The sequence below is a fragment of the Pantherophis guttatus genome, chromosome 2 (assembly GCF_059756535.1).
Source record: "Pantherophis guttatus breed Tessera chromosome 2, ASM5975653v1, whole genome shotgun sequence".
Lineage (NCBI taxonomy): Eukaryota > Metazoa > Chordata > Lepidosauria > Squamata > Colubridae > Pantherophis > Pantherophis guttatus.
The window spans coordinates 58,425,257-58,690,281 of record NC_142064.1 but is presented as its reverse complement, the minus strand read 5'-3'; the positions used below and the strand labels follow the sequence as shown (position 1 = coordinate 58,690,281).

The 265,025-nt window shown below is 37.7% G+C and overlaps 2 protein-coding genes and 1 long non-coding RNA gene across 7 annotated transcripts; 1 reads left to right on the top strand and 2 right to left on the bottom strand.

Annotated features, from left to right (window-relative positions):
* Window positions 1-14,615: 14,615 nt before the first annotated feature.
* On the bottom strand, window positions 14,616-38,872 carry NFIL3 (nuclear factor, interleukin 3 regulated). 5 transcript variants are annotated; one of them, XM_034410018.3, is made up of 2 exons: window positions 38,064-38,872; window positions 14,616-16,502 (listed from the first exon to the last, which is right to left on the bottom strand). In XM_034410018.3, the coding sequence occupies exon 2, from the start codon at window positions 16,309-16,311 to the stop codon at window positions 14,923-14,925; it is 1,389 nt and encodes a 462-aa protein (XP_034265909.1). In that variant the 5' UTR covers window positions 16,312-16,502; window positions 38,064-38,872; the 3' UTR covers window positions 14,616-14,922. The 5 variants fall into 5 exon arrangements, with proteins under 5 accessions (XP_034265909.1, XP_034265913.1, XP_034265914.1 ...); XM_034410022.3 differs by lacking the exon at window positions 38,064-38,872 and adding an exon at window positions 37,506-37,786; XM_034410023.3 differs by lacking the exon at window positions 38,064-38,872 and adding an exon at window positions 36,525-36,885.
* LOC148115119 (uncharacterized) lies at window positions 37,870-131,564 on the top strand. Its single transcript, XR_015732205.1, has 4 exons — window positions 37,870-38,001; window positions 80,833-80,927; window positions 81,891-81,930; window positions 131,497-131,564. It is a non-coding gene; the product is annotated as an uncharacterized LOC148115119 (long non-coding RNA).
* Window positions 131,565-139,280: 7,716 nt separating this feature from the next.
* Window positions 139,281-260,698, bottom strand: ROR2 (ROR family WNT receptor 2). The gene is made up of 9 exons (XM_034410017.3): window positions 260,052-260,698; window positions 183,523-183,600; window positions 177,956-178,243; window positions 175,973-176,003; window positions 154,698-154,825; window positions 147,269-147,583; window positions 145,583-145,828; window positions 142,470-142,672; window positions 139,281-142,117 (listed from the first exon to the last, which is right to left on the bottom strand). Exons 1-9 carry the CDS (start codon window positions 260,119-260,121, stop codon window positions 140,675-140,677), a joined length of 2,802 nt encoding a protein of 933 aa, XP_034265908.2. The 5' UTR covers window positions 260,122-260,698; the 3' UTR covers window positions 139,281-140,674.
* Between the last annotated feature and the right edge of the window lie 4,327 nt (window positions 260,699-265,025).

Here is a 265,025-nt window from a genome sequence, read left to right as displayed (position 1 = left end):
GATCAATCGTCATCATCACCGTTTTTATTTCTTTTAATTTCAATATAGAATTAAATAAAGCGTTGCTTATTCTTTAAAAAGTAATTAAAACTTTAAAATGCTTTAAATTAATATTAAAATCATTTAATGGTGACAACACGAATGGTATCGTGAATGTTTTTTTTATCGTGGAATATATGCTTTGTATGCTTCTTTATATTTCGGCAACATAATATACTGCAACATATAAACAACATAATGGAGCAATTCAGCAGTCTTTATATCCATGCAAAATTTCCATCACACAAGCCTATTGACTTTGTTGTATGTTTTGATTAAATCATGGACAAAAACTTTTATTTCCTGTAGGCATATATTTCTCAATAGTTGGCTAAAAAGGGAAACTGGTCTGTGTACCCTAGCTCAGCATGAAGTTTCCCCTCATTTTCCAAATTTTACAGTGGTTTTTCAGTCAAAATTCTGTCAAGGAGCTTCTCAGAGTGCTTAAGTTAAATTGTCCTGTCGTTTTTGCATTTATTCTTGCTACCACCTTATAGCATTCTTCTAATCTGCATTTCTGCAGTCTTTTGCAGAAGACTGCAGTTAAAACGTTGTACATTTATTGCATAAAGAAATAATACACATATCCCCAGTTAAATGTGAGGAAACAGACCCAAAGATTGTGAGGACATCAAGGGCTGAAAAGCCAAGCAAGGGGATGTCTCAGTATGTAGCCTCTCAGGGCCTCTCCCATCCCTAAGGCACCATCTGCTCAATGTCTAGCACTTTCATTTAACAACTGCATCAGAAAGTTGTTGCTGAGGCTGTCTTGCTTAATGGCTGTCACTACTTGCAACTGTAATGGTCAGGGTCCATTATGGTCATAAGTCAAGGACTACCTATAATGCAACAGATAGATATTAAGTGACACTAGAGACATGCCATATATGATCCTATGTGGAAAGAGCTGCAGCAGTTGACAGTTGCTTACTTAAGTATACGCCATTTCTTTATAATTTAGATTTATAAAGTCTCCCATTTGAATATGACTTGGCACCATACAGATTAAAAACAGATAAATACCTAAAACAAACAAAAAATGTGTAAATGTAAACACAACTATTTTACCAAAATAGATACTGCACCCCAGGTAGGCATGGCCCATCCTATTTAATCACTTGCTTTATATAGCCCACTCTGCTGGCACATAACTCAAGGCAATGTGCATGATCAATAAACAGTACATGCCAGAGAAATAATCACTTCCAACTCAATGCTGGATTAAAATACATTTTTAATGTCTTTCAAAAGGCGGGCAGGGTAAACCACATTTCAGGAGAAATGCAGTTCAATGCATTTCTGTTCTGCTGTTTAGCTTTGGCTAAACCCTGATAAAACTAAGGGGCTTTGGATATGTGGAATTTAAGATCTAGACTTTAACATCTGGTTTTGAATTGGGTTGCACTGCTCCACACAGACCTGGTGCACAATTCAGGGCTTTTTCTGAACTTGCGGTTCCTGATCAAAGAGATGGCAATTGTGTCTATGGGAGTCTTTATGCAACTTCATGTGCACCAGTTGCACCCTTTCCTAGATTGAGAGTCCCTGTGTTCAAGTCATTCAAGCCCTGGTCATCTCATGTTTGGAATACAAGTAGTCCTCAATTTAACGAACATGACCCCAAAATTTCTGTTGCTAAGACAGTTGTTAAGTGAACTTTGCAACCTTTCTTACCACAGTTGTTAAATGAATCACTGCAATTGTTAGTAACACTGTTGTTAAGTGAATCTGGCTTCCCCATTGATTGTGCTTGTCAACAGATTGCAAAAGGTGATCACATGATCCTGGGATATCATAAATATGAGTCAATTGCCAAGCATCTGAATTTTGATCACATGACCGTGAGGATGCTACAACGGATATAAGTGTGGAAAATGGTCATTAGTCACTGTCTTCAGTGCTTTTTATAACCTCAAACTGTCACTAAATGAACTGTTATAAGTCGAGGACTCCCCCTGGCAATGTGCTCTACATGGGGCCACATATTTATGGGGCGATGGTTTTTGCAGTGATTGTAAAGCAAATGCTTCAGTCATAAAGCGAAGTCATTGTTTGATAAGGGCCATTTTTGCTGAAAACTAGAAGTAAATACAGTTTTTGGCAAAAAATTATAATGTGGCCATGGGACACAGCAAATAGCAGTAAATGTGGCTGGTTGAGAAACCTCTGATATGCTGTCATATGACTGGGAGGACATGGCCTTTCAGAACTTTGGAACCAGGTAATAGGTGTGGTTGGGTGGCTCCATTGTAACTTCGAACAACCAGTCATAAATCGAGGAGTACTAGTAGTAGCAGTAGGAGTGAGGGGACTCCCAAGTGGAAAGCTTTATAGAGATTTATGTTCTATAGATTTATGCTATTATGATTTATGGATATTCTGCAGATATTTGCTTTTTTTTTTCTTTAATCAAAATTTTATTACATTAAAAAGGAAGAAAATATTTATTTATATTATTTTATATTAAATATAAAAAAATCTAAAAGCCACCGTCCTGGTGTAATCTGATATTTAAATCCAAAGCTAAACTCTGCAAATGCCTATGAGAAGATAAATGCTTTAGTCTGGCACCAAATCACCGAGGCATGGTTAACAACAGAGGTCATGCTTCATGTGGGCCCCACTGTGAGATTGAATTCCCTTGAAGCTGTTTGCCCAGATTTATTTATTAGAGGTGTCACTTGACTGTACTGACCCTCTGGTAATCTAAGATATATGTTTTGAAGTAACTGAATTTTCTGCATATCTCATGAAAACTGCGTTGTAATAATCTGATAGAAAGTTACTTGAGCAGATGTAACTGATCTCATTAAGTGTCCTGATATCACTACAGATGCTGTCTCACCTAATAAGATGAAAAGCAAAGGCAGTGATGAGAACTGCTTTTACATTGGTGGTCTTTTCCAGTGATTGTATGTACACGAAGGAGAAAATAGGGCTTTAGTACACTTTGGTGTAACTAACATTGCCCTTTAGTAATAGCCAAGTATGATTACCTGTAAAACAATGATCCTAATTTGAAATATTTTTATTATTTTTGATTTAGTGTAGAAAAATAATAGCAACAACATAATGGACCAAACCAAATATAATTACAAAAATCATCCTTTATTGTTGTACAAATAAAGCATGAGAGTGAAAATTCGTTCTCCGAGCTTGTGGGTTGGTTTCCGAACATTTTGTTACCAGGCTAGGTAATATCTTCAGCAGAAGTTCAGCTCCACTGAAGATGTTACCTAGCTTGGTAATGAAACGTTACCAACTCACAAGAGTTGGGAGAACAAACCTTCCTCCTCGTCCTACACAATTCGCTACTATTGAAAATATAGCATAATGTATGATCTGAATTAACAGAACTGCGTGTGTGAAAAGTATATATATTTTAGGAAAATTAAAAAAGCAATAGATCAAGGAAATTTGACAGTTTGTTTGAAGATTCTCTTTCGTACCGTTCTCTTAAAATTCTAATGTTGAAAAAGTGAACAAATAATATAATATATTGAATCATTTTATCTTTCAAATGTCATATCATAATTTTTTGGCTAACAATTCCTTCCCCTCCCCCCATTTCTCATTGCACAAAGAATTCATTATTTGTGAATCTGAATACATTCCAAATGCTAGGAATATAGCCAAAAAAAAACATATGACAAGCAGTACTCTTTCTAATGTTGAAAATGAGTGACTGCCAATAGGATGGCAATATTGTTGAAATGTAGACAATTCAGAGGATTGTTTTCAAGAATAGGATATGCAATCTCATTATTCTTAAAATCAGCTAAATAGTATCAATTTCATCTATTTCATCTTCTAGTCAAAATAAATTACTGGATTAGGAGTCCAGTTAATTCTTCCAAGACTTCTAACAAATGTTGAATTATGAGACAGCAAAGACATTAGGACAAATCATTCAAAATAATAAATGCTTGAAAAATATGCCAACAAGAAGTCAAGAGGGTTACGTTCTGCAAATTTAAAAAAAATCATTTCAGCGAAGTTAATATATATTATGAGAGATCCAATTTATTATCCTTCCAGGATTTTCTAGGTATTTCTAAAACATAATAATCTCATAATAGAAGTTTTTCTTGGGTACAGTGATCAAAACTATCTAAGACCTAGTATTTTCTATATACTGAAGCATTGAGTTCAGAAATTAAAACTGATTCCTTGCCAAAATTTCAGTTGGATGAAAGAATAACTCTTAAATTAATTAAAGTAGAGCTGAATTCAGGAATTCCTTATTTCAAATCATAAATTAATTCATTCAGAAAATTTAAAATGTGTGAAATTAAATTAAACCCAAGCGGAATTATAATTTCTGAAATAAAACTAAAAAAAAAGAACACTCTATCCAAGGGAATTGTTTAGTAAACTGCATTTACTTAAAATAATATGAAATAATAAAAAATAGGAAGGCTTTATAAACAGTGTCCCTAATTTAGAGATTTGGACTTGGAAGATAATTGTTATTGAAAATGGCTGAGTGTCTAAAAAATCAATAGAGTTTAACTCCTTTTGTCTCTTCTTCAACCAATATTATCTCCCAGGGTAACTAAGGCAGTTTATATTTAAAACCTTTACTTAAAGTCAAAATGAATCTAAAATCAGCTTCATCCAAGAGTATGCAGTCACGTGGTGACCCATTTAACAACTGCTATGACTAATTCCAGCTTCAATTGCAGTCATAAGTCAAGTAGTACCTGTATTAGAATGTAAAAATAATCACAAGGAACTCAACCCTAGTGAATAGACCTGTTTATCATTTTCTGTATAAGTGGGCCAAGATGGAATAAAATAATGTTTGAAAACTAAGGTTTTGCTTATGAAAATCTTGGTGAGTGCCAATTTAAAGAACCTTTTCTCATAACCCCTCCATCACAATTACTGAAGCCTTGTTTCCACTGGCGGTAGAACTGCTTGTGACTAACTCTTGTGGTCAAATTAGCTGAAAACTACAAAAAATACATTGTTCCCAAGGCATACTTATGAGTGTAAACATGCCTTGGCAATATCTTTTTGTGTTTGTGTCATGTCCCCAATTCATGAGTGAGATAGGATACTATGGCCAAGCAGTTTCTTTATGGTTCTTTCAACATTGTTCAAATACAGCCTCAGGGTATAAAATCTATTAGCCTCTGTTATCTATTAACATGGAGGTAAGTTGATTAAAGCAATGATTTGAAATGGAGGCAACAATCTCCAGTTAGAGGGTGGCAAACTTCACTGTTCACTCTCTCATACAAAAATTCTTTCTTTCCCTCAGTTTACATTGCTTTCCCCTTATTTTTCTGACAGTGCTACAAGTGGTTGTGTTTTCAATTTGATAGGATTTGCTCCAAATACTGTTTTGAGAGCTGCAAAAAATGTTGTTGTGAGAATAGACTAGCTATATCTAGCCATTCCCTTGTGTAGTTTTTCCCATGAATTTTTGTTTACTTAACTTTCAGCCTGATGTTGTAGTTAATCAACTATGCTGAGAGAAATTCTTTTGATTTCATTACATTTTTTTGTCATTTATCCCCAGTATAATGTTAGTTCCCATAACCTTTAAGTGCCAGAATTAGTCAAACACCAGAACAGAAGAATTCCCACTGCACTAGTGGAAGTTGGGGAAACGTGCTAAGCATAAAGCAAACAACAGAATACTTTCAGCATCCAATGTCATGTTTTCTATTACTGGAAAGAAGGGTGGGGGCAGGGAATGACAGCTGGCAAACTTGCCAAAGTACTCTCCAAGATTTATGTATCAACTTAAACTAGAATAAACATACCAGATCAGCATTCCCTAATCTACTGTGTTGGGACTACAATTCCCAGGATCCTAATTGGTTTGGGGAAAGCGATGCTAGAACAGATACCAAGTGTTTGTGTCTGTCTGTGTGTCTGCTTCTCTCTCTTTCTCCCTCCCTCCCTCCCTCCCTTCCTCTCTCCCTCCCTCCCTCTCCTAAATGAAGTGAAACCAGACTGCTTATTGGAAAGGCTAATAATGACATTTAAACTTAAATGGTTTGACTTAATAATAATAATAATAATAATAATAATAATAATAATAATAATAATAATAATAATAATAATAATAATAATAATAATAATTTTATTCCTATACCGCCCTTCTCCCGAAGGACTCAGGGCGGTGTACAGCCTATTTAAAAACACAAGACAAACATCAATTTAAAATTTAAAATTATTACATAAATTTGGCTCCATTTAAAACCCCAGAAATTTAAAATACCCCAATTTAAAATTATCATGTCGATAGCCTGGCCTGGCAGAACAACAGGGTCTTCAGTGCACAGCGAAATACCTGGAGGTCGGGGATCTTACGTATTTCTGGGGGCAGTTCATTCCACAGGGCTGGGGCTCCCACAGAGAAGGCCCTCCCCCTGGGTGTCGCCAGCCGACATAACTTGGCTGATGGCACCCTGAGGAGACCCTCTCTGTGGGAGCGAACTAGCCGGTGGGAGGCTATTGGTGGCAGAAGTCGGTCTCGAAGGTACCCAGGTCCTATGCCATGGAGCGCTTTAAAGGTGGTAACCAGCACCTTGAATCGCACCCGGAAGACCACTGGGAGCCAGTGCAGCTCGCGCAGGAGGGGTGTCACATGGGCACAATGAGTTGTGCCCATAACTACCCGTGCGGCCGCATTCTGGACCAGTTGGAGCCTCCGAGTGCTCTTCAAGGGCAACCCCATGTAGAGAGCATTACAATAGTCCAGCCAAGAGGTGACAAGGGCGTGAGTGGCCGTGTGCAAGGCATCCCGGTCCAGAAAGGGCTGCAACTAGCGAATCAGGCGAACCTGATAAAAGGCCCCCCTGGCCACGGCCGTCATATGCTCTTCTAAAGACAGCTGTGCATCCAGGAGGACACCCAGATTGCGAGCCCTCTCTTTGGGGGGCAAAGATTCACCCCCAATAGTCAGCGATGGCACTTGCTGACTATATCGGGACGCCGGAAGCCACAGCCACTCAGTCTTGGAGGGGTTGAGTCTGAGCCTGTTCCTCCCCATCCAGACCCGCACGGCCTCCAGGCAGCGAGACATCACATCAAGGGCATCATTGGGGTGATCTGGGGTGGAGATGTACAGCTGAGTATCGTCAGCGTACAGATGACACTTCACCCCAAAACCACGGATGATCTCACCCAGCGGCTTCACATAAATGTTGAACAGAAGGGGTGAGAGGACCGACCCTTGCGGCACTCCCCATGCGAGGTGCCTCGAGGTCGACCTCTGCCCCCCTGCCAACATAAACTGCGAGCGGTCGGAGAGGAAGGAGGAGAACCACCACAAAATGGTGCCCCCTATTCCTAACCCCCTCAACCGCTGCAGCATGATACCATGGTCAATGGTATCAAAAGCCGCTGAGAGATCTAATAGGACTAGGACAGAGGAGCAACCCCTGTCCCGAGCCCTCCAGAGATCATCCACCAACGCGACCAATGCCGTTTCTGTGCTGTACCCCTGCCTGAAGCCCGACTGGCATGGGTCCAGATAGATAGCTTCATCCAGGTGTCGGGGAAGCAATGCAAATAATATAATGCAAATAAACAGTCGGTACTGAACACCCTTAATGCATGGAAAAAATTGAAAGCAGTCAAAAAAAGGCCAATTGAAAACAAACCAGGTAGATACTACCACTGATGACAAAAGCATCATTTTTCAAAAATTCAAAGAAACAGTTGCTGAAAAGACAATTGTGATATCCATCAAGTCATTAAGAGTTGGAACTAATGGAACAATTGAACAAGTACAATAAGTCTGATAAATAAGTGTATCACAGCTACTGCAGGAGCATTTTGTCTCAAAATTTTTGAGAATCAATATTTTCCCCATAAATTTGAGTGATATATCTTTTAAGCAGTTGGAAGTCTGTAAGCCATAAAGAGTTTAAATAAGCCAATTTCAAATCAACTATTTGTCAACTATAGTAACCCTTTTCTGGCATAGCTTCCACAAATATACCACAACTATTCTTAGACTTTGTTATGTTCCCAAAAGCCATTTCTGGCAAAATGTATTGTTGTTCTCCAAAAATAGGAAATGCAGTGCTTCTAATGTTTATTCATTTGGAAATAAATCACATTAAAAAGCGGGATTTATTTTCAGATTAATATAGTGTGCCATATAATCCTATGTGTTACATTTAATTCTCAGATCTATAAAAATTGTAGAATAGAACATAATGTTTCAGATTTGTGAGTTCTTACTTGCGAACATGCCCAAACATGCACACTTTTTATTAGTCCTGAGCTGGAAAGAACCATTTTTTCTTGCAATCACAGATTCATTCATTTTTGGTATTATACATCAAAAAAGACTCTCAACGCTTGGCCTTGTCTCTTTTACACTTGGACATTATGTTCTGTACCAGGACATTCATGCTAGTTTAACTTTTGTAATGAAAATTGTTTTGTTATAATCTTGTGGTTGCTCAGCTTATGTTGTGCAATGAACTGTAAAAAAGTATTTTGAAAACAATATAGCAATAACAAAAGCCTTATTTTTACTTAGCGCTCCAAATCTAACCAGAATTAATCTAGCAATACTTGTTGTTGGCATAAATTCAATATACGTTTATATATTACCCCAAAGATATTTTTAAAAACTTTGGTTAAATAAAATCATTCTAAAAATGTTTGTGCATCAAGAAGGCTGATATGTAAGTACCTGTGAAGAATGTGGTCAAATCCATTTTATAATCGCACATAGAACACTACCCTTTTTATGGATGGAGAGAACCAGACCAGGCACAAAAATGCTATAGATTGGGCTAAGTGCAGTGCCATACTGTTTCAGCACAAATGGCCCATATATGTTTTAATTTACAGTTCCCCCTTTAAAAGATGTTCCTGGTAACATTTTTGAAGAACCTATATAGATATCACTTCATATGAACCTTGACAGGGTACTTCCATTGTACATTAAAACCAGCTGTGCAGTGGAATGATTGCCTTCTGTTTTAGCAGAACATCTGCCATTGTCCAAATAGTCCTATGAATGTATCTTGAGAAGTCAATTCCAACTAATTTGACTCCCTAATATGTATATATATTAAACAGGACTGTGCAAAACATTCAATAAGGCCCCTCATCAAAATCCTGCACTGCAGCTGTTCAAAATTGTTTGGTGCTTTTTTTAAGCTAGGGGTGTCAAACTCTTGTCGTCACATGACTTTTCGTGATGGCTTTTTATCACGGCTTTTTTCCCCTTCTCTAAACCAGGGGTGGGCATGGCCAGCACATGATGCATCTGGCCCGTGGGCTGCAAGTTTGACACCCCTGCTTTAAGCTATCCTATTAAAATACCCAACAGTAAACCTCTAAAATATCAGGAAGGCTTTTGAACTATTACTGTTGCTTTAGGGAATAAATCTAGAGGGGGGCCCTGGTTGAATTAGTTTAGAAAAGTCTAAAAGAAGATTTAAAAGATCAGTTTATATTATCTGTAGCAATCCTTTTCTTGTCTCTAAAACACTGTTTTTAGAAATCATAGATATATAAACACTATTAAAGACAATGAATCTGTTATATTTGCTTATCTCTGTTAAATATAAAATCTGTTTAATCACATTATTGGAGGTTTGCAGAATAGGATTTATCCATACCTTGTGCTCTTCTATTTTCATTGCAAGCTTCTTTCAACTGAGTTTAGAATAGGCTTTTGTAAAATGAATTGATTTGAGCACAGGGCTATATAATTATTTTTAATGGAAGCTTAAAATAGTTAAGATAGTTCAGACCTAATGCATGACCAGTTATGTTTACAGAGCTTGCCAGAAAAAAATACTTCATTTTCAGCCTTTTGCTAACATATCCAGAACTAAAAATTAGTGAAATCTAAAAACAACCCATCACAAATTCCTCTATGCTGCCCCATTTCATTGTACCCTTATTTAAAAATCAATAATAGAGCTGCTCCAACCTATATTTTAACTACAGAATACTGTAGAATTAATTCCTGGACAAAAGTATTTTTCACTAATCCAGAGTAACTACAATATCCAGGATGATGTAATTTATAATAACATCATTATAGCAGCTATTTTTCTTATTGTTTCACTTTTCTTGGACATAAGTATGGTGTAAGCCAATTTAGTTCATTATTAACTAAACCTGACATTCAGAAAGATTTAAGTCTTATCCCTAAATTCCAAGAAATAAATATTTGAACTCGGTACTTCTCAGTCCCAAATTGATGTGGTGTACGGAATATTTACAACTTGGGTTTAATTTACACAGTATAACAGTTTAAAAAAACCAGATTTTATGATACTGTTTTTCTTTTATGGGCTTATTATTAGATATTATTTGATTATTTATTTCATTTGATGCTATGGAGCTAATTAAGCTTACTTGATTAAATTCCTTGAGTCTGAAGGAATGTGAGAAGATAGATGTTAGATATCACATATTCATTCATTCAAGGGGGTCTTCTGGGGATTCGCAGGGGTTTGGGAGAACATCTAGCTAAGATTTTGTGCAGTTCGGAGAACTCCCAAATCCCACTCCTGGCTGGCCCCACCCACCCCACCCCTCCCAGGAGCCCCCACGCAGCCCATTTTGGATGCAGGTTAAGTGTAGGGCGTGCATGGAGGTTCAGGGAGGGCAAACAACAGGCCTATCAAAAGTTTGGGAGGGCTTCCAGACCTCAGGGAGGGCAAAAATGCCGCTCCTGCCGTGGTGCAGGAGGCCAACTAGGCCACACCCACCATGGCCATGCCCACCCAGCAATTGGGCAGAGAACCCCTTGCTAAAATTTTTGAAGTCCACCCTGCATTCATTCTCACTTAATGATGGCAATGGGGACTGGTAGGATTGCTGTTGCTAAGCAAAGTGACATCACTCAGTGACAAAAATTCTGGTCCCAATTATCATTGCAACCTGAGGATCACCTATATATACATGATTAACAATAAATTCAAGTCACTTTATAATGTATAATGTATATTCTCACAGAGACTGGCTTCTAGGGAACTTGTATTTGTAATCAATTAATTGCAATTTACTAATCAGATAGAATGCTTCACTGGCAATATTATTTTAATATAGTAAAAAGGATCGGCTAGAAATTTAGTTTTTCATATCTACTGTAATAGATCAAAATTATTTGAAAATTCATGCAGTTATGATAGGGTATACAAAAATTGAGTGTCTGCATTAAGATCTCTATTGGAGAAATAATTGCAGATCATCTAAAAACAGAACATATGAATTTGGCCATCTTTGAATGATTAAAAGCTAAACAAGGTCAGACCTAGGTAGTACTTGAATGGAAAAGCATCAGGAAATGCCTGACTCTAGACTATATTGAGAAGTTAAAAAAAAAGTCCTGGGAGAAGACAGCAACAAATTACTTCCATATTGTTGCCAACAAAATTCATAGACATATCCATGAATTTACCAGAATCAATCTTGACTCAAAAGAGATCTTCGTATGAACATAAATGATTGCCTTCTAAGTTTTGTACTGAAAAATTTGCCTTTAAAATTATAATCCACTTTGTAGAGAAATTAAGTTCTTACAACACTTGCTAATAACAGAGCAGAAAACAAACAGTAGTTCCAGAAGGCAATCATTCGTACAAAGAAGACAACGAATTTATCAATAAACATATCCAGAAAGGAAAGCTAAAATGTTAACTAAGCTTTACTGGAATCCTGAATGCAAAATTTTATTGGAGACCTTTAAATGCATAGCTCTTAGTGGCAGATGAAAAGTTATTTGCAATATTAAGAAGTATTTAAATAAGCTATTAAAATTCACTGGAGATTGCAAAAATACATCCATTCCACATTGTTTTTGAAAGAAATTCATTTGCTTTTTCTGTGAAATTATTTAATAAACCATATGGGACAAAATGACATTTATTAATCACAATTGTTTCAATTATATCATACACTGAAGTTATTATGCAAATGATGCAAAATGATGTAAATACAACTAGGGTTGTCAACATTGCACCCAAGTGTATTGTTAAAGTTCTGCTAAATTGAAATTTCATCATAGTACTTACAGATGATAAGAGTACTTTATGTTTCTTTGTGTAGGAAAATTATTTTCTGACCTTTTTCATAGGCTCCTTAGAAGCTGAGGTTTTAGGCATAACATGAATGCCATGATGGGCATGGACAGTTACAGAATACCATCAGAAAGCAAATTTGCAAAGTTATACTTCTGATATGCCAAGATATTGTCTACCATTTCATCTTAACTTTATATTTTTTTTCTGGGCAGATCAAAAAAATACTTGTAGTCTGTAAGATGTAGAGGACTATTGGAAATACAATTTATATTGGGCTTGAGAGTCTCCTTTACAATATCCTAACTTTCCTTTATTATTGAAATGAAATAATATAGAATACATTTCATGAGGCAGAGAACCTCATAGATATGAAGTGTGATGTTATCATGTACATCATCATTTGTGAGTGCTACAATGGAACACACGGTCTAATCTATTTTCTGTTACTGTAAAGTTTTTCAATATCTGTTTTGCAACATGCTGCATTTGTAACATATCCTCTGGGAAAAGGTTGAGATTAAGACATCAAAACAAATTGACAGTATCCAAATCAATACTTTGTTACACTAATTTGATTAGACAGTTTTTGATTGTTTCCTGGGTATCACAAGCCTGTGAGAAAAAAGGAAAATACAGTATTTCCCCATATCTGTACATATATCATTTTAGTTTTTATGTTTTCTAATATTAATTAAATATAAATTGATATGGGGGAAGGTCCAGCCCTACTTTGTGGAGTGCAGCAGGTCTCAGAATTATATCCACTCTTGTTCAGCATCTACATTAAGCCACTGGGTGAGGTCATCTGACAGTTTAGGTTGAAATATCATGAGTAGGTGAATGATACCCAAATTTACATCTCCAGCACATCCTGAATGATGTGGTAGAAATTTTGTCTTGGTGTCTGGAGATTGTGGGGGTCTTGAGTGTAGAACAACTATCTTCAGCTAAATCTTAGCAAGATCTAATGGGTTTTAGGACCCTATTGTTCCAGGGGCCTTCCATGTGATTGATTAGGCTGCACAAATTGTGGATTCTCCTGGATTTCCAGTTCCTTCTTGAAGATTGGGTGGAAGCCTTGACTAGGACCTTTAGAGTTACATGTTGTGCACCAATTGCCCCATTTCCAGACTGGTATAACCTGCTCATGAACACTCATGCCTTAATCACCTTTCATTTGGCATACTGCAATGTGCTCTACGTGGGCTGCCATTGAAGAATATTTGGAAGCTTCAGCTAGAGCAGGGGTGTCAAACTCATCCAGCCTGCGGGGTATTTAAATCTGGCCCAAGGGGCCGGCCTAGAAATATCAAAGGACCCGCCCACGGTACCTCTGCCAGGTCGTATTCAGCCAGGGGCTGCATACGACCCCTGCGCAGCCCATTTTAGGCCTCCCTGGCCTACTGCAGCATTCCGCGCAGCCTGTTTTTGACCACCAGTGCTGCTGGAGGCTGGGAGGCTGAAAACAAGGCGTGGAAGGGAGTGCACCCTGAGCCGCTTTTGGCCAGTAAAGTGCTGCAGGAGGCCGTTCAGGCCAAAAGCGGGCCCATGCCCTATTTTGGCTGGCAGGGTGTTGCAGGACGTGTCCATCCAGTGGTGGGTTGCCTCCGGTTCACACTGGTTCTATAGAACCGGTAGTAAAACCAGCGGGAGGCTCCGCCCACCAACCCTGACGTCACCAAAACACTTCTGCGCTGCGAACTGGTAGAAAAGGTAAGTAGAACCCATTCCTGTCTCCGTCCTGTTTTCCTACCTGCTCCCCACCCACCCCTCCGCCGGCCCACAGAAAACCATAATGCTGATCTGGCCCTCGAAGAAATCCAGTTTAACACCCCTGAGCTAGTGCAAAATGGAGCAGTTATGGGTGCCTATCTTTTAGAGCCCGGGATGCTTCTGCTCTGTATTGTTTGTCAGTATGCTTTCAGGTTACAGCAGGATTGTCTCTTCCTGGTTGTATCTACCTGTTCAGTTGGACCAAAAAGAAGATGCATGTTCCAGGTACCGTCTACTAGTGAGTGTCATCTGGCAGGACCCAAGCTTTCTTGTCAGGACATCCACCCTAGACATCAGACTTGCCCTGATTCTGCTTACAGTTTGTAATGCCTTAAAACCTGATTTTATTATTGAAACTGGGGCCCGAGATGTAATCATATCTGCATCATGTGCTAATTGTTGGTGGTGGTTGGTTTTTCTCAGCTTATCTTGCTTTTAAGTATTATGAAATGGACAGCCATAATAAAATAAATATTAATGCACCATATTAGTCTAAAATGCAAGGGGCATAAGTCAGAAAAAAATTATTTTCTTTCCTAAGTGATTTTGTTTTCTGATTTGTCCATTAGATATTCTCATATCTAATTACCAATTGTCTCTCAGCACCTGTTTTTTTTTTTTACATGCAACTTGGCATGCAAAACAAGGATAAGAAGTGATGGGGAAAGGAATGACACCCTATAATGAAAATATTGTAAGAAAATTGAGATATGTCTCCAGACATGACTGTGGTGAACTTAAAAAAAAAATCCTGATTGAAAGTGATTTGACAGTTTACAGTTTGTGCTTGTCACCAATTTTTTATTGGAACTGGCAACTTCCACACTTTATAGTAACAGAATGACAGAAAAATAATGTTCACTATATATACAGCATGTACACAGGCATCTTCACCATACACGAGGCTAGTGATCTTGACAATCTCATCTCCACAGTCATCTGTGCACAAAAAGACATCATCCATCAGACATTATGTGAACATTACAGTGAAATGACATTCCAAGTCCAGTGAAAATTCAGCGTAATACAAAACATACCAACCTACTGCAAATGACATCCTTTAAAATAATAATTACTCAGTAGTCATTTAGCTAGAGTCTGAAGCAGAGATGTGTTGTGTAGTTATAAGTCTCTTAAGGGAAGCAACCTCTGCAGACAAATTTGCTATGCCCCGTTTCAAGTACAAGTTTTCTGTCTCAGAGACTTTGTAGGAATTGTCTTTAACATCAAGCCCTGTGGTTTTGCAGTCACTCTGAGTTTTTTCAGTGAGTTCTTTTTGATGGTGCCAGTGTTCTGGTTTCAGAGACCAGTCTTGGATATTAGTCACTTGAATTGAGAAAGGAGTGTGAGTATTGTGTGTTAAATTTTGTGCATTATTCTTTTCAAGTTCAAAATGTCTTTTAGATGACATATCAATAGGTGACAGTCGTTTTTGTGTGGCATCATATTCATTATCCAACATTTCCACTTTGATTTGCATGGCCTTTGCCTTAATTCTCAGTTTATGAGGAAGTGCAGAAGAGCTTACCTCTGGAACTTTAACTATGGCATTAGTATTTTTAAGTTCAACAGGAGAATGGATTGGACCTTTAGGAACCTGCTGCTCATCTTCTCCATCTGATGACTTTCCCACAACACCCTCATCAGTTTCTGAAGTCCTTGGAGAATTGCTGGAGGACCTGTTTGCTTGCAACAGTGGAGGGGAATGTGAATAGCCATTAAAATGGCTTCCAATGAAGCCTGGATATATTGAAGTTGTAAAGGACCCTCTTTCATCCCGTGAATCTCTTGTATAGTTTTCTAATTCCATAGGTTCTTGCTTTATGAGTTGGAATTTATTATCAGTATTTCTGCTATTGTTTTGTGTGGGGCTTGCTTGAGTGTGCTCTATTGATGACACTTCAGATACATCAGATAAAGAGCTTTGTGGTGAGTGCTTAATGACAGATATGCAACTACTGCTTACAATAGTTGGCTCATGTTCATCAATGAAAGTGTTAATACTTGATTTGGAATTCTGGTATTCTTGAAAATAAACAACTGTTGAATTGTTGAGCTTCTGAATCTCTTGGGCATATGCAGAAGAGCTTATTAAACCAAACTTTAACTTCAGTGAAAGTAACTCAGCTTTTAAAGTGGCATTTTCTTCTCCCAGTGCAATTAGCTTGTTCTCCAAGACAAGATCGTTCAGTCGCCGTTTTTCCCTAGACCTTTTGGCAGCTTCATTATTTTTACGCCGTTTTTCCCAGTACATAGCATCTTTCTTTTCATCTGGAATGAATTCCCGCTTTCTCCTGCATGCTGAAGCCTTGTTTTTTGTAACAGCTCCTTCTGCAAGTAACATTTCATCACCAGTAGCTAAGTCATCCGATACATCAGTCAGTGTAGAATTAAGAGCCATAATTTTGTCCATGTTGCCACTTGTATCAGCAGATGCCTGTTCTGTTTTAATGGACTGCATTTTTCTTAGCTGCATCAGAAACAAGTTTCAGTAAATATGTAAATAATATGATAAAGTAACCTTTCAGGGCCTTTTGTAGAACTAGAATAATTAGATATATACAGTGATTTTAATTCCATAAGTATTATTCTGTTTTTTCCATAGTCTCAGGCATCTTGGTGAAATGTTCCTCTGAGCTGATCCATCTGAGAAGCTTCTTTAAAAATCTGTGGCATATAAAAGAATAATAATTGTTTAGTTACTAATTTTCAGTCTCTCTCTTTTTTTAAAAAAGAAAGCATTTGCAACACTTTTAATTGTATTATGCATTTATCCTTTATTTATCATTTACACAATATTTACGCTCCCTCATAAACTGATTCAGTGGCTAACTATAATGCATAAGTACACAATCCAGTAAAAACCACAATACCCTCAGACCAACATAACATACCGGTAGCTAAAAAAAATTCTGCCCAGTCACTAAAAACTTAAATGCCTGCTTAAAAAGGAAAGTCTTCTCAGGGCAGCTTTTTTTAATAATTTTTTGTGTGTGCTTAATGCACATATAAAGGGCAGCTCTTTGACTACACAGTTGGATCTACCACCTTGACTTTTTTAACACCCACCCACCTAAACTCACAGATCCCCCTTATATTGAAGCAACTAAAGAGAAGGTCTTCCTTCCGATCATGTCCCTTTTGCTTCTCACAGTGACAAAATCTTGAGGAAGTCCTCTCTTGGTATTTTTACATCATTTACATTTTATAAAAGAGAATTATTTTAGTAAAGTGATCCCTAACATAAACTGGCAATGTGCTGACCAGAGCTTTGTATTCATTTACTGATTAGGCAAATGTATAGGGCTGCCCAACTCATACATGGTGACTCCAAGTAGCTTACAACATTAAAAACCCACTATCTAAAAACCCTCCCCTCCCCCATCCCATCCCTATTTACAGATAGTGCCTTACACATTACATGATCTGTCATGTACATAGAGTGCAGATCAGCTATTAATAACTACATGTTTAAAAACACAACTAATTGAAAGACATCGTTAAAACCTCATTAATAAACACAAACAGCATCTACCTAACAAACTAGCTTAATCATTATTCCTACAACTAAATGAAATCTACTTGTCTAAATATATAAATAGAACCATAAATATATTTATTGTGTTGAACAATTTTTAGAAATCCAATAAACCATCAATACCAAGGAGACATACTGCTTGCATTTCTCAGAAGGAATTAAAATCAAACATATCTACACACGTATATATTAAGCAGAGTGGGCAACATTTTCTGTCCAGATGCTACAACTCACTCCATTCTGGAGGATTTCAGGAACATTTCTGTTTGACATGAATAGAAAGAGCAGGCACAAATTTTCAAACCCTGCAGATTTTGGAAGCTGTGTTCTACTGCTTCCAAAATGCCGTACCTCAAAAACATTTCCAATGGCCATCCCGCCCACGCCCACAGTTTATGATCTTTTTGCCAAGAAACAGCATTTAGTTCTGATTTCTGGCAAAAGCAAACCTCAAAGCAAACACTGGGTTCACCAATGATTGATTCAGTATACTTCTGAGTTATCCGTCAAACTAATAAAATTTTAGATGGTCCTTCCATAACCCAAATTAGGTCTGAAATTGCCATCACTAAGCAAAGCGCTCGTTAGGTGAAATATCTGAATACATCACTGAGCAACAGCAGTTCCAGTAGTCTGGTTGCAGTCATTAGGTGAGGACCATGCCACCATTAGGCAACATAGCCTACCTGCTTCCCTCCTAGCCATCCCTGGCTGACCATTGTCCAGCTGACCTTTGTGGCCAGCCGCTATAAATTCTTTGGAGTGGTAGCCACAATAAATTTAATTTATTACTCCATAACAGCAGTAGTCATATAAAGCAGTCATATACATTTTATCATATAAACCAGGGGTCAGCAAACTGCGGCTCTGGAGCCTCATGTGGCTCTTTCACCTCTCTGCTGCGGCTCCCTGACACTCAAAATATGTCACAACCACCAATGTGCGACACCCGCCGGCACATGATTTATTGAGCTTTTCAACCCACAGTAGGCCAACCATGGATAAATCCAAGAAAAGAAAAGTTTCAGAAGAAAACAGGATGTTTAATTCAATTACATATACTAGTTTTGTGGCCACTCAAGAAATAGTCAGGCACGAGAAAGGTTTTGTGGCTCCCAGTGTTTTCTTTTCTGTGGGAAACAGGTCCAAATGGCTCTTTGAGTGTTCATTTTACACTATTCTAGAAAAAAATAAACATATACATTTTACTGCTGATAATTCATTGATCTATGTTTGAAGCACAGAAATAATGATGTAGTTGCTTTCTAATTAATTCTAACCGAGTGGAGTAGGTGATAAATAATGCTTTATAAAGTCAAGGAAATTAGGAAATGCAGGCATATGTCTCTTATGTTTGCTTACATCTTGATTTCTCTCTTTAGTAATTGCTAAATCTTTTCTCAATCATTTTAGCAAATGATTGCTATAAATTACCCAATTTCTGATACCCAATTTACCCAATTACCCAATTTTCTGCTAGATCATCAATATAGCTCAAACACTTTTCACCTGGAGATGGAAGCTTCCTTTGCGTGCCAATGGGCCAGTTAAGTGGGACACAATTTTGCTGCTTCCAAGCCCTCCATCTGTGCTCAAAACACTTTTCACCCTAAGACTGGAAACTTCTGGGGGCCATGATCTTGCACGACTTCAGGCATCCATCCGCTTTTGCAGAGAATGGGTGTCTGAAGTCCCACGATATCAGGGCACCCAGAAGCTTCCAGTCTGTGCAGGAAAAGTGTTTGGACACCAACGGGAGGCTTGAAGCAAAGCGATTTTTCTGCCCCAAACCTCCCATCGGCATGCAAACGCTTTTCCGTGCCAAGATTGGAAGCCTTTGGAGGAGTCTCAGAGATTGCCTGCTATTCCAGAAGTGGCAGACAGGTTCGGTGAGTCAAACAATCCGGGCAGGGCCCACTCGTCCTGCTCTCCCTCTGTTCTCACCGCTGTTGTGACCTAGGCCCAAGTAGTTATAACCAGACACAATCAGTCCTAAACAAACATATTTTATTAGAACAGCTGAGAATTACTTCATTCTCAGCTTAATCCAAATTAAATCCAAAACAAATTCTTCATAAACAGTCCTTCGGCCTTATCACCAACCTTTGTCTAACTTTGGCACCCTGTTTTTCTTGGCAAAAGTTCAGAAGCAAGAGATGCTGACAAGAAACAAATGTAGCAACATTGCTTTCCTACAAAGATCCCAAGAGCCGTTGCTGCTCTTTTAAGCCTTCTGGGAGGCACCAATCATCTCCTGGCCTTAGTCTCGAATTGTCCTTTTTGCTTTAGCTGCTCTTGTCTTCTGGCAGCTCTTCGCATGTACGTACTAGGAACAGGCTCCTCCTGTTCCTCTGCTCTCTGCTATCCACCTCTGGAGGCTCCGGAGTCTGCGCATCACTCCCAGATGGCCCTGGCCCCATCTCTGCCTCCGACGCAGAGCTCTCATCTGAGCCTTCCCCTAACTCCAGGACTGGCCCATTGTCCTCCCCAGCCTCCTCACTGTCTGACTCCGCTGCCAGCTCTGCAGGCTGCTGGTGGACCACAACAACCGCTTGCTGAGAGCAGGCAAAGAAACAGAGAGGCTGGAGAGGAGACAGGTCACTAGATCTTCAAAATGCCTGCTTGTGGAGATCGGGGGGAGGGGGGCAATAGGCAGGATGAATGTTGCAGTGTTTCTGCGGTCATTCTAAGAGTGAACGACTGCCGTAGTGCTCCAACATTTGTAACCTCAGGACTGTGTCATAAATACTTGGGGTCGGTTATGTTGCAATTTTGAACGGTTGCACTACAAGGATGAAGAAAACACTACAAGGATGAAGCTATATTAAAACAGAAACACCAGTATCCTTGATTAATAAAGCAATATCAATTACACCAAAGTTTAAACATGTTTTCAGCATCACTTACACAAAAATAAGGTTGGTGCTTGCTTTATCTTTAGTACTATACATACAGCATTTCACAGAATTGAGGCCATGGCAGAATAGGCCTTTTTCCTCATTGGTTATTCTTGATATGGATGAATTCGTTGAAGCACTCTGACCTCATGTTTTTAAAGCCTTATAGGCTAACATCAAAATCCTAATCTTAGTTCATTGGAAAATTAACAGCAAGTATAGCTATTTCAACAGAGAGGGTGAGGCATTATACACAACAGCCTAGCTGGTGGTGCTTCCAAGGACAACAGTATATACCAATATATACTGTATTTTTAGCATTCAATAAAGCAATAGCACTTAGACTTATATACTGCTTTACAGTGCTTTATAGCCTTCTCTAAGTGGTTTACAGAGTCAGCATATTGCTCCTAACAATTTGGGTCCTCATTTTACCCACCTCGGAAGGATGGAAGGCTGAGTCAACCTTGAGCCTGGTGAGATTTGAACTGCCAAATTGCAGTCAGCAGTCAGCCAGCAGAAGTAGCCTGCCATACTGCACTCTATCCACTGCATCACCATGGCTCCTATGGCCTGTTATTCATCCCATTCCAATGCAAATAATGATTCAATGTCATAGCACTAGAGGTATGGAATAGTTAGTAATTTAGAATGAACACAATCTAATAAGAATCATTATGCTAATAAAGAAACATGTATTTCACTTCTTTCAAAAACTGAAGTTCCTTTTTATTACAGTAAATGAATAAAATTGAACTGAATGAAGGAAATGGTAAACAAAGTACCATTTCCTCTGACAATATGAAAAGCAGTCTTGTGGTTAAAATAAGATAAATCTTCTGGTAACAAATTCAATATTTACAATAACCACAAAGTTAAAGTGGGTTTTTTTTCTCACATTGTGTCTTTACAAAGAGTTACTATTTAAAAATCTACTAAAACACTGCAAGATTCCATTAGCTTTATACGTGTCTATACTGTATAGTTTGCTATGGCACAATATCAAAGTCAAACCTTGGATCTCTTTCAATTTCTTTGTTTATATGTCAGCTAGAACTTCATCTGTTGATAACAGCAAATCAAGTCAATTTTTACTACTGCTATTTATAATGTAATTGTAAAATATGATATGTGTGTATATATACATAAATTAGTGAACTGTAATTCCATCAATTACTTTATTTCAAATTCTATAATTTCTTCTATGGTTAATTTCACAGTTGTTTGTTTATTTATGCAATTTATCTACTACCTCAATCCTCATTGACCTTGTGAGTAGTTCAGATATTAAGATAGAAATAAGAATAAAGTCTACATTTAAAAACTTAGATAACAAGGTTAAACCCTACATGGCATGGGCCCAGGAAACTTGCAGGACCACCTCCTACCGGCCTCCCACCGCCCAGTGCATTCACATAGAGCTGCCTTCTTCCGGGTGCCGTCGGCCAGACAATGTTGGCTGGCAACCCCCAGGATGAGGGCATTCTCTGTGACCGCACCGACCCTCTGGAATGGGTTACCCACCGAGCTCCGGACGGCTCCCGATCTCCGCACTTTCCGCACTGTCCTGAAGACATGGCTGTTCCAGCAAACTCCCTGATCAACTACGAGGTTTTAATTTTGGGGATTTTAATTTTCATATTGGTTTTAGGTGTTATTGTTGTTGTCTTATTTGTGTGAGCCGCCCTGAGTCCTTCAGGAGAAGGGCGGCATATAAATTTTAATAATAAAATAAATAAAATAAATAAAAGTAACTACACTCAATCTATGGTCAATCCCCAAATGCCTTCCAGAACAAACCAACTTTTTATTACCCAATTATAAATGCTACCTTGCATTTCTTGAAATATCTTTTTAAATACAATGAATTACTAAAAATTGTTTACAGCATTTAACAGCATTACATTTAACAATGTAATAATCAGCAACAACTAGTTTAATATTGAAAAGGGCAACATGAAAACCAAATAAGTTCATAATGCTTCATCCCTACTTTTTAACTATTCCATACTTAAAAATGATACGGCTTCTGTTGTCTTCAAAAACACAATTTCTGAAAGACTCCTATTCAGCCTGACTGGGCCTTCAAGATAAATTATCTTTGGTTAAGAGGCAATGAAGGGGAATGTTATGCAATTTACTATTTTTATCCTCTACACCTGGAGTTTGCATCATAATAATGAAACTCAGATATTCATTTGCAGAAGGACAAAAGGAGGCCTATGAAACAACAGAGTTGATAGTATTCAACTAAATCTATGCAAAAAGACTAAAAGCTGTATTTACCTGGTTTGGCCATTAACTACATTAACCCTCACTGTTGAAATGAACAGAGGCATCATATTTTTAGTCAAACCAATTATTTACCACTGTGATATAATATAATCTCTGAGGGAGAAGGGTTGTTCAAAAGTATGAAATATAAACAAATATAAATTTGCAATGATACAACTGCAGTTGATCATCAAACTGCCTGGCTTTCTTTGTCTAGCTTGAGTCTAAAGCACACAATGATATTTTCTGTTACTTTCTAATTAAAGATTTATAGACTAGAATAGATATTATTCTAAAACAACAATCAGAGTGTTAAAAGACCAACATTGTCAGATAAATACCTAGAATGTTTCTATTAACTTTGCAACCTTTAGTCATTAACGTGTAAGGCATACAGGATGCTCAGTCATGGGGCAAACTACATACATACAGTAGTTAGTTCTAAACATAACAAGTTTCAGCTAAAGGGCTTGTCGAATTCTTGGTATTTTTAATAGCAAGTTTTACTGTTGAAGGACAATGTTGTATGCATATATTTAATTATATTACTTTTACACTTGAATTAATAATTATTCAGCTTTTACAACACATTTTTCATTGTTCTCAACTTATAAAAAACAAAAGTTTCAAGAATTGTTCCTAGGCATAAACATTATTTATATTTAGAATCAGAGCTATAAGTAAATCACAATCTCGTTTAAAATAAAATTAAATTTCTACCATTCTAGATCAATCCATCTATTTTAATAGTTAGTTAGTTTATTTGATTTGTATACCGCCCTACTCCCGAAGGACTCAGGGCGGTGAACAGCCAAGCAATAAAATACATAAATACACAAAATTTAAAACCAGATAAAATCAAATTAAATCATTTTGGCCCAGACAGATTAAAACACCCCAATAATTTAAAAACAGATTAAAATTTACATATTAAAAGAGGGAGGAGATTAGGCCAAGCCCGCTTGATGGAATAAAAAAGTCTTCACAGCGCGACGGAAGGTGCGCAGATCCGGAATCCTCCGTATCTCTGGGGGGAGCTCATTCCAGACGGTAGGTGCCCCCACAGAGAAGGCTCTCCCCCTAGGGGTCACCAGCCGACACTGTTTGGCTGACGGCACCCGGAGGAGTCCCTCTCTATGAGAGCGTACTGGCCGGTGGGAGGCTATTGGTGGTAGTAGGCGGTCCCGTAGATAACCAGGTCCTAAGCCATGGAGCGCTTTGAAGGTGGTAACCAAAACCTTGAAGCGCACCCGGAAGACCACCGGGAGCTAGTGCAGCTGGCGCAGGAGAGGTGTCACATGGGAGCGCCATGACGCTCCCATTACCACCCGCGCGGCCGCACTCTGCGCCAGTTGGAGCCTCCGGGTGCTCCTCAAGGGGAGCCCCATGTAGAGAGCATTACAATAGTCCAGGCGGGAGGTGATGAGGGCATGAGTGACCGTGCGTAACGAGTCCCGATCCAGAAAGGGACGCAACTGGCGAATCAGGCGAACCTGATAAAAAATCCTCCCGGTCACGGCCGTCAGGTGCTCTTCTAAAGACAGCCGTGAATCCAGGAGGACGCCCAAGTTGCGAGCCCTCTCAGTGGGGGCCAGTGATTCGCCCCCAATAGTCAGTGATGGCGTCAACTGACTATATCGGGACGTCGGAAACCACAGCCACTCGGTCTTGGATGGGTTGAGCCTGAGCCTGTTCCTCCCCATCCAGATCCGTACGGCCTCCAGGCATAATAGACACTGAATAAAGCAAATACCTAAAACAATCATGTTATCAACTGTTTTGGTTATTGGCTCTGAATCAGAATCTAAATCTGAGTTTGATTTTTTTTTAAAAAAACAAAACTTGAGTTGCGATCCTATTTGGGAATAAACAATTTTAAACGTAATGGGTCTGATTTCTATATAGGTTTCTGCTGTTAATCTCAGTTGATTATCTGTAAAATGAAATTATGGCCATGTCTGCATTTAACATTTATGTTCTTCTATGCTTTTTTTGCCAGCTTGACTTAAAACAGCTTAAGAAAACCCTGCCTCAACTGAGATACTTTGGCAACAACTTGCAAGTTATTCAGTCCAGATAGTAGACTATCACATGTCTTGCTGGATATATTTATATAGCTGTGTTAAATTAAATTTATATAGAGAAGGAAAGCATCAAAATACTTCTGTCCACAGGCAAGTATATAAATTAGCAAAAAAAACCCAAAACCCTAAGCCCCTGATGGTGAATCTATGGCACGGGTGCCACAGGTGGCGCACGGAACCATATCAGTGGGCACGGGAGCGTTTCCGTAGCTCAGCTCCAGCACGCATGCGTGCGCCGGCCAGCTGATTATTGGGCCTTCCGGTCCCACCAGAAATTGGGAAATGGGCTGTTTCCGGCCTCTGGGGGGATGGGGAAGGCCATTTTCGTCCTTCCCAGGCTTCTAGAAAGCTTCTGAAGCCCGGGGAGGGTGAAAAACGGGCCTACCGGGCCCACTGTGACATTGCGTGCTAAAAGTGGTGGGGGAGCGCGGGGGTCGCATTGAATTATGGGTGTGGGCACGCATGTGGGTGACCTCTCAGTGCTCCCCCTGCTTTTGGCACGTGATGGCAAAAAGGTTAGCCATCACTGTCCTAAACAAACCCTAAGATTGACTACTGCAACGCTCTCTACATGGGGCTGCCCCTGAAGACCACTCAAAGACTTCAGCTGGTACAGAATGCGGCCACGCGGGTAGTGATGGGAGTGTCCCGACACTCTCATGTTACACCCCTCCTGCGCAACCTGCATTGGTTACCGGTTGCCCTCCGTTACCTATAAAGCCCTACATGGCTTAGGACCAGGGTATTTGGCGGACCTTCTGCGGCCAGCAACAGCTCCCCATCACCCGGTGCGTTCCCACAGAGAGGGCTTACTTGGGGTGCCGTTGGCCAGACAGTGTCGGCTGGCGACCCCTAGGAAGCGGGCCTTCTCTGTGGGCGCACGTACCCTATGGAATCAGCTCCCTCTGGAGCTCCGGATGGCCCCCGACCTTTGCTCTTTCTGCCACAAACTAAAAACGTGGCTATTTCGCCTGGCCGTCCTGGACTGATGGGGATTTTTTAAATGGATTTTAATTGATTTTAGGGATTTTATGTGTAACTTTTGACCCGGAGTTTTTGTTTTATTTTTCTGTTTTATTGTTGTGAGCCGCCCTGAGTCCTCTCGGAGAAAGGGCGGCATATAAATCTAAACAAAAAAATAAATGAACAATACAACTGTTTTCTGCTGTCTTATTTTTAATGTCTTTCAGACCTACCCTTACCATGAGTTATTTGATAGCAAAACAATTATATATCTTGTTTTATAAATAAAAGATTGCTGATTGGAAACCCAAAATAAACATGAAATGTTAATCTTATTATCACTCAATGTTGACAAGGCATCCATGGGGAGAGGGGAGTCAGAATGCAAAAGAGCAGGTATAATATTGTGATGCTAGCCTTGCCGCTATTGTATGTGTGTACCATATTGGCACATGTACAAAAGGGATAAGGCTTAGTTTGTAATACTGCACCTGCCAGAATGGAGTTTTACTCATCCTTTACCAGTTACCACTGTTTCAATTATCTGCTATTGAAAACATACCACTCTCATCTCAAATAAATCTGAAATGAAATCCCAACTTTATGACTTCACAAAAGATGGAAGGATAGATGGAAAGTAGACAATTTTCTCTTCCATACCCAATCTTCCATATGTTCTCTATGAACTTTCATTGGGGCCTATAGAGCAGGGGTGTCAAACTCAAGCCCATGGGCTGGATCCAGCCTGCGGGGTGCTTAAATCCGGCCTGTGGGGCTGGCCTAGAAATATCAAAGGACCGGCCCACGGTGCCTCTGCCAGCCAAAACGGCCGCATGCCCCCCCAGCCCATTTTCGGCCTCCTGAAGCACTCTGCCGGCCAAAAATGGGCTGCACGTTTTTGGTCGGCAGAGGCAGCCAAAAATGGGCCACAAGGGGGTCTCGGGAGGCCTCTGCATGGCCTGTTTTTGATCAGCAGTGTGTTGTTGGAAGCAAGGGAGGCTGAAAATGGGCCACGCGGGGGCCTCCACGTGGCCCATTTTTGGCCAGCAGAGTGCTGCTGGAGGCAGAGGAGGTCAAAATTCCTTGTGATGTTCTGAAAGGCCCTCAAGATCTGGTTATGTTATCAGTTCTGTGGCTCTGAAGGTGACTTGTCTAGATGGCTCCACTGTTGAGGAGAGTTTTTAAAATTCTTTCTTAACTGTGGTTTGTATTTATTACTGACTTTTATATTTACTCTTTTTATATTTTTGTTTTTATCTATTGTGGTGCCACTCTTTGATGTGATGGGTGACTATATAAATTTTATAATAAATACATACATTTATAAGATGAAGAGCCATGTTTTTGTGAGATGGACGATCATATGAATATAAATAAATTAGGCTGCTATGAAATAAAATTACTACAACTTACATTATCAAGGAGGAAAAAAAACTATTTCCAGTCTTTAAAAAGTGTCATGCAATTTTGCAGTGCATTATTTCTGTTTTACTCAAATAGATAGCTAAAATCTATTCTACTACTTAACTGTTAAGAGTTCTCCTCAAAAGTAACTAACACAAATTATAATGCTGCAACTCAATAACCAGGTTTTCTGGGAGTATGCACCACCTAATTCAATTAAAGTTATGTTTTAGTAATGGGATTGGACTGAAGGTTGTCATTTCACCGGTCTACCCTATGGCATCAGCAGCATTTATCTTCAAGATAAATATCTTGAAGATATCTTCTCCTTCAAGATAATTCCTTTCCAATCTGCTTTGAAATGTTGAATAAACCTCCATCATGGATTTAAGCCACTGTATAAGTACAATGAAAAGTCTTGTTGGTATGAATGGTAGCATGCTTGATTAATACTGGGCACAGCCAATGTTACACTGGCAGCTAAAGTTAGTAAGTTCACTTTTGATTTTTTCTTCTTCTTCAATTGAAAGATCTTCAGCTTATATTGTAATTCTGTATATAGGAACAGATTCTATTCAGGTTTTTTTTTAAAAAAAATCCCCGAGTAGAAATGTATAAGATTGTGCTAACTATATACATACAGAAGCTATGCATTAATTTAGAAAACTCCATCATAATTATTCTAAAGTGAATGTAGAAGGATTAGATGTCAGATCTTTAAAAACAAAAGAAAAAGAAAAGGAACACAAATACATCACTATGTAAAGTTCAGTATTTTCTTAAAAGGCAATTTTATATAATTTATGGAATTAGGGTTAGAATAAATAATATTATTTACTTTACACATGTATAAATCTTAGTGTTTTTCTGTTATTTTCCAATATTCATAATTATTTAACTATACATAGAATTTTATAAAATATCCTTTACAAAATTTTATAAAATGTTCAATAATAAACATTTTTCTATTTGCCTCCTCATCCCAAGAATAGGCAAAAGGATAATAAGAGTTCTGAAGCTGATCAATCAATACATTTTATTACATTACACTAACAGTGAGTATTTGATTTGTTTAAATACATTTGTCAAGACTATGATTACAAAACTATATCAGACATTTATTTCATAATTTCAGTTGATTCTATGGTTACATAAAAGTACCAACTGGTAAATGATTTATAGAAGTACTAATAAATGATATATACAAGTTGGTGAATGATAATCGCTCTTAATTAAATGGTAAGGGTGCTCTTGAGTTGAACTTGATCTTTGGTGACTGCAAGTATGAAGTTTTATTGGCCTTGTTACAAAAATAGTTTGCCTGTAATTTTTCCAGGATGCATTTCCAGATTCTCAGTCTAACTAGTGGCTTTGGAATTTCCAAGTAGTTCTCAGCCCAATTACTAAACAGGCCCAACTTGCTTACCTTCCAAGATCTGGCATAACTCAAACAATTACATTGCTCCCAGTGTTGCTATATACAAAGCTGAACGTCTTCCTTACTGAACACATAAACATGGTTTATGACAAGCCTGTCATACTGAGGCGTCTATTTTTTGTTCAATTTAAATACTTGTAAGGTAATTCTTTTTTGAGAACTTCCTATAACAAAAAGCTCTATTATTACTACTTTTTATTTATTTTACTAATCACACCTATATAAGCCACCTGTCTCTGTAAAAGCAACTTATTACCTCGCAAAAAAAAATGCATATCTTTTTTACAACTTAAAATAATGCAATCCTCTGAAGGCTATTTTGGTTGTTGCTAACACAAATCAGCATTTTTTCAATCATCTACTGATCTGAACTATAAAATGGAATAAGGTAAGTGGTAAATCTGGCTGATTCAATATTATTTCTAGTCAAAGTTAATTTGGATCTATTTGGGATGACCTACAAAATGCATCTTCCAGTTTCAAGACATCAGCTTTATGAATTTTTGTGAGAACAGCAATGTCTCTAAGCAAAAATCTTAATTTCTTCATATTAATGATGTTAATTTGTGATAACAATACAGTGGGAAAAACATATTTAACAATATTCAATACTGAATAATAAGAGTAAAACGCACAAAAGTTACTAATGAAAGCCATTAAAACAAAACTTCAGGAAGCCATGCTATCCTACACTGTATACAGTTTGCTATTTATGGGAAACAATGAATTTAGATAACACTTGTAGCTCTGAAAAAGCAAATAATTATTTACAATAAATGAAAAACTTTTTCTAATGGTACATGCTTTTAAATAGACTGAAACTGATTGAGCTTGTATGAAAAGAATTCATGTCCGAGTCAATTTAAAAGTTATTTTAGCATAGATGAGACATACATCCTAACAGAAATCACACAAAAGTTTACACATTATTAGTCTCAGCAGTATGAGTCACATTTTGGCATGCTTGCTTTTCTTTGTCATGGTAGAGATTAAAGTTCTGTCCAGATATGGAAAGTAAGTCTGATTACAGATCACAGTGAGAAAAAAATGATAAAGTAACATCATCTATATGGTTATTACTTAAAATTTCCAGAAATAATAATCTTATGCAGCTTGAGGCTATAGAGACTTTAAAAACTCTACATTAAGTAAGAATGTATTCCAGTTTTAATTACAATGAACTTCTAGCATGAAAACTCCTTTAATTTAAATAATACTGTAAAACTGTATATAAAGGTCAGATCAACTGTCTGTTACATAATAGCTATGCTAAGTATTAGCATAAATATATTGTCAATTTGGTCAATTACCAATACCACAACAGTTTAGAAAAAGAAAATTTGTGACTTTATATTAATGCTTATAAAAAGCATATGTATGTGTATGTGTGTGTGCGTGTGTCTTTTAGATATTCTGAGTTTGAATAAATATAATTTCATGAGCTAGCACGTAGCATGCCAAATGTGTCTGCCAAACAAGATTTAAATTGATAGAAGAGAATATTTGTAACTGCAGGGTCCTTGGTACTCTCTGAGTTTAGTTGTTTTCTTGTACACGTTTCACTACCAAACTAGATAATATTATCAATGCTAGTTTTCTGTGCAATTTATTGGAGATGTGTATCAGACACTGGTAGGTAGGATATCCTGTCTTAGGCATTTGTGCAAGAATAGTTGTTCCTTGGTGGAAGTGTGCCTACACACAGATATCTCTGATTTTTCTAATACTGATGACGTTACCTAGTTTGGTAATGAAATATCTGCAAGAAAACAACTGAGCTCAGAGAGCACCAAGGAACCCTCAAGGTTTAAATTGATTGAAAACCATTTTGAATTTTGCTATAAACCCACAGGGCTGGTCTCTCATAAAAGGTTGTATATCCTAGCAAGATAATCTACAAGAATCTGTTGTGCTTATGAGTCACATCTGTTGCTTAACAATATGTAATAACCCTAAAACAAAGCATTTTTATGTTCAGAATATTGCATCACTCTGTTGTTATAATATCCAGAGATCAAGAAAATAATGTAACAAGGTACCATCCGGGAAAATGATATTATTGCATAAATGAAGTTTGCACAATCTTTAGCAGAATTAGCCCAGTTTGCAACAAACGAAAGATATATGTTTTGTTTCAAGATACAAGCAACTGAAAGTGATTGATATCTTGTACAGATTGTACATTAACTGCTAGCACTGTTTTTCTCCACAGCCCAACATAAACAGCAAAAAGCAACAGTAGTCTCACATTACTCATAGGGAGAGAGTAAACACAAAAACTATTGCTTCAAAAAATAAATTCCAATAGAAAACTGAATCTGTAAGAACAAATAAAAATTGTAAAAACCAATCCCTGGAAGAATAAATGGTTAAAACATTTAGTAATTAAAACTGAAAAGGTAGAATAACTATTGGGAAAGCTGTTAATGAATTAGTCAACTTATGAAATTCACTATCACTTTGAACAATAATTTGTCGCTCTCTAACCTGGGATTGAAGTTTTTCCTTTCAGTTATGCATTATTGCCTGGTAATTTTCTTACGCACATGTGCTATGTAAAAAAAATTATCAGGGCAGAATATATAATAGAATGTTTCAGGCTTGCAAATAATAGTTTTTATTTATTTACACCTAATTTTTATAACTACTGATCCCTTGAGGAAAATAAATATTTACAATCAAATTTCACCGATCAGATGCTGTAACCAAATATACGGTTGTTATGCAGAGGAAGTCCCTAGAATCTCCTGGATACCTTCTGTTAGGGCATTCCCTCACTATATGCTGGATAGTCTGTCGAGGGGCCCCGCAATCACATTGTACTGAGGATGTCTTTCCCCATTTATACAGGGAGTCAGCATACACCCCATGAGTTGTTCTAATTCTATTATATGTCACCCATACGTGTCGGGGTAGGCTAAATCCTGGAGGTATACTACTAGGACTGATATGCTCGGAGACATCTTGGGGGGAACAGCTATTCCACGCCTCCATCCACTTTTGTGTGGTTTTCTGATGATCGGCCATCAACTTACGCGCTGTCAAGATTGGTGGATTTCTTGACTTTAATCGGCATCTTAAGAGATCAGGAATGTATCCATGTATGGGTAGAAAGGAATCTTACTATACTCCCGAATGAGAGCTTCTTGTTGTCGTAAGTGCGGGGGGAGTATGTGACTAAGAACTGGTAACCAGTAACTAGGTGTAGATTTTATGCACCCAGTAATTAGCCTCATCGTATGGTTAAGTTGAACATCAATAAGTCCTGTATGTGAGCTGTTTATCCATACAGGTGCACAGTATTCCGCTGCAGAGTAGCAAAGCCCGAGGGCTGCACATCGGAGAGTTGGGGCTGAAGCTCCCAAACTGATCTCCAAACTCGACATTAAACTTTGAAATGTTATTTCTGTTTTCCTTTTAGGTTTTCTTACTGCTTTTTTATTGTTTTAATTGTTTTTAACCTGTAAAAATGAAGTGTTTTAATAATGTGTGTCACCAACCATACGCTAAATAAATAAATAAATAAATAAATAAATAACCAAATGTACCAGTAATTATAAGTTCATTTTTTAAAAGAGACAGAACTTCAGACTAGCAGCAGAACCCCTGAAATAGAGAAGTGGGTTCAGATATATTCTGATTAATTCTTTAATAGAATTGGTAGGAATCTTGAGATTCTCAGCAACAGTAAACAATAGCTTTGTTCTATAAAGGAAAAGAAGTTAAAACTTTGTATGCTTTTCAGCTCAGAGAAAAAGATGTTAAAGAATTAGTCAAACCTTTCCCCAACATAATGTGTTCTCAATATTCCTCCAAATGTATTGTGGTATACTTCCCATTATTACAGCCACTTTGATTGAGAGTTATAATATTTGCAATATAATGCATTTGAAAGGCAACAGGTTGTAGAAGATTGAAATATATGTGCTACCATTAAGTTCTACATCAATATTTCTAGCTAATATCAAAGAGGTGTGTGCGCGTGTGTATAGTGTTACAGAAGTAGATAACAGGACTATAACTAGTTCATGAATTGTTTCAGAAATTCATTATTGTAGAATACAAATGTAAAATAAAGCTAAATAGTCTGAGTAAACCCCATTGACTTAAATATAGTTAAGCATATTGAACAAATCCTCAGAAATACCATGATGCTTATGCATATCAGTAAATCAATTGTATCAGTATTTTAAATTATGATTTAAACTTGAAAGAAATTATTTTACTAAAGATGAAACTAGTGTAATGCAACTATTTTTATAACTTGCACTGCTAGGTTTTTATGTTTTAATGATATATCTCCCTGTTTCTGTTTTGTTTTGTATTGGAGAGTTATATTTATTTTAATGCCTAAAATCTGACATTATGAAATATGGTGTTGAACTATTTTAATTAAATAAATTTTCTATGGGGCTTAATTGATTTAATCTCTCTACAAAATACATGGACACATTCTTCACATTCAACTTCAGTGTAATTATTCTCACTTTAAACTTTCAAATCCAAAGTCCTTTAGTTCAATTTGCTATTTAATCTTATGTTATGTTGCTACACTACCATACACTTTATACATTGTCCCAAACAAACCATGTCAATCACCAAGTCAGCCAACTGATTTTGCTGACTCAATGCAGTACAATAGCATTTATTTTTTCCTCTCCATATGTGGGACTACAATTGCCATCTGCTAACCATTTTAGGCAGTAGTGGGGTTTACTTCATGTAGATGTATGTAGGATTATGCAGTCAGTTATGACTAAGAAGTATATTTAACTGCATAACCTATTTGATAAGCATGACCCATAGTGCTAGATAGGTCAATGATTAAGATTTGTCTATACATATTTTCTCAAGTGATAGTACAGTAGGATGACCAATTCCATCTGATATTCCTTTGGGTTGATTCTAAATTACGTAATAAAGAGAGAACTATAATTTTGTACCTATTATCTCAGTGGAAACAAAAAATAAATGAAAAATAAATATTATGATGAATTCCTATGATTGGAAAATGTTCAAAAAGCAGTGATTAGGATGTGTACTGCCATTTATCTGTCCAAGTCTATACAGATCGAAAAGAATTGCTCATGTGCTCTCCCTCCACCCAAAGTATTTATGGCACATTTGGGCCCTAAGCTCTCTTTATTTAAGGTCATGGTATTTTTTTCTGAACTGCTTTTGTAAGAGCCCATGAGCATTAATTATAAGCCAAAGCTTTCTTGCTCCAAGAGAAGGAAACCCATCGACCCGTGTGCTCCCACAGAGAGGGCTCCTCGGGGTGCCATCAGCCAAACAGTGCAGGCTGGTGACCCCCAGGGGGAGGGCCTTCTCTGTGGGGGCACCTACCCTCTGGAATCAGTTGCCCCCAGAGATAAGGAGAATCCATGACCCTCAGTGCCTTCCGCCGTGCCCTTAAAACTTTCTTTTTCCAGCAAGCCAGGCTGGCCTAATTTTTTAAGTGTTTTTAATTGTTTTGTTTATCGTTTTTAATTAATGGGGCCAAATTTATTTATATCTTTTAGCTGTATTTTAATATTTGTATTTGATGTTTTTACTTGGCTGTTCACCGCCCTGAGTCCTCAGGGAGAAGGGCGGTATACAAATTCAAAATAAAACAAAATAAAAATAAATAAATAACTGTGAAAGTTCTATATTTTTGTACATATTTGAAGTCCAACCTATATGAGAGTTTATTCTACTATATTTTTGTTTACATGATTTATATAGCGACCAATCTCACTTTTATGTGACTTTAGGCAGTGTACTATAAAACAAAATACATAAAATCTACAATATAACAAAAATCAAAAATAGAAAACATAGCATAATCTAACTAATCATTCACACAACCAAGAGATGGGCTCTAACCCATGCCCAGAGCCGCAGGCCTGGTCACAAAGTCAAGTTTTCAGGCCTTATGAAAGACTAACAGGGCTAGAACAAGTCTTGGGGAATGATGTTCCAAAGGGCATGTGCCATGCAGAAAAGGTTCTCCCTCTGGGCCCTGCCAGCTGACATTTCCTAGCCAACAGTGCCCACAGAGCATGCCAGATCAAGTAGGGCAGATAGGAACAATTGGAGAGACAGCAATTCTTTGAACAATTTATATACAAACATTAACCACAATACTGAGAAATCTACATTTTTACAATTCCAAAACATTGAAAAAGTTTGCCCTAAAAGCTTAATTAACATTATATCTAGATTGACTCACACTTGTACAATCAAGTGTACATGTGAAGATACCTTCTCAATTCCAATGATCAGTGGATCAGCTAAAACATATCAAAGACAAATAACTCCCTTTCTGGAATATGCAATATCTACCATAGCAGCACTAACAAGATCTTGGAAAACTGGAAAATTCAATGTTAAAAAATTGCCAGAAACCCATATAAGATGATCCAGGAAATCTGATTAGCAGAATGATAGCTAATCCAAATTTCCTGGAGTGTAGCATCACCATCCAGCAAATAGGACTTGTGATCCCACAAATTTTGGCAAGAAGAAACTGATGTATAAAATAGCTTGATCTACTTCTGAACAAAAATAAACTACTGTAGCTGGCAAACCTTATTTTCCTTGTAGATAATATTAGGAGGAAGGCAACAATTAACTCATGATTAACAAAAGAAAAATAATCCTAGCATGTTTGTACAGCCTGCACCTGGAAAGGACAGAACAAGTAACTAAGGTTGGTGGTGATTTATTCTATTTTGGAAACGTCAGTTGTACTATCTTTTCATCACTGACCAGGCAATGGATATCCCAGGCTTTATTAATCCCTGCTTCGCCTCATCGAAAAAGACGTAGCCCGGCCCACCCTTCACCCAAATTATTTCCACAAACTTCTCCAAACGTGAAGATTTCCAAATGTATTGGACTTGAGGCAAGTCGGCTGAGTGCCTGGGCGACATTCCGGCAAGCTAGGCACAAAGGGACAGGGTCCCTCAGGCCGGCTGGGGAGGGAAAGCGCGCGCTCTCGGCTGGCTTAACCCAGTTCCATTTCCAAGGCAAGAAAGAGCCGGGAGAGAGAGGCAGGGAGGAGCTCTCCGCCCGCCCTCTCCCGCCCTGCCTCCCATCCCCGCGTTGAACAGCGCGAGTACACACACTACGTGACTGGAGACGCATCCCTCCCTCCGGCCAGCTTGTTCTCCTCTCGCTCCGTCAGTACAAAACAACTGCTATCCTGCTTTATTTACTCCTGCCCGAGCCAGCCGGGCTTGCGCTCTCCTCTCCCCCTCCCCGCCTTCCCCTCGCTGGAGCGCTGCCTGCCGCCTTTCCCGCCCCCCCGCCCCCTCCGCAGAACAAAGGAATGCGAGGCGCCGAGGCAGCGCCCTCCAGCCAGCCCCTTCCAGCGCGCGCTTCTCGCCCAGTCATAACAACCAACGCCTATGGGCTGCTGCGAGTCCTCCGGCTCCCTCTCCAGTCGCCGCCGTCGCCCTCCGCCCCGGGGACGCTCGCCCGGGCACCCTTTCCGGCACCCAGGAAGAGGCCCCAGTCCAGCGCCGCGCCACTCCTCCTTTCTTCAGTAGCCCGCATGGCGAGGCCAGAGCGGACACGAATGACCAGAGCAGCCTCGTTTTAAAAAACCGGAGAGAAAGCTTGTGAATGTCGGCGACGCCTCCTCGTCCCCTTAACTCGCGCGCGCGCTAGAAGAGCCAGCAGGAACATTTAAAAAGGTTGTTAACATTTGATTCCACGCCCCCGCCCTCAGAACATTTCAGGGTTCGTAAAGAATGGGCCGTTTTCAGTGTAATCGTTGCAAAAAGTCGGGAACCCTCCCACCCCCCCCACCGCCGCCAAGGAAAAACTGGAGGGAGATTGTGCGAGAGCATCTTACGTTGCGCTTTGCACGGCAGGCTTCTGACCAAGTGACATAGATCACAGGAGGCTGAAGCTAACGGCTGCCCCCTCATCTCCCATGTCAGCACGGTCTCGTTTCTTCAATACAAGCTGCAGGGGGCAATGAGATACGAGACACTCACTTTTCCCGAAACACGTAATGATCTCCTAATAGGTCTGTTTCTGTCAGGGGGGGTTGGCGGGGGGTGGGTGGCTGGGAGATCATGCACGAAAACCGACACCTACCAAACCACTTGATGTCTGTGCGAGATGCCTTCCTAAAAATACCAGCCTTATCAGAACGTCTCCGAAGGCGTGGAGTTCAAAACGCGAGCAAATGTCCTTGAACGCCTATTTGCACAGCTCTGGAGAAAAGACCAGAAATAGCCCAGGAAGCTACAATTGCTTCAATGTGATGGAGCTAAATATAGTCGTGCGCAATTCTCATTTTAAGGGACGTGGCACATATTCAACAAGCCGAGTTGTCGCTCCATTTAACCACCGGTCTACTTTTCCAGAGGGGCGAGGCGGGACTTGGGGATGGGGTAGGGGGGAAAGAATTTGGACATCTCTTAGTTTAACGCTTTCTTTTAAAAAAAAAACAAAAAATTGGGTGAATTGCTGTAGTTTCTTCGCGGGAAGGTTTATAAAATCACGTAATTAGCTTCCCAACCTCGCTGCCAGCAAATTTTGTGGTTACATAATGCAACGTTTCCAGGAACGATCAAAGATTCAGGCATTGCCTGAAAACCAGTTGCCAACAGAGAGCAAACGGCAGCAAATACACACAGCAGCTTTAAAAAGAAGCGCCTGGAAGAGAACAATTTGTTACGTGTATATTCCTTTTATAGTTATTTTAAATTGAATTCTGGAACGTAAGGACTTTTCTTTTAAAAGGATTCTCGAGGATCACAGTGGACACCTACTTGAAAGTTTCTGTATCATTTCTTAAACACATTTACTATAAAACATCCAGAAGAGATGAAATGTGTAACGAGACTCAGAATTCCACAGCGCTAAGCGAAAATTCTCCAAACACTGCACGTTCTCGCCCTATATTAGCGCTTGCCAATAGTTCACCCTGGACGGATTATGCAATGTATGAAATAACAAGTCGCACCAACCTCCCCCCCTGGCTGTTTAAGACATTCATACAGTTAAAACGTGCGCCTAGAAAAGAAGTCCAATAAAACAGAGGCAGCTTTTGCAGAGAGGCATTTTTCTTACCATCCCCGACATCGCCGAATTGCTATTCATTCGCATTCAATTCTTTCACTAGCCCTATTCAAACAAGGAGCCTTCTTCTCCAGCTCTGCCGGGATTGCTCAGTATCAGCCGGCCTCAAGCTTGCCTAACCTCTTCGCTCCTCCAAACCACCCATTTATCTCATACAAGAGCTACATTGCGCAACAAGACCGCCACGGAGGAAGAACAAGCGATAAAGCCCCCAGGGCCAGAAAGCCACGCTCCAGGTCGGAGAGCGTGAACCCAGGGACGCATGCAACCATTTAAAGGCGGCGAAGTCCCGCGCTGGCATGCCAAAGGCTGTTTAAAAAAAAAAAAAAAAGTTGTACGACAGCCATCGAGACAGATGCGCACAAAGCGGCGCTGGCCATTGCCTTACAGATAACGACAGGCACGTGTACAGCCCGAGGTAGGCTGGAAGGTCTAAGGACGCGAAGTGTCCCAATGAAATAAGAAGACTGGCTCGTAGGGAAATACGGTAAGTGCACTCCCAGAGAAGGTTTTAGTGATAGGTAGGTAGGTAGGTAGGTAGGTAAGTACCTGCACATCTATATTTTAGCGATCTCCTTTAACGCGGTGGGACAGCCTGTCCGTCACTCCAGAAGCTCCTTCAGGCATCTGCCCGCGTTCTTCAGAAGTTGCCTCTTTGGGAGGCGAGCGGGCTGACTCAGTGCTCAGGCGCTGGAGCTGGAAAGGCTCAGGGGAGACTTTCTGGAAGACCCCTGATCAATGGGAGCGCCGCTGCCTCTGCTGGAAGCAGTCAGAAGCAGTTCCCGGGTGAGGTGGAGGAGGAGGAGGAGGAGGGAGCGCGAGCGAGCGAGCGAGTACGTCAGGGAGCGGTAACTGGGTCTTCTTGCCGACTCCGCGAACGCCGCCGCCGCCGCTGCTAGAGAGAGATCTGTGTTAGTAGGTCAATACTGTACGCTCTTCACAACGCACAAATTCTCCTGCCAGCCTTTGCAATGACGGGCGGCTGCGTGGTGCCAATCAGAGCTCGGCGCTTCTCGGGGAGCAGCCAATGGAGGCCTCCCGCAGGGAAGTGACAAGGGCAGGACCAGACTTGAATCGAAGCCCGCTTCCCTCCCCCCCCCACCCTCCCTCACCACCACGCCTCCCCTTCCCTCCCTTTTACACTTTCTCCGCCCTGTTGGAGCGGTGTGTGTGGGGTACAGTAAGAAGATGTATGCGCTTGGATATTGCATAACTCGGCGGAGCGGAGGGGGCCGAAGGAGGAAGAAAGGGAAGGCAGCTGACATTTACGTAATTGCCCAATGGTGAGCCAGAGAGACCGGGGCCGAGGCGGAGAGGGAGCCTCCCTCTTTCTTCCCTGCTCCCAGACTGTTCAAAAAGACGCCGGGCGGTGTGTAGTCCTGTTGTAGACCTTACATCACAGGGAGGCGCGGGGGGTGGGGGTGGGGGAAGAGGTTGGAATGGGAGCTGAAAATATCCCAGGCGGCCGCTCCCGCCTCTCTGGTCTCGCTCCCGCCTCCAAATGCGGGCGGAGAATAATACACTGTGGTGCTGTTGTGCGTCTTCCTCTGCTACATAACCACGCAGCTCTCATTCTCTCTCTCTCTCTCTCTCTCTCACACACACACACACACACACACACAAAACGCACGCGGCGTCGGCATTTATGGAAGGTGGAAATGCGTGTGTAAAAGAAAGGGTTTGTATTTTCAGACCTTGAAGGTGGAGGGAAAGCTGAGTGTGCAGGAAACTAGCTTAACGCGACGCGAGTGGGAAGCTTGTTTGCAATGGGCAATCGCGGAGCGTGGGTGGGTATGGCGGTCGAGGCAGCCTGGGTGTGTCTTTCGTGTAAGAGAACCTGGTCGGTTTCGCATCCTGGGGATTCTAAGTTTGCCTCCGAACAGGACTAGATAGAAACAAGAATGAGATGAGAGCTCATTTGTGTCGGATTCACACACACACACACACACACACACACACACACACACACACACACACACACACACAGTGTCACCCAGCAGAAATAAAGTGCCATGTAGTCCTCGATTTACGACCGCAATTGAGCCGCAAATTTCTGTTAAGTGAGACATTTAAGTGAGGTTTGCCCCATTTTACGACCTTTCTTGCCCCAGTTGTTAAGTGAATCACTGCACTGCTTCTCCACTGACTTTGCTTGATAGGAGTTCGCAAAAAGTGATCACATGATCCTGGGACACAGCAACAGTCATACATATGACCCAGTTGCCAAGCGTCTGAATTTTGATCACATGATCATGGGGATGCTGGAAAGGTCAATGACTGTGAAAAACGGCCATAAGTCACATTTTCCAGTGATGTTGTAACTTTGAACAGTCACTAAACAAACTGTTGTTAGTTGAGGACTATCTGTATTATTAACATTATTGTTATTATTGCAAAAGTTTCTCACTATCTCAAATGATAACACGATTCAACACTTAAATGAGACGGATTGTATATTATGTGTCCGCTAAATAGATCTTTTAATGCCACTTTGGAGAATTGTATTGCCTACATTTTCTCAATTAACCTGCTGCCCAGTCAGGATGTCAGTGTAATCAATACTCTTCCAGTGAATTATATTCACTCTGGTTACCAAACAAGACCCTTCTGAAGACAGATTGACTCATTACACTGCAGGGCTAGTAACTTCATTTAGCGAACCTCCAGGATGCAGGCTTCTGCTACTTTGACTTGAAATTTTTTCATTTCTCTCAATTTAGAAAATACATTCTTAAATCGCATTTTCAGCTGGCAAATCAATTCATACTGCTAATTTTAATATTTTTATTTCTTCCTTTAAAAAAGGCAAATGCATTTCCAGGAATGCTTCATTACTAATAGTTCTTGTACTTTGTTTTTGCTGTTTGCTTAACTTAAGGAATAAAGTAGGTTCAAAGTGCTCAGAGCAATAACAGTAATGGCATTCAATAGCATTCAAAATTCAAAAAGTAAAATACAGTATTTTAATTATGAATTCAAAGACATATGCATGGCTAATGAACAAAGGTATTCATGGGATATGATAAAACAAATCAAGCTAGTGGCCATAATACTGCAATTAAAGATAAAACATGTGTTTTTTAAATTTTTGCCCACACTCTATGAACACCTCTGCTAATGAATTAGACTTTAATTTTATAACATAAATGAGGGGAAAAGAAAAGAAAATGATGTGACACTAAAAGGTCAGTTATGAAGCATGTAATGACATTTCCATCTGAGACTATAATCCTGTACACACTTGTCTAGGAATAAATCCAACTGCCTGAACTCAATAGAATACTGTAGACTTATATAGAAAGATGACATTATCTAGAATTGTAGAGAAGCAAATAGCATATATTAAGTTAACTACGAGTCATTCTTAATTTGTACTCTTTTTCTTCCTACGAATTAACTCCATAATACACTGCTTCCATCCAAAATTTAGTATGTAATTCCCTGTAATGATTTATCAAGAATTATGCAGATAAAGTATACAAAACCTCAGTTTTCTGAAGTATTAACCAATGCAAATCATCAATTATTTATTGTTTACTATTTGATTATAATATTAAATGAATGAGAACCAGTTTAAGGCCTCAGAGGTTGAGTTCTGATCCCATTTTAGGCACAAAGCCAGCTGGGTTACCTTGATCCAGTCACTTTAAACTCTATGAAGGGGGCAATGGCAAACCACTTCTGAAAAATCTTGCAAAGAAAACTGCAGGGACTTGTCCATGCAGTGTCAAAGAATCAGACCCAGTTAGAAGAGGGAGGAATCATTAGGTGTGGCAAAATATAACTAAGCACTCATCTATTAAACATTATTGCACAGCTATTTCTTTTTTAATATTAACTGTTATTTGTACTCTCTGAATTAATCTCTCACTTGGATTAATAAAAATAAAATCTGTATTGACTTACAGTATTCTCTGTGGTCTTGGTGGAATAGATATCAAGAGACCAAGTTCTTTTTGATGATCTTAGCATCAAAACCTTAGTGAAAAATATATATTGGTTCTGTAAACAATTTTGCTGCTAGATTAATTATGTTAGAAATCTGGATGTAGTTTTATGAATACATTATATATTTCCACTGCATATGGCTGGTTTCGCAACTTTGCATAGTTCAAAAATCTTGTGGCAACAGTTGGCTAATAAAATTAAGCTGTGAACATACACTGTTCTTCATTTTGTAAGATCAGACTAGCAAGGGTGAATCCTTCCACAAACTCATTGAAAATCAGTGACTATTTGGCATTGTTTAGCAAGGTTTTTAAAATAATTGTAGAAATAGTGTTACCATCTTTCTTATGAAATAAGAATTTGTTTTCTAAGCAATTCATTTTGCCAAAAAAAAAAGTCCTTATTACATAAGCAGTTTAAAGTTGCTTTTATAGCACTCTGTAATTTTCCTCTGAAATTGCTATCTTTATGCAGAATCCAGATAACATTGTTTTGCTGTTGCTCTTAATGGCTTTTAAAAATCTGATCTGTATCTTTATGTATGAATGCAAGTATCATTTTATGCAGTTGCAATACCATTTGGTGCAGGCTGGGAAATCAAAGTATATTGAAGCTTTTCAGGATTCCTACACTAACAAGTAAAATCTCTACTTGAAAACTCAGAATTTTGGTATTGTTTAGAGCAGGGGTCTTCAACCTTGGCAACTTTAAGACGTGTGGACTTCCAATTCCCAGAATTCCTCAGCCACCTTTGCTTTGCTGGCTGAGGAATTCTGGGAGTTGAAGTCCACACATCTTAAAGTTGCCATGGAGACCCCTAGTTTAGTGTTTCTTGACCTTTGCAACTTTAAGATGTGTGGGCTTCAACTCCCCAAATTTATTTCTTTAGTTGAGAAATATATACAACCAGAATTTACCCAGAATGAATCTGCGTAGCTTACAATATTAAAATTCCACAATACAAAATCCAGAAATCACTAGCAGCATCATGAGCATGGTAGCAGCAAATGCTTTAAAGATAATAACCAGCACCTTGAATTGCACCTGAAGGCAAATCAGCAACTAATACAGGTCCTGCAAAAGAGGGGACATGTGCAAATTCAGGATTGCACTAAACTATGCTGGCTACTGCATTTTGAACCAACCAATGCTTCTAGATACTATTCAGGGGCAGGCCCACATACAGTGCATTACAGTATCCCAACAGGAGGTCACTGTGAAAAGGGTACATTGGACCTGGAATGAGCACAACTAATAAACAACTTGTAATTGTGTAAAGGCCCTCCTGGCCATGCTGCCACCTGTTTCTTGAACAGGAGTTACAAGTCCAGGAAAATGTATCAGGTCTGTCTGGGGCAATGCAATCCTATCTACCACTAAAGATGTAGTTTTCCAAGAATCAAGGAGCCCATTCCATCTTGCCAGGGTTCAGTTACAGTCCATTGCATCCCATCCAGACCTCAACAGCCTCTACGCACCAAGAAAGGATAGTGTGGCATGGGAACAACTAAGTATCATCAGCATATTGATATTTCATCCCACGATGATGGATGAACTTACCCAGCAGTTTCATGCAGATGTTAAAAAGGAACAGAGAAAGCACTGGCCTATGGGGAACCCTGCAAAGCAGTGGTCATAGATCTGACCTCTCATTCCCAATCAACACCAACTAAAAATAGTTTTAGAGGACGGAAGTAAAGCAGGAAAACACAGTGCCCTCTTTCCCAACACCTGGAGTTGCTCCGGAAGAATACCATGGTTGATGATATTGAAAGATGCTGAGGGCACTTTTAGATATTTGGATCAAGACCAAAAGAAGTAATTATATAGACATCCCCAATTGGATATCGACAGTAGAAATGCTCACACATCCTAATCTTCTCAAAATGGGAGGGGCTATTCCATATAAAGAATTACTAAATGTGAACGGGGAATTAAAATCAAGGAAGAAGTTAAAGGAAGAAGGAATTGAATTAGAATGGTGGATATACCTACAAAAGAATCCAAATTTATGAAGGACAAAAAAGAGTGGGATATAAAATTAGAACCATAAGAACTGGATAAAATTTTATTAAGCACAGAGGGAAAGGCCATAAAAAATTGTATCACTATTTATTAGAACAAGATACGCTTGAAGAATAAGTTAAGGAGACGATGATAACTTGGAGCAGATGTTTTGGGTACAGTATCGATTTGGATAATTGGCAAAATCTGTGGGAAAAAAATATCAAAATTACACTGGCAGCTTTTTATAAAGAAAACCTGTATAAAATGTTTTACAGGTGGCATTTCCCACCCACGAGATTGGCAAGAATTAGTAAAAAATACTCCCCAGTTTGTTGGAAATGTGAGGCGGATCTAGGGCCATACTACCATATGTGGTGGGAGTGCTCAAAAGCAAAAAGTTTTTGGCAGCAAATAAGGAGCTGGTTAGAAGAGATGTTAATGTTCAAAATAGAAGTCAAGCTGGAATTTTTCTTACTGGGCATGACAGATGGTAAATATGACAAAAATGTAACCTATTTAATATTGCATATACTTACCACGACAAGACTAGCATTTGCTCAAAAATGGAAGTGTAAAGAAATACCCTCAGAAGAAGTAATACACAAAATTTACAGCTGTGCAGAGATGGGCAGACTTACTTTAGAACTCAAAGACAAAAGTGAATCAACATACTATGAAGTCTGGAATAAATTTTATAATTGGTTAGAGAAGAGGAAGAATGCCAAAAACAAGGGATAATGAATGTTTGGAAATGTATATATCAATGTATACTGCTCAAAAAAATAAAGGGAACACAAGCAGAAGACATCCGAGATCTGAATGAATGAAATAGCCTTATTAAATACTTTCTTTACGTACAGTAGTTTATACACTTCTCAAACAACTAAAGGGAATACAAAACTACTATGTAATGAACAAAGTATTTAATAAGGCTATTTCATTCATTCAGATCTCGGATGTCTTCTGCTTGTGTTCCTTTATTTTTTTGAGCAGTATACAGTATATCAATATATCAAGGTATATTGAATTTGTGAATGTAATATAGGTTTACTAAATATATGTATAGCTGTTTAGGAAGTAAAATACTGTATATTTCAGGGGTGGGTTCTACTTACCATTACTGCCGGTTTGCAGTGGGGCCATGTGCGCACGTGAGCGCAGAAGCATTTTGGTGACGTCAGGGTCACTGGGCAGGGCCTCCCACCGGTTTTACTACCAGTTCTATAGAACCTGTACGAACCGGGGACAACTCACCACTGGTATACTTGATATATAATGAAATAGGAGATATGTAAATTTGTATATAGATTAAGGAATATATTACTTATTAACTTGAATTTGATGAAAATGTTTGAAACTAGAGATGTTGAGCAATGTCCATTGTTTTACTTTTAAAACTAATAAAATATTTTTTAAAAAAGAAAGAAAGCTGCTGAGAGGTCAAGAAGACTGAGAATGGATCCACTACCCCTGTAATGGTCCTGCCAGATATTAATATCTTGATCTGTTTCATCTCTCTTTCATCTGTTTCATGGGGAGTGACAAGATCCACAGGTCAACAGATATTGCATGACTAAAACCACTATCACTCTCCTATTCCAAGCAGTGACTATTATCTTGGTAGGACTATGCAGCAGATCTTCAGTTATAATCTCCAGCTGGTCACCAAGGGCAGACCGATCTAATAAGTGCAGACAAGAACAACAAAGATGATTAGGGGACTGGAAGCTAAAACATATAAAGAACAGTTTCTGGAATTGAGTATGTTTATTTAATGAAAAGAAGGACTAGGGGTGATATGATAGCAGTGTTCCAATATCTAAGGGGTTGCCATAGAGAAGAGGGGGTCAAATCTGTGCTACAAAGCATCTGAAGGCAGGATAAGAAGCAATGGATGAAAACTAATCAAGGAGAGAAGCAACCTAGAACTAAGGAGAAATTTTCTGACAGAAAAATTAATCAGTGGAACAACTTGCCTCCAGAAGTTGTGAACACTCCAACATTGGAAGTTTTTAAGAAGAGATTTACCAACCATTTGTCTGAAATGTTATAGGGCCTCCTGCTTCAGCACGGGGTTGAACTAGAAGATCTCCAAAGTCCCTTCCAACTCTTGTTATTCTGTTATTTTGTTAATAGGTCTCGCCTCCTTGTGAGGAATATAGTCCATGAGAAGCTCATAGCTGTCAGATAATGATCATGACAGAGGAATCAAAGATAGGCTGACCATTTCTAGTCAGACATACTTCTGAGAGAGAGACTGCACCCCCACCCCAAGCCCAGCCACATCTGGGTGATAAGTGCCAGATCAGGCTGACTGGGGATTTCTGGGAGTTGAAGTCTTAAAGTTGCCAAGGTTGAGAAACACTAGTTTAGAGGGTGAGGAACAAGATAAGATGCTGCAGGGGTGAAATGCTACCAGTTTGCTCCGGTTTTGGCAAACCAGTAGTGATAAAAAAGCTACCGGTTCGGGCAAACCAGTAGTTAGCTACCAGTTCGGTTGGTCCAGCAGTTTAAAAAGCTACTGGTAGTTTAAAAAAAAGCTACCAGTTCCTCCAAACCAGTATTTCTGACAATCAGCTGTGCAGGAAATCCTGCTTTTTAGCAAAACTAAATCGTGCGCCATAGCTGATGCCCCCCTCGCTGTTCTACTTACCTTCCCAAGCCTCTTTTGGTGCATACTGCGCATGCATGCATGTTTGCTGCGCACTGCGTGCGCATGCAGCATGCATTTGGTGCGCGGTGTGCATGCGTGGCCAGTGAACCAGTAGCAAATCGGTTCGGATTTCACCACTGAGATGTTCCTATGTGCTCATAGAAAAACTTGGACTGTTACAGAGAGGACGACTTTGGTGAGAATTTTTCTTTCTTTCTTTCTTTCCTGTTACATAAAATCAGGAAATACCTATGTAGAAATACCATTTTAATTTTCACTTCCAAAACTGAGTACTACTTGTTCTTTAATGGACATTTACCAAAAGTGAACCAAAAGAAACTATCGTTACATTATAACTGAGACCAATGAATATGAGGCAATATTTACTGGCGCTGCTGACTGTGAAGAAATAGCAAATATTACACAATAACCGCATAGAATGCAAAAGGAAAATGTGTTTGTTTTGTTACAATCTCTCACTTTCTCTGAAGGTTATAAATTTCCTATTTACTGTAGTTAAAAATAAACATAGGGGAACATTCAGGCAAAATTAATTGGTTTTTATTTTTCTATGTTGGTAATGCAATGTCTGCCTCATAAATGTGACATCAAAACATTATTTTCCAGACCTGTTTTTTGTTTCGTACTGGATCTTCTAAGCATTTCCCAAGATGTGAGTATTCAAATAAAATATAACTCATAAATGGGGAGCATCCTCAAACATGTTGGGCCAGTGTTTCCACATTCTCTCCCCCCACCCCCACCTTCACCTTTGAGTCAAGCCTGGGAGGAAGCATGATTAGGCTAATATTCAGTGTGCACCATCAGAGTTATGCAATTATGAATAACAAGGCTTTATTATGCACTCTTAGAAACCTGAAAGTACACACGCATCTACTGAACTTTTTTTAAAAAAATAAAGGAACCTGAAATGCTCTGCATTATTTCCCATATAGCTGCTGTTATAGCATTACACTTGTGGTTTGAATACATCCACTAGAAACATAAAATACAAAGCTTATCTGATCTTTCAAACTCCCTTTTCATTTCCTATAATTGCAACACGAAGCAGTGAAGTGTGGTGGTTATTCATATTATAAGCAGAGTGGATACTATAACACATATATTGAAATGCAACCACAGAGCAGCAATTAGATGTGAAAAAGTCAGCACAGCAGTGAATCCAAAACATTAGTAAAGCCTGTGTTCCAATCTAAAAAACAAATTCGCAAAGTACAATTGCTTCTCAATAACAATCAGTAAATATCCAGTTTGCACTCAAAGCTGTTCTCCAGATTCAAATATTTTTCTTCCTTGCTATATACTTTGCATCTCATTCTTTTTTCTCTACCCTCTTTTTAAAATCCTGGCATGCTGAGTGTGCCATGATTAATAAACTTACTATGTTGCGTATAAAATTACCTTTTAGATATTTATGTCAATTGACATCATGAACTAATCAAGAGAAAGATGGTCAGATAGAAGCAATTATGTATGTGCTCTGCAGAGGCCCACTTTGTACTGTTTATGTGACAAACGAGCAAACAAACAAATGAGATACATTCAGTTCCAGAAAACAGAGATTCCAGACATTAAATATAGTAAACATACAGATATTTAAATAATAGAAGAAAACAAAGTATAGCATCCTGTGAAATCCTGCTGGTAATTTGGAACTCTCCAAGCATTCCTGCATAGCAGTGTGAACCATTTTGAGCTTAGACAATAAAAGGACAAATACAGTTCAATTAAATGTGAACTGGCAAGATAATATATATCCTATTTCAATTGATTTGCAAGACACTTAGAATAGGCTAAGGAAAGTTTCCCTAATCTGTATCTCTTCAGATACGTTCAATTTCAGCTCCAATAATTCTCAGCCTAATGATCAAAGGGTATACTAGAAGTCTAACATGTCTGAAGAGCACCATATCATGAAAGATAGAATTAAAGAAAATATATGGCCCATTAGATGATTAATTCACAGCCATAAGATGGCGGGATGACCACTATCTTCCATGGATTTTAAAAAGGATATGTCAGTGGCACTTTACCATGATGTAATATGCAAATGCAAAGTTTAGGGAAACTGAGCCAGTGACAGAGATCCATTTTGGTGTAATAATTAAAGGCACTGACCCAGAACCCATGAGACTAAGTTCTAATACCATTTTAAGCATGTGTGTGACTGTCCAGTCACTCTTTCTCAGCCCTAAGATGGAGACTGCAGCAAGCCACTTCTAAAAATGTTGCCAAGGAAGATACATAAAGTTATGCAGACTGTCTCCAGGAGTAACGATTGACTTGAAGGCAGCACACATACAAACACACAAACAGCTGCTAGTGAGCAATCATAGAGAAGAACAACTTTGCTTTCTTTGCTCCGCTGAGTGATCAAGGTTTGGAAGTAACATGTTTGCATGCGTATGAGGAGAGCACCTGAGATACTAAAGTGGGAGTAAAGTTATAGGTTTAAAGACAAAATTGTTTCCCTTGTTAGAAGGAAAGTATCATCCTGTTTCATTCCATTCTATTTACTCCACTGATTATAGTTGTTCCTTCCCAGTTATTTTGACTCAGGCTTTAACTGACTAATCTACTGATTAAGTTTGCTCTGACTAGTAGTTCAGTTTTTAAGAAGAAATTAAACTTCTGTTCATAGAGAAGTAGAGAATTACATCTGATTTTTTTTTCTGATTGAAGATTTTTTTTCATGCAAAGTCCTATTTTTTTTAAAAAAAAGTTTTTTTATTTTTATATTTAAACAAGAAATAATAAAGAAAATATTTATCTGATTATACATGTAATAACTCCAGCGAGGATAGTATTTGCACAAAATTGGAAAGCAGAAAAAAATCCTGTAGAGGGAGAAGTAATTAAGAAAACATTTGTGCAGAAATGAATAGACTAACATTGGCAATTAAGGGAAAGGAAGAATCGGAGTTTTATAGGATATGGGGGAAATTCTATCAATGGATAGAGATGAGATATAATAAAAATTAATATAAATGCAAGAAATTTGGAAAAAAATTTGTAATAAATTAAAATGTAAAAGTAAAATAGAAATGTAGCAAGAAAATGATGGTAAAGGAGGAATATGATGACACAAAAATATGTACTCAGATGACACACTGAATAATTAATGATGTATTGTTTGTTCAAAGTCCTAATTTTTTAAGGTTGTTTGGGGCTTTTGAATATCTGGCCTAACTTCAGTGCTGTCCATCAAGTGTGAAGATGTCAGAAGTATTGCCCAGTCTATCTGGAATATACCATGACCAGATCTGCAGGCTTGCTATATCCATCAGTGTGTCAACTCCTGGAATAGATGACTCACCCTCTTAAAGTGATTATCTTTCAAAAATCTGCCCCCCTCCTTTTTCTCCTGGCCTAATACTGTTGTGATCCTTTTGCAGGGTTGCTGGGTATAAAGTTACATTACAATTTCATTTGTGCCATGGAACAGCAGCTTTTGAAAATAACTAGAAGAGATCAAGATCAGACTTGTGGGCAAGATCAGTTTTTAAATGGACTGAAGACCTGCAATCAACTTACTGCAAATTTATAAGAGGAAAAATAAGATTGGGTGTAAGTCACTCACCATATCCTTTAGCTGTATGGGGTTATGGGGGGGGGCATTTTACAATGTTCAACATTTCAGGATTTCAAAGATCCTGGATTTAGTTTTGATCTTTTCTACTTTCCCATCCCAGGACTGCTCTGATGTGATTATACAGTAAAGCAATGTTTCTCAACTTTGGCAAGTTTAAGATGTCTGGACTTCAATTCCCAGAATTAATTTTTCATTTCATTTTCATTTTATTAAATTTGTATACCGCCCTACTCCCGAAGGACTCAGGGCGGTGAACAGCCATAAAATAAAACATATAAATACAAAATTTAAAATAGAGATAAAACAAATTAAATAAATTTAAATTTAAATAAATTTAATTAAATAAATTCCTCAACAAACATGGGGAATGGTTCCTAGCACAGCTGGCTGCGGTATTCTGGGAGCTGGAATTCAATCAAGGTTGAGAAACCCTGCAGTAAAGCAACACTCAGACAACCAGGGAGCTGTGGACAGTTTATGCAAAACACCAGATAAGCAAATTATCTACATAAGCCAAACTTGATCTAGCCAAGGCAGGGAAGAACAAAACTGAGCAGCCCTGCTAGCTTACCACTAGTTTACGTTGTCTCCCATTTATTTTGTCCCATATCAAATGTTTAAGACAATGATCCAAAACTGTATACATTCACAAACAGAAAATTAGACTTTAAAAAAATAGCACCTGCAGTACTAACATATTTTTAGTGCCTCCTACCAGTCCACTGATTGCTACCGGTAGGTACATGCCTCATTTTTATGTTATAAATGCATAGGTGTGCTATGTTATTTATAACATGCCTTTTGACAGCTATTGTGTTTTGGAAATGTATCAAAAATAATGCTTCAGACATGGAAATGACTACGTACAGATCCTAGTTTGAGAAGATTGTTATAATTCAGTATTTATTACGGCAGCCATTAATTTTCAGATTCAATAGAGTTATGTTTGCTTTTATTTTTCTGCATTTGACCCACTCCTGTAAGCCACACACATCTTATTCATATGAATAATTGTTTTGGGTTTGTAAATTATTATTCATATGAACAAAGTTTTACAGCTCTAAACTGTGGTGCTTTTGAATTTGCACCTAAATATTCCAACTACAGTCATTATTGACCACAAATTACCTAATGACACATCTGAAGAATAATGTTTAAGATGCAACTACATGTAGCATTTCCTCAGAAGTCATTTAAAAGGGGAAAAAGCAAACAGATGGACTTTCAACTGGTGATTAATCATTTGCTGAAAGCTACAAGAACAGTACAGGAGGAAATCCCCCTATAAAGCCAATTTGGTGTATTGGTTAAGGCAGGGGTCAGCAACCTGCGGCTCCAGAGCTGCATGCGGCTCATTGGGCCCTGTAGCTCATTGCTCATTGCTGGGGCTCCCTGTCAGGTGATCCCACCACTGGCTGGCCCTGCCCCTCGCCTTCCCCTCCCAGTCACTCCTCACCTTGCCTGAGAAGGTAAGGGCGACGGTAGGAGATGGAGAAGCAGCCAGGGCAGAGATACAGAGAGAGGGGGAGAGAGAGATACAGAGAGAGGGGGAGGGAGGGAGAGGGGAGAGAGAGATGTCAAATGGATTTTGTGGTGTTTTTTAACAACTGGTTCTCTGCCCTAATGACTGGCTGGGTAGGCATGGCTAGGGGGTCATTTGACTGGTGGAAGTGAGTGACATCGAGTTGGCCACTCCCACCCATGTTTTGTGGCTTTTGGTGTTTTCTTTTCTGTGGGAAACGGGTCCAAATGGCTCTTTGAGTATTTAAGGTTGCAGACCCCTGGGTTAAGGCAGAAGCCCCCAACTTTTTGGGCACCAGGGACAGGTTCTGTGGACCGGAGGGGCCTTGGTTTCACCTGCTGCCTACATTCTGCAGATGGAACTTTGCTTGGTTGTGCGGTCCAGTTTCTGGCATGCCATAGACTGGTGCCAGTCCATGGGAGGACCCCTGGGTTAAGAGGTCAGACTAGAACCCAATATTGTGAGTTCTAGTCCTGCTGTGATCCCGAAGCTGGTTGGGTGACCTTGGACCAGTCACGTTCTCTCAGCCCTAGGAATGAGGCAATGGCAAACCATTCCTGAAAAACCTTGCCAAGAAAACTGCAGGAACTTGTCTAGGCAGTCTTTGAGAAATTGACATATTTGAATGAAGGGAAGGGTGGGGGGGAATAGAAGCATAGTATAGCAGCAAATCCTCCTAAGCAACATTTCAGGGTTCAGCTATCTCTACCTTGGTGTTCTCTGATAGGGATTGGGATGCAATTCTTAACTCACATTCAGGGATAGCAGAAATTTCAGTTTCGACTTTTTGTCAGCTGGTCAAAGAATAACGGAGAAAATCACAAAGCTATTTCTACACATATTGGGCAATTCCCAGTTTGAGACTGGACTCTAATTCACAGCCTGTAATGATTCCATAATGTAATTGCTCAAGCAGAAGCAGGAAATACATTGCTCTTCAAATATCACTGAACTACAGATCCCAGTAACCTTAGTCACTAAACCTGATAATAGTGAAATTATGCCAGAAATTGCAATTCACGTAATTGGTGAAAGGCAGGGGCATAGTTTCTCAATCAGGAAGCGTCATGGGGAAGTCAGCCTTGAATTGTAGTAAAACAGGTTTTGCATACCTGTAGAAGATTGATCGGGTCTGGGCAACTGTGGCAAAGTTTTCTTGTCAAATATATATTGAGGAAAGAGGGATATTGATTCTGTTTGTCACATTGGAGTTCACCTAGGTTCTCTCTTTATGCAAAGTTTCTCCTGCTATAAGGATTTGAACTTGAGAATTGCTCATTTGTAGACATAAGAACCACCCTCCAAAAAACCACTACTCTTGTGGCCAAAGCATCTGCAGCTAAGAATTAGAATTTCATTCAAGAATTTCTGCTCAAACATAAACTCTTCACATTATATGCAGATGTTGTTGTTTTTTTTCATTTTGAAATATTTGAAAGTTTGACTGATGTCTGTCTAAATTTGCAGAATATAAGACTTGTTTAAGAACAGAACTGAGGGAACAAAATAACCTGCCCCACCTCTGGCTAAAATTAAATACTAAATTAGATTGCACAGTTGCTTATAGCTACTTCCTTTCAAGCTCGCAGTAGACCATTATTAGCATGAATAACATTGCACTGTAGTTTTGTGTGCCTTTGAGCCCAAGCTGCAACATATAAGCAATAGCAATGGTGAGTAATGCAAGATTATTTTAAACTATTTCCATGTTTAGGGTTGCAAACTAAAATGTAGACTATGCTGCATTGATGTCATAAGTCACCCTCTTCCAGATGTAATCCTTTCCAGTGCACTATAACACTAGATTTCGTTTGTTTGAAATTTTGTAATAACATCTTTTAAAAGATGGTCTATGGATTTAGGTACTTGATAATTGGCAGTAACCTCATTAATGTTCAATATTAGCTACTGTTGGAAGAAATAGCCATCTGGTTCAGTTCCAAGTGGGAAGAAAGACACTAGAAACATGGAGGCTGATTGGAAAGATGGTTTAATGAGGGACAGGACCACATGGGTTTGAAGTCCTGGGCAGCTGATCACATGAAGTGGAAAGTGAGAGGTATTTATACCCTCTCTTGGGCTTTGAACTTGATCTTCCTGTTCCTGTGCAAGAAAATGTATTCTATTGGCTGCTGTCAGACTCCCATGGGGCTATGCAGGGGTCATAGCTGAGGTTGTCTGAGGTAAGTTTGGTTGAACCTTGCTGGGTGATGCAATGTCCTTAGGAAATTTTAAAATGCAGTGAGCCATGCTGCTAGATGGGTAGAGGGCTAATCCTATTATGTCCTGAGGGGTCATGTCTTAATCCCATCACTCTGGAGCTGGAGGTCTATAGTCTGACCCAGTCTTTCTCAATGGGCACCAAATATCTGTTGGGGGCAGGGAGCTGAAGCTCTGAGTTTTTGTTTCCCTTAAAATTTCTATTTCTCTTTTACGGGAAATATTCTGACTTTTTAATATTTCCTAAAATATTTCATTCTTCTAGAAGAGGGGTGGGTGCTAACTTTCTACACTAAATTACATGTCTTTATTGACATTCTATGGAATTCTTTAATGTGAATCAAAAAAATGATTTACCCTGACCATGGTTCATTGAAGGATGAAATTTATGTGCATGCAGTTTATATAAATAAAGTTTATTTACATTAAAGATAAGTGAATCTATCACATTCATTAGTTCTTTCAATTCTTCAAATATGCCAAGTTTGAGTTTTCTTCATTTCTTTTTTTGCTAACATGCCATTTGCATTACAATTGGTTTTTATTTTGATGTGCATATTTATTTGTTTATTTATTTATTTATTTATGTTTTTCCATCTCATCCAATTCAAAAGACTCTTGAACATTAAAATTATAAAAGCAATAATACAAATTTATCAACATCATTTTAAAAATCAAGCAATAATAATAAATCAACCTCCTCAAGATGGACACCAATAACTTGGCCCAGAGATATAAATTGCTCTTTGAAGATCTATAAAAACCATAAGAAAAGTTGTTTTATATATGTCTAGGATGGGTGGGGCGGGGGAGGAAAGAGTTCATCCATATGGGGGCTTTCTCACTTTTTTCCCCCTACAGTTTTGTCTAATGCAGTTTTAGTTACTTTTTTCCTCATTTAATATTTTGCAAATAACCTTCCTAAATATATGAATTTCTATATACTCTTTCTTAACATACTCTTGTTATAAAAGTACATTGACAATGTGACTTCATGAGGACTAACTTCACAGTCAATTCAAATGACAATCAGACAGCAAGATTTTCAGGTAAATAGACTCTGAGGTACATAGACTTTGTTATATACAGAATCAATTTCCCCATCCTTTGGGGAACTCTAGGAAAAGTAAGATGGACAAGAATTGGTGTGCTAGAGTGGAAAGAAGCAGAAAACTGAAATCAGTCTCCTTCAGCCCTAGTTTAAAGGTTGAAATTATCAGAAAGATAGAAAGGAAATCCAGATAAATGGAATCAGAATAGAATAACTATTTGAAGAGGGCCACTTTAGTGGAAATAGAGCTTTAGGAAAGAGCAATATGCAAATATAGTAAATAAATGTCTATTTAGGACTATACTTAGCTTCTTTGTTTTCTACGTGTGTTTCAACCATTTTATTTTCACACCATAATTTAAAGACATCGCATTTCATGTCAATGTGAACCAAATCTTCAAAAGAGCTGTGCTATTGATCTCTCAAAAAGAAAAAAACAGACAGGGGATCAGCACCCTCTTGTGGTTTGCCAGCAATTTTATATACTTACCAGTACTTTTAATATTCTAATACATCCTTTTTCTTATTCCACTCATTTCCATTTGTTGGATTCCTGGGTTCCTGAACAGCACTGTAATTTAGTTTTTTTCCAAAATCGATTCCCTGCATTCTAATATTTAAGGTTAGAGGAGATAGTGGTGGTTAAAATGTTATCTTACTTTTTAATAAAGTTTAATTTTGTATGTATCCTATGAGATTGATTTATTTCTAAAGGGAGGGAGGCTAATATAGCAATAAGGCCACATATCTTCATGTCTAATGTTATGTAAGACTGACCTTGGGAGGTAGAGGGAAGAGCCATGATCAGGGCAATGGGTTGGACTCGGATAAGAGGCAGCTTAGCCTTAAGCAGGAATGTGGGTGTGATAAACATCTCAGAAGGGAACTTCCTTAGTTTTTGGGCTGTAAGAAATGAACTTTCAGACTTATAAGATTATGTTAATGTAACTTTACAATAAAGTAGAATTAATCCATCTGGGCTTTTTTTTTTTTTTTTTTTTTTTGGTCTGGACTACCACACAGCTGACATGATGCTATGAAAAGGTGAAAGATTGCAATTGTTACATTTTATTTTATTTTTCAATTTTGCATTATAACTACCAGAGGGTAAGGCAGAATATGGGAGTCCTATCTCTCATACACAGTGAAGTTCAAGAGAAGATGCCAGGTGGCATATATTTTGGAAGAAAAAGGTTCACAGCAAAAATTATCTACTTCATGGAGCAGGGGACGGAGGACTTTCAGGAAAAAAGACTTGAGAATTCCATTCTTCTACTTTTTAGTTTAAAATTCTTAGCAAGCTGCATTACAATATTTAAAATGATATTTCAAATCATAATTAAGGTTTATGTATGTATTTGTTGAAAATGTAAAATTTATTTAGTTCATATTTGAATATAAAGTTATTTATCCACCATCCCTACAAAATTTCTCATCTCCCATAAAATATGTGCCTGAGGTGAGGCCAGTTCATACAGCCATAATTTTCTCTTCCCTTCTGAAAAACTATATATTTATAAGAATATATAAATAGCATTTTAATATGGTAGCTAAAAAGTTAGAATATGCACCTGGATAAGGTTTCCATTGGTCATTGGCAGAATCATTTTGCCAACCTACATTCCTAATCATTTGTGCGTAAATACTTTAACCTGGCATTGGTATATTATAAAAATAATCTCACTAGACATAATTCTCAACTTCCCCTTCTGCTGTTGGCTATTGATGTGATTTTATCTTCTTTTTTTTTTCAAGTCAGTGGCTTCACTAAGAGGTCTTGAATGAATGGAATGAATATGCACTTTTCAACAGGATAAGTATTTGTAGCTTCTGTCTGTAGGGTTAATGAATACACTTCTGCTCCCTCTCAGCCCATATTTTAAATTTATATGTTTATATAGTTTGGATAAATGGGCTGCTATTAGTATTATGATTCTATTTGAAGTATCATAGTGGAGTAGGATGTGACAAACTTTACTGGTTATTGGATGTAATGCCCAGACAAAGTGTTCTGTGAGCTTGTTCTGGAAACTTTCTTTTCAATGCTCAGAATGAAGTTTTGAAACTGAAAACAAGTAATAAATTACAGATTTGTTCTTATTTCCTGTAATATATGAATTGAATACCCACCAACCTCATAGAATTACGATTAGGAAAAACTTATTTTGGGACAGAAGGCATAACTTCTAGATATAATGCTCTGTTATCCGAGAAATGAAACACAGCTATTGTCTCCATAGCTATTTTTATTTAACACCAGTGGCCTGCTTGATAGTTACTGTATGGGACCAAAACAAATGACCTCGTAGTTGGCAATGAAATGAAGATGATGGAATAAAAATGAATGGGCTAAGATCAGATACTAGTGGGGGGGAAAAACAAATAATGCAAAAACAAAAACCCAGCAGCAGGAAGGTAATTCTATGAGAGCTACTATTCCTAAAACAGATGGGAAAGCTACAATACTCCCTTTCCAAAATTAAAAGGGGCTTCAAAATGTCTGATACATTTTTCTCTTTTCTTTGTTTGTCAGAACTGATTTATTTACCTTTTAAAAAATAATTCTATAGTACAGTACTGGCAATGTAGACATCATTTTATTTCAGCTCATAGGAAACGTAAATATTTCTGTTTGGTCAATAGATATATTTCTTCAAAATATATTCTTCAGAAAGATGCAAATAGAAAACTGTTGAAAATGAAGGGATGAAGGGATAACCATCTTTTTAGAAGACAAAGCGAATTGAATAATGTCAGGCTGACTTTTTTGCCTTCTTTTTTTTAAAATAGCTATTGTGAATTTTGAAATTTAAAGCCTTTATAGCTGGTTTTAAGAGCACATCTGGATTTGTATTATGTCTCCAGAACAAGAAAACTTCTAAACAAAGCCTCTAAAAATATAATGCAAATTCCCCTGTGAGCACCATCCTAATTATAGCAATCATTTTTTTTAAAAAAAAGATGCTTAGATTTTAAGCATTCTATGACGTTTTAGAAATAAGCATTATATGCATGCTGTGAATAAAGACATTCTTGATTTTATTTAGTTGATGTGCGTCACTTGAGAATCTTTGGGGTGTGTGAAGAGTGAGTCAGACATGAATATGGGCATATGCGTGCAGTGTTCAAACATTTACATAAAATAAAGGACAAAAAGCAGTATGGGATATGGACCCAAGCCCTCTTTAAAAGATTTCTAATTTAGAGGCAATATTGGTGTGTGTGTGTGTGTGAACCCACTCCTGTAAGCAGAGAACTTTCAAGTCCTACTTATACATCCAAGTAAATGCCTTTATGGTAAGAGTTCCAGCGTTTTCAAAATAGTGTTAAATGGCAAATGTCAACAAATGTACATATTTATTTATTTGTTCATTAATTAATTGATTCATTCATTCAATTTATAAAACAGCCCAACTCAACCAAGTGGCTCAAGGTGGCTTACCATTCTAAATTGTAATTTGTACCATTTTTTTTTCAGTTTTCAAGACAAATAATTTCTTTCAAACATTGGTGAAAATTATTGATGTACTTCGTTCAATCTTGTTCAAGACAAGCAATCTTCATTGCTTCAGTGATGTTCCAAACAATAGCTCAAAAGTTAACAAAGTTTTCCTACCCAATTTCTGTAATGTTTGAGAAACCCTTTAATAAGCCTACTTATTAAGTAACAATCCTTTTAATAGGACTGTTCATTTAAACAGGCCGCAAACCCCATACTCATCTGCACTGAGTTGGGTAAAGAAATGTCTGCCAGAAAACAACCAAGCTCAGATAGCATCAAGAATACCATACATTTAACACTGAGCCTGGAAATAGCCATTTTGAGTAAGAAGGCTTATAAAATTAATAAGTAAAGTAGTTAGAACTTTTGGTTTTCAACAGGCGGCAATTGAGGGCAGTTATTTTCTATTTTATAATGCAGATTTTTGAAATATTTCAAACTTTTTAGAATCAGAGGATTCAATTTAGATTTGATTGGAACAGAAAAATAAAATAAGTACAATGTAATCTAGCCATGGTTAAATACAAATAACATTAATTTCAATAAGTCTGTGTTAACCATAACAAATATTAAATTCATGTATTGTATTGTGATCTCTAATTGTCTATGGCTTTTATGGCCAAGGAAGAAGATATCTTAGTTCAGATAATAGTTTTATTAGCCAACAATTTCTCCTTTAATACAGCAGAAATCCTTCATTCTTCTTAGAATGATCCATTCTAAGCACACTGTTTGGATTAAAGGTTTGGACATTTGTATATAAATATCGAAATGTACTTCCTAAGTAGAATATCACACATACACACACAAATCCTTTTGACAGCTTAGTTCCATTTGGTTGTGCTTATTGCCAGAGTTAAAGTTCATTTCTAATGGATGGATCTTTGTGAACCAGATGTTCATCAACACCTATTAGTTTTTCATTAAAGGGTTAAGAAAAATAAGAACTTCTTAATTGCCACAAGTTTCCATTATCAACCGATTCTTTTAACAAGACTATGGTATCTATTATACTGTCCTGATGCTCTAAACAAGCAAGATTATCATGAAGCAACTTTTTCTCCTCTTTAGGCAGGTAAGGACAAATGTACATCTAAATCAGAGGCCAGATGGCAACTTTCGATGGCCATAATCAGACTAAATTTGAGTGTGAAGAGATGTGAAATGTTGCACAACGATGATACAGAGTGAAACAATAATGGAGAGCCAGTGGATCTGAATCATACATGTGTGATTTTTCTGCCTTTTGAGGTTAATGCTAGTTTGCTGTGTTTTTTTAAAAATGTGTTAAATCTTCTGATACAGTTTATACAACAAATCAGAAAGTGGGAATTTTTTTTCAACCATTCCACCACTGAACTTTGGTGGTGAAGAGCATTGAGGGTTTGAATTTAAAATACCCCTTGTGAGATGATGTTCAGCATACTAAAAGATTGTTGAGTAATCAAGTAGAAGAGAAGAGAGGGAGGGAGGGAAGGAGGGGGAGAGGGAGGGAGGGAGGGGGAGAGGGAGGGAGGGAGAAAGAGGGAGTTTCCTTTGCCTTTTAAGTACAGAGACTCATTCAAGTAGTAATAGACCAGGTGAGAAACAGATGCTGGCCCATATGAAAGACTCTTATCTAGCTCTTGCCATTTATCTTGATGGTCAAAATAGCTCATAGGTGTGCTATTTTATCAACACACTGGAGGATCAATTGAAATCATTTCCTGGTCACCATCCCTGCATAAAATCACACAAAATATAAAATCTTCAAAACACAATTCATTTCTAGCTTAAACAAGCCATGTTTCACAATTTTAACAGCAGCAGCAAAGGAACAGGCCAGCAACTGATCTGTGGCATGTAAAAATTCCCACCAGTGCGAATGCTAATATTGCATGGCACAAAAAGTTTTATAAATAATATTTTCATTTTTTAAATCATACAATCTGTCGCAAACCTGCTAATGATCACTCCAGAACTTTAGTTGAGAAACCAGTGGTTCTTAAAGTGTGCTCTGGGAAACTCTCAGATGGTTTGCAAAGCCAAATAATTAATATTTTTAAATTTCTCAGTTTTACTTTCTAATATAGTAAATATCGATAGATAGAATCCACATAAACCAAAATTCTTTGACATCCTCAATCATTTTTAAGAAGGTAAAGAGGTTCTAAGATCAAAATGAAACGGGTCAATCCTACAGGAGATCAACCCTGACTGCTCTTTAGAAGGTCAGATCCTAAAGATGAAACTCAAATACTTTGGCCACCTAATGAGAAGGAAGGACTCACTGGAGAAGAGCCTAATGCTGGGAAAGACTGAGGGCAAAAGAAGAAAGGGATGACAGAGAACGAGGTAGCTGGATGGAGTCACTGAAGCAGTAGGCGTGAGCTTAAATGGACTCCAGATGATGGTAGAGGACAGGAAGGCCTAGAGGAAAGTTGTCCATGGGGTCGCGATGGGTCAGACACGACTTCGCAACTAACAACAACAAGAAGATCAAAATGAGAACTTCTGTTCTGAACTATTTTCTTGTCAAGGAAATGATGCCAGTGGTGAACATGAAATAGGAAGGGACCACATTTTGTTTTACATTTGCTTGATGTCTGATTTGGACCATCCTCAATATGGCTGCTTTGCTAATCAAAGCAATAGCTATTTTTAAGTCATAATTTGTGGAATAATTATCCAAATGCTTATTTAAGCAGAAACAATTGAAGGGCATAGATCAACAAGCATGGGCACATAGGCAATAAGAAAGAATTAGCTCAAAATGTTTTTAAAATCTTTAAAATTATATTTTATTTGAGAGAAGTATACCTAGTTTTATGAAAGCCTGGCAGTAATAAGCCTGAAATGGTAAGAAGCAAAGGAAGCTAAAGTTTTGGGTAAGAAATAATGGATTGCACAGGTAAACTTCATAGAATTAAAAAGGTAGGAAAAGAAACAGCAACACACTTAATTGATATCTTTTCTAAAGTAAGAATTTTACTTTCACTTTGATCATTGAGAATTAAATATATATGTTTTGCGCAGGATTCCTTTCTTATCGTGTTTTTTCAAATCGGTTTTTTAAAAACAGAATATACTCAGTGCCCCAAATACTGCACACACATAGATATTTGTCACAATGTAAAGTTTCCCTGGTCTTCAGTCTCACATATCTCACATCTCCCTAAAGCAGGGGTGTCAAACTCGATTTCATTGAGGGCCTCATCAGGGTTGGGTTTGACCTCAGAGGCCTGGGATGGCCATGGCCAGGGTGGGTATGGCCAACTTGATGTCATTTGTGTTGGGGGTGCCTCTGTGGCCCAAGCACTCTGCCAGCGAAAATGGACTTCCAAGCTCTGTTTTCAGCTGTGACAGCCTCCTGCAACCCTCTGCCAGCAAAAACGGAGCTGGGGGGGGGACCGCATGCAGCCCTCTCTAGTTCCGTTTTCACTGGCCGAGGCACCATGGGCCAGTCCTTCGCTGTTTCCAGGGTGGCCCCGTGAACCATATCTAAGCAACCTGCGGGCCAGATCCAGCCTGCGGAGCTTGAGTTTGACCCCCCCCCCCCCGGGCCGAAAGGTTGTACACATCTTTACAGCCACATCTTTTGAAGCCAATAAAGGAGAATATTTGTAGCTCATGGTTAAAATGAGGGGTCCTTGATGATGTTACCTAGTTCGGGTAATGAAACATCTACAAGAAAACAACTAAGCTCATAGAGCACCAAAGACCCTCAGTCTTTTGAAGACCAGGAAATGAGGAGCATGATAAATCTCAGAGGGAAGGGTGTGCAAAGAACAGGGGCCACTACCAAGGAGACACTGCCTGACATCTGATAGATGTTAAAACCAAATAACATTGTTGCAAGAAAATACTTGTCTTTTAATGTATTTAGTAGAAACATGATTAATTTATCAATATGATCTTGCAGATATACCTTCTGGAGAACAGGTGCTGTGTGCTACTGATCAACAATATTTGCTATAGCAAAATATAAAATTCTGATATTTGCTCTTGGGGGTATGTTGTTCCATACTATAAATATTAAACAGATTATTTTTAACAGCAGAAATGCATTAATATTTGAACATGTGCAATGTGAAGTAATATAATATCAGCCATGCAGATGTGTGCATTTTCAGAGCAAGAGAGGTGATTCTGTGCTGAGAGTACCAACAGCCAAAATTCAGGCTGGGACATGAAGCAGAAACAGCATTGTTCATGCTTTTAGATGATCTTTGGCAGGAGATCTTAGCTCTCCTTGATCTCTCGGTGTATTTCGATACCGTGATCCATGGTATCTTTCTGGATTGCCTCCATGGGTGGGGATTGGTCAACTGGTTGTCTTCCTTCCTACCACCAGCAACCCCTATTATGTGGGATTCTGCAAGGCTCAGTACTCACTGCTCTCCTATTTAATATCTATGTGAAACTGCTGGATTAGAACATTCATTTCCATGGGGTGAAGTGTCTACTGATGATATCCAATTATACACCTCCACCTCTGGTGAACTAAGCAATGCAGTTGATGTCTTGTCCCAGTATCTGGAAGTTGTAGGGTTCTAGATGGAGAACAACAGAGTTCAGCTGAGCCCTGGCAAGACTGACTGGGCTTGGGTCCTAGGGTTTCCTGGATATGAGATTTCACCATTTTTTATGCTGGATGGGTTGGCACTGCCCAAAACAAACCAATTGTGATGTCCTCCTGGCCAAGGAGCAGATGGCAGTTGTGACTAGGAGTATGAGAATCTGTTCACAGTTATTTACATGCTAGACTACTTTCAAATAGACTGCAGTAACACTGGGACTGCCCTTGAAGAATCTCTAAAAACTTCAGCTAGTGCAAAATGCAGTTCCCTGTTTGTACCAATTATTATATGTCCATTGGTTTCCTTTAGAATATAAATTCCTAGTCCATGGAGATATTTGGAGGACCTTTTCCCCCCATGGCTGTTTCTATCTTTGCTGGCTTTACAGATGTTGTTGTAATAATCCTTTCAACAGCTCTCTGAAGTTCTTCATTAAGTTCTTTCCTGAGATTCTTATCTTTTTTGACTTTGACTTGTCTTCTTGGCATTATTAAAATACAGAATATATTCAAATACAAACTTCATACTTTAGCCCTAAGCTTAACTTTTCCCTTACAGGAAGTCCTTGCTTAACAACCAGGTGCTTCCTGAGTGTTTGAAGTTTCAGTACAAAGGACTTTAAAAAGCTACTTATGACCTGTCCTTGAAGTTATGACTGTCGCATACACATGCGATCACATGATCACATTTTCGGTGCGTACAACTGATTGTACTGTCCTAAGATCATGTGACTGCGATTTGCAATGTTTTTTGCCATTTCCCAATGTTTTTTGCTTATTTCTGACAAAAAAAATCATTCATTTGGAAGAATGGATTTGCTTAATGACCACATGGGTTCACTTAACGACTACTTGATTCATTTAACTACCAAGGTGATTTGCTTTGTAAAAAAATAGTCATAAAATCAAGTCAGGTCAGAGGGTGACCAGCTTAACAAGTGCAATAATTTGCAATCAAAATTCTGGGTTCAATTGTAGTTGTAAATTGAGAATTATTTATACAAAAAAATTAAACTCATAAGGTTAAAAGTTAATAGATCACCAAGGCCCAAGGCAGTGTCCTTCACATGTCAATCAAGTTTGATTAAACCCCTTGACCCAGATCATAGGATACCCACAGCAAGAACAGAAGTAAAACAATACACAGCATTCACGGCAATCGTGAATTGTGATTCATATCTATGTGTCATATTGTTCTAGTTCCATTGTCCCATTTCAGCTAAAGAAAAAATCTGAATTGTCTTGTAATTTCTGATGTTTTGTTTCCCCTTCAGGGCATGAAGAACAGGATATCCTACTCTTAAGTTATCAACATTTAAATCTAATAGACAAGAAAGCAAAACAAATGTTCGTGTTATATATTTTCGGCAGGCAGGTTGTACTTGTATTTTTAATACAAGTAAAAACCCTGTATTGTATTGTTGTCAGTGGCCCAGAGATAGCAGCCACATAAATAATGCATAAATAAATTAATGAATTCCTCTTCACTGACTATATAATATCAAATGGGTAGTTATTATGTGATAATAGCTGTTTCTAGGCTTAGTAAAATAATTCCCACTGTTTCATTTAGATTAAAAAACTTATTTAAGACTGAAGTTCTGTACTCACTCAGGGGTGAGATGCTCCCAGTTTGGACCAGATCACCTGATCTGGTAGCGATGGAGGCGGGTGGTTCAGAGAACCGGTAGCAAAAATCCCTGCTGTCCCCCCCTCCCATGCCCAGCTGAGCCGCACAATCATCAGAGGCTTTTTTTTTTTTACTTTTAAAAGCATTTCCTCTACAATCTCTTTGGCCAAAAAAATGCTTTTAAAAGTAAAAAAAAAAAGCCTCTGATGATTGTGCGGCCCAGCTGGGATTGTCAAAGCTGACGATTGGCTGATTGGCTCTGACGATCCCAGCTGAGTTGCCTGATTAACAGAGGCTTTTTTAAAAAGGATCATCAGAGCCTTTTGAAAGCATCTTCGCCGAAGAGGTTGTAGAAAAAATGGTTTTAAAAGTAAAAAAAAAAAAAAAAAATTGGCCATGCCCACCCAGTCACATTAACCCCCCAAGCCACGCCCACAGAACAAATTTTATATTTCACCACTGTACTCACTATATAGTAACTGGGTATAAACAAATCAAAGTAAACCTGGATTGATAAATCCTCTAGCCTGCCAATCAATCCTTAGCCTTGCCAATCTTACAGTGTACTTGAAATAATTTCTCCTCCCTTGCAACAGCAAAAGAATGTCTCCCCCCACCCTATTTAAACCCATGTTTTATTATTATTATTTTTACCATCTTTATAATTTTTGGTTTAAACAGTAACATCCCATTGGGAGGGGAATTTTTACATTTAAAACAAACCACATTAATGTTAAGAGTCTGTAAAATCTCTTTCAATGGTAGCAAAACACGTACCAGGTAAACCTGGCTTTGAAAAAGTTCAAGAGGTTTAACTTTGGAACGGATGCACAGAACAATCATTTTGCTAAAGACAGAAAAGGTCACATCTGTAATATTCTACTTTTGGGGTGAGAACTGAGTCAAGGAGTGATGAGTCAGTGCTGGCGCTGGGGAGGAAGCAGCGTGCTTGGGGAATAAACTCACCTCGTATCTGAAATCATCTACACTCTGTGAGTGGTTGAGCATCTGCTGCCTAAACCAGGATTAGTGCCAAGATGTCACAGCATCCTTTTCTTTCCCTTTTCTTTCTCCTTTGAGTGGTTGCAGGCGAAGAATGACTGCTCCAAATATGTATCTAATATTATAGCATTTAATCATGCTTGTGGGCAAGCAAAGCGACTAATATAATTTTAGCAGGATCTTGGTCTCAGACATGCTGCCAATTCAAAATGATTCATATCAGAATGAAGAGGCAGGGAAGAAGAGGCAGGGAGAGCAATCAAATCCTCTTTTTTTTTTTATTGTGTTTCTCCTCTTATCAAGAAAGCTGCATGCTGGCATGCTGTCAGTTCTCAATCACAGGAATAAGAATCTTGGTAAAGCTGATTTAGAAGGCCTGATTGAAAAACCAGCAAGATCATCGCTATTTAAAATATATACACACAAAGAGATTTAAATTTAGGGCACTTCTTTTATAAGGGGGAAAAAAAGCCCAATAACTAAAGACTGTTCAAACTCTTCAATAAGAAGAAAAGTGAAATCTTTAGCCAGGATTACTCTTTGCCACACATACACACAAAAAGAACTGCACAAAAGAGATACCTCACACAAAGGTGTTTATATGTACAGTATATGTTTTGCTGAATTCTGCTACTTGTGAGGAAAAAAAGAAAGAGATTAGTGGTGACACAGTACAATGCTCTTCCGGCATTGGTTGCATTCAACGATTTAACCATGCTTCACTTGGCATGTTTACAACACATTCCTTATCCTGGGCCATTCAGAAGTTCCTCTGAATTTTTAAAACATTCATAGAAAAACTAAGGGTTAGAAATGTTTTGCAATGAAAAGCCACACGTCCAAATTTAAGAACTGAAAGTAAAACAAAACAAATAGCTACAGAATCCTGAGCCTAATTTGCAGTTTCTTCTACTCCTATAATTATTTTTCTTTAAAAATCTCTTCATGTGTTTGGGATATTAGAAATTTTCAATTTTCACGGCTAAATTACATACATCCAGGAAGTTAAGAATTAATGCAATCGAAAGGTGAAAAACAAATTCAAATAATCAGTGTCTGTATCAGCAATATTTATCCTCTTGCTCTGCCTGCAACATTACAAACATGCATTTCTGGAGCATTTATCCTTTGTAGTGGATGGTTCTGTCTTAATTATAATTTATCTAATGTCATTAATAAAGCAATGTTTCAAGAATTATGTCCTTCAATGTCCGCTAGGTTTTAGGTTTGGGTATTGCTTTGGATAAAGCCTGACAAATGAATAACTACCATATTTTTCGGACTATAAGACGCACCGGAGTATAAGATGTGCCTTAGTTTTTGGAGAAGAAAATAAGAAAAAAACTGATTGGCAGGTGGATCGGCCTCCCAGAATACCCACAATCAGCTGTTCCCAGAGGTGAATTTTAACAACAGGTTCCTTAGTTGTGAGCTCTGTGCCTTGCTTTTTTTTTTTTGTGCCTCTGAAACTTCTGAAACTCTGTTTCAGAAAAAACCGTTTTACCTGCCTCTGAAAGCCTCCAAAACAGAGCTTCAGAAAAAAAAAGCCTCTGAAGCTCTGTTTGGGTTTTTTTTTTTCTGAAGCTGTGTTTGGGGGCTTCTTTTCTGAAGCTTCTTTCTGATGCTTTTTTCAGCCTCTGAAACCTCCGTTTCAGAAGCTGGGCGGGGCTACATTCGGAGTATAAGACGCACCCAGATTTTCACCCACTTTTTTGGGGGAAAAAGGTGCGTGTTATACTCCGAAAAATATGGTAGATAATATCCTTTTTCATAGAAGTCAGCAAAGTGTTGTAGGTAATTTTAAAATCTATTTATACATTCATTGTCTTCTTTTCACTCCCTCTCTTTGACACTTGCCCTTAGACACTGTTTCCACCTGCACTTAACAGTCAAATAAGCCCTGACAATGCAAGCCTTCTCCCTTAACTCCCTAACATTTCCCTCATGTCATCAACAGCCTATGAGTAAAACAATCTTTAGTCATCACTAAAGTGTAGCAGTTTTAAGTGATGCAGTTTTAAGTGTAGCAGTGTTTCTCTCCTTAAGCCAACATTCATATTGTAGCTTTAAGTGTGCAAAATCTATAAAGCTTTATTATTAGTCAATCTCTACCATAGGCATCCCTCCAGTGGTGAAATGTAAAATTTGTTACTACCGGTTCTGTGGGCGTGGCTTGGTGGTGGGGGGTTAATGTGACTGGGTAGGCGTGGCCAACTTTTTTTTTTTTACTTTTAAAGGCATTTTTTCTACAACCTTAAGAGGTTGCAGAAAAAAATGCTTTTAAAAGCCTCTGATGATCAGGCAACTCAGCTGGGATCCTCAGAGGCTTTTAAAAGCTTTTTCTTCTACAATCTCTTCGGCCAAAGAGATTGTAGAAAAAGTGCTTTTAAATGCTTCTCAGAATCCCAGCTGAGCAGCACGATCATCAGAGGCTTTTTTTATACTTTTAAAAGCATTTTTTCTGCCGAAGAGGTTGTAGAAAAAATGCTTTTAAAAGTAAAAAAAAAAACTGATGATCACGTGGCTCAGCTGGGCTTGGGGGGGGAGGGCGCAGGGATTTTTGCTACCGGTTCTCCAAACCACTCGCCGCCATCGCTACTGGATTGGGCGATCCAGTCCAAACTGGGAGCATTTCACTCCTGCATCCTTCCCAGAGTTTGATCTTTCCATTGTTTCTGAGTTCCCTTCATATATATCATCTCCCCATAACAAGAAACACACTATGAATTGGACTTGGAATATGGTAGGGATTGGCAATGGGAACAGAAAATGCTGGCACTGTTTTGTGCTCACTTAAGGATGGGAGGATGCTATTTTAACTCAACAATCAGGAGAGACCCTTTCAAACTTTTGCAGTGCTACAGCAGCATTCTTTACACTACCACACATTTGGCTTAGTTTCTATGCCACACAACCATCAACCACTCTTCTGTTTATCTATCCTGCCTTTTTTCCCAGCTGCTACGTTATGAGGGCTACTTCTTCTCCAGAAACATAATCACAAATTCCAATCTATGTAACATTATTAATCACTGTTTCCAAGGAGCAGCATGAAAAGGAGCACCCATAGAACCTTTTTTTCCTGCCTCCATGGAGAACAGACCAAAGAGATGCTTTTACTTTTGATGCCCTGTACAGTTGGGACCTTTTATTTATAACAGGCTGGCAAAATTACAGTTTTGGATTATTTGAGAGTGGACAAAATATTTCCCAGAGAAGTTCAATGGCAGCATTGAAGTTTGTGCCAAAGTTCTGAATAGATTGCCTGAAAACTCATGAAATATCTTATGAACTCTCATCTGCCCAGGAGTCCCTAAGTTCATTATTTTGGTATGTGATGATGGAAGGAAAGCAGAGTCCCAGAATTGCAACCAAGCTAATTCAACACCGACAAGCTGAAGAAGTATAGTCCTCTCACAATAACTAATATATGTTGAATTAAAGCACAAATATACTGTAGACATTCATATATTGCATGTGTACTGCTTCTACCACCAATTTTTTAAAAAAGTTTGAAAGTTACCTTTTGCTATGTGGTGTTAAGATTGGACATTGAGCACAGAGATGGGTTCTACTTATCTTTACTACCGGTTCGCATCATGCCCATGTGATCGCGATCGCTTTGCTCGCTCGCGCACATGCTCTTCCACAGATCACTTATGATGATGTCCAGGTCAGTGGGCAGAGCCTCCTGCTGGTTCTATAGAACCGGTCCAAACCGGAGGCAACCCACCTCTGACTGAGCACAATATTTATGTAGGAGGATTTTGAAGCAAGTTGCTTTTCACTTTAAACCTGAAGTTGTACACTCACATGTAAGTGACTCAAGAGTTGCCTTTTCAATTTGCTATCAGGCTTAAAATTCCCAACTCCCCAAACTTTTAAATATAAGCAAATCCTTATTTTTCCAATGATATTTGTTAGCTAAGAATTAAGAGCATGTCATTTAAACACGGATCAGTCCAAGAAAGATGTTTCCCTACCCCTCCTTAATTTTTGACATATTTTCCAGTGCTTTTTTGTTCCTCTATTCCTAAGGCTGGAACTTTATAGCAAAATGCCAGATGGTGCAGACTTGATCAGCCTAGAGCTGAATGTTATTATTTACAAAGACGCCATCTTCATTCAAAAAAGCAGAAGAACCAGACGGGGAGTCCCAGAATCAAGACCAATACTGCATCTTCATTCATAACTAAGTATTTATTGGTCCAGTAAAGCCATATCAAGAGAAATGCATGATTATTTTCCCTAAAGATTTCACCTACCGCTGTCCTCTTTCCCCATCCCTAGTTTTTTCCCCAATCACATTCTTTTCATGAAACAACTATCTGCTTCTCAAAGAAAAACAACTATCCCAACACTCAGCAAACTCTTTACCAAAACAGATCACATGTCTGATAAATCAATAGTAGGTCTGCGTGATAAGAGTATGCATGACAAATGAGAGGTTGTAAATACTTTCCATTACTCAACCTTTCTGTACCCATTTTGAAAACATACTCAAGCTGAACTATTCTAGACTGAGACAAAAGGGTGAAAAACATTTTTCCGAAGAGGGATCCCCCAAAGTCTCTCAATGTGAAGAAAGTTGTTGACAATTGCTTTATTTCATACCAAGGCCTACATTAGCAAACTAAATATTGTTTGCGTAAATATGTAATACACAGCAAAATATTCTTTGCTTTCAATGCTGACTGTTCTAGAGTCATCTCTCTGACTCTGTTTCCTTAGTTATTGACATTATTTAAAAATTCCAGTGATCTACCTTGTAAAGCAGTTATGAATGCATTAACTGAAGAACTTAATCATGTGCCTCACTTGCAATAGCAGTGCACATGACTCATTGTGATAAAGCTATCATTTAGGTTTTTGAAACTTGTTTTTAACTCATGTGGTTCACCACATTCTTTTTCACTCTTGGTATGTTATTGTTCTTAGAAGGAAAAATTGAAATCAAGAAAGTACTAATTCTAAAAGGTTTGTGTATAACACTTAAATAACAGATCTTTCGTATTCCCATAATCTAACCATTTGTCTTGTTTAGAGAACAGTCAGGAGTTTCTTGGTACCCCTGTCACTGATTCATCCACCATCCTATAACCATACAGAGTTAAAATTTTTAAGGGTGGAAAACCTACAGTGACTCAGCCACATGCAGCCCTTAAATCTTCTTTTTAGCCCCACCCACAATCCTATCCAACTATACCCAAAATTTCATCAGGGAGAGATCAAAACATTGAACATTCAATTTCCCACTTGGAAACAGAAAGCATATAAACATTGCAAGGTGTGCTTTAAATAGGCTTAACATGATTTCAGAAAAACCTGCCAAATTGAATTAAATTACAAAAATTCCTAATCCTGCCTGTGAATATGATGCAATCTTGCCCAGGCTTTTCATCATACCATGTTTTTGAAACCCCCAAACTATTAAGCATGGTACCTGGTTATCTACAGAGTGCTAAATATTTTACCAGCAGTAAAGTATTTGCGTTGTATGTGTTGTGTACAACATGGACGTGTTGTAATTGCTCCATTGGGCTCCTCCCCTCCTCCATGCCTGTCTAGTAAGTATTACTTATAGAGACTGCCCCAGAGGAAGAAGTAGAAAGCATGGCTCAGAATATCTGATTTTCATTAGCAATAGAAAGTCTACTTTAGCAGCATTTTCAGATGGAGAACAAGATTAAAACACTCATATAAATTAGGGAGAGATAACCTGCCCTGAATGCTGCAGTAAGAATAATTTCTACCAGCTACTATTATCACTGTACAACTACTAACAGCAACATACTATGTTCCCAAGGATTAAAATGTTGCAAATTATTATTCAGAATAATTTGGAGGGACAAATTAATCAAACATGCATTTATATATTTGGGGAAATTTAATGTCTTGTCCTACTCTATTGCTGTGCCAGATTAAGTGCTTTGTGCTCATAGTTACTTTCAATTTTTGGTTTTATACAGGAATGCTCAGTGCAAAGTTACTACATTTTATGGTTTGAAGGAAGGACTCAGTGGAGAAGAGCCTAATGCTGGGAAAGATTGAGGGCAAAAGAAAAAGGGAATGAGGTGGCTGGATGGAGTTATTGAAGCAGTAGGCGTGAGCTTAAATGGACTCCAGAGGATGGTAGAGGACAGGAAGGCCTGGAGCAGTGGTGGGTTCCTCCCGGTTCCGCTGAGCCGGTAGCAGTGATGATATGATGTCACCCCCACCCCACGTTATTCTTACCTTTTATTTGGCCCCACCCCCAATCTATTGCTGCCTCCTGAGTCCCAGCTGATGGCTAGAGGGAAAAAAACTGTTTAAACTCTTGCAGTGGGGTTTCAAAGGGCCGCCCTACAGCTGATCAGTGTTAAAAGAAAACAAATGAGTAGACCGGTGCCTGCAAAAATAAATGGGTAGACCAGTGCCTGCAAAAATAAATGGGTAGATTGGTACAGCTCTGCAAGCAGTTAAAAGCCTGGTAGACCAATATCTCTGCTAAATCCTAAATAATTGTCACATGACAATTAAGCCATGCCCACAAAATAAACCACGCCCACAGAACTGGTAGTAAAAATTTTAGAACCCACCCCTGGCCTGGAGGAACATTGTCCATGGGGTTGCGATGGGGCAACCCCATGGACCCCATTGGGGCAACAATGGTTTGAAGGAAAGACTTGAAAATAGTTTTGAACAAAATGAGTGGCTACTGCAGCAGATATTTTGCTTCCATGCAACAGCAGACTGAAGGGAAAGGATTAGAACATTGCCAAGAAACAATATTTCCTGTGACTACAATTTCCAGAGTTGTTGACTGAAGTGTTGGAAACACATGCACAATGCCATTCAGAGAATTTTAGAAATCAATTTGAAATGAAACCACAATTCTTTTTACTAGGTATAATTTCAGAACCTATCAATAAAAAGTACCACAACTTACTCAGATACATACAGCTACAAAGTCAAACTTTGCACAATATTGGAAAAAAGATACAATATCAACAATATATGATCCGGAAACGTAGAGAATAGGCAGCAATGGCAAAACTAACAGTATGTATACAAATTAAAGTTTAACTAAATTGACATTAGAATGGCTTTTGGATTCATGAAGCAAGGCAAATACAAATATTTAGAGTACAATTTCTAAAGTTTATGTTTATAAACACTAAACCAATTGGAGTTTAAAGAAGAGAGGTCAGAAACCAAATATTTATCTATATTATTTTTAGTAGTTTTCTTCTTTTGCTTTACTCAATTTTTTTTCATTTTTCTTCTTTTTTAGTATTTACAAATAACAATCCAATGGAGATTTTGGCACTAAGCTTGAAAATTTATACTCTTGTTCACATCATAAAAATAATTCTTTTTTAATATATAATTTTATTAAATATTTTAATAGAAGATAAAAACTAATACAAATTAATATAAAATAAGAGAAAGCAAGCAAGAAAGAAAAGGTAAAAGTGCAAAGAAGTTTAAAAAGTAAAAAAAAATAGATTTTTTTTTAAATCAGCTAAATCCTCTTTCTTTTGCATCTTGTAATCCCTTATATTTAATTCAAAATTTTTCCCATGGCACACATCTTTAGACATATTCTTCTGTCACTGTTTAAATAGTGCATCAATTCTCAAAACAGGTATTGTCTGAAATAAAAACATTATTCTAGGCAAGCCATTCATTTTTATCACACAAATTTTCCCTAGCAATGACAATTATGGTTTCTCCCATTTTAATGTTTCTTTTTAAATTTCATTCCATGTCGTAATGTAGTTATTTTGAAATAACATAAAGTTCATATTTGTCATAATGATACCTAGATATTTTACCATATTCTCAATCTTAAAACCCATCTTATTCATCAATTATGTTTGATCTTCTATATTCATATTTTTGTTAACATTTTCATCTTGTTTATTAATCTTGAAACTTACTAATGAATAATTCTTTTTATTTCATCATTAATATTTCAATTCCCTTTAAAACAGCAGCACCCAATCTTTTGGGCACCAGGGACTGGTTTCATCATGGGTGGTTTTTCAGCAGATTGGGGGAGGCTTGGATTTGCATGCTGCCTGGATCCCATGCATGCGTGGATAGGGCTTCGCTCGCTTGCAAGGCCCAGTTCCTGATGGCCCACAGACTGGTACTAATCTGTAGCCCAAATGTTGGGGATCCCAGCTTTAAAGGATCTTCCAAAGCCAGCACCAAGTCATTTGCAAAAACCTTTAACTTATAAGTTTCTATTTTACTTTTTACTCCCAAAAATCTTCTCTCATCTTATCTTACTGTATATGTCTATTCAGTATTTCAAGAACCAAAGTAAACAAGAGAGGACAGAGTATCTTGTTCCTTTTTATATCACACAGGGTTTTGTTAGAACTCCATTAACACTTATTTGTGCTTTCTGTGAAGTGTAAATCAATATTATCCATTTCATAAAGTTCTCTTCAAAATGCATATCTTCCAACACACTGCACAAGAAAGCTCAGTTCAAATTGTCAGAGGCCTTCTCTGCACCTAATAAAATCAGTGCGGCTTGTTTTTCATTATGTTGCCCCAAACATTCCAAAACATATCTAAAATTGTATTTTATCTTTTTGATAAAACCTGTATGGATCTTCATGAATAAATTCTTGCAAAATTCTTGCCATTCTATCAGTTAGAATGGTTGTGAACAATTCGTAGTCATTATTCAATAATAATATTGGTTTAAAGTAAAATTTTGTCTTTCATTAGATGTTAATGCTTTCCAACTCTCTGGCATCTTTCCCCTGTAGGATAGAGTTTCTTGTGTTTTGTAAGGGTTCAAAAATTCTTTCTGAACAATTATAATAAGAACCTGATAATCCATCTAGTCCAGCCACCTTTCCTGGTTTAATCTCTTGTTTATAACTTTTAGAAATTTTATTGTTATAGTTCTGTTCATCATCTGTCTCTGTTCCTCAGTAATCCTTGGTAGCCATAAAAATAATTCAATGTACTGCACATTAATTGTATAACTTTAATAATTCTTTCTTTTAATAATTCACAAATCTATTATAGATCTTAGAGATGGGATGGTTCCTCAACCCAAGTTCTGTAAAGATTAGTTGCTGAAGGCTGAAGACAGAACGGCAATAGGCACACATTCACTTTCCCAGTATTTGGAAAGTGATTTACACTACCTAAGTGTTTATGGTGACCCTTTGAAACATATGGTAGTCAGTGATATTCCAAAAATATAATTGCACTTGTCGTGGTGTAAATCACATGCCAGATTATCATTCTCTATGGCCTTTGTAGGTTCAAATAAATGTATTCCCTTTGAGTTTTATTGTCCTTTCAGATATTTTCAAAATTACAGATTCCTGTCTTGATTCATGCCTATGTACCATCCATGTAAATTGAGACTAGCACACAAATACATTTAAACCTGGCTATTATTTTACATGCAAATCAACAGGCTTCATGCATTAGCAGTGAAAGAGATGCCAGGGCAGCAAAGTTCTACCTGAAAATCCCTAAAATTCAGCCAGCTTCCCTCCAGCATGGGCTTTAACTCAAGTTCTCTCTCTCTCTCTCCCTCTCTCTCTCTTACCCCCCACTCTGTCTCCCTCTCTCCCCCCTCTCTCTCCCTCCCTCCCTCCCTCTCCCTCTCTCCACCTCTCTTTTTAAAAGTGTTATGTCCTTATATGGGCATCCCCGCCGGATTGGCTAGTCCACCAATGGGAGATTTGAAGATCTGTCATTGGCCGGCTTGCCTGCCGACTCCCTTTATAAGGCGAGCCCGGCAGCACAGCCGGCAGTTCTGTTCCCATCTTAATAAAGTGCTGAACAGACCACTCGCTGCTCGCGTATTCTTTTCCCTGCGCCAATCTAACAAAAAGCACTGGTACAATGCCTGCCTTCTGGCACAGGGCTGTTGTTGTTGGCATTGTATCAAGCGTTTGATGCTGAAGGGCTCCCAGCATCTTCAGTGCCAGCCCTTTATCTGGAACTGTGGCCTGATAATGAGATTTTGTAAAAGCTACATGGTGGTTTTACATTTTATTTTGTATTTGGGTTCACATACTGCACTAAGATGGGGTTTGCTTCACCATGGCTTATTGAACAAATCATGATTGGCTGGATTTGCAGTATATTAAGTCATTAATCCTAATTAATAAACAAAGCTGGCTGAATTTGTGCAATCTATTAAATCACACCCAAACAAATTGTATTATAATCCACAACAAATTCTGTTTGTCAGTTTGTGATATAATGAGCAGTTTTTTTTTCTAATTTCAGTTGTAACTTTCACTACACTCCTATTAGGGGATTTCACTTTAATGGTTTATTATTTATTTATGTAGAATGATATTTTGTCCCAATCAGTGTTGGACCCAAATGTTTTATCTTAGTTACAGTGGCGTGGTGAAGACACTTGCCTTCCAGTTAGAAGGTTGAGAGTTCAATCCTAGGTACTGGCAGATGTTTCTTTCTTAGAGCACACATACAAAAAAATCTGCTGCAAACTCCATGTAGGTGTCAGGAAGGGCATCTGGTCATCAATTGCTCAGTTCCATTCAGTCTCCCCAACTCTACCCTAAATTAAGCGACTTCATACAGGATCATGAAAAGAAGAAAAAACTGCTACCTTTGGGAAACTCTTGTTTACCTCCATGGTAGAAGGTGGGATGACAAATAATACATTTGGGTACAAATTTATGGAATTAGATTTTAGGTTCTGTGTATAAATTAGTTAATATTACTTATCTTTTTATTTTTAACGCAGCTTATTTAGAAACAAAGATAGATATAAAGATCAGATTGCCTCCCTGCAATACTTAATACGTCCCTAATACTTAATATCAGAAGCCTAAAGCTGACTATACACTTTGCCAAGCTACAAGATTATTTTATAAATTATCTCATAAATCCCAAAAAATATAAAATAATTTTGCTCATGAATCTGTACCTGTCTCACAGTTGGCTTCACTGAGCATTCACAGATTGTATGTGGTAATTTATAGTTGTCTATCCATCAATTTTGGACAGAGACTGTGAGTTCTAGTCCTGCCTTAGGTAAGAAGCCAAATGGATGCCCTTGAGCGAATCAGTCTGTCTCAGCCTTAGGAACAGACAATGGGGCAAAACACTGCCAAGAAAACTGTGGGCACTTGTTCAGGCAGTCACCAGGAATCAACATTGGTTTAAAGGCACACACACATGCACACACACATACACAATAGGTAGAAAATAGATGCATAAAGCATCTTGGCAATTTTTGTTGGGTCACCACCAGATACACTCCATGTTACGTTTCAGAGGTTGAGAAAATAAGATATAAAATATCCTACTGGCCAGAAAAAATTTGTAAGAGCCACTGATTTGGATTCCCTGCGTTCCTATTTTTAAATGTAAAAAATGCTGCTGTTGCTATTCTAAGCCTCACAATGCGAATGTTTTTAGGCCAAGACAGCATTTCATTTTGAGTGGAGTGCTTGGGGTTACAGTCCAAAATATAATGGTTGAGGTCAGGTTAAAAACTACAATTCATTTCATTGACTCTTATTAACTTTAAACATATGCATATCGTGTGTCATAATTTCTCCTTTCAGTTTTAAAAGGAAAAAAAACCCACAATTATAGCAGGATTCTGATATACCATATAAACCAGGAGGTCTCACTTATGTTCTTGACTCTAGAAAAATTAACCTTCAAAGCAAGGGTGGGTTCTACTTACCTTTACTACCAGTTTGGAGCGGGACCACGCACGCGCTCTCTTCTGTGCATGCACAGAAGCATTTTGATGATGTCAGGGTTGGAGCCTCCCGCTGGTTTTACTACTGGTTCTATAGAACTGGTGCAAACGGGGGGGGCAACCCTCCACTGCTTCAAAGGGATTCTTGAGCTTATTGGTGTCTTTAAGTCTATTGCAGTGAATAAGGGCCTGCACCTTCAATTATTAAGACCATAGACCACAAGTGAGCTCTCACTCTTTTTTCTTCCATCCTTCATAACTGTCCTATATGTAAATATTTTGCTCCTACTGGCCATTTAGTCATGTTAATCTGCTCCCTGGGAAAGGAGCACAGAAGGTCCATAAAACTCCATTGAAGCTACATAGGAGCCTTGGTAGTACAGTGGTTTAATGCACCCTGTTATTAACACAGCTGCCTGCAATTTCTGCAGGTTCGAATCTTACCAGGCTCAAGGTTGACTCAGCCTTCCATCCTTTCTAAGGTAGGTTAAATGAGGACCCAGTTTGTGGGGGCAATAAACTGACTTTGTATAAATATACAAAAGTATGAAGGCTATTGCTTAACGCATTGTAAGCCGCCCTGAGTCTCCGGAGAAGGGCGGCATATAAATCAAATAAAAAAAAAATATGAGAAGAGCTTAAAGAGCTCTCTGAAGGAAGTTGATCCTTGAGACAACCAAGGAAGTGTTCTACACAGGGGTATCCACAGGGTATGGTTAAAAAATAAAACAAAAAACAAGATGGTGGCCATGATGGCATAATCAAGGCTGCACATATTTCCTTATGTGGGTCACACATATAAAAATGGCCACACCATTGTGGCCACCACCTTCACTTTCTTTACTATACTCTGTGGACGCCCCAATCTTGAATCTTTTAGCAAGGACGTTTTAGAGATGTGAGACATCAGTTCATACGGTTGGAATGCTGCTGTCCTTTCCCCCCTTTCAGCTTCTTGTTTATCCTGCTTTTCTCAAGACCAAATTGTCCTTTATGGGTTAAGCTGTCATCCTGAATGAACTGAACACCGCACCGTGTACCTGGAAGAGCTTATACAGCATCAAGAGCAACATGTACTGCAAGCCAGAGATAAGAATATGGTCCCTGAGATCCTGAAGTTGTGAGGGAGTGAAGCCAAAGACCAATTGCAGGATTACTCACTCTTAAGCAAAAATAAAAAGCAATTTGCATTGATCCCTTAGAGACAAAAGAAGTCAGCTTGCTGCTACAGTAGATTCCCTAAGAAGATTTACTATTGCTCACTGAAAACATACTTTAAAGTTCACACCCCCAAGACGGCAATCTAAACACCCATCCTCTTTTGCAATGCTTACATCTCTGACAAGGAAGCTTAAAAGAAATGCTGAGAAGCCTGTATGATCAAATTAGTCTAGACTGTTTTTCCCCTTTGTGCTGTTCTTAGTACACAGTGTACCGAAGTCTCTATGACAAACTGTTTATCAGCAGTCAAATCTTTTCTGAATTTCTTCCCTTATTTGCAGAAAAGAAATTCTGCCAAAGCCCACTAATGAGAATACAGAGATTAGTTACTGGGGTTATAAAGGAGCCATTACCTGCTCACTCTATAGATTCATTACCCAACAGGGACCAAACCAAACAATCTAACAAAAATTAAACAGGAAACCCAGCTGACATCCTTTAGGCTATAATTCTAAGTATACTTGCTTGGAACTGGCCTCTATAGCAATTAGTGCAGCATGTTTTCATGATGTATACTTTTAGGTGTATATGTTTGCAATAAAATAATAAAGTAAAATAAAATAATAAAATAAACCTGTCATTTACAGATGTTGTTTTGAATGATGAATGTGTGAAATGGAGAAGGAAATTGTGGCAGTATGCCTGCCTTCTCCATTATATATGTGCAGCAGACAAAAGACTTGGTTTGGGAGAAAAGTTTGACACCAGAATGCCACCCTCCCATATGCAGGTTCATTTTTAAATATAAGAGAATAACCTGAGATGATGGTGAAGGAGATAACCAAGTGTATGGAATCAAGTTGCAAAGCAGAGAGAGAAAAAATGACTACCCTACACATTGTTCTGATTTAGCAACTGCCCCATGTAGCAACTAATTGCCCAGAGTCAGTTGGATAGTGAGAAAGATGGAATCCAAATTTGATAAACAAATAAGAAACTGTTTTGAGTTATGACTGGGAGATAAAAGTAACTTTGTGACCAATCTTCACATTTATGACCTGCACAGGTCTATAAAGCAGAGGAAAGATGAAGTAAGGTAATAAACACAGGTGTGATGTTACTTAACAACTACTTTGCTGAACAACCAGGCTGTCACTCCCAACTGTGGTTGCTAAACAAGGATTAGGTTACATAAATTATTAGGGGGGGAGCCCCCCTAAGAGCGATAAGTCGCTAATAGATGGTTGCACTAGTGGAGTTGCCGCTAAGTGGCGGGTCATTAATCACATTTTGACCAAGGTCCAGTAGCGACCTTTCCCTGTTCCACCCATGTAAACGTCCTAACCTTTGAGTGAGCCAGTGATGGTAAGGAGTGACAAGTCCATAATGCCTCTTCGGCTCAAGCCCAAAGTCTGTAGCCTGATGGTTCGAAAAACAGTCCCCAGTTTGAAATGATGATGGGGAAGTGGTGCACCGAAACAGAGGAGGAAACAGCGGCCCAATGGTGGATGGCAGTGACATGATCAGGCTGTCCATATTTGGAGACTTTGATGTCCCAGGTCTCCTGCATTCGATAACCAGCAACCACGGAGACGTCCATGACCCAAAGTTGGTTCATCGCCTCCATGATTATATTGTGGAGCTATTCTAGCACTTCTGCTGAGAGATCAGCTGCTTCTGATCCTCTCCCGCAGCCATTCCAACAACCTGGGGTAGCACAGCAGAGGAAGCAAAGAGAAGTATCCCTTCTGCTGAGCCACCAGCTGCTGAGGGGAAGTCCACACAACTAGCAACCAACCAACAAGCATTCCCTCAAGCTACGACACTGTGCTAAGGAAAGATTCACTCAAGGCCCTGCTGACACCATCGACTTGCCCATGTAGGTTTTGGGAAACATTATTAAAAGAGCTGCCACTCCTTCCTTTTCTTCAACTTCCCATTTGACCCACAGCTCTAAGATTACCTGGTTCTTGCCCGTCTTAAGTATTAAACAGGTCTGATCCTGAGGGGTCCTTAGTGCTCTCTGAGCTTGCTTGTTTTCTTGCAGACCTTTCATTACCCTAACTAGGTAACATCATCAGTGCTAGTAAGGAATAAGATTTATTAGCATGATGTTACCTAATTAGGGTAAAGAAACATCTGCAAAAAAACAAGCAAGCGCAGAGAGCACCAAGGACCCCTCATTCAACCCTGAGCTACAAATATTCTCTTTTATAGGTCTGATCCTGCTTAGCTTTTTTCAAAGTCAGCCAAGGTTAGCTAGATGGTGCCACTACATAGTTCTCATTATAAACCACCAAAGTGTAATAATTATCACTTAGATTTTCCTTTTTTCCCTTCCTTCTTTAACCTCTGTGTCACATCTTTTTGAAGATTATAAGCCTGAGGACGGGGACTGCCTTCTATTCTATGTTGTTGAGCTGCTTTGGGAGCCTGTTTTGGCTAAAGAGTGGGCTAAAAAGTACAAAAGAACAAAGTGCATTTATGGAGAGAGCTTTGCCACTTTGGAGAGACCAATATGTTACTGTGACTGACGGCATATTCTCATCCTGGCTGTATTTATTTTAATGGAAGACTTATTGCTTCCTGATTATTTAGAACTCTAAAAAAATCACAGTATGAAACCACACCAATATTGTAAGGCTCTCTCTGTATCTGCTATCTCTCAGGATAGGTAGATGATGGCAGTGGGTCTAAAAGGCCACAAAATGAGTGTGTTTGTCCTTATTTTGCCACAGCTGTTTACTAAACCTACAGAGATGCTGAACAGGGCTATTGGCTGAAACATATTGAGAGTTGCTTTGCCGTGTTCCAAAAACAGCAAGAGAAAGAGGTAAGGGGAAAAACAGTTTTGCCTTTTTTATTTAAAAAGATCTCATACTCTACTTGGTGATATATCAAGTAGATTAAGCATGTCTTCATTATCACATTTAGGAGCAGGTTCATTACTTTGCTTACGCAAGAGCAAGAGCAATCCAACGGCATAAAGTGGACAAAAATAGCATCAAAATTGATGCAGCTACAGTGATGATTTTATATAATATTTCTTTGTCTAGAGCAGATATCTGACTGGAATAAAAATTTCTGACAATTGTACTTGAGCTTTAGAAGAGCTGCTCCATATTACCCTGAAGCAAAAGTGTTGAAACACCCTGTAAGTCACGTGGGACTTAAGCTGAGGCACTGCCAAGAATAAATGGCAAACTGCCAAATTACAGTGGTGTGTTTTTCCACATTAAAAAAAAAAAGTTGTAAAAGAAGTTCAACATGCCTCCGGTATGTTTAACACAAATATTTTTATTTTTAAAAAAAGTACTGAAAATTTCCATTTTTTTCAAAAAGGGAATAAACAATGCTGTTCCTGTTTCCAGATATCACTGACACTCCATGGCCAACCTAACCAGGAACAATCCCTTCCCAAAGAAGGAAAAAGAAATGTACAAGTCTGCTTGCCTTTACTCCAAATCAGTGTTTCTCAAACTTGAGGATTTAAAGCTAGACGAACTTCAGTTCCCAGAATCCCCTCGTCAGTATGGCTGGCTGAAGATTTCTAGGAGTTGTACTGTACATGCCTTAGTTTTCAAGTTTGAAAAACACTCCTCTAAAGGAACTCTTTGGTCATACAAATAGCAGACATAATTCAGATGAATAGAAGTATTGTTTCCGTAGGAAGAGTAAGGAATAGTCTATTCAGTAGACACCTATCAAAATTTGAAAGTGGGGTTATTATTTCTTTCTAGCATAATAGTTGTGAACATATTTACCTTTATGAGAATGATTTTCTTTTCCTTTCTAGGAAATTGAATTGCATTTTGAAGGCCCTATCATGGCAGGAGGTAAAGTGCCAAATCTTTTGCTTTTCAGTTGATTCGTTGTTCATTAGACACGTTTCTCATTTCACTTGAAAGATCTAGACTTAGATGTACTTCTATATGTCACTGAGTCTCTGACCTTCTACATCAACTACAACTTTTGTGTAATGAAATATAAAATACTGATTTTTCTGATAAGGTCTGTCCAATATATACCATTCTTCCACTTTCAGTCTGGAAGAAAAAGGAAATAAACTATAGATTATTTTTTATAATTGTGATAGCTCTTTTCTATATGGAGATATAATTAGATTAATGAAGCATCTGTCAACATTTGGAGTCCTCTTGGAATTTGGGTGGAAAAACAAGACTGGATTTCTTTTAAGGGATATATCCTGACATATGATTTGCTCTATCTTATTGAAATTCAAATATCTATGGCAGCGTTCTTTCAAAAAAAGGAGGAAATCATGATTTCACTTATGTAACATATAATTCCAGTGAGCTCAAAAGGGATCTCAACTGCAGTTTATTCAAGCCTGGAGTACTGAATGTCCCAATAGATGACCAAATCCATAATCATGATATTAAAACTGATGGCACAAGCTTGGGAGAAATGTCCTTTCTTCATCAAAAAGATAAACGGTATGAAGGGACAAATATGAATAATTTCTTCCCCTAGGTCCCAAAGGTGCTTTTTCAAGAGGCAACTGGACTTTCTTAAGAACTTCCTTTAGTTGCCTCTTGTAAAAGCAACTTTGGAACAACCATGACCTGGATGACTAAGAATCTCTATAGATACTTTTCCCCTAGGTGGTAGACCCAACTTCCATGCAGTCAAGTATAAACACCATTGCAGGAGATACAAATTTCTATTTAAATTGAGCAAGATGCTACCAATAATCCTAAACAGATGCTTTAGTAAACTCAATTAACATATTGCATAAGGGTCAGGTACAGAGTTACTAGACTCATCCCAATATACATATTTTAATTATAATTTCTACACAGAATTTACATGAAATTGTTTTTTCAGTCTTCCTCAATCTGGAGCCTTCCAGATGCATTGGGAAAACAATTCCCAGAATTTGCAAATAGTATGCTGCCTGGAATTTCTGTGAATTACCATCACAACACATCTGGCGGATACCAGATTGAGAAAAGTTGCGGTATTGCATAAACTCTGCATAACAAGTATTACTCTAAGCCCATACCTAGTGAAACACTTTAAAATGCTAATTGAGTGCAAAGAGATAGGGTGGATAGGCATATCCCCAAATCTTGCTGTTCAAAATACTCACTGCACAACTAGTGTTGCAACTTCTCTGATTCCTAGAGGGACATCCTATGTTTACTTCCACACTCTTGGTATTGTTATGATATAATACCATTAAATAAAAAAGAATGCACAGTAGTGTCACATATTGAGGTTTCTAGAGTAATAATATTTAGGATCTCAAGAATGGGACATATAGTATTGATATAGATAGATGAATGAAGCGTTCCTTTGGAACTTGAGTGGGAGAATAAGACTGACTCTCTTTTAAGAGATATATCCTGACATATGATTTGCTCTGGCCTACTGAAATTCAATTATAGTGTTACTTTCCCTCTTTTGCACAGTCTTTGACAGGCATTCCTAAAGACTATGACACATGGCAGCTTGATTATGCAGAGTGTGATGATACTGTCTAAATATTTCAGTTCTGAGGCTTTTGCTCCTATCTACTACACTGTTTTAACTTGGCATGGTCCAGATCACCATTCAAGAGGGATTTACCTTGATCTGTAAAGGGGAGGTCAAGACGAGGCTGCCATAGCAATAGGCTTCTAGTTTTGCTTTAGATGTTATGAGAACATTAATAAAATCACCCATTGTATTACATCAGTGGTTCGTAAATCCTATGGAAATTTTCCCAAACAGAGCTAAGCTGTTTTCCTCAAACATCTTATCTATTTCTGTCATTGCACAAATCCTCCAACTATTTCAAACACTTCAGGACTTGCTGAAATGTTAACTGTTGCCTAATAATAGGCTGAAGGAGGATTTACTGAACAGCCCAAAACCAGATCATCAGTGTGGCTATTAGATAATAGCACACACACACACACACACACACACACACACACACACACACAAAATATGAATTCTACATACTGTACATTTTCCCAACATTATATCTCTTGTCAAGGATAATGGCTGGCCTGATTGAATGCCTGCTTCAGCATGTTAATATTTCCACACAAATGGCCTAGCTGCTGATTGACAGGAGGATCTCAGTTATTATTCTTTGACACAGCAGTATTTTCTGATGCACTCTTGCATTTTTTGGAAAAGCCACATGATAATACAGAAGGCAAATTTCTGAATTTTTAAGTCTATAGTTTGGGGGCTTACTCTAGATCACGGGTGGGAAATGATGGCCCTTTTAGGACTTGGGGACTTCAACTCCCAGAATTCCTGAGCCAGCAGGCTCAGGAATTCTGGGAGTTGAAGTCCCCAAGTCATAAAGGCACCATTGTTCTCCATTTCTGCTCTGTATAATCTCAAAAAGTGGCTTCTCTTGGGGTAAGCTTGCTCATTCATCAAATTGTTGCCATACTGGTCATTAAACAGACATTTCCTAGAAGGTAAACCACAGTAAATATGGTGACTTCAGAGAACATTATCTACATTTCCATCTTCCCCCTTTTATTTTCTACTACCCATCGCCCTCTATTTTTATCTGAGACAGGTAATCTGCATTCCATATTATGATTAATTCCAATTTTTATTAAAAGAAATTAGAGTAAAATCCAAGCTGAGCTAGAAGCTAGGAGACTGTGAGTTCTGCCTCTAGGCATAAAATCTGGCTGGGTGATTTTGGTCCAGTCATTGCCTCTCAGCTGAACCCACCTCATAGAGTAGTTGATATGGGGAGAACAGAAAGTGGAAGGAATATTATGTATGTTTTCTGCCTTGAGTTCCTTAAAAATTTTTAAAAAATAAAGTAATAAAAATGGGATAAAAATCTAATAAATAAATTCAATAATAAGTAAGTTGGGCATCAAAGAAAGTTTCTGTAAACAGACTGTTATAAACCAGGGGTCTCCAACCTTGGCAACTTTAAGGCTTGTGGACTTCAACTCCCAGAATTGTGGGAGTTGAAGTCCCCAAATCTTAAAGTTGCCAAGGTTGGAGACCCCTGTTATAAACAGTTCCATTGTTGGGGATCTCAAATTTAACTCTTGCTTTATAACACTTTTCCATCACTATTCTATATCCTCCATATGAAAGAGCTAGTGGTAAGAATGTTTCTAAATAACTGAAGCTTTTGCAAAGAATGTTCCAAATATCAGGGAGATAATAGCATTACATCAAACATTTGCAAAATTCCACAAGGAAGGACGTGTCCAAGGAACAATTACTACTGCCTCTTCAATAAATTATATTTTTCATGAAAGCCATGGTTTAGCTATGAATCCACAAACCAACCATTCCTATTGGTGGCCTCCAACTTCAAAGTGAGACCAGAAAAAGAATGATGATCCTCTTACTCCATAAGATTATTGTTTGTACTTTGTGGTATTGTACAGTGGAATGCAACTATTTGGTTGCAAACTGCATGATGGGCTTGTATGGAAAACCTCTCTTATCAGAGGAGACAGAGCATTCTATTTTCAGCATGAATCCTCAACAACTTTGCCACAGACTATGAGAGGCAGCACAGAAATAGAATCTTCTGGGATCTGTGCACACCCAATCCCAGATTCTTTTGCTCCGTTCTCTTCTTCCTCCCCTAGAAAAAAATTATAAATTAGCATACATGTCAATTCAGAAACCTCCCATACTTTTGTTTCAGTTTATTGAAGAGTAACAAGAAATATCATAATGCCAGACTGGAGACATTATTAGTGCCATATTTTTTTTTTATTGTAGAATAGAATAGAATAGAATTTTTTATTGGCCAAGTGTGATTGGACACACAAGGAATTTGTCTTGGTGCATATGCTCTCAGTGTACATAAAAGAAAAGATATGTTCATAAAGAATCATAAGGTACAACACTTAATGATAGTCATAGGGAACAAATAAGCAATCTGGAAACAATATCAAAATAAATCGTAAGGATCCAAGCAACAAAGTTAGAGACATACAGTCATAAGTGGGAGGAGATGGGTGATAGGAACAATGAGAAAACTAATAGTAGTGTAGACTTAGTGAATAGTTTGACAGTGTTGAGGGAATTATTTGTTTAGCAGGGTGATGACATTTGGGGAAAAATTGTTCTTGTGTCTAGTTCTGGTGTGTATTGGTCTATAGCATCGTTTTGAGGGCAGGAGTTGAAACAGTTTATGTCCAGGATGCGAGCGGTCTGTAAATATTTTCACAGCCCTCTTTTTGACTTCTGCAGTATACAGGTCCTTAATGGAAGGCAGGTTGGTAGCGATTGTTTTTTCTGCAGTTCTAATTATCCTCTGAAGTCTGTGTCTGTCTTGTTGGGTTGCAGAACCAAGCCAGACAGTTATAGAGGTGCAGATGACAGACTCAATTATTCCTCTGTAGGAACTGTATCAGCAGCTCCTTAGGCAATTTGAGCTTTCTGAGTTGGTGCAGAATTATTATATTACATGTACAGATCATTAACCTCATATCATATGCACTCAAAAACTGCATTTGTCTGCAATGAGAATAATCAAGGGATTAACCAAAATTATTAATTCTGGGTGAGTTATTGATGGGATTGACCTTTTCTCCAGCCCCAAGCAATGTTACATGCAGTGTGCATGTATGTCTTTAGCTAGCTAGCTACTTAGGGATGCAAGCTGCATGCCTGGTGATGTAGTGACATCTATCAAAGACTAGGGCCAAAAGTGATTATTCAGTTGTTGTCATCATTTGGAGGAATTTATTTATTTCACAAGCATAGTAGTCTATCCTAATCACTGACTGTAGGAGGCACAGAGCAATCCAATATAAACACAAATAATAAAAACATAAAACTTCAAGATAAAACTATGGAAGAGGAACAGTCTCCAGATGCTAAATATAGTAGCCATTGTAACTAACCGCCCACTCTCCAAAACCCTGGCAGAAGGGGTTGTTCGTCATCTCTTTCCCAAAAAATAACTGGGAGGTAAGGTCAGAAAATGATTCACCAAGCAGGGACGACTATCAAAAGGCCAGTTCTTGCCTTCTCATCCTTTTCATCTCCTGGGGAGAGGATCAGAAGCATCTCATCCCTCCAGATCATGTTTTTCAAACTTGGCAGCTTTAAGAAGTATGGACTTCAACTCCCAGAATTCATGAGCCAGCATGGGAGATGAAGTCCACACATCTTAAAATTGCCAAGTTTGAAATACACTGTTCCAGATGGTTACACGTTATAGACATATTAAGCCTCGTGAACATTTAAGGGGGCCTATTTTGAACTTTAAGTGGCCAAAGAGCAAACAATCACAGCACTGTAAATGAACCCTTTTGCTTTTGAGTTTTTACAGTGCAATTTGAGGTCCATTAGCAGCTATGAAAATGGAACTGGAGATCTGTGGATTCTGAATTGCCCACCTAGAATCTGAATCACTAGAGGTAATCTCTGCAAATATGGTTTAAAAGCAGAAGAGAACATTAGTCAGTTATTGTCTCTGCTCACAAATATTTGTTCTGGAGAAATAAACATGGCAAAAAAAAATGCATATTAGCCATTTTACATAATATGTCTATTATTTACTGCCATGGTGGACAACATATGATCCTTTGGGTGTTTATAAATTGGAGTTTCCAGAGCTCCGGTCAGCTTTCCAGAAGGATGTTATGAGCTTTAAAAAGTAAATCTTTCAGAAAGATCCTTCCTGATGTCATATTACTAGATGGCCTGTAGTCCTTAAATCAGAAAAGAAACATTCCAATCTAAACTATACTGCCTTGTTAGCCATGCCTTGTCTTGTGCCTCAGTGATGGAGCTGGAATTCTGCTGTATTTAAATTGTTAGTGTAGAAAAAAATTAAGGAAGATGATTAGTCCTTTGTTTCCTTCCTTACCTGTGGTCCCCTGCCAGTGTGATTCACTCATCTCTCCTTAACAGGTGATATGGTGGCTTTGGACTAGTGAAGTGGATACATGGAAAGTATGGATTAGCTAGTTTTCAACCGGGATAAGTCATACATTGTCAAGGAAACTAGTGCTGTGTGCCACTGTGCAATTTTGTTGATGTGGACACAGTGCTCTACTAAAAGAGCAGCAAACTTTGCCTGATAGATAGGTCACAAGTGTGGGAAGGAAGAGAAGAGATTGCAAGAAGTGATATGGGTCTCTATGCTTGATCTGTCCGACTGGCAGGGTTTGACTATAATTTAATAGTTATTTTCATTAACAGTAATGCACTGAAAGTCTCTGCTTATTCCGTGGTTTCCTGTGATGGACAGGGAGCAATGCGTAACCAAGGGATTCCGTTCTCACATCATGGCCAGTGACACATAGCCCATGGAATATGCAAAATGGCTGGCAAGGATGCAAAGTGGCACTGTGTCCCCTCCCATCCTGTTAAAAAAAAATCTGTAAAAGGTATAACAGTGCGAACTCCCATTTTAGGAGAAGCAAGAGAAAGCCTGTATTAATAATTTTGGAATGTAATGTACTCATTTGGGAGAGAACCAGCTGGCAACCAGCTGGCAGAACCCATCCTTCTTTCCAGGTTTAAATTGTTCTCTAGCGGTCAATCTCTGTGTATTGAAGGTTCATATAATGCATTACCAGTCGGTGCTAAAGTGCTACTCAGGCATTACAAGGTCAGAAACCCCTCACTCCTGCACGCCAATCCAAAATGGCCAGAGAGGACCCTGCTTGGCAACTGATCAGGAGAGGCTGCACCTACAGCAGCCAAAAGTGGCAAATGGGAGCTGGGAAAATCTCAGTCCATGACAGTGTCATCCATTACATTGTTGAGGCAAAGGTCTAAAATTGTGTCTATGACAAAAATTGCATCAGGCCAGAGGAAAAGCATTATTTTAAAAATGGGGCAAGCAAGAACAATAGCACTTGGACTTATTTACTTCTTCACAGTGCTTTACAGCCCTCTCTTAAGCGGTTTACAGAGTCATCATTATTGCCCCTAACAATCTGGGTCCTCATTTTACCAACCTCAGAAAGCTGAGTCAACCTTGAGCCAGTGAGCATCAAACTCCGGGCAGTGAGCTGAATTAGCCTGCAATACTGCATTCTAACCACTGCGCCACCACAGCTCCCACTAATGAATTTGAGCTGCCTCTGCTGTGCACTGGTGTGTGTGTGTGTGTGTGTGTGTGTGTGTGTGTGTGTATAAAAACCAAGCCCTAAGGATATATCCTGAAAGACAGCAGGGCATCTTCATACTATAGTCAGAGGCATGTTAAGATGAAACTTATGTCAAGCTCAATCCTGGTCATAGCATCCATATAGTGCTTTTGGTAGGATGTACAGATGTTGTTTATCATTGCTTCCTTCATGCTTTTTCTTTTCTTTTCATTTCATGCTAGCTCCCTAGAACTTGCACATGATCCCTGACCAAGTGTTAACCAGGACCAACCCTCCTTAGTTTTTAAGTTCAGCCAAGCATAGTCAGATATTTCCACTTGCTGAAGCTTCTATGAATTTTAGTTTATCAGGATCACAAACGATGACACCATTCTCCAAACTCTATATTTGTACCCAAACCTGAGAACAGAGCCTTCCATGTCCATTAATTAAATGTTTGCAAAGCATTGTCACCTTATTTTGCTCTTCAAATCTAAATAGAACAGGCAAAAACAAATGTACAGACGCCTGAGTTAACCCAGGTATAACAGCTTTTGCTTTTTTTAGAAAGAAGGAATTCTACATAATATTTTTAATATACTAAATTTCCCAAGAGAAAAGAAACAAAGGCAAAAATATGCTTTGGCTTCTCTTTACAGAGAATACAAAGGAAATGAGGATTTCACCCTTCTGACCTGTTTCAGCAAAAATATGCCCACTCCATGCAGCTATATTTTATTTTGCTCCTAGCCTGACCTTAGCAGAACAGCAAAATCATGAAAGCTGCACCCTTCAGTTTTCCGTTCCTTCTCCGCTAGCTCTGATTTTGATTCAAAAGAGTCAGAGAATACATTACAGTTCTTCAAATACTGTACAAGATGAAGCTATTTTCAGTTTTTGATCTCCTTCCATCTTAGAGTGCTGTGAACACAAGAGCCTATTTAACATTCCTGGCAGGGTTTCTCATGCTAAGCAAACACATATGTCATGCATAGCATTTCTAAAAGCAATGTGATGGTATTTGAATTCACTCGCTACTTATGTAGTATCAGCCTTAAGATTCAAGGCAAAAGAAGAAAAGAAAAGAAAGAAAAGAAAGGGATAGTACATAGCTTGATATAATATTGACAGCTTTCATTATTAATATTTATCACTAATTATTATAGTTATATTTCTTTCCTCTTCAAAACCCCATTATAAGAAATAAGTAAATAAAATAAGTAAGTTCTTGGTATTCTTTCAGCATGAATCCATAATGCATAAAATTATCAGGTCTTGAGGTGGTATTACTATCAAACAGTACTATAAGTAACTACTCTATGTTAAACACACAGAAACTAGAGTACCTAAAAGTGCCGTGCAAGGAGTCTACCACTTCCTTTCCTCCTTATCCCAATGTTCCTCACAGATCAATTGGTTCAGGGGTGTCAAACTGTTGGCCTGCAGGTCAGATGTGTCACGCGCAGGCCATGTTCACCCCAGCTCCATGAATGGGAAAAACATCGCGAAACGTCACATGACAGCAACGTGACACAGCGTGTTTGATACCCGTGCACCAGTTCATCCCTCTGCTCAGGGAAGAATCTGGCTACCCAGCCTCTGTTTCAAGTCTGCCAGTAAAGGGGAACAAATCACTTAGTGAGGCAAGCCATTTCATTGGAGGACAGTTCTTATAGATTCGTCCAAATACCTAATTTGAATCTACCAGTACTTCCCTGCAAATGTAGTCCACTAGTTCTGGTCTTGTTCTCTGGGATAATACTGTAAATGACAAGTCCATCCCTCCTCTATATGGAAATATTTAGATATCTGATCTCCTCACATGTTCTCTTCTGAGGCTAAAGGTTTTCAGCTCTTTTAACTCTTCCTCATAGGACTTATTTCCACATCTTGGTGGACCTTTTCTGAACTTACTCCAATATATTGATACCCTTTTTTAGACAACTCAAGTAGGGTTCAATTAAGGCAGAATAGAGGAGGACATTGTTGTGACCTAGACTTACTGCATCATTAAAACACACGAGTAGTCCCAAAAACCTCTTTTATTGCAACAGCTGTGAATTACTTTCATTCACAGCTGAGTCCCAATTAGTTGCAAAAAGTCCTTTGGGAGAAGTCCTTCGGGATAATCACCAACCTTTATCTCCTTTGACACGCTGCCAAAGACCTACTTGGCAAAGTCACACAGAATCCAGAATCAAACAGAGATGCCGACTGGGAACAGAATTAACAATGTTGCTTTCCTGAAAAGTGTTCACGTGCCTTTGCTCCTTTTTTAAGCCTTATGGGAGGGACCAATCATCTCCAGGCCTTACTCCCAAATCGTCCCTTTTGTTTTAACTGTTCATGCCTTCTGGAAGCTCTGCACATGCATGCATTAGGAACAGGCGCCTCCTGTTCCTCTGCCTCTCTGCTGTCCAACTCTGGAGGCTCCAGAATCTGTGCATCACTTCCAGATGGCCCTGGCCCCATCTCTGCCTCCGATGCAGAGCCCTCATCCGCCTTCCCCAGACTCCAGAACTGGCCCATGTTCCTCCCCAGCCTCCTCACTGTCTGACTCCACTGCCAGCTCCACAGGCTGCTGGCGGACCACAATAGACATTCTCTCCTGTGGTCTGAACTCAGTGCTCCTGTTAATACATTCCAAGGTAGCATTTGTCTTTTGAGTAGCTATATCACACATGACTCATGGTGGCTCCCTTTCATATATCTTAGTGTCAATCCAGATGTTTCCTATCCTATATTTGTGCCTTATGTTTTTCTTATATGATGAAGAATTTGACATTTCTCCTTGTTGAATTCCATCCTAAGCATTTCTGCCTTGGATCCTTTCTTTCATCTAATGATTTAGCCAATCCATCCCCCAATTCTGTGTTTTCTACCAAATGTACAGATGTCCCCTCAACTGATTCCTCCAAATTATTGATAAAAGTGTTGAACTGAACATTCAACACTCAACATTCAACATTCAACTGAATGTTGAACCCTATGTCATTCCACACTTTATTTCTCTCAGTGCTGAAGTTGAGCCATTTACAGGTCCTTTTTAGGTGCACTTCTTCAGCAACTGTAAACCCATCTAACAATATTGCCACGTTGCTCATGTTTTATCAAGTTTTGAAGGAGAATATAATGATCCACTTGGTCAAAGGCTATGTTGAAGTCCAATTTTAGTATGCTTGTACCACTACCTTGGTCTGCCAAACTAGTAATTCTATCAAAGATGGATATAAAATAAGTTTGGCACAATTTGTTTCAGTCAAATTCTAATTCCTATTAATTTTAGCGTACCTGTCCAAGTGCTCAGAAACATGCTGATAATCTGTTCTAACAGCTGTTTGTATTATCCAGTCTTTTCTAATAATCGAAACCAGAAATCATAAGTGCATTTTTTGTTTTAATGTAAAGAATATAACGGGTTTCCAATCAGCTATAAATGAGGATATTGCGGAAAAAATGTGGATTTTTGCTAATCAAAGAAGTTAATTTACACAACTCTGCAAGTTTCATCATCTTTACCAACCATTTCTCCATTATGGGTAGTGTCAAACCTTTTTTCTAGTTGCTTGTCCATTAGTCCCAAAAGAAAAGTGTCTGGTTTCAATTGTACTGTAATCTTTAAAATCTTCTGAATTAATGTATGTATCTGTATCCTTTATTTGGGGTGGGGGTTTAATATGTCCATCAAGTATGATAAAATATCCCTTCCTGCTGTTCACATTTCTAGCATGTCTTTATATATTCTAGACAATTTCTCTAGTGACAAATTCCAGCAATACATCATTTTATAAACATTCTCTTTAATATTAGAATATATGTAAGTTTCAGTCCTTTCACCACATATTTTCCCATTGGTCCATTTGTATTTTATAGCCAAAAATCAGGCCCTTTTATCTCACATTCTTTTACTTGTTTTTCTTCTGTTCCATATTACAACAAATATTTATACATTTTAGCAATAACATGTTCATCATTAGTGCATAATTCTATTTCAAACTCGGTCTTACTTTATTTAAAACCATAAAATCTTTTATCCATTTAAAATCTTTGGGTTAATTGTACATGAGAAAACCATTGACAAGACTATTCTTCTGTTTTATCAAATCTTCTCTTGATTTCATTTTATAATCTCCTTGAGAGAATTCTGATACATTATGATAAGTTAATCATTTAGATTTACTTATCATTTTTCATCTATAAAATGTCTCTGGTGCTGAAAAGCCACAAAGGCGATTTCAAGCAAAATCTAAATTTATCTTTATTCCATACTCTGGCAGAATAGCCTGCCTGACATAAAGATTTTTAAAGTCTACCTTTACCTTAACTTTATTTTGTCATAGATATCCAATGCCACCCAAATTTCAAATGATGATCTTCTAAATCCAATAACCTTCTATATCTTAACGCCAAGACACAGCAAAATATAGTTTCAAATCTGGTAAACCCAATCCTCCTCTTTCCTTCACATGTTATAATATCTTTTATTTAACTCATAGTTTTCCCCTTGCTATACAAATTTATATATATCCTTCCGCCACTGAATGGATTATTTTTATTAGATTTTAATTAAGCTTTTTTGCATAGCCATATTACTTTCTTCTGTTCAATCACAGGATTGTTTCTAATTTCTAAATGTTGAATCCAGTTTTAAGAACTCTTATCCTCCTCCTTTTTCTATTAGTGATTCCTTCCATGCAATCCTTCTCTTCTTTGCTCTGAGTTATTAAAATCAGCTTTTTTCAAACCATATATACATTTGATCAGTTTTAGTTTCCTTTAAAAGCAAGAATTCCATTATTATCGTATGTGGTCACCTTCCGGAGATGTAGTTTCTTGACTAAATCTTCTCTATTGGTTAGTAACAAGTCAAGGATTCTTTTCTTCCTTCTCCAAGAGGAAAAAAAAATGCAAACAAGACAGATTAAGAATTTCCTGGAAGGACCATGCTTCATAGAGGTTGTTTGTAATAGAGGTTGGAGCAATTAAACCCCCATCATTACCAGTTCATGTTTCTTTTAAAGATCTGCAATTTATTTTTGGAAAACATAATCCCCATATATTTTTTTTCTTGGTTGGTGGGTAAATAACAGCCTAGCAGGCATCAACAATGGCATTGCTTTTATTCATTCCACCACTTATTTTCACCCAGATGCTTTCTATATCAATTGCCAAGTTCATTTATTTGAATTTCTAAGCAGGAGTGGGTATTTTTTAACATACTGTGCTACTCTTTCTCCGTTTCCATTTCTTTGGTTCCTTCTAAACAAAAGGCATGCTTTAACTGCTATATTCATTCTACCAGGTCTTTGTTATATTAAAGAGCATTTGCTTTTCTGTATTAAGAGTTCAATCTCATCTTGTTTATTGTACATATTCTTTACATGAGATTACAGACAGCAACCTTTATTCTACCTGCTTTTATTGAGTGTTAAAATAGGTCCAACACAGCATTCCCATATCTCCCTCTACAAAGTGCATTTTTAATCTGTAATACTTTCTCAAACAAAGGTCAGAAATGCAATGTAGTATTGTGGAAGGTTTAGTAGTTGTATTAAATGTGTGTGTGTGTGTGTGTGTGTGTGTGTGTGTGTTAAATTTATATTTACTGACAAAGAAATAAAGGGAGACTAGTATAGATCTATTTCAAGCTATTTAGCTCTAATCAGCTAATCTGGGATTCGAACCTGGCTTGCTTGCATATTAGGCAGATGTATTAACCCCTAAACCACAGGTTCATGCTTTGTCAGCTTTTACCAGGGAAGATTAAATGGGTTTTCTATCAAAGCAACCTGGTCTACCCAAATATCTCTATATATTTATATCTATCTATCATCTATCTATCTATCTATCTATCTATCTATCTATCTATCTATCTATCTATCTATCTATCATCTATCTATCTATCTATCTATCTATCTATCTATCTATCTATCTATCATCTATCTATCTTTCTTTCTTTCTAGCTAGTTTTAAATTTTTCTTTTTGGATTATCAATTTCCTTAGAGTCAACTGCAAAACTGAATGAAACCATATAGTGTAGATATGTGATTGCGTTTCACATCTCCTTTAAAGTTTGTTTACGGTAACTTTCCATTCACATCAATGTATTCATTTGTTTCTCTTTTGAGTAAATAATTAAGGCTTAAGATTCAAAGAGAGAGATCAGGGGGGCCATTGAGATAGCTTTTTAAAAAAATATCTGGAGAAAGAACTCCATTAAAAATTCTCCCAATTTATTACAGACTAAACTGTTCTCAAGATTGATAATACATTAGATTATTAAATAGCTTAAAAGTGCATATGCTTACAATAAAAAATATCTGTCATTTAGCAGCATAATATTGGGGGAGGGACAGAGATAAGACAGAGCAAATTACACTGGACTATCATCCCCTTTCTGTTTTATGTATATATGAAAAAAGCGATGCCAAATTAACCTCTTTTGAAAGAGATTGAGGGAATTCCATTGACATAATGTATCTTAACCACAGGAAAGTACAGATTTCCCTCAATTTACAACTACAATTGGGACCAGAGTTTCTGTCACTGAGCAATGCACCAAATTTAACAAACCTTTTTGCCACAGTCATTAAGCAAATTGCTAAGGTCATTATTTATTTATTTTATTTTATTTATTTTATTCATATTTATATGCCACCCTTCTCCCAAAGGACTCAGGGTGGCTCACAACAATAAAACAACAAAACAATAAATTAATGTTAAAATAATTCAATTAAAATCCCCAACAGTTAAAACTAAAAACTCCCAGCAGATCAGGAGAGTTGCTGAAAAAGCCACGTCTTCAGGCCACCGCGGAAAGAGCAGAGGTCGGGGGCTGTCCAGAGCTCACTGGGTAATTCATTCCAGAGGGTCGGTGCGGTCACAGAGAACGCCCTCATCCTGGGCACCACCAGCTGACACTGTCTGGCCGATGGCACCCAGAGGAGGGCAGCCCTATGTGAACGCACTGGGTGGTGGGAGGCCGGTAGGAGGTGATCCTGCAAGTACCCCGGGTCCATGCCATGTAGGGCTTTATAGGTAAGTACCAGCACCTTGAAGCGGATCCGAAGGACCAGCGGCAACCAGTGCAGTTCGCGCAGGAGAGGTGTAACACGGGAGTAACGGGAAGCTCCCATAACCACCTGCGCGGCCGCATTCTGGACCAGTTGGAGCCTCTGGGTGCACCACAAGAGCAGCCCCATGTAGAGGGCATTGAAGTAGTCCAGGCGGGAGATGACGAGAGCATGAGTGACTGTATGGAGGGCATCCTCATCTAGAAAAGGTCACAACTGGCGCACCAGGCGAACCTGTGCAAAAGCCCCCCTGGTCACGGCCATCAGATGGTCAACTAAGGATAGCTGCGAATCCAGGAGGACGCCAAGATTGCGAGCCCTTTCCGAGGGAGTAAGCAGCTCCCCTCCCATCAAAAGTGATGGGAATGCTAGATCAAGGGATGCTGGCATCCACAGCCACTCCGTCTTGGAGGGGTTGAGTCTGAGCCGGTTCCTGCCCATCCAGACCCATACCGCCTCCAGGCACTTAGACATCACGGAAAGGGCATCCCTGGGTTGGTCCGGGGTGGAGATGTAAAGTTGGGTATCATCAGCATACTGATGATACCTCACCCCGAAACTATGAATGATCTCACCCAGCGGCTTCATATAGATGTTAAAGAGCAAGGGGGAGAGATCCGACCCTGAGGTACCCCGCAAGTGTGGGGTCTCAGGGAGGATCTTTGTGCCCCTGCCCAGACAAACTGCATACGACCCAAGAGGTAGGAGGAGAACCACTGTAAAACAGTGCCCCCCACCCCCAACACCCAGAGTTGTCGCAGTAGGATACCATGGTTGATGGTATCAAAAGCTGCGGAGAGGTCAAATAGGACCAGGATAGAGGAATAACCCCTATCCCAAGCCTGCCAGAGATCATTCACCAGAGCGACCAATGCTGTTTCCATGCTGTGTCCGCGCCTGAAGCCCGATTGGTACGGGTCGAGGTAATCCGTTTCCTCCAGGAATTGTGGAAGTTGGTGTGCCACAACGGACTCAACAATCTTCACTATAAAGCGAAGGTTGGAGACGGGACGAAAGTTGTTTAGGGAGGCCGGATCCAGAGTAGGCTTCAAGGAGAACAACCGCCTCCTTGAGAGTGGCGGGGAAGACCCCATCCCTTAACGAAGCATTAACAATCGCCTGGACCCAGACTCCGGTCACCTCTCTGGTTGCCGTAACAAGTCAGGAGGGACACGGGTTCAACAAACACGTTGAGGCCCCCAGTCTTCCAATGATCCTGTCCACTTCCTCTATGGATACAGGGTCAAAGTCAACCCAGATGTTACCTTCAAGATGTGCTCCCATCTCCTCGCCAGACCCTGCTCAGTCAGAGTCCAAACCTGACCGGATCTGAGCGATTTTGTCTTGCAGAAATTGAACAAAGTCCTCAGCACTGCCCTGTAAGGGGTCCTCCCTCACTCCCTGGTTAAGAAGAGAGCGGGTCACTCAGAACAAGGCTGCTGGGTGATTTTCTGCAGATGCAATGAGAGCGGCGAAATAATCACATTTCGCCACTTCCATCGCCACAAGATAAGACCTAATATAGGTTCTTAATTGTGTTTGATCAGATTCGGAACGGGAAGATCTCCAACAGCCTTCTAGGCATCTCTTCCAACGCTTCATCTCCCTGAGCTCCACGGAGAACCATGGAGCTACCCAGGATCCCTGTTGGGGGAGAGGCCGCAAAGGGGTGATTCGATCCAGTGCCCCAGTGGCAGCCCGTTCCCAGCGTCCACCAGGGCCTCTGGCAAACCACAGGATAGGGACGTGGAAAATGTCCCAAGCTCCATCAGGAACCTATCAGGGTGCATCAGGCGCCTGGGACGGAACCAACGAGTCGGTTCCACCTCCCAGCGGTGAGGGTTGGCGGATGGAAAGTCTAACTTAAGGAGGGAATGGTCGGTCCATGACAGGGGTTGAGTGGAAAGTACCCTCCTACCCCGAGCATTAATCCACTGCCCAGAGATAAAAATCAGGTCAAGTGTGCGTCCACTATTGTGAGTTGGACCCTGTACAACTTGAGTCAGGTCCATGGTCGTCATGGAAGCCATGAACTCCCGAACCAGCTCAGATGTCTCGCCGGCTGACGGGAGATTAAAGTCCCCCACAACCATCAGGTTGGGGAGCTCAACCGTCAGTTCGGCTAAGACTTCGAGCAGTGTGGGCAGGGCTGAGGATACGTAGCTGGGAGACAGGTGATTAAGCGATTTATTTGGTCATTAAGCAAATCCAGTTTCTCCCCTTGACTTTGCTTGCCAGAAACTCCCTGGGAAAGTCAAGCCAATCGCATGACTTCAGAATGCTGCAGCCATCATAAATACATCCTGGGTTGCCTAACATGCTGAAATTTTGATCAAGTAATTAATCATAAGAGTAAAGACCAGTGGTGGGTTGCTCCTGATTTGGCCCGGTTCGGCCGAGCCGGTAGTGGTGACGATGTGACATCACCGAACTGGTTCTCTTTGACTGGAAGCTGGACCCTCCCACCCACCCCCGCTTTATTCCTACCTTTATTTCTTGTTTTTTAGCCCAGCTGATAGGCGCAGCATAGTGGCTTGCCACACCACAGCTGGGCAGAAACCTAACACGCGTGCACGGAGCACGTGCATGAAGAGAACCGGTGGTAACACCGGTTGCAACCCGCTACTGGTAAAGACCAGTCAATAAGTCATTTTTTTTCTCATTCATAAGTCAATTTTCAATTATTGTTAAACAAATGGTCATAGGTATAGGATTACCTATATTTGGCAAAGTCTCATATAACATTCTCATTAATAAAATGGTACCATGACAGAGACAGTTGGCATGGTGGTTAAGGCATCAGGCTAGAAGCCAGGAGACTATGTTCTAATTCAGCCTTAGCTGAAGCTGGTGACTTTGAGCCAGTCACTCTCTCTTAGCCCTAGGAAGCAGACAAAGGCAAACCACTTCTGAAAAATCTTGGTAAGAAAACTGCAGAGACTAGTCCAAGCAGTCATCAAGAATCAATGCTGACTGAACACCACAATGCTGACTGAACACCACAAAAACAAACAAAACCATGTGTACTAAGTGACACAACTGTTAATGAATTAATAATAGGCTGAATGACTGTATCAGTTTAGAAATAGTGTGTCCAGTTCTGGGCATCATTATCCCTAAAATATCAACAATGTGGAATAAATTCAGAAAAAGCTTATCAAGATGTTGAAAGAATAGAAGTGAAGTCCTGAATACATTTAGCTCCAGAAGAGAACATGCTTCATTTCTGAGATAGCCATCTTCTGAAACAAGTTAGCAAATACTGTGCTGAGCAGGAAGTTGGACTAGATGACCTCTGAGATAGCTATCAACTCTGTGACTTTATGAATAAACATCACACACCCACACACCAGTTCTTCTGGTCAGACCCCGCTTAATTATGTAAGTACTATTACAGATATTATTGATGATGGCCCACAGCTTTGCCCCACAATTTGATTCATCATCAAATTGTTTTATTATTGTTTGACAAACATCAATCATATTCAAAGCAAAGTGATTGAATGAAAACAATAAACTATTATCCCATTTCATTTTGTTTCCTAGGCCATACAATACAACTATGTTTTGCTCTGGATTAATTTCATCTTTTTGTTCCAGTTTCCAACCACAAGAAGTGTATTTACCTTGCATAGTCTGTTAATTTCAGATTGAACTTGACCATAAAACTTGATCACCTCCTCTTCTTCTGCATCAGTGGTTTGAACATAAACTTGGAGAAGTACCATGTTAAATAGTTGCCACTGAAGTTAAAATTTATTATTTCGTCAGTGACTGCATTTTCCTGAAGTAATGTCTTTGCTATATCCTTCCTGACCATGGAAACAATGCCAGTCCTTTGTTTTTTACATCCATAATAATAATGAATATGAATCTCTGATGAAAAATATTTGATTCCAGCACACTTGCTGATTTTTAAGATGTCAATGTATAGTCAATTAATTTAAACTGTCTGATATTGAGGCTCTGGAAAGATGTTGGGACTGGAAAGAGTGCAAAGAAGAACAAATAAGATGATTAGGGGGCAGTAGACTAAAACATATGAAGAATGGTTGCAAGAATTGAGTACATATAGTTAATGAAAAGAAGGTCTAGGGGAGACATGATAGCAGTGTTCCAATATTTGAGGGGCTACCACAAAGAAGAGGGGGTCAACCTATTTTCCAAAGCAAGAAACAGTGGATGGAAACTAGCCAAGGAGAAAAGCAACCTAGAACTAAGGAGAAATTTCCTTAGTGACTGTGAACAATCAACCAGTGGGATGACTTGCCTTCAAGGGTTATGGGTGCTCCATCATTGGAGGCTTTTAAGAAGAGACTGGACATCCATTAGTCTGAAATGGTATAGGCTTAAGCAGAGGGTTGGGCTAGAAGACCACTGAGTTCCTTTCAAACTCTGATGATGATGATAACACTGTTGAGCTTTCCATGTTTATATATTTCATATTTCCACTATAATTCTGTCTTTGCAGCTGTAAATTGTCTTTTCCTCCATGGCAATGCCAGTAACTACTGTAGATGCCCTAGGAGCTAAGTCTAGCCACATCATAAGTGCTATTAATATCTGAAAGTATCTCAGCTCTTTTTCAGTAGTATGTTGAGTGCAGTGGTGAAATGTAAAATTTGTTACTACCGGTTCTGTGGGCGTGGCTTGGTGAAGGGGTAATATGACTGAGTGGGCGTGGCCAACTTTTTTTTTAACTTTTAAAACCATTTTTTCTACAACCTCTTCAGCTGAAGCTGAAGCCTCTGATGATCCCAGCTGCCTGATCGGCAGAGGCTTTTCTTTTTTTTTAAGCCTCTGACGATCCCAGCTGACTTGCCTGATCGGCAGAGGCTTTATTTTTACTTTTAAAAGCATTTTTTGGGCAGAAGAGGTTGTAGAAAAAATGCTTTTAAAAATAAAATAAAAAGCCTCTGATGATTGCGCGGCTCAGCTGGGCATGGGGGTGAAGAGGGATTTTTGCTACCGGTTCTCTGAACCACTCCATCACTACCGGATCGGGCGATCCGATCTGAACTGGGAGCATTTCACTCCTGGTTGAGTGCCATCCAACTCAAAGGAGGCCATCATCCAGCACTATATTATCAATCATTTTATTTTGTCTATCCATGTGATTTTTTTCCCCTGGTAAAATTCAGACATGGTTTGCCACTGTTTTTTCAATGATGCATTTGCTCTTGTCACTAAAGTGATGTGTGGCCTCCAGGATCTTCCTATATCACTGCTACTCGATATAGATGTTTGTTTGCTTCAACTGCACAGCTGGGATGACCTTAATACTCTGGGTAAGTTTGTTGGGAGAACATCCTTGGCATTTTCCACTCATCCCTTTCAAGGCATCCCCATCTCAGATGAAGCAGGACACTGGGAAGGCAGGTCCAAATAATTTACTACTGTGTAAAAAGAGAACACCTTCTGATTTAGATAAACAGTTTTAAAGTGATAGCGGTAACCATAACAGCTCAACTTAGAGAAGTTCCATTGGAATCAATGGTATTTTCTGTTGAATAGATATGCTCATATGTAGGAGGGACATTATTATATTGTTTTTTTCATCTACAAAAGTTGAGATCTATGCATACATTTACTTTCATCAAGAAATATTATGTCACTTGCACAGAGATTATAGAGGCAGCACTATATGAAACCCCCTCATTATGCAAATTCATTCCATTTTTTATTTAGCTCAATGTCACCTTTTGTAAGCAATTTCATTCTATGAATACCTGATTACTGAAATTCTTTGGATATCTTCCAGACCAAATGAAACACTGCCACACGCCCTCACAACTAACTGAAACTCTTGGCACAGCTTAAATCTGGGCAGCCAAAACAAACTACATATAGAGCAAAATATTGCTGTCAGCTTTAAAGCATGGAAAATCAAACTCTTTCCACAAGCCTCTATGCTTGATTTTAAATAGTTTGGCAAATGAATTGGAAAGATGTATAATGAACCTCTCAAATAGCAAGCATCAAACAGATTCTTGCTTTAAAATCCATGTTAGAGGAAACATAAAACAGGGCACAGATGCAATCTATATGTGTGTTCTCGCTCTCTCTGTGTCTCTTTGTCTCTCTCTCTCTGTCTCTTTGTCTCTCTCTCTCTCTCTCTGTCTCTCTTTCTCTCTGTCTCTCTCTGTCTCTCTCACACACACACACACAGGCAAACCTATTTGCATCTATAAATGGGATAAGAACTTCATTTTAAGATCACCCAGGATAGTACAGTATATTAAAACATAAAAGGAATAAGGTTATACATTGCTTTTATAACTGGATTTGGGCTACCTATAGTAGTCAAGGTATGTGATCTTTTTTAAATAGGTACAATATTGCACGCTTCCTCTCTCTGCAATTTTGGAGAAAAAAACAAAACAAAATAAGAATTAAGGAGATTTGTGTCATAAAAGACAAATATGTGGCACGACCAGAAATCTCACGCCTCCAAACAAGGAGCATATGCTATTGGAAGGAAAAAAACCAAAACAACTTTTAAGCCCGTTGTGAATTTCATGAAGCATCTCACCCACTCACCAACTGATCTGAACACTCCTATTCTCAAACAAGTTATCTATTTATTGAAAAATTCACTGGAGAGGAGTAAGAAAGTAGGTGAAAAACAGGTTCCTTGGGTGGAATGGTACTTTGGTAAAATCTCCCAGAGAAGGAAGTATTAGGCAACCTCCAGAAGCAAATCAGGATAGCCACAATGGTCTTGATCCCAAACTGAGTCGCGTGAAAATTCATGGCATACTTCTGCAAGAAAAGAACCAGCTGATGCCATTTTCCACCTTCCTATCTTAGCCCTAAGGCACCCTAGTTGCACATTCAATGTTTACCTCCTAGAAGGAGCTTTCATCTTCAGTTTGTGCCCATCTTTTACTCTAAACGAAATGCAAATGTACTTTACTTCTAAGCTGAACTTCTAAGAACTGCATCATAGACAACAATTTTCTTGCTTGGACCAAATGTTGTTCAGGAAAATAACCACATGTGAATCTGCAGGGGGAAAACGTTACCGTAACATTTTATGTCTCGTCATTTTAGATGAAGGAAGTTGTTTTTTTCTTCTTTTTGCTTTGAAAGTTTTAAAAATTGTGTTTGGAAAACATAATGCATCCCCTTGCTTTGATTTATTCAATAAAATTATTTCATGTTTGAAGACAATCCAGTTTCATCTTTTCCTGCCAATTTGTGACATGAATACCTTCATGTAGCAAAAGCTTCATCTCAGGAGGTTATACAGTATACAGATGTTTTTTATATGCTGAATTAACTCTGTCCACTTCAGATTCCCCCGTTTGGAATCAAAGAGTTTCTGCTTTCTGCCTGCCTAAGATATTCAAATATGCAGCAGGAGATGGGGGGGGGGGAAAGAAACTAGAATTTTAATAAGTGAGTTATTCAGTCAAACAATTTTGGCATGCATTCTGTTTGGGAACAATATGTTTCTGGAGGGAGAGCTTAAAAAGCTAACAAATTAGTGGTAAATGTTCCCATTAGGCGTAGATTTAGGATCTCAGCTTGTGAATGTTCTGCTCTATTTTCAAGTTGAATAGTGTGCAGTGAGGAATAGCTTCCATTTGAATAAATAGCTTCCATTGAATAAGTAAGCTGGAAGACTGAGGCATACACAAATCTGACATTTATTTATTTATTCATGTTTGTTTGTTTAATCATTTAATTCATTTAAACAATGTGTAAACCTGTCCAGTTCAACCTAGTGACTCTGAATGGTGAATAAGTTATATATTTATCTGTATATAGTATATAAGATTATAATAGAACAACAGAATAACAGAGTTGGAAGGGACTTGGAGGTCTTCTAGTCCAACCCCCTGCTCTGGCAGGAAACCCTATACCAGTGATGACGAACCTATGGCACACGTGCCAGACATGGCATGCAGAGCCATCTCTCCGGGCACGCTAGCCATCGCCCATTGTTCTTCCGGGTTCCAGCGCACACACACGTGCCAGTCAGCTGGTCTTCATGCACACAGGAGCACCGGAAACTGGAAGAGCAGCTCCCTGGCGCACAACTGGTCTGCACGCGCATGCATGCCACAAACCATAAGACCAGGTGACCGGCGTGCATGTGCATGCTGGAAACCGGAAGCTCAGCCTGCTGGCATGCACATGCGCACCAGGGAACTGCTCTTCTGGTTTCCAGCACTCCCACATGTGCACCCCTGCTCTTCCGGTTTCTGGTGCTCCCCCACGGGCGTGCGCTACCATTTCGGCAGTTGGTGCCGAAAAGGTTCGCCAACACTGCCCTATACCATTTCAGACAAATAGTTGTCCAATCTCTTTTTAAAAACATTCAGGATTGGAGCATTCACAATTTCTGGAGCAAGTCATTCCACTGATAAATGGTTTTCATTGTTAGGAAATTTCTCCTTAGTTCTAGGTTGCTTCTCTCCTTGACTAGTTTCACACCACTGCTTCTTATCCTGCCTTCAGGTGCTTTGGAGAATAGGCTGATTCCCTCTTCTTTGTGGCAACCTCTGAGATATTGGAACACTGCTATCATGTCACTCCTACTCCTTTTCATTAAAGTAAACAAGAACAAAATAAAGTTGCATACAAAAACATGCGCACAGCTCAAAAATTTTAATTTTAGTTTTAATTTTAAAAAGTAGTTAATATTATATATATTTAAAATTATAATATTTAAAATTTACACACACATTATCTCTCCATTTTCAAAATCCTTTAGGACTAGAACCCTGCAATTTCTATTACAGGTATATGCCAAACTGAGAGTCTGTATTAAGAGGAACAGAGGTTGCTGTAGAAATACAGAAAATCAGTAGCCTTACTTACATTTAACTTCATATGGTAAGAAAGCAGAGTTTATGACGGAATCAAAGGGGAAGACCCCCCTCCACGAGAATTTTCCAAAACAAGTTTAAAAGTAACACATTCTGCTGGGTTTGATAAGCAGCCCATTTGATTAGGGAGGTGGTGGTAATGGAGTGGGCAGTTGAGAAAGGCTGTTTCTCAGAACAAATAATGAGTCACTATATTATAGAAAGAATTAGTCATCCTCCAATGAAGCTACAAGAAAAATCCTTTCATAAGCTCCAAGAGAAGGCATGTGGTACAGTCAAGGCCAGCATTAGACCTTTTCCTGCCTGAAGGAAAGAAAAATGCCCCTCCCCCACCCTTCCCATGCATCAGAAACAAGCAAGGTAGCTTAAAGGGTGCAGCGTGCAGGATGTATTCAGGTCTGACCTCAAGAACTTGACTTCTGGTTTCCATCTCCTAGGACCATGATGGCGAACCAATGGCATGTGTGCCAGAGGTGGCACGCAGCGCCCTCTCTGATAGCACGCAAGCCGTCACCCCAGTTCAGATTCACTGTGCATGTGTGCGTGCCTCCCGCCGGCCAGCTTGTCTTCAGGTCTCTGCTGCGCATGCATGGGGGGATGGGGGGCGTGTGGGGTCCCCACTCATGCATGCAGGGGGGATGGAGGGACATGCCCCTCATGCACAGGGGGGGCCCATGCATGGGGCCCACGGACACAGTGCATTTTGGAGGTTTCGGCATATTCACACATGTGCATGTGCACTTTGGGAACTCGGTCCAGAAAAGGTTAGCCATCACTGTCCTAAGATCTTCTCCATAAAGCTTTCATATCATTTTGGCTGACAGTAAAACTGGGCATCTATAGAGGGGATGATTTTGTGTAAAGGAATACCATTCTGAAAGGGAGATTGCTTCCATTAATTTTCTGTACATGGGAGCACCAAGCCAACCAGACAAGGGGAGAGATACCAAGAAGCCCAAAGACAGGGGTCTCCAAAGCAAAGCTGTCTGGGGAATTCTGGGAGTTGAAGTCCTCCAGGCTTAAAGTTGCCAAGGTTGGAGACCCCTGCCTTAAAAGGTCAATTGGTAATCTAAACTTAAAGACTATGTGGATAACCAGGACCTGGAGCTCCCTGAATCTCAAAATTCACTTGGAAAAAGCATCTATACAAAGCAATGAAACTAGAGCCACTTCTTGTGTGCGTGCCAGAGAATGAAAGACAAATTGTTTTGCTACTGATGCTGAGAGGCTTTGTTCTTCTAGCATAAGCTTCTTAGTAGAACATGAATAGCAGGAACTATGTACAGTTGTTAGGAAAAACATTCCTAACAACTTGTGGTATGGAAACTAGAACAGAAAAAGACATATGCCTTTGAAGTAAAGGGGCAGGAGTTACATATGCCTCCAAAACAGAGATCAGTAGAAACATGCAACAAGTGTATTAGACCAGGATGGTCTGTGAATTACACAATAACAACAGTTAGCCCCCTTACCTTGCGTCCTCTAGATATATTGGATTTCTATTTACATAATTTCTACCTATCAATCAGTTTGGTATCTTCGTGCCTGATTTCCCATAAATGACCATGAGACTTGGCTTTTTCTTGGGGGGAGGTGGTGGCTTGGACTGTACCTAGTTTTGTTTTGTTTTAGCCTTCTGTCTTTGCGATCACGATGCAAAACTCCATGAAGTTATCAGGGTTAAGTTTGACTCAAGGGACACTTTCCCTTTACGTAATTTCAGTCTGTGTGACTTTATAAGAATGAGATCAGGAGTTTGATCATGTTTAACCATCTATGGAATAAACATGACATCCTGTACTGCAAGCTCAGTGATCAGAGTAAAGAAACAAGAAGAAAATAAACAGTGAGAACATTTGTTACTTAATGACAATTACTCATCCATCAGATCTCATTAAGAACCAACTCCTATATTGCCTTAGTCTTGTGAATGCTTCAGTTAGGAATTTTATATTAGAGCATTTATATGCATACTTTTTTTTTACCAATAGTGAACAATAAACCCATAATTCAGTATTAATCTAGATATCTCGGTTATATATCTGTGCATACTCATCACTGAGTTCATAAGTGTTTGCTTTTTATTTATTCAGGATGGAAGAACTACAACCAATAATACTAATCAGAACTCTGGATTTGTCTCCTTCTCTGCAGTTAACGATTATACATCTTCATACATTCACAGTGGCATCAGTGGAATTATTTATTATAGTGGAAAGTTTTTAATTAGGAGGAGAAAAATGACTAAAACAAAGCCACAATGATACTTTTTTCTTTTAAAGGAGAGAACAGAAGGTCCCAAATAACTGAAGCCATAGACCAGTGATGGCTAACCTTTTTGCCATCGCATGCCAGGAGGGGGGGCGCGGGGGGGTGTCGCACGCACACGCATGCCCACACCCATAATTCTATGCACCCTGCCCCCGTGCATGCGTGCGTGAACCCTCCTCCCTCCCCGCTCCTGGCATGTGATGGCCCAGTAGTCCATTTTTCTTTCTCACCTGGCTCCAGGGCCTCTCTAGGAGTCTGGGAGGGTGAAAATGATCTTCTCCACCCCCCTGGAGGTCCTCCGGAGGCCGAAAGTGGCCCATTTAACAACTTCTGGTGGGACCTCAGCTGAGCTCACGTGCCCACTGATATGGCTACGTGTACCACCTGTGGCACGCATGCCATAGGTTCGCCATCACCATCATAGACGGTGATGTCAGATATGTCTAAAAAAAGCCTCAGCAGATATTTCATCTCAAAAAAGGAAGCTTAGTTAGTTTTGGGATGGAAGACTTTCAGAAAAGTCCAGAGCTGCAGGGAGACAATATGTCCAAGGTATTGGATTAAAACCAAAGAATTCCTGGTTCAGGTTGAATCTCAGCCTTGAAAGTTTACTGGGTGATTTGGGACAATTTGTCTCTCTGTCAATTCACAACTTATTTTTTGTGGGGGGAAATGGATAGAGGGAGTGCTATATATACAACCTTGAACTTATATTGAAAAGGTGGGATATAAATCTAACAAATAAATAGCCTGGAAAATTTTTAAAAATATCTCAAGAGAAAAGCAGTAGCAAATCAATTCGATATTATTGGCATGGAAGCAACAAGGATGTGTCTACGAAGCCCTGAAAGTTGAACTCAATTTAAATAAGATTGTTATTCTGTAAACCAGACTATACAGTTCTACCATCCTTCATCCCATAATACATACAAGAAAGGGCAAATTCCTGCCCACAGCCTGCAACCTTTTTATCATTAGACATTTCTTGCTGTTTCTGTTTCTTCAGCCATGAACTATTTCCTCACTGATGATTTATGATCTCTTTGTAGCAACACCCACCCATTGTTGAAGTAATACGAAGCCTGTCCTAATCATCCTTGCATTTACTTCATTTTAAAATGTTCTATATGTCACGCAATTCACCTTTAGGCAGGGCACAGAATTAAACATTCATTTTACTACAATAAAATACAATACTTAAAAAGTATGAAATTTCATAATGTGCAACAAGTATAATAGAAAACATAATCACGGCCAGCTCTTGGTAGCAGCAGCTCTTAAATGCCAAGCAGATAAGAATGTTTTAGCTTCCACTTAAACTTTAACAAGATCAGAGCAAGGAGGGGATTTGTATATTCCAGAAAATGGCATTAACAATCAAAAAAAATCTTCCGGGTTAATGCCAAATGAATATTTGCAGGAAGTGATACAATCAGAACCGTTCCTTTTAATGATCATGGGGGTGACCAAATCAAAGCAGAAGACATTCTCTTAACTGAACATTTCAAATCCCCGATTCATTCCGGATTTATAATATCAAAACCTTAAAGCCCCCCTCTCCCCAGTAAGACATTGGAAGCTAGCACAATCCTTCTGATAAGTGCATTACGTGGCATTGGTTAAATTCGCCATAAAGCATATTGCTGCACAATTTTGTGCTAACAGCAGTCTCTGGATCACACACAAAATTAGCTTGCTTAGAACAGCCAAGAAATGAAGCTGTGTGAAATTAGGGAATTAGATTTACTGCTCAGTCTAATGCTCTGAATAAAAAAAAAAAAGGGTGGTGGTGGTCCAAATTTGATCTCCCAGTAAACCTGGAAAACTTCTTTTGTACATTCAGAAATAATATGTATTTCAAATTATAGGCATGCATATTTCAGATAAATTGAATGGCAGTAAATTGAAACACCACCTTTTTGTGAAATTCAGTTAATATAGAACGATACTTCAATATGTCTATGAAATAAAATCCCAGTAGTTAGCTAGGCCTTTTATGTTACACCCATTGCTATAAACTAGGTTGAAATGAATCTAATCCCATTTTTAAAAAATATTGAATAATGTTTACTGTTTGTTGTCTACTGTTTATTGTCTACTGTTGACCTCACCCCATTCCTAAGACATCTGTAAGGGGTGTGCATAAGTGCACCAATGTGCCTACCGTCCTTGTCCTACTGTCCCCATTTATTCGTATCAATTTCTTGTATTCATAATCGTGTTTATACTTATATCTGTTATCTTATACATGCTTGACAAATAAATAAATATATAATAAAATAAAAAATATGGAAGTAAAAAGCATCTACAGCAGGGGTGGGCAAATATGGCCCCTTTATGACCTGTGGACTTCAACTCCCAGAATTCCTGAGCCAGCTTGGCTGTCTCAGGAATTCTGGGAGTTGAAATCCACAGGTTGTAAAAGGGCCACAGTTGCCCACCCCTGATCTAGAGTGAACTTAAAACCAGAAAGTCCATCGGTTCAGATTTAAGGAAGCTGAAACTGTAGAACTGACCACAAACAGAAGAAAGCATTTTCACCTACAGCCAAATGCACTAACTACCATCAGACTCCACCCCCGTGCTTGAAATGCACCAATTGGCATTCTCCTGGCTCAATTTTCTTAAAATAACTTCATGGACATTTTCCTCATAAGCACGCTACTAAATAACCTAGCTGGGATTTAAAAAAAAAAGAAAACTGTAAGTGAAAAGTCAATATTTGACAAGCAGAACAGACTTGTTCTAGCAGAAGGTTTCCATGACCCAGTGAGTCAAACTGCCTGAACAGGGCACTGAATGCTGGCTCTGTGAAAGGCTGATTCATTCAAGGGAAAGCCTGTTTTGTTGCAGAAGGCCAAAACTCCCTGGCTCAAGCCCAACTGTTGGCCTTTAGATGACTAGCTGGCTTCCTGGGCTATGCAAAAGCTCCAGGAGGCCTCCTTCCTGCAGCAGATGGTAATGGAGACAGAAACAAAGAAAGAAAAGGCCACAATTGATATTAGCCATCAACAAGCATCGGTTACACAATGAGAGATTAAATTTCAACAGGAGCTCTTTCTTCTGTTGCCATCAAGTTATCTTGCATCTAAAATATTTCAAAACTGAAAGGTGTAATAAAATATTGGTGTGTTAGAAAATGAATTATTATTACAGAATTATGGCTGGTCACACAGTCAGTCAGATGTTTAAATTGAATTTGGCATTTTTATCCACCTGTCAAGCCCTTCCCAAAGATTTGGGTTGTTGTGGTTTGACGATCTTAAAGATATCATTGCAAGATATAAGCGGTTCCAAGTAATTCCAATTGCGGTTCCAATTGCCTTTTGCAATTGACTGGTGATGATTTTGTCAATGCCATTGGTGTTCAAGTGGTGTTCCACATATTTTGGAATTAAGCTCAATGCACCTATTACTTGTTACTGCATTGGTACTATGTTTGCTTTCTTTTGCCACAGTTGTTCCATTTGTATTCGCAGGTCTTTATAGTTTGTGATTTTCTCCAGTTTTTTCTATTCTGCTGTCTTTATAGGTACTGCAACCGTCCACTATCAGACTTTTTTTGTCTTTCTTATTGACAATTGTTAAATCTGAATTGTTACATGGCAAGTGCCTGTATGAATTCTAAAGTCCTAGATCACTACAGCATCTTCATTTTCTATTACTTTGTCTGTTTTGTGATTCCACCAGTTTTTGCATGCAGCCAAATGGTATTTCTTGTACAGCTTCCAATGAAACATTACTATTTTGTCATGCTATTGTTTGCAATCATTTTATGTGATTTTCTTGCATCAGCTAACTAGTTGGTTTGCTGTTTCTTCAGCTTCTTTACAGAAATGTGATTTGCTGTCTATTGCTGTTTTCTCAATTCTGGCTTTGCATGCATTTGTTCTTAAGACTTGGTCCTATACAGCCAAAATTAGCCCGCCCCCCCGCCCGTCTCTTTCTTCAACTTTCCTGCTCTTAGCCACTGCCAAGTCTTGTTCTTTTCTTCTTTTTTCTTAACAGATACTTTTTAATTTACTGGCCATGTAATACTTTGCCTCCCCATGTCTCTTTTCTATTCTTTATTTGGTTTTTCTTATAGGCCAGTTTGATCTAGTTGGTATTCATTAATCCTCCATGATGTACTTGCTTCAGTGCATCTTCTTCATTGTCTTTCAGATAGTCTCCCAATGTCCCTTTTTCTTCTTCAACCATCTGATGCACTTGCAACATTCCATACCCAGTTATGCATGCTAAGAATAGTGTACTGTGGTAATAAAGCACAACATATGATATGACCAAGTATTTATGCTAGGGGTGTGATTGTGCAACATGCCTTCCTTATCCTGATGAGAATGTTAAGACAGTGAATGGCCAATGGTTAGGAATTCTATGCATTGTAGTCTCAATATACATAGAAGTCATCAAGCTGAATAATGCCAGCATAGCAAGTTATGATTGAACGTCTTTAACATTTATTTCTTCTTTAAAGTTATTCTTGAAAAGTGAATATTGAAAGCCAATTTGATGAAGTGATTTGCTAGCCTAGAAACTGGGAGACTATGAGTTCTAGTCCAGGAATGACTTTGAGTTCCAGTTCTGCCTTAGTCACCAGCTAGGTAACTGTGGGCAGTCCCTTTCTCTCAATTTGAAGAAGGCAGTGACAAACTACTTTTGAAAACCTTGCCAATAAAACTGCAGGGACTTGCCAGTAGTCAAAGCTGACTTAAAGCCAGAGACCCCCAAAAAGGGTATGTATTTGGTAGAACAATTGCAGCCACGATTTTTAAAAATGTTTGAATTATTTATAGTCACAATCTTAAATCCATTTTAATGGATAATTATTTTTAGTAGGGGAGTGCATTGATATTAAATATACATGAACATATTTAGTGTCCTGATTATACACAGAAAAATGTGGAGCTGTAAAATATGAAGGCTTGAAAGCCCTTGCACTATGCCATGTTGTAGCTTGTGAGAAGCCTCAATTCTACAATGTCAGTCTAGGACAAAAATAGTTACAGTTATATCTGCTTTCCCATATGTTTTTATCTAGTTTGCACAAGTCCCTTGTGGGAAAAAATAACTTCAGACTGAAACAAAGATTAAACATTTAGATAAGGGGTTTCAAAAACCTTCCTACGACTTGTAAAATTGATAGCCTTTATTAAAAGCATTTACTTTTATGTGTTAAGACATTCAACATGAGGAAAACAATCAAAACTTTGAGTTATGTGAACAAACAAAGCTGACGCTTTCCTGAATGGCTTTTGGCTGTATTAAACACAGCAAACATTGCCTAGTATTAAATTGCTTCTTTCATGTTCAGGGTGGCTGATGAGAGGTTTTCTATTAAACACTACCAGAGGTGGGTGGGGGAACCAACTTTCATAGACATCAGACAGAATTTCTACAGAAGAAAGCATCATTCCAAACCATAGAAACTCAATATTTTTGAATCTCAAATCATGTGAATGATTGTATTTCTGGGAGAAAGAAAAAAAAGGCTGTAAAGGACATATGGTGGGAAAGAATATTTTGAATACACACATTTTCTATAGCCAGAGCAATGTTCTCAACCTGGGCAACTTTAAGACATATGGGATTCAACTCCCAGGATTCATGAATTTTGGAAATTGAAGTTCATACATTTTAAAATCGCTAAGCTTTAAAAACACTGTACTAGAGCAAAGCTTGAAAAGCTTGAAGCCAATTTTAAAAGCAACACAACTCAGTCTTGAAATCACATTTGCTATCTCCACCAACTTCTGCTGATGTATACAGTTAATATTTCCCTATGCAAGGGAGGAATCTTGTGTTGAGGGAATTGTACAACTGGCAGCAACTTATCAGGTGCACTGAACGTACTGGTGGGCAGAGGCATGCATTTATGGCTGAGGATGCAGCCATGAGGGTCAGCATCTTCATTACTAACAGAAGAGAATATTGTATTCCTGAACACCAACTAGCGGTCAGAAGACATGATGAAAGACCCAACACAGAGACAGACTTAACCATAGTTTTAATGGGAAAATTGTAAGCATCCTCGACCAAACCAAGTCCAAAAATGCTAGACAATTCCTGGAAGCCTGGCACTTAGACAAATTGCCCATCAACAGACATAAAGACATAAACAACATCTACATGTCATTCAAAAGAGACAATCAAAAAGCCAAAAAGGACCAAAACACCTCCTCACCAGCAATCAATACCCAGAAGAGCAGAGATTAACATCAAGATTAACATTAGTCCAATAATACTCCAATGAAGGAATTTCCAAACACGCTAACAGTAAACAGCCCAATCAAGGAACCACCAAGTCCAGTCCCACCAACACTGAGAGGGCAAGCCATAGAATATAAACTCAGAGCAAACTGAGGCACCAATGACATTATCTAGTTTGGTAGTGAAATGTCTGCAAGAAAACAACCACATTCAGAAGCACCAAGGGCCCCACATCTTCACTATTCAATGAATGAGAGGTGAAATTACTTGAGACAGAAATACTCAGCTGCACTAATTTGGTAGCTTGTTTTCTTATGCATACTCAAGTTATTTATTGATGACTACTTCTTCTTCTCCTCCTCCTCCTCCTCCTCCTCCTCCTCCTCCTCCTCCTCCTCCTCCTTCTCCTCCTCCTCCTCCTCCTCCTCCTCCTCCTCCTCCTCCTCCTCCTCCTCTTCCTTCTCTTTCATTTCTAGTGTTAAGGGATATACAAAGTTCTGGTTCTTGCTCTTATGGTGGCCTCAACCATTGTTACTTGTATTATTAAGAATGATATTATTAAGACTTCTAAAAGTCGGGGCAGTTTCTCATTCTGTTATAAATAAACTTCTTGTACTTCCATTTGTTTGAGGCACTCACACTTCATCAAGAAAATGGATACTTAGAAATGAAATGAAATGAAATGATGAAAGTGTTTTCTAATTGGGAGAGCTGAACTAAATGTTCCCCACTACAAACCATCAGCAGAAGCTTCTCCATTATTTTCAGGGGAGGAAAATAGATGAAATCTTTCTGTCTCTTTGCTCTTTACAATCAAAGTCATTTGAAAAGTATCACACGTCTGACATAAGCTTGAATCACACAAAAAGCATTTACAGAGAAATTTTAGGTGTGGGTGGCAAAACACTGACAGAACTTTTTTCTCTTTTATTCTCCAAAATAAGTGAGATGATGGACACTGTTACAATCTTAGGGTTGTAAATGCAGATCTGTTTTTGTCTCCTCTAGAAAACTTTACAACAATAAGATGACACCGAGGGTTCTTCCTCATGATTGCATTCATGTGCATCTCTCCTGTCTTCTCCTTGAGCAGACATAAAAATGTGCGGGCATAAACTGGGCTTCCATGATGGCCAAACTCTATTGGTTTCAGAGACAGGGCTGTCTTTACAGTCTTAATATGGAACAATAGGACAGGGGTTGACAAATGACCTTGACTACATATTTCTCCACGTGGAATTTGGCCATGGAAAAATCAGCTAACAGGCTATGACCTGGTGGTGCAGTGTTTTAGAATGCAGCATTGTATCCTGACGAGGCTCAAGGTTGACTTAGAATTCCATCCTTCCATGGTCGGTAAAATGAGGACCCAGATTGTTGGAGGCAGTATGCTGACATTGTAAATCACCTAGAGAGTTCTATAAAGCACTATGGAGCAGTATATAAGTCTAAGTGCTATTGTTATGTATTGGTAGTAGGGCTTAGACGGCTGTGGGGAGGCAAGTGGGCAGAATCTTTAATTCAGTTTTTCATGTTTCACCCATCTCTAATGTATTTTTGATGACCAGTCACTTAGACTGTTCCTGAACCCAGATATCCACTGAAATAGCACCAAACCTATGTCTAAGAATAGCCTAGTTAGCAGATGAGGATAGATTCTCCTAGTGGAGCAGAGAAAGGGTATGAGTCAGGTGGGATGAATTTTTTTCCAGTGCATCACTGGAACAGAACTCTTTTCTGTTGTATTCAGTATTTGTTCTCTGCTACTAAAATCTCTCAGTCGGGCTATTCTTGGACACAGATTTAGCACTCTTCCAAAAAAAGAATGAAGAGGACTTTTTTGAACGGCCCTCTTTCAACATAAGGGAAGGCATACAACACTACTTATCTCCTGTTTACAACACAGTCCTTTCACCAGTTCCAAGAAGTTCCAGTTCCTTTTGCACTATTCTGGTGTTTCTGAGGGCACAGATAAACCTCCAAGTGGCCTCAAGAACTCTCAGAAAGAGTGCTATCGACCAGATGACAACAAGGAATATAAATCCTTCCAGCCTCCACCATTCAGTCAAGAACTGAAGAAGCTTCTTAAATGAGAAGCAAAACGTCTTCAAGGAAAAACAAAGCCCAGTTGCCTTTTGGAAAAAGCACCTTTGAGTCAGATAAATTAACGCTTTCCAGCTTTTCATCTATCTAGGTGTTCTTTCTCTAGAATAGGGGTGTCCACATTTGGCAAATTTAAGACTTGGGGACTTCAACTTCCAGAATTCTCCAGCCAGCCAGGTTGGACATTCCTGCACTAGATTGCTGATCTTGATTTATAAGATGAATTTTTCTCCACTTGCAAGTTAATAGCTAATCCCTTCAGCACAAGCCACCCACCCACCCCCCATCACAAGCCATGTTCAATCCATTGTAATTTAGGGAATTAGATATCTTTTGGGGCAATGCCAAGTGGATGTACCTATGAAGTTCCAAGAAAGCCCAAGATCTGTGCCCTTTGAACAACAGTACTTTGCATCATTGTGCTGTCTGCTTGAACTTGTTTTCCATGCAAAACATGATAATGGTGGCAAAATCAATGTTAGTCTTGAACATGAAGGATGTGAAAATGATTAAGCTGGCCTGGTTTTAACCAACTCCGCTCACTTGTCCCTCTGGCTTTGTATCAGTTGCACCATCAGTACTCATGGCCTCCCAGCTGTTACTGTACAATAACTTCTAGTAGAGAGGTGTGCAATAGTTTGGATTTGAGAAACACACAGATACATATACACACAAACATACAAACATACATATATGCACACACAGAGAGGCTTTATTTTAATTTGCATTTCTTACAGAAATACCTTACCTGATAAGTAATGGCTTGCTTCTGGTTATCAGTTTAACTTTTCTGAATGAAATGTATTTGAAATATTGTTAATTTACTTGTTATAACTGTATTACTAATTCAAAGCTTCAAGACAGTTAAGCAAACAAATACTAGAACAATTAAGCATATTGTAGAAATATACTGTATTTCTAATACTTTTCCTTAATTTACCTCTTCCTCTTTAATACACCCCTTTCAGATAAATCAATTTCTTTTCCTTTTCAGGTTGCAGATTAGAATTTATTGCATGAACGGCAATGAGACAGAGATTAAAACCTAATTCATGTGCGGTAAAAATGCAGCTGGATGAATTCATGCAGTTGATTTGCACCTGCATGGACTTACCCAATTTCTGTAGTGATTTGCTTTAGCATTTTGGAAAGCCATTTTATTTGAAAATAAAGAATATGGTAAATACTAATGAATGGCATCTCATTTAATCTATCTTTTTACCTCATAGTTTATGATGGAAAATATTAAGCTTGTAATATTATAATGTCTTCACATTGAGTAGATTTTGTAACTTAATACAAAAACTCCAATTTCTTAAAAGCATATGCAGATGTCAGCATCCCTTCAAGTGCTTCCATAGGATGAGGTATTAAAAAAAAGTCAAGATGGCAACAACAACGGTGCAATTGAAGTTTCACCTGTTTTCTTCATGTTCTGCCTAAATTAAGTAATGATTTGAATTAGACAAAACTCCAAGCATCTGCAAGAGGAATCAACATCTACAATATGGTGGCATAACATCATGTTTCAAGCTCCACACCTTTTGCATATGTGTTCTACATTGATTTACTACAAAAGGGTTGATGCTTGGATCATGAGAACATGTCAATCTTCTTACATCCCCACCCAGTGAGAACATCCCTGGGGAAAATTTAAACTGAAGGCAGACAAGATGGAGGCACTTTTGTAAAGAGGAAACTGAGGACTGGGTTTAGCTGGTTTTTAATAAGGTTACATTTTGTAGGTCTAGAACAGGAGTGTCAAACTCATGGCCCATGGGCCAGATGCGTCATGTGCTGGCCACATCCACCCCAGGTTTAGCAAAGGGGAATAAAGTTGCAATACGTCACGTGACAATTATTCCTTGATCTTCAGCAGTCATTAGATATGCAGTGGCCACTGAGGTGAGGAATGCTTTTGCTGTCAGGCATGTCAGCTCTGAACTTTCAGGAGGCAGGTAGATTTGGTGATGGCTGTCCACATTTTTACTACATCGCATCTTGACTACTGAAATATCTTCTACGTGGAACTACCCTTCAAAAGATTTTGGATATTGTTATTAATGCACATCATGGCAACTAGCCTGCTGATGAGTGCATGTCCCCGGGATCATATGATGCCTGTAATAAAAGAACTGTAGTGACTGTCAGTTACCTACTAAGACTCACTTCAAAGTGTTGGCAGAATATAGTCGCTTAAACAGCTTAGGACCTGCTATTTAAGGGAGAACCTTTCTTGTTATGAACTATCTAATTGACAAGATCTGCTGGAGGAGAGGGTCTTGTACCATCTTTCTACAATGCAGGGAGAAGAACTTCTCCTATGTAGGTTCCATGCTACGGAACATAGTCGCATGGTAATTATGTTTGACCTCATTGTCTAGCAATTTAGATACACCCTTTGCCAATCTTTTACTGTTACTTGAAGTTAATATTAATTTTAGCATATGTTTTATTTGTCTTTTTAGATTGTCTTGTGAAACATTTTCTTAACCAGTTTAAGTATCGTCCAGACAGGGGAAAATGTATATACTGAATAAATAATTGCACTAGGATTTTTGTTCAATGTCTTCCTTGTATGTGATTTTATAAAATATGTACAATAGTCACCTGCCTTTTTGTAATGAAATCTTGCTGTTCATAATCTAAAATGAGTGGTCAAAGGCAGAAATTCACTTGAAGTTCAAGCATGAGTGTAGGCCTTCTTATATTCAGCTTAGCATTTTATCATACTGTACAGCAAAACATTTCCAGAGGCAGTTTTATAGTGAACCATGTCATTGAAGTCTATTGAGTCCAATATGCTTGACAGTGATTAGCAACAACTGTTCAGAATTTCATAAAGGAATTTTTTCCTGATAGTGGTGCCAAAGTCAAACACCTGGGACCTTTTCCATGCAATTAGTGTGCTTTAGCCCTAAGCAATTTCCCCACCTCCCCACCCCTCCCCTTAGCAACTAGTGTTTTTATTTAGGATGATCATACAAAATAAATGAGTATTTTATTCCATGACATTGTGTTTCTATTGCTTAACTGTTGGACTCCTTCTCCTTTAATAGGTATGTGCAATTAGATGTAAAATATAATACGTTAACCATTAGCCAGCTGTCCCGCTGCTACAAATATTATCTTTCCTATGATCTGTTGTCCTCATTTCAAACTGAATTTGAATCTATCTATATAAGTTGCCACCAGAGACAAAAGAATTTGAAATGTGTTCAAAGTGTTTTCATCATATACTGTAGATAATTTAATTTATGAGAGTGGATTATTTGGGACCTAGATCAGCACTATCAGATTAGTTTCTCTATTGTTATTATCCAATCCTTTTTAAAGTTATTGTTTATAGTGATGTGAGTTCTTTAACTATTACAGTCTTTAACATGTAAATGTTAAAGGAGATTTCTATAACAATTTAAGGTTAATGGTACTTACATCTTATTATTTGGCTGCCCATTTCATAACAGTGACTCTAGGCAGCATACAATGTTGAAACAACAACAGCCTGAGATTAAAACAATACACCAAATAATAACAACAGTGTTACCAGCAGAGCTCACCTAACTTCCTGGACTGAGTGCTTGGGAGAACAGCTAGGTCTTCAGAGTCTTATAAAAGGCTAACAAGGTTGGGGCCGTCTCAATTTTCAGAGACACTCTGTTCTTCTATAGGTAACACAACTCCAGGGTCCAAGAAAATGGATGGAAACAGTAAAGGAGAATGCCCCTCCTCTTAAATCAGGGGGTGGAGGCAACCAGTAGCAATGGGAGACTGGAATATAGTCTAGATAGCTAGGGATTTATTGGTGATAACCAACATCATAAATCAGACTGAGAAGCCTAGTGGGAGCTAGTGCAGTTTGCAGAGCAACATTGTTATAAGAGAATCACGGGAAACACCTATTCTGAATCAACTACAGCATCCTGATATCTTCAAAGGCAGGCCCATGTACAGCATGTTACACTAATCCAAACAAGGTAATTAAGGAATGAGTCATTTTTCCTGACAGTTAGAACAATTAATCAGTGGAACAACTTGACTCCAGAAGTTGTGAATGCTCCAACCCCGGAAGTGTTTAAAGAAGAGATTGGATAACCATTTGTCTGAAATGGTATAGGGTTTCCTGCCTAAGCAGGGAGGTGGACTAGAAGACCTCCAAGGTCCCTTCCAACTCTATTCTAAACTAAACTAAATCATGTGCAAAACTGGAAGAGAAGCTGAAAAGTCACAGCCACTCAGTGTTGTTCATGGTTAAGACAAAGCCTCTTCTCCCCTATCCAACCCTCCCAAGACTTCTAGGCACTGGGAAAGGACTTCAGCAGTAGCATCTGGTTGTCCCATAATGAAAATGTACAAGTGAGTATCATCAACATATTCATAATACTGTCTTGGTGGATGTCCTCTATCTTCATGTGGAGTAGACTTCATTTAAATGTTAAATAGGAGGAGGGACACAGTAGAGGCCCCAGGCTCAATCTCTTCCTGCTACCAGTGCCAATTGGAACCTGTCCTAAAAAATGAAGGGAACAACCCTAATATAGTACCTCCCACTCCCAATGTCCTGAGTTGACCCAGAAATATATCATGATTGATACCATTTAAAGCCATTGAATGATCAAGGACAGCTAGGGTGGATGCATTAGCTCCATCCTGAGTACACCAGAACTCAATATCAAGCATGATCAATGTCTCCTCAGTACTATGTTGGGTCTTGAACTGAAAAATGTCCAGAAAATCTATTTCTTCCAGGGCCCTGTGGAATTATAAGCCAATTACCATTTCAACAGCCTCCCTAAAAATGGATGGTTGGAAACTAGACAAACATTGTCCAGATCCATTGGTTCCAGCAATGGCCTCATAATGAAGGGGGAGGCAACTGCCTCTTTCATTGCTAGTGGAACCAGCCCCTCTGACAGAGAAGCATTTATCACAAGGTGGACCTAAACACCTGTCACCTCAGGGAAGACCTTAATCAATCAGAAGGGACAGGGATCTAAAACACAGGTGGCTGAACTCACAGCTTGAAGGATTCTGTCCACTTCATGGGAGATAACAGGACTAATTTAGCTGTATTTATTAACTAAGCAATCACTGTGATCATTTCACTTCAAACACATTATGAAATTAATCATATAGGGTTAGATCAATTTTATTAGATTAAACATACTAAATTGATGAGGTTTAAACTGGCTGGATAATTCAGCCATATAATTTGTCTATGAAAAACTCTACAAAGCTTGGGAGAAGTTGGTAATGTTGGAAATAGCATCCTTTCCTCAAACCTTGATTTAATCAATAACTAAATCAATAACAAAAACAAGACAGTGGCACCATTCAAAGTAATTTTGTATCTTCGTGGAGGGAGTAATATCTTGCCTAAGACACAAAATAGTGCTTTCTTGACTCTTACATCCTGATATTCTAAAACAAATTGCAAATCTTTTAAAGTTGCACGAAATTCATAGTGACTTGAGACTTAATTACCCAACATCTGTTAGGAGACAAACTCTGTCAGGTATGATCTTTCCAAAAAAATTCCCGACTTGTCTTCCTGACAACTTTCTCCTTCACAAATGGTGGAGGTTGCAGAAGAATGGATTTAAGTTAGATCAGAGGTCTTCTAACATGGCAGCTTTAAGACTTGTGGACTTCAACTCCCAGAATTCTCCAGCCAGCTCCCAGGAGAATTCTGGGAGTTGAAGTCCACAAGTCTCAAAGCTGCCAAATTTGAAGACCTCTGATTTAGATGAAGGCACACTCTGAAAGCGTGTTAGGAAAACCAAAACCTTTTTAAAAAGAACCATTTGACAGTGGTTCTCATACAACTCATACAAAGGGGAAACTCCCTTCATTGGTTGTGTCACAGCAAAGGCTAAACAGTCATCTGTGTGGGATGCCGGGATTTGGATTCTGCATTAATGTCAGAAGTGACAGCCTAAATCTCTCTTCCTACTCTATGAATTTTGAAATCTAAGCAGAGTCTATGAGGCGGGCTATTTCGGTATTGAACAAAACCCCAACTATTCATCCAAGATGTGAGGTCACTGTTCCAAGTCACAAATTCCCATTCAAGCAGCGGCCATTTTATTTGAATGGCAAAATTAAAGTTGAAGTTCAAACTTTGCCTTTACGTTCCGTAATGGATACCCTCTGCTTCTCTTGGTTATATGAGCAGCTACCCTTCAAGAGATGGGTTTTAGAGCGGTGAACCTTGGAATTATATCACACGGACAATACAGCATGGAAACGGCATTGGTCGCATTGGTAGATGATCTCTGGAGGGCTCGGGACAGGGGTTGCTCCTCTGTTCTGGTCCTGTTAGACCTCTCAGCGGCTTTTGATACCATCGACCATGGTATCATGCTGCGCCGATTGGAAGAGTTGGGGATGGAGGGCACCGTGTTATGGTGGTTCTCCTCCTTTCTGTCGGACCGGTTACAGTTTGTGTTGGCAGGGGGGCAGAGGTCGACCTCGAGATGCCTCATATGTGGGGTGCCTCAGGGGTCGGTCCTCTCGCCCCTTTTGTTCAACATCTATGTGAAGCCGTTGGGTGAAATCATCTGTGGCTTCCGGGTGAAGTACCACCAGTACGCTGATGACACCCAGCTGTACATCTCCACCCCAGGCCACCCCAATGATGCCCTTGAAGTGATGTCCCGGTGCCTGGAGTCCATGCGGATCTGGATGGGGAGGAACAGGCTCAGGCTCAACCCATCCAAGACTGAGTGGCTGTGGTTTCCGGCATCCCAATATAGTCAGTTGACACCATCACTGACTATTGGGGGCGAGTCATTGGCCCCCATGGAGAGGGCTCGCAATTTGGGCATCCTCCTGGATACGCAGCTGTCCTTGGAGGAACATCTGACGCCTGTAGCCAGGGGGACTTTTTATCGGGTTCGCCTGATCCACCAGTTGCGGCCCTTCCTAGATCGGGATTCCTTGTGCACAGTCACTCATGCCCTCATCACCTCTCGCCTGGACTACGGTAATGCTCTCTACATGGGGCTCCCCTTGAAGAGCTCCAACTGGTCCAGAATGCGGCCGCGCGGGTAGTTACGGGAGCTACATGGCGCTCCCACATAACACCTCTCCTGCGTGAGCTGCACTGGCTCCCAGTGGTCTTCTGGGTGCGCTTCAAGGTGTTGGTTATCACCTTTAAAGTGCTCCATGGCATAGGACCTGGATATCTTCGAGACTGCCTGCTGCTACCAATGGCCTCCCACAGACCTGTGCGCTCCCACAGAGAGGGCCTCCTCAGGGTGCCATCGGCCAAGCAATGTAGACTGGTGGCCCCCAGGGGGAGGGCCTTTTCTGTGGGGGCACCTGCCCTCTGGAATCAGCTGCCCCCAGAGATACGAAAAATCCAAGACCTCGGTGCCTTCCACCATGCCCTTAAAACCTTTCTTTTCCAGCAACCCGGGCTGGCTTAACACATTTTTAAATGTTTTTAATAGGTTTGTTATTGTTTTTTAACTATGGGGTCAAACACATATATATCTTTTTAACTGTATTTTAATGTTTGTATTTATGTTTTTACTTTGGCTGTGCACCGCCCTGAGTCCTCCGGGAGAAGGGCAGCATATAAATCTGATAATAATAATAAAAAAAATGATTTTAAACAACAAAAGCATAAGAATAACGTATTAGAAATATTAGGAAAGAGGATTTTTCCCAGTTATAGAAATGCAATTAAATAATTGAAATAGACAATAAAAGGAAGTGCTCAATCCTGTTATCATGATAGCATTGAAAAATGAATGCCTACTTGGTTAATAATGCTTTTTTTTAGGGCTGGGGTGGGGGCAGGATCATACTTATTACTAAACTTTAGGGACAAAATATTACAAAATTACTCAGCCAAGCCTTAACTGTGAATGTCAAAACATAGAAACATCATTTTTCCTATTTCTTAGACACAGACTAATCTCCTGCCTGTGGCTATAAACTTTCATAAGAAGGCATGTAGGTGTTTTCATAGTAATTAATATATCTTAGATTGAAACTCATCACCTGTGAAAGCTGACATTTTGTGAATGCTTGAGCAATCAGCATAATAAATGCACGAAGTCACAGGCAAGGGAAACTGTGAAACACAATTCACACAACTACTGTAGAGGAGAGAAAACAGGAGGTAAAAGTACAAATGAAAGGGAGAGAGAAAACAACCGTTTCAAATATGATTCCCCTTCTCGCTGAGTTCAAAAAATTAAATTTTGTTCATTTCGGTGGATACATTTTGATTCTCAGAATTGTAAGAGCATGAAGGGCCTTTGTTCACTCATGAGGATGTCAAGTATGTACATTTATTGAGAAAGGAGACTCTTCAAGTAATGTTGACACATGGGTGTGTCCAATCCCCAAAAATGTTTAAAAGTAGTAGGGAACACTCAACAAATAAGTATCCTGTCCTCCCAAACACTGTAAGATCACTTTTCTCCTACGACAAGCCAATCAATGGTTACCTTGTTAAGCTAAATATGCTTTTATAACAGTGTATCTTATTAGGTGGCCTTTGGACAAATCACCTTGAAATAGTCATTTCTGGAGTGTTAAATTCCCTTTGAATGGCTACCACAAGCAAAGGAAAATTGCATATGCTAATGACAGGACTGGTGAAGTGGGGCAGCCTGGTGTTCTGCTCAGCTCATGATCATTCATGCCATTCTCTGAATAACTAGAAATATACCTGGTACTACTTACATGATATAATCTTTATAGTAATTTTTTTTTAAATTTTAATGCCTGCCTTTCCAATGTACAGAGACAAAATGGCATTTTGTAGTTGTTCCCTGGGGAGTGAATGCAGGAGTAGTTGTCAAAAAAGTCAAGCCCTCATAACTAGGTGATCAAACCGCCATCTCTTTTTACACGTGTCACATGTAAGCAAGGCAGGACATCAGTTTTGTGATCACAGATGCCATTTTAACTTGCAGGTGTCCCTTAATAAACAACCTCTCCTTAATCTTGGTGTTCCTTTCTTTTCCAAAGCAGAATGAACAAATCAAATTTTCTCTTCTCAGGGAAACAGATATTATTTTATTCGTTTGTAAGATTCCTATTTTGTATTTCCTCCAAGAACAATAGAACCAGTAGTGAAATCCAATTTTTTTTACTACCAGTTCTGTGGGCGTGGCTTGGTAGGCGTGGTGTGGCTTGGTGGATGTGGCTTGGTGGGCATGGCAGGAGAATGATACTGCAAAATCTCCATTCCCATCCCACTCCAGAGAAAGGATATTGCAAAATCTCCATTCCCACCCCACTCTGGGGCCAGTCAGAGGTGGTATTTGCCAGTTCTCCGAACTACTCAAAATTTCTGCTACTGGTTCTCCAGAACCTGTCAGAACCTGCTGGATTTCACCCCTGAATAGAACACATCACTTTCTGACCATTGTTTTTACCAACCCTCTGAGGTAGATTCCAGTGGGAGATAAAAACTGATCCAAAGTCATTCGGTGAGCTTCTAAAACTAAATCACCCCTGGAACATTTAAATGAAATGATTGATTGGGCAATTCATCACACATTTCTTAGCCATTCTTAACAGGATGTAATGAAAGAGCCAAGTTCTTTATCTAGAGCACATTTAACAGTGTGAAAGACCTTTGCTGAAAGTTATTATAATGCTGAATGCTCTAAGGTGTATAGCAGTGGTGAAATCTAAAATTTGTTACTACCGGTTCTGTAGACGTGGCTTGGTGGTGGTGGTGGTGTAATGTGACTGGGTGGGCGTGGCCAACTTTTTTTAAAAAAAACTTTTAAAACCATTTGTTCTACAACCTCTTCGGCCAATCAGGCAACTCAGCTTGGATCGTCAGAGGCTTTTAAAAGCATTTTTTCTACCGAAGAGGTTGTTGAAAAAATACTTTTAAAAATAATTTTAAAAAAGCCTCTGATGATTGTGTGGCTCAGCTAGGCATCGGGAGGGGTGGCGTTGGCGCAGGGATTTTTTCTACCGGTTCTCTGAACCACCCGCCTCCATCGCTACCGGATCAGGCGATCAGGTCCGAACTGGGAGCATTTCACCCCTGGTGTATAGTCTCTACATTAATTTCACTTTCAATTAACAATTATCTGTCATTCATTACCATTGCTCTGCACTTTCAAATATTTCATATACACCCATTTCTCTGTTGCAATTTGCATTGTACAAGTAGTTCTTGATTTACAAGAGTTCATTTAGCGACCCTTTGAAGTTACAACAGCACTGAAAAAGTGGCTTATGACCGTTTTTCACACGAGTGTTACAGCATCCCCATGGTCATGTGAACAAAATTCAGACGCTTGACAATTGGTTCATATTTATGACGGTTGCAGTGTCCCCAAGTCATGTAATCACCTTTTGCGATCTTCTGACAAGCAAACTCAATGGGGAATCCAGATTCACTTAACAACCATACTACTAACAACTGCAGTTATTCACTTAAGAACTGTGCTGAGAAAGGTGGTAAAATGGAGCAAAATTCACATAACCTCTGTCTCACTTAGCAACAAAAATTTTGGGCTCAATTGTGGTCGTAAGTCGAAGATTACCTGTACTGGAAGCACTAAAAAGCCTTCAGATTGAGCTGAATTTGAAAAAAATGATCTTGCAATGTCTTCCCAGCCACTGGGATTCACGTATCTAAGACAATGTTTGCCTTAAAAGCAACAGGAAAAATTATTGGTCACAAAGTCTAATCTCATTTTTCATGTCATGCTAAACAAATTCAAAATGGGTTCAATAAAAAAAGAAATCACACTATCTTAATGAGATACAATGCAAAGCACAGTAGAATGTGCTCAAACGTTGAGCAAAAAGAGCCACTGAAACATTTACATCAGCTGTGTTATAAGAATATAAAAAATTTCTGATCTGCAGACTAGGGGTGAAATCCAGCAGGTTCTGACAGGTTCTAGAGAACCGGTAGCGGAAATTTTGAGTAGTTCGGAGAACTGGCAAACACCACCTCTGGCTAGCCCAGAGTGGGCTGGGAATGGAGATTTTGCAATATCCTTCCCCTGGAGTGGAGTAGAAATGTAGATTTTGCAGTATCCTTCCTCTGCCACACTCACCAAGCCACGCCCACCAAGCCACACCATGCTCACCAAGCCATGCCTACAGAACCAGTAGTAAAAAAATTTGAATTTCACCACTGCAGACTAATAAGAATCAGTTTGTTTAGATTATTATCTCTTTTCAGAATGCCCATCCTTCCTTATTTAAACAGGTTAATTTTTTTAAATAAATGAGACAATGCATTTATAGGAAAACTAGCTGGATACTCGTGCTTCGCTATGAAACTATGTGATCTGGCTTGATAAATTGTTACAGCTTGAAAATTAATGAGTAATTACAATCAGCCTCTTCTCTCTCCTTCTCTCCCTCAGACTTGCCCCACAGAGGCGTCTCCTATCTTACCCCTTCTCTCCCTTTCAGGTGGGGAGGGGGAGTAGAATGTCTAAACTTCCAGCCCGCAGGTTGGATGAGTCAGGTGCTGGCCACACCTACGCCCAAGTGGCAATTGGAACAGAGTTATTTTCAGGTGGGGAGGGGGAGTAGAACATCTAACTCCTTAGCATCAGAGCTTATTAATAATAATATAAGAAATACTAATGATCAGATGGTCATTTTGAAAAATTCTTTCTTGGCAAGCACCTAGAAGCCAAGAGGAACATATGTGCCAAATTTCAAGTGTGTAGGCTTTACGGTTCTGGAAATTTTGTGATGATTGCGTGAGTGGTACTTCGCTTTTATATATATAGATTAAACACTCTCTTCAATGAAACTCTGAGGGAGATAAGTCTGGCAGGAAGGAACAAATAATAAAATTTCCATGTCTCCGGGTCATGTGATCATCTTTTGCGATCTTCTGACAAGCAAAATCAATGGGGAAGCAAAATTCACTTTACAACCATGTTATTAACTTCACAACTGCAGTGATTCACTTAACAATGCTGGCAAGAAACCGTCCTGCATAGCAACAGAAATTTTGGGCTCAATTGTAAATTGAGACTACCTGTATTCAAATGAGGCATTTCTATTTTTCCAATGATATAACTGACCAGTTTTTATTTTCCATGCCTTCTGGCATTTGAGACAGGTTTTTTTTTCCTATGGTGAAATTAAAGTGAGATTAATTGCTTTGGTATAATTAATCTTTCTGTTATGCAGTTACTGGAGATTCTGAAGTTCCAGGATGACAGTGATAACAGGAAACCCCGGTCCTACATAAAAGCCAAGGGAGACAATGGGAGTCCAAAAATTGGATGCAACTTGTTTTCGGGTAAAACCCTTTTGAGCAGGTCTTTGATCATCAATGATTGCTCAGAATGAGACAATTAATGTAGTGAATGTACATTTAATCATAAGTAACTTCTGAATCAAACTTTCAGTGAAAAGCCTAAAACACAAGCTGTAAAAATATCATTTCTTTAATACCGTTTTCCATTTTTGCTTACAACTTTTTACAGCGAGCCTCCTTCAAAAAAATGCATTTTAATTATTCATCTTCTTATCATTTATTAATTATCCTCTTAGTATTTCATAAACAAGCATGTGGTTTTCTTTCTCGGCTTTCCTTTAAGTATTCCTTGCAAGGATTATTTTACAAGTAGAAGCTGAAGGGACATGAATAGATCAGTGTTATGTTGTGTAGAAAGGAAGGGCCTGGAGCCACAGATCAACTTTAGAAAAAGTCTAAGGGCTTACCTGTACCGTGCAATTAAAATAGTGGAAAAGCTGAGCAGTCACCATTTTTTAAAAAAAGCCCTTCTTGTTCATTAGCAGTCATTTTAATTAATCCAGCCCCTTTGTTACTGGAAGTCTATTTCTTTTTTTCTTTTTTTTAAATTTGATTTATATGCCGCCCTTCTCCGGAGACTCAGGGCGGCTTACAGTGTGTTAAGCAATAGCCTTCATACTTTTGTATATTTATACAAAGTCAGCTTATTGCTCCCACAAACTGGGTCCTCAATTTACCTACCTTAGAAAGGATGGAAGGCTGAGTCAACCTTGAGCCTGGCGAGATTCGATCTTACTTTAATTTCAGACAGCTGGTGTTAAATTAAAAATTTTTAATTTTAATTTTAAATTTAAAAATTTTCAAATTTTATTTATTTATTTCTTTGTCAAACATGTACAAGATAACAAGTATAGGTATGAACATAAACATAAACAAAGGAAGTAAATACAAATAAATGGGGACAGTAAGACGGTAGGCACACTGGTGCGCTTATGCACGTCCCCTTTACGGACCTCTTAAGAAGGGAGTGAGATCCACGGTAAACAGTTTGAAGTTGAAACTGTGAGGGTTTGAGGCTGTAACAACAGAGTCACGTAGAGCATTCCAGGCATTGGCCACTTTGTTACTGAAATCGTATTTCCTGCAATTGAGGTTGAAGCAGTTTACCTTGAGTTTGTATCGATTGTTTGCCCGTGTACTATTGTGGTTAAAACTGAAGAAGTCATTGACAGGCAAGATGTTGTAGCAGACAATTTTGTGTACTATGCTTAAATCGGACCGCAGGTGGCGCAATTCCAGATTGTCCAAGCCCAAAATTTTAAGCCTGGTGGCTTAAATGGTGTGGACGAACTCCCAGAATTCTCTGTGATGGCCAAATGTACTAGGGAATGTTGGGAGTGGCCTTCCACATGTCTTCTTTCAAAGGTCTTCCATACATCTAAAGACCTTTGAAAGATTTGGGACACACCTGCTGTGCCATTGACCAGATACTTACTGGTAATCTGAAATGATCGGCAACCAATCTGTGATGTCAAGTAGTGGAGACGGTGGTTTTTAATATCATTTTTATTATGATTATTTTACAAATAAAAGCTGAAGGGACATGAATAGATCAATATTATGTTGCATGTAAAAGAAGCATCTTTATCTTTACTGGACACTGATTGTACCAGCTTTTTCTAAGTTGGTGCCCTCCAAAAGTTGAGGCTGTAATTCCCAGAATTCTGTCAAAAGAAATTCAAAAATCTATTGTGTCATTAAATATCGTTACCAATAATATTTGCCTTCATCCGAAAGCAGGTTGTTAGCATGTTTTGGTGCTGTCTTGGTGCTCTCTGAGCTTGGTTGTTTGCTTGTAGACGTTTCATTACCTGTCTAGGTAACACCTTCAGTGCTAGAATTGAGCGGGGTTTGTTCTCTTGACAAGTTTGCCCTATCAACGTTTGTGGGTGTGTTGTTTTCTCCTGGGTAGTTCCTTGATTAGGCTATTGTTTACCGCTTGTTTTTCTGAATTAGTAATTCCTTGATTAGGATATTGTTTATTGCTTGATTGTTTGCTGTTAATCTTGGTATTATTTCCTACTTATATGATTGCTGGCAAGGTGCTGTTATGGTTTTTTGGTTTCCCTTTTAGTCTTTTTTCCCGTCTCTCTTGAATAGTGTGAAAACGCTGCTTGTCTCTATGTGCTTATTGATGTGCTCTATGTGCTTATTGAACAGGACTTGTCCAAATGCTAAGCTTCCAGGAATTTAGTTGAGGTTTTGGATTTAGCAAATCCAAACAGGAATGTCAACAGTTTCCCAGTTGAAATTATGGCTGAGTTTGTCCATGTGTCATGAGATTAAGGAGTTATCATCATGTCCTCTAACTGCTAGATGGTGTGATGTATTCTGCTAGTCTTATACCTGTCCTACTTAATGGCTGTTACACTCTTTACACTGTATGTATATAGATGACTCCTATTTTTTTCTTCTTCTTGGGCTACTGGGTCTTTTGTTTTACTTATGATGTTTTGGAAGGCTTTAGATGGTTTGTGTGGTGATGTGATATTTGGTTTGTGTGCTGTGATGGTATGTCTGAAACATTTCTGATGCACAGCAATGTTATCCTTTTCGTAACTTGTGTTGGTTGTGCTGCAGTTTTTGATGAAGTTCCATAGGCATCCAATTTGTTAGAAAATGTTTTAGCATTTCACAAATTGAATGTAGTAGTGTTGCATTCTAAGAATAGAATAGAATAGAATAGAATAGAATAGAATAGAATAGAATAGAATAGAATAGAATAGAATAGAATAGAATAGAATAACAGAGTTGGAAGGGACTTTTGAGGTCTTCTAGTCCAACCCGCTTAGGCAGGAAACCCTACACCACTTCCTACAAATGGTTATCCAATCTCTTCTTAAGAACTTCCAGTGTTGGAGCATTTACAACTTCTGGAGGCAAGTTGTTCCACTGATTAATTGTTCTGCTTCTTCTTTGTGGCAGCCCCTGTTATATTGGAACACTGCTATCATGTTACCCCTATGGGTGGGACCAAGATAGTTTTTGTATTCTTGTTTTAAGATTACTTTTAGGGATCGCCTTTTACTTTGTGTTCATGTTCTGTCTGTGAGAACCCTGCTGACAATTGACAACAATTGTGATTGAAAGGGCTCCCTGGCAGTGGTTCAGTAATAAATATAATGTGTAATATTTATATTGTTATTTCTGATAAAGCTGGACTTTTGCTGTTTAATAGGGAGGGGTAAGATTCTAGAGATGGACTTATAGAAATGGAAGTATAAAATGAAGAGATGTTTGGTTATATTTTAAGATATAGTATTAACTGTTAATGTTGACTACACAGATTTCCCATTTTTATTTTTTTTAATGGTTTATTTATTTATTTTGCAGTTGTATGAGTTTTACTTGTGTAATATATTCTTTAGTAAAATTATTGGAAAGCAAATAGTTGAGAACCCAGAGAAGAATAGTAGAAGTGACTTGAAACATAAAAAAGATACTGGGGCTCTTTGCCTTGATTTCCCCATAGATCTTGTGTATGGGTTTCTTTTGTTTAAGACGTGGTCCCCATCTTTGGTACTCACTGTTTATGAAACAACTCATCTCTATACTTTCTTTCAGACATTAACAAGGAAGCTTAATTGAATAAGAAGCACTGTGTTAGATACAGCAGGGAGGCCACGGAAAATGGACCAGAGTTCAGGTTTGTATGTTTTTTAATGTTTCTTCCTTTTAAAATAACCATCTGTCAATTTGCATAAAAAATCTTGTCATGTTTAATACCTCAATGCCTTCAGCAGGAATTGATTATGAAATTTAGCATTTCATCTGGATGAAGAGTTCTTCAATGTTTTGTGTTTTCCAATTGAGCAGCAAATGGCCAGTGTAGCAATAAGTCCCTCGTGGTGTAACAGATGCCTTTGTAATTTAATTCATATGGATCCCATGAATATTCATGTATATTACTCGAAAAATCATTCAGCAAAGCAAACAATCCTATAGCCCCAAGTCAACAGACAGGAGGGTAATGTGCTTCCTTGCCAAATGTTTTATTCGTTATTAATGTACAACAAGAAATGCCATTCCTCAGCTGGGAAAATTATTTTGTAATTGCTTTGCCATTGCTTTGCTTACAAGGAAGGCCTACCTGCCCATCAGAATCAGAAGGCAGAAAATCACATTGTGCAAGCAGGTTGCAATTATTGAGTGTCTACCCCATCTTGTGGGAAAGCACATCAATTGCAAGTATCAAAACAGAGTTTCATACGAAAAGCTCCCTGGAAAGACCAGGATTTGAATGAAGGGTGAATATAGGGTGAGTATAAAAAAGATGTTGAGACTCTAGAAAGAGTGAAGAGAAGAGCAGTCATAAATCAGGGGATTAGGGGACTGGAGACTAAAACATATAAACAACAGTTGCTGGAATGGGGTATGTCTAGTTTAATGAGAAGAAGGACTAGGAGAGACATGATAGCAGTGTTCCAATATCTCAGGGGTTGCCAAAAAGAGGGAGTCAAGCTATTTTCCAAAACACCTGAAGGCAGGAAAAGAAGCAATGGATGAAAACTAATCAAGGAGAGAAGCAACCTAAAACTAAGAAGAAATTTCCTGACAGTTCGAACAATTAATCAGTGGAACAACTTCCCTCCAGAAGTTGTGAATTCTCCAACACTGGAAGTTTTTAAGAAGAAATTGGGCAACTATTTGTCTGAAATGGTATAGGGTTTCCTGCCTGAGCAGGAGATTAGACTAGAAGACCTCCAAGGTCCCTTCCAACTCTGTTATTCTATTCTATAATCAGTTCTGAACAAATGTCAGCATTTGTTTTGTGCTTATAAACATATGGTTTATAAATCTATGCTTTTAAAATCTATGCCATCTACAGCTCACTGTGAAAAAGAGGACACTTACACATTTACATTTTGGTCATCTAATTAAATAAGTGCATAGGAATTTATTTCAATTTTAATTTAATTCAATTTATATGTCGCCCCTCTCCGAAGACTCAGGGCGGCTCACAATACATTTAAAATTCTAATAAAAAACATTTTAAAATTAAAAACATTAAAAACATTAAAACTCATGGCCTGATCTCGCCAGATCGCAAGAGTGAGATCAACGGCCCCAGGCCTGCTGGAAAAGCCAGGTCTTCACTGCTTTTCGGAAGGCCAATAGGGTGGGGATGGTCCGGACCTCAGGAGGTAACTGGTTCCAGAGAGCTGGGGCAGCCATAGAGAAGGCCCTCTCCCGAGGGCCTGCCAGCCGGCATTGTTTAGCTGACGGGACCCGGAGGAGACCAACTCTGTCTCTGGGAGCTATGCGGTAGAAGTGGTCTCGAAGATAACCTGGCCCTGAGCCATGTAGGGCTTAGGGCCTTAGTCAAAGTTAAAATTGGCCAATTTTTCTTAGGATTGAAGAAGCTACGGTTACCCAAATGACTGACATAAAAGTTCCAGAATCTCAGACTGTGCTGAGGAATGATAGTTTTGGTGTTCCTATCACTTGGAACACATTTGGACAATATTTGAATGTCAGGTATCTATGGGCAGATAATGGCTTCCAGAGACCTGAAACCAGGAATCTTTGTGTAGGCTTCACATGTTTTTTTTTTCCATTTAAATAACACGTACAAAAATACATATACCCATATAGTTCAAATAGGAAAACCTAAAGATGTATGTACTAAAAGTGCATAAAGTGTGATAAATTGAAAATAGTTCAAGATTAAATGGCAATCGTTTGTATTCAAAATGGGAAATTTCCATCTTTCTTGATTTATCTTCAAGACCATCCCATTTCAATCTTGAAAAAAAATGTTTTGAGGTTGAAACCATCCTGGAGCATTTGTAGTTATTTTGAATTTGAAACAACCCTTTCAAATTTGACATGGAATTTGAAATATTTTGTACACTTCTAGCATGTATCTTTTGTAATTAAGACTGTAATGCTGCTTTTAAAAAAAAGCATTAGTAAAATGGGATGACCTAATGATTCTTCTGATCAGTGTAACTAAAACCTCTTTGGACAGCAAAATAGCCACCCAGCATAGTTTTAGAGTTGAGGTCCAAAAATTTGATAACAAAGTCATGTAACTTTTTCTACTTGAGTAAGAGGACTACTAAGTACAAGTTCCTGAAATAGCAATTTTTCATGGCAATTTTTTATGCTTTTGGAAAAAAACCCCACAATTAAAATAGCTATTTGCATGCACTCACTCTCCGTATTTTGTGCATTCCTTTCAGCTTTTATAAAATCAACCTTTAGTCTTTCAGCTATTCATAATAGAATGCTCTTTGCAAATGTAAGGTTAGCCTTGCCCTAGTTAATGTTGTCACACTCCAATACAGAATTTTGTAATTTTGTAATTTACTGTAAAAGTACAGTAGACTGAAGTACTATATGAACAGTGATGGAAAGAAACATTTGTCGTACTTGAAAACCGGACTGCTACTCTGTGCCATACCTATGGCAAATAATCACTAAAACTGACTCTGTAGATGACATTTACTGAAACTGAAGGATAGAAAGATTTTGTTTTTAAATGAAGGAACTAATTATCCAATGTATACCTTAAACAATACACAGTTCTGTGAAAAAGTATTCACCCCTTTCAATTTTTTGAAACTTTGCCACACATTGATATTATAGTTAATTTTGACTTTACTGGTAGCAGACTCTACACATAAACATCAGTATTTGGCCTTTGTTTGTATTTGGCATTTATTTCACAAAGAATGTTATCCAAAACATCAGGTGCCAATGTGAAAAATTACTCCCACGTTCAATCGGTTGAATTATATAGAGGGCCAATATTATTAATTGGTTTATTTATTTATTTTTATTATTAAATTTATTTGCCATTCATCCCACAGTTCAAAGTGACTCTGAGCCTTGGTAATCAGATAAGATTGAGTCAGCCCCATCTCACAAATTTTAGTTTCCTACGTCACAATGAAGTTCTCACAGCAGATTCTAGAGCAGGGTTTCTCAATCTCAGAAACTTTTAAGAAATATGGATTCATTTCCGAAAATTCCCCAGCCAGGGATTGTTCTGACCTAGGCTTCCTGATACAGTAAAAACCACACAATTAGTCCCAAAAACCTTTTTTATTATTTTAACGGCTGTGAATTCCTTTCATTCACAGCGCGTGCTGAATCACCAAGCGTTAATAAATAGTCCAACAGAAGTCTGCCACAGTCCTTCGGATAAGGCTGGTAAACATCCACCTTTATCTTCTTTGACATGCTGCCAAAGACCTAATTGGCAATTATCTTGGCAAGGCCACACGGAAACACATAGTCAAAAATAGAGCTTCAAAGTACAAACCGACACCATCCACAAGGTTGTTTCCTGCAAAGGCCCATGTGCCTTTGTTCTTCCTTTATGTCTTATGGGAGGTGCCAATCATCTCCAAGCCTTACTCCCAAGTCGTCCCTTTTGTTTTAACTGTTCTTGCCTTCTGGCAGCTCTGTGTATGCGCGCACTAGGAACAGGCTCCCCCTGTTCCTCTGCCACTCTGATGTCCGACTCTGGAGGCTCCGGTGTCCACACATAACTCTCAGATGGCCCTGGCCCCATCTCTGCCTCCGACGTAGAGCCCTCGTCCGAGCCTTCCCTAGACTCCAGGACTGGTCCATGTCCCTCCCCAGCCTCCTCACTGTCTGACTCTGCTGCCAGCTCCGCAGGCTGCTGGCGGACCACAAAAGGGATGGTGAATTGACAGACTGAGGAATTATGGGAATTGAAGTCCATGCCTCTTAAAGTTGCTGAGTTGAAAACCACTGTTAGAGGAACATCATGCCCCATGTAAAAAAATAAATAAAATAGGAGTACTTCTATTAAAAAGCAATCAATGCCCGTCTCTTCAAAAAAAGGTTGATCTATGATCCAATATAATTCCTGCCAGTTGTCATCTTCTTCTCTTTCAGTGCTTCTTCCCTCCCTACAGGGCATGTTTTAAAAAATTCCCATTAACCATCATAGGGAATTCAATTCCATTTATTAAGACATTTTATATATTGACTATTTCGGCAATTTATTCCCAGCTCATTAGTTAAATAACCCAGTGCATTCTACCACACAGTATCAGCCTGTCATCTTAAATCTATGTTTAATTTGAAATATAATCCAACCATATTAACTGCTCTGGACCTACTGAGAATTAAATAATTTTAAATAAACATAATGGTAAAATGTATTTATTCAACAATCAAATATATGTGGTGGTTGAAAAGTGGAGAGCAAAAATTAATGCATCACACACAATCTCAAGTGTTTCGCTTCAGTAGAAATTTCATTTCAAAAGTAATTAAATTGAGGAAACATTGCACTTTTTGTGTTTCTTCTCCATCACATTAGGAGGATGCATACTCTTGGAATTGTTAAATATAAAATGATTAGTTTGATCTTTTATTTTTACAGCCTTTTATGGCTCTAGCCTAGCTAGGTGGCAGCCCTTAGCTGAGATTGGCTGATGTAAAAAACAAAGCAGGCTCTGTTGGATGATAGCCTGTCTGGAAAGTAGAACATAAAGTATAGAATAATACAGGTAAAAGGGATCTTGATGTTCTTCTAGTCAAGCAGGAGACCCTAAACCATTCCAGAAAAATGACTGTCCAGTGTCTTCTTGAAAACCTCTAGTGATAAGAGTATCCACAACTTCCAGAGGTAAACCATTCCACTAACTGAGTGTTCTCAGTCAGGAATTGGGTGATTTGATATTCTGATACATATCTAATTCCCTAAATTAGAGCTATCTGGGACTTCCTTTCATTGGAGATAATGGAAGCTAATGGTTAGAACTTTTAAGTGTCAGGTTTAAGGTTAGTTGTTTTTTTATAGTATGATCAGTTGAAATTGAGGACTAAAGTGGTTTCAAAAAGTAGCTGACTTACATAAATTGAAGAATACAGTATAATGCTTATTTGGGCATGGATCCAGCTGTAAAAACTATACTCAGGTCTATTTTACAGAAGGGATATGAAAATACGATCGGTAAAGCTACTCATGGACAGAGCTTTTGCCAATGTCAGTAAATGCATTTCAAAAAAGAAATCCCCCTATCATTCCAGTACACAATAAAACAAATGAACAATGAAATTCACCTATATTGTTTTTTTCCGCTACAGAATGCCATAAGCAGCTGCGGAGTTATGAATGGAGACCAAAGCTGAATTTAATAGTCTTTATAGTGCTGTGTATAAGAATGTAAAGTTGAAGAGCTTGCAAACAACAGCTGGAGGCTTTGAAGCTCATAAATACAGAATATGGATAAATGAAATAGCTGCTAAGCATGGCTAGTGCACAAGCTCTTGAACCAATGTAATAAAGTTGTAACGAGTCAACTCTATGGGGAAAAATGAACTGACCTAAATGAGCAATGTGATTCATTTACATTCATGCATACATGAAAAGGATGCTTTTTGGGGGGGAAACCCAGTTGTAAAATTATGGGGCAGAAACCACTTGGCTAGTATGGATCAGATGTGAATTCCCACAAGTCTTATGAATTGGCTAGAAATTAAATTTTCACATTTTTACTACTCTGATCTTGTTATATATAAAATGAAGTCATTTTTTACTGAATCGCTGTGGTCTTTATGAGAAAAGGATATATATAGCCTTTCATATATACAGGTGGTGTGAGGTGTATGGTTTCCTGCTATTCTATTCTATTCTATTCTATTCTATTCTATTCTATTCTATTCTATTCTATTCTATTCTATTCTATTCTATTCTATTCTATTCTATTCTATTCTATTCTATTCTATTCTATTCTATTCTCATTTCCATTTCCATTCCATTCCATTCCATTCCGCTCAAGGTAGTTCTCGACTTATGACAACTGGGCCTGAAATTTCAATTTTAAGTAGGTGTGATTGTAAAGCAATCATCATGTGACTGGATCTGATTTAATGATCATTTCCCCTATGATCATTAAGCAAATCACCATGGTTAAGTGGATCCAGCTTCCCTAATTGACTTTGCTTGTTGGAATCCAGCTGGAAAAGTCCCAAATCGTGATCACATGAATGCAAGTTACTGCAACAATCATAAATGCAGGCTGGTTGCCAAGCATCCAAACTGCAGTCATGAGACCATGGAAGTGGTGTGATGGTTGTAACTTTGAGGATAGGCCATAAGTCACTTTTCCTAAGGCCATTGTGAGGTTGAACTGTTAAATCAGCAGTTATAACCTGAGGACTACCTGTACTCTTCCTGCTGTCCAGTTATGGAGAATAGGAAGTTATAACTTCCCTCCCTTTCCTGCAAAGAATACAATGACAAGAAAAAACTTTACCTGGGATACAGTGGCTGGTGGGAGATACAGGAATAGTGGGTAGGAAAAGTGGGATTAGGAAGGAAAGTTTAGAGGGCACCCCATGGGAATTAAGAGGGCCCAAGCCACACATTTCATACAGGTGGACACATACAGCCCCATTACACCTTCAGAAACAGCAGGAATTCAAAAAGGTCTTCAATCAATTTCCTCTTCCTGCTTTAGATATCTAGATGTAATCAGTTCAAGAAAAAAATGCTGACAACATGGATTAATGGCTTGCTTTAAAAACTGTGATAATACATAATTCTGGTGCTGTTTTTATATTTCTCTTTGCTACTGACAACCTGCTAGAATATATGTTCTGATTCTGGCAAATTTTCCCATGAAGACAGCAAATAAAATATATTTGTGGCAAATTGAACAATGTTATAAATATGGATACTGTTCCCATTCATTTAAAGAATGAACAGCATTTATTCAAACAGACATTAGTCAAGAATTTAAAAAATACAAATGACTTATGATGGTAATCCGATATACCAGTAATCATAATTTTCATATCATGATTTTCTGTTTTTTTTAAAAATCAAGATTACTTTGAGATAATACAGCACCAGGAAGCAAAGATTTATTTATACCATCTTCTTTTCCACTGATTACCTTCTTCCCTTTCATTGTGCGTTGATAGTGATATTATGACAAGGAATTTTAGAGATATAGAAATTGAGACCAGAGAATAAGTTTGCACGGTATGTAAAAAATATGGCGCAATCTCAGCATTTTTACATTATAAGATTATTTATATGGACAAGTGAAAAAATAGTAATATCATTTATCCTTTGTTTCAAATTCCTTTAAGTAACTTTTAAAAAAAGAATTGAATTCCTAAGTTCATCTGATTTTATAATATCAGATTCCAATGCACTTTAAAAAGTAAATTTCAATTTATTTAAATGATTCATTAATAGTCACCAACTCACACTTATGTTAAAAAGCAAGAGAGATTTTCATTGTTTAACTACCAGTGCATAGCCAATTCAAGAGAAACTACAAACCAGTAAAACAGCTCCTGCTGCTACCATCGGCTTCAGATTATTATAATACATCTCAAGGCAATCCAAATTTTCTTAGGAAAAATACAGTTTAATAAGTAAAATGTAACAAAAATGTGAATTTCCATTTTTACTTTTTTCTCTTTCCCTCCCAACACATTAATATTAATCACTACTGATGGGTTGCTTGGTTAGATCATGTACTTAATGTACAGCCCAATATATTAATTTATACTTGGCTACAATATTGAGGGAGTACTCATGCTACAAAAATTTCTGTGAAATGTGTGGACCAGTTTTATCAGCATACCAAAGTGTACAAAATTTCAATCCCAATAAAATACTATTAATCATAATTATATAAGCATTTAAAATTCCAAAATATTGCAATTAGAAAAAAACACATCAAATTGTACGAAAACATAAATTACATTTCAAAATCTGTACATGATTCATCTCACAATAAGGCATTGATCAGAAAAAAAATACATTCTGTACAAAGTCACTTATTTTGGTTAAGAATCTACAATCACTATTTTTTAAAAAAATGAAGAATGTATGTGCATATGTCTAGTACCTAAAATAAAATAAATTGACAATTCTGATTGATCACTCTGATCTCTAGCACTGTCTTAAAAGAAAATTGAGTGAAAGCTGTGGTGACCAGGGAAATGTGGTGATCTATTCCTTACTAAATTTTACTTTGAACATTACTAAAGTTTACTTTGAATGTTACTAAAGTTGTAACATTTTATTTTTATTTATTTATTTAAAACATTTATATAGCGGCCCATCTTATAATCAACCCATGGAATCTCCTAACTTCCAACATAGCTTATGTCTGTCATTTCTTTGGGGACCAAAATATGCTTCCTGCTAAATCAGGTCAAACTTCCATTTAATTATAAAAAATAATTATGAAAGGATTGGTCACTGAGAAAAACTGTTTGCCATTCTGCTTTTACCTGTACATTACCCATTTCTGAATAATTCCTTTGAAAGTTTAATGCATCAGCAAGATAAACATGTTGTGTTTTTTTTTTTAAAGAAGCATTTTGGCCATCTCTTCGCATGCAGATCAATTCCATGTCAGCTACTTTGCTTGGTTATCAATTTAACCAGAATTCATTAAAAATACAATCAGAGTTCAAGATATACATGAGGTGCAATGCATTTCTACTATATGTTGCACAGCAACAGTATTTTATAAAAGCAGCCTCCCTGCAAGAGCTGTAATCAACCCTAGATTTTAAAATAACTATTCTACATCATGTTTGCAAATTTTTTCTGGAAAAATAATCCATCAAAACGGTGTATTCAATACTGCTGCCTTTATGTAGATCTTGGGTTAGCAGTTGTAGATAGGAGTCTGAAGTAAAACACTGGTTGTATAAATCAGAAGAACTACAGTCTTCAGCAAACTAAAAAGAAGTCCTGTATTGTCACTGTGCTAAGGCAACGTCCTTAGGGTTCTGACTGAAATTCGGTGTCATCCATCTGAAGAGTGTCATTATCACCCAATAATTCTGTTTCAGGCACAGAGCCCTCTTCATCCTCCTCTTCTTGGACCAGATTCTGAGCAATGTCTTCTGTCCCATTATGTACCTCTTCTACTCCTTCGGTCAGGAGAGCAGCCCGGTCAGCCATGGAAGCATTGGAGGGAGCAGTTGTTACATATCCTGTACTAGTGGAACCACTCCCACTATGATGGGAAGCTGGTTTTGGAATCATCTGAGGAGCTATCTGTTGAGGAGCCATCTGCATTGGGATTTGGACAGGATAAAAATTTGGCAAATATGCTCCATAACCTGGCATTGGTTGGTAACCATTGACAGGAATGTAAAGTTGAGGAGGTGGCACCATTGGTCTTATTTGTCCTTTCATTGGTATGAACTGTGGTTGAGAGAACGCTTGACTTTTTTGCTTTGGCCCAACATACCTGGTGTTGCTGACATTACTAACAGGACTTGTACTGAGGGAACTGGTTTGTGTAGTATTGCTTGCACCGGAGGTTTGTGCAGAACTGTTGTAATTCGACAGGTTTCCCCATGTTCTCAATCTGTTGTGGATATCTTTGAATCTTGGTCTTCTATTGGGAAATTCATTCCAACATTCTAACATCAGTGAGTACATCCATGCAGGACAGTCATCTGGACATGGCAAAACCTGCCTATTTCTAATCATCTCAATGACATCTTGATTGGAATAGCCACAGTAAGGCTGCAAGCCATAGCTGAAAATCTCCCACAGCACAACGCCGTAAGACCAGATATCTGAATCAACTGAAAATTTGCCATACATGATTGCTTCAGGGGACATCCATCGAATAGGAAGAGGATTATTTCCCATTAGTTTATAATAATCAGCAGAATAAACTTCCCTGAAAAGACCTAAGTCAGATATTTTCACACTGAGTTTATCGAACACAAGCACGTTTCTGGTGGCCAAATCTTTGTGGACCACATGGTGGCTTGAGAGGTATTCAATTCCTGATGCTATCTGAGTTACAATGTGAAAAAAATCAGCTGGCTCCAATGTTGATTTCACTGTCTTTTCATCATCGGTGCTACCAACATCAGAGTGGGGAGATCTCATCACAAGGAACTCATGAAGATCGCTATGAGCACAATAACTAAAAATCATGCTGATCGGCTGTTCTTTGGTCACTATTCCCAGTAAACAAACTATATTGGGATGCTGTAATCTTGATCTCATCATTGCCTCATGCTTAAATTCTTCTCGGAGAGTTATATCTGCTTTATCCTTGAGGGTTTTGATGGCAACGGTTTGTGTTTGCTCCCCTGGAGCCGTGCCAAATAGGTGACCCTTATAAACTTTTCCAAACTTCTCTTCACCCAGCTCCTCCATGAACCTCACAGTCGAAAGGCTGATTTCTTTTAGTTTATTCTGAAAGTAAAAAGAGTAACGGGATAAGATGGCCGACTATATCAGAAACCCTTAGCAGCAAATCAGCGATAAAAATCCTAGTTAAAATTAAAGGCTTTGGTCACATTTATATTAACCTGCTTAAATGCACAACATCTGTTTCAAGGGCTTTTACTACCTTGGCACCTGGTCTGAAGTCAAACAACTGAGAAATGAATACATGCTGGAAGAATATATTAGAAGGTTTGATATAGTGAAGAAAATCCAAATGAAAATGTCAAAGCAGAAGACTCTCGAGTAATGAATATCAAATGTTTTGTTTATGATGTAAAATAACCTGTGCGTACTGTATGCATACATTTGGGTAAGGTACCTGTTTGTGCTGATTAATGAGAGGCATTTCCATATCTTGGCTGGGAGAGGCCATCAGCTGACGACGCTGTGGAGTGGTGGCAGAGGCCTTCTGCTTGTTTCTGCACATGCAGACCAAGAAGAAAAGGCAGGCAATAACTAAAGGGATGGCTATGCTTGGAACCAGAATGTAGAGGATTCCCATTTTGCTGCTGTCACGTGGGCCTGTTAGATTAAAAAGGATTGTGCGTTTTCAGACTCAGTTCAAAAGCAATGCAAATAATTTTATATTCCAAGGCTAGAGACAATGTATATAGCTCACTGCAATATGTACATGTAGTCCTCGACTTACAATCATTCGTTTAGTAACCTCCGGAAGTTACAATGGCACTGAAAAAATAACTTATGACACTTTTTCACACTTACAACCATTGCAGCATCCCCATGGTCACGTGATCAAAATTTGGATGCTTGGCAACTGGCATGTGTTTATGTCCGTTGGGGTGTCCCAGGGTCATGTGGTCACCATCTGCAATCTTCTGATAAGCCAAGTCACTGGGGAAGCCAGATTCACTTAACAACCCTGTTACTGACTTAAACAACTGCAGTGATTCACTTAACAACTGTGTCAAGCAAGGGTGTAAAATGGGGCAAAATTCACTTAATAAATGTCTTGCTGAGCAACCGAAATTTGAGGCTCAATTGTGGTCGTTAATTGAGAATTGTCTGTAATACGAATTTATACATATCTATATAATGTAATCAACAGTGTGATTACACAATGGATTACAAGAGTAATACAAGAATCCAAGAGCCTATAAAATGCAGGGGATTGAGCGATTAGTATGAATTTTAGTATGAATTTTAACACTATCTATATGGATTGTGTTACCATTAATACATCATTAAGTCACAGACCTTTCTCGGGGTCAAGTGGTTTATAGTAAGATTATGATGCACACATAATTTTTTTGCTCACAGATTGCACAGTGGAAAAGCATCCAAAACTGATCCCCTGTGAAAGTATTAGATCAAATCAAATCAAACCTTCATTGCAGTCATAAATCAGCAGAAGGAGAGAATGTCCATAAGAAGTATGGAGTACAATCATTAAAAAGCAAAAGCAATACAATAAGAGTAAAAACAGTAAGCTAAAAAGTAGAAAAGGCTAGAAAAGAAAAGGCTTTTATCTCTCTCTCTCACACACACAAAATCTAAGATCTAGTTTTTAGCTTAGACTTGTGGGTCAACCTGTTGAAGTAAATAGAATGTTGGAAAGACAACAGGAATCGGAAGTGAAGTTTGCTTATGAGCCAAACTGTCTTTCCCAATGACAGTATATGACTCGGTAAGAGTAGGATGGAGTTGTACCCCCTCTCCTAATCTTTCCTCCATGTAAAATGAAGGAGCACTTGTTCTCTTCTTCTGCTGTCCAATTAGACCTGATTCCACTCCCTCTATTCATTTCTGCACTGAAAAGAAAATAACTGCTTCCTTTCACTATCCTCCTATAAAACAGAAGGCATACTGTGCTTGGAGAAAACAGGAACAAACTCTGATCTGTTCTCCATCATCTTGTTGTGCAGAATGAAAACAGGTTCATGTTAAAACCAAACCTTAAGAAAACATTTTATTGGTTAAAACAGTTTGACAGTGAAGCTCAATTACCTTAAGAAGTGGAGAGATTCCCTTCAGTGAATGGCTTGGACTTCCTGCACTGAGTAGGGATTTGGATTTGATGATCTAAATGGCCTGATTTTACATTTTATTTTCCCTGCACAGAGTGTCTTTTCCCAAGCATGGGAGCAGGGAATAATTGCTCTTTGTCTTGTACTGCACAATACCAAATTGTGGAAGAGAAGGCAGAAAGTGAAGAAGAAAGGACAGAGAGAAGAATGGGTGGAGGCAAAAAGTAAATGGAAAGCAGGTGAAGATTTTGGGGAGATATCTGGTTATACTCTCCTAAAGTTAAGAGGATTTTGGGCTAGAGCAAACCCAGCACTCAAATAAATGTTCATTTACAGTGGTACAACCTTATTTGACCCACATCAACTTCAATATTTATATTTTGTTCTTTTAGGAAAGAGCAAAGATGCCACAAAGAGGATGTAAAAAGGAAAATGTAATTAAAGCAAAGTTCAAAACAATAAATTGATTTTAGTCATAACGAATGTTAATGAGCCATTGTTCAAAGCCTTGACCTCATTCCCATTTTTATTATTATTATTCCCAAAGATCTGATAGTCTAATTCAGCATCAAAATAAATCAATGGCAGCTGATGGGACTTTCCTATTATTTCACGTATCTGTGAAATAAAATATGAAGCACATCACACAAAGAATCTTTAATTAAAGTCACAGTATAAAGAATTGGTCCTGACCGCATTTGGAAATAACATTAAATCATAATTTAATCTCTCCGTAGTCCTACCCACAGGCACCCATTTGGGGCCCAGTGAAAAACTTAAAAACAGCAAACATTCAGTGTAAGAGGCTATTTCAATATAAATGTCTGTAACATCATATTCCACCATTTCCATCTATTTTCAGTTTAGGGCCAGCAACTCATTTTAATAAAACTAGCAGAAATTAAAAAACATAAAATATTATAATTGCCTGCATAATATATATAGTGCTCTTATGCTGAAGGGCAACAGTCAAAGCATACTCATCCAAACAGTACATAAGTAAAAAATGCAAAGAAGTGGCTGTGTCCTAAGTCCTATATTTCTGAGATAACAATTGTATATTGAACTTAATCATATTTCCTCTCACACATCTTAAAGGCATAATAGACATGTTTTGTTCCCACATATATATTTTTTTACTTTAACATTTGTCTATGAATAAGAATGCAATACTTGAATTAAACAGCTGGACAGCTGTATCTACTGGACAGAAATGCATACACACACACACACACACACACACACACACACACACATATTGCCAAGTACTTAGGTGTCTTAGCATCAGTGTCAATGAATACATACATTATGCATTGATAAGAAAAGAATTGATTTCATTTATAAAAACATCAATAAAAAGCATTTTTTGCGCTTCACACAAAGCAAGAATAATTCATGCTTGAATAATTTTATTCTAGAAATGGTAAAAAAAAATAGTAATACATACTACATGCAGGTACTTCACACAGTTCCATGCGTACGTTTTTGTTCTGAGTAAAACACCAAGGTCCTTCCATCTGGCTTCCAGGATTGCGGCAATAAGCATGCCCACCTCCAAGCTCGGGAAACTCTGTACTTGTGAAGTCATGGGGATGAGGATGCTGGGACTCCCAATACTGACAATTGTGGCCTGACTTTGTGACACTGACAGTTCCTCTATAATCAGCACCAGAGCCATTGTAACACTGGTGATCTGCAAAAAAAAAAAAAAAAGTAGATTTAACAAGAGACATATGAAACAATAAGAAATGTTCCCATTCTCTCTCTCTGCATCGTAAATGTGCTTCTTTGCTATGTACAATGTGTAACTCTACAATAAAACCTCTGCTCTACAGTATTCCTTTCTTTGGTTTGGGATAAGGTCAGCTGCTTTTTCTAAAAGTAGAAAATAAAGAAAATAATCAAGCCTGTAGAAAGAAGCTAGAGTAACCTAGCCAGGAAGTATGAGTTTCCGATAAGCTTTATGCCTAAGGAAGAGTCCAGAAATTAACTAGAACGCCCATGTCAACATTGCTTTGTCTCAACTGCTTGACTTGCTCAAAGTATTCTAGAGGATTCACCACCTTGAAGCTCCTCCCTCCTGCCCCATTTAGTTTTTTTCTTCTCTTCTGCTTTTTTCCTCTTAGATCTTTATCTTGCTAATGTATTAACTACCGAGCACCATTTTTATTTGTATATTGCAGTGATGGCTAACCTTTTCCAGACCGAGTGCCCAAAGTGTGTGGCCGAACCCCCAAAATGTAAGTGTATGACCCCGGTGCATGTGCACACAGCCCCCTGCATGCCCGCCTCCCGCATGCGTGCACGGCCCCTGCACGCACCCCAACCATGTGCACGTGGCCCCTGCAGCACCCCCCGCATGTGCGCGCAGCCCCATGCATGCACTCCACTCTCCACACATGCACTGCAGAGACCCGATGACCAGCTGGCTAGCGGGAGGTGCGCACACATGCGCAGCGGAGTTAAACTGGGGTGACAGCTTGTGTGTCCACAGAGACGGTGCTGCATGCCACCTGTGGCACGTGTGCCATAGGTTTGCCATCACGGGTATATTGTATCTAGTCTGGTTACAAAAGATTATCTCCTTTCTTCACCAAATTTATTTCACTGTTTAACAACATTGCAAGCTTATACCCTCACCGCACTGGGTTTGGAGGGTTTGAAGCAGGCACAACTTAAAGCAGTTAGCTTGAAGAAGGGCATTCCTTGCTTTCAGGGAGGTCTGGTCAGGTGCTTTAGGCAGCCTCTGCATGTTTCTGGCAATATTCCTTTACACTGTATAGATGAGAAGCTGGAGGAAAGATTTCACTCTTTCTCATCATTCTATCCTCCCTCCAAGCTAATTCTAAGCAGTCAAAAGGCAAAACATTGAAATGTGTTGTTTTGGAAATCAAGCAAATACATACATTCAGAAATGGCACTCTGATGAAAAATCCATACTAATTTTGCATTAAACCAGGGAGGGGGGGAACTATGGCCCTTTTATGACTTGTGGACTTCAACTCCCAGAATTCCTGTGCCAACATGGCTGGCTCAGGAATTCTGGAAGTTGAAGTCCACAAGTCATCATTCCCCATTTCTGCATTAAACAAATAGAAGACAAAAGCAGAAAGGAAACGTGATAATAACTTACATCTATTGAGCCGTTCTACAGGAATTCCAATTTTTATACAGTTGGCAGCCTCCAAAGAATCGGGCAGTGGCAAGTCTTCACATTTAGGTGGCTGGAGTTGCATCAGAATGAGAGGATTGGATCTAGCAATGTTGTACTCCTGCCGACAGAGATCGTTCTCTAGAACTTCACACTCATCACGACACAGCTCTCTAGGCTTAGGTGTCCGGGAACGCTCATCACACAGTGGAAACACAAAGTGACAAAAAGATGGGATGGCAAACTGGGAACACTGATCAGATAAATGAGTGGATGTGCCAATCATAGTAAATGCAGCTGAAAAAACAGACAGAGAAGCCAATAATCAAGATCCAGTTTCTATAATAAAGGAACATCAATACTGCTTTTTATGTATTTGAAATGACTTCAAGCCAAACTACTAAGGGCATTAATAAAAAAATCTATCTGCAACGGAGATCAGATACACTGTCAAAGTCTTTATGTAAAGGTAAAGGTAAAGGTAAAGGTTCCCCTCGCACATATGTGCTAGTCGTTCCTGATTCTCATCTCTATTTCAAAGCTGAAGAGCCAGCACTGTCAGAAGATGTCTCCGTGGTCATGTGGCCAGCATGACTAAATGCCAAAGACACATGAAATGCTGTTACCTTCCCACCAAAGGTGGTCCCTATTTTTCTACTTGCATTTTTTACGTACTTTCAAACTGCTATGTTGGCAGAAGCTGGGACAAGTAATGGGAGCTTACCCCATTACGCGGCATTACGGATTCGAACCGCTGAACTGCTGACCTTTCCATTGACAAGCTCAGCGTCTTACCGACTGAGCCATCGCATCATACATAGTTTGACACATAAGGTTAACAAGATTCTGCAGTAGGAAAATGGTATATGGTACTAACTGTGAAGATCAATTTTCTAGCATCCAGTCAACCCAGTCAGTATCGAGATGAGGAAATATTTCAGGGATTCATACATAACTAGAACAAACTTTATCTAGTTTTCAAATATTTTTAATTTGTTAAGTCTTTTGTTTTGTGGCATCATTCTAGAACTGAGGAAGTGATTAATCCCTTTCAGAATTCTAAGCCTTGCTTTCACAGCAAAGGGGAGGAGGCAATTTACTATCAGATTAGATGTCTGTTACATAAATTTGACTTCCCAGGAAATCTACCAAATTGATTTTTTTTCATTCCAAAAACTTGTCAATTTACCAGGGCCTATTGATAGCTCACAAATAATCCACTGTAAGATTCTGTTATACAGCTTTTCACTGATTTGAATTACAAAGGAAGAGGTTTATAATATTCTACTAATTGGAAATAAAGAGGCTCAAACCTGCCTGAAAATCCCACGTGTGTGTACTTGTCTAATCCAAAATGTATTGGAATGAACTGTGCTCATTGAGTCATAAGAAAAAAGCACAATGTGTTTGTTAAAAGCATGCATTTCTGTAGTCTCACTTGACATGTTTTGTAGCCGAGTTTTTGCAAGTTCTAGGACTAAGCCATAGTTAACTCTAGCTAAAATTAAATTGTTTATTTTCATTACTACACTGGATTAGTATTAAAGATGCATTTTCTACTCTAAAACAGAAGCCAGTAAATCCTCAAGCTCTGGGTGGACACCACATTTTGCTAAAAAGGGATGGGTATTATTAAGCTCAATTATACTATTAACATTAATTCATATTTTAAAGCCAGAGCCTTGAATATTGACATACTTTGCCTCCTCTTTTGCTTCAGCAACAACTGCATACCAAATATTGGTATTTATTATTTGAGGGTTTTTTTTTTTTTTTGAATACATACAGTGGTGCTTAAACATTTGTGAACCCTTTTGAATTTTCAATATTTCTACATAAATACCACTTCTCCATAAAAAGTCCGAAAACTTTTGGGCAGGTTTCAAACAAACTAATAGTTGAATTTAAAAGCTCCTGAATCTACTATTTAGGTAAAATAAAGGCATTTTTTTTAAAAATTTGATTTATATGCCGCCCTTCTCCGGAGACTTAGGGCAGCTTACAATGCGTTAAGCAATAGCCTTCATACTTTTGTATATTTATACAAAGTCAGCTTATTGCCCCCACAAACTGGGTCCTCATTTAACCTACCTTAGAAAGGATGGAAGGCTGAGTCAACCTTGAGCCTGGTAAGATTCGAACCTGCAGTAATTGCAGGCAGCTGTGTTAATAACAGGGTGCTTTAGACCACTGTACTACCAAGGCTCTTGTTGTTAGTGCTTAGGTTGCGTTATTTAGCATTCTCTGTTATGGATTTTTTAATTGCAAGAGTTATGACTGTACTGAATTTTTAAAAATGAGCATATACAAAAGAATTAGGTGGTTGCTGATGACTTCTGTAATCTGAACTAAAGAGTATAATGAACTCACTTTAATCAATGACGACACATTATTGAGCAAAACAGACTTTAAAAATGCATATAAGGAAAAAGCCAACACAGGTGAAAATAACTTCTGTCTCTCTCTCTCACACACACACACATAAACACCACAGAATAAAAATGTTCTGTCAGACAATCTGATTCCTGAGAAACTGTATATCAACTTTGATTTTTTTTTTTTTCAGAGAAAGGAAATTGATAAACAATTTTGTGACCGTAAGTGCTGGGACTTACTGCCTTCATTCAGTCTCAATGATTGTTGGTCATATGAAGGAATCAATACGTAATTCATATGCAGAGCTAGTAGCAATTTCATCCTTCAGTCATGATGCTGCTACTGGCACTTTCCATAGACTGTTTGGTTCAAGCCTATGTAACTTCATGAAAGAATGTGAATTAGGATTTGGATATTTTCTCTAAATCCTAAATTGAGTTAAACCAGAAAGATGTATATTTATTCAGGATCTCTGAAAGTTATCCTGAAACTACTTAACTACTCTGAGCAGGGTGGGTTTGACAGTGGAACATAGAAATCCAGGGGGAAAAAAATCTGAACGAGGACCAGTTCCATGGCTTAATCTCCTAAACACTGACTTTATATACCCTGCAGATCCTCCTGATGACGTCGGAGCCCTCAGAAGGTGAGCTGACTCCCAGGGCCCGATTTTCCTATAGGCTAACTAGGCTTCAGCCTAGGGCCTCAAGATCCAGAGGGGCCTACACAGTGTGGGATTCTGGGCGTTCTAGGTGGCTCCGCGGAACCCTTTGTTAAATTGCTGGCTCCCCCGCCCCTCCGCACCACTATTTATTGCCAATAAATAGTGGTGGGCGAGGGGCGGGGGAGCCAGCAATTTAACAAAGGGTTCGGTATTTTTTTTGTAATGTTATTGGCCCCCGGAGCTTCAGCATAGGCTAATTGGCCTCCCGGCTCTCAGCTGATTTGTCTCCGCTGTTTTGCTTCCTTCCAAAGAGTGCTGATTTTTTTTCCCCTAGCTATACTGAGAAACGAAAGTGAAACTGCTTTGCTATTGCTGCAAGGTTGGAAAATTAGGCAGGCAGAATTCTTTTCTTTTTCCTCACCAAAAAAGGTACGTGCAGACAATGGGAAATTTAGGGAAAAAGAGAAGAGTTCAGGATTTTAAAACACAAAAGAAAAAAAAGCTGTATTTAACTAGGGAATTGTAATAATTGAGATACTATTAATTGTATATTTCTGAAAGCAGAAATGGTTAAGTTGTGGTTTGGAGGAATATATGGGGGAAATTATTTGGTTTATTATTATTGGTAAATATAATTAATGGATTTGTAAGAAATTGGATTGCATGGAAATAATTGGAATATTCATGTTCATATTGATTAATATACAAAAAAGGTAGTTATATAACTAATTGATTTATATTAAAATGTTGAATTTATATTAAACAACTAATATTACATAATTAACCAATGTGAGGATGGATATAAAAATAGATGACAATGGGAAGGGGTATAATATAGAATAGAAGGGAAAAATTGAATTTGATTAAGATTAGAGATGAGGATGAGGGTAATATTGGTTTTTTTACAAAAATAGATGAGGAATAAATATGGCAAAAAGGAAATATAGAAATTGTAAATTTAATTGAAATGACTAAACACTGTTTAAATTTGTGAACCGGCCAAATACTCTGTTCAAAGAAAATACATTGTATGTTTGTATGTGTGTTTCTAATTATTGTTATTTATTCATATTTGTTCTCTTTTATTCTTTAAAGTTTAACAATTCATTCTTTATCTTAATATCTTTATATTTGTTTGGGGTTGGCTTTCTTCCCTTTCATCTTTTTTATTGTATAGCAATCTTTCTCCTCAAACCTACCACCTTTCTTTTCTTTCCTTCTTACTTTCTCTTCCTCCCCCTCTTCTTCTCCTCCCTACTTCCTCTTCCTTTCTCCTTCTCCTTCTCTCTTCCTCCCTCGCTCTCCTACTCTAATTTCCCTTCCCTTCCTTCATCCCTCTCTATTGCTGTATCCTTTTATGCATATGGACTACTCAGAGGGCTGAAAAAGTTATTTCTGACTGGTCCTTGCACTTTTGACCAGTCCTCGAACTTACGACTGTCCTCACATTTTACGTTTTTGCCCTATCTTGTCACCATGGTGAAGAGAAGCAGTTGTGAAATGAGTGACATGGTTGTTAAGAAAGCTGCACGGGCATAAATGTGAGGATGGTCATAAGTGTGAGGACCGGTCAAAAGTGCGAGGCCCAGTCAGAAATGACTTTTTTCAGCCCTCTGAAAAAAGTCTATGCACATAGCCACGCCCACCTGGTCACATGACGAGCTACCCACACCTACACAGTCACGTGACCAGCTAGCCATGCCCACCCAGTCACATGATTGCCAAGCCACACCCCCAACTAAGCCACGCCCACAGAACCTGTTGTTAAATATTGAATCCCACCACTGGTGAAAGGGCCTCATAAATGGAATAGCCTAGGGCCTCTTTCAATCTAAATCCGGCCCTGCTGACTCCAGTTTGAGTCCTCAAAGAAATATTATACAAATGAATTCTACAGGTTTGGATGATATGAAGATACCAAGTCTCATCACCGGATACAAAGTTTTGAACTACAGAGGAGTAAAGGAAGCTTCAGCCTTACATAGCAAAGTAGGCAAGGAGAAAAGAAACCCATGTACAATTTAAACTATATTTGTGTTTCCAAAAGCTATTAGGATTGTTTCACTTGCCCACTAAAATGTTTTAACACCATAAAGCTCAACATAATATCTTTTAGCTAATTTTCCTATTTGGACAGTAGATGTCACTAATTTCCATTCTCAGAATTATATATCTCACTGGGCTAACCAAGAAAGAAATTAGTGGACAGAGTACATTCACTTATGATAATTTTTTCCCTTCATACAAAAATGTTTTTGAGAAATTTCCCCGATTCCACGTGAGGAAGATTTTATATATCCAAAGAGATATAGAACAAATAATCAACTGATCTTTTTGTGCCTATATAGTGCTAACTTTTTTTTGCAAAGATTGTTTGTCTGCTTATCAGTGGAACCTGCAATGGCAATGATTTAAGGCCTATATTTCGTTTCTATATCACAGACATAAAACTTCTTTAGATTATAGTAGGCTTCTCCTGTATGCAGTTTTGTTGATTTACCATTCCATTTTTCCTGAAAATTTATCCCAGAGGTGGGGAAGCTGACATGGAGAATTGCATAAGAATGGAAATTTAGTGAAAATAGTCCATCTGTTAGTAAACAGAACTTCACTTTGATGAAAAGTACCAAAATATAGCTACAATAACTGTATTTACAAATGCATCTCCTAAATCAGGGTGGCAAGTGGGGAAGGACAATAAGTAGAAATCTAAGAGTGTAAAATAATTCTTATCATAAGCATTAAATATACACACAAACAAAAAAAAATATTGTAAACCATATAGTAACAGTGTGTTTAGAATATAAAGATTTAGAATATTCTGGTCTCCTGGACTGAAAGGAAAAGGACCGCTCTCACAGAATCACTACAACTTTCAGGTAGAGGGGAAATCTAGTATTTTTTTTAAATTACTAGTCTTTTCATTTTCAGCTCTCCTTTTGTGCCTGTAATCTTCATCTATTACTAGGAAAATTATAATTTTAAAAATGTAAACAGCAAACTTTTATCCTGATAGAAATAATTAAGTTGTGGCATAACAAAATTATCAGCACATGTTTATGGATGACAGTGCACACTATATGTGATACTTGGAGCTCTGGCATTCACAGACTTTTATGAACAGCTGCAGTTACTTATAAAGCCTCAAGAATTATCACAAAATAGCAGCCTTTGGGTAACTACCCACAACTTTATTTAGTTATACTTTTACTTTCCGGGGAATTACATTACTTAATACTTAGATAACAAAAAGGTGCATATAAAGGCCACATATTAGTGACAACAACATTCAGAATAAATCTATAGAGAACTGCTTGCAGGAAATGTGCATTATACAAATTTTTGTACTGCACATAAATGCAATCCATAAATAAGAAGAGAACTGCAATGATATTTACACACAGTGTTGTGGAGACAAAGCCCCATTCTACCTCAGAAAACAGATTCAAGGCCAAGATGAAATGAACTTAAAGCTGGAAAAATCAGATAGGAAGGCCGATATATTACGCTCATTTATTCCACTAAATGTAACCCCCTTTCCAAGCACATAGATATAAATATTTTCATATAAAAAAAGCATTTGATATAATATAAACACCACAACACTTGAAATGTAATCCACAGATTTCATGTTGGGAATGCATGTAACAAGCTCTAAACAGGAAATGATTATATTCCATTAAGTGGTCAACAAAAGAGATAGCATCAAAGTATCATCTAACTAAGCAAAGATCCTTTACAAAAATCAAGCATCAAATTCCTTGCTTAAAATTCACAACTCTGAAAATAGCAATCAGACTATGAACAAAGAAAGAGAATTAATTTTCTAATCTGCATATGTTAATATTAAGGGCGTCATTTGCATTCCTTATGCATGAGAGTGGAGACTAACAAGATAAGAAAAATCCTCTTCTCTATAAAAGTTATAAAGTCATAGGGTTTAAAGAGCCAAAAGATCATGTATAGATCTTCTAGTGTTTGGAAACACATTTTTCTTTTCTTTTTTTCAGACACAGTAAAAGACAAAGTAGATGCATCATCCATTTCTTCACTCATTTTTTTTTCAAAGACTATAAATGTCCTACAATAACTCGTACAACCATTATTTAAGTAAATATAACTTATTTTATAAAAAAGGGTGTTTTTAAAACTTTTTTAAAAAGTACAGCCCTAATCCTCAAAAAGCTTTCCAACAAATATCAAATTGGTGCCTACTGAAAAAATTACTTCATAATAAAAAAGCAACATTGCCTCAATTTCTTCCAAAAATTGCCTGGCTTGATTTCCATTTATGATGGTGTTTAAACTGGATTTAAGTTTCTGCATGAAATACAATATTCTCTGACATGAAGAGAAGTAGAACTGACTTACCAGTAATTCGGTTTTCAATTTCCCCTTGCATTTGAAGGGAGTCCACATAAATAGTCCTGTTCCCAATGATTCGTGCACAGGCAATTCCCCTGTAAGGCTGGCAAAACCCATCTTCATGGTAATCTTCTCTGCAAGACACAAATTGGAAGCCTATTACTATGTCTACAGATATTTCTATGTCCCTACTGAGTTTAAAGTATGCTTTTTAAAGGAAATGGGTGGTAAAACTGACATTATTAATTCTCTGAGACATCAATTTTCTTTTCAGATTCACTTGACATTGTTTCGGAAATTAAAAAGGCACCAAGGAACATTTTAATTGAAGGGGTGGATGGGAAAGACATCTGCGAAGTGAAAACAAGTATTATCCTAGAAATACTAAGCTAATGCAACATGACAGATTATTTTATTAAAAAGATAGCAGCATGTGTCATGTTTCACCCATCATGCTGGTATCAAATGACAAGCTAAGCAATTAGGCAAGCAGTTGTTTCTCTTCTCCTACCTTGTCCTGCAGTTCTTCAATTCTTACAATGGACAGCAAAATAGATCTTGTCAAGATGTAATTAAAATATGGCATAATTCTGAACTAGGGATTAGGTAAATGGAACGAAATCAGTGCTTAACTTCCTTCTCTCCCATTCCCATTAAGTTACACTAATGCCAAATTCTTTTTCTGTTACAGAACCTAAGTCATATGTTGAGTTACTATCTTGGCTGAACTCTGTCCAACTTTCCAAAATGAGTTTAACATAGTCAATTTAAGTTGCTCCAGGACAGCACTGATTAAAAGCCATTTTTCTCAATGTCTTGAGCAGCCAAATATTGAGAACTGGAAAGACAAGTGGCCCTCATACCTAGGAGTTACCATTTCATCCAGGATATCCATTAAGTTACCTTCCCACTGAAGTATCTGTCTATCTAACTGCATTTACATGCTTTCAAATTGCTATGTTTGCAAGAGCTGGGGTGAGTAACGGGAGTTCACTTTGTCACACAGTAGCTTTCCATGCTGGCCACAAGATCATGGAAGTATTGTGGGGCATTTTTGGCTCTTCAGCTGAGAATTGGAGATGAGCACCACCCTCTAGAATTGACAAGACTGGCAGGGGAAATCCTTCCTTTTTTTTTTACCTTTATCTATTAAATTAGATGATATTTTTGCCTTTGGCCTCATCACTGCTATATTCTAACCCAGTGTTTCCCAAAGTGTGGTACGCGTACCCCCAGGGGTACGGGAAGAGTTTGGTGGGGGTACGCGTTGCACCGGAGTTTGGTGGGGATCATGTGGGAATATTCACTGCACCGTGCTTAGCTGCGCCCACAGAACAAGGAAAGAAATAGGCGCGTATCGCAGTTTTTACACGGGAACTGGGGCCATCGTACATCGTATCGCAACTCATTATGGCGGGAACTTCTGCGCATCCTTCGCGCAGCTCAGGTTCGGCCATTTTTAAACTGCGGGAACATTAACAGTTGACGTTGAGCCGCGGAGCTGTTTAAACGCCAGAGAATTGCAGTGTTATCTAACAGTTAAGAGTTAAAGCATATGTTTTTTATGACGGGTACTCAGCGTTACGAAAATTATAGAAGGGTACACATATGTCAAAAGTTTGGGAAACACTGTTCTAACCCAAGGTATTTGCAATCAATAGTGGCATGTGAAAGATTTATGGGGGGAGGATGGGGGCTAGTTCTGGATTGTATTTTGTTGGTATTTTGTTCCAAGAAAGAATCCCATTTGATCCTCTTATTAATAATATGTTGTACAAGTAGTCCTCAACTACTTACAACCACAATTGAGCCTAAAATTTATGTTGTTAAGTGAGAAATTTGTTAAGTGAGTTTCCCCCCATTTTACAACCTTTCTTGCCATAGTTGTTAAGTGAATCACTGCAGTTGTTAAATTAGCAATACGGTTATTAAGTGAATCTGGTTTCCCTATTGACTTTGGTTGTCAGAAGACTGCAAAAGGGGAATACATAACTCTGGGACACTGCAACAGTCATAAAGTCAGTTGTCAAGCATCCAAATGTAAATCATGTGACCATGGGGATGCTACAACAGTCATAAGTATGAAAATTGGTCATAAGTCACTTTTTCCAGTGCTGTTGGAACTTTGAATGATCCCTAAACAAACTGTTGTAAATCAAGAACTACCTGTACTAATAATGATTTTAGATGTTGTACCTGAGCCACACTAGGTGGTAGCAGCTGAGGATCTACCTTTTTCAAACTGTTAGGATAAAATAATTCATCTAAAAGATTTAAAAAGTAAATAGTCCAATAAGCTGAAGGAGTCAGTTGCTTCTTGCTGTCAGGATACTCTTGCCTGACTCAATTGAAGTTACCCAGACATTCAACAAGGCATTGCTAGATAAAGATCTTTATTGCACATTAGAATGAAGATGCTTTAAGCAGTTGATGGCTCATTGTCAACACACCTCCCCCTATTATGCCCTCTGCAGTTTAAAGCCACAGAAACAGATGCTTCTTTTTCTCACATGCTCTATATCTTTTTTTTTTTTTTTTTTTTATTGCAAAAGTTTTACAATTACATTTTCACCCCTTTTTTTCACCCCCCCACCTCCCTCCCCAAACTTCCCGTCCTCCCTAACCCTCCCTAACCCTCCCCCCCCCAGACTTCCCTATTATGTACTCATAACTAATAACACTGATATATATACCTGAACCCATCCCTCCCCCTACATAATTTTCCCTCTTTGTCTCTTTATATTAAAATATTTCTAATACATTGTTTTCAAATAAAAGCTATTTGATACTTTCTAATTTGGTATTTGTTCTGAACATATTCTATCCACCTTTTCCATTCCCATTCATAAGTCTCTTGTGAACAATCTTTTAAATATGCTGAAATCTTCGCCATCTCTGCAAAACTGGCCATCTTCGAAGTCCATTCCTCGATAGTAGGCAAAGCTTCATTCTTCCAATATTTACCTATCAACAATCTTGCTGCTGTTATCATATACAATATTAATTTTGTTTCATCCCGTGTAAAACCCTTAACTATGCCCAATAAAAACAATTGTGGAGAAAATTGAATTTTTTTCTTCAAAACATTCTGCATGACCCACCATATTTTTATCCAAAAAGCCTTAACTTTCCTACAGGTCCACCAAACATGATAATACGTAGCATCCAAACATTCACATCTCCAACATTTTGGCTGAACATTAGGGTACATACATGACAACTTTTTAGGATCTAGATGCCATCTATAAAACATTTTATAGAAATTTTCCCTCAAATTCTGCGACTGTGTAAATTTAACATTCTGAACCCAAATTTTTTCCCATGTTTCCAACATCACTGGTTCTTCAAAATTTTGTGCCCACTTAATCATACAATCTTTAACTAATTCCGTTTCTGAATCCCTTTCTAGCAAAACATTGTAAAGCCTTTTAATATGCATTGGACCTTTCTCTCTTATATGTCTAACCAATTCTTCCTCATGCAACATAATACCAGTTTTTTGGTCCTCTTTCCATCTCAGTTGTAATTGATTATATTGTAACCAGGTTAAATTAATCCCTTCGTCCAACAGTGTCTGCAATGTCTTCAACTGCCATCTGCCCGCATCTGTAAAAAGAACCTCTTTGTATAAAAACCCCCCGAGTGACATTATATTTGTATTCCACAAGGTATGACCAAGATCCAGCCATAGCGGTATTTTATAATCCCATTTGAGTCGGTGCTTCTTCCAAACTCTCATCAAAGAGTCTCTAAGTATATGACTTTTAAATACTTTATCAACTTTGTCATCATAAAATAGGTAAGCATGCCATCCAAATTCAAGATCAAAACTTTCTGCATTCAATATTCCAGCCTTTTTACTTCCAAACCAATCACTTGTTAAAGTTAAAGCTGCTGCATCATAATATAACTGTAGGTTTGGAAGTTTAAGGCCTCCTCTTTCTGGAACATCTTGCATAATTTTCAATTTCACTCTCGGCTTTTTCTCGTTCCAGACAAACTTATTAAGTCCAGTTTGCCAAACTTTCAGTTGTTTATCACTTTTAAGCACCGGAATCATTTGAAACAAAAACAGAAATCTTGGCAAAATGTTCATCTTAACTGCTGCTATTCTTCCAAGTAAAGACAGTTGCAGCTTTTTCCAAGTCTCCATGTCTTTCTGAGCCTCTCGCCACAACACCTCATAGTTATTTTGAAACAATTTCATGTTTGATTCTGCAACCTGAACTCCAAGATATTTTACCTTAGGTACAATTTCAAAACCTGCCCTCCTTTCAAACTCATATTTACGATCTTGTGTCATATTTTTGACTATCATTTTAGTCTTTTTTGAGTTCACTCTGAAACCTGAAACTCTACCATAGTCTTGTATAATGTCGTTCATCAAGATTATTGATTCCATTGGTTGTGATAGGGTAACCACCAGATCATCTGCAAATGCCTTTACTCTATAATCCTCTTGCCTTATCATTATACCTTTCAAAATTTTTGAGTCCCGTATTGTATTTAGCAAGACTTCCAATGTTAAAATAAATAAAAGTGGGGACAACGGACATCCCTGTCTTGTTCCTTTTTCAATTTTAAACTCTGTCGTCAAACTTCCATTAATAATAATCTGTGCTTTTTGCTCTTGATAAATTGCTGAAATTGCCTGTGTAAACTGGTCCCCAAAGCCCATCTTTTTTAAAGTCTTTAGTAGAAAATTCCAATCCACTCTATCAAAGGCCTTCTCCGCATCCAAAAAGACCAGCACTGCAGAAATCTGTTTATTCTTATCAAGATATTCCAATAAGTCTATTACTTGCCTTACATTGTCCTTCATGTATCTACCCTCAATAAATCCCGCTTGGTCCTCATGAATCACCTTTTGGATTACTGGCATCAACCTGTTGGCTAATACCTTCGCGTAAATTTTATAGTCTGTATTCAAAAGAGATATTGGTCTGTAGTTCTCTGGTTTTTTAGGACCAACTTGTTCTTTTGGTAACATGCTCTATATCTTAACAGCTTGCTTTGAGTTTCTCATACTTAGTGCTAGGTGGCAGTTGTTGATAAGATAATTGAAATTCCTGCTCAGGGAACCTCTAATGCAAAATGTAACCGCTATATCCTATGTTCTAATAAAAAGTCTATAAAAGTGAATTTAAATTGATTACAGCTTATTCAAAAAATAGTTTGTTAGAAAGATTTGTTTAAACTTAAGTATCAAATTTGTTCTTGTCACCAAGAAATTATTACGCAACTCTAATAATTCAGATGTCTCGTATGTTAATAACAGTAGTATATTTTTAAAATGTGTAAGTTACTAAGAAACTCTTTGTGAAAAGAACAAATATTTCCCTTATCCCAAATTATTATTGGCCACTTTGGTTATTGTTTAAACACAATTTTTTTCCCAAGCATAATTTTCACAGTGCGCTCTTTAGCAAGCTGTTTTAAGATAAATGAAGTTACATGAATTAGAGCAACTGAATAATTTTCTGTTTAGAAACCCCAAATTTCCATGTATCTCGAATAGAGACTTTCTCATTTTCTAACATCTTTCCTAAGCTTATGAAATGCAGAAATTTGCATCTGCTTGTTTACATAACATCTTGAATCATTATCAATATACTGTAAAAAAATCACTATTACACTTACCTTAAAATGGTACAGTTGCTATCTTCCTTTATTTACTTTTATTCTTGGCCATATTTTCTTAGTATGTGATACCGTTGGCATCATGTTGTTTGTGTTTTAGTTCATAACTATGCTGTGTTTCCAATAATAAAGTTTGCAAGACGTACTTGGGAAGATGCTGGGACCGAAATATAAATTTACATTCTAAGATAATTCTACTCTGAAAATTATATAGAAATATATTTTATAAGGGCCTGCAAAAATGACTGAGGATGCAAAAGAGTTGCAACAAGGCTTGGAGATAATTCACAGGGATGCAAGAGAGTCACGGGTGCATGGGGAGCTGCAGGGAGGGAACACAAGGAGGCATGGCTAGACTTGGGGAAGGTGTGCAGGGGTGTGCAAGGGCCAGCATGATGTAAGCACAGAAGGACTAGAGGAGGGCGTGAAGGTGAGTGTGTCTTCCCAATGCCTTGGACCTTCCCTGCCAGCTTCTCCTTTGACTTTCTGGGAAAGCTGGCAAGGAAGGTCGCAAATAGTGATCACATAATCATGGGCACTGCAACTGGTCATAAGTGTATCCCAATTGTCAAGCAACCAATTTCGCTATCACATGACTTCAGAGGTGCTGGGAGGGCTGGAACTCAGGAGACTGGTCATAACCATCATTTCTTCAGTGCCACTATAGCTTCAAATAAGTCAAGGACTATCTGTACTTATAGGTTTTTAAAGATTATGTATTAATTTATGGTTTTAAAATGAAACGAATTAAACAGCACAAGAACATTGTTTATGGACATCCGTGGAGATTTTCAGTCATCCAGATTATGGTTGTCCCAAAGGTGCTTTTCAAAAGACAACTTGGCTCTCTTTGTTTTTCCTTGAAGACATTTCGTTTCTCATCCAAGAAGCTTCTTGGATTCTTCAGGAAGAACTGAAGAAACTTCTTGGATAAGAAGCGAAACGTCTTCAAGAAAAAAACAAAGAAAGCCCAGTTGCCTTTTGAAAAGCACCTTTGGTACATTGTTTATAGAGATGGCAAAATTGGTTGTCAACTTCATTATGCCGGAAATATAAAGCAATGGGGAAGACTCTTTTCATCTATAATGTGGGCTCGATCCACTATTGTCCTGTTTTAATTTAATATTATTAAGTTTGTTAATTTGGTTCTGGGGACATGAATGGGTTTTAAAATGTGTTATTGAATTAAATACTGAAAATGTGGAATTTATTAATATACAAAGAACTCTAAATTAATTTAATATGGAATGTAGCAAAGACATTTATTCTGTTACAGTTAAAAAAAGGATCAGACTGGATTTACAGTTTTAAGAAGACGATAATGCTTGCTCTCTATTTATGAATTGGTTCTTTTATTAACATATTTAAAAGATTGACCAATAGTACTCTATGTGGGTAAGGGTAAATGCTACATTAAAAATGAGCTATTTTCTGCAAGTCTAAGAATATACTCTGTTCTCTTTTTTTCTGTCTTTTTTGTGGGTTGTTTTGTTCTTTTTGTTCTATTTCTGCATGTTAAAATTTTAAAATATTGGAAAATTCAAAAACAGATAAAGGAGGAAGTAACTAAGATACAAGACTTCACCAAATCTTCTGAAAGTTGGTAACCCAAGTCCTACTGTCTCTGAATTCATTTATTCATTCAGCAGGATAGAAGAGTTGCATTCACTTTGTTTAAACCCAAGCCTAGTTATTGTGTGAGCTAGAATCAGTGGTGGGATTCAGCCAGTTCGCACCACTTCGGGAGAACCGGTTGTTAATTTTCTGAGCAGTTTGGTGAACTGGTTGTTGGAAGAAATCATTAGGGCAGAGAACCGGTTGTTAAATTATTTGAATCCCACCACTGGCTAGAATTCTAACAAAGCAGTGTCAGATGGATTCATTCAGTGACCTAAAATGCTTGCCTTTGCAAAGAAAACCAACGACAAGTTTCAGAAGACTAGGTAAATAATATTACAGAACATTTTAGGTTTTGTTAATCAGAAAACAACATAGAAAGATAGCCATACCTAATATTGAAATAGTATATTTGGAAGAATGCTTGTGGGTTTAATACTCATTTTAAATTCTTTTCCCTGCTACGTGAACATTCAGAGAATTTTACAGAATTTTGCACGTTTTGACTAGGACTACTTCTATGATGTATTTTTTTTATTAAGTGTTAAAAAATACAAAGAACACAAAGCATGCTTCCTGGAATTCTTTCCACTGCCTTTACCAACAGAGCTATGTGTGTGTGTTGTGTGTGTGTAGAAGTACAGAGCAGGATGCATACACAACTCTCATTAACATGATCAGGACTAAATTATCCAAAGCCGAAACAAAAAGAAAGGGAACACTTCTCAAACTTTCCAGACAAACTTATTTTTCATGTTGCCTTAATACTGATTCAGAGTGCAAACTGAAATGGACTTTACACTATAATTGAGTCATGTTGTTCAAGATTTAGCTAAACTTTCAAACATGAGAATTTTTACACTATGTATAATTTATGCACTGATACCTAAATAATATTTTAATTATTGCATTATGAATGGCACAAACTTTTACTTGCATTTATTATGTTGTGGTGAAATGCTTTTGTTACTGTTAATTTTTCTTACACGTATACCATTTCTTATCCTTGGGACGTACTTCAAAGATGTTAGCATAAAGAATACTTTTAGCCTGAAATACATCTCTTGCAAGGGCTGTTAATATGAAATAGAGAATGAAAAAGACTTATTAGATTCAGGAAATCCAGAAAGATTGAACAGTCGCTTGTGGAAATGGTCTTGGCAGTTAAACTAAAGAGTTTCAGGCAGCTTACAGAGGGTTAGTTTGTATGGTGCGCCATGTACTAAGTAATGAAGCATAACGAAGGTAAGCATATTTATATGTACTAATGCAGTTAAAAATCAGCCTGTGGTAACTATCTAGGGAGTTTTCATTTAGCAACCACAACTGAGATCCACAAGTTGGTTGTTAAGTGAAGCGATCATTAAGTGAAACTGAAACGCTTAAGATCTTATTTCAGCTTTCTTTTGCTTTACAGACTTACAAAGCTTGCAAATGTGAGGATTTTTTGTAAAGTTATTGTTTTATCACTATGAAAAAGGTTGCCAAACAAGGAGTCACTGAACAAGGACTACCTGTATTTTAAGTGTACTCAAATACTTTAGCATGCAAGTAGAGTACTTGTCTGATTAAAAATAAATAAGCTAAAAAAATAAATAAGCTAAAAAAATTGGATTCAGATACATACTTTGATACAGAGGACTCTAAAGATCAATATTCAACTGAAGCCACAACTTTTCCTTTCAGGATTAATGGATAAACAGTTAGAAAAAAGCCATGGAAGATTATTTTAAACTATGATTATTGAGAAGAGACTCTTGTATGCATAGAGGCAAAAATGATTGATGAAGTTCTGAAATGGATCAATCAACTTCTTTCATTTAGAGAAAACACATATTTATTGGTGAGTGAAAGCCGCCTGTGAATATTTTCTATAAAAATGAAAAAAAAAAGGAATCTATGATTTATGGATTTGATGATTAGATTGGACAGTTTGTAGAAAGAAGAGCAATATGATATAACTTTAGAAAGAGAACTTAAAATTTATTCATATGTACAACTACTGTGAAGAATACCAGAAGCCTCTTCTTTATATCTTTTACTTTCTTTTATATTTTTCTTCATTTTTTAAAAATTTTCTTGCATGTTTGGCTTTTTCTTTGATTTTACTTTTTTCCCCTTTACTTACTTTATATTAGTTTGTATTAGTTATCTTCTTGTTTAAAAGTTTTAATAAAAATTATATTAAGAAATAATAAAATGGGCGTTGTACTTACCTGATACGCCCCTTCTCTGTGCTGCTGTCACGGCAGTCATGCATGGGTGTTGCTACGGTGCTGATTGGTAGGACCGAGCCCACTGAAAACCTTAGGCCCGCCTCTTCCTGCCTCTTCCTCAGTTTTGAGGCGAAGGTATTCAGTAGGCTGACGTGTCTATAGAGATAAAATGAGAAAGGTGAAAATGCCTCCCGCCCCCAGAACCCGTCCGTACCGACCAGGGTGGGGCTGACTGCCGTGACAGCAGCACAGAGAAGGGGCGTATCAGGTAAGTACAACGCCCATTCTCCTATTGGCTGTCACGGCAGTCATGCATGGGACATACCAAAGCTCTTTGTCCTATAGGGTGGGTTCCAGTCGGACTCTTTGTAGCACTCTCCTGCCGAAGGCAGCGTCAGCGGAGGCGTAAGAGTCGAGACGGTAGTGCCGGATAAACGGGGTCACTGAAGTCCACGTAGCCGCCCGGCAGACCTCCTCTAGTGGAGCCTGGGTGGCCCAAGCCGCTGAAGTGGCGGCACTCCTGGTGGAATGCGCCGTGATACGTCGAGGGACAGGCAAGGCCTGAGACTCATATGCTGTGGAAATGGTAGCCCGCAGCCAACGGCCGACGATGGAAGCAGAAATCTTAGCACCCATGTTGGATGGCTGGAAGGAGATGAAGAGAGCTTCGGTTCTTCGGAAGGACGAAGTGCGGGATAAGTATATCTTTAGAGCCCTGCGCACATCCAGGGTGTGCCAGACTTTCTCCAAATGGTGTTTAGGTTGAGGACAAAAATTTGGCAGGATGAGCTCTTGGGACCGATGAAAGGTGGAATTAATCTTCGGGATGAAGGCTGGGTCCAAGCGAAGTACTACCCTGTCCGTGTGAAAGATGCAGAGATCAGATCGAACCGAAAGGGAAGCAAGTTCCGATATCCTGCGAGCGGAGGTGATAGCCACCAAAAAGGAGACTTTCAGGGATAAGTATTTCAAGTTGACCTCCCGAAGGGGCTCGAAGGGCGGTTTAGTGAGAGCAGTGAGGACCTTGTTGAGGTCCCAGGTAGGGAACCTGTGGATCACCGGGGGTCGTAGATTAGTGGCACCTCGTAAAAATGCCCGGATGAGAGGGTCTTTCGAGAGAGGGAGGTCAGGCCCAAGGGAGAGAACCGATGACAAGGCTGCAACTTGGCGTCGTAGAGTGTTGGGTGAAAGACCCGCGGCAAAGCCTTCCTGTAGAAAATCAATAAGTTGGGGCACAGAGATAGAAGATGGTTCCCGGCAATGTTTGGCACACCAGCGGATGAAGGCTTTCCACGTGGAATCATAAATACGAGTGGTTGAGGGTCTACGAGCTGCTAGGATGATAGGAATGGCCGCAGGTGAAACATTGGCGTTTATCAAACGTTGCCGCTCAACCTCCAGGCGGTTAGATGAAAGGCCTGGGGTTCCGGGTGCACGAGGTCGCCCTGCTGCAGCACGATTTGATCGTCCGGGATTTGCCATGGAGGTGCCACTGAGAGTGACACAAGGTCTGCAAACCATGGCCTGCGGGGCCAGCGAGGAGCCAGGAGGATGAGTTCCGCCCGTTCTTGCAACAACTTGCGAATCACCTTGGCCACCAGAGGAAATGGAGGAAAGGCATAAAGGAGTAGGTCGTGAGGCCAAGGGCTGCGAAGTGCATCCACCGCTTCTGCTCCTTCCGACGGAAACCGGGAGTAGAAACGAGGCAGAAGATGGTTGTTGTTAGAGGCAAATAGGTCTATCTGAGGTCTGCCGTACCGACGAGACAGCTGTTCGAATAGATGAGGAGGAATGCTCCATTCCGTGTGGTCTACCCGGTAGCGACTGAGCGAGTCGGCCTGGAGATTGTCTTTCCCGGCAATGTAATCCGCCCGAAGAGATGATAGGTGAGCCTCGGCCCACAATCCCAGGCGGAGAGCCTCCTTCATCAGAGACCGTGAGCGAGTTCCGCCCAGCTTGTTGATATGTGCCTTGGCCGAGATGTTGTCCGTGAGGACCAACACATCTCGGCCTCGGACTTGTGGCAGAAATTTCCGGAGTGCTAGGTACACCGCTCGTAGTTCGAGGACGTTGATGGAAAGACGTCGTTCGCTCGCTGACCACAGACCTTGTGTCGAGAGAGACTCGAGGTGAGCCCCCCAGCCGGTGAGACTTGCGTCGGTCGTTAAGACTATTCTCCGGGGTTCGTGGAACTTGCAGCCCTTGGCTATCGCTGGAGAAGTCCACCAAAGCAGGGAAGTGACCACGGGAGGAGGGAGCTGGATAGATCGCGATGGCAGAATGTGAGGATTCCGTTGAAAGGGGAGGATCAGCCACTGGAGCTCCCTGCTGTGGAGACGAGACCAAGGAACGATCCCGTAAGCAGACACCATCTTTCCCAGTAGGGTGGAGAGATCCGCTAAGGAAGCTAATTTACGACGGCGGATCCTGGATGCTAGGGAAGACAGGCTGGCCTGCCTGTCCTGGGACAAGTATACCTCCACAGAAATTGAGTCAATGACTGCCCCTAAATGTTGAATGCGGGTAGTTGGCGCTATATGGCTTTTAGCCCAGTTTACAGAAAAGCCATGAGATTGCAATATGTGGGCCGTACGTGTGACATCCAACTTAGCTTGATCAGGAGAGCGAGAAAGGATGAGAATGTCATCCAAATAGAACATGGCTCTGATAGGGATGGAAGTAATATGTGCCATAAGGGCCGCCATCACCTTGGTGAACACCCTAGGGGCGGAAGATAAGCCAAAGGGTAGAGCCGTGTATTGAAAATGGCGCCCGTTGTGACAAAACCGGAGGAATTTGCGGTGAGCCGGCCTAATTGGGATGTGGAGGTAGGCCTCCGTTAAGTCTATGGATGTCATGAAGTCGCCCAGTCTAATCCCCAGTAGGATAGTTTGCAGCGACTGCATCTTAAACCGGCGATATACAATGTGCCTGTTTAAGGACTTTAAGTCTAATATGGCCCGCCAACCTCCAGATGATTTGGGAACTAGAAATAGTCGGGAGTAGAAGCCTTGTGACTGTTCTGCAGAAGGGACAGGCTCAATAGCCTCAATGTCCAATAGGTGTTGAATAGCCGAATTGATACGAGCGCTCTTGATGTGATCCCGGGAGGGAGGACATTGCAAGAAACATTTTGGGGGAGTAGAACGGAACTCCAAGGAGAGACCGAAACGAATGGTGGACCTGACCCAGGCATCTGAGACGGAGATGTCCCATATGTCAGCAAATCGGGAGAGCCGGCCCCCTATTGAAGGGTTTAGATGGGACCTAACGGGCTCTGCGGAAGGGACGGCCCCTACCCCCTCGGAATGACCGCTTAAACCCAAACCTAGACCCCTGTCTAACCTGGTTGTCTTGGTGGGAGGAGGCCCTGGACGAAAAGGCACGTTGAGACCGCTGGTTTGAGAAGGAGGGATCTGAATTGCGAAAGGAATGAGAGGGACGAAAATAGGGTTGAGCCCTGTTGTCCGGGCGACGATTCAGGGAAGGAAGTACCTTGCGGTGGTCCTTGGTTTCCACGAGGAGCGGGTCCAGTTGAGAGCCAAACAGCTTCTCGCCAGCGAACGGAGAGGAAGCCAATCGCCACTTGCTTCGGATATCAGCTTGCCAGTTACGAAGCCATAAAAGGCGACGTGAAGTGACTGTAGATCCGATGGCCTTGGCTGAAAAGCGGGCTGCGCTAAGCGTTGCGTCGGCAGAGAACTCTACCGCTGCTAGGATCTTAATCAGGTCCTGATGAGAACGGTGATCTGAAGCAGGTAGTCGAGCTTAGTGAAGTAGCGAACGAAACATGTGTGGCCGAAAAAGGCCTATAAATGCAGGTTGGTCGGGTTCCAGGCCATCATCTTCTGACAGGTCCTGGTCTGCCACAATTTCGCCCTCTGAAATGGAACCTTGGCTGGCCGAATCATCCGGGCCATCGGCTTCAGGGACTGGCTCTGCATCATATTGTGAGGGAAGACCCCCAGAGTGGCGCTGCTGGCTGGAATGGGCAGAAGCCTCAGACGGTGGGACAGATTTTTGTTGAAGTCCCTGGGAGATACCCTGGCGAATGGCCTCAGCAATAAGGGCAGCTAAAGCAGGGGTAATCTCAGGAAGAGGTTGAGAAGCCTTGTCAGAAGTCATAGTAGGAGGAGTAGGAGAGGCCTGGATGGCTGAAACAGCAGATGCGGGGGCCTCCTGAGTGCCAGGAAAAACAGAGGCTGCCTCTGAATCACAAACAATTTCTCCAACGACTGATCTATCAGGTGACAAAGCAGGAGTAGGCCTCTGTATAGATGGATGAGAAGGAGTCTCCTCAGGGGGAGGGCCAGTAGGGAGGGCCTCAGCCTGCCTAGGAGTTGCCTGCAGGATACCAGCAGCTTGGGCCTTGTGAAAGGCTCGTTCAATAGCCTTATGTCTCCTCTCCTCCTCTCGAGACTGCTTAGTTGAGGGAGGGCGAGAAGAAGAACCGGCCCTAACAGCCCTGGATTTGGAAGGCCGCCCCTTTGAAGTTCCCTCCTCGGGATCCTCCTCCCGGGGCCTCTTCCCCTTACCGCGGGCCTGGCGGGAATGGTGTGGTTTAGATGCGTCCGCCATCTTGAATTGGACGCCACGCGGTTAATAAGGCCAACTATGGATGTTACAGATAACCCCAATACTTGCGGTTAGGCCTCCGAGCTTAAAACGGGTCGTAGGAGGAGTAGGAGAAGTCGCTAGCCAGATGGCTGCAAACGCGACCTGTGGCTGAAGAGGGCGAGCGCCAAAGGCCTGTTTGGAAAGGCGGAGCGAGTCGCGCCTAGATGGTGTCGTCTGAGCTCCGCGTTGCGCGCTGCCGCCCTTAGACAATTCAAAATACCCGGGAGAGACCCCGATGGCCGTTGAGGGGTCTGTAAGATGGTCCTCCGCAGTGATGTTAGGCTGCGGGAAAGCCGGGAAGCGCGGCGGAGCGAACTCGCGCCCGCGCCTATTTAGCCGCCAGCGGTTTGAATCCGAAGCAAACAAAGCCAGGGGAGCAAGCAAAAGAATAAAACAGTCCGATCCGAGTCCAAATAACCAAGTATAAGTGAAATTTTGAAGAGGAGCTATAGACACGACTCTGTCCTGACAGACCGAGCCGAAAAACTGAGGAAGAGGCAGGAAGAGGCGGGCCTAAGGTTTTCAGTGGGCTCGGTCCTACCAATCAGCACCGTAGCAACACCCATGCATGACTGCCGTGACAGCCAATAGGAGAATATATACTGGTATATGGCAAAATCCCTGCCAATGCAATGCTTGCAGGCAGCAATTCTGTTTTCTCTAATTAGCTTATTAACCCCCTACAACCAGAAATTTAAGAATGGTCCAATAAAACATGGAAAAGCGATCAAACATGTACCCACCTCTGATTTAAAAATATGCTCTTGTACTAAAAAAAATCTGGGAATCACAGTCCTAACAAGTCTGGAGGGTACCAAGTTGGCAAAGGTCTATGCCAGACAGATCAGAGGATTAAATAGAATTAAATATGTGGGATGGAAATTCTACCTTAGAAAAATCTGTCAAATGTTAACAATAGAACCAAACATTATGAATCTAATAAGTTATCTGTCAGATTAAACAGAGATGGACCATATGCTTGCTAATTGCCTAACACATCTACTGTAACAGGGTGTCATCAACAAATCAAAGAGCATATGAATGCAGTTATTGGCTGAACTCTACAATGAGAACATACATAACATCATTTTTTAAAAATCTTACAAGCTGCTTCTTCTTAGAAGTGATTGTATAATCTAGATAATTTATAAAACTGATCTTCAGGAATAGTTTACACCTAAATTATATTTTAAACTATGTTCTACTGGACTCATAGCTCCTCCTAAAGGAACAGGTGGCATCCATAGTTGGGAAAGCCTTTGCACAACTTCCTGCTTGTTCATAGACCAGCAGACCCTGTTCCTACTTACTCATGTCCTAGTGACTTCCCAACTGGATTACTGTAATATGCTCTACGTATAGCTGACCTAAAAAAGTATTTGGAAGTTTCACCTGATGAAAATACTATAGTGTGGGCAGATCCGGTGCCGTCGTTCAGCAAATGTGACACCTCTGCTCCAGGAGCTGCATTGTTTACCAGTATGTTTCTGAGTGCAATTCAAGGTTTGGTGATTACCTTTAAAACCTTCATGGCTTGGGGTCAGGTTACTTAGGGGACAGTCTCTCCCAAGTGATAGATACCCATCTTGTTAGATCTGGCAACAGAGGCATGTTCCCAATAGAGAGCTCCATCTAGTGGGAGCCAGGAGAAGAACCCCTCTTTTTTTTTTCTGCATTGTGTTGGCCCTCTCAAATATTATGTTCCTGAGACTAGACTTGGCTTGATCCTGCTCACCTTTTCAAAGCCACTGTTTAACTGGGGCCTGGCAGTGAAGTGGGGGGAGCAATTTTGTGGCTGATTTGAATGTGGGATAATGAATGTCCTTGGCAGCTATTCTATTTTACTGATGTTTTATCCTGGGTTTATTTTGTTTAATTGCTAGCTGCCAAGGGTCATGTATGTCAAGTGGGCAGGCAAATAAAGTAAATAAAATCAATACATGTATACATATAAAAATGTAGTCCTCGACTTACAACCACTATTGAGGCCAAAATTTCTGTTGCTAAGCAAGGTAGAGTTTTGCTCCATTTTACGAACTTTCTTGTCCAAGTTGCTAAATGAATCACTGCATTAAGTTAGTAACATGGTTATTAAATAAATGTGGCTTCCCCATTGACTTTGTTTGTCAAAGGTGATCATATGACCCCAGGACAATGTAATTGCCATAAACGCATGCCAAGCATCTGAATTTTGATCATGCGACCACGGGGATACTGCAACAGTTGTAAGTATGAAAAGTCATAAATCACTTTTTTCAGTGGCATGGTAACTTTGGTCACTAAATGAATGGTTCTTAACTTGAGGAGTACCTGTACACACACACACACACACACACACACACCTATTTTTGTTCTTAATCTCTGGTTAGTCTTTTAAGAGTCAAACTGAGCCTGAGTGGCGTAGGAGGCTAATGCCTCTTACTAAGGCAGCATTTAACATCCAGCTGCCTGCAATTACTGCGAGTTCAATTCTCACCAGGCTCAAGGTCTACTCAGCCTTCCATCCTTTCTAAGGTGGGTAAAATGAGGACCCGGTTTGTGGGGGCAATAAGCTGACTTTGTATAAAATATACAAAAGTATGAAGGCTATTGCTTAACGCATTGTAAGCCGCCCTGAGTCTCCAGAGAAGGGCGGCATATAAAAATAAATAAATAAAAATAAAATAAATAAATAATAGGCTTAGAATTTTTCTACTGACAAACATTACTTGCTTAGCTCTTCCTAGTGACCTTCTCTTCTGTATTTTCTATTAAAAAAAAAAAAAAGCTTCCTGCTTTTACTATTTGCTCCCTATCATGACACAAGCCTTTTTTCTTTTTTTGGTAAATTAAAGCAGCAGGAAACTTCCTGGAAAGCTATACACTCTCCCTCTGAATCTCTCCAATCTTAGTTTACAACTGTACCTGCAGAAGAGAATTTGCAAGATGAATTAATTTCAGAAAGAACAAAGAAGGCAAACAGCCTTATGTGCAAGCAAGGCAATACACAGCTAAGCCTTGATTTAGCTCTGGGTGGATCAGCTTCTGTGAGACTAAACAACGCCTCAGGCTTATATTCTCCCCTATTCTCTTCCAAAAGGGTTAGAAGAAAGGCTTAACCAGGATTTAGTTTCAATTTTTATTATTCCAGGCTCATTGTTAGGAATGAATCATAATGATAGTTGAAACCTAAGTATAATTGGTAAAAAAAAATAAATTACAAATCCTTGTTCGTATAACTAACTTGTTGAACAAACAGAAGTATGTTAAAGCAGGGGTCTCCCAAGCCATGGACTGGTACTTGTCCATGGCCTGTTAGGAACTGAGCCGCACAGCTGGAGGTGAGCAGTGGGAGAGTGCGAGTGAGCAAATCCAAAACCATCCACCCTCCTCATGGTCCATGGAAAAATTGTCTTCTAGAAACTGATCCCAACCAAAAAGATTGGGGACCGCCATCTTAAAGTATAAAATTATTACCAATACTTAGATATAAGTAAGAATAATTATGAAGGATAGAAACTATAATCAATGCTTGTATAATATCTGCATAATCGAATAAAAATTAGACAAAGACAGGTTGTTGATTGGCTGAACCACTGCCTCATCATAGTTTACATTAGTGAACAGGTATTCTCTGACTTCAATTAATCAGTTATGAGCATTTTTCTCATTTCTCTTGCATAGATTATGGATCAAAGTACTACTCCAAGGAGCTGCCCTATAACAGTATTTCTCAATCTTGGCAACTTTAAGATGTGTGGACTTCAGCACTGCTAGCTGAGGAATTCTGGTACTTGAAGTCCAAATATTTTAAAGTTGCGAGAAACACTGCTCTATAAAAGATTGTGAAACAGACAAGGACCTCTTAAATTTTTCAGAAACTTTCTGTTTTGTGGTACATTATTAACTGTTTAATATTGCTATGAAGACCTATTTAAAAACACTGTCTCTGAAACCTAATTTTTCAATCATGGGCAATTTTCCAATAACTATTCCCAGAATATATTTCAATTAAAATTTGCATATATGAAGCATAGGAAGTACTTGAAAGCTCTATGTCAGTGTTGGCAAAACTTTTTGGCACCAAGTGTCGAAATGGGAGCACTCGCACGTGGGGGAGCAGCGGAAACCGGAAGAGCAGCTCTCCAGTGTACATACACGGTAGTGCCGGAAACTGGAAGAGTAGTTCCCTGGCACACATGTCTGTGCAGGGAATCTGAGTTTCTAGTTTCCGGCGTGCGCATGTCCGCCTGGTCTCCCTGTTTCTGGTGCGCATGCACACGCAAAGACCAGCTTGCCAACACGCACCAGAAAGCGGAAACTCAGCTTCCTGGCATGGAGCTGCTCTTCCGGTTTCTAGGGCTCCCATGCACATAAAAACCAGCTGGCCAGCGCGCCGCAACCTGGAGGAGCAACGGGCGATGGCTGGCATGCCCAGAGAGATGGCTCTGTGTGCCACTTCCAGCATGCATGCCATAGGTTTGCCATCACGATTCTATGTTGTAATGAAACTCCAATTTTGATTCCTATTGATTTAACAATTTTGGGGACTATGATAATATTTTATAATAACCGATTCATTCCTCTGAAAGTTCTTAATTCCATTGGGCCATCTGCTGGAGTTTGCACACTGTAGTTGGATACAAGGCACACTACAATATTTCTTCACATACTTTCACCCACACTGGCACACATGTAGTACTATGAATCTCACTGCCATAACTTGAAGAACATCCAAACATTGCACATGTTACTCATCTCCTCTGGCATGGTATTTAGTTTTTGGATAACTCTTTATTGTTCCTACTCTAACTCCCATCTTTGGAATGTTGCTTTTGCTACAATACAAGAAAATGCCTTAATATTCTTTCAGAGTAATAAGTCTTAATTAGAACCAGCAACATAATGCAATATATTTCAGATTTTCTATGTTGCATCCATATAAAGGGCACCATTTTTTTTTTCCTGCTGTTGGGGAATAGCAAATTGTTTTTTTAAAAAAAACAATTAGCTTAACATACATGATAAAATTATTTCACTGTTGGAAAAAAAAAGTTCTAATCACTGAATTTGTAGAATTAGCAACCAGCCTTTTGTGGAAATTCATGAGAAGAGTACAACATTGATGGAAAATAAATACAATTGTTTTGATTTTGTTGAAAATAGATTATAACATTAATCAACTTTGAGTTTATTTCTATTGTAATTGATATCATAACAGGATATTTGGGACAGGCTGCGCAAAAATTCTGATTATGAAGAATAATACAACTTGGAAAGAGAGCCTTTGTAGCAATTAAAATGATTCACTACTATCACCACATATACTTTCACATGGTTTCTCAATGTCCTGAATACAATCAACTGAGACAATCATAAACTACTTTTTTCAAGGCATGATAATCTGTGGAAAAGCAATTTTTCTTGTACCTGCTTGCTTTCTGTTTGACTACCAGGATTGTTATTTGAGATACAACACTAATTTCTTGTGTCAACTGAATGCTCATTTCTTCAAGTAATTGCTGTTGCTGGAGTAATATAATCTCATTGATGAATTGGAAAAAAATGGAGTTTTCCATTCAGCCTCTTTTGTTTCCCCAACAACACTGAAATCCTTAAAGTCTCTTTGCTGTTCTTTTAATTTTGGGAAGATTCAATTCAGTTAAAGTTTAATAAACTAGAAATACTTCCTCTTTGACCTGCATTCAAGAATATTTATAACAATTCTGGTATAAAATATCTTTCACACATCAAAGTATATCTCCATTGCTCCTGTAAGGCAGGTCAAAACATTCCCAAAATTATTTGGAGCAACTTGTGCAGCTCTAAATGGTCTGCCTGATTTCTTTTATTAGCGTAATTTACTAAAAACTGAGCATTTTGGTTTCTGGAATTTGAAAGGGAAATCTGGAATTAGAAAGGGAAATCTGGACTTCTTTCATTCAAGGGACTTACAAGGGAAGTTTATTCCCCACCCACCCACCCACCCACCCCCAAATACATGGTTTTATTTGTCTCTAGCATATATTTTTCAAATCTGGATAACCTTCTCATGTACGGAAGTGTGAATTTCAATTCTTAAAATTCCTCAGCCAACGTGGCCATTGATGATCATTCTGGGAAAACCATCTTCTGGGAGAATTCCCAGTTTGAGGAAGTCTACCATAGCCTTGCTCCTCAGTATGCAAAAGGAGAATAAGAAAGCTTAAACATTCCTTATCTGGCAGCAGGGCCATTTCATGAGTTGAATTCCATTCATAACATTTTTGTAATTAGCTCTTCTCTTCTCTGGAAAAGAAGCTTTTGTTACAGTTAATATTCATCACAATTTGTTTTCTATGAACTTGACAAACTGCTTAATCTTAAAACTATGATGAATTAATGAAACTGTCTTGTTAGGATTAGTTGTAATTTAGGGTTGGAACAGAACACTCAACTGCAGTAAATCAAAAGTGAAATCTAACCTACTTAATAGCTCTGCTGAAAAAGGACACCTGTGTTCAAGTCCTATTCCTGTATAATACTGTAAAGCAAGATATGATATTTGAATGCAGTAAATGCACTCGTTGGTCTCTTTCCATGATTTCAATATTCAGTATGTCCTAAAACAGTTTTGTCAATAGCATGTTTACACCACCAAATATCACTTCTTCACTTTCCAAATCTGCATAGTTTTGCTTCTAAGACATATAAATAAATTATATAAACAGCATAAACGTACAGTACATTCCTATTAATTCCCAGCCAGTCTAAAATTCAGATACAATTATAACCCAACACATCAAATTAAAACTTAGAGAAACAACAAAAATAAAAACCCCAAGAACTTGGGATGTAATTTATTTATGTTACAACAATCATTCCTATTCTTGACTTTTAGAGATATTGTACACTAAATCTGGTGAAAATTAAAACTGTAGTGAGTGAAGGCCATTTTTTTTGGTAAATCTGGTTTGGATATGATGACACAAAATGCTATCACCATGTTATATTGAACTGCTCTTCCAAAATAGACTCTCTTCATGTGAGAAAAACAAACATAAGAAAATATTACTTGTTCTAAAATTCAACATTTTTTACCAAAATCTTTCAGTTACAATGAGCAAACTTACAAATCCAGAAATAAATGGGTTGAATAATAAATAAATAAATAAATAAATAAATAAATAAATAAATAAATAAATAAATAAATAAATCTTAAACAATACTTACTGAAAATTATGATTTGGACTGTGTGTTGGACCTGGGAATAAATAAACAATAATTAAAGAAACAAACTACTACTACTGCTTACTACTAACTACTTGAACTTAACTATGAAGGCTTTTGATAAAAGTATAGAATTAGTTTGCTACTGCCATCTTTGGAAATTTTTTTCAACTTTCTAATTTACACTAACCAGTAAAATACTGTATTTTTATTTATTTCAATCAGAAAATTTAATTTGAATGTGATTTTTGTAAGATAAGATCTATATAATGACTGCAGAGAATTGTGGCTCAAACCTTACAATTTATAAAAGCACCTCTAAATGTATTTAATGAGCAAGAATGTCTAGAGATACTATAATGAAGACTACTCATCCCCCAACTAGCATGGTCCAATACCTATCAAACTATTGGCAAACTATCTTTAAACTATTGCCAGCTAAAGCAGGGGTCTCCAACCTTGGAACTTTAAGCCTGGAGGACTTCAACTCCTAGCAAAGCTGGGGAATTCTGGGAGTTGACGTCCTCCAGGCTTAAAGTTGCTAAGGTTGGAGACTCCTGAACTAAAGGATTGGCTATATTTTAGACATACTCTTACTGTGAAAATTATCCCTAGATATGTAGAACTAGAAATATATCAGTTAAATAAAAATCTCTAGCAGACTAGAGCCTTCTTTCCCCAATTTCTTTATGCAAGCACATCAAATCTTTGAAGAATTCTCTAAAGCGTAGAAGACAGTAAAGGGACAACCCCAGGGGTGAAATGTAAAATTTGTTACTACCGGTTCTGTGGGCCAGTTTGTTACTACTGGTTCTGTGGGCGTGGCTTGGGGGGGTAATGTGACTGGGTGGGCGTGGCCAACTTTTTTTTTTAATTTTTCAAAGCATTTTTTCTAATGCTTTGAAAAGCCTTTGCCGATCAGGAAACTCAGCTGGGATCGTCAGAGACTTTTCAAAGCATTTTTTAAACCACCTCTTCGGCCAAGAGGTTACAGAAAAAAATGCTTTGAAAACCCTATGACTATCCCAGCTGAGCCGCGCGATCATCAGAGGTTTTTTTTTTAACTTTTAAAAGCATTTTTTCATCGGAAGAGGTTGTAGAAAAAATGCGTTTAAAATTTTTTTAAAAAAGCCTCTGATGATCCTGCGGCTCAGCTGGGCATGGTGGGGGGGAGGGGTGCAGGGATTTTTGCTACCGGTTTTCCGAACCACCCGCCACCATCGCTACCGGATTGGGTGATCCGGTTTGAACCGGGAGCATTTCACCCCTGGACAACCCATTTAGAAGACATAGAAGGGAACTAATTAATGACAGATTTCCTGCATGCTGCTTTGTCCAGAAAGAGGCACAATCCCCTAGTCAAGAGAACCTATATGTGAGCTTTCCCAGAAGAAATAAATTGCTATAAACCAACTCTGTTCTGACATCGGCAGCCATCTAATTGTCAAACTCAAAATGAGGTATTTTAAATTATTTTAGATGTAAAGAATTAAACCCGGCACTTTTTGGATGCAGAGATTAAGCCCATCACTAAATTCAACAAAACCGCATTGTGGCTGAATATGATCCATTGTCCAAGTGAATTACTTAAGTTTTTTTTTTCAAGTTATGCAACTTTTACATCACATGATCAAAGTTGTAAGTTCTAGATAGGAAATGGTACTTATTGGTCTGAGCACAAAAAGATAATGATTTCAAACAATTCTACGAAAAATGAAGTAATGAAAGGCTATTTGTCTGTATCTTTCACAAGGATATTTTCATGATCATCTTTCATATTTCTGCACATTCTCTAAACTTCACATTTGCTAACCATTCCATCTCTATCTACTTTCTGTTATTGATAATTTATGGTATCAAATTCAGCATAGACATACTGAGAAGGAAGTATCACAATAATCACAATATTGTGATTGTGAAAACTAAAAGTTTATAAAACAACAAAGCTCGTTACAAAATTCCCCATTTTAAAATAAAGTTATTCACCTAGTCTTACAAAAAGAACTCCTGTTGCAGTTATTGTCTTCATCCCATTTGTGGCTACACACTGATAATAACCGGTATCAGTTGTGTCAAGATCTTGGATCCGTAATCGTGAGCCATAGTCTGTTTTTCTTATAATGATTCTTCTTGGCTCTTGAACCACTGGTGCATCATTTTTTAACCATCTAACATTGGGTGATGGATTTCCTGCTACTTTGCAGTGTAGAATTGCTGTCTGGCCCTGGACAATGGTGATATTGTTTACTGGTTCCAAAAAGGTCAAAAAGTAGCCTAAAAGAAATTAAACAGAAAGCAGAAGCATTAAAAATTGAGCTGAGATGAGCAGATAACTATCTATGTGACTGCACTTAGTCTACTTTACCATTAGCCAAGCATAAATTGTACCATCTACAGTTACAAACTGAGCATGGTAAGGATTATTTTAGCATCTTTTTCAGCTGGAAAAAACCATGCAAAAATATTGTGTCTGTTCAGGAAATAAATTAAAAAGAGATATTAGCACTGAAATAAAACATGAGCCTGTGATTCAATATTCCTGTCCCCACAAGGGGGAAAGTCTTTCTATATAAGAGAAAAATGTATCCTCCAGCACATCTGATAGCAAGGTATCAAATCACAACAATATAAAAACCCTATGAAATGTATAACTTGTAAGATGCATGTTTATGAAATTAATTAAAAAGAGCTCTTAGATATTGCTACATATATAGTATATCTGTACTACAAAGTGCAAAATTAAACACACATTGTATGGACAAAAAAACCCCAAACAAACGCTCTTAGTTCCAGGAAGGAAATTATTCTGATTCTGCTCTGGCTTTTCTGTAGCAGCTGTTGAGCCATACTGAATCTGATTAATTACAATCAAATTAATGTCATATTTAACTCATCCCAAAGAAATTGATGTCCCAAATGATATCTTGATGTTTATTCACTTTTGAAAAACCAAAAAGAGACAGAACATTGAATTACATTTATAATCTCATGATACTTCTAAAATAAATTTATAGTAGGTAAAGAATTCCCTTGGACAGATTGCTTAGAGTAGTGGCTAAGACCCCAGGCTAAAAATTGGGAGTCTCTGAGTTTTAAGCATGAAGCCTGCTGAGTGATCTTGGGCCAGTCCCTTTCTCTCAACCCATGGAAAAAGGCAAGGGCAAAGCACTTCTGGAAATTTTAGTACGTCCTCCAAGTATTAAATAAACCCAGTACTGTTTAGCTTTCTTCAGGATTAATTAAGATCATTACTATTTTCAATTATGTTTTTTTTACAAAATGTATGTAAACCAAATGGCATAATAGACATACTAGTATATACTAAAAGCTCTCAGATCTAAATGCAAGTTTGTATTGATAATTTGATCAGATGAAATTTGTAGTGTATCGTATTATCTAAAAACCAACCCCTTAAATAGTTTACTTACATTTTACCAGTATTTTGGATTATCTCAGATATAATGCTAAACAAATCAATGCAATGTAATAATTACTGGCCATATTATTACAGAATTTCTTATTTTGTACTATTATAATACAAAATATATAAGAATTTCTGTAAAAAAAAGTAATTAAAATATGAATTAACAGGCATAAGATAATTTTATAATTTTAAATATATACAGAGGAAGAATACATTAATGTTACATTTAATACCTTAATTGAAACAACACAAAGTATTATTAAACATAAGTTATATTTCTGTGGAAAATTAACTTTTGGTCAGAAGTGAGCATCAAGTATAGTTATATTACAACAGCTTTTACTTTGACTATGAACTTTGATTGGATGAAATCCAAGAAGCTATTCTAGAAGCATTCCAAAGCTTGGATATTAAACTTATTAGTTCTTAAAAGGCAGACAATCTCAATTTCCATTTCCATACCTAAATGTATTTTTAAATCCTTTGAGCTTTCTCATGTAGCATGAGAAAAGGATGTCTTTTGTAGAACTAGTAAACTACTGCAGTTATTGAAAAAAAGGTTAAGTTTAATTCAATACTTGAATTGGCTTCATAAATATTTTGACAACAATATTCCTTTTCTTTACTAGTATGATACATATCTGATTATTCTTTAATATACAGTATGCATAATCAATAATTAAGTTCTCTTTATCAAACTTACTCAGACTTTTTTTCTTTCTCTACAGCTGAATCATATCAATCTACTGACATACATGTCATTCTACTGCACATGCCCGAGTTAGTCGGGTGCAGGCAATATTAATTTGAAAAGCTGTAACATGTATTTTAAAAGGTGAATTGTATAGTGTAAGTTTCCCGATTTTGGTGTTTTCAAAATGAGTCAGGGCTTCGATTCCAAAAATTTCATCCAGAATTCTAGAAATTACAATTCTGACATAGTTGCAGGGGAAGGGGCAGCAAATGGTGCAGTACTTGCTGAAATTCCAAACATTCTCACGCTGTTTTGACACTGCTTATATTAAATACTGAAGAAAAGGGTGCGTCCCAATTACACAATGCCCATTAATTTTAAGCAAGTCTAAACAACTTGTAGCTTTCCATGCCAAATACAAGATATCTCCCAATTATGATAGCCTCTCAGAGAGATAATTTGCTCATACCTTTTGTGGAATTGCAAAAAATTATGGCCATAATAATAGCATACACAAATGATCGCCATCTGCATGCTTCATAACCAGCTTCCAACAGGCACAGTAGTGAAGTTGGCAGTAAAACTGGAAGTTGTGGTCATATTACATCTCACGTAACAACTGTGGATGATTCGTTTAACAACCACATTGTGAGTGATAAGTCTTGTGTAGTCATGTGGTGCTTTGCTTAACAACTGCGCCGCTTAGCGAAGGAGTTGCTAATCCCAATTGTGGTCATTAAGCAAGAACTATAATTGCACAGGGATGCAGTGGCTCAGTGGCTAAGACGCTGAGCTTGTCGATTGAAAGGTCAGCAGTTCAGCGTTTCAAATCCCTAGTGCCGCGTAATGGGGTGAGGTCCAGTTACTCTTGTCCCAACCTAGCAATTTGAAAGCACGTAAAAAATGCAAGTAGAAAAATAGGGACCACCTTTGGTGGGAAAGTAACAGCGTTCCGTGTGCCTTTGGCATGACCATGGAGACGTCTTCGGACAGCGCTGGCTCTTCGGCTTTGAAACCGAGATGAGCACCGCCCCCTAGAGTTGGGAACGACTAGCACATATGTGCAAGGGAAACCTTTACCTTATAATTGCACATTTTAGTCTTTTCCTTCATAATTACAGCACCACCTTCACTTCTGTGCATGTATCAATCAATTCTAGGCAAGATCAAACCACCTTCACTTAGATCTATTTCATCATTCCCCTTTCTATCTAGGCAGGTATGCCAATGTATATATTCATACTCAGACACAATGATTCTTCCATGACAACCATCCTCAAAACTTAATTTCACAGTCTGCTGCATTCAGTTTCAGTTTCCTTCTTCTTTTGTTGTTGTTCTTGTTACAAATTTGACATATTGTTCTTGCATTTATGGTTTGTTTACTTATTTAATGAGGTACCTAAGAGAAAGCAGACTATAAAACGCACGAAGGGGTATAAATTACAGCAGGTGCCCAAATGTGAATTTAAGCTAAGTCTTGAATTCAACACATGGAATGCATTGAATTAACAGTTATGCATTGGAAACAAACAAGTTGGATGACAAAATATTGTATTCCACAACAAGAAATCTTTACCAGAATTTCTAAATAAATATTGAGCTGTATGAATAATAACCTCAAATTATGTGCTTCAAAATTTTAGATACATTACACATTACTCTAAAGTGCTCAGATTCTTGGCAGGTTGATTTTAAACTGGGTCAGTGCAGACTATGCTATGAGAGGGCAAGTTGGCTGGCGTATAGCCAAGCATAATTTCCATAGAACAACATTCCAAATTGTAGTATGTGCTCAAAATAGTTTATAAAGAGAAGGGCTGAGCTGAGTTCTGAGACGCTAGAACCATGCCAATACATGTCAGAGATAGTGTAGGAATACAAAGTTTAAACAGTTCAAATTCCAGATAAATGGAAAATGATTGTGGATGTTGATACTACTGTAGATGTTCTAGTATAATAACCTAAATTCATGGCTCTATTTTGGAGTTATTTTATTCCTTCATGTAAAATAACCCAAACACTACAACATTTAAGTATGACTCACTGCCAAAAACATAAATATTCCCAGGGATTTCGATAGTGGCTGATTTGTACACAGATTGTCAACATATAAAATATTTCTTGATTAGTGACATGGGAAAATTCCAGTGCGATATTTATACTGAAGTAACTGATCTGGATGATCTGTTGGGCAAGTGGGTGACTGAACAGAGTAAAACATACTTTTTTTGAAAGACATAACACAATGTAACTGTAGTTTAACTGAAGTTGCTATTCTTATGGAGACAGACATGATAAATTATTAGTCAATTGCCAATAACTGCGAGGAAGAGCAGCAAACTCTGATGGTCTTTTATTAAGAAAGGTGCTACTTGCTGTTCATGGGGCATCAGATATTAGATTGGATGAAACAAAGTAAGTTAAAAACATCTTTAAAACTAAAAGGCATGCTTCATAACAACGTTCAACCAAGTTATAACTAATGTTCTTCAGAGCCAACGTTATCCTAATCAAAGAGTTTCCCCTAGTTTCCAGTATTTGCTTCTTTTGTTGCTGGCAACAATCCTTTCCCCAAACCTCAAAAAATTCAACTCTTGAAGTCCCCTGACATGCACGAAGGAGGGGGGGGATATCTTGGTTTACTTTCTACGACAGAGGTAACTGCTTCTCCCTTTTCACAAAAAGGTGGGAAAGACAAGAATATATAAGGAAAAATATTGCTTTAATTCTTCCGAAAAGAAGATAATGCATTTTAATTAACTATATTTTGGAAAATGAGGCCGAAGGGAAACAAAACCCATTTAGGAGTTGGCCTAGGATAGAGTTTGAGTAGTCATATTCAATGACCAAAATAATAAACATCTTGAAAGCTACTATTGAAATAAAGAAATATAGCTTTATTTGAAATAAAGAAACAATAGCTTTATTTGATATGCCATTCTTTTTTGAACACACAGCAATTTTCAGTTACAGTGGTACCTCAATACTCATCGTTAATTGGTTCCGGGAGGTGTAATGAGTACAAAAAAAAATTAGTCCCAAACAATTTTTCCCATAAGGAATAATATAGTGAGTCACAAGGCAGTTGACAACGACAACTTCTAGCTTGTGTATTGAGTATCAAACAAGTGGTGAGTACCGGGACAAAATTTTCATATCAAAATGTGTTGAATACCAAATCTGATGAGATTCAAAGCAGTTGAGTACTAAGGTACCACTGTAGAATAAATTAGTTATGGCATCAAGTTTGGGCTGACTCTTAGCAACCACACGAATAGAAATAGAACTTCTCAAGGTATATTATTTTTATAGATCATATGAATATATAAATAAGTAATAGTAATAGTAGATAATAGTAGATAATAAAAATAAAACATTCAGATCTTATACTTTAACAACATAGTCATTAAAAAATGAAATTATTTCTAATACCTTTGTGTGTTGGAACGGGTCTAACATGTCCATCCATTTGGCCCAAAGAATCATCAGAATCTGGGAACTGTACTTCACCTGTATAAGACAATGAAAACAATATAAAGTACTTAACATGAAACTGAGTTCTGATCGCCAATTGTATTTTCTGGAAAATTTTGAATCCTGTGCTAATTATTATAAATTAAATTAAATTAAATTATCAAAATCCAATAATCTGCACAAGAATTTGGGCATCATTTTATCAAAAAATATGTAGACTATTTTATGAGGTTTGGAGAGCACATTTAAAGTAACAAAAAGCTTTTGTGGGGGGAAAAATGGCTTTTAATGGAATACTGGGGCCAATACTTGGCAAAAGGCAATACAATAACATGCAACTGCAATGTACTTTTAGAAATACAATTTTTAGACCAATTATAATTTAAACTTCAAAAACAGTGAAACTAAAACTTGTTGAAGTGGAAAATGCTGACCCTGATAAATTTTCGAACCCAGCTATGTGATGTTCAGTTTATCTTCTTTTCTAAAAACCACTTTTCTCCCCAGCATACCTTTGCATTTGTTCCCATTTACAGTCTATGGAGATTCTCAGTCATCCAGGTCATGGTTGTTCCGAAGATGCTTTTTCAGAAGGCAAGTTATATAAGTGTAATACAAATGGTTAACATTGATTACAATGTTTCAAAAGAGGATATGATTAGAAAATTAGAGCTCATTAGTTCCATCACTTGTAACTCATGAATTCCATCAACAGTTGTGTGCTCTCTGATGGACATTGACACACACACACACATCTATTTAGATCTTGAAAAGATCTTGAACTATATTCAGATGTGGTGAGGGAGAAACATTTTTGATTCACTGCTTCTAAAATGTTTTTATAAAATAATTTTGGATCAGAACTTCCTTCTATATGTCATCATCAAGATCTCAAAATGTTATTTGGCTTTTACTTTTTACATTAAAGAGGTTCCAAAAACATAATGAAACCAAATCAGGGTGTGAAGAAAATATGTACATATTAATTGGAGGTTTGATAATACTTTTAGCCTTATCTTTAAAAGAAAAAGTGAAAAGTGAATTTTCATTCTCAAGTGAGCACTAAATTATGCCAAGAGTTCAGTGCAGTGTAGATTGAGAACATGTAAGAAACTGGCCAATGGCCTTGAGTTGTGCCAAATTCATTGTCTGGGATGCAAGATGTATTTAAGGTATGATATGAAACTGAAGAAGTTTAATACCCCAAAGCTTTAAATCATCTGGCTAGATCAAAATACTTAAATGTAACTTTCAGTTAGTAAATTAAAATAAATAGGGTCATAAATGGCTTTGCTGATAAGAGGTAAAAATACAAACTTTAGCTGGTATTTTAGCTTGTCATCTAAAACAATTTCTTGATTTAGATGGCAAGAAAAATCCTAAAGACAAATAAATAATAGAGGAATACACAAAAGAACCAATTTTTTGTGTTTGTGAGTCTTTCTCTCTGCCTCATTCCACATTTCAAACTCCCTCAAATCAAAACAGAAAGAGACAAAAACTTCTAGATATTTATTTTAAAATTGATTAATAATATATTTGTCTAATTCTTAGATTCAGTATATTTATATCTGGTAAAAAGCAGCTGCATGCATACTATATATGACTTATCAGTAGATAATTATAAGCCATAAATATAAACATAAAAATGATATATAAAATATTCATAATATTTATGAATAAACAATGTGAAATTTGAAATATCTTTGCTTTGTGTAAATTATACATACAATAAAATTATATTTTTCAAAGTTTTTCCATGTAAATTTACTTTTGATTCAATTAATAAGTCCGTAGTTTTTATCACAAATCAAGGCTTATCTATGCAAAATCAGCAATAAGCAGCCTTATTCAAAAAAGAAGCATTTCCTTTATATAAGCAGTGCAAGTTGTAAAAGTTCTTAAAAGTGCTTTAAATATGATTGATGTAGGTATTCTATTGTCTTATATTCTGAGTGACCAGTACTCATTTCATAAGGTTTTATAAGACATTTTCTGTGCCTCTTTGTTGTCATCTAGTGGTTATTAGGATTCCTGCGATCCGGATACAGTAACCTTATTCCAACTATAATTTTAATGTGTCATTTCATTTACAACGCCTATTTTAATTGGTACATAATAGAAAGCACAAGAAAAAAATATGTGCAACTCCAGCTATTACATACAGAGGCTGATATTTTGCTAGCAACAAACATAACAAAAAATAATAATTGGCAACATAACCATGGAATTGTGCACATTCCTTATTGGTCAAAATGTTGCCTGCAAAAGTGTTTTTACTCATAAAAGCAACAACTAGGTCCCAAAACAATTTGAATATTTGTATTACTCTATAAAAAGGAGGAAAGAATATATAAATTATCTCTTTTCTAGAAGGGAAAACTAAAAGCACAGTAGACTTTCCTGATTATTTGCCTTCTACTTGTATCCATTTCAACTTCCAGAAATTCTCCCCAACATCCAGCTCCGCAAAAAGCATACCCCTGCAGAGAATATGGAAGCTGGAAACCATCAAGGCTAGATTAAAGACTTGGAAAAATTAATCAGAATCATGGAACAAGAAGGGCATGGAAAATTAAGTTTTGTGATGCAGCTGCCAATTTTGACATAATATTTATAAAATTCAAAAATGTACGCTCCAAAATATTAAAATGTATTTATTTATTTATTTATTAGTCATATTTCTATGCCGCCCACTCTCCGAGGACTCTGGGTGGCTTACACCAAAGACAGTATACTAAATAGCATATTGCCCCCTAACAATCTGGGTCCTCATTTTACCCACCTCGGAAGAATGGAAGGCTGAGTCAACCTTGAGCCGGTGAGATTTTATCCGCTGATCTGCTGAACTAGCAGTCAGCTGAAGTAGCTGCAGTACTGCACTCTAACCACTGCGCCACCTCGGCTTCATCTCAAATTAAAGTTTAAAATACGTAAGTATTTCTTATCAGAATATACTAACTTCAGTTAGTATATTCTATATACTAACATACTAAATTAGTATAAATTAGTATACTAACTTATACTAATTTAAGCAAAATCAGGCCTTAATGAAGCATTATTCTCATTACTTCTTCAGCAATGCAATGATTTACTACTCATTACTCTTTCATATAAATTGGAGCACAACGAGATGCGAAGAACAGTACTTGTAATATAAAAGCTACCTTATTAGTAACTGAAATTTAGCCTTAAATAATTATAAATAACACAAACTGTCTAGCGTACTCGTTAGAATAATGCCAAAACACTTAAATACTATATAAAGTGACCCGAATGCAAGAATTGAACTGAAAGAATTGAAACAATTCTTTGTGTAAAGTGCACAAATGCTGCTATGGAATTTGGTATCCAGAAGTCAATAAATCTCTTTGAAAATCGTACCAAAAAAAAAAAAAAAAAGATTCCTCAAACCAAAAGGGTCGATACATTAACCCATCAAAGTATCCCAAACACAATTGACTGATAATTTCTTTTTCAGACCTTTATCTGAAAGATAGCACTGTGGGATAAGACCATTCTGTCCCTTCATTGGCTGATTTATACAATGGTCATAAAGTCTATACATAGACAGCTATGCAAAGTGAACTCTTGACCTAGGCAACTGAAAAGAGTATATAGCTAAATTCTACAGGGCTGTAACACTTTAGCACTACACTCTTCATTGCTGCAGTTAGTTTAAACAAAACATATGTTACTTGTTTAAATGGATCTTTTCACACGTGCAGAAGCTAAAGTGGCTATGTAGGCCAACATGCTTCTCTCTACTTTGTTGTGTGGAAACAAGTTGAGTATATCGTGGAAAAATACATTGAATGCAGTGGAAAGGGAGTAAATAAATGTTTAGAAATAAAACAAAAAGGAATGATGGCAGGAATGAAAATGCTGAATCAATATGCAAATTGAATAAATGTCAGTGATCAATACAACCATAGTACATAGTTTGGTCATGCAAAGGAAATGAATGGAGACTGGATTTCAAAACAAATATTGAAGAAGGAGGAACAAATCAAGAGCAAGACCGAGAAATATATTGTTGCATGGGATAAATAACATTATCAAACAGGGAAAGGTGAAAAATTTAAAGAACTAAAGGCAATGTAGGAAATGGTGTGTAGATGTGGAAGAAGCAAAGATGATTTACAAGAGAAGAAAGGTTTGGGAGGTTTAGTGAATGATGTAATTTCTAATTTTAGAAAATTAAAGACTAATTTTACCTATGTTTATCTTATCTCATGTCTTTGATTCATTTATTTTATTAATTTGCATTCCCTTTTCTGTCCTTTATGTCAGCAGCCCCCAACCTTTCTGGCATCAAGGACCAATTTTGGAAGAAAAATTGTCTTCCATGGATGAGGGGGAGAGGAGGGGATGGTTTTACATGCAACCTAGCTCCTGTGCATACGCGGATGAATGTTAACTCACCTGCTGCTTGTGCAGCCTGGTTCTTAACAGGCCATGGACTAGTACTGGTGCGCAGCCTAGGAGTAGAGGAGCCCTGCTTTAACATAATGTTAATCTTGAAAATAACAGTGTTATGGGTATGTATATCTGAAAATCAAACTGGTTGGGGCAGAACAAATTCAGATCTGGGAAACAAAGTAACTTATGCAGGAATTTGGAAAATGAAAATTTGTAGCAAATGAACCAGTCGTTCATATTTCAGGTTTTTGAGGGCATAACTGGCTATTAGGACTACAAAAAATAGCTCTGCCTGCCTGTTGAGAGAAGAGAACATGACATACAAAGATTTTAAATTGCACAATTCCAGGCTATGTGGAAGTCTTCAGAAAGAAGGTTTAGTATGCTATCTTTAAACTGCTGGAAGAATATGGGATCTAATAAATATTAAAGGAATAGCTAGGGCCACCCTGGATGTTAAATTTGCTAAAGATGTAAGAGGGGTTTTAGATATATTTTACGAGACTCAATGTGCACAGAACTGAGTGTCATGATGGAAATTACAATACAAATGAAGCCACAACTGCAGCTATTAAACCCTGATATTCAAAATGCTGAATCAATGAGCTTCTCTGGAAGGCTTGGCACAGCTTTTCCCATTCTACTGAGCCTGTGTGTGCCTCCCACAGAAGATACTGACCGAGACTGCTAGTAAAATGAAGATTCAAGAGACTTCTGGAGCGGTTTGCAGAGTCCAAATGTTCTGACCTCTTCTGATCAAGTCTTGATAAAATAAACTTAAGAAATTGGGCTGTTCCCAGAGTTTTGATCCCCTTTTAAAAAGATGTTTGGATTTGGAGGAAGATGGTTAACAACTTCAACAACAACTAGATTTCTCCAAAACAGTCTTCCTTAATTGGAAAATAGCAGATGACTGAATTATTTCTTACTGTCCTGCGGTTTACAAAAAAAAAAGTTTTCTTTTTTTCTTTTTAATTATTTATATAATTATTTAATTTATTACTTAATAAATAATGAGAAAAGGGGATTTTATTATATTATTTTCTTTAAACAGAAATGGTAATCTGGTTAACGGTAGAACATTCTGAGTCATTTCCAGGACAAGATTCTTGTAGTTTACTTTCCAAGTATTAAATATACTGTCTGGATAACAATTACACACATCTATTTGTAAACTCCATCTGTTGTTAATCTTTTGTTTAGAAAAAAGATAGTTTAAAAAAATGGAAGCTAATGAATGAGGATCAGCATTAAGCTACACAGTGAAACACATACTTTCTTGCCAACAGATGGTAGATGTCAATAAAGCATTATACCAAATAAAAATACTTCCTGAAAATGAGGAGACATTCCAAAAACTATTTCACAGCTCCAGCTGTAAATATCACTGCCTAAATACACTCAAGAACAGTACTGAACACACCTGCGGTTTAAAGTGCACCCAGCAACATAATCATTATCCATGACATTACTGTGTGATTGATTATTTCACTGCTTCTGGCTGTGAAAGCAACACAACAGGATCACACATAAATCCAGTCTTTCTCAAAAAAAAAAAAAAAAAAAACCACCCCTGAAAATAATCTTATTTATGGGCCTAGCACTGCATAAATCAGGCAAGCAAATGGTTTTTTAAAGGATTCCTGTCTATTTTTAAGAGAATGGAAATTAATAAATTGAAATAATTTTGTGATTCCCACACCAAATGTCCACAGTTATAAAGTTATAGAAAGAATCAAAGAAAAAACTATTCCATGAAAGAAAAATTCCCACCTATTCAACTTAAAATGCCTTAAAATGAACAACACTTTGAAATATATATTCACAGAGAACCATTTCTATAAGATGGCATTAATTAGCAATACTTAACCAAGCATATACATGGCAAGGTAATGTTGACAGACTCAGTCTCCAGGCAGAGAAGCAGAGTTAACACCCTTTCCCTGAATTCTCTACCTCAGCACACTGAAGAACTAGATGGACATGTCCTTGAAGTCACCAAGAAAGAGGAATAGAGGTAATAATGAAAGAAGTATCATCACTGTAACATAAGCTCCACCTCTTCTGTACATGTGTAGTGGCAATGTATAAACATAGGAAAGGGGCAGAGCTTGCCTTATGTCATCAAGATGCTACTTTTGACTTGTTGACAAAAGCTTCAGTACTGATACTTTTAGGTGTGCTGCAGCCCAGCGATAAAACATGTGCTATATGCAGACATTCCCACATTCAATACCCAGCATTTATAAGCATCCTATAGAAAACTCTGGAAATTGTGCGGTCTCCATATTTTTATGAGGAGCCTAGAAAACAATCTTTTGTGGACAGTTTAATTGGCTTCCTTATGGTATCATAATCCTAGTGATATCTTTCATCTCTACAATTCTATGATTCAACATAAAATTCTATAAAACATTCCCAGAGAACATAGGGAAATTGTACAGTAAGATATTGCATAGCAAAATATTGGTAGCCTTTTTGATCAACGTTGTGTAGTCCAGTACACAACGTTGTTGTACTTTTTTCCCCGAATGCCATCACTCTGCTAAACAAATAATTCCCTCAACACTGTCAAACTGTTTACGAAGTCTGCACTACTATTAATCTTCTCATCGTTCCTATCACCTATCTCCTTCCACTAATGACTGTATTACTGTAATTTTGTTGCTTGTATTCTTACAATTTATATTGACTGTTTCCTAATATGATTTGATTGCTTATTTGTTCCCTATGATTACCATTAAGTATTGTGCCTTATGATTCTTGACGAATGAATCCTTTCTTTTATGTACACTGAGAGCATATGTACCAAGACAAATTCCTTATGTGTCCAATCACACTTGGCCAATAAAAAATTCTATTCTATTCTACTCCAGTGTTGGAATTCCAACTTTCAAGTTTATCACGATGCTACAACTTCTGGGTATCATAGTTACAATGTATGCAGAGGTTGCTCTGTCAGAGGTGGCTTTAATAGAACACCAGTGTCACTCTGTGAAAGGCTGCTTTGCAAGCTTCCATTTCCATGTTTGAAAGAAAAAGAGTGACTGGAGGGAGAGACAGGTTTAGATGGAATCACAGCAAGTCTCTATTTAGAAGCCAGCTAATTTCAGTAAAAGTCCATCTTTTCATCTGCATTCCTGTGCTAATCAAGTCTACAGTCTGAGGGCCTTCTTGGACTCACAACTCCCACTAAAATAGCAGATGAAGGACCCAGGCAGAAAAGTCTTTGCACAATTCCATTTAGTGTGCCAAATGCTGGGCTTGGATAATGGTTTCTAATTTCTAATGGTTTCCTGTGTCCTTCCCCAGGAACACAGCAATGGTCATAAGTACAAGTATCAGTTGGAAGTCCATTTCTTTAGTCACACTGTACTGTGGAACAGACATTGTACAAATGGAAGTAACTAGAGAACTACTCTCCAAGTACTTCCTAAGTACAAGTACTTAGATTGTAGAAATACTGTAGAAATACTGTAGATTGTTTAGAGTTGATTTGAATGAGCAATATAGAAACTCAAGAAAGAAAGAATCCATCCATATTTTTGTGGCCTAGATCTGATAGGCCTCAATTTATAGTAGCCAAGAAGAGGGTTTTTAAAAGCAATCTCATAATGTAATAATTATATTAATATAATTATATTAAATTCAAAAATACAGAAAAAGAAAAAAATATAATACTATATTGAAATCAGAGATTGTATTTAATGGCTATTTTTCTCTTTGGTTATTTCTCGAATAGACTTCAAAAGTTTTCTCCATTGTCATAATTTATTCCAATAAAGGATTTAGGATTGATTTGTTGGTAGGATTGTAAACAAATGATACCAAATGATACAGCACAGTAAGATAACAAAGAATGAACCTTTTTAGGGAAACCCAAAAGTTTACAGAAATCTACTTCCACAAAATATACCCATTTTTAAAAAAAGGCAAAATGTATTATTAAAAAGTTAATACTGAAAGGAAAAGAAATATGATAGACTGAGGTTTGGCACTGAATGCTCTACTACTAAATAGTTGGCTGTAATTCGGTAATTCAGTACTCCTACTAGGCTCCAAGAACCTCTCACTTGAAGTGAAATGGACTAATTTAGAACACTAAGAATTTAGAACTCTAAGACCTCTCACTTGAAGGGAAATGGATTAATTTCAATATAAGGCAAAGGCATCCACTTATTAATAGAACTTGCCTAATTTGTAACTTAAAAATACATACACACATTCTCTTGACCAGATCAGCAGTTCCCAACTATACAAAATATTGGTAAGGCTAGTCCTCAACTTACAACCATTCATTCAAATGACTATTCAAAGTTATGATAGTGCTAAATGAAGGGGTTTACAATTTATGCCTGAAATTGAAACCAGGAGGGAAGGCTGCAAGCTATTCCATCTGTCAAAAGGCTTTGTCCTGGCCTGGCAGGGGTGAAATGCAGCAGGTTCTGGAGAACCGGTAGCGGAAATTTTGAGTAGTTCAGAGAACCGGCAAATGCCACCTTTGGCTGACCCCAGAGTGGGGTGAGAATGGAGATTTTGCAGTATCCTTCCCCTGTCACGTCCACCAAGCCACACCAAGCCCACCAAGCCACGCTCATAGAACTGGTAGTAAAAAAATTTGGTCTTGCCTACAGAAATCAGACACATAGTTAAATATTGTATCTTTACTAAAATGGTTTTGAATCCTAATGGCAAAAACAACTGAACAACCATAGTCTCTCACGCCCCAAATACCCAGCCCACCAAAACTCAAACAGCTTAAATTAGAGACAAAAGAGAATTCAAGTTGTAAACAAGATAGATACTAGAGAGTCAAACAAATGTGGTATAAGGGTCCAGAATCATTACTTGCAGAATGCAGAGAATGCTAAGAAACTGGATAACAGGATGGATAAGGTAACAAGAAAATTACTGCCAACAGATCTCTGTGTTGGGCAGCCCCCCTTTATATAGGAACAGCATGACTCTGATTTGTTCCTGTGGCAAGGCGGAGTTCTTTCTGACCATTAATCTTGCCTAAGACCTTTGTTCAGCCCTCCTTTTCTCACAGCAGGCTTTGATTGGCAGGAAATGTTAGTTATACCTCTTCTTCTGAGGTTAGTGACAGCTGTCTCTCCTTGTTGCTAAGCAATGCTGCTTTCCCTGTTTGAGAGCCTTCCAGCTAAATCCTCTCAGGGAGATGACCCTTCTGTAAGAGTGTGAGGGCCATTCTATCTTCTGCATATGGTCATAACAGGCTTCTCTCTCACCACTGGCTGAAAAGGCTCTGTCAAAATCCAAGCAGTATTTTCAGCCCCAGTGTCAAGAATCTTCTGAAACCTTTCTGCTCTGGAGTTGGAAATTCTCTGTTCTGAAATCCAAACAAGATTTTCAGTCAGGGTGGAATTTCAGACCCAGGGCAGAAAAACTTCAGAAACCTCTCAACTCTGAAACTGAAAAGCCAAGCAGTACAGAGGCCCTCGCATACTCTTCCTGACCGTCACACATATCCTCTCACTCACTCCCCCACCTGGCAGCAGCTGAGGCTTTTAACTTCCTGCCAGCTTCTCCACTGGCTTTATTGTGGAAGCCAGCAAGAAGTTGCCTTGTCTAACAAGTATGGCATACACTTAATGATGGCAACCAGAACTGCCTAGGTTGCCATTATTAAGCAAATCAGTTGTACTTTATGAACACTTTGCTTAATGACAGAAATTCCATACCCAATTGTGACTATAACTTGAAGACTATTTATATCAATTATAGGGATGGAAAAGGTATGGCCTTCATGTTGGAAAAATATTTGACTTCTGCTTCCAACAACTGTGACTATTGGCCAGATCAGCCGGGAACAGACATCAACTAGAACGTGATACAAACAAACATACAAAATTTTGCCCAAGTAATATTTTAAACCTTGAGTTGTCATCAAGAATTCCAGAAGTACGGTGTGTGAGCTCAAACTCTGGCATTTTTTTGTTTTTTGTTTTCTAAAAAGAAACAGTATGAAGATGTGTGAACAATGAACTATTACATCTGCTGGTAAATATTATGCTATTAATTCTGTTTGTGCATAAGCAAGCACTTAAAATAATACTAATTATTGGAAGTAAAGGTATGCAATAATTCAGCTATGTGCCAGGTGCCCTGATCATGTGTTACAAAATGTTTTAAAATTTAACATGCAAGTAATGGATATAGACTCTATCCCTCCAAAGTTGTGATAGTATAACTAATCTACACAAATATTAATACATTCAGATATGAAGTCGACAAAGAAGTTTTCATGTATACAATGCAACACAAAATGTGACTTTGAACACCATATTTTATTTTATCATATTTATGAACTGCCTTATCAACTTTCGGTAGGATACAAGCAGCCCATAAAATTAAACTACTATAGTAGGTAATATCTAACCCAATATTTAGCTACTATCAATCCAGGAGAACTCATGACAGAATTCATGATGGAAAATCTTCATGGCCTTATTAAAAACAAGGAAGTATGGGCCACATTATTTTGGGGGGGGGGAAGGGTTCTATAGAATCAGGATCATTTTATTTATTTATCAAAATTAGATACCGCCCATCTCACTCACAGAATGACTCTGGATGGTTTACAGGTAACCATTTCTGATACTATCTGCCATCCAGCTACATTCCATGTACCTTAGTTTGGCTTCATGGTTTCTCTCTCTCTCTCTCTCTCTCTCTCTCTCTCTCTCTCTCTGTATTTATATATATAACAATACAAGTCTTTTACCATTTACTATCTTATTAGTAATATTATAACATTATCTATAAAATCTCTTATCCATGAACGTTGCCTTTCAATGAATAAAAATGAATATGTTAAAAACAATTAGTTCATTATTAAATGCATCCTTATTCAAAAATAGGACACAGCAAAAGCAGCATTAGCAAAATGCCTGTCTTTTGGCAAAGTGACAACATATACATTCACTAAATGTTGGCTTCCACAGTTCATATCACTCACACCTCTCAGCCTACAAGGACCTACAAATAACAGCTGTTGAAATTTTTGCATAACCTAAACTTTCAACTCTAGAGAACTCTTACCTGTCTAGATTTATTTATGTTCTTGGTAATGGAGCGGCTCATTATTTATACTAGTTGTTTAAACAGTAATATGCCTGTTTTAAGGTTTGTGCATTTGCATACATGAGATTAAACCTCAACAGCTGCAATGACAGAAAAAACTCTGTGACTTTGAATGTGAAAACATTCTCAAATAAACCATATACAAGATGTTCCTTTGAATCTGTGGTTGTGCCAATGAACAGCAAAAACCATGACACTGCATTAGCATTACATGCATGCCACCAAAGAGCTATCACCGACTAGCTGTTTTTAGGCTTTCAGGATTTAAAACAAATTAACTATTCTCCTTTGTGTTGGCAGAGTTAACTATACAGTAGTACTAAAGTTTATTTCTTTCTTTCTTTGGATTTACTCTTCTGCTTCCTCCTACAACTAATAAATTCTGTAATTCCACAATAGGAAAAAATAAGCCTAGAACTAACATTGTAAGCTATTACATTGAAACCTTGATGTGAAGGAAATCTTTTAAATTGACCCAGTGGTTTAAACATCCCATAAGGCAAGATTTTATGAACTTGGCCTTAGTCTACTACAGATGCCATCAAATTCATAATTACACTCAGTAGGGTGTACCACCCAGCATGGAGGTGTTTATGACTTTAGTGGGATGGGAATTTCTCTGAAAAGCCAAGATTTAATGGGAATGTTCTTAACGTTTAAACAGAAGTAGTGACTAGAAAAAATATTTGTCAAGACAGAACAAAGATAATAATGGTAATAATAATAATACAATTGGGTAAGAAAAAGAGAGATGATAAATGATTCATCTACAGCCCAACAAGGTAATATAGCTTCTTTCACAGGACTCAGTTTCCTAAGAAAACAAAAAGACAAATCTGTGGTACACCACAATCACAATATAATATACAACTTATTTTTACCTTACTTTCCTTTAAACTTTTCTAACTTGAAGGCTTATTTAAGTTGGATCATAATTCTAAAAATCCCAGAAAATATAGGGCTTTGGAATGGTTGAAGTTGTAGTTCAGTTTAGTTAGAGGGCAACACCAAACATATACACTGAAATATTACAATGTAATGGAAGCAGGAGAAGTTTCTTGGAACAAAAATGTTTAATAACCTTAACTGTAAGGTCCACTGTGGGGTAAAAATCTGAATCTAAAACAATAATCACCTCAAAACATTTTTGTACAGAACTAGTGTAGCATACACAGTACGTGGAAGTAAATTACAATATCATAGTCTATATGTGAAAATAAATTATAATTAGATCTAAAGTATTAGATCTATCTCTTACATTCATTTCTTAGGTCCTAGCAGTTATCTCCCTAGCAATACTTTATACAGCATTCCTTAGTTCATTAATATGAGCTGTCATTTCAAAAAGTAAACTGAAGCCATTTGAAACAGAACATGAAGCCACAAAGTAGTATTTGAGAAAGAACATTAAACATTTAAAGTAAAAATGTATACATTTCCAATGTAGAATGAAGCACTAAATCAACTAAAGCTTGCTTCTGACAGACCAGTGATGAATTATGGGATTTTCACTAATCCCCAGATAAACAAACTGAACACTGTTGCTGAAGCAGAACTTGCCTGTTTCAGTTATACAACAGCAAAAATTTTGTTCCTTTCTCAAGAATTGTGATATTGTGTTAATTATTAGGCAGGCTGAAGCACCCAAGTTTTCAAGCTGTCCTTAAAAATGTGATAAAAGGAATAAATGCCTAATGATTAGTTAGGCTTTAGGGGCACAACATTCATGGCTGACTGAAATATGTTTATAAAGACAGAACATTTGTAATATAAACTTTCATGAGCCAGAGTCCAAATCCAAAGGAATAAATAAAATTGTTTTAATTGAATAACTGTGTTCCAACATAAAATCATTCAATTATTTAGAATAATTAATCCAAATCTGTCTATCTCTCTTTCTTTCCTTCCTTCCTTCCTTCTTTCCTTCCTTCCTTCCTTCCTTCCTTACTTACTTACTTACTTCCCCCTCTCTCTTTTCCTTCCTTTTTCATTTTTTCTTTCTTAAGATTTATATAGCTGTTCATCTAATAACCAACTCTAGCTAGCTCCCAATCAATTTTTCCTTTTCCACTCACATATAACTTGTTCTTGAATGTTAGCACTTATCTTTCTGCTTGTCTTAGAAATTCTGAGAGAGAAAGTGACTATTATAGTCCAGATTCAAGAAGAAGCTGCCTAATCTGAATCTGTGGAACAGTCAGCAGGCCTCATCCCCTTTCCTGGTGGTGCTAGTAGCAAAAGTGAAGAAAGAATTTTCATGCTCCTGAGTAAATGTCTGCAATGAGGAATGAGTATGATCATGCTATATAGGTAGTCTTTGACTTATGTCCACAATCAAGTGCAAATGTTTTATTGCTAAGCAAAACATTTGTTAAGTGAGTTTCAACTCATTTTACAACCCTTCTTGCTATAGTTAAGTGAATCACTGCAGTTGTTGAGTTAGTAACATGGCTGTAAATGAATCTGGATTCCCCATGACTATGCTTGTCGAAGATTGCAAAAGGTGATCATGTAATCACGTGATCTTGGGACACTGCATAAATCTGACAGCATCTGAATTTTGATCACATGATCGTGGGGTTGCAGTGCTGTTGTAACTTCAAACAGTTTGGATTTGTTTGGAGAAAAAAATTATCCCAGGATTGTTGGGATTTTACAATATAAATAACGCTTTTTGTGATGAAGAATTGATGTGATCACAACAATCCATCTTCTAATCCAAAAAATATATTCACTTTTGCTTGTCCTAAAAGAGGCAACAGTTTCTGCACACTGAGTAAAATGAAACATTTCCAATGAAGAATGTTGTATATCCAAAAATCAATTCTAAAACAGGCTGAGAAAAACTCTTGCTTAAAAATATGGAGAATTATTGTCAATCAGCATTATCATCATCATCATCATCATTCTAGCCATTGTCAATCCACTCCAGGATGAATGCCTCTTCCACATGTTTACAACCTATATGAGCTTTTGCCAATTGGGCCCGCAATACTTGCTGCTGTCATCAATCCATCTTGTTTTGGGTCTCTTTTGTGGACACTTTTAATCAAGTGGAATCCATTCCTTAGTCCACCTTGCCATCAGTTCTTCTTGTTATGTGACCAGCACATTTCAATTCTTTTACTCTTTTGATGATATCGTATACTTTCATTTATCAATCAGTATATGATAAGCAATACTGAGCTACATGGACTAGCACTACAAATCAGTATAAGCAGCTTTTCCTTTCTTTTTATATCCTGAAAGTTCAGAAGACAACAATTTAAAATCACACTTTTAAAACCTAATTTTACTAATTTCCTTTTAAAATGCTTAAAAATAGAGAGGGAAATAATTTGCATCCTTCAAATGTTCCTATTTGAGCACCCTTTTTCTTACAAAGCAAAAGTCTTCATAAGCCTTTTAATCAAATGTCATGCATCTCTGTAAAATGACAAAGTGTCAAGCAACAATATGGGCAGTAGTGCCCAAGGGGAGGGCAAGGGAAAGACAGAATACAAAAATAGCACTATGGCATAATGTTGTAAGCCCCATTCTTTATAATATGTGCATTCCAATACCATATGCATCTACAAAATGGGCAGAGCATGTAACGATGTTTTCATTATTGTTTACAAAAACAAGTTCCTTGAGAAGGCTAATCGGACTGCTGTAGAGAAGACATTAAAGAAGGCTGCCATGTTGAGTTTAAGTGAATTATATATATCAAAACCAATTGATGTATGAAGCCAAAGTTCTGAAAAGGGAGGAGATACAGGAGTCCATGTATTCACAATAGTTCTATAAATTGAACTGAGTTTGTTTTACAAAAGCAGTCACTTAAATTCACTTCATTTTGACTCCAATATGGGAATGTATCATAAGGAAGTGTTCTTGATCAATACACACAAAGCTGCCCCTTCCCCCAGTATTAATCTCAGAATTGGACTCCTGGAGCAATAAAAAATATTATTACCCTGCTTAAGTACTGAATTTCTTTTAACTCATTATTCTGGCCAAAATGGGACTGAAGTAATGGAAGTAATAAATGCTTTTTGAGATAAAGCAATGTATTTGTTAAACCAGATGCAAATGAAATCAACTTCCAGATAAAAGAACCCTCTTCCCAAATCCATTGTATATTATCTTGAATATCAGTATAGGGATATAACTAAAAATATAGAAATGTGTCCCTAAACCACAGAATCTCTTCAGTGAAAATAAATAAATATACTTTTAAAAGTGCATAAAATAAAAATGGCACTGCAAAGTGACATTTTACAAATAATACAGTAGTTATCTAAACATACTCTTTAACATCTAAACCACTATTAACAAGCATAGCCTTTTAAAAAGAATTTTGATTGTACAGGGGTAACACTGTACCTATGCTCTCTTCAAACTTTTTGAAGGACCAGAAGTTAACTGACATGCTACAATTTAAAAAAGAAAATCTGAGCCCTGGTGGCGCAGCAGACTAAAGCACTGTTATTAACATCAGCTGCCTGCAATTACTGCAAGTTCAAATCTCACCAGGCTCAAGGTCGACTCAGCCTTCCATCCTTTCTAAGGTAGGTAAAATGAGGACCCAGATTGTGAGGGCAATAAGCTGACTTTGTATAAAATATAGCAACAGCATACATGGAAAATTTAAAATAAAGAATTTTACTGCTTTCAAAATTACTTCTATTTCTTCGGATTTCTGTGGTTATAACTCCGATTATCCACAACTGTCACATCACTTGAAGTTGAGAATGCTACAGCTATAGCATAACACATTCAGAGATGCTAGCAGAGGATTCTAATGGACTTGCAATATCTTATACTTACAATCCATTTTTAAAATTCTGTCTTTATTTTTTTTATATAAATAACTCAATGCAGCAAACATATCTAATTCTCCTATTTTCTCCACACAACCAGGCGAGGTGGGTTGAGCCGAGGGCTGAGAGACAGAGAGAGAAAGAGTAACTGGCCCAAATTACCCAGCTGGCTTTCACAGCTAAGGTGAGACTAAGTTTTCCAATTTATAATAATTTATAAATACTATTATAGTTTAGCACAACAATGGTAAACTGAACAACATTTGCAGAAATATTTATTTGTACACGTATACTATTTGTCGTACTTGCCTCAACTTAGGTTTCTAAGTAAAAACAATTCTTAACACCACTGAGTTGAGAAAGATATGTTTTACTAAAAGCCAAGTGAAATATAGTAGTGCAAAGCCAGAACTGAAAGATGCGCACCAAAACCTCAAGTGAAAATTTTTCCCTCCTTAGGCATATCTTGGGTAAGGCGCCTTCCCTTTCTCAATTTTCACTTTCACCCCAAGGGCTCCCCTTCGCTCTCTCCTCAGGGTTCATGGCAGACTGGTGCTGAACTATTGCAGAGCACAGGTGTGAGGTGGCAGTTCTGACACTAAATCTTTTCAAACTTTTTAATTTAAAATATTTTTTTTGTTATTTGTCAAAGTGTTTACAGCATAACTACTATTTTGAGACAACCCAGGAGCAAAATACAGGACACAGAAATCTATCTCACAAACAGTGGTTTATATACAAGACTTCTATATACATAAATACATGTGGTAGGCACATACCAGGCAATCAATCAATCTTCAACTCTACATGGAGAACTTCAATGCAGATGGAACGCAATGAGGAGAGTGATACATGAGGAGAGAGAGAGAGAGAGAGAGAGAGAGAGAGAGAGAGAGAGAGAGAGAGAGAGAGAGAGAGAGAGAGAGCCTTCCTTATATAGACAGGTTCTTAAAGTGCCAATAACCCTGCTGACTCATCCTCAGTCTTAAAGCAACAATAACCCTGCTGACTCATCCTGGTCCACAGCCTTACAGTGGCTGGTCAGCTTTAAATAATTATTACTCTGACATTATTGTTCTTTGTTTCTGTGTATATCTGCTTCTCTTTTCACCCATATAAGAAATGGCAGATAAAAAGCACACTAAATTCCACAGAGATAAAGTAACTTATATTCATAGGGAAGAATAGAAAATATAGTATAAAAAATGAAATCTATAATTATGTTTAGCTTTAATATAATTGATCTTTATGATGGAATATATAAAATGGATTTTTTAAGGATTATATCAGGGGTGTCAAACTCATGTCGTCACAGCGGCGTCACGTGACCTATCGGGACTTTTCTCCCTTTTGCTAACCTGGGCATGGGCGTGGCCAGCACATGACGCATCCTGCCTGCGGGCCGGGAGTATGACAGCCCTGGATTATATGATCAACAATTAAAAAGTACTTTTTCATTACAGACCTAAATTCTTGTAATAAAATTGCAATAAAGCTTTGCTGCAAATTACAATGCAATATAAAAATAGAAGACATATAGGGTTTACAGGATTGTTTTAGTCTGGTTTGACGAACTGTAGATGCTGTGAAATGCCTTGGGAAATAATTGCAGAAGACTAGGCAGACATTCTATGTCAATATGCCCTACCCTGATATAAAGGAATAGCAACTTACATTCAATTAAAGACTATTCTATCTAAAAGCTAGTGCAGCTGTCAGTAAAGTGCTGACAAGCATAGCCCTAGAAAACAGTGAGTGTTTAAACGAGTGCAATGAGGGAAATGTTTTTAACTACCAGGTGTCTTGATCACCAAAGGCAATATGGTACAGGCTAAGTCAGGCCAAGACCTGGGAGCAAAACCCAAGTTTCTACATACAGAAACCTGAGGAGAACCTCCAAATATAATAGATGAGCAAAGTAAATCATAACTGCCATTAAAAGGAGACAGAGAAACAGAGCCTAAAATTACCTAGCTGGCAATGGTCTTCTCTACATGGAGAAAATTAGTATCTAAAATATCCTTGGTCTGGAATACAGGATGCACTGCAGCATCCTAGACTATAATTACATTAATTACATCTAAGATTTATTCAACTTGTTATCCAGCCAAAAAGAAGAGCTAGGCAAGTTTCTCCCAAATGCTTATCCCAAAGTATCTGAATATAAGTTATTTTTAAAAAAAATGATTTTATGAATGACATCTAAAGTTGACAATATATTAATGGAAAATTCCTGCCAATTTAGAATGAAACAGATCTGTAAAACCCTCATTGATGCATCAAGGGACTTAAGCCAGCTCCTGATCTTATTGAGCATTACGTTGCTTGGTGATGTTGGGATAATGTTTTTGAAAAACCCACTAAGCTTTTATTACTTCTGATCTTTAGTTGAGATGCTGTCCCCTCCTCACCATGCAACAGCTAACCTGGTGCTATTACTGCAAACTCACCCCACAATGGTAGATTAACAGGAGGCAGCTCACACTGCAGACATTCCTCTTTTCTATTATAAAATAAAGAGGTTCTGATTTTGAGAAGGAGAAAGAAAAAAACCAGCAAATCCACAATTAAAATAATTAAGGCACAGCAACTGTCAGGTTACATTTTAAAGAAGCATCATTCCAGAAAGATTATTGAAAGTACAACTTTTGGTGATAGACATGCACACATTAAAATTTGTATCTAAAAACTTTTATTTTCCTACAATATTTTGGTTTAAATATTCCCATTATCTGAAGCTTCCAGTTACTGAAACATCTATACCAACTTTCCATTAATCTCTTTAATTGATTTGACTGTTAACGTTTAATTGCTGTCTTTATTCTTGGAGCTCAGGGAGGCATATATACTACTCTCTCCTGTTTTTCCCCCACAACTTCAATCCTGAGAAGTAAATTGGATTGAGAGAGAGCAATTGGTCCAATAGGTCCTGCTATGTAAACACCAAACTGAAGAGTATCATCTTATAGTTAATTACATGTAAGAAGCTTGCTCATTGGTGCCCTCTTTATGCATGCTTTCCCCACAGAGGTTTGTGGTAACACCTATCGACAACTTTTAACTGCTTGCTGAAAAAAATGGTTTCAGGAAATTACGGTATAGGCTAATCAGCTTGACCTCAATATCGGGAAAATCTTGAGAAAAAAATAAAACAAGCAGGAGATTTATGACCACCTAGAGATGAACATGGCAATTGCTGGAAGCCAGCATAGGTTTGTTAAAAACAGATCATTGCAGATAAATCTTATCTGCCTTTTTTTGATAAAGTTGAATACATTAGTGAAACAGGAAAATGCTGTGGACATAATATACTTGGACTTCAGTAAGGTGCTTAACAAAATAGACCACAGCCTACTTCTTGGTAACATAGAAAAATGCAGAATAGACAGTACCAAATTACGTATCAGTCAATTTTAAAGGAAAAGAAGGACCTTATGGCAGAAAAATAGAATATCCTGGAGCCAGATCATTTCAAAGCAGAATGTTTTGCACCATTAGTTATTTATATTAATTTCTAGATTTTAAATTAAATTGTTTATAGTACTTTGATTTTGTAACTTGACATTTGGCATTTCTTGTTTTAAAGGAAGGTGTAATCAACCCAACGAGGCTTTTTTATAACTTATCTTGGTTTATCAAATAAGCTTATCCACACTCATGTATGAATGAAGCAATATAATTTTTACATATCAACTGTAAAATATTTGTTAGAAAACTACTATTATGATATATAAGAGCTAGAACTAATTTAGTGGACTTAACTGATTTCCATATTTTAAGTTGAGGACGGAAATTAGAGTGATCATTTTAAGTCTGCTTTTGGTTTTCGGAGTCACTGAATCTTGGTCAGAAGAAACTTTGATGGTGAAAGACTGTCTACAGTCTACCTCATCGTTCTCATTCTCTTATTCAGAGCAAGTCCTTTTTGAATTCTAACAACTAGCTGGCTTAGTTTAGTAACATCTGCTTTATGACAAAGACCAGAGAATTATTTTTTTACATCAGGTCAACCATCCTGATTTTTGCAATTTTCAGAACCACTTAGTATTATGCAAATTACCAATTTTTAACTGCCAGGCGTTTTTTGCATTTTTTTCATAGCAAAATAAACTAGTAACATTTCCTTCCTTTCATATATAATGTTATATATTTTGGTTAGGGTTAATACAATTCACCATCTCTGCTTTATCTGATACTATACAATGTCACCCTAAGCCAAAGAGAGAGCTAGCTAACCTTTTCAACTTTAAAAACATTATCTCTCCTTTTTTCCTGTTAACCTAATAAAACAACAGTATTCTTCTCTTTCATCAGAGAAGTGCCCTTTCTCTGCCTAAGGTTTATCCCTCCCTTTTAGCTTTGTTCAATATTTTGAACAAAGATTCCATTTGTTCTGACTTCTCTAGCTAATTTTTCTTGTCTTCACTATCTTCTCCAACACTTCCCCCTATACAACCAAATTACCTTATTTCATGTATCCGCTTGTCTCATGAGCCTACCCCAATTTTTGTAAGCCATCTAGCATGCCTTTATCCACCCTTTCACTCTTTTATCATCCACCATTTCCTCTATCCTGAAACAAAAACATAACCTCTGTTTTCTCTATTACAAAAAAAGTCAGATCCTGCTTCACCAATTTATTCTAGTTTTGTTAGTTCTTTTGCAGCGTTCAGAAGTCTGCTGATTACTTTTGTTGCCTAAACTTGGGAGCCAACTATTTTGCCTTACTTCAATCTAACTCTCACCTCTTGCATGCCACTACAACTGTAATTACAAAAATCACTGATTCATCTCCTTTACTAACAAACATAAGGAATATTCCCTATTCTTAAAAAAAAAAATATTCTGCCGCACAGAAACACACGGCCAATTTATTTCCTACTTAATCCTCTTTATATCTTCATTTCTGCTTTCAGAACCTGATTCTATGTGCTAGCTGGCACATAGGAATGTACAACCTTCATAGTATAAAAACATCCATGTGAATTATGAATATAAATATTAATAAAATCAATAAAAATAAAATCCAAAAGTAAAGCAACATTTAGCAAATAATATAGATGGGAAACTACTATCATAATGTGAATAGCATTAAAGACAACTACAATAGGGATGCCACATGGACCCTAATCCCAGGTTGGTAGAAGAGCCAGATCTTAAGGGACTTCTGGAACATTTGGAGAATGGAGCCATAAGTATCAGTAAGTATTTCAATATTAATAAGTATTTCAGTAAGGCATTTGACAAAGTAGACCACAACCTACTTCTTAGTAAGCTAAAGAAAATGTGGGATAGACAGCATTATCACCAGAGAGATTTCTAACTGACCAACAAATCACACTCAATGGAACTACACCTACATCTACACAAATAACATAAATTGACACAAATAACAAATTATATAAATTGTTGCTGCTGTTTTGGAACCAACAGATTTAGCCAATTATTTTTTTAAAAAAACTGCTGGATTATATTGGAATAATAATCCCCCCGACGTGATTGTGGGGTTTGTGTGCTCTGATGAAGTATGACAGAGGTTCAACCATATTGAACAAGTCTCATCAAAGGAGCCAGATGAAGCGTCTCCCTCCCATAAACCATATGGTGAAATGTAATTTACAGGAATGTATACCAGATCAGTCATTGCCCGGGTCATCAAGGACCATGCTAGATGTTTCTCTAACATCAATTGGAGAAAGCCACACTGCTTTCGATCTACACATGAACTACATCAATAAATTAAGACATCCTAGGGCAGGGCTGTCAGACTCACCAGATGCATTATGTGCTGGCCACGCCCATGCCCGGTTTAGCGAAGAGGGAAAAAGTCACAATACATCACATGATGACACCATGATGACGTGAGTTTGACACTCCTGTCCTAGGTTCTTGGGAAGAACTTGATGTGTATGACGGTCAACACCCACTAAAGAACTGGTAGCTGTGATTTCAGGTTGTTCTGTGTCTATAATTAATAATGATGATGTATTAAATTTACATGCTGCCACCTCTTAAGAACTCTGGGTGATTGGACTACCTTTGAAAACCATTCACACATTTCATTAATCAGTAGCTTGCTTCTAGGAACTGTTATGATGACAGTATCTCTCACCAGTATTGACAGATTTTCATTGGCTTCTAGACAGTTTCCAAGCCCAATTTAACTTCAAAGACCTGTATGCCTTATGTCAAAATACCTGATTCAGCACCTCCTTCTACAGCAATTTACCCATAATTCAGGCTGCCATGTACAAAAAGAAAAAAATTCTATTGCTGCCATCTATTCTAAGGATAGACTTAACTTTAAAAAAGCAAATCTTACAACTACCTTTTTTTTCTCTCTTGATAAGAAATAGAGCATGTACCATTTTCACAAGGCACAATAATAGAATTTATACAATTCAGACAGAATTACTAAGTCTGATAATAAATCAAATCACACATACCTGTAGAAATTAATTTCATACAGGTAGTACTTAGTTAACAGTAATTAGGACTGGCATTCCCATCGTTAAGTGATATGATCATAAAGCACAATGTCATGTGACCACATAATTGCTGGCAGTCCCATTAACTATTAAATCCCATCAGTCATTAGGCAAGGACCCATACCTTGATCCCAGCAATTCCTGGTGTAGCAGGGTGGGGGGGTGTAGCAGGGTGGGGGAGGAGAAAAGCCAAGCCTTTCTCTCAGCCAAGCCTCCGTAAAATAAAGGATACCCAGGGTAGGAGGATATGTGGTTCGTTAATGCAAACTCACTCCTTCCTTGACAAACAGCAACAATCTCCTCTCCAGTGGTGAAATCCGGCCAGATCTATCTCTGCGCATGTGCAGAAGAGGTGCGCTCACATTTCCGAACCGGTAGCAAAGGTAAGTGCATTTCACCACTGCTCCTCTCATGCCAATGTGAGTAGGTTAATAAGTACCACCTTGGTGGAAAGATAACAGCATTCCATGCACTTCAGTGTATGGTTATGCTGGCCACATGACCAGTCTCTTTGGACAACACTGGCTCCCTCAGCTAGGACTGGATATGAACACTGCCCCCTAGAGTCAGACACAACTGAACAGGGAAATCTTTACCTTTTTTTAAGCATGTTTATACATTACAGTTGCCAGACAAAAGAAATGAACTAAAGATACTAAACCACAGGCTAGGAAATACTGAAAAGGGTAAGATGTAGTAGTCTGTGAATAATTCAGTTTTTATTTAATGACAACCCCCCCCCCCAAATCCACCATCATATAGCTTTTTAATTTATGACACCAGGCAATACTCTCCAAATGTGCATATACTGTTATGCTGACTAGGAAACAATCAGACAAAAGAAAGGGGATTCCCCCGAGGGCTTAATGGTCAAACTTAAAAAAGAACTGCCCTAACTGATCAGATGGTCAAAAGTGGCAGCAGCAAGTTCGTATCTCAAGACTTGCAACATTCTGTTGGTGTAATTTTATGATACCGTAAAGTGGATTTAGTTCACCTACTTATGTTTCCTGTCTGCTTGACCCAGGAGGGCTCACAGCTTTATATAGAAGAAATCACACTGAAGTTTGTACGTTCTTTATTGCATCTATCAACTTTCCAAGGATTTTCAGCAGAATAAAACAATCCTCTGAATGCCAATTTCTTCATGCGGTCAAGTTGAAAGATTATTCTATTCCAAAATAGCACTGGAGCTGGACCATTTGATGGCTTCTGCAGCTGTTTTTAGCTTGTCATGCTTGAAATACAAAATTTCCTAAGATTTTTTTAGGAACAAGGGTAATTGCTTGACTTCAGAAAAGACCGTTATTTTGGAATGCCACTGTCATCATGAACATTGAAGACTATCAAAAGAAGATTCAGGATCTCTTAACTCTAACAACATACCAAAAAAAGTACAAAAGTACATACAAAAGCATCATGAAAAACTAACTGCCTTATCATGACTTTATCAGTCTTCCTCAATAGATGGAGAAATCTACACAGGAGCAATGCTTGCTACTCCAGCTATATGGGCTTCCCATTATCCAACATGTCCCAATATGTCCAATTGTTAGCACTCCTCCATATATCATGTTGCCAAATACCTGGCAACCCTCCTGAACCATATATTGGACAAACATATACCATATTTTTCGGACTGTATAAGACCCACCAAGATTTCGAAGGGGAAAACAAGGAAAAAAAATAGTTTTTGCCTCCCCAGCCCCAGGAGCACTCTGCAGGCCTCCCAAACCCTCTACGCACTCCATTCTTGCAAAAATGGCTCTGTTTTTCACAAAAACGGGATGCACAGAGGGTTTGAGAGGCCTGCAGTGCTTCTGGGGGCTGGGGAGGGCAAAAACATGACATGTGGGGGGGGGGTTGGGAGGTGAGAAATGGGCCCATTTTTCACAAAAATGGGGCATGCAGAAGGTTTGGGAGGCCTGCAAGGTGCTCCTGAGGGATGGGGAGGGCAACAACGCGATACGTGGGGGGTTTTGGGGCAAAAACCAGGCTTATTTTCCATGAAAACAGGCTCATTTTTGACCTCCCCAGCCTGCACTCTGCAGGCCTCCCAAACCCTCTGCGTGCCCCATTTTTATAAAAAATGGGCCTGTTGTTTGCAAAAGTGGAACATGCGGGGCAGGGTTTCGGGAGGCCAAAAATGGCTGTATTCAGTGTATAAGACGCACCAATATTTCCACCCTCTTTTGGGGGGGGGAAAGTGTGTCTTATGCTCTGAAAAGTATGGTACATATATCAGAGATCCCATTTTACTGAGAAACTGAAAACACTCAGTCTTTGGTCTGGTCCAAATGTCAGACAGATCAGTTTTGACATGTTATTCTTCTTCACCAGTATACTACTTCCAATGGAGTAATAAACTGTATGAACTGAAGAAGTCATTATGGAAAGCCTCACGTGTCCAGTCATGGCAAATTTCCTCATGGAAAATTGAAGAACAGACATAGCAAAACCATCATCAAGGTTTTGGTAAGTAGACAACATTTTTGTCATCTGGAGATCATCTTGCCTCCAAAGATGTCAGCTACACTTAGCAATGAAACATCAAGAAATATGTTATGCACATCACAGTCACCAAACCCAACACAACTCAAGCTCTAAAATAAATTTGCCTTTATGAAAAGAAGGCATATGGAGTCTTTGTGAGCACAACAATGTTCAAAGATGAAATATTAGCAATTACAATAGGTATAACTGGTTATTCAGCAATGCATCGGTGCTCGGTAGCTTGTTTCCTTAACTGTGGAATGGAATTATTTCCTCCAATGACATGCCTAGCAAAAGTGGGGAACTTTCTCTTGCTCTGGGACAGCTGGATACACTCCCATTAATCTTTTGCAGGGGAGGACATGGTGTGGAAGAGAAATCACATTTTTAAAAGTTTTTCTTCTTTATTTCCTCCTCCACTGCCTTCCTTTTTTACTCTCCATTTCCCTGTCTTGCCTTTTTTCTATTCCTTTGTTTTATTTCCCTACACACAGTCTTAATATTATTATTGTCTATTCTCCATGCATGTCAGAAAAAAACAGAAGAAAGATACTCCAATACTTTATGATTAACCATAGAACTGCAGTGGTGGTTCTTACTTAAAGCAATTACAACATATGTGCTTACAGAGACAAAAAAAAAAAAGTTACAACTTGTGGCTTTTTTTCTTTTCATTTCCTCAACTTCAGGAAAAAAGAAATAGTGGACATCTGATAAATCTATGTCCATGTACAAAATGTCTGGGTGAGAGTCTCAATTCTTGCTTAACGTATATGACTAAGGTCAAATTCCTGTTGAATTTCTCCAGCTTCTTAGATCATTACAGCAGACCCAAAAAGGATAATGAGATTACCCAGTACCAAATGGGTTGGGAGCGAAGGTTATAGTCAGTTTCTTCATCCTGGCCTCTGTGATTCATGTATGAATAAGTAATTATCACAAGAGGATTTGGTGCTTGTAAGTTGACCAAAAGAGAGTGGTTAGTACCATTAGGCTGTAAAATTCACACATGACTCATGTGTCTAAGTCAGAACGACATGATGAACCACAGCTTTCTCAACGTGTACAAGAGAAAATGTTGAGCACCTTCCCTCTCATTTTTCTGTGCATGCTCACATCCTAAGCAATTTTTATTAGGAAAAACAAAAGTGGAAGGGAAGGTGGCGAACAGATATATGCCTGACATGAAGCATCTAGTTTTATCTCTAAATACTGAGGAAAAACAAAACTCTCTACTGCCCTTGATTACATATGTGTTATCTAATAATGGTTTTCTAAAAACCTCAAGGAATGTATAAGTTATAGACATAAATATGTTTCTCATTATTGTTCCTTATACATTACATTTTCATATTATAATGCTTCATAGGGAAATTCACTTTCCGTGAATGTAATTATTCCAGACTTTAATGGTGAATATGCTCTCACATCCTGTCTGAAGAAAGTACAGAAAGAAGCTATAAAACAAAGAAATTAAGCAAACGTACAACATTCGCCTAGCTTACATGATTCATTTCTATAATTTAGAGCAATTATCTTCAACTTTATGCCTTCTAAATATGGTGTTGTTCTCATTGTATGAGGAGGTGGGGGGTGGAATTCCTAAGCACATATCTAGCTAGATCACCAACTTCTCCGATTTTGCTTTTCAGCAATTTTAATTATTTTGTCAATTCTTGCAAATTAAGTAGCTGTTTTATATTTAAGGTCATGAGCTTTTATATTCTACTTATTCGAACTTTTTTTTGCATATTTCACATTCCCCATTTTGATCTATTTCTCTGCCCATCTAACAAGGTAAAACTTGCACTTTCCCTTCATTTCATGTTCTACCTGGACAGAAAGGTATGCATTCAAAAATAGAGATGACTGATCTGTATTTTTCAACCAGAAAATGTTTATATGTTTAAAAATCATCATGCATATGTCAAAAGATCTTTTTAAAATTAGCTCAAAATGTAACATAATAATTCATAATTAGACACAGCACCTTTTTATAACTGAAGCATTCATAAAAATAAATGGACTATTCCTACTCCTAAGAAAATAGAGAGTAGGAGAAGAATATACAGTTATGCTACTTACAGTAAAACTTTAATTCACTATAACCGAAAAGAAGGCTCCTTTGTGCATTCAGAGGGGAAAAGTAGATTAATTCCTGTTCTAGCAAAAGGGAAAACCTAATAATCCAAAACTGGGCAGAGAGTCAAAAATGACATTAAAGTAAAGATACAGGGGAAAAAAATACATATTTTGAGGTCGTGGTGACGTCCATACTTATAAGCACGTAGGAGTGCATGCCCTAAAAGTTTTTAATGATCCAAATATAGAATAGCACTTTTTTAAAAAATGTAATAATGTAATAAAATATAAAACATTTTTAAGAAAAAAAAAATAAAACCCTGCAACCGATTTCTGGCGCCACTGGTTTCAAAGAGAACCACAAGGACATTATATTTACAGCAAACTTTCAAATCAGGCTACATGAGCCAGTAGCTGATGCAGGCAACTATCTCTTTATCCCTACCCATTTACAATTTCACTCCATCAGGGTTATGTGACTTTAAGAATAAAGATGCCTGTTTCTGTTTAAATTAATTTGGACAATATAAGCCTTTTCTCTTTTCAAAGCTCCTTAAACTTCTTTCAAAGCTTCTTTCAAAGCATAAACAGCAAATTATGGTAGAGTATGCACTTTGGAAGGGACTGCATAGATCAGAGTTTCTTAATCTTTTTTTTCTCTCAGGATCACTTCCCACTTTTAAACATTACAGCTTTTGTTACATGGACCATATTTAATAATATTTACAATATTAAAAATTAAAATGAATGTATTAGCTGCCACTACAACTTCTCATAATTGTTATTTGGAGGATTTCAATAATATATTACTTTTCATCATAAGCTTGCAAATTATTTTAATTTTGAGGCACCCTCAGAGATGCTCACACCACATTTTGAGAAACGCTGTTATAGATCACCTAATTCAAACACCTGCTTTGTGGAGGAATCCATCACATCATGAATGATACTAAATCCTGAATAGCTACCAATCCGGTTTTAGTGGCTTGTCACAAACTAACAAAAGATGTAATTGTCCCAAAGCCTTGCTTAAACCTGACTAGACTGGCATAATAAACTAAAAAAGAAAATGAAATGAAAGAATTTGTCAACGTATTCTGCCTAGTGATGGCAATTTCTTCTAACTATTTGTTTAATTAATCTTTATTGCCAAAAGTATACCTAGAATCTAGACAGAGGTCAGAGGTGAATTTAAATGATATTCCATTTCCGATTTCAAGGAATATCAGCTCAGTTTTCATTTAGAAAAATCATGTAACACCTAAATATCCATTCCCCACAAACAAACCTATTTGGCTACTTTTCAGGAGTTGAAACAAATAAAACTACTCTTCAAAACTAATTTCAATTGTATATATTCAACCCATTTGACTCCTAGTACTATTTACCTCTTTGGCTAGTTGAAAGAACAGTATCATACTTATATAATCCCTCACCACAATCGGCACACACACACAGACACACGCACACACACACACCAGCAGTCAGTAATTTAAGAAAGGGAGGGTAGAAGAAGACAGATATCTTATGGTTCCCCTTAGTCTGCCGTTAAAAAACCACAAACTGGTTTGAAGTCAGCAGAAAAGTGGTTTAGCAGTGATTGCATGTTTCCTAGCAACTTTCCAGCACACAATTAAGAGAAACAAAATGCCATCAAGCTTACTTGGCACCTTTGATTTATACACATTTGACAAAAATAATAAAGAATTATGCATCTTGTCAATCATATCTTATAGTGGTTTTGTTTAACCAAAAGGCATGGGAAATGTTCCCCAAAGAAAAATTAATCTACATTTGAAACTAATGGGTACTGAAAGCTAGTAATTACCGCTCTGCTGCCGGCCTGCTGAGTGCCACTCAATAATCATATTTTACTTTCTGTCTTTGCAGTTCTAAGTAGGTGACAAAGACCTAAAAGCCAAAACAGAATTGCAATACTGAACAGTTTCTGTTTGTTTAAGCCAATGATGTGGGCGACTATTTTCCCACTGCATCACTTAGAAGAATGCTTATAAAAATATTTTGTGACAGTCACCTAATACACACAAAGGAAGCTATACAGCGGTGAAATCTACTTACCTTCCCTACCGGTTCGGAAGTGCACACGGTGCGCATCACATGCACAGGCAGTCCCTCTGCGCCTGTACAAACCTTTCTGCGCATGCACAGAGGGTAAAAAACAGGTTACTTCCTGTTTAAATCTAGGAAGTAATGATGACCGGGCAGGTGGGCGGAGCCTCGTGCTGCTATCCGTTCTCCGAATCACCCGCCACTGGTTCTCTGAACCGGTCCAAACCAGTAGCATTTCACCCCTGAAGCTGTACTATAAGATGGCTGTCATGGGAAAAATGTCCCTTCTATAAAAGCATTGTGATATAAAACTAACATAGAAAATGGGTTATTGTCCAGGAATAATACATTAGTAGTAGGATTTGAGAAAAAGCAATTGTCATTAAAAATTATATTATTCTGACTAGACCATATTTTATAAAATAACAAGAATGTTTGTTGCTCATATGTTTATTAATGCTGTTGAAACTATGGTTTCTTCAGAATTTATGGTAATTACATGTGTCTTATTTATTGCATGTATTATATTCATTCCATATGAGGTAAAAAGAAATGAAATGTTTATGTATCATGCCAACATTATTAAAAGAATCACAGAATAAATTAATAAAAAATTAATACTATTTGATAAGTAGAGTCAAATTACAACAACTGCATTTACAGTGGTATCTCGCTACTCATCATTAATTGATTCCAGGAGATGCGATGAGTACCAAAAATGATGAATACCAAACAACTTTTCCTATAAGGAATAATGTAGTGAGTCACAAGGCAGCTGATATTGACAAGTTCTAGCTTTTACATTGAGTACCAAACAAATGATGAGTACTGGGACAAAGTTTTCATGTTAGAATACATTGAGTACCAAATTCGATAAGTTTCAAAGCAGTTGAGTAGCAAGGTACCACTGTATTTATTTAAATGATTTATAGAGATTCCTATTCCACAGCAGTTACTCTGGATGGTGTACAAAGATTGAAACCATCGTAAGCCTACATAACAAATGATGACCTGATAAAACACCCACCCAAACAAAAAGCTGCATCTTCATCAGCTGACCTAACTCCTGGCCTAAATGCCAGGGATACTCCATTGACCTGTCATTTCTTAGGAAAGTTTAATCAACCAGTAGGGGATAGGATCTAAAATAAAGGTGGCTTAAATCATTGCTCTCCCCACTGTCCAATTCATCAGGAGCAGCAAGTTTGAACTCCTCTCAGATAATCACTGAAGACTCTGTCTTATCATTTGCCATTGTCAACGTAGATAAACTTGACATATCAATCCTAAAGAGTACAATGTTATCCAAAACAGTGGTGGGTTGCTACCGGTTTGCCCCAGATTGGGTGAACCAGTAGCAGTGGTGGTGGGAGGATCTGCCCACCCGCTCAGATGCTTCTGCACATGCCCAGAAGCATCACATGCATGCTTGCGCACCCCCGCAAACAAACCGGTAGTGACAGGTTTTGAAACCCGCCCGATCCAAAAGTTCTTTGCTCCACTGCTTAACAAATCTTCAGATATTTGAAGATCTTGTTTCCCTTTAATCTTTCTTTCTGCAGCCATTTGAGTCATTCTTATGAAACATAAACAACCTTGTCTAAAGTGTGAGTTGAAGCCACATTAATCAGTGTCAAAGTTTATAATTGCCATGGAAACCATAAAGTTCACTGCTCTGAACCTCTGCCCTAAGAGAGCAGAGGTTTTCCAGTATCATCAATCTTGGAAAATTTGCTGTTGATCTAAACACAGCATCAAGCAGTTTAGATAGGAAACCAGCTCTGTAGCAGAAAGTGAATTTCATCTGTTACCTAGAACCCAACTTTACAAACAAGGCCTTATGACTTGGAGGATAGCACATCTGAAAGCCACCAAAATCTCTCGGGTAACTAAATTTACTTTACCATCCCTGTCCTAAGGTTGTAGCTGAGGCTCCACTGAAACATCTTCAAAACCAACCAAGTCTTGATAATGTATGCCAGTTTGGTCCTCTAATTGTCCACTAATAAATAATGGATGAGGGAGACCTTATTACAGGTTGATCTGGCATTCAGCATACAAAAGTCCAGGACACTGACAAATGAATGACTGGTGACGAGCCAAGCACAAGGAGCTGGAAGAAAGAATCAATATTTGACGCTTTTTTTTAAAAAAAAATTGATTTATATGCCGTCCTTCTCCGGAGACTCAGGGCGGCTTACAATGCGTTAAGCAATAGCCTTCATACTTTTGTATATTTATACAAAGTCAGCTTATTGTCCCCACAAACTGGATCCTCAATTTACCTACCTTAGAAAGGATGGAAAGCTGAGTTAACCTTGAGCCTTGGCGAGATTTGAATTTACAGTAATTGCAGACAGCTGGTGTTAATCACAGTGCTATCAGTCTGCTGAGCCACCAGGCCCTGAACTGAAAACGCTGAAAACTTTTCTTGTGAGCATGTGCACAAAGCATCCAGGTGGATAGTATCAGTTTTCCCAGGTATACTAGACAAGGAACAGACCAGAGACCAGATTCTACATTAATAGAATCTTTCAAGTTTGAAAATACAAATCTCCCACTGTTTTCTTTAGAGACTAAGAAGTTATGCAGCTGTGAACTTTCCCTTCTCTTATCTGATTGTTCCGTGGATGGGAAGCACTTTGGGTCTGAGAATTCTTTTTCTAGTTAAATTTATGTATTGCTTGAACAGAAAGGTTATTAAAAGCATCCGTGTCTGACCCACATGTATATGGTAGTATTAGGTCTGATATTAGAGCTCAACACTCTAGTGTTGCTGCTGCCACCAAGCGGAAAAATCACAGTCAATTGAACTTACTACAGAGGGTTCATTCTCCACTGACTCTCATACTACTTCTACCATTAACCTCTGCTATATTGACTCATCATCCAAAAGGAGGACAAACTACTCATTTTCAGGACTTCACAACCTTGGCAAACCAGTGCCAGCATACTTTTTCCAACAACTCCTATGGCTCATCCCTAACATACACTTCTGGCCTTGACATCATTATACATGCATGTATACAAACAGTAAAGATGCTGGCTTCCACATAAAATTTAAAGTACAATAGTCATGTACATCCACAATTGAGCCCAAATTTTTTTGTGGCTAAGTGAATTTTGCCCCATTTTATCACTTTTCTTATCACAGGTAACCAAAGGTGAATCACTGCAGTTGTTAAGTTAGTAACATGGCTATTGAGTGAATTTGGCTTCTCCATTGATTTTGCTTGTCAAAAGGTAGCATAAAGCGATTATGAGACCCCAGGACACTGCAACCCTCATAATATGACTCAGTTGTCAAGCGTCTAAATTTTGATCATGTGACCATGGAAATGGTGCAAGGGTCGTAAGTGTGAAAAATAGTCATGTCACTTTTTTCAGTCCCATTGTAACTTCAAACAGTCACTAAGCAAACTGTTGTAAGTCGAGGACTACTTATACTATTTCTAACCTACAAAGACCTATATATTTTGGCACACGGATACTTGCAAGAACTTGTGTTTCAAATGAACCCTACTCATCCAGTGATCATCCATTCTGGTTAATAAGTTCAGAAGCAAGAAAGAAATTTACATTTTTGTATAGTGTCATCTAACAATAAAGCCAGTATAATGTAATGGATAAAGAACAAGGCTAGAAACTATGAGTTCTAGTCCCACCTTAGTCACTCTCTCTCAGCCCAAGGAAACAGACAATGGCAAACCACTTCTGAAAATGATAAGAGATTAATCAAGACAGTTGCCAGGAGCCAACAATGTCTTGAAGGTGTGCCCTCAAACATAAACAAATATGGCATCTACCCTTTGGAACCATTTCCCAAGTGGTGGGAAGATGTTGGGGTGAATTGTTCAGTGGAATTAATGGCTTTAATAAATGTCATGTTTTCTATTTAGTTCCACAGTTTTATTTTTGTGAATTGTTTTGTAATGTTACGCTGCTTGTAGAGTGTAGCAATATAAAAATTTAGTAAATAAATAAATAAAACACTATACAATTTTCATATAGCATACTAGTATTAGTGGGTAACTGTAGGTAATAACAAACAAGCGAACTATGGAATTAAGTTTGGGAGAAGCACGTACATTGTTCAAAAAGAGAGACTCTAAGGCACCATATTAAAGACTTAATTCCTTTTCTAAGCCAAGATGAATGTACACAAATGCAAGCCCATAAATTCGGCTGAAATCAAGCAACTTTCCGGGGCATTGGAGGGGGGTGGGGTTTGAGGGAGTGTAGAAACTTTAAAAAGAAACATTGGTAATAAATATGGGTATCATTTCAATTAAAAGATGCAGCATCTTTTCTGAGGAAAAGTCTGTTCATTCCCTCTTTTTCTACCTATTCTTAAATGATAGTTGTTTCATTTTCACAGCAGATAAATCTTTCTGACTGATCATTATTTCAGTAAAAAGGAGGCAAGATGTGCGACAGGATACCTTTTGTTTCACTTCGGCTCAGACAATCTGTTTTTCATTGAGCAATGTTTTCAGTTCATTCTCCACAACATTTTTCTTTAATTATGATAAAAGACAGTAACTTAATCAAGCATAAATCCTATCCAACTGAACATAAAAAAACAAAGAGAAATATTCATGCAGGTGGCCTTTCTCTCTCTTTTATTGACTATGCACGACTATGAAACGTTCACAAAATTGGTTTTCTTTATCCCAAACCACTGCCGTTATAATTAAAGAATCAACATTTCTTCCCTCCCTTTTACAAAAAAACATGCTTTAAGAAAAATGTAATCATTCATATAAATGGACAATTCTGACCTTTGCTATGGAAAAAAGCTTTAACAAATAATTAAAAGCAAATGAGAAACTTGGGCCTCATTATTATTATTGGGTTGCAATGTTAATATATCATATTTTCAAGAAAGCCAAGGTGGTCTGTACATACAGTATTTCAAGAAGTAAAAGCCAACAGAACTGTTCCATGAGAAAAATTCCAGCAAAGTTGCCCACCATTTTACTCTCTTAGTCTTGACTAAAAACTCCTTACCCCAAAGCAGGGGTGAAATCCAGCAGGTTCTAACAGGTTCTGGAGAACAGGTAGTGGAAATTTTGAGCAGTTTGGAGAACCGGTAGCAGAAATTTTGAGTAGTTCAGAAAACCGGCAAATACCACCTCTGGCTGGCCCCAGAGTGGGGTGGGAATGGAGATTTTGCAATATCCTTCCCCCAGGAGTGGGGAGCTGAATGGAGATTTTGCAGTATCCTTCCCCTGGAGTAGGGTGGGAATGGAGATTTTGCAATATCCTTCCTCTGCCATGCCCACCAAACCACGCCCACAGAACCAGTACAGAAAAATTTTGGATTTCACCCCTGCCCCAAAGAGTCTTGTGTGCTTGTTTGTGGGGTTTGTATATGTACAGTATGTGGGGGGGAGGAAGGGTTATCCTGAAATTTCTACTCTAAATTGAATTGAATTATTTATTTATTTATTTGTTTCCATTTCTATACCGCCCTTCTCCAAATAGGACTCAGGGCGGTGAACAGCCAAAGTAAAAAACAGAACATACAAAATTTAAAAACAGTTTAAAATAATTAAATATTTTGGCCGTAAATTAAAACAACCCAATTTAAAATCAATTTAAAATTTAACTCAAGCCAGCCCAGCTAGTTGAAATAAATAGGTTTTCAGGGCCCGACGAAAAATCCGGAGGTCTGTTATTGTACGTAACTCTGGGGGGAGGTTGTTCCAGAGGGTGGGCGCCGCCACAGAGAAGGCTCTCCCCCTGGGGGTCGCCAGCCGACACTGTCTGGCGGACAGCACCCTGAGGAGGCCCACTCTGTGCGAGCGTACTGGCCGGTGGGAGGCTATTGGTGGCAGAAGGCGGTCTCATAAGTACCCCGGCCCTAAGCCATGGAGCGCTTTAAAGGTGGTCACCAACACCTTGAAGCGCACCCGGAAGACCACCGGGAGCCAGTGCAGCTCGCGCAGGAGAGGTGTCATATGGGAGTGCCTCGTCGCCCCCATAATCCCCCGCGCGGCCGTGTTCTGGACCAGCTGGAGCCTCCGGGTGCACCCGAGGGGGAGCCCCATGTAGAGAGCGTTGCAGTAGTCCAGGCAGGAAGTGACGAGTGCCTGAGTGACTGTGCGTAGGGAGTCCCGATCTAGAAAGGGGCGCAACTGGCGTATCAGGCGAACCTGATAAAAAGCCCCCCTGGCCACGGCCATAAAATGATCTTCTAAAGACAGCCGTGCGTCCAGGAGGACGCCCAAGTTACGAGCCCTCTCCGTGGGGGCGAGTGATTCGCCCCCAATAGCCAGCGATGGCGTCAGCTGGCTATATCGGGACGCTGGAAGCCACAGCCACTCGGTCTTGGAGGGGTTGAGTCGGAGCCTGTTTCTCCCCATCCAGGCCCGCATGGCCTCCAGGCACTGGGACATCACTTCAAGGGCATCGTTGGGGTGGCCTGGGGTGGAGATGTACAGCTGGGTGTCATCAGCGTACTGATGGAACTCCACCCCGAAGCCACGGATGATCTCACCCAGCGGCTTTACATAAATGTTGAACAGAAGGGGCGAGAGGACCGACCCTTGTGGCACCCCACAAGCAAGGTGCCTCGGGTCAAACGCTGCCCCCGTCAACACAGATTGCGACCGGTCAGAGAAGTAGGAGGAGAACCACCGCAGAATGGTGCCCCCTACCCCAACCCCGCCAACCGGTGCAACATGATACCATGGTCGATGGTATCAAAAGCCGCTGAGAGGTCTAACAGGACCAGGATAGAGGAGCAATCCCTATCCCGAGCACTCCAGAGATCATCCACCAACGCGACCAATGCTGTTTCCGTGCTGTGCCCAGGCCGGAAGCCGGACTGGAGCGGGTCTAGATAGACAGCTTCATCCAGGTACCGGGGAAGCTGTTCCGCTACCACACTCTCAACAACCTTCGCAACGAATTATTAATATCTTTTATTCCAATTCTATTTCAACATTACCATAAATAACCAATAACACTATTAGCAATATTTGTTAAATACCTACATAACTATTACTATTAGAATATTTCAGAACATTAAAAAACTTAATTGGTAATAAGCCGATACAATTCTGAACTATCCCCCCTTCTAAAAAAAATTAATCCGCAATTCTCAAATGTAGGTTTCTCAGGAAAATAATAGACAAAATTATACTTCCATTGCATGATTTAGGCGCCCGGCAACTGTTGTGCATTTATGATGGTCACAACATCCCACAGTCATATGTTCGCCAGTTGCAAGCTTCCCAGCCAGTTTCCAACAAGCAAAGTCAATGAAGAAGACAGCAAGGAAGATTGCGAGTTGTGGTCATGTGATGTCTCAATTAATGTCCATGGTAAATCTGCTTAATGACTATGGTAAAAAAGATCATAAAATTGGGTGTGTTCATATGATGTCTCAGTTAACAACCATACCATTTAATGATGAATTTTCCAGTCCCTATTGTGATCATAAATTGAAGACTATGCTACAAAGAAATAAAGTCAAAAAGTGGGCCCAATAAAAATCTGGAGTGATAAAATTCTTACTATCATAATAGATATCCAAAACTGGAGCAAAGTCAGAAAATTATCCTTCTCATAAAAACCATCTTACCAATTCATCAATAAAAATAAATTATTCTGAAGCTTCTTAACACAGGAACATAGTTTTAAAAATATCCAATGTAAACAATTTAATATATTTGCATTTACAAATGAATAATGTTTCTTTGGAATTATCATACTCAGGTATTTAAGAGAACTGAAACAAACACTCCAATTTTACACATTTGACATATTTACATAGATACTGAAGTTATAAGAAGTATATGAGACTTGCTTCAATTAACCAAGTAGCTTTATGATTTACCAAAAATATTTATTTAAATTTATTGGCCACCCCATTCCAGTGAACTCAGGATGAGGTACAAAACTAGAAAAAATATAAAATCAGTTAAAAAGATTAAATTGAACAGACAACCCAGACTAAAATAATCTAATAGACAGCAAAATCAATAAAACAGTGGCCAACTGTTATCCTATGTCCACATTCTGATGTTAAGTATTCACAATTATGCATATGCATATGTATATCATTAGTGTATTATGTATATTAATGTATATAAAAGTGTATAAAAGTTGGTTAAGAATCTTAATGAAGTATGTATTTCACATGACGTTAAGTTAAGAATAACTTATTTTTTTCATGTTATTAGACCTCTCAATTAATGCTTAAATTTAATTATGCTGGGAGTGTAACATTATGGAGGTGATATCTTGCAGGAGTGTGATGGGAAAACATTGGAAGGATGGGAAGCTAACATAAGAGATGGAGGGAAGAGAGGAGAGGAGGTCTAGTTTAAAAGAAAGGAGAACAATTTTAATGGGTGTTATTTTAAAATAAACTTGTTTTAAGTTTCATACACAAATAACTATAATTGAAAGAATATGAAAATAAAAGGAAACAGTTTGTCATTGATCTCAAATATAGGGAAGTAAGGCATGCTTAATTATTAATATCCATTAATTTCAGGAAAACTAAAGAGTGACTAAATTCCTTAATATCAGGCAACCCTCATGCTTTAACTTAGGTGATCCAGCCTAAGTCATTGATGGCTAAGCTGCAGCCATCAATTAACATTTTTACCAAAACTCTATAGAAATTCAGTACAATCACTAGCAATACCAACTCTATATGTCTTTAAAGTTTAGTTCAGATTTACCTCTTTTAATTTATAATCTGAATTGACATCTTATTTAATTTTTTTAAAATATGATAAAAAATCTAATGAACTATCTAGAATATTCACTTTAACTCAGATAAGTAATGTCTGAGTTAGTGGGCAAAGCTGGAAAGATTGAAGAAGTCTGGCAGAAAGTATCAATAGTATTATAGAGATAGGTATCAATTAAATTATGAAAAAGTTTCCCAACAGAAAATAATATACAGAAAATAATATAGTATCAATTCAATCATGTTAAAGCAAACATATACAGAAAATTGCTTCACTACTCACTTCAAATATAAGGAGACTGGCTTTTTTCCAAATTTATCACTTATATTTTATTTCTATAAACTTCTATACCTATAAGATATTTTTCTACTTTATTTGTTCAATAAAAAGCACTTTAGTGTTTACAGAACAGTCCAACCAAATATTAAATGTGGTTATCAAAAGAAAGCGAATTCTTTTTTATTTTATGTATCTGGAATGAATTATTTCAGGGAACATGGAATTGCTTCTGGCTATAGTCATGGAACAGATTTTAAATGAAACCTGGTGTTCATGTGCATACATGTTTTTTCCCAGGTGCATAAAATATTATCTAAAGAACATTCAGATATGTGGCCACCACATTTGTAGTTAGTTTTATTGTGGTAGCCTGATGAGGAATCTCTTAATTTCCCTCAGTTCTTCATTATAGCAATTTCACTTCTATTTAATATTTATTAGTAACAACTTTTGTAAAAGCTGTACCCAACCAATAAACAACTATCTCAGACAAAGGCATAGGAAAACACAATAGAGGATGAATGCTTTGGGGTACTATAAACTACTTGTATGGACTTCTACCAAGAAACAAAAAATATCTATAATTCCTAATACCTTGTATGAATCCCACCATTTTTTCCCCCTGAAAGCCAACATATAGTTTTCCACTTCTCATCACTCAGATGTTTTCTGGTTAATCTCACACTGTACAGGCAAATGTTTTGGATTTTATTAGTCTTTACAAAGGCCCTCGGCCTCAAGTTATAATTTTAATTCAAAACCCAGTCTTAAATACTCAAGTAAAATTAAGCTTCAACTCATGGAAAATGTCTCCAGAAAACTTTCAAAAATGATATCTCACCGTCTATTCAGTTTTTCTGATTTCACAATCTACCAGATCCTCTCATTTTGTGTACAGCACTGGAGAGACTGTAAAAACTCATGATTAAGCATTTGGTTACATCCATTAACCTTCTGTTAGTCTTTGAATATTCCATATTCTGGATTCATTTCTGCAGTGAAAGATCTTGCTACAAGTAATGAAACAAAGCTGAATGTTAGAAAGAATTGTCACACTGAGATTTCCGTTGGTGACGTCAGCGTGATAGGAACCGAGGGGACAGCGCTCCGTTCCTAGGTCCCAATTTTCGGTCTGAAAGCTGAATTTTTTTAGCTCTATTGACCACGAAGAGGTCAATAGATAAAAGGGAAAATCCTGAGGACCTCGGGAGTATAAAAACTTGCCCCGAAGGTTCAAGGAAAGTCCCTTAATTCAGCCCGGAAAAAAACCAACCTCTTGTCGGTTGGCCAGAACGCTGACGGTTGCTTTTAAAAAAGGGAAGTGAGGATTGAGCAAACAGCATCAATAAGAATAACTAATTACTCTTATTCTGAAACATTTAAATATTTAAAACATCGGATACATAACTAAAAAGAGAAACTGATCGGCAAAGCAGAATTGTTAAGAAGAAACGGAGTGAAAATATAACGGAGTGAGTTAACGAGGCTAATTGAAGTGTGAGGGGGCGAAACTGACAGGCAACGGAGCTGAGGCGATTTTGAGGAAGTGCAACGGAGAGGTGTGGATTGGAAATAAAACACATAGTTATAGATTTACCAGACAGAAATTGGGAAATAGACAAAGATTATTCATTTGGGGAAAGAAATACAGATCCAAGTGTTGGACTTATTTTAAAAAAAAAGAAGCTGGTGCGGAGACAATAAAGAAGAGACGAAGAAGAAACAGTATCTAGTTTCCGGAGTGACTGTGAGGGATTTAAAAACTTTGTAACGGTGGCAGAGCTTCAGTGAACAGATACTGTAACTATATTAGAGTATTAACTTGCAAATAAATAAAAAACATTGAGGCTCTGGAAGAGGTGTTTAAAATATTTTCAGAAGGCAAATTGAAGGACTTTGGAAACAATTACAAACTAGACAACTGAAAAGACACAAAACCAAGTGAGGATTGCAAAGACTTCAATTCTGGAACCTAATACAACGAAAGAAATTTATTTTATTGTTTGAAAGACTTAATTTATTTGAATTATTTTAATTGAATTATTTTAATAATATTTTAAGTACTTTTAAGTACTTTTATCTATTTGTTTGTTTATTTATGTAATACTTAATGTTTTAATATAGAATATAGTATATAATATTATAGCCCAAATAGCATAAGGTTTAGGATTACTTAAGTTTAAATGTTAAATATATACTTTTTAATATATTCTGGAACCTAATATAACGAAAGAAATTTATTTTATTGTTTGAAAGACTTAATTTATTTGAATTATTTTAATTGAATTATTTTAATAATATTTTAAGTACTTTTAAGTACTTTTATCTATTTATTTGTTTATTTATGTAATACTTAATGTTTTAATATAGAATATAGTATATAATATTATAGCCCAAATAGCATAAGGTTTAGGATCACTTAAGTTTAAATGTTAAATATATACTTTTTAATATATTCTGGAACCTAATATAACGAAAGAAATTTATTTTATTGTTTGAGAGACTTAATTTATTTGAATTATTTTAATTGAATTATTTTAATAATATTTTAAATACTTTTAAGTACTTTTATCTATTTATTTGTTTATTTATGTAATACTTAATGTTTTAATATAGAATATAGTATATAATATTATAGCCCAAATAGCATAAGGTTTAGGATTACTTAAGCTTAAATGTTAAATATATACTTTCTAATATAAGTAAGAAAAGTTGGAATATATAAGTTTTGAATAGATATAATAATATAACACATAGCATATCTGTTTTTTCTTATTTCTGTTTTATCTTGTTTTTCTATTCTAATAGTTTTTTTATGTGACACAATTTAATATTAATTTAAAAATTGATATGGTGTTAAAAGAATGAATTGAAAATTGATTATTAATATTGATATATATTGATTTAAATAAGAATAAATTTATTAAAATTGATAAAATTTATTAGAGATATAACTAAGGATTTAATAGAACTTATTAGAATTAATAATATATTTAAATAGAATATTTAGTTTAGAAACTGAAATATGACTTGCTGAGATATCATATTTTATCCCTGCTCCTTATTTAAATTTAATTAATCCCTCATATAATGATATTATAGTTTGAAATTTGACTGTATTTGAAAACTAAACAAGTGATATTGGCTTCTGTAATTATCAGAAGGAAAATCTTACTATATGCTATAGACAGTGCGTGAAAATTTGGGAATTATTAAATTAGAAAATTAAGACGACAACTACTGGCTTATTAATAATGACAAAACCAGGTAAAAAGGCAATAGCCAACCAAGCAATGTCTATTACGTCATCAACACAACAGAAAACAATAGACACAATGTTACTTTCAGAAAAAGAGAAATCTCCTCAATCAATTAACATCAAAAACATTCACTCAGTATTATCAATGATACAAGAGACTATGAACAAAACACAGGAATCAATTGCTGATAACCATCAAGAAAGTAGGAAAAACCATGAGGATTTGAAAATGGACATAGGTGAAATTAAAGATAATCTTAAAAAAATGGATAATAAGATAGAGAAAATTCAACAAAATATTGCTAAAAATGAACAAAGGATCCAAAATATTGAAGATAAGATGGGCAAAGTAGAAAAAAAGATAGAAGAGTCAGAATGTGCTCAAACAACAATAAACAAAGAACTGGAAGATTCAATTTCATTTTTAGAAATGGAAAAGGCGTTATTTTACCTAAGATTTCAAAATATAGTGGAAAACAGAGAGGAAGATTTGAGAGATGTAATGGTGGGAATTCTGGCTGAAGCAACGTTAAAGAATAAAGAAGAAATTAATAAGGAAATTGATGAAATTTATAGAGTATTCACAAATTACGCCCGAAGAAACAGGTTACCAAAAGAGGTTCATATTAGATTTGTAAGGAAGTTGGTAAAAGAGGAAATATACAAAAAAATGAGAGAAAAACCAATTATATATAAGGGAAAAGAAATAATTACATTAAAACAAATACCAAGAAGAATAAGAGAAACAAGGAAAAATTATAACTTTCTGACAACAGAATTACACAAACATAAAATAATGTTCCGGTGGTTAACGCCAGAGGGACTGCTTGTTTCATGGCAAGATAAAAAATATAAACTTGATACACTAGAGAAAGCACAGCAATTTTTTGATAGCAACTTTTTTCCTGAGGAAGAACAAGAATCTGAACCACAGCAAGAAATTGCAAATCAGGAGAACAAACCGAGAAAAATACAGCAAGAAGAAAGAAAAAGAGGGGAGAAAGAAAGAATGGAAAGAGAAGGAGCAAGGGATAAAATACAAATTACAGGAAAAAAAAGACACTAGGAAAATAAGAACATCAAGAAAATAGAAATTTGAAATGGAGAAAGATTTAAAATTGATATCGATTAACATAAATGGACTAAACATTCCATCAAAGAGATCACGTACTTTTAGAAATTTACAAAAATTGAAGATAGATATTATAACATTACAAGAAGTTCATATTAAAAAACAACAACGCAGTTTATTAGAGAACAAAAGATTAGGAAAACTTTATACGGCACTAACAGAACAAAAAAAGAGAGGTATAGCAATGTACATCCGGAATCATATACAATCAAAGCAATTATTTGCAGATGAGGAGGGTAGGATGCTGATGGTTGAAATTGAAACAGAAAAGAAGAAGATATTACTAGTATCACTTTATGCACCAAATGGAACCCAAATTGATTATTTTAAAAAGATGCACAACAAAATTAAGGAATTGGAATACCAAAACATATGCATAATTGGAGATTTTAATGCAATTGTAAACATAGAGAAGGACTATAGGAGTTGTAAACATAATAAATCCAGGAAAAAAACACTTCCAGAAACATTTTATGATATAGTAGAAGAATTTCAATTACAAGATGCTTGGAGGGAACTCAATTATGATAAACAACAATACACATTCTATTCAAATCCACATCAATCGTGGTCCAGAATTGACATGGCTTGGATGACAGCAGAGCTTATAGCAGACATTAAACAAATAGAAATTACAACAAACACATGGGCTGATCATAGCCCCATTGAAATAACATGGAAGGGACACCAAAAGCGTAAAAGATGGATGATGGATAGAGATATTATAAATGACAAACAATATGTGGATATGATCCAAAAAGAATTGAAAATATTTCTACAAATTAATGTGAAAGAGCACACCAGTCTACAAAATCTATGGGACACAACCAAGGCATATATCAGAGGCTTAACAATTGCCTATACTGCACAAAAAAATAAAAACAAACAACAAATAAAACAAAATTTACAGACAATATTACATCAATATGAATTAGATCTACAGAAACAGCCATATAATCAAGAAATTAAGGAGAAAATAAATTTAACAAGGCATAAATTAAATTTGATCACAACAACAGAAATAGCAAGAAAAATAAAAATCGCTAAACAAAACCAATTTGAACATGCAAACAAAACTGGACGGTGGTTAGCATATAAATTGAAAATAGAAAAACAGAGGAATATTATAATACAGTTAAAAGATGTAGATGGTTGTTTATACCAGAATATTGAAGACAAAAAACGAATTGCAAAGGAATTTTTCAAAAACTTATACGCAAAGGAAGAGATTAGAGAAGAAAATATCATAGAATATTTAAATAAAATAAAGATTCAAGAATTAGAAGAAGAACATATAGAATTATTGAACAGACCAATCTCAATGTTAGAATTAATAGAAGCGAGAAAGAAACAAAAAAATAACAAGACACCGGGAACAGACGGTATACCGGCAGAGTTTTATAAGACATTCCAACAACCATTAGATGATATATTAATACAAGTTTTCAATGATGCATTAATGGAAGCTGAAATTCCGAAGTCATGGAATGAAACAATAATCACATTAATACCAAAACAAGATTCGGATCCCACAGAAATTAAAAATTATAGACCAATTTCTCTTCTCAATGTAGATTATAAACTATTCACATCAATTATAACACAGAGATTGAAAAACCTAGTCAAATACTATATACATCCTGATCAAAATGGTTTTATTCCGGGAAGACAAATTCATAACAATACAAGAACAATTATTGACACTCTGGAATTCTATGAGCAAAGATCGGAAAACCAGTTAGCTTTAATTTTCCTAGATGCGCAAAAAGCATTTGATAATCTCAACTGGACATTTCTATTAGCACAATTAGAAAAAATGAAATTTGGAGAAAGATTTATAAAAATGATTAAAAAGATATACAACACCCAAACAGCAAAAATACAAATTAATGGCGATACAACTGAACAATTTGATATAAAGAAAGGAGTGAGACAAGGATGCCCATTATCTCCTATATTGTTTATATTAACATTGGAAATATTACTAGAAGAAATCAGGAAAGATACAGAAATAACTGGACTAAAAATAAAAAATCAAGAATATAAACTGCAAGCCTTTGCAGATGATATAGTATTCATTTTAGATAAACCCATACAATCTGGACCAAAATTAATGATAAAAGTACAACAATATGGAGAAGTAGCGGGATTGAAAATTAATAAACAAAAAACTAAAATTATAACAAAGAATCTTAACAAGTATCAAAAAGAAGAATTGGAAAATATATTAGGGATACAAATAGCAAAGAAAGTTAAATACTTAGGAATATGGATTACAAACAAAATATCAACTTTGAAGGAAGACAATTATATTAAATTAGCTAAACAAATAGAAAAGGATTTGGAAAAATGGGCAAAACTTCAATTGTCTCTTTTAGGCAAAATTGCTACCATTAAAATGAATATTCTGCCAAGAGTGTTATACTTATTTAGGGTAATACCAGTAAACCCAGGAAGAACATATTTTAAAGATTTAGACAGAATGATATTAAAATTTATTTGGCAGGGGAAAAAAGCAAGAATCAAATTAAAACATCTACAAGACAAAAGAGAGAGAGGGGGAATGGGACTCCCTGATTGGCAGAGTTATTACAAAGCCTCAGCGTTAATATGGATAAAAGATTGGATCGAACTCAAAAACATAAGAACATTAATATTGGAAGGTTTTGACTTAACAAGAGGTTGGCATGCATATCTTTGGGGAGAGAAAATTACAAAACAAGAACAATTTCGCAAACATATTGTAAGAGATAATTTGCTTAAAATATGGAATGAAATCAGAAAATATCACTATGATAGGATTCCTAGGTGGACTTCCATAATGGAAGCACATATTTATCCAAATACAATAGATACAAATAAATTAAAAACATATAAGGACATCTTAAATGAAGAAGGAAAACTAAAAACAAGAGAAGAATTGAGAATGCAAAATGTGGAAATAGAGTGGTGGTCATATTTGCAATTAAAATCCAGATATAAGTCTGATATGGAAAAAACTGGAATTCAAATGGAACCAAATCAGTTGGATAAAATTTTATTAGGCCCCAATGAGAAATTAATAACCAAAATTTATAATTTTCTATTGGAATATAAACTAGCAGAGGAAGTAGTTAAAGAGAATATGATCACATGGGCGACGAATTTTGGGTATGCAATAGAATTAAATAAGTGGGAAAATTTGTGGAAAAATATTAATAAATTAACATTATCTGTACCATACAAAGAAAATGCTTATAAATTGTTCTATAGATGGCATCTACCACCGGCGCGAATTTCTAAAATGTTTCCTGGCACATCTCCACTCTGTTGGAAATGTAAAGCGCATAAAGGGACATATTATCATATATGGTGGTCATGTTCCAAAGCTAAAAAATTCTGGAACAATATAAAAATGCAACTAGAACAAATAATAACTCAAAAGGTGCCATTAAAGCCAGAAACTTATTTATTAGGAATACCTACAAGCAAATATGAAAAAGAAATAATATATTTAATAACACACATTTTGACTGCAGCAAGAATTATATACGCACAAAATTGGAAACAAGAAGAGGTCCCGACTCAAGAGAAATTAATATCCAAAATTATGGAATGCGCTGAGATGGATAAACTTACCAAGGAGATCCAAGGAAAAGAAGAATCTGAATATTATCTAGTCTGGCAAAAATGGTATAAATGGTTAGAGGGAAGTGGAAAAAGAAGAGAAGAAGAAAGAAAGAAAAATTGAATAAAAGAAAAGATATCAATAGAGTAAAATAAAGTTTTAAATCAAATGAAATTTAAGAAAGAGACACGAGATATCAATAAAATAATATCATTATATAAGGTGAGAGAAATATTGTATATTGAAGAATATAGGATATTGATATTGTAACAATTCAGATATTATAGGTAGATGTTATAAAGATGATGTTTGTTGTAAATTGTTTTACTTGCATTTATAAATGTATTATGTGGTTTCTTAAATTAATAAAAATTAAAAAAAAAAAAAAAAAAAAAAAAAAGAAAGAATTGTCACACTAATAAGACCTCTAGCAACCATTACATGAACAAAACCCAAGGGCAGATTAACTTGCTTTCTCCGATGACATTGTTGTTTTACCAATTATACCAAAAATGAGGGAGGAAGACAGCCAGAATCCAACAACTATGCATTCCTTGTAAATAAGTCCACTTTTGAAATCAATGTTATACTTGCATTGTGTTCTCAGTTAAAAGTTCTTTCTACTAAGTATTATCCATCAGAGTTTGCAAAAGATTCTGAAACCTTTTTGCATTTTCTTACTTTGTCCATTATAATGGTCAATATTTTATACTAGTTGTCTCATCTCATCCCTCACCTCTTTCTGAAACCGGCCTATTTATTTATTATTTTTCTCTCCATGTATTTTTTTTTTTAAAGTTTTAACCAAATTTTGGCTTGCTGGGCAAATTACTGGAATGATTTGATATATTTGTGCCTTCTCTTCTATCTCCCCTTTTCACTTTTAAGTATATATAATAATCTTTTCTGATCTTCAGACCACACCACACCATCTTACTACAGAGCTGGTTGTATTTGATTTCCTCTTCTCCTTCAGCTTAAAACAAACTAATGATACGTTGTACCTCCATTTTTAGAGCCAGTTCCTGGATATATTCTCTACACCATCATCCTATAATCCAGTTTTCCTTTAATCTTATTTGCTTTTATTAGTTCTCTTCTTTTTTTACTATAGTCCTGCCTTAGATTTAAACATTCCTGTGATTTTTATGCCCTTTAAAAAAAAAGATCATGTTGTATTCCTCTATTTTTAATGAGTTCTCTTTCTTTTTCCTTTTTTGCTTGACCCTGAATGTTTGTGTTAAGTAATCATTATTGTTGTTCAAGGTTTTCACACACAGTTTTTCTTTAATCATCATGACAGCTGGTTCTGAAAGCCAGTTGGAACTTTTTATCTTTGAAATTTTAGAGAGTTTTTTTCCCTCCTTCCTTCCTTCCTTCCTTTCCTTCCTTTCCTGTCATTTTTACATAATTAAAGCCTAGTGAACATTTTTATACTGATTTTCTGACTTTATGTTCTCCAACTCAAATCTTGCTGATCTGCTTATTATCCTTAACCCAATATATATTTTATACCAATAATTTGTGGCCTGAATCTGAAAGTTTCCTGCTCAATTGCATTTCATTTTCTGCTTCCTATTATGCATTCTGCTTACATAGTTATAATAGTAATAACGCTATGTTAAATAAAAAAATATGTTTAAATGTAATATTTCAGTACTCCCAAGAAAAATAAATCCCTTTTTCTGAAATGCAGTTATTCCTCAACTTACACTCATTCATTTAACAATGGTTCAAAGTTACAATAGCCTTGGAAAAAGTAACAACCCATCGTCAAAGTTAAGACTATTACAGTCACATAACCCCACAATCATGTGATCACAATTCAGGCACTTAGAAATTGGCTAGGTTTCTTGCAATCTTGCAATCACGTGATCACAATTTGTGATTTGCCCAGCCAACTTTCAAGCAAAATCAGTTGGGGAAGCTGGATTTGTTTAACAACCATGTTACTCACTTAACAATCATGTGATTTATTTAATGATTGTGGTGAAAATGATCATAAAATCAGTCCCAGTCACATGAAGACTCGCTTAACAAGCAATAGAACAAAGTCACACTAGAGTCTTGGACTTTAAGACAGCTAATTTCAATAAACTTAGAGAGAGTTTGGGAAGGATTCCATGGATGAGAATCCTCAAGGGAAAAACAACTCAAGAAGCTTGGGAAATTTTGAAAAGTGAGATTATAAAAATCCAGCCTAGCACAATACCAATGAAAAAGAAAAATAACAGCTCTGAAAAGAAACCAGCATGGCTGCATAAACAACTCTCTGACTAATTGAATGACAAAAAAGACAAGTATAAAAAGTGGAAAGAGGGGCACATAACTAAGGCAGAATATCAGCAAATAGCCCGAGCCTGCAAAGATGAAGTGAGGAAAGCTAAGGCTCACAACGAACAAAGGCTTAAAACAAAAGTGAAAAATAACAAAAAAAAGCTTCTTCCAATATGTTAAAAACAAGAAAAAAGTCAAGGAAATAATTGGTCCATTGCTGGGAGAAAGTGGTAAGAAGGTGACAAGCAACAGGGAGAAAGCAGAACTACTTAATTCATTTTTTGCATCTGTCTTTACACAGAGAAAAAACAGTCCAACCTATCAAAAACAGCAGCACAAAAAACAGATTAGGAACACAAGTTAAAATAGGGAAGAAAATGGTAAGTGAGCACCTGTCCACCCTAGATGAGTTCAAATCACCAGGAGCAGATGGATTACACCCAAAGTTATGAAGGAAATGGCAGATATGATCTCAGAACCACTGAATTATATCTTTCAAAGACTCTGGAACACTGGGGAACTGCCAGAAGACTGGAAAAGAGTTGATGTAGTTCCCATATTCAAGAAAAGAAAAGAAATAGATCCAGGAAACTACAGACTCATCAGCCTGATGTCAATACCAGGGAAGATTCTGGAAAAGATAAAGCAACAAATCAGTGAACACCTAGAAGCAAACAAAGTAATAACCAAAAGCCAACATGGGTTTGTCAAAAACATGCCAGACTAATCTTATTGCAATCTTTGACAAAGTGACAAAATTAGTGGACCAGAGGAATATAATTTACTTGGACTTCAGTAAGGCATTTGACAAAGTAGACCATAACCTACTACTTATTCTATAAAATAGAAAAATGTGGGTTAGACAGCATCACCGCCAGATGGATTCGTAACTGACTGACCAGCCGCACTCAACATGTAGTCCTCAACGGAACTGCATCTACATGGAAGGAGGTATGCAGTGGGGTATCCCAGGGCTCTGTTTTAAGCCCAGTACTCTTCAACAGATTCATCAATGATTTGGACGAGGGGATAGATGGGAACTCATGAAATTTGCAGATGACACCAAGCTAGCAGGAATAGCCAACACTCCAGAAGATAGGCTTAAGATACAGAAGGATCTTGACAGACTTGAACATTGGGCGCTATCTAACAAAATGAAATTCAATGATGAAAAAAGTAAGGTTCTATATTTAGGCAAGAAAAACAAAATGCACAGGTACAGTATAAGTAGTACCTTGCTCAATAGTGATGACTGTGAGAGAGATCTTGGAGTCCTAGTGGACAATCACTTAATATGAGCCAGCAGTGTGCTGCAGCTGCCAAAAAAACCAACACAGTTCTAAGTTGCAAAAACAGAGGGATAGAATCAAGATCACGTGAAGTGTTAATACCACTTTATAATGCCTTGGTAAGGCCACACTTGGAATACTGCATCCAATTTTGGTTGCCATGATGTAAAAAAGATGTTGAGACTCTAAAAAAAAATGCAGAGAAGAGCAACAAAATGATTAGGGGACTCAAGATAAAACATATAAAGAACTGTTGCTGCAACTGGATATGTCTAGTCTTATGAAAAGAAGGACTACGGGTGACATGATAGCAGTGTTCCGATATCTCAGGGGTTGCCACAAAGAAGAGGGAGTCAAGCTATTCTCCAAAGCACCTGAGGGCAGGACAAGAAGCAATGGGTAGAAACTAATCAAGGAGAGAAGCAACCTAGAACTAAGAAGAAATGTCCTGACAGTTAGAACAATTAATCAGTGGATTAACTTGCCTCCAGAAGTTGTAAATGCTCCTACACTGGAAGTTTTTAAGAAGAGATTAGATAACCATTTATTAAATGGACAAAAATGCCATAAATTAATTTACTTGAGTCTTCTGTGGTTGTGAATCAGCTTGTTGCTTCACATAGTTTCATGCGCTCTAGTCCCCAAGTTTGAAATGCAACTAATCAGTTCTTGGCCATACACAGATCTGTACTGGTATCCACATTGCTGAATGTTTATCCCCATGTTAAAAGGGTAGACCATGTGACTCACAACATCTAAACGCAAAAAAATCAGGTATAAATCAAATGTATTAAATGTTTTACATTACTAGATTAGCTAGAGGGCAGGGGTGGGTTCGCACCCGCACTTCTGTGCATGCTCAGATCATCAATTATGACGTCCAGCTGGGTGGACAGAGCCTTCCACCACTTTTATTATCAGTTCTAAAGAACCGGACAGAACCAGGTTCAACCCACTGTGTGTATATTCTGTGATATATCAGAACAATAAATAGATAATGACACTACAGGTCAGATGCTCTGTAACATATTTTTTATATTAGGAAAGCAGTAGTAATTTTATTTTATAATTACACTATTTTATTACTTTAGATGACAAATTAAGCAAATGAATGTAAATAACTTCTTTGTTCTGGTATAACATTATACAGTACTTCTTGTCTTTCACTCATTTAGCATCTAAACACTTTATTGTACAGAATTTTGTTTGCGCATAATCTTAATTTTAGGAAAAAGCCTATTTCAAACTATAATGTCTGATCACAGATTGTTTCTTTAAATCCACTGAGGTCTATTCTCACTTTATCTCACTTTATCTCTTAGAAAAAACAAAGCTCAAATACAAAACCCCCATCTCCTGTGAATATGTCAAAGGAGGAAGGAAAAATCTCAGAGTTAATGAATCCAAGGTTATTTCAGATCACATCAAAGTTAGCAATACAGAGCCATATGTAATTGATAGCAAATATAGCAAATAAAACCATAGTTAACTCTGGCTAGATTGGAAGTTTGAACTGAAGAAATATGCACAGTATATACGTAAAACTTTCATTCCGTGGCCCAAAGCTGTTGTATCTATTTCAAGTGAATCAATCAAGTCAACAGTGTAAAAGCTAAAAGTCTTATTTTGCTCAAATAAAATTCTGTGTAACTGAGGTCCTCCTGTACTGATTCACTAGTTTGCCAAAGAATACTCATCTAAAGGGGCATTTTTTAATTAATAAGATTGGACAGTACAGAAAGAAGCTTGTGGTTTATATTTACCAGTGGAAACAGTTGAGTCACCAATGGCAGCTATAGGCTGTTTAAGAATTTTCAGAGACTGTAAGTTAAAGAATAGTCCTCGACTCATGATTATAATTGAGACTGGAGCTTCTGCAATAAGTCAATGCAGCCATAAAGTGAGACATCATGTTACTATGAAGATTTAAGATGACAATCCCGGTTCTAGCCACTGTAGTCATTAACCAAGAATCACAAGTCGTTAAGCAAGTACAAACCCCTATCCAAGCCATTCCATACTTATTCCCTTCTATCTCCAAGCTTTGGTAAAGTTAGCGATTACCTCCATCTCCCGCCACCCATCTATCACCACCCTATAGTTGACCTTTTGGTTGCTCTACACTCTGCACAGCTCTATGGCTGCTTGTCTTATCCTGGGAAGGCTAACTTTTGGCATCTTAAGTAAAGAACATTTTGCTTTTCTTAAAATAGTCAGACACTCCTATGTTTTTTTTAAAACGGATGCCTTCAAATCACCATCTGGCTTCAGCAAATGTAGTTTGTTTTTGATTGAAATGTTAAATACTCACTTGAATAGAATAAAACTTGCCACCTGTATGAAAAATATTTAGGTGAAACATCACTAGTAGCCTCTTTTTAATATCAGTATTCCTATTCTAATTTGTTTAAAATGATATATATTCTACATAAGACAAACTATAGGATGTTTTTCCTTGTGTTTTTTTTTAAGAATCAGTTATTCACAGCATCTTGATCCTTAAATAATGTTATAAAATACACACGTCACAGAGTATAAAATTATGAAATAAAAATAAAATTGTGCATATCTCATATTATTGCTAAATGTTATTATTTAAAATTTACCTTAAGTTCCAAACCTTAATGAATGTGACATCTACCTCAACTTTCCCATGCTAGTCTATAAGATGAACTTTTCAACACTTATATTGCATATGCTTGTATGTCAACAGAACAAAAACAAAGGTGTCATTTAATGCTGTGTTCTACAATTTAGATTAATCTGACAATATTTGTTGCTGGCATCTTTTGCTGAAAATCTTCATAGATCTATTACTAGGAGAGAGATCTTGCTATAGTGATCATCCCCATATTTGCTAAACCATATCACACATAAATTCTCTTCTTCCCAGAAATGTTCCTTACACGGACCGTTTTCAAGAGCAGAGTTTAATATCAATTTATTTTGGATTAAAACATGTTTAAATATTTCATCCAGAAAAAGTATTTTATCATGATCTACAGATGATTAAAACAAAATAACACTGTACTCTACCACCATAATACAAGATACAATGAAGAGCTCATTAATCAGTTCTGACATGCTTCTATTTCCCACTTAACCTGTCTCTGTATACATAGTGGTGCTCAACTACACTTCATTTCCTTTCATAATCTTTTTCTTCTCTTTGAGTATATATTCATTTCACATAGTTACAGCTTGCCATAGGATTCAACTAGAGAAGATACAGTTGGCTGAGGAGCAATGTTTTTCCTGGATTCACATAGTGTTTATTACCCATAGGAAGAGATGTCCAAGTTCCATCTTTGCTTGAAAATTATTCCTTTGTATCCTGATACGTAGTTTCTAATTCTGGATATGAAGAGTCTAGAAGGCCTACTTAAACAGTCTCAAGGGCACAGTATGTTTATGTTCTATATAAATTACATGAAATGGTAAATATTCCTACAGAGTTTCCACATAAATTTTTCCATTGCTAAAAAGGCATTGTTACAGCCTCATGCATTCTTAGCAAAATAATTTCAGATTGGAAATGTCCGGAACTACAATTTATTTATTTATTAGATGTCTTCTGCATCCTGCCTTTTCTTCAAAAGCAAAACACAGTTTATGTAACTCTCTTCCCACTTTCTCCACTATAATCTTGTAAATAATAGACTGTGTCAATAGCAGGTAACTGGCCCAAAGTCAATTTGTAAGTTCCATGGCTGAGGATAAATATGAACCAGGGTCTTCCCAGTTCTAGTCCAATACTTTAGCCGTTACATCCTGCAGGTCATTGACCTTTTTTACATGGACAATTCTTGGAAGGATGGCTAGCTAGAAATGACTCATATTCTTATTTATTTCTCATTTTTTAAAAGGTAAATGTAATCTGAATAAACCAAATCAGACCTCAATGGATTCATAGCATGAATTCCTGGTATGTTTTCCCTCCAGAAACTGTTTTAGTACAGAATCATGATATAAGGATTTTCACAAATTCCTATGCTTAAACTCCCTCACTGAATGTGTAAAAGGGTTATCAGGCACCCAACGTTTACGCTCTAACTTAGTTAGGTATCATTCTCACATTCCCATTGCTATGAAATGCTCATTCCAACCAAAATTCATGATTTATGCAAGCGGACAGTAAATTTTGGTACAACATAAGAAAATGAGCAGTTACTCTATGACTTTGGTTGTTTTCAAATCACTGAGTAAGCAGAGTTTAAGCCTGTACCTACAATACACAATTCTGCTTCTCTGATAGAAAGGTAAGATTTCACAACTTCACAGAATCACAGATCTCATAACTCAGGATTCATTGTGATGAATTCTATCTCAAATTCTTGTGTAAAGAATAAGCAAGCCATAATGTTCTCATTGAGATCAATTTTTTTTAAAAAAAGGCTTTTCTTCCATTTTTTTAAAAAGCAGTGTCATAATATGTAATTTCAGATATTTTTAATATTTAATATTTTTAATATTTTTAACCATCATACTGTTATGAAAAGGACTATCTCTCTAGCTTTCTAATAGACATTGTTCTTGAGTTATGCCCATTGTTCCAGCAATCATTAAAGTTACAACGTCGCTGAATGAATGGTAGATCCTTGGAAGTTTTGGTCACTGAAGCACCCTGTAGTCATGTGATGAAAATATGGGTGCTTCATGATCAGCTTTGCACAATCATGTTACAGCTTCACACAATCATGCTCCCCTACTCTATGTGAACTGTCTCTGCTTGATTTTTCAAGAGGCAACTGGACTTTCCGGTTTTTCTTTGAAGACATTTCGCTTCTCATCCAAGAAGCTTCTTCAGCTCTGACTGGAGCTAACGTCTTCAAAGAAAAACTAGAAGGTCCAGTTGTCTCTTGAAAAAGCACCTTTGGGACAATCATGACCTGGATGACTGAGAATCTCCATAGACATATATCTCTGCTTGAATTCCCCCAGTTGTCTGTCTCCCCTCATCACTACCCTTTGTTTGTCCTCCACTCTGGGTCCCTATTCTGTTGTCGTCATCGTTCCCGGTTGACATTTGCTGTCTTCTTCTTCCTGCTGCTGACCAGGATCCAGGAAGTATGTGAGAACCCTAGTAGGTAACCATTCTTAAATATTTTCAGTATTCCAGAGTTTTCTCCAATATGTAATAGTAATCACGCACTGAATATATTATTATAGTTACAGTAAATAATGTGTAGTCCTACTAATAAATTTTTTAAGACTATTTAGAATGTTCTCCTTGTTTGCCTTCATGAAAAGATGGTCGGAGTGCAAGACTCATCTACAAAGTTTGGATAGGAGGCATATGATGGCAAGCTAGAAACATATTTGCCATTCCAAAGGAAACCTAAAACATTTAAATGAAAAGGGGGAAAAAAAACAATGCTGTCAAAAAACTAGCAGCATGGATAACTCAATATAACATAAGTTGCCAAAAATATAAATGATGAAATGAAACTTATTCATTTAGTAATACATTCCAAATGTGCAAATTATATTCAAAACTGAATAACAGAGTATAAGGAATGGAGACTTGACTCTCCTCGGGGTGAGAGTTGTTAAGAAGGAAAGAAGGATGCCAGCTACTGAAGTGTGATTTGGAAAAAAGATTACAGAACCCTGAGAAAGCAGGAAGTAGGAAAAGAAATATCAAAATAACCCTGCCTTGATCTGGTTTAGCATAAGATGGGACAAACAGAAACTTGGACAAAATAATTTCAAGATTATTTTATCTTATAGCAATACTATGAGATGCTTGTTAATTGACTCAGCCTACCTCAAAGGGTTGTTGTAAGGTAAACCAGCTGAACAGTATAAATTGTTTTCAAGCTTCCTTGCCCTTTTGCAGAAAAAAACCTGAGATATCTAAATACCAACAAGATGACAGCTCACTTAAAGAAAACTGTGCAAGAGGCTCATTTCTTCCCATACTTCCACATAAATGTACTTAGTTATGTTCTTATATTATATGGCAGAAAAAAATAAACTTATTATTTATGTGGTCAAGACATATTTACATGAAGCAGAACAACTGTAAATGTGAAATGTAGCCCTTTGTTTAATTTTGAACAGAACAATAAATCCAGAACATCTTTCTGGATTTGAAACAGTGGATACTTGTCAAAATCGTTACTGCCTATGTATATGCTGATTTTCTCATAGCACAGTGGGATTAGACTTTTCAGTTTTCTGCAGCTGCATAGGAAAATACACTCCCATTTTCTGAATTAGCTGAGACAGAAACAAGACAGAACTAATTAATCACTGTCTTGTGAATGAGTGAGTATACACTTGTGTTACTTTGGGGATTTTTGAAGCATTTTTACAAGTTGAGCTATACCTTATAAATATAGCTATATAAAATAGAAGAAACATTTAGACTGAATGTTTGTCCCAGTCAATGTAGTGATTCCCTTCAATTTACCAAACGACATACAAAACCAATAAAGCAAAAGTAATTTGTTTCTGCAATCTGTTGCTTCTGTGACAACACATCCAAGCAAAGAGTTTTCAAAAATGAAGATTGAATTAAGCAACAATTATCTTTAACACTGTTGTCTAAAAATGCAAATTATGCAGCAAACACCATAATCGTTTTTATATAATTTTTAACAATTTTTCCTAAGTAAAAGATAAATAAAAAAAAATTGTAGCAAGAAAACAAAAGGGAAAGAAAAAAAAAGAAAGTGCAGAAAGAAAACAAGTATAAAGATAATTAATGAAGCAAGAATCAGGAAAAAAAAGTGATTTTTGACCTTCTTTTCAACAACTATAAAAACAGTCATTACCCATCCCTTACTCTTTGATGTTACAGGTAATCTTTCAGTTATACCTGTGGTAGTTGTAACATGACATAATATGACATAAATCCAGTCACCCATGTAACCTACTTAATTTTATTACATTTTTGTGGCAGTCATTAAGTGAACATGGCAGTCATAAAGCAACCACAGCAGTCATTAAGCAAATACCATGGTTTTTAAGCAAATCAATGGTTCACTATGGGTGCAGTTTTGCCAGAAACCTGAAGTAAATTCTGGTTTTCAGCAACACTATCATAAAACACCATCATGTGACTGAAGAACAACTGTGAATGTGGCCTGGTTGCCAAGCACCTAAGTGTGGTCATGTGCCTTGGGGGGAGGCAGACTTTCTGAATTTGGAATCTGGGTTGTGAGAACATCTAGGGAAGTCCATCCTAACTTTAAACTGTCATGAAGCTCATTTGTAAGCTGAAGGCTACCTGCATAGAAATCTCTTTAGCCCCCTATTTAATCCTTTTCAACCATCAAATTCAAAAACCATCATTTTACTTTTTTTCTATTTTTAGCAAAAAGTCAATAAAAGGTTTCCAGTTTTTGCTTAGGGTTTGTCCCTGTCCAACGAGGTCAGTTTTGCCATTGCTGCCAAATTCTGACATCCATTCCTCCATCAAGGGAATTTCAGTATTCCTCCATCATTGTGCATATAATAATCCTGCTATAGTTAGCATTGCTTTTCTGTGAGTATTTTCTAATTGGCTATACATTAGTCCCAATAAAAAATGTTCTGCTGTCCTCCAATATTAATTTTTAACATTCTCTGTATCACTGTATGTAATACTGTAGTACTGGTAAAGGTAAAGGTTCCCCTCGCACATAAGTGCTAGTCGTTCCTGACTCTAGGGTGTGGTGCTCAACTCCGTTTCAAAGCCAAAGAGCCAGCACTGTCCGAAGACGTCTCCGTGGTCATGTGGCCAGCATGACTAAACGCCAAAGACGCACGGAACACTGTTACCTTCCCACGAAAGGTAGTCCCTATTTTTCTACTTGCATTTTTTACGTGCTTTCAAAGTACTGGTAGTAGTAGTAATTTAACCATTCAATCGTGTCCGACTCTTGGTGACTTTATAGGCCATTGTTCTGCATGCTACCATGTCAAGCACAGCTTTTTTCAGTTGTTGGATGTTGATCTTTCTATCAGCTGTGATGGTATCAAGCCAGAGAGTTCTTTGCTTGACCCTTCTTCTTCCTCCACAAACTATTCCTAGCATCACTGCCTTCTCCAATGAATTTGCATGCATGACATGCCCAAAGTAAATCAGACATAGTCTTGTGATTTTGGCTTCTACTGATGTGTCTGGTGCGTTTACGTAAAATTTCTGCTTTTTCAGTTTCTGGTGAAACTGACAGCTCTGATTAGAGAAAAGACATTGGCTACATCTAATAACAATTAAAAGCCTCTTTTGGATTTTTGCAGGAAACACACACGCACACAAATTAAAAAATGACACATTGATTTGATGATTAGTAATACTTATAAATTACTGTATAAAATGGGAATTACATTCTAATTGGAGAGCAAGAGTTGAATTTAAGTTTCATGTATATCTGCAGTAAAAGAAGTTGAAGTCATTTTTTGTATGCGCAACTTTGCTTCTATGTTTTTTATTTTATTGCACCTGTCTTTTCTTTCTCTATTCTTCCTTTTATTCTTTCTCAGCTGTTGTTTTTTTTGTTATTTTTATTTTTCCTTTAAAAAATAAAGTTATATATAGAAAAAACAAGTTACCAAATAACATCATACAAGAAAGGTTAACAAACCAGCCTGCTTATGGCATGATGGGTGGCAAATAAATTTAATTAAAAATGACAACAATATTCTCAATATTCTTCACAGCCCTGAATGATTTCAATCGCCTGGATTAATGTTGCTTCACTTCTGGACATATAGATGATTTCCAAACCAAATACTGAAATGCAGACACATTATATTTTAGTTTCTAAAAACATACAGTATATTAAATGTATATTGGGCCTAAATATATATTTTAAAGATTTTTTTTTTAAAAAATAGCAGATCAGGAAGTCTAGCAGGAACTAAGGCAATGATTCGGGTATCTACTCTTGAACCGGGCAGAAGGGAAAACCTTTTGTGCAGTGAATGAAGTTTATTTAAATGAGACACCCTGGGGCACAAGAAAAAGCAATTCTTAATCACCCACGTTAACAAGACAAAAATAATAAAGGATATAGGATATAAAGCACAGACATTTTGTTTTTCTTAATTTTATCAGGGTCCTATAGCTATAGGATAATTGCAAAACCTAGTTATATCTTAAGTGGCAGGGAAAATTGTATTAAAACTTGCCAGGAAAAATGGACTTAAATTACAGAGAAGTAAATCGAGTCATAAGGGCAACAGCAATGCAAATACTGGGAATACGTTTCCTTGAGAGGCCAAGGGAATTCTTGTTTCAGTTTCTGAGAGAAGGTAGGAAAACCATCTGGCAGGAGTATTTTAGGGATAAAATATCCCCTCTATAGAAAAATCCCAAATGCCTGAAATGCATGCCTTTCTGTAGACTAGATGATGTAATTTCCCAGCCTAGGAGTTTCAGCCTTGATAACTTGAGTCTTATCCAAAATTCTGAGTCTTGCATATTGCACATTGACAAAATTATCAGACCAAAAGGGGCTATCTTGACAGAGAAATACTAAATGATAAAGCCTTTGATTTCTTGTTTTGGAAACAAACAGAAACTGAAGTAAGGAATATCTGGAAAGATAAGGTTGTAGGGAGAAAAAAAATCCATTCAAAGTATTTTGAAGACAGAATGAAAGGATGGGGAAGAGATACAGGAAGTAAATGTATTAACACAAAATCATCAAAATATTTAAATAGCAAGATAAATCAGTGAAGCACCGAAGCCACATACTAAACTCTGACATGGGATTAATATGAAACAGCAGAGACATGCAACTGGTACAGAGTTTATCTTGCTATCTTGAAGACGAACAACATAAAAGACCTTTTGACAAATTTTTGAAACAAGAAGAATGTGGGGATTTCTGACACCATTTTTGGTTTTATAGATATTACTTGACTATAGAAGTTAGACTGTAACTTCCATTTAATTGCCATATACTTCTACCAGTTCATCTATAGAAACTAAACAAAGGAACACATTCTAGATAAGCAAAAGCAGAATACAGCATAATAACACTACATTAAACATACATCTCTTGATATATTTTGCTTCTAACCAGATAGGATCCTGGCACTATACAATGAACAAAAAGGCGAGGTAGAAATGTAACTAAAATGATATAAACTCCCAGAAATCACTGGTGTATTGACTTTGATTTATAGATCTTATATGTAGACCAAAAGATTTAGATAGCACCATATTGCTTATTTCTGTATTAGTGTGTATCAAAAGAAAAGTTTTTATTTAGTTAAATGAAAAAACATGGAAACATGTGGCAGAACAGACATGTACAGTTATCACATACGTTCTGCATATACTATTTTCTTCCTGCAATTATATCTGTGTAAGATATGAAACATGTGTGAAGATTCCCTTATAAAATACTATATCGCTTTTTTGTCAGATTATTAACACTATGTAAAATAGAACAAGTCTGATTCATATGATTTGCAGAGACCTATGTGCAAGATCACATAGATGGCTCATCTATAGTCTCTTTCTGCTATCTATCCCAAATTGCAGTAAGGAAAGAAATACTCTCATATTTCTTTGCAGGAGCAGACCACCCAAAAAGCACTTTATTGCATAGATTGAACTGTTTGGTTTTACTAGCAGTCGTATTTTTATCTCTCTGAATAGTCTTTTAATACCATTGGTTGACTCCCAACACATGCATGCAAAATCTTAGTAAAACTCTAAATTTTAGAGTTTGCAACTGACAATGGAGGAAATATGGGGCTAATTTTCCACTAGCAAACTAAAATTTATTTATTTATTTATTTTTTATTAATTTAATTTGTATACCGCCCTTCTCCCAGAAGGGACTCAGGGCGGTGAACAGCCAAAATTAAAAAACATACAAATACAAAAGTTAAGATAATTAAAAAGAATTAAATCACTAGCTTCCCAATTTAAAACCCCCAAATCCATAAAATTTAAAATCCCAATTTAAAAACCATTTAGGCTAGGCTGGCTTGATGGAATAAAAACGTCTTCAGGGCTTTACGGAAGGTCCGGAGGTCCGGGATCAATCGTATTCCAGGAGGCAGCTCATTCCACAGGGGAATATGAGGATATGAGGATAGATAGCAATCAGCAAAGTGATCCAATTCTAAATAAGATTAGAAATTCATCCCACTAAAAATTAGAAATCCATTTGCTTTCTTTAAAACACACCACATAAAAACAGAAATGGTATTAATATTTCATTTCAATCCAAACAGGATCTTTTTCCAATCTTTTATTTCTCTCACTCAGGAATATTATGAATAACTTTATCAGTAACAGCATGTGAAAATAAAATTAAAAGCATGAGCAATGCATACTGAAAAATGTAGTAGTAAAATAAGAGCTAGGAAACCATCCCAAATTAAATTTAAAAAGTTCTACATTTCTGTTGCCAAGTATGGCTGGAGCTACTGAAGAGGTCTATGTTTAAAGTAAATCAAGTATTTTTCTAGCTAAAAATATTCAAACTGAAAGTTAGTTTGGAAAAACACAAAGGTAAATAACAGCCTAGCCTAGACAATGATGAAGAAAATGTTTTATGTATTATTACTGGCTAAAATCACATGTAATCTAGGAAGTGATCTATGAATCAAAACCTACCAGCACATCTCTATATGCAATTACTTTTTGTGGGGACACGGGTGTGAACCTTGATATTTTGAACCATTCTTCCCATGAATTCCTAATCATTAGCCATGCTGACTTAAGGCATCTAGAACTGGTGGACAAAAACTTCAGGACCACCTCATGCCTATCCCTAATTAGGTTCTGACTATTGTCAAAGGGGTATCTAACATCTCACATTCGAGTGTACCACAGTGGTTATGGGTTACTTATTAAATACTTTAATCATGAAAATAATTTCAAAATACATCATAAAAGTAATGTTGCATTATTTGTGTAGTGAATAAAGAGGATGGCCTTAAAGGACAAAGGCAAGATTCATTGCCAAGACAACTATCTGATAAACAAAACTTGAACCCAAGTGAGGAATGTAGTTTGCAAAAATGTTTCAGAGGGTGCCCTCCTCCCTGTTATGATAAAGAAAGGAAGAGAAGTAGAACATTCAGACTAGCAAGATTCTTTTACTATAGTTGTCCTAGTAAAAGTAGCTTTAGAACTGCACCGCATCTGTTTCTTAGTCTGATCTATATCACAGGGCTGTCAAACAGAGACTTACTAAAAGCTAATGCTATTTAACATCTCTATATGAAAACATTCAATGTTTCTCTTTTGTAAAATTAACTTACAGCCATTCAAATTCAATAATTCAGACAATTTCAGCTTCAAAAACATTTTTGCATTCAATAGAATTGAATTTATGCCCTAATATTTAAGCATCATAAAAATACCCTTTTAAGTTTTCTTCCCTACTTCTGACATTAAATAACCCAGAAAACTGGAATCTTGAAACAAGGCACTTCAGCAAAAATAAAAAGAAAAAAATCCAGAATATTAAATGCATGGAATTTATCTTTTTCTTCTTGGTTTTTATTTAGCCAGGCAATGCAAATAACATTTTCAAAACAAAAAGCCATTAAGGAAGTGACAAAGTGGTATAAACAAAATCAAGACAACTTCTTGGAGAGTAATAGCTCCGTTCCAAATCATTGTTTTAAATGAAGAGATTTCACTGATTTACAGCCTCTATCTTATTAAGAGATCCCTTGTAATTATTAAAATATCAATGTATCTTAGTGCAATTTGGCAATTTTTATCAAACAGGACATTCTAGCTTCTGATCTAAATAAGCTATGGAAGGCACACCATTCCTGGCAGTTCGAACAGAACTGATGTTCTTGTATATTTCTTTATGACATATTAGATCAGTAAAAACATGAGATCTGCTGTATTTAATAAGTCTATTATTAACCTGGATTCATGGATAGGCCTCTCTATGTAATTCAGAATAGTGAAATGTTGAGAAAACTGAAAAGGCAGACAAGATAATATTAACAATAACTGTATAGAAGTGCACCCTAGAATAAATAAATTCTTACTTTGCTCAGATTATTATCATTACAGTATTCTGAAAAATATTTGGTAATGGCTCTTTTGAAATGCAAAGTCTCTCTCTAAGACAATGAAAAAATCTTCTTGCAAACACATAAGATGTGGAGAAAAAAAAATGTAGCTTCATGAAAGTGATGGTAAAAGGCAAAAGGATCATTGATTGCCTGATGACAGAAGACTCCGAGCTTATTAAATGGAAAATATGGGCAAGCAGCCTGAGAGGCCGCAGATGCCTGTTTACGCTCATGATTGCTAAACTAAGCCTAGAGGTTAGTAAGGTTAAAAGGTAAAGATAAAGGTTCCCCTCACACATATGTGCTAGTTGTTCCCGACTCGAGGGGGCGCTACTCATCTCTATTTCAAAGCCGAAGAGCCAGTGCTGTCCTAAGACATCTCCGTGGTCATGTGGCCAGCATGACTAAATGCCAAAGGCACACGGAACACTGTTACCTTCCCACCAAAGGTGGTCCCTATTTTTCTACTTGCATTTTTTATGTGCTTTCAAACTGCTAGATTGGCAGTAATGTTAAGACCCCACTTTTCCCCAAATACCTTTATCATAATTACCATATAACATACTAGATTACAGAACCCCTCAAACCTTAGCCCTCATCTCTGTCCACTACCCAAAACTGATAGGCAAAAATGATGAAAAATCAGCTTTAGGAATTAAAATAACCTTTTTCAGTGCTATTGATCAAGAAAGAATAAACACCAGGTTTCTTGCTTTACTTTGGGATAAGCCATCTTATTGTTATATTTTGGGAAATCAATATAATAAATGCATAGCTCCATCAAATGGCAAACAGCAGTATACTATAAAGAATAGAGTTTAGTTCAATCTTGAGCTACTATTAATTCTTGTACCATTGCACAGCTGCTTTTTGTGAGATGGGTGGCTATACAAATTTGATTAATGAACAAATAAACTTCACCACAAAAAGAAAACAACAGGATTACAGTCTACACCAGCACATGCTCCCTTTATGTGGTCTCTCAGGAAAAAAGATTTGACTTTGGTCTGTTTAGCTTAATTTCATCAACAAACCAGAGAAAGCATGGTTGTGTGTGGTAAAACTAAAAGTTGTAAGACATCAAAAGAGCATTTATTCTAGAGAAAGTATCACCATTACCTACTTCCATATACAGTAGAACCTCTGGTGACGAACGCTTCTGACCACGACCAAATCGGGTTCTGACCAAAAAATTCAACAATTTTTTTTCGTGGCCAATTTCCCCTTCCGTGCCATTTTTTTTTGTAAGTGCCAAATTTCCAAAATTATGTTCTGGACACAACCAAATCAGTTTGCGACCAAAGTTATGGAACGAATTATGGTCATGACCAGAGGTTCTACTGTACTTACTTCTTTCAGGTATCTGTGCTCAATGAAGAATTCAATCTTCACAGTGACCCAATTTTTTTTTCTAAAATAGATGTACAATTCAATTAGAACAATTATATTAATGTATATTGAAAAATCAATTACCATACTCAATCCCAAATCTAAGCTACTATAGTTTTATGAATTTTGTATGCAAAGGCATCTAGTAAAATACATGAAAGTACAAAAAAATGTCAACATGTTAAACTGGAAAAGGCAAGTAAATTCAGCCAAAGCAGCCTCTTCATCGCAAAATAATATTTACCAGATTAACTGTTTGTTTAACTCAAAACTATACCAGAAGGCCAAACAGTCTAAAACTGTTCAACAAAATGTTTAATTTATAGCTATTAGGAAATGATTTGAGGATGGTTAAAACAGAAGGATAAAGATTGTTACATTTTTACAGAAGCATGATTACTTGAAGCATTCTGCATCTTTCTACATCACTTGAAACCATAGTAATAAAAGATACTCCAATCTGTTTAAAATCAGGAAAATCTTTTCAGAATAACAAAGTTTATTACAATTTAAATAAAATTTAGAGTGCAGGTAGTCCTTGACTTACAACAGTTCATTTAAAGACTGTTCAAAGTTACAACAGCACTGAAAAAGGTGACTTATGACTGTTTTTCATACTTATGACCATTGTGGCATCCCCATGTCACATGATCAAAGTTTAGCTGTTTGACATCTGACTCATATTTATGACCGTTGCAGTGTCCTGAGGTCATGTGATCACCTTTTGTGACCTTCTGAAAGGAAAGTCAATGGGGAAGTCAGATTCACTTAACAACCTTGTTACTAATGTAACAGCTGCAGGGATTCACTTAACAACTGTGGCAACAGAAGTCGTAAAATGGGGTAAAATTCACTTGACAAATTTCTCACTTAACAGAAATTTTGGGCTGAATTGTGGTTGTAAGTCGAGGATTACCTGTAAATTACTAACATTTGTTTATCTGATAAGATGCTACCAGACGCTTTCTGATGTTTGGCTATCATAAATTAACACAACTTTCCTTCTTTATTTTCAAATAAATCTATTGGTTCCATCCTTTAAAAAAAATGCAGATGTCATCATCCATTACTGATCATAGAAGTCAGAAGCTTTATTATTTCAAAACTACAACATATGCAGCAAAAGTGCAGTTAACAACAGGGAAGCCAAAAACTGTGATCATCCAAAACATTAGGGCATATTTCTTCAAAATCCTAGCTTAACATTCACTTGTTCTTACTTGCATTGCAAGAACAGCTAAAAAGCCAAGAACATTTTAAGACAATAAAATAATGACACAAATATTTGAATTTATAATACATAAAAGTACAGTGTTAGGACTTAAGGACCAGATTCACTGTTTTACTTATTTCCTTTTTTAGATGTTTGTTGTTGTTGTTATTGTTGTAACAGGTTTGTTTTTATATTGGATTTATTCTGTTTAATGCACTGAAGTCATTTTGCAGTCAGATGATGCTAGATCAAAAATAAGCAAAACTGGACCTTGTTAAAATTTATAATCTGGAGGGAATAACTAGATTATATTACCAGATACCTGAAAGTATTGATTTATACATTATGCATTAATACAAAGACCTATTACAGAATATTCCTTTCTGTACATTTAAATATACATTTAAAATGAGACAATACAGGGACAATACATAACATGAAGTCAAAGTGGGCATAATTTCGTATCTGTCATAGGAAATCTTATATTGTATTGTATGTCTTTTTATTTATTTTTACACAGATCACTAGACAGAAAGGTTTCTTTATTCTGCACCAACTGAAATACTAAATTTAGTGAATGTTATACAACAGAGCACCATTCTTTCATTGTGTACACCATTTGACACCCTAAGAGTTTGTTTATTTCCATCATTTTTTGGATGTGAGGGAGCTGGGGAGCTGTCTTTCCATAGCTATAATTTAGAAAACCTATCCCTCTCCCCCCATATTTCCAGTACTAGCCATGGGAAGTGCTCAACAATAATCATATGCATTTCATTCTAATCAGGGCTTACTGATTGCTAATAAGTAACAAACAATGAATGGCACTCTGATAACATGATGGTAATTTCCAAATATTATCATTGTGTGTTTATTTTGGATGAAATATATTCTTGAACAATATATATCTATATCAGAAGTGGTATTCAGCAGGTTCTGATCAGTTCTGGAGAACCGGTAGCGGAAATTTTGAGTAGTTCGGAGAACCAGTAAATACCACCTCTGACTGGCCCTGCCCCCATCTATTCTCTGCCTCCAGAGTCTCAGCTGATTGGGAGGAAATGAGGATTTTGCAGTAACCTTCACCTGGAGTGGGGAGGGAATGGAGATTTTACAGTATCCTTCTCCTGCCATGCCTACCAAACCATGCCCACAGAATCGGTAGTAAAAAATTTGAATCCCACCACTGATATCTGTCTGTCTGTCTGTCTGTCTGTCTGTCTGTCTGTCTGTCTGTCTCTATCTCTATCTCTTTATCTATCTCTATTTCTTTATCTATCTATATCTATATCTATCTATCTATCTATCTATCTATCTATCTATCTATCTATCTATCTATCTATGAATCTTGATGGGGAGATAGAATAACACAAAAATCTATACTATCTGTTCAAAATTTTAGCAACTTCCACTATTCACAACTTAGCATCACAAAGACAGCTCCAGAAGTATAAGTCTGTAGGAAGCACCATCTCCCCACACCAGGATTCAAAGGATTAGATTTCATAAGTAAAAGATGAAGTGAAACGGGACCAGTGCCATTCCTACATTTTGCAAATCCTTAGCCTCTCAAAAGAAGTGGGATGTGGTCTCCGACAATTCTTTCACACTGTCTTCAACTTTCTTGGTCCCTGTGAAAAGTGAGAAAAACTGCCCTGTTGCCAGTCTTGTGGTTTTTGAAAATCAAAGTCTCAACTTGCCACCCACTGAAGCTAGCAGGGAAATGGGAAGAGAAATAGCTACAGGGACAAAGACACCATATGGTAGAAAAGAAGGGGGGGAAAGAGTATGCCTTGTGAGGTCATCACAAGCTGAGGAGAAAGGCAGGCAGGCAGACAAGGTATAAACTGAGATTATAAAGAAGAATATGAGAAGAAAAGCAATTTGTCTTAAAACAATATATTCCTTTTTGCTAATAAACTGCTCAATAATAGCATAAGCTGAATGAATTTAGAGCACAATATTAATTAAAACAATCACATTGCTTAACAGTTTTAGAGTCTACTGACTCTTATTCACCTTATCAACCTTGTTTCTACAAATCCCTTTTTTTGTCAAAAGGTTTGAAAAAAACTGAACAAATTACAGTAATGTATTTTCTCTCTAAATATATTGCTATTTCTTTTAAGAATCCTTCATTTGCATTAGCCATTCCAGCAAGGCACATGATTTTTACAAACTTCATCTGCCATAAATGTACTTCCAAAAATGTAAGTCAAGAAGCTTTTCTCATGCAGTTGAAACAGTTCTTAGTGAATGTTTAGTATTACAATGGCAAGTTTGCTGAACATATAATCTATAAGAAAACATGCATTAAGGCACAAAATCCATGATGCATTTTTGCTATACACATGCAAATTTCAAAACAATTCGTAAAAATTAAACTTTCATTTTCAAAACATGTGATTTTATGTGTTAGTTTCAATGAAAGGCTGAAGAAAGACGTAATGTACAACTTACATTACACGGTGTTGTAATGTACAAAACCTACAAAAACATGGTGTTTTTTTCCAAACACATAAAAGATTAGGAGGGGGACTTTTAGAAAATAAGACTATTGCAGAAAAGCAAAGTAAGGAAGAGGCATTGACTTTAAATCTATCACATGGTTCACTCAAGAAACAAAGGGAAGACAATCATTTACATCAAATTGCTGTTTGTCCCAAGTGGTGAGGGGGTATATTACCAGAGCCAGCAGTCTAAATAACAATAAAAGACAGAATTAACAAACAAAGCCTTTTCTTTCTCTGCAGCAAAAGCCTCTCAAGTCCTTTTCTTTGAAGCCTTAGCTGACTTGTACCCATTGAATTAGAAAACATGGGCACTTGCATACTTTCCAAACACACCGAGCTTAAAGGGCAGCTTCCTTCAGAAAGAAATAGTCCCAAAGTTAAATTGCATCTTCTTCTTTACCAATCCATCCACCCCCCCCCCACTCTTACTTTTTCAAAAACAATTGTTTTTATATAGAACATATGTAAGCCAATGTAAATGTATTTTGAATAATATAACTTAAGTTGTTAGATACGAGTTTTTAATGTTTGGAAAATATGACAGGCTTGTCATTCCAGCAGATAGCAGCAGATAGCAAAGATTTCTGGCATTTAACTACACACTTCAGCTGTTACACATTACTAATATATATTATTCACTGAATAAGAGTTAATTTAGTCAACATTAAGCATGGAAGATCTCAATACAAAAAACCCCCCATTTTTCCCTATCCTAACTCTTGAGGGCTCAAAGGTTCACTTTGTCCTTAGTAACCAAATTGCTTCCATACCAATGACAAATGTGGAAGCTATTAACACCTTGCCCAAAGTGCATCATATTAAGGAAGATCAGCTTTCTTGCAAACAGTGGAAAGCGCCTAAGTAGGATTAATCCTTCAAGTTTGTCAATCTTCCTTTCCTTCCCAGTCTTCCCCCACCCCCCTCTCCCACCTCACCCCTTGCATTTCTATGCTTTCTGAAGAAGACAACAGACTGAGATTGCATCTGTGTCAGAAAACTGCTTTTTACAAAATCAGGGGTTTTCCCCAAGAACAGAGTAAAGATAACTCCCATTAGTTATATAGAAATGTAAAATAAAGAGGACAGATTTTTTGAAATTAAAGAAAACCTTTTCATTTTAAAGGCAGGAGATTTGCAAAATGTATGAAACAATCTTATGATACTTGCCACGGTACTTGGTTAAGTCTCATGGGGCTAGTCTGAAAATAAACCTACTTAACAGAAGGATACTTACCTTTCACTCAATATTTACCTTTCACTCAATCAGCATAATATTAGTATTGAGAATCCAATGCTAGTCATGTTTATTCAAAAGTAGAGTAAAGGTAAAGTCCCTATCAGCTTGACTGCTGGAGGACACACTACTCATCCACACCATTTTCTTGGTAACCCTAAGAAACAGTAGTCATTGCCTCCTTGTGGGATATATTTCAACTGCCCAGTCCTCAAGAATATCTTCTTGATATTCACTGGAAGTCTCCCAAGATGTCATCCTGCTGAGCTTTGGAACAAGACAAAGCAAGCAAAGCATTCCGTGAACCATTCTCTCCACATTTTGATTTTGTATGGCTTCTTTCAGTTGTTTTATGCTTTGATTGGTATTGGATATGTTGGTGTGTAGCTACCATGTTTTTGGCAGTCCTATTTCCTTTTACTGCTGACTATTCTGATTATAACTGTCTTTTTCAGTAAGTTTGCTTGCATGACATGGATGAAATAAGCAAGATAGAATTTTGTGATTTCCCCTTCCAGCAATATGTCTGGTTTTATACGCTCCAGTAGTTGTTTGCTGTCCAAAAAATGTGAAGGAGCTTTCTCCAATACCACAGCTCAAACAGATTGATATTCCTCCTGTCTAATTTTTTTATGGTCCAACTTTCACAACTATAGAAAGCTATGGAAAACATGATAGTGTGGACTAATCTGCATTTAATTGTCACATTCATGTCCTAAATTTTCAATACTCAATTCATGCTCATCATGGTTGTGAAACATAATGCAATTCAACACATTATTTCTGGATGCATTCACTGCTTTGATCAATCTGTGATCCCATGAAAGTGCATTTTTACACATATTCTATCATTCCTCTATCATTCATAATCACAAGTTTGGTCTTTTTGATATTTAGAAAGTAGCCAAATCTCACATTTTCGTCTTTAAACCTTTTAGTAAGATGTTTCAGTCCTTCTTTGGTTTCGAAAAGGAGAGTTGGGTCATTAGCATAGTGAAGATTGTTGGTGTTCCTTCCTCCTTCCTCCATTCTTCATTTCAATTTTTGATTCTTCAAGTTCCATCTTCCTCATTATCATTTCAGCATACAGATTAAATAACAAAGGTGAAAAAATGCAACCTTGCCATACTCCTTTTTCTATTCTGAACCAATTAGTGTTTCCATATGGTGTTTGTTTGCACAGTGGCTTCCTGATTACAGTGACTGCACCAACTTGACCAGATGTGTTGGCACTCCCCATGTCTTCTAGGATTCTCCACAGTCTGTTATGATCAATACAATTGAAGGCTTTCTTGTAATAAATAAAGCAAATGTTGATACTTTGATACTGAAAATTTTCAATAATCCATGAAATTTTTTTCATGGTTTGGAGTATGAGTGATATGACCCCTTTGGAAGCCAGCTTGAACATCTGGTAATTCTCTTTTGATGGTTGGGCCAGACATTGTTAAAGATTATGCTAAAATGAGGGTTAAGGCCAACTGTAGAGTAATTGGAGCAATCCTTGAAGTTGCCCTTTTTGGCAATGAAATGAATATTTTCAATCCTGTGGCTATGTGTTCATTTCCCAAATTTTGTGGGACAAGCCTGTGATGACTGTGAGAAGTACGGGCCTCAGCATTTCTGCAGGATACATCAACACTTGGGGCCTTGTTGCTTGGCAGTTGTTTCATTGCCCACCCAATCTCCTCCTGAAAAATAGCTGATTCTATTTCTGCTTCCCTTTCATCATTCTGAAGAGACTTGGTCTCTTTGTTACTGACATACAGCTTATTTATTTATTTTGTATTTCATACTTCTAAACAACCCATCTCCCTCAGAGAGAGGCTCTTTTGTATATTCCTGCCATCTGTTCTTGACACCTTATTGGTCAGACAGTTCTTTCTCATTTCTGATGCTTTTATAAGCAGTAAATTGTGTTTCACTCAGCTATTCTGATGGTTTCATCTACGTTATTGGTCAATTGTGATTTTGAGGTGCTTAACACAGATTTGGATGGACATAATATGAACATTAACCATTGAGAAGCATTGCCTGGGTGAGTTTCTTGCTGATGATGAATGCCATTCCATTTGTTTTCCTGATGTCATGTCCTGAGTAATAGTTAGTGAATTTCTCAGCGTGGTACATTGTTAATGCCTTGACTACTCACTGCAGGTCACTTGCTATTCCTCAGTAACTTGTTGGATACTTTCCAATCCGGGGATCCTACCATTGGGCACTATATCTAATTCATGTGAGAACGTTTCCATAAAATTTTCTGGATAAGATGTTTACAAGGCAGGTCACCAAGTGTTACATCGACCTTCTCCATTTATCTGGAGCTGGGACTGATATGAAAGTGCCTGGCTGGGTCAAGTGCCTGGGAAAGATTAGTCAGATGGTAATTCTCTACATGTTTACTCAAAAGTAGGACTCATTTATTTCTGGATTTTCTCTCAATTATAAATAAGACAGTAGCATCAATCAACCTTCTTCAAAATCAACAATTCTTGTTAATTTATGGACATATCAATTTTTATAATAATAGAGGGATTTTTTACTTCCCAACTGGGATGCTTACCATAGTAATACTTCTTGTAGAAAGAGTAGCATTCTATAATGAATCAGAATGTAACATTAGCATGGAATGATGTAGCCTCATTAAGTACGCTTAGTAGAGTAGCATTTTCTTTAAAGGGATGGCAGTCAACCTTATCACCACTGAGTATAGCAACAGAATTGTTTTTAATCTACCTTAGAAGCATCACTTATTTGAATTAGCCTTTAAAAGCATGAACTTACTATGATATACATATATGTAATAATGCACTATTAAGTCTCCTTTTTATGGCTACATATGAGACTGGACTCATATGTAGCCAATTATAATATAATTTATAAAGTTTTCCCTGAATATATTGTATCAAATAAATTGTTTTAATTTGTTAACCAGATTACAGATTAATGTGAGTGTAGTCAATTTAGTTTACACATCATTAAGAAGTAACAACTACATATGAAGTATAAGAATAATTCAAATACTACAGGATCATGCATGCATACATGTGAATGGGACTAATTAGACTGCCTGTGAGTAACAGACAATTTGATTACCTTAAAATAACTGGATTACATAATATTATGGGATGATGGGAGTTGTGATCTAAATTCTAAAATATTTGGAAAGCACCATTCCCAAGTCTGTTTTAGTCTACCAGAATGGCATAGTTATTAGACCTGAAAGAAACCACATAACCAGACCCACCCAAGTAGTATGGCATTCATATACATATTGAAACTATCTGAAATTATACCACAAGGAAGCAACTTCCATGTGATTTTGGTATATGAATAAAGAAACATACTTCTAAATAAAAGTGTATAGAAATAGAGACAGAAACTTAATCTGCAATCTTAACAAGTAATTCCCATAGAAGTGAATGAAATATGTTTTCAAAAAACTTATCAAGAATCAGTTTGGCAAGTTTATCATCTAATCTCTAATGTTCCCATTACAGTCACCCTGAGAACTGCCACAAAAGCAATTGATTTAGAAACACCATCTATGCTCCTAAAAACAGGATAGGAGGTGTCATTCAAACAAGTCTTAATATGATAGGACATACTATACACACAGAAGCTATAAAATATTGTCTGTATAGTAAAGAGGAAGGCCTTGTGTTGATTTCCTCCTACCATGCTCCCACTGAAGTCTATCTCATTCAAATATGAACAGAATTAATGCCCATGGCTGGTGATAAAATCCTTATTGTATCTTCTCTCAGCAGAAATGCAAAGAGGCTGGTCAAAGTAAGATTCATTCTATTACAGTAAGCCACAAATATGTGTGGATGTTTTCCATGTTGTTCACTAACAGTTTGGCTGGCACTTTTTGTCCCTTGAAATAAAAATGTTCAGTCGTATCTCAGTAAAAACTATACAACAGAAAGAAGAAAGCCAATACTTTCTTCCTATCTGCCAATTTCTGCAATACATATTTTATAGTTAAATCATGCAAAACTACTTAGCTAGTACAAAAATGAGATTTATGCACATTTACCTACAAAAACTTTTCACTGAATACCACGTAGTTGACCTCTGAGTAAGTGTATAAGAGAGGCAATGAGATGCAATGGTTAAGGCATTTGCCTGGAAGCAGGAAGATTCTAGTCCTCACTTAGGTACATTTTTGTCATTTTTCCTCAGCCCTAGACTGGAAAGGTGGAAAACATTGATCTACCAATCTACACTGGATCAGTGTCGTAGTTTATAATCCATAATGTTCAGTGAAGAGAATTTTATCCTGAAGTGGACTAAATTTGACATGATAATAATAACAATCATAATGTATAGAAAGCTGTGTCAGAAAAATCCAAGTATTCCACAGAAAGAAAAGATATGGATTCTTCTTAAGCATGAGACACCTCAAGGAAAATAAAGGGGAAGGGCACATTAACATATTTCTAGTTTTTGGCCAAGATGTCAGTCCTCTATTAATTATTTTTTCTTTCTCTTAAAAAAGAAAAGCAAGCATTGCAATCACAATGGTACAAGATCTGCAAAGTTATTACAGCAAAGAATAATTCTTATTAAAAAGAGAACAAGGCTTCCATACTCCATTATGGAAGTAGTTAGAACAACTTTCTGTGGTCTTTACTACTAATCACCTTAAATAAATCCAGCAGTTGCAAGAAAATTGGGGTTGAGTTGGAAAGTTAGTTTGGGCTGCAACTTCTATTGAGAGAGACTGACATTCTCACTTTGCAAGATTTAAATATATAATCACTAATACCCTCCTTGTGTTTTCTATCATTTTGCAACAATCTCCTAATACTGAGGTTGTTTCAGTTGCATTTTCCCATTAAGACAAAAGCTAGGGAAGTAATAGAAGATACATACAACTTTTTGGAAACTGAGTCCTCTACCACAGTCCCCAGGCAGGCATAAGGTTCCCTGTCCCTCCCCCAAATGAACTCAGAAATGTTATCTCCCATCCCATAACAAAGCAACAAATGGCAAACCCTTGAAACCCCCAAGCCAAATAACAGAAAATCTAAGCATCTGTCACTTCCTGGGGTGAAGGAAATAGATTGAGTGGGTAAACAAAAGGAAGAAACATTATTTTAAGCCTCTAGTTTATTAACAGTCCCTCTCTAATATGGCCTAAAGCCTGTTATTTCTCCACTAGGCTCAGATTCTCCCATTCTTCTTCAAGACAAGCCAGATTCATCCATTTATTTGTTTATGTATTTATGTATTTATTTATTAAATATGGAAACTTAGGAGCATATTATTCCACTTGCAAATGATGAAACATGCCATCTCTCCCTTCTATTAGAGTGCAAGGCAAACTAGGGTAGCACTGGAAGAGTTCTAGAAAGAGGCTAGGGATAGAATGATTTACACCAGGGATCAAAGAGTGGCCCAATAGCACCTTTTTGCCTGCTTCATGTCATCAGGAAGGCAAAGAAGATGCAAGAGACACCAAATGTAAGACATGTTTAATCTCCCTGAGGAACACCACTTTTTCACAGTTGAATGCACAATCGGGCAACTGCCTTTGCAAGTAGTTAAGTCTTCCACTGGAGTCTCAAACACACTTCAGACTCTTCCCCCCCTCCCCTTCTTCTCATAAATCTTACTGCTATTAAAGGAGAAAAAAAGAGAAAGAGATGCCGGATGAACTGGCCACAGCAGTCAGCCTGCCACCCCGCCATGGCGCAAGGTCAGATGTTAATAGGGCCGCTTGTATTCAGGTCCTCTAAACAATCGCAAAGCTTGTTGAACCGAGTCCTAATGTTTCCTGAGCCCGAAAAGTTTTGGGCCAGCCAGGGAGCGCACAGGAAATAGGATTCTCCTCCCCAAAAAACAAAGGGGGAGAGCAACCGAACAAGCCACTCAAACTCAGGCAAATTTCCCTTGGTAGTTTCCTGGTTTGCCTCTGGCTTCACTCAACACCGATTAACCACACTCAGCTGGAAAGAGAGGCAGCAGAAGTGTTTATTGAAACAAAGAAGTAGACATCCCCCTTCCTTTAAGGGGGGGAGCTGGTCATACACTCCCCCCCCCACTGCCATTGAGAAACACCGTATAGTCAAAGGAGAGGGAGATTATTCTTTGTATTTCTCCACCCACTGCAGAAAAAAAAAAAGTGGGGGGGGAACCCTGCTATCCCCAGTAGCCATTTCACTTCAGAGTAGAGTCGGGTGGAAGAAAAAGCGGACAACTTTTCCATCCCTCGTGTCTGATCTAAAGGGAGTATTCTCTTCCTTATCTTCCACGCTGAGACTTGGGGCTTAAAATTGTTAAGGCGAGGATGGCGCGGCGGCGAGGTTACAAGCTCTCCACAGCTCCCAACACGACGATGCCATTGTAAGGAGCCTCCGGCATTTGATCTGGCAGGCACGCATCGCCGCAAGGAAGCGCGGGGGGGGGGGGGGTAACAATCTTCGTGGTCTCTTCAGGAGAGTTTTTCCCCCTCCCTTGAAACCGCGGGAAAAAGGACTGCATTCCCGAGGCCATTTAGCCCCAAATTCTCCCTTATGAGAATTAACCAAGATCGCTGGTGAACCCCCAAAAGCGCTTTAAAGGCGAGTCTATAAAACGCACGCAGCTCGGCAGGACTCGGGATGGCTGACTTCTGAGTAAGCCTACGAAGGCTAGAATTGCTCCCACAGAAAAAGCCCCCCGCGCTTCCAAGGCGTGCTTAGTCCCCAGCGAAGGCTGTTTGTAGCCGGGGAGTCCGGCAGGGCAAGACCATCGTGCTCAGGAAAGGACAGAGATGAAGACATCTCTTGTCCCCCGGCACAAGGCTGGCTTAAGTTAAGGGAGACTCTCACTCTCGGGGGTGGGGGGGGGAAACGGGGGACCGCTGGGAGTTACGACGGGGCCCTTCCTCTCCCTTCCCTCCCCCTCCCCCCCGAAGGCTCCCTCTCCATCTCGGTGCAAACGAGGAGCAAGGAGGAACAGGCGGGGTCCCGCCACCACGTTCAACAGTTCGCTTTCAAGTGGGCTCAGCCCGAGGGCAACAACGTCCTCTTGCAACCCTCGCTTGCTCTTGGGGATGAAAGAACAGCGGGAGGCTGCGAGACGTTGCTCAACCCTAGCACGGCCGGAGCCGTCGGAGCTTCTTTCGGGCTTACCTGCCGTGATCAGAGGAAGAAGCCCGGACGCTGCCAGCAGGACTAAGAAGGCGGCGCTGGCTGCGCCCATGCTGGCGCCGGCCAAAAACGAGGGACGAGGGGGCCGCGGCCGCCGGTGCACAAAGAAGCCTTTGTGGCCTCGCTCGCGTCTCCTCTGGGCTAAGTGGCGGCGGCGGCGGCGGCAACGGCGGCGGACTGGAGTTTCCCGACGAGGTTGCCTGTCCGACCAGCCCCCGTTGGCTCCTAGCTGAGGGAGGAGCTGCCGCTCCGCCTTTTCCGAGCGGGATCCGCGCCCTGCAACTGGCCGCGGCGGGCGAGGGGAAGCGGGAGCTGAGGCCGCCTTGTGGGCGCGGACGTCCCTTCACGCTGACCAGCCTCTTGTTCGGGCTACCCTGCAGCCCGTCGACCGACCTGCAGTCCCAAAGCGAAGGGAAAGCGAGCGGCCGGGGGAAGGGAGGGGGGAGGCGCTCCCTTCTTTTGCCAGCCTTCGTCCGGGCGAAGGAAAGGGCGGCAGAAAGGCCGGCCTGGCCCCGGGCGCACGGCCCTGTGAGGGACTTCGGAAACCAATCGTGCAGGCGAAAGATTGGATGCCACCGGGGCAGCTCACGTTGCCTTTGCAGCTTCATTGGAAGGCCCAAATGGGAAGTATAACCTATCAAATTTAGTGGGTCTTAACTCCCGGGTAGATAAGACACAACAATAATCTCACCCAGCATCTGACTTCTCGGAAGCGTTGCATTATCACATTACAAAATCGCACTGAAGTAGGAACGTTATTTATGACAAAAACTGCGCCTGTGGAAGGGGCTACAAATGTTGTTAAGTTGTTCCGTGCCTTTTAAAAGCATCTCTCTATAATAACTGATCAAAATGTACACCAACTTTACTTTCCACACAAATACCAAGTTGGCTGCTAGTCGGATAGATCCTGCAGATTTATATAAATACTTGATTTCTGCTTAACAAGCAAAAACAATCTCTTCCCAGTCTGGGATTACTTTAAATGTATATAGACAATTTAGATTTAACAACACTAACCCTTGATCCCTTTTGCAGATAACTAAAGCCACAGCTGCCTGGATTCCCTGGCTTTCCATCATAACAAAATCCACTCTTTCAGGATCGAGTTTCAGTCAGTTCACAAGTTACCTTGAATGGAAATGTTGGAAAGCTCATTACTACACCTGGCTCTGATGAAAAGGAGAAATCTGAGTTGGGAGTTGTTAGCACTCTGGTGATGCTTCATCCCAAGTTCCTTAAGAATCTCTCCCAACTTTTTCAGATCCTTAATAGCATGTAGGACAACTTCCAAAATGGATTCATGGTGAAGCACGTAAAACAGCTGCTACAGTACAAACTAATAGTTTCCCAGCAGCACTTTTAGGAACTAAGATAATGTTACTATTCACCTGGTAGTTTGCCCACAGGTTAAAATTCCACAGCTAGTGGTATCCAAAATCTATTGAATATCCCAGTATTTATTTATTTATTGGTTCAATTTATATGCCGCTCTTCTCCGGAGACTCAGGGCAGCTTACAATGCGTTAAGCAATAGCCTTCATACTTTTGTATATACCTGCTTAGTAGGGCTTTTGCCGCCTCCCCAAGCGGTGTTCTTTTTATGCAAAGACAGTTTATTGCCCCCACAATCCGGGTCCTCATTTTACCTACCTCGGAAAGATGGAAGGCTGAGTCAACCTTGAGCCTGGTGAGATTTGAACTTGCAGTAATTGCAGGCAGCTGGCAGCTAAGTGCTACTTAACAGCACTTTAGTCCGCTGCGCCACCAAGGCTCCTGGTTTATATCAAGATAGCCAAATTCTCTTTATTCATTTGGAGATGATGATCCAGACAAACCAAATCCATAATCCCTGATGGGAGGATGTGATGTTTACCACATATGCATTTAGTTAATGTAAAACTGGCTAGAGAAGAAAAATGGCATTTTGCCAATAAAGATTTTATATTAGTATCATTGATAAGCACAGATAATTTTAGTTACTGTTTTTACTCATATTCACTTGTTGATATTCTATGGAGGGAGGACCAATGATGTGTGAAACTGGCTTATCCCTATTGGCTGTAGCCTCAAATGTTGCATGTTGATTTACAAACTATGAAGAAAGAGGAAACTTTTCCTGTTACTCATCTGAACACACTATGAATGCTATGGCCCTTCTGCTTTCAGAGTTCTCTATCCGCACTGATAGGATTGTTCTCCTTGCTGAAAATTTAAACACACTTAATCTAAGAGTTAGACTTAGACAACGCAGTAGCAATATGTAGTCAATTGTGCATAGGAAAAAGCTGTGAATCATTCAAGGTCTGATTAAAACTATCCCTCATAAAATTATTCCCTACATGAAAACAAGTGGGTGTGACGTCCTGAAAGTGTGATAAGATGTGGGTATTTGAACAATTTTAATCATAAATATTGCAAATATAGTTCATAGCATCTGAAAGCATTTTAATTATTTGATTCCACCATTTCTTACAGCTACTGCAAGAGAAGATAAATACCAAAGTATATAAGTTGTTTGTATAGAGAAGTTAAAACATCAATAAAGTCTTTGCAAAGACCATTCCAAGATTGCCAGCTCTGAGAAGTCCCTGCATTGGGACACCATTTGATTTTTTTTTTCTAAAGATGGGACAGTGAGAAGGTTTTTCCCCCCTTAAAATGGAGGCACAAATATAGCATAGTATCAATAAATAAAAATGAAATAAATGTACTAATTGTGATAGCATAACAATCAAGATGGCCAGTATCAGGGCATAAATATAATCTTAAAGGTAGAATGGCAATGTCTAGGATATTTATCTGACAGTATGCAAACGAATGACACCGGTGGAATGTTAGGTTTCCAGGGATGTCTGTGAAATTTGATCTTAGAAAATTATAAACAGACTAAGGGTCCAAATGAATTTGGAATGTTGATACTTTTACAATGAAATTAATTATAAGGAACAAACAACTTTTATGGGAAATAATCCTGTTTTGGGTTTTACAAGACAAAACAAAGACAAGCAATTTCATGATTTCAAAAATGATAATAGAGAGGACTAAAGTTTTTAAGTAGAGAAGATTTACAAGCCTGTAAATATTGCAAAATATTATAACAATAAAAATACTGAAGGAGACTTTTGAAAAAATGGAATTATAAAATAATAGCTGCACTATCAACAATGTCTGCAATAATGTCTGTTTTTATGGACAGGCTATGTCCAAAATATATTTTTGAAGAAATGATAGATGTATGACAAAATTTATTATCATAACAGGACAGTGATGGTATTGAAAATTGACTTACAACTGACAGGTCAAGAGAATGACTTAGGAAATGATTTAAGAAAATGGATCTACTTTGCTATTTTACCGCCCAAGGTTTTAAAATTTAAAAGGGAAATATAAATGACAAACCAAGAGAGTGACTTGGATTTTTTTTTTTCCTATTGGGTTTAAAAGAGGCTTATTAATCCCTTGAAAAAACTCTGTGTGATGGGCTAAAGAAGAAATGAAGTCAAATCCTACAGCAATATTTGAATAAACTAAAGATTAAGATTGTTAGAAGGAAAAGGAAGGAATATAAAATTGTCTATTTGAGCAGGGTTAAAATAATATATAGTTACTTCTGATCATCCTTTATGGACTGTGTGCTGACAGCGGGACTGAAAAGAAGTTTTTATTTATTTATTTATTTTACTCCTTCTTGCATTCTATGTTCTTTAAGTTTAGTTTAGCTTAGTTCACCATTATAATCAAAAGTCTTAATAAAATTATAGACAGCAAATTGGAATGGCAGGTATTAAACCAAAAGGTCCCTTTTTCCTATAAGCTATTTTATATTGGCTAGTTGTAGTCTAGTGAATAATTGCAGCTTTCTGGACCCTGGCTCCAGATTTGTTAGGAAATCCCAACCAATAAAGAAGAAGGAATCAATACTACTGAAGATCATTTGTTTCTATGACCTCCCCTTGAGTCAGAAATTCAGAAATAAAAAATAAGAATATATTGAAATAGTACTCCATAGTATTTTGAGTTGCATCCAGAGTTTCTCTGCTATGAATGGAATGGCTTCTTCCATTTTAACTTATTCTTCCCTATAATGATTCCAATCCACTTACTGGCCAGTTCTTTAATTGCCAATTTGAAATTCATTTTGAAATCATGACATATTTATTTCAATCCTCTGATAACATAGACTAAATTTTAAACAAGGTTTGGCTAATTCCTGGTGATAGTAAACTGAAATGAAAAGCTATTTATGTACTAAAAAGGGAAAATAGGATATTGCAAGTATAGCAATTCACGAGATTCAATGTTTTCGTATGTTCTCATATGAAATTGTTTTTTAACAGATGTTATATTTTATTGCTTAACAAAAACCCTGGTTACTATAGATTTGGATAAAAAGTAACAAGCTTTTTCTCAGATCAACAAGCTTTTTCTCAGATTAACTAAATAAAGTAGGGACAGTGCAAACGGTTCAGGTAGTTTTTCATTTAATATTTAGAACGAATAAGCAATAATGTTTAAGAGATCCTAAAACCTCAATTTTACAGATAATTGAGGGAAGGGGTGTCTGTTAAAGCACATGTCAATTAAATCTAAATATATGTGATGTATGTACATTCATCATCCAGTTCCCTTTGCCTGACAGTCAATCCCTATAAAATATTATGATTTTCCATCAAAGAATATACATTTGAAATACTGTAGATTATATATTTTTCCTAAATTATATAAAATTTACATGCAGACTCTAAATGTTAGTTTTATAAATCTGTGGGGCAGAATAGTAAGGCAGAAATATTAACTACCTAAATAGAAAAATGTGCATAGAAAAAATGAACATTAGAATATGAATGTGTTTGAAAACAAGGTCATAGGTATTGTGTAGCAATCACTTCAGCAATATTGAGGTGGGGGGAGGAGAAACAAAATGTTTAAAGGATCTTGTAGCCCATTAATCTT

Coding starts and splice junctions, on each gene's coding strand:
- NFIL3 (XM_034410018.3), bottom strand. CDS start 16,311: ATGCAGCTAAGAAAAATGCAGTCCATTAAAACAGAACAGGCATCTGCT.
- ROR2 (XM_034410017.3), bottom strand. CDS start 260,121: ATGGGCGCAGCCAGCGCCGCCTTCTTAGTCCTGCTGGCAGCGTCCGGG. Junction 154,826..175,972: donor AGTCCAAATCATAATTTTCA/GTAAGTATTGTT, acceptor TGTGTCTTGCAG/AGAAGATTACCATGAAGATG. Junction 147,584..154,697: donor AATTGAAAACCGAATTACTG/GTAAGTCAGTTC, acceptor CTGTTTTTTCAG/CTGCATTTACTATGATTGGC.